Consider the following 226,284-nt stretch of genomic DNA (forward strand, 5'->3'; position numbering starts at 1 on the left):
AACTGTGGTGTTGGAGAAGACTCTTGAGACAGTCCCTAGGACTGCAAGGAGATCCAATTAGTCCATCCTAAAGGAGATCAGTATGGGTGTTCATTGGAAGGATTGATGTTGATACTTTGATACTCCAATACTTTGGCCACCTGATGCGAAGAACTGACTCATTTGAAAAGACCCTGATGCTGGGAAAGATTGAGGGAAGGAGGAGAAGGGGATGACAGAGGATGAGATGGTTGGATGGCATCACTAACTCGATGGACATGGGTTTTGGTGGACTCTGGGAGTTGGTGATGGACACTGAATGCTGCCATGCTGCGGTTCATGGAGTCGCAAAGAGTCAGACACGACTGAGTGACTGAACTGAACTGAACTTTTCATCTTTTTAATCCTTTGTTCCCTTTTCTGGGCAATCCCTGGTGCCTGATTGGTTTTGCCATATGCAATTAGGGTATATGCCAGAGACCAATCATGGAAGGGTGTGTGTTGGGCACATTTCCTGTCATAAGTCTTTTCACAGGTGCATGGTTTTCCTTTTTCTTGGATTTTTTTCCTTTGTTTGCTTGCTGCATGGGTGATCTCCTAGCCACCACTTCCTATGACTGCCACTTTGAACCCCCTTCCCCTACTCTAACTGCCTACAATTCCAAAGTGAGATATACCTTATGGTTTTTGGTTTTCAAGGCTTCCATTTCAAATAGCTTTAATCCAGGAACTATAGTGTTTCACACATAAAGTATTGCTGAGCTTACATTTATAATATCAGTGCTAATGATATTGTTTTTCATATTTTATGCTATGAAATGGAATATTTCAAAGTGCTTTATAAGAACAAATGTCTCCAGAATCAGTTCCCAGTTGAGTAAAGAGTTTTGGCTAATGGATGCACATCATATCATTTGCTATTCTTGAGACAAAATGGAAAAACAAAGAAAGAGAAATTCACTTTCTTAGTATGTCATTTCAGATCAGATATTGTATTGTGTTTGTACATTTCCTAGTATTTTATGAGTCATTTCCATTGTTCTTTTCACAGTTGCACTCATCTCACACGCTAGTAAAGTCATGCTCAAAATTCTCCAAGCCAGGCTTCAGCAATATGTGAACCATGATCTTCCAGATGTTCCAGCAGGTTTTAGAAAAGGCAGAGGCACCAGAGATCAAATTGCCAACATCCACTAGATCATGGAGAAAGCAAGAGAGTTCCAGAAAAACATCTATTTCTGCTTCATTGACTATGCCAAAGCCTTTGACTGTGTGGATCACAATCAACTGTGGAACATTCTGAAAGAGATGGGAATCCCAGACCACCTGACCTGCCTCTTGAGAAACCTGTATGCAGGTCAGGAAGCAACAGTCAGAACTGGACATGGAACAACAGACTGGTTCCAAATAGGGAAAGGAGTACATCAAGGCTGTATATTGTCACCTTGCTTATTTAACTTATATGCAGAGTACATTATGAGGAATGCTGGGATGGAAGAAGCACAAGCTGGAATCAAGATTGCTGGGAGAAATATCAATCACCTCAGATATGCAGATGACACCACCCTTATGGCAGAAAGTGAAGAGGAACTCAAAAGCCTCTTGATGAAAGTGAAAGAGGAGAGTGAAAAGGTTGGCTTGAAGCTCAAAATTCAGAAAAAGATCATGGCATCTGGTCCCATCACTTCATGGGAAACAGTGGAAACAGTGTGAGACTTTATTTTTGGGGGCTCCAAAATCACTGCAGATGCTGATTGCAGCCAGGAAATTAAAAGACGCTTACTCCTTGGAAGGAAAGAGATGACCAACCTAGACAGTATATTAAAAAGCAGAGACATTACTTTGCCAACCAAGGTCCCTCTAGTCAAGGCTATGGTTTTTCCAGTGGTCATGTATGGATGTGAGAGTTGGACTGTGAAGAAAGCTGATCACTGAAGAATTGATGCTTTTGAACTGTGGTGCTGGAGAAGACTCTTGAGAGTCCCTTGGACTGCAAGGAGATCCAACCAGTCCATTCTAAAGGCGATCAATCCTGGGTGTTCATTGGAAGGACTGATGCTAAAGCTGAAATTCCAATACTTTGGCCACCTCGTTAGACGAGTTGACTCACTGGAAAAGACTCTGATGCTAGGAGGGATTGGGGGTGGGAGGAGACGGGGACGACAGAGAATGAGATGACTGGATGGCATCACCGATTCGATGGACATGAGTTTGAGTGAACTCCGGGGGTTGGTGATGGACAGGGAGGCCTGGCGTGCTGTGATTCATGGGGTCGCAAAGAGTTGGACATGACTGAGCGACTGAACTGAACTGAACTTTATAAGCCTATAATAAAAATATTTATGAATTCTATCCCAAATAAAACAATAAATCCCACAAAAATATTAATTCTGGGTGCAATGAATTTGTCTTCTTTCAAGTTAAAATCATGACAATTTTCTGTGAAATTAAAGAATGGTTTTCTATACTCGAAAAGAATAAAGTGTGTTAATATATTTAGATAGCATTTTAATTTATGATTTAAAATCAAGTGAATAATGATAGCTAAAATTCAAAATGATGTGAGGCAGAATATTATCATATGTGATTTTAATCAAACCAGGAGACTAATTGGATCCATCCCTCAAATCTTAGTTGATTGCTTCTAACTTCTGTAAAAGCAAACACAATTTTTAAAGTTCTCAATTGGAGGAAGAAGTATTCTTATAATAGTTTTATTATCACCATGGAAATTGGATCAGAGATTGAGATTAGAGGATCAATTATTTTTACTTGTCTTGTGATTACAAACATATACTGCGGTAAAATTAATACCAACCTTGGAATCACAAAAATAGGTTCAAGTTCCCTGTCACACTTTATGAAGTGCATAAGCTTAAAACACAAATCCCTTTTAACCTTTCAGTTGCAATTTCTCATCTGCAAACTAATGAGAATGGTGCGTATCTCATAATAATGAAACTAAATTAGAACTTTTTATAATTAATAATATTATACAGAAATAAGTTATTTTTCCGTAAGTCTCTGAGTTACTGTAAATGCATCTTTTGCTTGAAACAAGTTAGCTTTTTTAAAATCATAATGATATCATATTGCTTATACATGATGTGTGGAGGAAAGAAATTTTGCACAAAGCTGTTTCAAAGCACAGAAAACTTGAAAAACATGACTGTTGAGAGTGATGAAGTGCCCTTTTTTATGGGCACCTCATCCTAATCAAGATGATGAACTTGATTCTACTTTATTGCCATCTTTAATCAATCTGATTCTATTACAGCAAAGGATATTGGGATTTAATTAATCTGAAAAATAATATGAAAACCCTGGCTCTGGATATCTTTTCCTTGTTTAATCTTTGCTGTGTAGGTACAGAGTCCAAGCAGAAGCTATAGTAAGTATGATGTTTTTCTTCTCAAAAAATTTTAGAATGATAGAGATGACCCCTGCTTTTTCTATCCCCAAATTTCCTCTAATAAAAACAGAATAATATGATAATTTGAGAAGGATATTTGACTCATAATACCTGGTCATATGTCTACAAGTTAAATTTCTCTTACATGCTAAGCACATAAGAGAGATGTCTATTCTGTCCTTAAACATTCCCCTGTGTCTTTTTCCTTCATCTCTTTATCAGACTTAAAGAAAATGGCTAATCTTTTGATTTTGACTCATCTTTAGTTAACTTCTCTAATCCTATTTTCTTTTGAATTCATTAGGCCAGGTTTCTTCTTATCAGGATCTTCAACTTCTCACTCTCCAGTTCTATATTTTAAGATTAAATGTGTTTTTAAGAGTCTCATCCTAGAAAAATATTTTTTGTTTAGTCTATAATTTTATTTATTTGTTTGTTTTGGCCTCACTGTGAGGCATGTGGGATCTTAGTTCCTTGACCGGGGATCAACCAGAACTACCTACAGTGGAAGTGTAGAGTCTTATTAAACACTGGAATATCAGGGAAGACCCTGTCTATGATTTTTTAAAAAATGATTCTGTGTGTAAATTTTTATTTAAGCCTCTTGATAGTCTACAGTTACTTGTCTTTGCTTCCTCACAAATCATAAACAATTTGATTTTGGCTTTTATTGTCACTTCTCTAGTGAAACCTACTTATGAAAGTTTAACACACTTTACTTTCAATTATCATCCTCTTTGAATTTTTAACAGCATTCATTGTTGTTAGCTGCTTGATATGTGTGTGCTTTGAGGGGCTTTGATAATATTTAAGTAGATCTCTGAATCCTGCTTTGCCAATCACCCTGCTTGATATTTTCTAAACGAGCAAAATCTAATGAATGATAGTGAATGGGAAACAGATTATTACATTAATTTAGCTAAACTAATGCCAATAATTTCCATTTCTAAGCATTTATGTATTATTATAATTTCCATCCCAATAGGCTATCTGTGTGTGTACATGCTCACTTGCTTCAGTCATGTCTGACTCTTTGTGACCCTATAGACTGTAGCCCATCAGGCTCCTCTGTCCATGGGATTATCTAGGCAAGAATACTGAAGTGGGTTGCCATGTCTTCCTCCAGGGGATCGAACCTGCATTGCAGGCAGATTCTTTTACTGCCGAGCCGCCAGAGAAGCCCCCAATACCCTATAATCACTTCTTTTTATGACTCCAAGCTCAATAGGAAAAAAATGAAGAAAAAAATCCCAAATATCACATGAAGATAGTAAAGTTCTCAAAAAGAAGATTCTCTTCTTTGGATAAAGTTCCAAACTAACTAAAATTCACTCTGTCTTTTCCTTACTGTCTTATTTCATTCATCTAGACAGATTTTTCACTCAGATATCTGGGTGGTCTGAATTCCTTCTACACCATTTGCAATAAGGACCATTTTCACTGGAATGGGTGTGGCCATTTCAGTACATCCAAATTTGATTTATTTAATCCCATTTCTTATGTGTTCCACTTTTCCAAAATTTCAAGAGTAACCAGATTCACAAAAATATCCCTGCACTCAATAAATTTAGAGTGCAAGAAAGAAATGCAATATATAAATGCATTATCTAAACTCCAATTCTGTTCCATCAGTGAAAAATAATGTCCAGAGGGCTAATAACTATTACATGCCCTTCTTGTTTTAGTCAGTCGTAGACCACAGCTAAGGTTCAAAGTTATTTGGAATAAAGAGGATACACAGAGCACATATAATACAACAATATAATAAAATAGCAACAACAATCCAAAGAAACAAACTCTAAAATCTTCTTGGTTTCTGCTTCTTTGGGATAATGGTCAATTCCTGCCCATTTTCCAAAAGCCATAATTTGTGGACTTAAACTACACTGGGTGAAGTCTCCTTTCATAAAGTTGATAATCTTTTTATTGAAACTTCTGTTTTTCTCAGCTTTGAAGGGATATCCATAGAAATATTTGAAATCTAGAGACTCAGAGGAAATTCCAATGAGAAGTAGTATTACATCCTCCCAAAATCTGCTTATCAGAGTTTTAATTACCTATGTCCTGATTAATTTTCCATATAACCATCTTTTTCTGTCATCTTTTTTCCCCCCTTTGGTTACAGAATCTCATGTTCTAACAGAGAAAAATAATATTCCTTATGCTGTTCAGTTGCTAAGTTGTGTTCAATTCTTTGCAACCTCATGGCTATAGCATGCCAGGCTCCTCTGTCCTCCATTATCTTCTGGCGTTTGCTCAAATTCATGTCCATTGAGTCAGTGACACAATCTAACCATCTCATCCTCTGCTGCCCCCTTCTCCTCTTGTCCTCAATCTTTCCCAGCATCAGGGTCTCTTCCACTGAGTTGGCTCTTTGCATCAAGTGGCCAAAGTATTGGAGTTTCAGTATCAGTCCTTCCAATGAATATTCAAGATTGCTTTCCTTTAAGATTGACTGGTTTGACCTCCTTGCTGTCCAAGGGACTCTCAAGAGTCTTCTCCACACCATAGTTTGAAGTATCAATTCTTTGGCTCTCAGCCTTGTTTATGGTCCAACTCTCACATCCATACATGACTACTGGAAAAACCATAGCTTTGACTACATGGACCTTTGTTGACAAAATAATGTTTCTGCTTTTTAATACACTCTCTAGATTTGTACTACATCTGAGCTTGAATTGGTTCAATGGTGAACTAGTTCTTGTGGGGATAAGCCTACCCTAGATGGAGTTAGTTCATTTATTTTATAAAGTAATTTTATTAACCTGAGCTGGGAACCAGTTCGGTTGGAACCGGTTTACTGGAGAACTCATTCTTGTGGGGTCAGCCTATCTTGGTTGGAATTAGTTCTTTGGTTTGTAGGGTCAGTTTCGGGAGTTAGGAACCAATTTATTGGTGTATTGATGCTGTAATATCTTGTGGGATTTTTTATACTGGAATTTGTATGTATCTTGTAAAAGCATTTATGCTATTGCATCAGGAGAAAAAGGTGTCAGGACTACCACCTTATGGTGCAGAAGTCTGAGAGAAAACCCAATGGGATACCTAGACAAAAGAGCTTCATTTAAATTCAGGAGATAAAGAAAAAACCAACTGAGTATCCATCAGAGTTTCTAGAAAGGATTTATCAAGTTTGTAGGTGCTATACAGATACAGACCCCAAGGCTCCTGAGAATGTAAACATGATAAATATGACCTTCATCAGGCAAAGTGCTCCGGAGATTAAAAATTATAGAAATTAGGTGGTGTATTTGAAATGAATCCTTCTCAATTAGTAGATGTTGTTTAGATTATTCAACAACAGGGAACAATGACAGAAGCAAGGAGATGCAAAAAAGAATGCAGCTTTTCTGGGAGCAGCACTGAAAGTGAGTAACCTAAAGGCGGGCTCCCAGGTGGCTCAGGGGTAAAGACTCTGCCAGCCAATCTAGGAGATGCGGGTTTGGTCCCTGTGTCAGGAAGATCTCCTGGAGAAGGAAATTGCAACCCACTTCAGTATTCTTGCCTGGAAAATCCCATGGACAGAGGAACACGGTGGGCCATGGAGTCCGTGGACTATAGGAGTTCCTATGGGCTATAGGAGTTCATGGGATCACAAAGAGTTGGACATGACTGGGACTGAACACAGCAGATTTGTCATAACTTTTCTTCCAAGGAGCAAGTGTCTTAATTTCATGGTTGCAGTCACATGAAGTTATGGGACCAGATGCCATGTTGGCATAAGTCCTTTTGGAGGAGGTCACCTTAACTGCCATTACCCCTACCATAGTTTGGCCTCAGGCCAAACATCCATACATGACTACTGGAAAAACCATAGCTATGGCTATATGGACTTTTGTCACAAAATGATGTCTCTGCTTTTTAATTTACTGTCTAGGTTTGTCATAACTTTTCTTCCAAGGAGCAAGCACCTTTTAATTTAATGGTTGCAGTCACTGCCTGCAGTGACTTTGCTGTTGTTTTTCAGTTGCCCCATTGTGTCTGACTCTTTACAACCTTGTAGACTGTAGCAGGTCAGGCCTCCCTGTCCTTCACCATCTCCTGAAGTTTTCCCAATTTCATGTCCATTGCATCAGTGATGCCATTCAGCCATCTCACCCTCTGATGCCCTCTTCTCCTCCTGCCCTCAGTCTTTCCCAGCATCAGGGACTTTTCCAATGAGTCAGCTGTTCATATCAGGTGACCAAAATACTGGCACTTCAGCATCAGTCCTTTCAATGAGTATTCAGTATTGATTTCTCTTGAGATTGACTGGTCTGACCTCCTCACTGTCCAAGGGTGATTGGATTGCAGTGATTTTGGAACCCAGGAAAATAAAAGAAGTCACTGCTTCCACTTTTTCTGCTTCTGTTTATCATTAAGCAATGGGGTCAGATGCATGATCTTAGTTTTTTTGAATGTTGAGTTTTAAGTCAACTTTTGTACTCTGCTCTTTCACCCTCATCATGAGGCTTTTCAGTTCTTCTTCACTTTCTGCCATTAGAGTGGTATCATCTGCATGTCTGAGACTGTTTCTATTTCTCCCAGCAATCTTGATTCCAGCTGGTGAGACATCCAGCCAAGCCTTTCTCATGATGTACACCATGTAGAAGTTAAATAAGATACTTTGGCCACCTCATGCGACGAGTTGACTCACTGGAAAAGACTCTGATGCTGGGAAAGGTTGGGGGCGGGAGGAGAAGGGGACGACGGAGAATGAGATGGCTGGATGGCATCACCGACTCTGTGGACATGAGTTTGAGTGTACTCTGGGAGTTGGTGATGGACAGGGAGGCCTGGTGTGCTATGATTCATGGGGTCGCGGAGAGTCGGACACGACTGAGCAACTGAACTGAACTGACAATATATAGCCCTGTTGTATTCCTCTCCCAGTTTTGAATCAGTCAGTTGTTCAAGATCCAGTTCAAGCTGTTGCTTCTTGACTGACATACGGCTTTCTCAGGAGACAGGTGGTAAGGTGGTCTGGTAGTCTCATCTCTTTAAGAATCTTCCACAGTTTTTTGTGATCCACACAGCCAAAGGCCTTGTTGTAGTGTATGACTGTTCCTTCAGGCCTATATAAATACTGAAGGAAAGTTTTTAAAAAGCAAGGAACCATCTAAAGCAAACCGATCTTGGAACATCCATTCTGATTTTTCTAATCAATTCACATCACTTATAGAGACGCTGGTTGAAATCTTATTACCTAGACTTCGGCTCAAGATTAGTCAGTGTGGACAGCAGCTGTTGTTGAGAAGACATCTGTAAACTAAAGATAGTTGTATTTTAAGATGCTCATTCATTTCCTTAGCAAGGTCTTTACTTTTCTACAAAGGGCTGCAAAGTCTTGAAAAATGGAGCGCCTCCATTAGTATTCTTTTACCACAAATACTAACTGCAATCACACCTAAGACTCTTTTTAACCCGGAGCTACTAAACATGTTGGGCCTTAAATATACCTATGTAGTACTGGTATGCAGATAGTAGTCTGTGAATATGACATTCAAGGGTCTATTTAGATAAAGGGTGAGCTTTTGATGGAATTTAGGCTAAGAATTACTCCTGTGTGCTAGATAGTGTGTCTTGTCTCATGTATAAATGATTATCCATTTATACTCTTTATCACTGGGCCTGGAGGATGGAAAACTAATTTAACCCTACCTAGTTCCAAGCTCTTATGTTTTTCTAAGAAAAGGAGAGGAGATAATAGCTCTCCAACAACTCAGCCTCGGGCTTGATAAGCTTTTCTCCCTTTTGCTTTTCCAGCACCATTTATATCATTTGGTCTTTCCATTCTACCAAAAGCTTTGTAACAAATTTTATTACTTAAATCATCACTGTCTACTGTATTTGCTATTATTATTTTCTCCTGACTGAACATTATTCTGTAGAGTTCTTAGTATAAGAAATGAAGCAAAGAAACATATCCACACAAAGATAGGCATCTAAGGAATTGTGATTTGATCTAATTGGATTTAAATGTAGTGATGGTCTTACTGCTAGAGGAAAATTGGAGGCTGGTGGTCAAAATCATGCAGTAGAAAAATAGTTATTCAAAAAACTTTATGTGGTTGTCTTGTATTAAATTCCTAATGAAGAGAAAATTTGGGGAGACCGAGAGTCTGCTGCACTTGATTGTAATTGAGTAAAAGATGACTAAATAGAGGGTTAGGCAATTACCTTTGACTCAACCTGGGAGACTATGGAAATAAAATATCAAGCTGACTATTTTAATCAGCTCAAGTCATTGTCAGACAACCAGAGAGCTTCTAGAATTGCCCTAAAAGTAGTTTTCCTCTAACTGCTGCAAGGCTGCTGCAGATAGAAATAAGGCTCCAAACTGGATTCTGTGGATAAACAATAACAATGTAACTTGAATTCACAGCATTGCAAGATTTTATTTGAAGGTGTAAACCTAGGAAGATGTAGCTTATACACAGTATAATGGCACTAATTCTGCAATCAAAAAAATGCCCAATTTTTATTTTGGTAGGAACTCAAAGAATATGTATAGGAATTTTTTCTAAGGCTATTAAAACAAAGAGAGAAAAACATGGAATCTGAGTCAGATTTATCAATATTATCATACTGTTCAGAGATTCTTCGATTAATACGTTATTGTGAACAGCAGCTCTAATATTTTGCTCAGTTGACTGATTGAAACTGTAACCCATTTTCAGTGAGGTTTAGCTCCCTGAATTTGCTTCTATATAGCACTTTAGATTAACAAAAGAGGCTCCTGAAGCCTATGGTCATAGGAACATTAGAGTGAATTTATCATGTGTTAACATTCACTGTGATCCACAGCAGGTCTAAAGGGCATTCCATCCAGCAGTGCATTAAAAAATCTTGAAAATGTTTTCACTGCTTGAAATTTGAGGGTGAAAATGCAAGGTCAAGTTAAAAAAATGTATTACCTGATTTCAACAGAAATGGTAGAAATGGCAAAGCCTAAGAAACTGTGGTATTTAATTGAGAAAAGTCATGGTAGGAATGGTTATTCCAAAGGACAGAATGGATTGGATGGCTACCAGAGTTTAAGAATGACATTTCCATTCAGTTCAGTCACTCAGTAGTGTCCGACTCTTTGCGACCCCATGAATCGCAGCATGCCAGGCTTCCCTGTCCATCACCAACTCCTGGAGTTCACCCAACCTCATGTCCATCGACATTTCCATTAGTACTGGCTAATTGTTCAATTTCTAGGACTGAAATAGATGAACAGCCTTCTGAAATTCTGTGTGTGTGTGTGTGTGTGTGTGTGTGTGTACTTAGTGGCTAAGTCGTGTCTGACTCTTTATGATCCCATGGACTGTGGCCCACCACATTCCCCTGCCCATGGGATTTTCCAGGCAAGAATACTGGAGAGAGTTGCCATTTCCTCTTCCATGGGATCTTCCCACCCAGGGATCAAACCTGAATTTCCTGCATTTCCTGCATTGGCAGGTGGATTCTTTACCATGAGCCTCCTGGGAAGCCCCTCTAAAATGTTGATCTATATTTTTAAAAACCCAAAAATCACAACTAATTCCAGGCCTTACTTCTATCATCAAAACTGAGATAGTCCAGTTTCAAGAACCTAGCAATTTTACAGACATTTGGAAGAATGAAGACTCAGAATGTCTTGAATGAAGGTGAGCCTAACACTTTGCAAATGGATATGAAATATCACTACAAGTATGTACCAAAGACCTACAATTTCTTTTTCCCCACTTTCTTGAATTTGAACTTTCATTTTGCGATATGAACCTCATGATCTGAGTCAGAGTCAACTCCAGGTCTTGTTTTTACTGACTGTTTAGAGCTTCTCCATCTTTGGCTGCAAAGAATAATATCAATCTGCAAAGAATATAATCAATCCAGGTGAACCTAATTGCCTTAAAAATGTATGTGATGTACCACTACAAGTATGTACTGTTAACTTTTCTCTGTGCTTTTCCCAAAGGGTCTAATGACCATATTTCAGAATTATTTTTGTAGTGGAAAAATGGAGCTATACCTTAATTGGAGCACTAGAAACTTTGAATTGGTTTTAATCACTGGAGATCTGAAGCATCATTATGATCCACTAGTCAGAGAGGGGAACAACTGACGAAAGTGAAAATGAAAGTCCCTCAGTCATGTCCAATTCTTTGTGACCTTATGGACTGTAGCCCACCAGGCTCCTTTGTCCGTGAAATTCTCCAGGCAAGAATACTGGAATGAGTTGCTATTTACAGCAATTAATGAAGGATAATAAATGTTGATTGGAGCTAGGTCTATCTCAGTGGATTCAGTGCATCTATGGAGGAAAAGTGTGGCTATTTTCCTTATTTGAATTGAAGTGTTGACAACATGTATCTAACGACAGGCACAGTGCCCACATGGTTTCCCAATCTGTGGAGTAAGAGCTGTTACAAAAATACTGATCATTTAAAAAGCTTTGAAATGACCCTTCCTAACTGAATAATAATAATAATGATACCTGCAGCATGCCTCTTTTCTACCTCCGTCCTGTATTTAAGTGATGGGGACTGGGCTGCGTTGCAAATATACCACTTATTTTAAAAATTTCCACCAAAAAAGATGTAACCATAAACAATACTCTCTCTTTGGTGGAACTGAGAAATTGGTGCCCATCCTTGAAATTTGAAAGGTGCACTTACGATCACAATCAGATTTTAATTTACTCAGTTATTTAGCATGCAAAATAATTACCTGCAAAATAAATACATTAAAAGACATCTTCAAAAATTTCATTTAACAATCACAAAATTAGTCAAATTACCCATGTTATTCCAAATATGATTTCTTTACTAGAAAAATCAACACTGTCTTATTTGTATGTGCTGATTTTTTATTCCCATGATTCTATCATAATTTTTGCCTGGATCACAACAAACTAGAAAATTCTTAAAGAGAGCAATACCAGACCACCTGACTTGCCTGTTGAGAAATCTGTATGCAGGTCAGGAAGCAACAGTTAGAACTGGACATGGAACAACAGACTGGTTCCAAATAGGGAAAGGAGTACATCAAGGCTGTATATTATCACCCTCTGCTTACTTAGCTTATATGAAGAGTACCTCATGATAAATGCTGGGCTGGAGGAAATACAAGCTGCAATCAAGATTGCTGGGAGAAATATCAATAACCTCAGATATGCAGATGACAACACCCTTATGGCAGAAAGTGAAGAACCAAAGAGACTCTTGAAGAAAGTGAAAGAAGAGAGTGAAAAATTTGGTTTAAAGCTCAACTTTCAGAAAACTAAGATCATGGCACCTGTTCCCAGCACTTCGTGGGAAATAGATGGGGAAACCGTAACAGACTGTATTATTTTGAGCTCCCAAATCACTGCAGATGGTGACTGCAGCCAAGAAATAAAAAGATGTTTGCTCCTTGGAAGAAAAGTCATGACCAACCTGCTGCTGCTGCTAAGTCACTTCAGTCGTGTCCGACTCTGTGCGACCCCATAGACGGAAGCCCACCAGGCTCCCCCGTCCCTGGGATTCTCCAGGCAAGAACACTGGAGTGGGTTGCCATTTCCTTCTCCAATGTGTGAAAGTGAAAAGTGAAAGTGAAGTCGCTCAGTCGTGTCCGACCCTTAGCGACCCCACGGACTGCAGCCAATCAGGCTCCTCCATCCATGGGATTTTCTAGGCAATAGTACTGGAGTGGCTTGCCATTGCCTTCTCCGATGACCAACCTAGACAACATATTAAAAAGCATGACATCACTTTGCCAACAAAGGTCTGTCTAGTCAAAGCTATGGTTTTTTCCCATAGTCATGTATGGATGTGAGAGTTGGACTGTGAAGAAAGCTGAGTGCCAAAGAGTTGATGCTTTTGAACTGTGGTGTTGGAGAAGACTCTTGAGAGTCCCTTGGACTGCAAGGAGATCCCACCAGTCCATCCTAAAGGAAATCAGTCCTGAATATTCATTGGAAGGACTGATGCTGAAGCTGAAGCTCCAATATTTTGGCCACCTGATGTGAAGAACTGACTCATTTGAAATTACCCTGATGCTGGGAAAGATTGAAGGCGGGAGGAGAAGGGGATGACAGAGGATGAGATGGTTGGATGGCATCACCAACTCAATGGACATGAGTTTGAGTAAACTTCGGGAGTTGGTGATGGACAGGGAGGCGTGGCGTGCTGCAGTCCATAGGGTCACAAAGAGTTGGACACAACTGAGAGACTGGACTGAACTAAACTGAACTGAACATGATTCTATCTGCTGCATTCTTGAACAGCACTAATAGCAGAACCCCCTTTTGCTAAGACATGTCTCTGGGTAGTCTAGCTGAAGCTATTTCTTTTATACTCCCCCTCTTTTTTTGCGCTGAATTTATTATTATATTAACTTCCTTGCATTTGTAAAATATTTCACAACTTGCAAAGTGTTCTCTCATGCATTTACTTTGTCTTTAAACTTATTTTGTAGTAGATATTTTGATTTTCCCAATGAGTAGTACATATATAAAATCTCCTTCATAGTTTTCTCATGTAGATTTAATAACTTTCCTAAGAGAAAAAGTGTAGCTAACTAAGCAGAAGAAAATTCAGTTCAGATTTTCCTAAGTGAATCATGGATTCTCTGTGTGTTCACTGACAAAAGAGCAAAGGGCAAATGAGAGGTGCACTGACGCCTGCACCCTGCCTTCAGTAGAAATACATCTCCCTATGGAATTACAAATTAGGAAGAACCAGAAGAACTTCAAGGATCCAACCCACTCGTTTTACAAACAATGAGACTGTTATAAGCAGTTTGAAAAGCATGACAAGTAAACACTAAGAGGACAAAAATTTCTTTTCCTAATCTAGTATATAAAACTCTATAAGAAAACAAATGGTTGGTTTTTCAGTGATTCTGGTATATGGCTCTTATTCACAGAGATAGTATATTTTAATAATACCTCATCTCTAAAATATTTCTTAAGCTTCAGCTATTATTATTGTTTTGGCTATTTCTAACTCTGTGCAAGTAAAGCAATATAAGTGGCATTGAAGAGATCAAAATAAAGCAAATACAATTAATTTTCGTAGTTCAATATGTCAGGATCCTCAGTGATCAATTCAGACCCCTTTCCTTCCTGAAATAGCTGCAAGAAGCTAAGGCAAACAAATGGCAATTAAATGCTGTATGGATTCAAGACAGCTGTTATTTGTTAACAGTATTCACAGGTCATATTAAAGTCAGTGGGAAGAAGCAATGGCTGGGGAAATTTCTTCTTTCCAGATGGCTTCTGCAGCTTAGCCTGTCATAATTAAAGCCTGATGATGGAATATGAGTGTGTACATTAAGGCTTAAAGCTTTGAGTGGACTGGAAGATGTTCCCTAATACCTTGGGCCTGTTTTTTTATATTTTTTGTCCATTTTGGAAAGAACACAGTAATTAGCATGCAAAGGCTTAGGTTCCATTCCTATCTGTGTGGTCTTGAGCAAGTGCTTTCTACTTTAGGCAAAGGAAAAGAGAGGAAAAAAATATTAGTAGAAGTATTATGTGCCTAAGGTTAGATAGTGGTTGTGAAATTATGAAATATTAATTCTCTCTTAAAATTTAATCAATGTTGCATACACATATGTACATATGTGGATACATACCAAGGATGCATCTTTTCTAGGTATTTCAAATCTATATTAGCAGCTTCTAAAAATAATTGAATTGCTAGCTGTAGTGGCTGCCCAGTATAAATAATCTAAAAATTGGAGTTAATGTTAAATAATTGTTTTCAAATTTTGAACAAAAATAGCAAATATATCTAAGATAAAGGAAACAAAAGAGATAAACCCCAGAATAATTGGTTTTCTGCCTGGATGCACTTTCCAGATGTCAGCACAGAGATGGATAGTCCAAATAGGAGCATAGCAATCATTCTGAGAATAGGAAACAGACTGGTCATTTAAGGTACTGAAATGGCTGGAATTGGTGGGATAAAGAGTGAAGAAAATTTTGTTGAAAAACAACAGGAGAGCTGCGAATAGGAAATAATAAACCATTGAGTCTGTAACTTGCTCTAAGTATTTAAATCAATCACACAACATAAAAAAAAAATCTGTTTGGACAATTTTTTGTTTAGTTGTCACTGAGATATATCAGAATATCCAGTCTTCTGATTTTTTATGGATTTGGGAAATCTGAATCTCAATTCTTCACTCCTACTTTGACTTTTGAGAAAATTTCATACTATTGTTCTAAAAAGAGATGCATACGGTGAAAAAAATAATCGTAGTCTCTGGGTCCCAAAGGATGGCTGAATCAGTATGTTAAACAATCAGAATTCAGATTTTCTTATGAAAATACTCAAAATCTTAGTTTTCATGTCTTTTAAACTTGTGCTTCTGTGAAACAGTACCTGTGTCATGAGTATGAGTGTCATGACAAATGGCCATTACTAATCTTTGTGTTCACAAACCATAACATCAAGTGCCAAAGCGTCCATGTAAATGTTAAAAAATGTATTTTTTCACTTAATTAACATTTATGTACTGATTTTTCTATTTTCATGTTCATTAAAAAATATGAACTACCTCAAGTACACAAAGAAGTAAAAGAGGAAAAATAAAACAATTTTCGTAATGCTGTGATTAAGAACAAGGCCTTAAGAGACAAAATGCCTGGGTTTAAACCCAGTTCAACCTTTTATTTACTGTGTAATTTTAGGCAGCCTATTTAATTATCCTGCCTCAGTTTTTATTCTATAAAATGGAAAGAACACAGTACTTTTCTTATGCATGCATGCATGCTAAATTGCTTCTGTCCTGTCCAACTCCTTGCGACCCCATGGACTGTAGCCCACCAGGCTCCTCTGTCCATGGCATTCTCCAGGCCAGGATACTGGAGTGGGTTGCCATGCCCCCCTCACTTTTTTTATAGATTGTTCTAATAATAGACATGAAGCAATTAATGGTATTAGTAACACTTCAGTAGATAGGAGGTGTTTTAATACATAATAGTTTTGTCAAATTTTTATACTTGGCTGTATTTGTTTTAGATACCTGTCTCATTTTTAACAGTTAAAATATGATTTGTATTTTTCCTCCATTTTTCTTCCCACAGGTAGTAAGTGAGTTCGGCTTTCATCATTCTCATGACCATTGTAATTTCTATATATTTATGAAACTATAATTAATATATATTTTTATATACTAAGTTTAAAATTCCACACTTATGGCCAGTTTTAATAAATGAGAATCCTGATTTTTCAAAATGTGTGTTGTTTATATCACCTTTAGAAAGGAAAATCATACAATTGTATCTTCTATTGAGCAAAAGTTCAGCTTTTTATAACTTGGTGTACCAGAGAAAAGATCAGAAAAGCAAAAAGCCTTATGTTACTTCTCAAAGTGTATGTTATATCTTTCATTTGTTAAAATGTCCCACAGTTATAAAGTGATTAAACTCCAAGCATAACTTAACATTTTAGTGACTTAGAACTGGAAAGTATTTGTTTTTAAATAATCTTGGACAAATACAATTGATTCATATCAAGCTGAGAAATGAGGTTTCGGTTTTGAGGTTCACATGAGGAACTGATGAGGAATTGGATATTGTCAACTGAAAAAAATCAATTAAATACTGTAATACTTAAGTAATAGCAGAGAGAGAGAAGGATAGAAAGAGGCAAGGTGAAAGGGGAGAGAAAGAGAGAGAAGAAAAGGAGAAACAGCTTCAGCTAGACTATCCAGAGACGTGTCTTAGCAAAATGAGCTTCTGTTACTAGTGCTGTTCAAGAATGCAGAAGATAGATATCATGGGAATAAAGAAAACAGTGCCTGAATGGTGCATCAGTTTGACTTGATGGAACCCTAGGGCTTTCTTGTTCTTGTATGAGAATGTGCTTCTGTGTTCATTCATCAAAGGGGAGCTATAGCGTTTCATCATAACAGAAACATGGTATTTTAAAATTGAGTTCTCATGGAATCTGTTATAAATGGTCTCTTCATAAGACACATACGGTTTTCTGTTTCTGTTTCCAAGGTGATTGTCTTATGTAATTCACCTTGAATTTCATTTACCCTATTTAACCACAATCACATAATATATGGGATTTTACATGCCAGAAAACACTTGCCTAATGAGGTCTTATGAATCAAAACAATGAAAGCTTCAAGCCAACAGACATTTCTTGTCTCAATTTTTCCCATCTGAATGATTTTAAAATTAGACAGTATTTTTTTCTTCTTCTATTTCTTCTTTTTTCTCTTTCTTTCTCACACTGTTATTATTTTCAGAAAACTATTTTAGACAAAGACTTGTGCTAGGGAATTGAAGTGGCTAAAAAAGCAAGTTATATAAACCATGTATTCAAGTGTGTTTTAATCTAAGCACAGAGGGTTCAGGCAAACACATAGAGAACTGTGTATATAACTTAAAGATATAAAAAATCTTACTAGAGAATAAACAAACTAGTATGAGAACACAGAGAAGGGGTAAGGAACATGCACTATAGGACTGAGGATAATACTATAGAACAGAAAAAAACAAAATTAAGATAGTTCAGAAAAAATTATAGAAATTCAGTAATTGCAGTTGGACGAGAAGTAGGACCATCCATGGTGATTTTAGGTAAGGGTGATGAAGTCCCCTTTGGCTGCTGTAAAAGTTGTGAGGAGTAGCAGAAAGAGTAAAATAAAAGCTGACCATAGGGAATCCTAAACACTCAAAGTCTGAACATAGGCAACCGGACATATTGTAAGAATTTGAGTAGCTAATTGGATAAGCTTTAGAGAAAGCTTCCGTTTTGAAAATATTTGAAATTTTCTTTGTGTCTTCGAAATTCAGAAAATTGCATGTTTATATATGGATATGATATGTTTCCAGAAATGTCTGCATTCTGTTCATTATTTTGTTTCTAGTATATTTCATTGTGTAATATTCAATATGCAATTCTGATCTCTCCCCTTGTTTTCCATTTTCCGCTATTTCATTTAAGACTTAATGTACCTTGTAGCTATGTCTCAATTATTCTGCCTTTTGTTCCCCTATTCTAATTGCCACTGTCATAGCATCTTCCATGTTAGCCTAGCAGCCAAGCAGTAGTTAGAAATTCTATTCTAAAATGCTATTTTGATCTGGCAAGCCATTCCAGTACTCTTGCCTAGAAAATCCCATGGATGGAGGAGCCTGGTAGGCTGCAGTCCGTGGGGTCGCTAAGGGTCGGACACGACTGAGCGACTTCACTTTCACTTTTCACTTTCACACATTGGAAAAGGAAATGGCAACCCACTCCAGTGTTCTTGCCTGGAGAATCCCAGGGACGGGGGAGCCTGGTGGGCTTCCGTCTATGGGGTCACACGGAGTCGGACACCACTCAAGTGACTTAGCAATAGCAGCAGCTATCATTTAATGATTGCCCCTTGCTTACTTGCTTATAGGTTTAAATCAAGGTATTTTTAACAAGAATTCAAGTACCTTTATTATCTGACTCATCTCTTTTCAGCCTCATTTCCTATGTCAGAATATTTTTCCCTGTGTAATGGTCATGAAGAAGTTATACTTTCAACGGCATGCATTATGTCTTTGAATTTGCCGTTGTCTCTACCAAGAGTGTTTTTATCCTCTTTGCCTATTGTATATTTTATCTTTCCTTGGTAGTGCACTGTATCCAGGAGGGATTTTTTTTTTTCTGACTTCTGTAGGCAAAATTACTTAACCTTCCTCTATAATTTTTTCATATTAATCTCTGATCATTTTGGTTTTTAATATGCAACTATTTGAGGACCTATGTATTTATTTCACTAGATTATAAATTCTTTGAGTCAATGCCTTCCTTATTATAGGATAGTAACAGATACAGCAGAGAAGGCACTGGCAAGCCACTCCAGTACTCTTGCCTAGAGAACCCCATGGATGGAGGAGCCTGGTGGGCTCCAGTCCGTGGGGTCGCTAGGGGTTGGACACAACTGAGGGACTTCACTTTCACTTTTCACTTTCACACATTGGAGAAGGAAATGGCAACCCACTCCAGTGTTCTTGCCTGGAGAATCCCAGGGAAAGGGGAGCCTGGTGGGCTTCCATCTATGGGGTCACACAGAGTCGGACACGACTGAAGTGACTTAGCAGCAGCAGCAGCAACAGATACAGAAAAAACATAAATTTTTGTTGATTGGATGAATGAATAAATTAACCATTCTATAGGATAATATTGGGTACATAATAAAATAAATATCTGTTGGGTGGATGAATGACATGTTAGGATTTTTGTAACCCTTTCCCAAGTAAAAATCTTATGTTAGTTATTAGTATATATGCTTATTTATATTTTTATCTTGAATCCTCATTTAATTATGGACCATTTGTGAAATTTGTCATAGTTGAACTGATCGTGGAAATAGGATAACTTTCCTACTTCCATAAATTTAGACAATTACAGTGTTTTATCCTGTAATTGTATATTCAGTGTGCTTCAACACAATACAAACAGCAGTTATTAATATAGTTAAAGATTTAAAAAATGGCGGTTGGTAGAACCTGAAAAGAATTAATTCTAGAGAGTATAAAAATTTATTATTTTCTGCCAGATCAAAACCATGACAGTAGGTCAGAAAAGGGCATCAAAGTACAGCCCAGGTCAGAAATCTAGACTGGACAAAATGGTCTACAATCATGGAAAGTATTCCTGGAAAAACAGTGGAAGGTGGGTGTAATATTTAGTAATGGAGAAATATAGGAGGCACAAGAAACCAAGCTGCTGTGTTTCTACCAGGGACAGTAGCTTATATAAGAGGTAAAATAAAAATCAAGTAAAGAACTACTGCTTGCACCCTCATTCAGTTCAGTTCAGTTCAGTCACTTAGTCATGACCGACTCTTTGTGACCCCATGAATCACAGCACGCCAGGCCTCCCTGTCCATCACCAACTCCCGGAGTTCACTCAAACTCATGTCCATTGAATCAGTGATGCCATCCAGCCATCTCATTCTCTGTCGTCCCCTTCTCCTCCCGCCCCCAATCCCTCCCAAAATCAGTCTTTTCCAGTGAGTCAACTTGTCGCATGAGGTGGCCAAAGTATTGCAGTTTCAGCCCCAGCGTCAGTCCTTCCAATGAACACCCAGGATTGATCTCCTTTAGAGTGGACTGGTTGGATCTCTTTGCAGTGTAAGGGACTCTCAAGAGTCTTCTCCAACACCACAGTTCAAAAGCATCGATTCTTCAGCGATCAGCTTTCTTCACAGTCCAACTCTCACATCCATACATGAGCACGGGAAAAACCATAGCCTTAAATAGAAGGACCTTTGTTGGCAAAGTAATGTCTCTGCTTCTTAATATACTATCTAGGTTGGTGATAGCTTTCCTTCCAAGGAGTAAGCGTCTTTTAATTTCATGGCTGCAATCGGCATCTGCAGTGATTTTGGAGCCCCAAAAAATAAAGTCGGACACTGTTTCCACTGTTTTTCCATCTATTTCCCATGAAGTGATGGGACCAGATGCCATGATCTTTGTTTTCTGAATGTTGAGCTTCAAGTCAACCTTTTCATTCTCCTCTTTCACTTTCATCAAGAGGCTTTTTAGTTCTTCTTCAATTTCTGCCATAAGGGTGGTGTCATCTGCATATCTGAGGTTATTGATATTTCTCCTGGCAATCTTGATTCTAGCTTGTGCTTCTTCCAGCCCAGCATTCCTCAGGATGTACTCTGCATATAAGTTAAATAAGCAACACAAGAGAGGACTCTACACATGGACATCACCAGATGGCCAACACCAAAATCAGACTGATTATATTCTTTGCAGCCAGGTATGGAGAAGCTCTATACAGTTTTCAAAAACAAGACCAGGAGCTGACTGTGGCTCAGATCATGAACTCCTTATTGCCAAATTCAGACTTAAATTGAAGAAAGTAGGGAAAACCACTAGACCTTTCAGATATGACCTAAATAAAATCCCTTATGATTATACAGTGGAAGTGAGAAATAGATTTAAGGGACTAGATCTGATAGGCAGAGTGCCTGGTGAACTATGGACGGAGGTTCATGACATTGGATGGACCAAGACCATCCCCATGAAAAAGAAATGCAAAAAAGCAAAATGGCTGTCTGAAGAGGCTTTACAAAGAGCTGTGAAAAGAAGAGAAGTGAAGAGCTAAGGAGAAAAGGAAAGATATAAGCATCTGAATGCAGAGTTCCAAAGAATAGCAAGGAGAGATAAGAAAGCCTTCCTCAGCTATCAATGCAAAGAAATAGAGGAAAACAACAGAATAGGAAAAACAAGAGATCTCTTCAAGAAAATTAGAGATACCAAGGGAACATTTCACCCAAAGATGGGCTCGACAAAGGACAGAAATGGTGTGGACCTAACAGAAGCAGAAGATATTAAGAAGAGGTGGCAAGAATACACAGAAGAACTGTACAAAAAAGATCTTCACGACCAAGATAATCATGATGGCGTGATCACTGACCTAGAGCCAGACATCTTGGAATGTGAAGTCAAGTGGGCCTTAGAAAGCATCACGATGAACAAAGCTAGTGGAGGTGATGGAATTTCAGTTGAGCTATTTGAAAGATGATGCTCTGAAAGTACCCTCATTACCACATTATAATTTTGAAAAATTCTGTGTGGCATGTTCACCAGAAAGAAATAATACCCAAAGAGGGAACCACTAGGAAAGAAAAGAGCCAGGACTTTTCTCAGATAAGCCAACTAAGATGAAGGTAAGTAAGTCATAGTGACAGAGGTAGAGCCAGTAAGGAGTCAGCATAGAAGGCGAGGGCCAAGACAAAGGGCCCAGTTAGGAGAAGCAAAAAAAAACAATGGCAGGAGGCAATAACTGGGATACAGATGGAGACTCTCCATGCAAAATAGCTGTTGTAAAGGGATGGTGGGGATGGAGCCTGAAGTCTTGGATAGCATTCTTCCTGGTTGAAGATGCTTTGTTATGCTCAGAATCGGTGTAAGATCGTGTCTTGTTGGAACTCAAATCTTTTGACAACTCTTCAATGCCCATAGTCATACAGCATGGCAGTAATGTTGAGTATAATTTATTAATAACTTAGCCATCTAAGTTCCACTGCTTTCTTCCTGTTTGGTGCACCTACAATACTTTACATAGATTTTTCTTGTGTAATTTTAAACAGAGTACTAAATTTTGGCTGAAACATCTCCTATTTCTTGCCCCATCATCCCTTACCAAGTTTGAGTTGCTCAAGAATGGGATAGTACAGTATAATAGGCTTCCCTTGTGGCTCAGCTGGTAAAGAATCCACCTGCAATGTGGAAGACCTGGTTTGATCCCTGGGTTGGGAAGATCCCCTGGAGAAGGGAAAGGCTACCCACTTCAGTATTCCATAGACTGTATAGTCCATGGAGTCACAAAGATTCACATGACTGAGAGGCTTTCACTATAAAAGCAATTTTTGCTAAATGCATCAGTTCAGTTCAGTTCAGTTCAGTCGCTCAGTCGTGTCCGACTCTCCGCGACCCCATGAATCACAGCACGCCAGGCCTCCCTGTCCATCACCAACTCCCGGAGTTCACTCAAACTCATGTCTACAGAGTCGGTGATGCCATCCAGCCATCTCATTCTCCGTCATCCCCTTCTCCTCCAGCCCCCAACCTTTCCCAGCATCAGAGTCTTTTCCAGTGAGTCAACTAGTAGCATGAGGTGGCCAAAGTATTGCAGTTTCAGCTTTAGCATCAGTCCCTCCAATGACTCACCTAATATAGATGCTTTTTAAATTTTTTTTTAGCACTGTCATAGAGTATAAAATTTTGCAGTTTAATTGGAGTTCTCCCTCTTCTGGTAACTAAGGTGATCATTACAGCCAAAATTAGTGTAATTCTTTTCCTGTTGCAATAGTAGAAGGATTCTCTGAATTGGAGCCTTTTCTTAGAGGAAGTAGGTGTTGAGAGGTTTTATCTACTGCATAAGTCTGTCAGAAAACTGCCACTGCAGAGACTTTCAAAATTTTTGCCATCATATTTACAGTTACATGAGGTGGCAGTCAGAAGGCCACTCTGAAAAATACACCTTTTGAGTACTTTTGTACCCGTCTTTCCTTCCCTTCCCCATTTCTTTCCATTTTCTCTTTCTTTAATTTTTTGAAGCCCTATAGGCAAAAGTGAAATTTTTTCTTACCAAATAAAACTGTCATCATTTCCCTTTTATTTATAAACATTTTCCCTTGGACTACAGGTAATGTAAATATTTGCTTTCTTAATTATTTGAGTCACATTTTGTGCTTTCTGATTATTCTCAATTGTCTATATCTTAAATTTAACCAGTGTATATTATACCCAGTAAAGAAGCATGTCTAACTCTTATTGGGAGATTGAAAATCTCAATTAGAAGAATTAATTATTGAGGACAAGCTTTAGTTCAACATTCAGAAAATGAAAATCATGGCATCTGGTCCCATCACTTTATGAGAAATAGATGGGGAAACAGTGGAAACAGTGTCAGACTTTATTTTTTGGGGCTCCAAAATCACTGCAGATGCTGATTGCAGCCATGATATTAAAAGACACTTACTCGTTGGAAGGAAAGTTATGACCAACCTAGGTAGTATATTAAAAAGCAGAGACATTACTTTGCCAACCAAGGTCCATTTAGTCAAGGGTATGGTTTTTCCCGTGGTCATGTATGTATGTGAGAGTTGGACTGTGAAGAAAGCTGATCGTCAAAGAATTGATGCTTTTGAACTGTGCTGCTGGAGAAGACTCTTGAGAGTCCCTTGGACTGCAAGGAGATCCAACCAGTCCATTCTAAAGGAGATCAATCCTGGGTTTTCATTGGAGGGACTGATGCTAAAGCTGAAACTGCAGTACTTTGGCCACCTCATGCGACGAGTTGACTCACTGGAAAAGAGTTTGATGCTGGGCGGGATTGGGGGTGGGAGGAGAAGGGGACGACAGAGAATGAGATGGCTGGATGGCATCACCGACTCGATGGACACGAGTTTGAGTGAACTCCGGGAGTTGGTGATGGACAGGGAGGCCTGGCGTGCTGTGATTCATGGGGTCGCAAAGAGTTGGACACGACTGAGCGACTGAACTGAACTGAATCATTTTAGTGAAAAAGAAACAAAATTTGTTTCTAATAGTTGTACTTTAATCAAGTCTGTAGTTCTTTTAGATAATTATCTGTACAATGGCCATGTAATTAAAATTTTCAAACGACAAAGCCAAAATCTGCATGGTTTAAAAAAAAAGAGTTTTCAAATTCAATAACAATATATCTATAATGTGTGCTTAAGCATGAAATGTTCAAGCACAATATCCCTACAATTTAGTTGGCAAATTGAAGATATGTGTGTGTGTGTGTGTTTGTATTCTGGAAATAGTATAATTTCTACTTCCAGTATATAAATGTTGGAAAAAAATGTTTCCAACTAGAACTAAAATATTTTATATTTGATTCCAAAATTTTCTATAGAGAATCCTATAGTAAAATCATATTTCTACTAATTTAAGAAATATATATTAGCATAGAAAAATAACTTAAAATGAAAATAAAAATTTGACCCAAGGAAAGAAAAATAATTCTCTTTAAGTTTTTTTCCACTACATCTTTTGTATTACTTTTAAATTTTTTTCTGTTATTAGGGGAAAGAATGGGTAAATATTACAGATGTCGTGTTGATATCAGAAACAGATATCCATTCACTACAATGTGTATTATTTTTAGAGCTTTGATTTGGCAAGGCTTCTTTGTAGTTTTTTTAAAAAGCAAAATATTATTTAGTGTATGCATGTGGACAACACCTCCATTTAGAAACAACATAAACAAGTGATCCTCGAAAAGTGCCTTTCTGTGTGTACTAGCTTTGTATGGCAAAAGTTCAAAAACAGCAGGATTCTCCCATTTATTTGCAAGCTGACCTGGACAAATTGATTCACAGAAATTCCATTCTCTTTTGTGAAAGAGCATTTGTTTCTAAGATCTGAAGAGAAATTTCAGTGCTGCTCAGAAGGAGAAATAGGTAGAAATAGTAAAACTAATAATCCTTTATTTGGTAGTAATAATCATTTTACTTTAAAAACAAAATATAATCACCAAAGTGTTATGGATTGAAGAACTCAGAAGAAGCAAAAAAAAAAAAAAAAAAATCAACTAAAATGAATGATTTGGGATCATTTGAAAGCACAGTATTCATGTGATAAAATGTATTACAAAATACGTAGAGGATTCAATCAATCATTGACAGCTTTTTGGAGAGATGTATGCACAGGCACACACTGACACACACACATTTCCTTTACACAGTGGAAATATTGCCCTTGTATTTAGTACCCAGTTTTATCCCATTGTTTTTGAAGACCAGGATGTGATTCATTCTAAAAATAGCCCTCTTTGGTATAAAGTGTCTGAATATAAATAGATTGTTGTTGTATTCAGGAAATTCTAAAGACCTTGTGTTTGTGTGTGCCTGTGTATGTGTATGTGTGTTAACACTCAGCTGCCTCATCACACTACTAAAAATTAACCCGGTAAAGTACTATACATAGAAGAATCACTTAACGGCTTGAGATGTTAAGTACATGAATGAAATATATTGGTTTTTAGATATGGTTTTCTGATTTATGGATCAGTCTTTTCTATTAACAAATAATTTCTTTCACTTAATACCTTTTAATAATAATACCTTTAATAATAATAACCTGGTCATATTTTACATAAACTTTTAAAGTAATACATTTTTCCCCTTTTAATGTATTTAGTATGTTTTGATATATCAGCGGTCTCCAACCATTTTGGCACCAGGGACCAGTTTTGTAGAAGACAACTTTTCCACGGACTGGGGCAGGGGGCATGGTTTGAGAATGATTCAAGTGCATTACATTTATTGTGCACTTTATTTCTGTTATTATTACATTAGCTCCACTTCAGATCATCAGTCATTAGATCCTGGAGGTTCAGTTCAGTTCAGTTCAGTCGCTCAGTCATGTCCGACTCTCCGCGACCCCATGATTCACAGCACGCCAGGCCTCCCTGTCCATCACCAACTCCCGGAGTTCACTCAAACTCATGTCCACAGAGTCGGTGTTGCCATCCAGCCATCTCATTCTCTGTCGTCCCTTCTCCTCCCGCCCCCAACCTTTCCCAGCATCAGAGTCTTTTGCAGTGAGTCAACTCATCGCATGAGGTGGCCAAAGTATTGAAATTTCAGCTTTAGCATCAGACTTTCCAATGAACACCCAGGATTGATCTCCTTTAGAATGGACTGGTTGGATCTCTTTGCAGTGTAAGGGACTCTCAAGAGTCTTCTCTAATACTACAGTTCAAAAGCATCAATTCTTCAGCGATCAGCTTTCTTCACAGTCCAACTCTCACATCCATACATGACCATGGGAAAAACCATAGCCTTGATTAGATGGACCTTTGTTGGCAAAGTAATGTCTCTGCTTTTTAATATACTATCAAGGTTCGTCATAACTTTCCTTCCAAGGAGTAAGTGTCTTTTAATTTCCTGGCTGCAATCAGCATCTGCAGTGATTTTGGAGCCCCAAAAAATAAAGTCTGACACTGTTACCACTGTTTCTCCATCTATTTCCCATGAAGTGATGGGACCAGATGCCATGATCTTCGTTTTCTGAATGTTGAGCTTCAAGCCAACCTTTCCACTCTCCTCTTTCACTTTCATCAAGAGGCTTTTGAGTTCCTCTTCACTTTCTGCCATAAGGGTGGTGTCATCTGCATATCTTAGGTGACTGATATTTCTCCCAGCAATCTTGATTCCAACTTGTGCTTCTTCCAGCCCAGCATTCCTCATGATGTACTCTGCATTTAAGTTGAATAAGCAAGGTGACAATATACAGCCTTGATGTACTCCTTTTCTTATTTGGAACCAGTCTGTTGTTCCATGTACAATTCTGACTGTTGCTTCCTGACCTGCATACAGGTTTCTCAAGAGGCAGGTCAGGTGGTCTGGTATTCCCATCTCTTTCAGAATTTTCCACATAGGAACCCAAAATTTAGGTGAATCAATACCCCACTAGAGAATGTTTCCACACTTAATTTTTCTTAAATACTTAATGTTCCTACATTTAATGTTTCTTACAACATTGTTTATTATATGATTTTGTAATGATTCTTTACTTTCAACAACTTTTTTATAAAAGAAAAAAGACTTTATGGCAAAAGCAAGGGAAAGAAAATGAGAAATTACTTCTCTGTGAGTACTTCTCGTTTTGTTATTTTATTTGTTTATTTTGTTTAACATATTATTTGAAACTAAAATTTTCTGAGATTAAGTTTTTTGAAGGAAAACTCCTGTAAAGAGGAGGAAGAAAAATTATTCAAGAAGCATGAAACAGTGTGATTATAAAAATAATTCAAAAAACTTAATCTCAGAAAATTTTAGTTTCAAATAATATTCTACTCACTCTACAATTGTGCTGTTACTCATGCCCTACTAGTGTAATTCAGTTTTCAAACACAGGAAGCAATCATTAAGAGCTGGCCAAATTGTCATATATTAAAAAAGCTGAAAGTTTTCCTTGTCATTCTATCTTTGCAAATAGTGATGAATATTCATTAAGCTAGAGAAAGACTTCCCAGCTGCAAATCTTTGCAAGGGACCCCAGTTCTCCAAGCCAAAGAGAAAACAAAAATGATAAAATGTTTATTTATGTGCATCATAAAGGTTGAAGAAAATAATCTAATAAAAGCATTCTCAGGGAGGAAGAATGTTCTATCTCATATTTTAGAGGAATATGTACATTTTGTATGAAACTGTGATTTTCAGGTATTTTTCCCCAATATCACCTTAGAATGACAAAATGGGAAGGATATCTTATAATTATACTAATCCTTAATTTTTCCTCCCTTCTGTTATACCATAGGGATCTAGATAAAGACTAAGGCTTTTGTGTTTTTCTTAATAAATTGTGAGACTCTTCAAAGTAGCCAACATCTTATATTCAGCCAATATGAATGAGGATGGTACAGTTCTGCTTTATAGGGACCATATTTTTCTTATAGAAATCTGTGTTAAATTCTTGAATATTTAAATATTTGAGTTAATTTTGTATCTTCTTCTGTTGAAATGACCACATTTAAACTGAAAAGAATTAATCTAATATGTTTGGAAAATGTTGCATGTATTTATTTTGAATCAAAATGTATTTTCAGGTTTTATACTTCTTTAGCTAAGAATGCTCCTACATTTTAATATATCAGCCTAAAATGCAAAATTAAAAATTTTAAGCTTCACTTTTCTCTATACTTCAGAGTGAGTCTATTATCTTTTAAATCTATGTTAGTTTGAATTAAATCTTTTCACTTTATGTCATAATTAGGAGTAAAACTATTATTTTGTCCTTGAAATTTTTATTTTTTAATGAAAGTATTAAAAGGCTTTCCTCTTAGAAAAAAAAAACAACAACAACAAGAGTTTCCCACAACCAACAGTAGCTTACTGATTGCTTGGAACCATTTGGTTATACCACATCAGTCCATGGTCCAATTTTTGACAATTTGCATTAAGGCACTTACATAGAACTGGCAGTGTCTGTTTTCCTAAATCATTACCGTTCAACTGGCTATTCTTGCTAAATTGAAAGTCAAAGTTGCTCAGTCGTGTCTGACTCTTTGAGATGCCATGGACTATACAGTCCATAGAATTCTCTAGGCCAGAATGCTGCAGTAGGTAGCCTTTCCCTTCTCCAGGGGATCTTCCCAAACCAGGGATCGAACCCAGGTCTCCCGCATTGTGGGCAGATTCTTTACCAGCTGAGCCACAAGGGAAGCCCAAGAATACTGGAGTGGGTAGCCTATCCCTTCTTCAGTGGTTCTTTCTCCACTAAAAAAATCAATGTGATGTAATTTATATAGAACATTGTGCATGTTTAAGGTATACACCAGTGGATATATTGTATATTGCAATGTAATTTTCATCAAAGTAATAGCTGACACTTCTTTCACGTCACACAATCATCATTTATTTATTTATTTATTGTAGTGGGAACAATTAAGATCTAGTCTCTTAGTAACTTTGAATTTATAGTACAGTGTTTTTCTCTATCATTATTATGCTGCATGTTATCTCTCCAGGACTTATCTACTAGTATGAGTTTGTACCTTAAATAATATCTCCCCAATTCCCCCAAATCCTACCACTGCCAGGACAACCACTGTTCTATTCTTGTCTCTCTTTTCATGACTTTTGACTTTGATATTGATCAGTCTTAAGGAGAATTCTCTGACTGCCTATCATTCTGTGCGAACTTGAAGTGTCAGTATTCTACCTTCATGAAAATGAAAAACAGATCCATTTCTGGGAAGACTGGAGATTTTCTGTTTGTAAAAGTATGCTGCGTGTTCTAAGATTCTGTGCATTGGCTGTAAAATCAAGTTCAGTTAGGTTGAAAGGGCTCTTAACCTATAGTTAGAAACATTTTTACTTTTATAGATTATTTGGAAGATACTACTGACAAATTTTTTTTTTTTCTCTATAATATACTTGTGGCCTCCTGAGTGGCTCAGTGGTGAAGAATCCATCTTCAATACAAGAGATGCAGGTTCATTCTCTGGGTTGGGAAGATCCCCTACAGAAGAAATGGCAACCCACTCAAGTATTCTTGCCTAGAAAATTCCATGGACAGAGGAACCTTGCAGGGTACAGTCTATGGGGTCACAAAGAGTTGGACATGACTTAAACAACAGCAATATACTTGTATATATGCATAAATATTTAGAGAAATCATTTTGAATGTAGTATAGAATATGTAAAATAGATTCCAAATTTAACTAAATTTCCAAATCTGAATCACTCTTCTTGGAATAATCTCCCTGCTTCCTCTTACCTGCTTTTTTGACTTCCTTAGAGTTCACTCTAACTGTGACTTTCACAGGGTGTCTTTGTTGATTCTCCTTTCCCCTTTCCAAACCTGGGTGAGATATTACCTGTATTTCCTTTTTAATAGTACATGATACAATCTTTATTATTTGGTTGGTAGTTATAATCCACCCTTCCCACAAACACATTGTAATGATGGTATTTCTGTCCATCTTACCCATGCTGTATCTCTAACACCTAGCCAGTTGACTGACACCAAGTACTCAATAAGCATTTGTTGAGTCAATAAGTAGATACATTAACTTTTAAATTTTACTGTTGAATTAACTGCTATATTGATTTTTAGTTTCATGCTCACATACCTTACCTGATTAGCATATCTTTACAAGTTGCCTCCAATAACTGGTGAAACAAAAGTAGGTAGACAATTATGGCCACATCAGCAAATTAGAATAATAACTAACTAAACAAGTCTTCCATATTATTATCACTAGTCATTATTATGGACATTCATCCATTCATGTCTTTAAGCAAAGTTTACTGAGCATCTATCTCTAATCACAAGGGAGACAACTGTCTGCAAGACAGAAAATCTCCCTGACCTTATGGAGTCTACATTTCAGTGGAAGTAAACACACCTTTAATGCGTAAGCAAGTAAATGAAAAGATAAAAATGATTGAATAAACCAAACAAGCTAACAGGATGATGAGTAACTAGATAGGGAAAAGGAATGGGAAGATACTTTTAGAGACTGCTTTGAGGAAGTGATATTTGTGCTAATTCACAAGGAGTTAGTCAATAAACTTGTTATATCAAAAAATTCTACTTTTTTCTAAGATCTTTAATAAAATAGCTGATGGCAGGAGACACACCTGAAAGACATTTCAATCATTCATTCATTTAGTCCACAAACTATGGTTTTTTGAAATAGAACTTTGAGAGTAATTATAAATTTAAAAATATTAATTAATTTGTAAATTAAATTAGGTAAAAAAGAAGTTCATTTTTTTCAGGATCTTATCAGAGAATTTGAGAAATCTTCTTGGCATTAGTTTCAAAATTTGATACTGATACATGTAAGACCTACAAAAACCATAGTAAATTTTAGGAGATTGAGATAAATAAAGCTAGAGGTACTACTAAAAGCTTCTTGACTGACTTTTTTCTTTTTCCTTTTTAGTATTTCCTCAATGGCCATGTTATCATCCATAGGAGAAGGCAATGGTAACCCACTCCAGTAATTTTGCCTGGAAAATCCCATGGACAGAGGAGCCTGGTAGGCTACAGTCCATGGGGTCGCAAAGAGTTTCACTTTCATGCACTGGGGAAGGAAATGGCACCACACTCCAGTATTCTTGCCTGGAGAATCCCAGGGATGGGAGCCTGGTGGGCTGCCATCTATGGGGTCACACAGAGTTGAACACAATTGAAGCGACAGCAGCAGCAGCACCGACGCCCATGTTATCATCCATAGGAAAATGTTTTTCCTTAAATACAGACAATTGAAAATAATGATGCTATCATTTATGATACTTGCTATGTGTATTGGTCATATGCAAAGGTTAGAAGACGGAAAAGATAATCTGGTCAGTTTAGTTACTGCCAAACATGGGAAAACCTTAATATCAAGTTAATGGAATTAATAACATCAAAGGAACTTCTCACAATTTCTAACTCAGAGAAGAACTGAATGGTAAAATGTCTAATAATTTGCTTGGACTCTAAGTTTTATTTATGAATAAAAATCTAAATGTTAGCTAGCATGTTTCAGTTCTGTCATTTATGTTTAGCAAGAACAGTTTTTATAAGACTCGTCACTTTTTAATGTTTTTAGTTACATCTACATAAATTGTGATTCAGAATGTTTATATCATTATTGTAACATAAGGAAGAAGCACCAACTGATAAAGAAATACAGTGTTAAGCATGAAACCGCATCTCTCTACTCTCAGAATGTGAGAAAAAAAAACTGGAATGGTTTATATGGCTATTTATAGCTCGTATTAATTTCACTGATATTTGTATTTTCAAGAGTTACAATTCAGACTGCATCAGAGAGCAAAAGGGCCTCTTCCTCTCTTCGTCTTCTGTTTGTCTGCATATTTAGGTACATTCACCATTTGAATGTTTAAAATCAGACATTCTCACAGTCTTTCTTGGCATTTCAGTGGTCGATATGACAATATCAATAGTGGTCAACCATGTTCTTAATTTAACTACTCTTTGATAGTCACAATATCTTTTTCCCTATATGTTTAAAAATCATAAAATATGAATACAAATAATTTGTCTCTGTGTTATGTTTTGTTTTGTTGGTAGAGGTTGGGTTGCAAATAAAAATGCCCATTCCTTATGCTGTTTAATTTACTGTTTCTTTAATTGGTCAACATTTTCTTTATTTCAGACCTCTGCAGGCTTCTAGAACCATGACAAGGGTACTCAGTTCAGTTCAGTCGCTCAGTCGTGTCCGACTCTCCGCGACCCCATGAATCACAGCACGCCAGGCCTCCCTGTCCATCACCAACTCCCGGATTTCACTCAAACTCATGTCCACAGAGTCGGTGATGCCATCCAGCCATCTCATTCTCCGTCGTCCCCTTCTCCTCCCGCCCCCAACCTTTCCCAGCATCAGAGTCTTTTCCAGTGAGTCAACTCGTCGCATGAGGTGGCCAAAGTATTGCAGTTTCAGCTTTAGCATCAGTCCCTCCAATGAACACCCAGGATCGATCTCCCCTAGAATGGACTGGTTGGATCTCCTTGCGGTACAAGGGACTCTCAAGAGTCTTCTCCAACACCACAGTTCAAAAGCATCAATTCTTCGGCGATCAGCTTTCTTCACAGTCCAACTTTCACATCCATACATGACCACGGGAAAAACCATAGCCTTGACTAGACGGACCTTTGTTGGCAAAGTAATGTCTCTGCATTTTAATATATTATCAAGGTTGATCATAACTTTCCTTCCAAGGAGTAAGTGTCTTTTTATTTCATGGCTGCAATCAGCATCTGCAGTGATTTTGGAGCCCAAAAAAATAAAGTCTGACACTGTGTCCACTGTTTTTCCATCTATTTCCCATGAAGTGATGGGACCAGATGCCATGATCTTTGTTTTCTGAATGTTGAGCTTCAAGCCAACCTTTTCACTCTCCTCTTTTACTTTCCTCAAGAGGCTTTTGAGTTCCTCTTCACTTTCTGCCATAAGGGTAGTGTCATCTGCATATCTGAGATTATTGATATTTCTCCCAGCAATCTTGATTCCAGCTTGTGCTTCTTCCAGCCCAGCGTTCCTCATGATGTACTCTGCATAGAAGTTAAATAAGCAAGGTGACAATATACAGCCTTGACGCACTCCTTTTCCTATTTGGAACCAGGGTACTAGGTCTCCTTTATTGAGTTGTATGAAGTCAGTACGGTGTATGTACTGGTAGCACAGGCTCCAGAGGCAGAGGACCTCCATTCAAATCCTGGATCTGTTGACTGTCTCCCTGGAAATTTCTGAAAACTACTTACCTGTTCTGTACCTTTCTTCACTTACCAATAAAATGAGGATCATACTGTGGCATTCACTTCATTAAGCTGCTGTGAGTACCGACTGAACTAATGTATGTAAAGTGCTTGGCAGTACCCTGGTGTATAGAAGTACTAACCTAAATGTTTGCTGCTATTATTGTTCTCACTTCTCTCTGTCTGCAGGAAGGGACCTATGTAGAGCATGTTATCCCACTTCTGTTGGTGAGCCTCTGGGTGATTAAAGGACACATGAGGGAATGAAATTGTATTAACAGAGAAATTGTAAAGATTATGTTGTAGAGTACTTAGAAGAGTACTTGATATGGAGAACATGTAAATAAATGTATTTGCCTAACTTTGTTTTTCCTTAGTGTATATAAGTTATAGATTGTTTTTTATTGGAGGATAACTGATATGTGCACTGTGCTGTGCTTAGTCGCTCAGTTGTGTTCCACTCTTTGTGACCCCATGGACTGTAGCCTGCCAGGCTCCTCTGTCCATGGGGATTCTCCAGGCAAGAATACTGGAGTGGGTTGCCATGTCCTCCTCCAGGGGATCTTCCCAACCCAGGGATCAAACTCAGGTCTCCTGCATTGCAGGTGGATTCTTTACCATCTAAGCCACCAGAGAAGCCCAAGAATACTAGAGTGGGCAGCCTATCCCTTCTCCAGGGGATCTTCCCTACTCAGGATTCAAACTGAGGTCTCCTGCATTGTAGGCAGAGTCTTTACTGGCTGAACTACAAGGAAAGCCCTAACTGACATATACCACTATATTAATTTCAGGTGTGCAAAGTATGATTAAAGATTTTCATGTATTAAAAAATGATTATCACAGTAAGTCTAGTTAATATCTATCTCGTCATAGCAACAAATATTTTCTAACTATGTATAGATCATTTTTGATTCACTTACTTTTTAACCAAAATAGTGTAGAGTTGAATGGTGAATAAGCAGCCGAGATATTTGATTTTTGTATTTATTTCAGAAAGGTCTTTCAGCATTGATTGACCTAGGAATTAAAAATATATATATTGAATGTTTCTGGCCAGTCATCTCTGAGATGGATGCCTGTGCTATTTCCTAGTTATGTGATCTTTGACAAAAGCTCTGTGGATCTGTTTCCCATCTGCAAAATGGAGACATAATAACTGAAAAATTAATTGTGAAGATTAAAAGAGTAGATTTAAAAAGCAGCATCATGTCAGGCACTTAGGGTAACACTAAATAAATGATATTAGCTGTTTTCTAATTTTTTCCTAATGTCTAAATGATATTTCTTTGTCTAGTTGACCTCCATTTTTCTTCTTTTAGATGGCCATTCTTCTTCCCTATCAAGTCAAATGAGGTAACATGCACATGAAAACACTGATGACACAAAATGTACTGTACACATGTTATAATTTTAAAATTAGCATTAATAACTTCTCTACTATGACTATTATCATGTTTGACCTTAGACCATCTGTTTTCCTTTAACTGTTCTTTCACTATTCTGTCCCTTGCATGACTTCAGTGATCATCCTTCCAGGCCCTTGGGCATAAAATTTCAGTCTTCCCCTTCTCCTCCTTCTCTCTCTTTTCATAATAAAAATCTTACAAAATATTTCTTTGCATTTGTCTGTGAAAAATTTTTATTCGTTCCCTTTTATCTGTCCTAGTAGGATAATCCCTGGTGAAAGTTTTAGTCAAATCATGCAATTTCCTTTCCAATCAGTACTCTTTTATTCTTGATAAAAAACCCTCCACCGAACCCTCTGATTCTTATTCTTGGACTTACAAGTTCATTGCTGAGTACCTCAGGGTCCTATGCTTCCTCCTTATCTATATGACTTTTCCCTTTCTTTTTGCTTCCACACATACATGCACACCTACACACCTTTTTCCTTCAGTTTTTTTTTCAGAGAATTGAGTAATTTTAAGTTCATTGAAATTATTGATCATTTTCTATTGTCATCAATGATGTAAATATGATTTTACTTTGTATTACTGAATTAATAATATTGTTAATATTGCTTTGAAAATTGAGAAATATAAAAATCAACAATTTTTATTTGTTCAAATCTAGTAAATTCTAACTCAAGACACAATCATTTTAACATTAAATATCTCTCAGAAACTGTTGTCTAGAATAAATATACATGAATATATTTATAATGATGTAATAACCACAGTATTTAAGCAAAACAAAAGAACATGATTTTAATACACATGAAAAGCCACATACACAAAAGCAAAAATGTTTTCTGGCTACATGTGTGTTTGTTGAACTCACTGGACAAACAGTGGCTGGGAAAGTACAATTCAATCTGTGATTCCTTTAAAATTGGGAGTGATTCCAATTTGATGAAATAAGAAAGGGGAGTAGGGGATAGGAAAGGTTTGAAAAATGTTTTTCCAGTGGCATTTTACTTCATTGCTAACCTTAATTTTTGCTACAACAGATTCATAAACTTATGACATTGTGAGTTGGATTGAGTTCAGCTGTTTAGAGGAAAGTAATTATGATTATTGTCCTCAAGCCAAGATAACAACACACCAGTTGTAACTTGCCAAGAAGGCTGGAATTCACAAACCGCCTTATATTTATTTATTTCTTAATGTTGGCTATTTATCAGAAAGTGACTTCAGTAAAGATGAGCTGTAATTCATTTATTAAGTAAACTCTCAGAACTCTGAGAAACATGGCACATACTCTATAGTCAAAAACTACTCCCTCAAAATATGCAGATGTTATTGCATTTAATTTGACTAACTTTTTCATCACTTAAAAAGTGATCACTTTTTAGATATTGTCAAAAATCGCTTGAAAAATAGACAATGATGACATGAGTGAATTTAATTTTTTAAATCTCTGTTTCTGAAACACCTTCTTGATCTATATAGAATACCTAGTTTACAATAGTAAATATAATTATGATACAGAATATGAATAATAATTTCAGGCATCCTTAAGAACAAAATTCAAAGTTAAGTTTATATGAATCAACCAAAGACAGATCTTGACTGAGATGACTTTGATAATTGTAGATGTAAAAATACCTTCCCAAAAGTTGCTTGGAGCAATTGCTAAAGCATCTAACATCTAAATGACAGGGGAAGTTTTCTGTTTCAGTTACCTCTTTATCTCTATTCCAAATAGTAAACAAAATAGCAGCATTTCTGAAAGCTAATTATATTTGTAAATGTTCTGTTTAATTTTAGAATTCTACAAACTTAAAAAAAATTGGCTCTCAACAGTACTCTTAATTATTGCCTTGGAAATGTTTTATTTCTGATTTTATCCTCTCTCTCCCTCACTCTCCTACTTTTTGGGTTCTTAAACTTCTGGATAATTATAGGTTCCTTGGAGAATCTGATGATTGATATCAACTCTTTTTCCATTAAAAATACTGCAAATTATTTTATGTCCTAAAACCAATTTTTGGGGCTCACATTAAGTACTCTGGTTTTTCTGTCTCACTCTTCTTTCTCATCTGTATACCTAAATGCATAATAGCAGACAAAATAAGGTCTAAGAACTCTTCACCCTACTCGCCATAGGACAAAGAGACTTGATGATCGTATTCATTAGAATTGCCTTGAAAACTGTACTTTTTCTTGAGTTTCTGTGTTCTAGTTTGGGACTGTATTTTACATGTATATTCACATTGTCAGGGAAAATTTATATGGAGGCAAAGAGTAAAAAAATAAAATTCCTTTTCCTTTTATATATTTCTAATATGAGTTTATTGAATTTGTGAAAGTTTCTCTTTCTTTAAGACAGATAATCTGGTGGTAAAATCTCATAAATATTAATAACCCAGACACCTCCTATATATGCTTTAAAACTATCATGCCCCACTTATTTCTGTTGTTGTTTAGTTGCTAGGTTGTGTCTGACTCTTTTGCAACTCCACGGACTATAGCCCACCAGTTTCTTCTATCCATGGGATTTCACAGGCAAGAATACTGGAGTTGATTGACATTTCCTTCTCCATAGGATATTCCTGACCCAGGAATCAAACCCTCATCTCCTGCATTGGCAGATGGATTCCTATTTATTACTTATTTATTAGCTATTTTAACTACTGAATTTCCTAACTTTTTCTCTTTCATCACACATAGCATACAGATTTCTCTTTTATCTGAAATTCTGATTAATACTAGGAATTTTTTAAAATTTAACTTTTCATTTTTTATTGGGGTATAGCCAATTAACAATATTGAGATAGTCTCAGGTGAACAGTGAAGGGCTCAGACATGCATATACATGTATCCATCTCCCCCCAAACTCCCTTCCCATCCAGGCTGCTATATAAGATTGAGCAGAGTTCCCTGTGCTATACAGTAGGTCCGTGTTGGTTATCCATTTCAAATATAGCAGGGTGCTTCCCAGGTGGTGCTAGTGGTAAAGAACCCACCTCCCAATGCAGGAGCTGTAAGAGACTTGGGTTCGATTACTGGGTGGGAAGATCCCCTGGAGGAGGGCATGCAACTCACTGCAGTATTATCGCCTGGAGAACCCCATGGACCGAGGAGCCTGGGGGGCTACAATCTATAGGGTCACACAGAGTAAGACACGACTGATGGAAGTTGGCACACAATGTGTACTATTGTTGTTTTTCAGTCGCTCACACATGTCTGACTCTTTGAGACCCCATGGACTGTAGCACGCCAGGCTTCGCAGTCCGTCACCAACTCCTGGAGCTTGCTCAAACTCATGTACATCAAGTCAGTGATGCCATCCAACCATCTCATCCTCTGTTGTCCCCTTCTTCTCCTGCCTTCAATCTTTCCCAGTATTAAGAGTATTTTCTAATGAGTCAGGTTTTCACATCAGGTGGCCAAAGTATTGGAGCTTCAGCTTCAGCTTCAGCTTCAGCATCAGTCCTTCCAGTGAATATTCAGGGTTGATTTCCTTTAGGATTGACTCGTTTGATCTCCTTGCAATCCAAGGGACTCTCAAGAGTCTTCTCCAGCACCACAGTTCAAAAGCATAAATTCTTCAGTGTTCAGCCTTCTTTATGGTCCAACTCTCACATCCATACATGACTACTGGAAAAACCATAGCTTTGACTATGCAGACCTTTGTTGGCAAAGAAATGTCTCTGTTTTTTAATATGCTGTCTAGGTTAGTCATAGCTTTTCTTCCAAGGAGCAAGTGTTTTTTAATTTCATGACTGCAGTCACCATCTGAAGTGATTTTGGAACCCAAGAAAATAAAGTCTGTCATTGTTTCCATTCTTTCCAAATCTACTTGCCATGAAGTGATGGGACCAGATGCCATGATCTTAGTTTCTTGATTGCTGAGTTTTAAGCCAGTTTTTTCCCTCTCATCTTTCACCTTCATCAGGAGGCTTTCAGTTCTTTGTTTTCTGCCATAAGGGTGGTGTCATCTCTGTATCTGAGATTATTGATATTTCTCCTGGCAATCTTGATTTCAGCTTGTGTTTCATCCAGCCTGGCATTTCACATGATGTACTCTCTATATTTGTGAAATAAGCAAGGTATCAGTATAGAGCCTTCACATATATTGATGACATATATTTAATGATGCATTTATAGTAATAAAACGCTTTACAAATCTTTTGGCCAATAGACCTAATAATATTAATTTGTTGTTCAGTCACTAAGTCATGTCCAACTCTTTGTGAACCCTTGGACTGCATCATTCTAGGCTTCTCTGTCCTTCCCCATCTCTCAGAGTTTGCTCAAGTTCATGTTCATTAAGTCAAGGATGCCATCCAATCATCTCATTTTCTGTTGTCTGCTTTTCCTCCTGCCTTCTATCTTTCCCATCACCGGGGTCTTTTCCATTGAGTCAGCTCTTTGCATCAGGTGGCCAAATTATTGGAGCTTCAGCTTCACCATCAGTCCTTCCAATGAATATTCATAGTTGATATCCTTTAAGACTGACTAATAATATATAATATTAAATGAAGACTATAAATGTTGTGAAGCACAGGTACCCTGACTATCTTTTTTCACCATTAATTGTATCTCTTGCACATTATCTTGCACAGTATAGAGAATGAATAAATACTTTTTAAATAAATGAGAGAAGTATAAAGAACACAATTACAAATCAGGCAGGATATTTCAACTGCCACTGAATATAAGTTGGTTACTATAGTGACTTCCCTGATGGTCTAGTGGTTAAGACTCTGCCCTTACACTGTAGGGCATGTGGGTTCTATCTTTGGCTGGGGAACTAAGATCCCACATGCTGCATAGAGTGATCAATTTTTTTAAAAAAACTTGTTACTGTTTTTCTTAGTAAACATCAGTATTCCTAAACATAACTTGTAACCCTTGCAAGGAAGTAGGACAGATCTTTAAAACACCCACAATATCTTACATAAAATTCTATCACTAAGGCCATGGATTTTAATTTCTGAGATGCCAATAGATTCTTTCTTGAAAGGCATTTATTCTTTATAACACAGTTGTAACTTATTTATAATACTCAAGCCAAATTAAATTTAAAAATTACAAAAGAATAGACTTAAATTTGTTGACTTAGCAAGAGAAATCAATTAATAACCTATCATGTAGGCTGACACAGGAAGATTAAGAAGCAGATCTAGGGTAAGAGATGGAATTCATATTGATGTGTCTATGTATGCCTGAAATGTGGCATGCAGTTTATATTAGTCATCATCATTTCTAAAAATACAAACTATTTGAATAGCTAATTAATTTTAAATAATTAAAATTATATTCAGTTCAGTTCAGTTCAGTTGCACAGTCCGATTCTTTGAGACCCCATGAATCACGGCACGCCAGGCCTCCCTGTCCATACAGTATATCCAAATTTTGAACTAGTTAAATCATTATTATACTGACCATCATTACATTAAGCTCAAAGGACAAAATGAAATAATTTTAAAAGAATATTGAATGAAATTGTAGCTTGTAAATATTCATATATGCATGCATAAATTCTAATTACTGTATGGTTTTTATATTAGGGATGGTTACATAGATGAATACAATAGTGTATTGGAGAAAACAGATATAAAAACCAATTACTAGTATAGCATGTAACCGCTGATATAATCACTATGTGAGCATGACTTCTTTGGGAGAGGAAAACAGAACAACTACTTGCCTGAGGGAGTAAGGAAAGGCCACAGATGAGATTCATTTGAACTGGCTCTGACTGATGAGCAGGAGTTTGCCAAGAAGAGGAGATGGAGTGGGGTATCCAGGCACAACATTCTCAAAGCATGTTGTGTGTTCAGGGAACAAGGAGGTCAATATGCTTGGCACAAAACCACAGAGAAGGGAGGGAAAGGTGGGTAGAGAAATAGCTTGTAACATTCTGTGCAAAAGATTTTGAACTTTATACTGCAGGTAATGTTAGGGCAGAAGTTTCAGGCAGGAAAAAAGAAATGACCCAATTTGATGGAGGTAAAAAAGACCGCATATGGGGAGTAACATGTAGATAACTGCCTAAACAGAAGTGAGATCAGCCAAAGGAGGCCAGACAGGAGGAAGAGATAATACTTCAAGCAAAAGACTTTAAGGGACTGAACTAAGGCATTCAAAGAAAAACAGAACAATATTCAAGACATTAGTGAGAACAAGTTCATAAGCAATGGAGATTCATTGAACATACATAGCCAAGAAAGGGGACTATATTAAAAGTATTCTTAAACTTTGAACTTAAGCAAAAACAGAAGATAACAATGCTCATTAAATATAAAGTACTGGGGGAAGATGATTAACAGGAAAGGTAAGTGGTCTTGCTTTCAGTTCAGTTCAGTCGCTCAGTCGTGTCCGACTCTTTGCGACCCCATGAATCACAGCACGCCAGGCCTCCCTGTCCATCACCAACTCCCGGAGTTCACTCAAACTCATGTCCACAGAGTCGGTGATGCCATCCAGCCATCTCATTCTCTGTCGTCCCCTTCTCCTCCTGCCCCCAATCCCTCCCAGGATCAGAGTCTTTTCCAGTGAGTCAACTCGTCGCATGAGGTGGCCAAAGTATTGCAGTTTCAGCTTTAGCATCAGTCCTTCCATTGAACACCCAGGATCAATCTCCTTTAGAATGGACTGGTTGGATCTCCTTGCAGTCCAAGGGACTCTCAAGAGTCTTCAGCACCACAGTTCAAAAGCATCAATTCTTCAGCGATCAGCTTTCTTCACAGTCCAACTCTCACATCCATATATGACCACGGGAAAAACCATAGCCTTGACTAGATGGACCTTGGTTGGCAAAGTAATGTCTCTGCTTTTTAATATACTATCTAGGTTGGTCATAACTTTCCTTCCAAGGAGTAAGCGTCTTTTAATTTCCTGGTTGCAATCAGCATCCACAGTGATTTTGGAGCCCCCAAAAGATAAAGTCTGACACTGTTTCCACTGTTCCCCCATCTATTTCCCATGAAGTGTGGGACCAGATGCCATGATCTTTGTTTTCTGAATGTTGAGCTTCAAGCCAACTTTTTCACTCTCCTCTTTCACTTTCCTCAAGAGGCTTTTGAGTTCCTCCTCACTTTCTGCCATAAGGGTGGTGTCATCTGCATATCTGAGGTGATTGATATTTCTCCCAGCAATCTTGATTCCAGCTGTGCTTCTTCCAGCCCAGCTGTTCCTCATGATGTACTCTGCATAGAAGTTAAATAAGCTGGGTGACAATAGACATATTGATATAAGATGATTGTGGGATACTGGCTTGCTATTTGCACTAACCAGTTTCCCTTCCTCCCTCCCTCCCTTTTTTCTTCCTCTCTTCCTCTTTCTTTTCCGTCCTTCCTCCCCACCTCCATTCTTCATCCCTTCCTTTTGTATTTCCCTCTTTCTCTTTCACACCCTCTCCTCTTTCTGTTTCTTCAGTATAAGTAGAATAGCTGAAGCCATGACACTGACTGAGGTCACTTAGGGAGAATGACTATGATTGAAGAAGGTAATTAAGGGCAACCTATGTTTAGAAGAGGAACAGTCAGTAAGGGACAGGGAAAAACTGATCAAAAAAGTAGAGAAGGAAACAGAAACATCAATAACATCGTGAAACTTAGAGTTTAAAAAATTTAACTTGTCAAACAACATTTTGGAGAGACTGAGAAGTAAGAGGATATTCATGTCATTGGTAAGAACATTGGGTACGTGTGAAAGATTTTAATTAATCTATTCATTTATTTATTTAATGATCATTTTCAAAGGTATTCTGTGTGCTTGCTTGGCACACAGTTATCAGTAATATATGTCACATTGTATGTCAACGTGAAAATCACCCAGTTGTGTCTAACTCTTTGTGACCGCATAGACTGGAGCCCATCAGGCCCCTCTGTCCATGGGATTCTCCAGGCAAGAATATTGAAGTGGGTTGCCATTGCAGTGAAATAAGGAGGTTTCTGCAGTAACAATAGTTTTGTTAGCAAAATAGTCCATTACGGGTAGGCCATTATAGTTACATTTAGATTTTACACTGCAATCCTCTTACTAAGAATGACATTTCTATTAAAGATGCATTTCATTATAGAGCTTCTAATATCATTATAGAGCCATATAATATCTGATACATAACCTATTTTTGATGAATCAAAGGCATGAAGTAAATGGGATTTAGTTCTATCAAAATGGGAATTTCTATCAAAATGCTTACCAAATTGCTGATTACTTGAAATGACAATTCTACAAAAAAATTCCCCCAGTCATCCTCACCACTCACCCATTATCAATATCAGTATCTACAATTCCTATAGAAAACAGGGTTTGCATAAGTAAGTTTTTTAATTCATCAACTAGAAACACAAATGTTCTTTCCACATTTTAACTATTGATTTCTAAAAACAAATGACACATCCAGTTGCAGACAGAAAGAAAGTCTGGTCCCAGATATAATCCTTCACTTTCAAATTTATGACCACGTAACTTTTAGACAAATGACAATTTATCCACGATTTCACAGTAGGTAAACTATAGTTTAGTTTATAATTAAATAATAATTATAATTATTAAATTATACCTATCTTGCAGAGTTTTGAATTAAGAAGAAATGAACTAATATGAAATAAACAGCTAAGAAAGAGTTTGACAACTTTAATTTTGATATAGTAATTATTACAGCAGTTATTTGAGCTTCCCTGGTGGCTCAGAAGGTAAAGAACCTGCCTACAGTGCGGGAGACACAGGTTTGATCCCTGGGTCAGGAATATCCCCTGCAGAAGGGAATGGCAACCCACTCCAGTATTCTTGCCTGGGAAATTCCATGGACAGAGGAGTTTCGTGAGCTACAGTTCATGCGGTTTCATGAAGAGTTGGACACCACTGAAAACTAGTACACAGAGCACACATAGTAATTATCAGGGCTTCCCATGGCTCAGTGGTAAAGAATCTGCCTGCAGGAGATGCAAGTTTGATCCTCAGGTCAGGAAGATCCTTTGGAGGAGGATATGGTAAGCCACTGGAATATTCTTGCCAGGAAAATTTTACGGACAAAAGAGCCTGGCAGGCTCCAATCCATGGGGTCACAAAGAGGCAGACACAACTGAAATGACTGAGCATGCACCGATAGTAACTATTAATAATAATTATAAATATAAGATAAAGTGTCCAGCAAAATACATAATACAATATTAGCTATTTACCAAGCTTAATCCTAAAACTATATTCATTGAAAAAGACTCCAGTTCTTAGCACCCCACCAGACATATAAAAATCTTAACCAATTTGATCCATACATAGTCCAAAAGTTGCTATTCTTGCCTTCTTGCTGAGGGAAAAAACCAAAAAGGTGCAATTCATGTTAATCAAATTGTCCCTAATGTAGAAAGTGACAGAACTGGAATGAGCATTGTGACCTTTGTAACTAGAATCCTGTGCAGCTGAACACTACGTGACCCAGCCCGTTTCTCCTTTAAAACTCCTCCTCACCACTCCCTCCATCTTTTCATCTAATTTGTCTTCTTATATGGTACATTTCCCATAAATTGTTACCAGGCATTCAGAAAAACCACTGATTTTCTGAAACCCCTTTAATATGCCTGCTCCCAAGATCAGTTACTTGGAAAGCCTCAGTTTCCAGTTTCCCTGGGGCCCTGTACTCTAAAATCCCTCTAGCAGTTTCAGTGATTTTTATTAGATTTATTAAGTTTTTTTTAAATCTCACAATCAAAATCTTTTCAACAACACTGAAATTTTTCTCCCTTTCTGACAGACACACTAAATATCTCTTTATTTCAAGGAAAGCAATCACTCTAAAAAGCGGATCCCATTGACAAGAAAATGGGAAAATATGAAATGATGACTTGTTGTGTTCAGTCGCTCAGTGATGTCTGACTCTTTGCGACCCCATGGACTGAAGCACACCAGACTTCCCTGCTCTTCACTATATCATGGAGTTTGCTGAAACTCATCTGCATTGAATCAGTGATACCATCCAACCATTTCATCCTCTGTCATCCCCTTCTCCTCCTGCCTTCAATCTTTCCCAGCATCAGGGTCTTTTCTAATGAGTCTACTCTTCACATCAGGTGGCCAAAGTATTGGCACTTCAGCTTCAGCCTCAGTCCTTCCAATGAATATTCAGGATTGATATCCTTTAGGATTGACTGGTTTGATCTCCCTGCAGTCCAAGGGACTGCCAAGAGTCTAATGATGACTAACCCCAGCCATTAGTGATGCAAATTTCAGACCTACATTATCTTTTTCTTACTTTTGACAGGAAAGAGAATGATATCAAATTAATCAAGTGATGGGCTATTATTCAGTTCAGTTCAGTTCAGTCGCTCAGTCATGTCCGACTCTCCGTGACCCCATGAATCACAGCACGCCAGGCCTCCCTGTCCATCACCAAATCCTGGAGTTCACTCAAACTCATGTCCACAGAGTCGGTGATGCCATCCAGCCATCTCATTCTTTGTCGTCCCCTTCTCCTCCCGCCCCCAACATTTCCTAGCATCAGAGTCTTTTACAGTGAGCCAACTCGTCACATGAGGTGACCAAAGATTTGCAGTTTCAGCTTTAGCATCAGTCCTTCCAATGAACACCCAGGATTGATCTCATTTAGAATGGACTGGTTGGATCTCCTTGCAGTCCAAGGGACTCTCAAGAGTCTTCTCCAACACCACAGTTCAAAAGCATCAGTTCTTCGGCGATCAGCTTTCTTCACAGTCCAACTCTCACATACATACATGACCACGGGAAAAACCATAGCCTTGACTAGATGGACCTTTGTTGGCAAAGTAATGTCTCTGCTTTTTAATATACTATCAAGGTTGGTCATAACTTTCCTTCCAAGGAGTAAGCGTCTTTTAATTTCCTGGCTGCAATCAGCATCCGCAGTAATTTTGGAGCCTAAAAAAATAAAGTCTGATACTGTTTCCACTGTTTTTCCATCTATTTCCCATGAAGTGATGGGACCAGATGCCATGATCTTCGTTTCCTGAATGTTGAGCTTCAAGCCAACCTTTTCACTCTCCTCTTTCACTTTCATCAAGAGGCTTTTGAGTTCCTCTTCACTTTCTGCCATAAGAGTGGTGTCATCTGCATATATGAGGTGATTGATATTTCTGCCAGCAATCTTGATTCCAGCTTGTGCTTCTTCCAGCCCAGCGTTCCTCATGATGTACTCTGCATATAAGTTAAATAAGCAAGGTGACAATATACAGCCTTGACGTACTCCTTTTCCTATTTGGAACCAGTCTGTTGTTTCATGTACAGTTCTGACTGTTGCTTCCTGACCTGCATACAGGTTTCTCAAGAGGCAGGTCAGGTGGTCTGGGATTCCCATCTCTTTCAGAATTTTCCACAGTTTATTGTGACCCACACAGTCAAAGGCTTTGGCATAGTCAATTAAGCAGAAATAGATGTTTTTCTGGTGCTTTCTCCATGATCCAGGGGATGTTGACAATTTGATCTCTGGTGCCTCTGCCTTTTCTAAAACCTGCTTCAACATCTGGGATTTCACAGATCACATATTGCTGAAGCCTGGCTTGGAGAATTTTGAGCATGACTTTACTAGCGTGTGAGATGAGTGCAATTGTGAGGTAGTTTGAGCATTCTTTGGCATTGCCTTTCTTTGGGATTGGAATGAACACTGACCTTTTCCAGTCCTGTGGCCACTGCTGAGTTTTCCAAATTTGCTGGCATATTGAGTGCAGCACTTTCACAGCATCATCTTTCCAGATTTGAAATAGCTCAACTGGAATTCCATCACCTCCACCAGCTTTGTTCGTAGTGATGCTCTCTAAGGCCCACTTGACTTCACATTCCAAGACGTCTGACTCTAGGTCAGTGATCACATTATCGTGACTATCTTGGTCGTGAAGATCTTTTTGTACAGTTCTTCTGTGCATTCTTGCCACCTCTTCTTAATATCTTCTGCTTCTTTTAGGTCCATACCATTTCTGTCCTTTATTGAGCCCATCTTTGCATGAAATGTTCCCTTGGAATCTCTAATTTTCTTGAAGAGATCTCTTGTTTTTCCCATTCTGTTGTTTTCCTCTATTTCTTTGCATTGATCGCTAAGGAAGGCTTTCTTATCTCTCCTTGCTATTCTTTGGAACTCTGCATTCAGATGCTTATATCTTTCCTTTTCTCCTTTGCTTTTTGCTTCTCTTCTTTTCACAGCTATTTGTAAGGCATCCTCAGACAGCCATTTTGCTTTTTTGCATTTCTTTTCCATGGGGATGGTCTTGGTCCCTGTCTCCTGTACAATGTCACGAACCTCCATCCAGAGTTCATCAGGCACTCTGTCTATCAGATCTAGTCCCTTAAATAGATTTCTCACTTCCACTGTATAATCATAAGGGATTTGATTGAGGTCATATCTGAATGGTCTAGTGGTTTTCCCTACTTTCTTCAATTTAAGTCTGAATTTGGCAATAAGGAGTTCATGATCTGAGCCACAGTCAGCTCCTGGTCTTGATTTTGCTAACTGTATAGAGCTTCTCCATCTTTGGCTGCAAAGAATATAATCAATCTGATTTCGGTGTTGACCATCTGGTGATGTCCATGTGTAGAGTCTTCTCTTGTGTTGTTGAACGAGAGTGTTTGCAATGACCAGTGCGTTCTCTTGACAAAACTCTATTAGCCTTTGCCCTGCTTCATTCCGTGCTCCAAGGCCAAATTTGCCTGCTATTCCAGGTGTTTCTTGACTTCCTACTTTTGCATTCCAGTCCCCTATAATGAAAAGGACATCTTTTTACGGTGTTAGTTCTAAAAGGTCTTGTAGGTCTTCATAGAACCGTTCAACTTCAGCTTCTTCAGTGTTACTGGTTGGGGCATAGGCCTGGATTACTGTAATATTGAATGGTTTGCCTTGGAAACGAACAGAAATCATTCTGTCATTTTTAAGATTACATCCAAGTACTGCATTTCGGACTCTTGTTGACCATGATGGCTACTCCATTTCTTCTAAGGGATTCCTTCCCACAGTAGTAGATATGATGGTCATCTGAGTTAAATTCACCCATTCCAGTCCATTTTAATTCACTGATTCCTAGAATGTCTATGTTCACTCTTGCCATCTCCTGTTTGACCACTTTCAATTTGCCTTGATTCATGGACCTAACATTCCAGGTTCCTATGCAATATTGCTCTTTACAGCATCGGACCTTGCTTCTATCACCAGTCACCTCCACAACTGGGTATTGGTTTTCCTTTTGCTCCATCCCTTCATTCCTTCTAGAGTTATTTCTCCACTGATCTCTAGTAGCATACTGGGCACCTACCGACCTGGGGAATTCCTCATTCAGTATCCTATCATATTGCCCTTTGATATTGTTCATGGGGTTCTCAAGGCAAGTATACTGAAGTGGTTTGCCATTCCCTTCTCCAGTGGACCACATTCGGCTGTGGTCCATGTGATCAGATCGACTAGTTTCCTGTGATTGATTCCCGGCCCCCAGCAGCGCAGACGCGAGAGACGCCGCCCCGGTGCAACCGACCATGCAAAGAGGCGTGGCCGTGAGGAGCTACCCCAGGCCTGAGGCCAGGGCCGGTGGCCGAGAGGAGCTACCCCACGTCCAATAGGCGGTGGCTGCATGGGCGCAGGAGGGCCGAGAGGAGCTACTCCATGTTCAAGGTCTGGAGGGGCGGCCTTGAGGAGATACCCCTCATCCAAGGTAAGGTGCAGCGGCCAAGGTAAGAGAAACCCAAATAAGACGGTAGGTATTGCGAGGGGGCATCAGAGGGCTATTATTATTTACTAGTTAATAAGTTCATTCTCTCTCAAACACTTGAAACTATTAGAGGTGATAATAATTCTACTAATGCTTTTCCCAGATGCTTTTTCTCTGAACTAGAATAATCTTGGAATATTTTAGAGATCTTAAATGCTAATGTAAACTTTCATTTATTTTGACAAAAAGGAAATGAAGAAGTAATTTTTCTTTATAGTTTAGCATCTGTATTTCAATAATTTTCCTTGTTGCTTCTTTTGTTGGTAAAAAATCATGTTTAACAGTGAAATGACTCCGGCCTTATCCTTTAAGAAATCTAATTTTTTACTTGGGATTTTCAAATTCTAAATTCCTGCATTCAAATTTGGTAGGACTTATTTAAATTTACTAAACTTATTTTCTTGTTGATTTTCCCAGATATTTATTGATGTGTCTTCACTCTGTGGCCTGAAAACTGTCCACCATCCTGGGAGTATTGTTTGAGTGTACATATTTCTTTTAACATACATTAAGGCTAGTTCCTCATATTTTTTCTCACTCTAGCTCCCTCTATACTCAGTCAAATATTACCTTTACTTTTAACATGTAAGTTAAATTTGAATAAAATGGTTGTATAGACAAAGGACTTGTAAACACTATGTTCAGGAGAATGGAATGATGTTAGAATTCTGGGCTGGACCTCAATTTCTAGAACACAGTGTATAGAGAATACCACATATATTGATTTACAGTCGCACCATCTTTCTTTCCTTTCATTCTTTGTGCATCTATTTTTTTCTTTTGCTATGAAGAGTTGCTAAATATATAGCCTAGTCCATTAACACACATATAACTCAGTAGCTAATATTAATTAAAAATCTATAGTTATAAGGAGAAGAGGCTGTAAAACAAGAGTTTATCACCACACAACTTTGAAAAGTACCTTTGCCTGAGATGAAGATGCTCAAGCGGAAATTAGACTCCAGAGACAGTTAATCTAATTTGGAGCAAGACTAACTCTGAATTATAAATAGTAAGTCAACCTTCAGAAGTTAAATGAATTTTAGATGTAAAGATCCCTTCACTATTAATTAGTTTATATTATGTTTCAAAATTGGTTTTAAAAATTTCCTGTCTTGGATAGGTTTCTGAAAAGTGCCCTAGGTAGGAATAAGTAATAGAATGAGTTCTGTATCCTTACAATGGATCATTCATCACTCAGAAATGACAATGAGTTTTTAAGGATATGCATTAGAGAATACATCTTAAATAACAGATTTCTTTCCTTGATCAAGGTAAAAATGCATTTTATCTTTGATAATGGTGTTGATATTTTCCATTGATTTATATTGATATTGTTATGAGAGGAAACCTGCTGTTTATGATATAAATTTTCATACAGTGGATTTGCTGTGCCCTGATGGCAAGAAGCATCCTGGACTGTAAAGTCAAGTGGACCTTAGGAAGCATCACTACAAACAAAGCCAATGTAGGTGATGGAATTCTAGTTGAGCTATTTCAAATCCTGAAAGATGATGCTGTGAAAGTGCTGCACTCAATATGTCAGCAAATTTGGAAAACTCAGCAGTGGCCACAGGACTGCAAAAAGTCAGTTTTCATTCCAATCCCCAAGAAAGGCAATGAAAGAATGCTCAAGCTACTGTACAATTGCACTCATCTCACACACTAGTAAAGTAATGGTCAAAATTCTTCAAGCCAGGCTTCAGCAATATATGAACTGTGAAATTCCAGATGTTGAAGCTGGTTTTAGAAAAGGCAGAGGAACCAGAGATCAAATTGCCAACATCCACTGGATCATCGAAAAAGCAAGAGAGTTCCAGAAAAACATCTATATCTGCTTTATGGACTATGCCAAAGCCTTTGACTGTGTGGATCACAATAAACTGTGGAAAATTCTGAAAAAGATGGGAATACCAGACCACCTGACCTGCCTCTTGAGAAACCTGTATTCAGGTCAGGAAGCAACAGTTAGAACTGGTCATGGAACAACAGACTGGTTCCAAATAGGAAAAGGAGTATATCGAGGTTGTGTATTGTCACCCTGCTTATTTGACTTATAATGCAGAGTACATCATGAGGAACGCTGGGCTGGAGGAAGCACAAGCTGGAATCAAGATTGCTGGGAGAAATATCAATGACCTCAGATATGCAGATGATACCACCCTTATGGCAGAAACTGAAGAACTAAAGAGCCTCTTGATGAAAGCGAAAGAGGTGAGTGAAAAAGTTGGCTTAAAGCTCAACATTCTGAAAACTAAGATCATGGCATCCCATCCCATCACTTCATGGGAAATAGATGGGGAACCAGTGGAAACAGTGGCTGATTTTATTTTTCTGGGCTCCAAAATCACTGCAGATGGTGATTGCCGTCATGAAATTAAAAGACGCTTACTCCTTGGAAGGAAAGTTATGACCAACTTAGACAGAATATTAAAAAGCAGAGATATTACTTTGTCGACAAAGTCCGTCTAGTCAACGCTATGGTTTTTCCAGTGGTCATGTATGGATGTCAGAGTTGGACTATAAAGAAAGCTAAGTGCCCCGAAGAATTGATGCTTTTGAACTGTGGTGTTGGAGAAGACTCTTGAGAGTCCCTTGGACTGCAAGGAGATCCAACCAGTCTATCCTAAGGGAGATCAGTCTTGGGTGTTCATTGTTAAGACTGATTCTGAAGCTGAAACTCCACTACTTTGGCCACCTGATGCAAAGAGCTGACTCATTAGAAAAGACCCTGATGCTGGGAAAGATTGAGGGCAGGAGGAGAAGGGGACGACAGAGGATGAGATGGTTGGATGGCATCACCAACTCAATGGACATGAGTTTGGGTAAACTCTGGGAGTTGGTGATGGACAGGGAGGTCTGGTGTGCTGCGGTTCCTGGGGTTGTAAAGAGTTGGACGCAACTGATCGACTGACTGTACTGAACTGATCTTTTAAATGTATGTGATCTCAAGTTTTCGGAACTGTCCCTTGCCAAAATCCTTATAATATTTTTAAGCTATTGATTTGCTTTGGTTTTACGAGCTGCCCATTCTTTCTTCCAAGTAATGCTGCCTCATTCATTTAAAAAGTGCATGTACACCTGGGGTAGATTCATGTCAACGTATGGCAAAACCAATACAATAATGTAAAGTAAAAAAGAAAAAAATACAAAGTGCAGTCCTTGGACCAGTTGAATCAACATCACCTCAGAACTTGTTTGAAATGTTGGTTCTCAGGCCCCCCAGACTGGCTGAGTGAAAAGGTCTGGGGATGGGGTTTTCTGGGACTCTGATACATGCTCAATTTTTCCCAACTACTGCTCTTCTAAACTATGACTTTTCACTAGTTTGTGTATTTTTTTTACCTCTTCTACAGTATGGTAAAGTGCTGTGTCTTTTTTCAGAATAATATTTTAAAATATATGAAATAAAATGTATAGAGTACAAAAATAGGTATATTAAAATTTAGTTATCCAAATATTAAAGACAAATTTGTGATACCAGAATACACGTTTCTTTATTAATAAATTTAAGAAGTCCCAAGGGCAATCTAGTAACTATCATAGTTTCAAAATACTGATGATCAAAATATTATTTCCTGATATCTGCAACAATCACAATGTGATATGACTGGATCTGTGATTTATATTGGTGACAAAGTCACAGATATCACTAATGCTATTTTGGTGTATGCCTACATTTCTAATTGAAGGAGATATCAAATTTCATCCAGCAGTTAACGAAAATAAACGTAGGAGTTTTCTGTGCATCTAAATTCATGTATCCCCTGAATTCTATCCACATACATTACCACAGGGGAATAGAAACCTTGCAAGATGTGTGATCTTTAGCCCATCTAAAATATGGTTACTTTTAAACTGATAAATATAATACATTGTAAAACAACATAGGAGACAGGATGTGAATCAAATGTGGTCTGAAAGTTATAGGATAGATTGTTCTCCCTCAGGTACCTTCTGACCTAACACCTGGGACAGTTAAATCAGTGCTGATTTGAGAGTTTACTGGAAATTACAACAGTACTACATGTTTTCCTGCCTAATCGTACAAGACCTTCATATTCATTATAGTTTACGATTACTTTTCACATGCTTTGCACGTCTTTACCTGTTACTTTATGTCTTAATTGACACCTCTGGATTCTTTAGAACCTTTTAGAAACAGTGAGGTTTTTGTCTTGTCACTGCTAGCTCACTTGAGGAAATGGATATTCAAAGATCACATAAACAGGTAAAGGTTACGGAGCACAGTTCAGGGTCGGTCGTGACTTCCACTTGTTCCACATTTCTGGTTCTGTGTTCTGACCTTACTGGGCATGGCTGTAGAGAGTCAAGCAGACAATGAGACCTGGTCTGGCCACCATTTGAGATCAGTTGAATGAAAAGAACAACAAAGTTTTCTTTCTATTTCAACCCCTGATGACTGACTGCTCCAAGAGGAAATAATCAGAGTATGAAAGGATGAATCTACTTTCATCATGAGATACAAAAGACAATAGACTGCCAGGAAAAAAAAAAAAAGTTCCTAATTTGTAGGTGAAACATTTTACAAAAGAATTTTTGCCAATTCCTTATTTTGGAAGCCAAGAGTTGGACATGACTGACAAACACATTCAACATATTTTAAAACCATGTCTTTGCCTTTCAGCTCTCTTATTTGAGATTCTTCTCCCAAACCCTGATTATCAAATGATAGTAAAAAGTCTTCTGAGGGGCTTTCTTGTAAAATATTTTTTTCTGTATTGTCTCTTTTTGTTATGAACAGTTTGATAACTATTTTCAGTATCAAATACTGACACTGATTTCTAGTCAATTTTATATTTTGGAAACAGTATGAGATTGATAAAGGTTTACTAAGGCTCAATTTTATTAATCAGCTGAGGATCACATTTGCCTTACTGATTCAAATATATTTCTGAATAGACAAGGGAAGAGAGACCATTATTTGTTGAGTTCTTACTATGTACCAAACTCTTACAATATAGAGACAAGAGTCTAATATAGCAAATAAAGTAACACATGGAGGAGGAAATGACAACCCACTCCAGTATTCTTGCCTAGAGAATCCCATGGACAGAAGATTCTGGTGGGTTATAGTCCATGGGGTCACAAAAAGCCAGACACGGCTGGGTGACTAACACAATAACACTATCTGATTGGGCAGGTAGAGTAGAGGAAAAGAAAGTCTCTGCAGTTGTTACAGCTGTTCAGGGAGCCAGAGGTAGTGAGGAGGCATGAAACAAAGGGACTACCATGCAGAAATAACCTGTCAGCATCTTAGTGGGCTGTAAGTGTCTGCAAAGGATTTTTCAGTAGCAGGAATTCAATAAAGTATTTCGGCCTTGAAGTGTACTAAGTTTTTTCCATTAGCTTTAGTCAGGGGTATGGAAATGTCTACAGACAGATGCAGAAGGAAAGTTTAAGAAAGACAAAGAGCAGGGCAAATCTGTCGCACATGAAACAGAGCTGAGTGGATTTCTACAGCAGAGAGAGAGGGAAATCAGTCTTTTTTGTTCTTTCTATTTATCATGGATAGTATCTACATTTGGAGGTTGAACAAAAGCAGAGGGAGGAAAACTTGCAGTTTCTCTTCAGGTGGGAATGGGAAGATCCTTAGAAGGAAAAGGACTTCTGCTTAAGAACACTTGTCTCCAGAGAAAGAACAATGAACCACTCCTCTCCCCCAAACTCTGATGTTTAAGTCAATGTTTGGAAGACAGTAGATATTTATTATTATGTTAATACCAGGAAATAAAGAATTTTCAATGATCTTTAGAACAGCCATGAATCTGGGTTTAAAAATTTATCAGCTGAAGAAACATGACTTTTGTTGGAACCCTACTGCAATTCCATTTAGCAAGTCAAAGATTGTTAGTTACCTTCATTGGTGGCCCATGCTTCACAGGACCTGGAAGGTATATATGATCAATAGAGTTATTAGAATAACATGATTAAAACTATCTGTTTTCATGGTTATTGCCAAGAACTATTTTTATGACTGGTTTAAAATAATGGGAAAATGTAGGTTTAGGGTGCATAATAAGAGAATGAACTACATCTATGTGTAAAAAAGAAAAGAAAAAAACCCCCCAAAACAAGAAAAGTTCAACCATTTAATAGGTAGTTTTCAAATGGGGTCAGGGAAGGTTTAGAGTAGAAGTGAGTAAGGGAACATATAATTCATTATCCAAACTAAGAAGTGTTTATTCTAGGAAAATTACCAAGACTTTTCCCTAGTATCTGTGGAGCCTGAGGCAAGGGTACAAATTAAAGCCCATATACTTGACATATCCCAAGTTTATAAAGGAAGCCACACACTCTTAGATAACTTTTGGTATCTATCTTTACACATAAATACTCAAAACACCCAAGAAGATTCATTTCAAATTTCAATTTCTCAGGATTCTTAGGACTCTTGGAGTTTTGTTCAGGAACATGCTGGTACAGGATGAACTGGCCCCCAGCCCCCAGAAGACCCTTTTTGGACCATCCCCAATTCCTTCCTACACTGACAGGCCTCTTCTGTGGGTTTAGGTGCTCATTTCAGCCTGCCCATTTGACTTCTGTTCATCAGCTTCTCAGTGTAAATACCCATTCTGTGACCACACCTTGAGACTAGGGATAGGCACAGAAGAGGCCAGATCCATCATCTGAAAGGAGAATCCAGCCAAATGACTTGTGCAGTCCCTGGGTGTGAGCATACACCACAGGGGCAGGAAGCTCTGCGGTCCCAGTGTTCTCAGGATGATTAGAATGGGAGGTTTAAGCTTTAGGTGGATATGTTTCCTTGGCTTAGATAACTCCTCAACTCATGAAATGTGAAGTCAGAGTTAGAGTCTCTAAACTGCCAGGAGAAGAACACAGCTCTTTTCTCATGGATCTGAGGCCAGTACTGTAAATTCTAAGCTGGAGTTGATGCCAGGACAATAATCAACAAACCTAGACTCGAGTAAACAAATGTATATAGTTACTTTAAATTTATGGAGCACACATTTGAGTGTAAACTGCAGCCTCAGAAACTGTCCTGGGTGTGCAGACCTGGAGAGGTGTATGTGTTTTTTGTTTGTTTGTTTTTATAGCAAGAGCTCTTTGTATATCCTTAGAGATGAAGAACATTCCTACACAGGTTTTTCATGACTAAGTAACTGAAAATAAGACTGATACAGCTGGATAAGCTTCCCGGACACAGAATATAAAGAGAAAAATGACTGGTTGCATTTATTACATGAATACAAAAAAATAAAAGTGTAAAGCAACCAAAATGAACCTTAAAGGAAAGAGAATTTTGAAGCTTGTGAGGAAACTGGTTGTCTCATGAAGAAGATCCAGAGGATAACCATCAATAACTGACTGGAAATAGACTTAAACAATGACAATTTTTGCAAAACTCATTTCAGAAAAGGGGACACTATATGATTTGTAGGAGGAATGCAACGTTAGTTTTGTTGTTATGTTTTGTTTGCTTTATTATGAGGTAATGTGTTATATACAGAGAACTTGAAATAATGGAGTGTTATGCATTGAATGTTTGTGTCCCTCCCAAATTCATATGTTGAAACACTAACCTCCAGTGGGGCTACATTTGGAGGTGGAGCCTCTAAGGAAGTGAAAAATTGAAAAAAAATGAAAATGTTAGTCCTCAATGGTATCCGACTCTCTAGAATCCCATGGATTGTAGCCCATCAGGCTTTTCTGTCCAAGGAGTTCTCCGGACAAGAAAGATGGAGTGGGTAGCCATCCCTTCCCTAGGGAAACTTTGCAACCCAGGGATCAAACACAGATCTCCTGCATTGCAGCCAGATACTTTACTGAATTAAGTTTAAATGAGATCATAAAGGTGGGGCCCTGAAGATTAGGATTAGTATCCCTATAAGAAGAGACAACAGGTAGCTCAGTCTTTCCACATACCCAAAGAAGAGGTCATATGACCACACAGCCAGATGGCAGCTGCCTACAATTTAAGAGAAGAGGCCTCAGGATGAAAGTTTAATCTTGGCACCTTGCTGGAATCTTGAAATTGGGCTTTCCATCCTCCAGAATTGTGAGAAATAAATTTCTGTTGAATAAACCACCCAAACCTATGGCATTTTTATTATGAAGTGAGTGAACTAAGACATGGAATAAACAATAAGAGACTGGGGATTATAGAAACTAATAGATGGAATATAATATATAGACTGAGATAAAATAAAGAAAACAAATGGTCAAAGGAAAGTAAAAAGTGTAACAGAAATTGAAATGGCAAAACTATGTAAGAAACACCTTAAAACAAAATTGTATGATGAAAATGTTTAGCTCTCAGAAGGCTGGAGAAATGCCTGCTAGCTGGGGTCTGAGAGAAGAAAACGTAGATAGAATTTAGAAACAATATAATATCCATTCAATATTGCTGAAAATGTAGGCTAAGGATATATGCAGAAGGTTAAGTACTCCTAGGTCATCCACAGGTGTAGTTCGGTGTCCATGATTCTATGAAATCACAACTTTAACTGTCATCACACCTTTTACCCCATGCAAAAATTAAAGAGGAGGATGGCTTTTTTTCTACAGACTTTTACACTTAACAGGTGATAGTTTCAATGTGTTTGCTGTTTTAAGGCCAAGAGAGCAAACATTACCAACTATGCCTGTTTCTTTTCCCGGTGGCACATTTCCAAAGAAGAGAAAATGAGAAAGGACAGGAATTAATGGTTCTCTGGGTGATGATGTCGTTCCACTCCCCATTCTTTTTTTCATTTATACATACATTCAGTTCAGTTGCTCAGTCATGTCCGACTCTTTGTGCCCTCATGGACTGAAGCACTCCAGACTTCTTGGTCCATCACCAACTCCCGGAGCGTACTCAAACTCATGTCCATCACATCGGTAATGCCATCCAAACATCTCATCCTCTGTCAGCCCCTTCTCCTCGTGCCTTCAATCTTTACCAGCATCAGGGTCATTTCCAATGAGTCGGTTCTTCGCATCAGGTGGTCAAAATATTGGAATTTCAGCATCAGTCCTTCTAATGATTATTCAGGACTGATTTTGTTTAGGATAGACTGGTTGGATCTCCCTGCAGTCCAAGGGACTCTCAAGAGTCTTCTCCACCATCACCATTCAAAATCATCAATTCTTCAGCACTCAGTTTTCTTTATAGCCCAGCTTTCACATCCATACACAACTACTGAAAAAACCATAACTTTGACTAGATGGACCTTTGTTGGTAAAGTAGTGTCTTTAGTTTTTAATATGCTATGTAGGTTGGGCATAGCTTTTCTTCCAAGGAGCAAGTGTCTTTTAATTTCATGGCTGCAGTCACCATCTGCAGTGACTTTGGAACCCCCCCAAAATAAACTGTCACTGTTTCCATTGTTTCTCCATCTGTTTGCCATGAAGTGATGGGACCAGATGCCATGATCTTAGTTTTCTAAATGTTGAGTGTTAAGCCAACATTTTCACTCTCCTCTTTCACTTTCATCAAGAGGCTCTTTAATTCCTCTTTGCTTTCTGCCATAAGGGTGGTGAGGTCTGCATATCTGAGGTCATTGATATTTCTCCCAGCAATCTTGACTCCAGCTTGTGCTTCATCCAGCCTGGCATTTCTCATGATGTACTCTGCATATAAGTTAAATAAGCAGGGTGACAACATACAGCCTTGATGTACTCCTTTACTGATTTGAAACTAGTCTGTTATTCCATGTCCAGTTCTTACTGTTGCTTCCTGACCTGCATACAGATTTCTCAAGAGGCAGGTCAGGTGATCTGGTATTCCCATCTCTTTAAGAGTTTTCCACAGTTGTGATCTGCACAGTTAAAAGCTTTGGCATAGTCAATAAAGCAGAAGTAGATGTTTTTCTGGAACTCTCTTGCTTTTTCGATGATCCAACAGATGTTGGCAATTTGATCTCTGGTTCCTCTGCCTTTTTAAAATCCAGCTTGAACATCTGGAAGTTCACGGCTCATGTACTGTTGAAGATTGGCTTGGAGAATTTTGAGCATTACTTTGCTAGCATGTGAGATGAGTGCAATTGTGCGGTAGTTTGAAACTTGTTTGGCATTGCCTTTCTTTGAGATTGGAATGAGAACTGACCTTTTCCAGTCCTGTGGCTACTGCTGAGTCTTCCGGATTTGCTGGAATATTGAGGGCAGCACTTTCACAGCATCATCTTTAAGATTTGAAATAGCTCAACTGGAATTCCATCATCTTCAAATGTATTTGATTGGAATACAATTGCTTTACAGTGTTGTGTTGGTGTCTGCCGCGCAGCAACATGAATCAAGCATAAGTATCCATGTATCCCCTCCCTCTTGGGTCTCCCTCCATCCCCACACCATCCCACCCCTCTAGGTAGTCACAGCGTACTAGAATGAGCTCCCTGTGCTATACCGAAACTTCCCACTAGAGATCTACTTTGCACATAGCAGTGCATATGTTTCAATGCTACAGTCTCAATTTGTCCCACCCTTTCCCTCCTCTACTATGTGCACAAGATACTTTCTGTCTGCATATCCATTTCCTCCCTGCAAATAGGTTAATCAGTATCATTTTTTCCTAGATTCCATATTTATGTGTTAATATAGAATATACTTTGGCCACCTCATGCGACAAGTTGACTCACTGGAAAAGACTCTGATGCTGGGAAAGGTTGGGGGCGAGGGGAGAAGGGGACAACAGAGAATGAGATGGCTGGATGGCATCACCGACTCGATGGACATGAGTTTGAGTGAACTCCGGGAGTTGGTGATGGACAGGGAGGCCTGGCGTGCTGTGATTCATGGGGTTGCGGAGAGTCGGACATGACTGAGCGACTGAACTGAACTGAACTGAGAGGATATTTATTTTTCTCTTTCTGATTTACTTCACTCTATTTAACAGGATCACCTGCCCTACTAGAACTGATTTGAATCTGTTCCTTTTAAAGACTAATACTCCATTGTATATATGTACCACAACTTCTTTATCCATTCACCTGTCGATGGACATCTAGATGTCTTCCATGAGAAGGCTATTGTAAATAAAGCTGCAATGAACATTGCACTCCCCATTCTGATTACTATTTATGCTTTAAAGCGTGCTCACATTTCCCCTCCTCCTAGTCTCTGTCCTCTCATCATGTACCATTACCACTGTTTTAATTATTGGGTTATATATCTGTCAGGGCTTATCTCCTAACCCCTGTTACTTAAAAATTTCATGACTATTTACTTTTACTCTAAAGTCAAACTTCTGTATCTGAGGTTTCTGTATATGCAGAATGGAAACCAACCTTGAATGGAAAAAGACTTCTAGAAAGTCCTAAAAAGCAAAACTTGAATTTGCCACCTACCTGGCAACTATTTACATAGCATTTACATTGTATTTACTATTTATGTAGTATTTACATTGTATTTGATATTAAAAGTAATCTAGACATGATTTTACATATATATAGTGTGTGTAGGTCGTATATAAATACTATGTTATTTTATGTAAGGGACTTGAGTGTCTGTAGGTTTTGGTATCAGCAGGGAGGAGGAGTGCCCTGGAACTGATCCTCCAATAATACTAAGGGTTGACTGTATATGAAATTTAGAATCAGGACATCTGGTTTCAAAATAAGTATCTACTATTTTTATTTGGATCATAAATACTTTATAATTTATTTAGGGGCCAAATGACATCTTTAAGATGTTTCTCCTATTCAAGAACGTGGTGTCTTTCCATGAACTGTTACCCTCTGTTGTGACCATTAGTAACATTCAAAATATATTTCACTTATTTCTTGTTTTATTTGTTCCTATATATTTTGTTTCTCTTGATGCCATAACAAATGGCATTTGCTCCTTTTCTCCCACTGAATCTTCTATCTGGTTCTTATACGTATTTACAAAAAATATAGATTGTGCACATTTACTTTGTGTGTTTCTACATTTCTGAATTCTCTTACTGCTTAGATTAGCATCCAGGTATGTCCATATCTATCATTAGAAAATTTTGATAGTATTCTGCACCCTTCTTTATTTTTTAACCTCTATTTTGTTTAGTTTTATCTTGCTTTGCATTGTCAAGTTACATTGGCTGTTTCATCTAACTGGATACAAAATAATGGTGGTGATATGCAAACATTTACATCCTGATCCCGACTCTAGAGACAAAGCTTCCAATATTTTTCTATTGACATGATAATCATTTGGAGGCATCTTTTGTCATGTAAATGAAGTGTCTGTATATAAATTCTTTATTTATTTTAAATTTTAAAGTTAAGTATGTAATTGAATTTTGTCAAATGCTTCTGCACTATCTTGAAGATAATTATTAGATTTTTTCTCCTTAATGCTATTAATATGGTGTATTAAGGTAGTAGATTTCTAAATATTGTTTCATTCTTGTGAATGTGTGTATGCTCTGTTGTCTTTGACTCTGTCTCATGGACTATAGCTTGCCAGGTTCCTCTGTCAATGGAATTTTCTAGGAAAGAATCCTGGAATGGGTTGCAGTCTTCTACTCCAGATTCATCCTTGTAGACAAAGATATTCTTCCATGTAGAAAAATAAATTTTAACAAATATTTCTGGGACAAAAAGCTGAAAAGTGAAAGTGTTAGTCAGTTAGTCACGTCTGACTCTTTGCAACACATGGATTTCAGTCCACTGGGTTCCTCTGTCCATGGAATTCTCCAGACAAGAATACTGGACTGGGTAGCCATTCCCTTCTTCAGGGGATCTTCCCAACTGAGGGATTGAACCTAAGTCTCCTGTACTGAAGGCAGATTCTTTACTATCTGAGCTGGGGAAGCCTGGCATAAATGGATAGCTACATGCAAAAGAATGGATTTGGTCTCTTATCTCACAGTGTTCTAAGTTTTGTCAATGGCAAACACACTTTTCTAACAATACAAGAGATGATTCTACACATGGACATCACTAAATGGTCAATACTGAAAATAGATTGATTACATTCTTTGCAACTGAAGATAGAGAAGCTCTATACAGTCAGCCAAAACAACACCTGGAGCTGACTGTGCCTCAGATCATCAGCCCTATTCAAAGTTCAGACTTGAAGAAAGTAGGGAAAACCACTAGGACTAAATCAAATCCCTTATGATTATACAGTGCTGTACTTAGCTGCTCAATCATGTCTGACTCTTTGCAACTTCATGGACTGTAGCCTTCCAGGCTCCTCTGTCCATAGGAATTCTCCCGGCAAGAATACTGGGGTGGGTTACCATGCCCTCCTCCAGGGGATCTTCCTAACCCAGGGATGGAACCCAGGTCTCCTTCATTGCAGGTGGATTCCTTACCATTTGAGCCACCTGGAAAGCACAAGAATACTGGAGTGGGTAGTCTATCCCTTCTCTAGTGGAGCTTCCCTATCCAGGAATTGAACCAGGTCTCATGCATTGCAGGCAGATTCTTTACCAGCTGAGCTTCCAGCGAAACCCATGATTATACAGTGGACATGATGAATAGCTTCAAGGGATTAGATCTGGTAGAAATTGCCTGAAGAACTATGAAAAGTGGTTGGTAATTTTATACTAAACATTAAAGCTAAAGGCAAAGGATAAAAGGAAAGATATACCTATCTGAATGCAGAGTCCCAAAGAATAGGAAGGAGAGATAAGAAAGCGTTCCTCAGTGATCAATGTAAAGAAATAGAGGAAAACAATAGAATGGGAAAGACTAGAGATTACTTCAAGAAAATTAGAGCTACCAAGGCAACATTTCATGCAAAGATGGGCACAATAAAGGACAGAAATGGTATGGATCTAACAGAAGCAGAAGATATTAAGAAGAGGCGTCAAGAATACACAGAAGAACTATACAAAAAAAGTTCTTCATGACCCAGATAACCATGATGGTGTGATCACTCATTTAGAGCCAGACATCCTGGAATCTGAAGTCAAGTGGGCCTTAGGAAGCATCACTATGAACAAAGCTAGTGGAGGTGATGGAATTCCGGCTGAACTATTTCAAATTCTAAAACATGATGCTGTTAAAGTGCTGCCCTCAATATGACAGCAAATTTGGAAAACTCAACAGTGGCCACAGGACTGAAAAAGGTCAGTTTTCATCCCAATCCAAAGAAGGGCAATTGTAAACAATGTTCTAGCTATTATATAACTGTGCTCATTTCATATGCTAGTACAGTTGTGCTCAAAATTCTTCATGCTAGGCTTCAGCAGTATATGAACCAAGAACTTCCATATGTACAAGCTAGGTTCAGAAAAGGCAGAGAAACCAGAAATCAAATTGCCAACATCCACTGGACATAGAAAAAGAAAGGGAATTCCAGAAAAACATCTACTTCTACTTCATTGACTATGCAAAAGTCTTTGACTCTGTGGATCACAACAAACTGTGGAAAATTTTTAAAGAAATGGAAGCACTAGACTACTTTACCTGTCTCCTGAGAAACCTTAATGCAGATCCAGAAATAATGGTTCAAACCTTACATGGAACAACTGACTGGGTTCAAAATTGGGATAGAAGTATGACAAGCTTATATATTGTCACCCTACTTATTTAACTTATAGGCAGAGTACATGGGAAATGCCAGACTGGATGAACCACAGGCTGGAATCAAGATTGCCAGGAAAAATATCAACAACCACAAATATGCAGATGATACCACTCTGATGTCAGAGAGTGAACACGAACTAAAGAGCCTCTTGATGAGGGTGAAAGAGGAGAATGAAAAACTGGCTTGAAACTCAACATTTAGAAAACTAAGATCATGGCATCCAGTACCATCACTTCATGGCAGATAGGAGAAAAGTGAATCTGTGGCAGATTTTCTTTTCTTGGGCTCCAAAACCACTGTCAATGTTGACTGCAGCCATGAAATTAAAAGATGCTTGCTCCTTGGAAGGAAATCTTTGATAAACTTAAACATTGTATTAAAAATCAGAGACATCACTTTGCCAACAAAGGTCCATCTAGTCAAAGCTATGGTTTCTTCCATTAGTCATGTATGTGGGAGTTGGACCATGAAGAAGGCTGAATACCAAAGAATTGATGCTTTCTAATTGCGATGTTGGAGAAGACTCTCGAGAGTCCACTGGACTGCAAGGACATCAAACCAGTAAATCCTAAAGGAAATCAATCTTGAATATTCATTGAAGGACTGATATCTGAAGCCCCCACACTTTGGCCACCTGATGGAAAGAGCAGACTCCTTGGTAAAGACCCTGATTCTGGGAAAGTTTGAGGTCAGGAGGGGAAAGGGGTGACAGAGGATGAGATGGTTAGATAGCATCATGGACTCAGTGGACATGAATTTGAGCAAAATCTGGAAGATAGCTGAGGACAGAGGAGCCAGACATGGTGCAGTCCATGGGGTCACATAGAGTCAGACACGACTTAGAGACTGAACAACAACTCACACGGTATACAAAAATTAACTCAAATGGACCAAGGACCTAAACATAAGAGCAAAAACTATAAATCCCTTTGAAGAAACTAAGTAGATCTTTATGATCTTCAACTTGGCAAAGGAATTTTAGATAAGAAAATGAAAGCCCAAGAACCAAAATAAGAAATAGATAAACTGAGATTATAGATTATAGACTTCTGTGTTATGAAGAGCACCATTTAAAAAGTGACAATATGACCCACAGAATGAGAGAAAAAGTTTGCAAATTATATATCTGATAGGGACCTGTATCTGCAATACATGAAGAACTCTTTCAATTCAATAATAAAAAGACAAAATTCCAATTTAAAATGGATAAAGTGTTTGAATAGATGTTTCTCCCCCCCAAAATATACAAATGGCCAATAAAAATATGAAACGGTGTTCAACATCATTAGCCATCAAATAAACGCAAATTAAAACCACAGGATACCATTTTACACTCTCTAGGATGAATAAAGTACAAAAGACAGATAATAACAAGTATTGGGAAGTAAGTGGAGAAAGAGGAACGCTCAAACATTACCAATGGGAATGTGAAATGATTCAGTTGATTTGGAAAGCAGTCTGATAGACCTCAGACACATTTAACATATGACCCAACATTTTTACTTCTGGAAATATAACCAAGTAAAATTTACACAAATATTTATAATAGCATTATTCATAATAGCCAAAAGATCAGAAAAACACAAATGTCCATCAACAGACAGATGGATAAACAAAATTTGGTAAATCCATACAATTTAATAATTCAGGCAAAGAAAGGAATGTAATGATGAGACAATTTAAAACATGATGAACCTGAAAAAATTACAGGTGAAAGAAGTCAGTCACAAAACACCATATTCCATATGATTCCATTCATGTGAAAGTCCAGAATAGGGAACACTACTGAGAAAGAAAGTAGGTTAGTGTTCCTAGGGCTGGGGTGACAGCAGGGACGGGATGATAGAGGTGATGGCAAAACAGGTGGTTAACTCCTGAGCTAATGAAAATGCACTAAAATTGACTGTGGTGACAACACTAATATAATACACTAAAAACAACTTGAGTGAACTGTATACTTAAATAGTTCTTTTCCTTTCTATTATTCAATACGAAACTATTACAATGGAACATAATGGAGAAAGGAGACAAATCTCTGCCTTTTCTTATCCCTGGGCATCTTTCCCATTCTTTCAGTCTAAGAAGGAATTTGCATACATTGTAGTTTATTTAGAATTTTCTAGCTTACAAAACAAATTGCTTTATAGAATGACTTACAGGATTATGGAAGACTTCAAAGAGGGTGATTGAGATATACTCATCAATTTTCATTGGTTGCTATAAAGAATTAAAAATCATTATAATTTAGATTATTCAGCACTCCAATAAACATGAGTGAAAATCAACTTTAGTTCATAACTTTAATATTTTCATACAATCAAAATATAGAGATATACGTTAAGTAGGCATAACATGAGTTAATTGAACAGAATATCTTGTGTTTTAGAAATAAAAGAAATGATAGTTTTTATTAGCATATTGAAACCAAGTGAAAATTAAAATAAGTTCACATTGTAAAAAAGTTATCAAGCAATAAATACAGCAGTGCAGCTACCACTATTTCTATGTACACTGGATTACATTAGAACAAACTCTAAATGCCAGAATACGTATTCTATGAATAAGCGCACTAAATAAATTTAGAATTTAAAAAAATGACAGACTAGAATTTTTTAAAAATTAAAATGACTTTTTTAAGTACTTGCAGAAAAGTAGCAGATTTACATTGTAAAAGTTAGAAATTCCTCAGTAAGCTTTTAGATACCAAAGCAGTTTGTTTTTTAAAAATTATATGTTTTACTTTTTCTTCATGAGTAAAATACAAAAGAGATCTTAATTATTAGTACTTCAGCTTTAGAGAAGTCTAATATTTAAAAATATTACTTCCAAAAATATATGGGTACAAAACTAACACTCATTAATCATGGACTGTCTACGCTTAAAGGTGGTACAATAGATAAATCCTGGCCAAAAAGGAAATCTGATCTAAACTGAATATGATAAAAGCACAATAAAAATACTTGAAAGTTACAATGTATTTTTAATAAGATGTTTGCTGATAATTTGACATTTTCTATTGTCATTTATGATTGAGACTTGATTGTCTGGTAGAATGCTGAGACATATGAACAGTGCCAGCAAAGGATTTGAATCTGTGTCTTTGAAAAATAAATAGCTAAAAGTAAGTTTATTTAAAGGAATTATATAATTTATCATTAGAAAGTCCAGAACAGCCTGCATTCCTTTTTATGATAACTTGCTTTGAAATCAATAAATCTGAGAATAACAATACAGCTTTTACATGTGTATAGGTAAACCATAAATCTATTGATCAGGCCTTTTACTAAGTTAATTCTTATTAATTTAGATGATTTTCCTGGACAATTTCAGAGGGCTTCTGAATTTATCATTTATTTACAGCTTAAGAAAAAAACCTGTGATGACTAAGTCATTAGTCTAATCTATTTTAAGCAGATTGACACACCACAACAAAAAGAAAAATAATGAATTTGCCTGCCAAAATTGACTTATGAATTTCAGAAATTTCAGTGGAAAATGACATTAGGGAAAATAAATCCCATTTAAATATCACTTTAATTCATTAGTGAAGATTTCTTCCATCTTAATTTCATTATTCCATAAATGTTCCAACAAAAATTATTACTCACTGTTACGTTCAGGTCTTTCACTGGATTGTATCATCATATATACTAGCTCTATTAAAATATTAAAACATTGTATATGATATATATTTGTCTAGTTTTAAAAATAGCCTGGAGTATTTCCAAAACTATATATCCTCTTATAGTAAGTTAGAAAAGTAATAATTTTAATGGGATAAAAACCAAAAGAGTAACAAACAGGTATTTGTTACAGAAGTCATTTAAATTTTGGATTAGAATGAAAATTCATCGTCAAAATAAAAGGAAAAATATGTCAAACACACCTATTATTAAGATTTGAATCACCAAAGCAAATATATTCAATAAAACAATGGCCTTGACGGATTTTTAAATAAATATTTTATATCTTATCATAGATATTTCTCAAACTTCTGATGCTGACATCTGGTTGTCTTTAAAATATTTAACAAATATAGAATTCCAGATTCTATTTTATTATAAAATTAGCCCAGAGACAGTATCAGATATTAGCATGCTTGTTACATTAAGCATTTGTTTTAAAAATTATATAGATTGTATATATTTGAGGCTATAAACTAGAATGACAGAGTATTTACAAGCTCATTTTTCACAATTTTTTACAAACTTTTGAGGAAATAATAAACACTTCATTGATTTCCTTCATGTAAAATAATTGCTAATTTGTCTATATAGTAGAGATGGAAGGGGCAAGGTTTCTATTTACAGGTACATGGACAGGAATTCCTTCCCATTTGTGTAATAAGATAGGAAAGTAGTTGACAACATGTTTTGTAGTATCAACCAAGATGTCTCCCTAATGATACCAAAGCAGGATTACATGTCATCCATACTATTCATCAAGTCTCAAAAATGCATATGACAAAGGGTATAACTGTGATGAATCAGCAAATAAGTAGCCAACAGCAATTCTGCTCAATATTTTGCCTGGGGAGAAGACAGTAAGCAAAGAGGAATAATTAATTATCAGGTCCATTTAAAAAAATAAAAACAAAAGAGCTAGAACATTTTCTGCGTAAAAAAATCAACTGCACCAATGAACTTGGGAAAAAGATTTTAAAAACAAACGAAAGGTCATTTCCCCTCGAAATCTATAATCCCTCACTAGGCCTCTAGGCAACAGAAGTGGAACTGTGCCCACCGTGTCTGTGAACTTTTCCAACTGTTTGTGGATTCATGCAGTAGTGTGCGGGAGGTGGCTCAAACCAACCTACAGGGCTAGGATGTGCACATCTGTACCCAGTTCCACACACAGTGATGTTAAGTTGAGAGCTGGAAATCAGTCATGGTGGGAGTATTTACAACATAAAAACTGGCAAAAATCATAGATCAAGACAATCTTCCCCCATGGAGCTAGTGTGAAACATTTATCACCACACTACTGAATTCATGAGGGTTTTGTCACCTTCAAATAATTCATCTAATACTGAAGTCTTGTGGTTGTAAAGTCATGTGGATCCAAGTCCTTGAGTTAGGAGTGGCAAAAAGTAGTTCAGCAACACACCCTCTATTATCAATCATATAACTTTTCCGGTTTTATGACCACGTTTTCAGTATCGTGGATGCTTTTTCCATTTAAGTGTTCACTTAGACAGTCATGACTGTAACCTGTACCATCACTGATTGTTGAAACTGTGTAAGATGCACTACGGAGAGTATCTGAGTGCGAAAAGTTGTTTCCAAATTGGATTTTATATTGATTCCAGTTTCTTCTCAGAATTGCTTGAACCTATAAAACAGAAAGAAACAGAAAGAGCAAGAGCAGTTAATCAAATGAGGACGATAATATGTCTAACAGTACAATAAAATTAATTGTATACAAAGCTTTTCTTTAAAAAAAAATCACTGATATTAATGGGTAAATAATATTGCTTTCTTTTCTTAATTAAAATATGAAATTGAGTAAACCATCTTTATATTAGGAAATGATTATAGTTAGTTCGTTCTTTAGTACAGACTACAGAAAAATTCATATTTTACTTTCTATGCTCTTTGAAGCTAAAATGCACATGAATGTCTAGCTGTTAAGTACTTAATCTGCATTCTCACAAGCTGGCATGAGCAACATTTAGTTCTGCATCAACATTTTATTAAAAGAATGAGATAATTGGTGAAGAGAAAAGAGATAAAAGAAAAAGAAGTTAGGGATACAGGAAATATAATAAATCATCATCATCAACATCAGTAGCACTCACTTTTACTAAGTGATTACCATATGACAGATATGTAGCTTAATAGCTACATTCTGGGAGAAAAAATAAAGAAGAACAGAGTTTTTAATCCTCATGTAGCTTTCCACCCAGAGGGAAGAACATGTTGAACAGAAAATTACAAATGGGATGAGCATTGTGAAAAAAAACTAGGAATCTCATCACTCCACGTTTTTTGTATTTAGGTCCTGCTCTTCTAAATTTGAGTTTAATTATTCTTCCTTCTGTTTGGTGCTAAAGATCAGAACTAGGTAGGCCATATACAGTGACTTTGGGCGTATGTGCTAAGTCGCTTCAGTTGTGTCTGGCTCTTTGTGACTGTACAGACCGTAGCCCTCCAGGCTCTTCTGTCCATGGAATTCTCCAGGCAAGAATACTGGAGTGGGTGGCCATGCCCTTCTCCAGGGGATCTTCCCAGACACAGGGATCGAACCTGGGTCTCTTATGTCTCCTGCATTGGCAGGTGTGTTTTTTTTACTACTAGTGTTAATTTAACATAAGACACAGATAATTTTCTTTATATTGAGTCAGTAAGCATAAACAAGAATATTCAAACACAACTCCAACATCTGTACATTTCCATGTCTGATGAGGGCCCTTCCAATGACCAGAGCCCCTAGTTTATGCTAACGGTGCACATTTTTTTGATTGAATGGACTTGAGATGAAAGCAACCTGAGGACTTGTCAAACCACAGTTATTTAACTAGTGACAAATGCAAATAAGAATATTTTGGCTGAGAAATACAAATAAAATGTTAGAATAAAAAAGTAAATAGAGATATTAAGACAAAGACAAGCTGTTTGACCTAATGTGGACAGCAAGAAGGAAATTAAGCCTGAGCAAATGATTTTAAGAAGTACATGACATAGTTGGAACCACACAAAATGAATTTGACAGCATGTCTTTGCGTTATGAGAATGGGAAAAATTAGAGGCAAAGAGACGAAAAAAGAAGGGTTATAGTATTTCTTAAGATGAGAAATGAATCATACACAAGCAGGTATTATATCTAGAGATGAAGAAAGGGGGACAGATATTGGAGATGTTGTGGGGAGCTAAAGGATTTGGTAACATCTTGGCTCAAAAATTTTATATTATTATAATTTTCTAATGCCAAAATTTTCTCAATTTTAGGACATGGCAAAATATCAAGACCCGTGTCTCTATTGTTTATGTGGATAAAGTGCAGTAAGAGTGCCAGGCATTAGTTTAATATTTCCTGAGCACTCTTTTTAAATATAAGGGTCAATTTGAGATTTGATTCCAATATGAGTATGTATGTACCCCTTTATACATATATTTTTGTAAATGAGTGACTTGACAAACCTGATAATGAATCTTTAATGTACTATCTACTGAGGTTGGAGCATGGTGCTAAAAACTTTATATTCCTAGTTTACATTAATCCCTCTGAGATTTGTGTAAGGAACTTGCTTTTATATCTTTTGAATAGAAGTACACGCTGGGACTCCTTGGGGTTCAGAGTATTTCCCATGATGTTATAGCCAGGAGCAAAGTGGCATCTTTGGGTTTAAATGCATTATTGTGTTAGTGCCTTTATTCTACACTGCCTTCCATCGCTAAATATTTTCACTGATGATTATGATTTGTACATTTAAAAAAATGTCCTTTATAAAAATAAAATTTGTTCCTGCAGATGCAAAGGTATATCTTTCTTAGTTCATACATGCTTTATGTCATATTGTAGCTTTCTTATCTATATTTAATTGTAAAATCTTATATAGGCAGAAATTGGATTGTCTAATTCAGTTTATATAATAATAAATTTATAGTTACACAATAAATACTATTTGAATTTTACTATCAAAACAAACACTGTATCTATTCTTCTTAATGGCATTCTCTGTCTCTACTCACTTCAGAAAATGTCACCCTTGTCCTCTACACAGCAGAAGAATTGTGAAGAGACCACTTAAATACGTTTGATACTTCTATATACCATTATAAATAAATATATATGCATAATAAAATCTATATTTTAAAATTAAGAAATAAAATATGGAATTTTATGTGCTAAGAGAAAGTAAAATATCACATAAACAAGAGAAAAATATTTTATAGTTTTTCATGACATGTACATGATTTCTGACATTGACTAGTTGCATAGAAATGATTCTTATAAAGTTATGTTAACTGGTTCCATGTATTGCCAGTCTGAAGCTTTGTGATAAGCTTCACAGTTACAAGTGTGTAAGTCTTATCATTTGTTGTCTGAACTTCTAAACTTTGTTGGATTTTGCCAAGATCCTCCAACATGTTAACATTGTGAAGTAGATTAAAAACATGTAAAGAGCTAAAGCAGTATAGCCCAAACCACTGAGCTATAGTTCTATTCACATGCATAAGAAATGTGGTACCAATTTCTAAATGCCTGAAACTTTCCAATTAGGAAAGCCTTGAATAAAACTGAAATATCTCAGAACACATTGCCATGTTATGAATTAGAGTACTCTGTTTCCTAATCTGCTGCCACTCTTCTGTGCATAACTGGGTTTAAATTTTTAGAAAACATTTCTATGTCGAATAAAAATGTTTCCAAAGACCACATTGTGGACAAGGCCAACAGAGAAAGAGAGAAAATTAAAGTGAGGCAATTTTATTTCCCATTAGAGTGTATGTTCAATGAAAATAAGAATTGTCTAACACTGCGCCTAGAACCAAGTCCAGAATTAGTAGAATTAGCTCAAAAGGTAAGTTGAAAGATTAGATGAATAAAAGTCATTGACAGAATATTTTAAAGTGAGTCTGAATTAGCCCTAACTTCAACTCTAATTTGGCCTGAACTTTTCGGAAGAAGAATTGCATAGAGCCTCTATGATTCTTTTTTCTGACAGAAATGGAATTTGAAATACTTATTCTTAGGGAATTTATCATTGGAGAAGGAAATGGCAACCCACTCCAGTATTCTTGCCTGGAGAATCCCAGGGACAGGGGAGCGTGGTGGGCTGACATCTGTGGGGTTGCACAGAGTCTGACACGATGGAAGCAACTTAGCAGCAGTAGCAGCAGGGAATTTATAATTCTCTTTTTTAAAGGAAAAAAAATGGATTACAAACACAAAATAATAAAAGGAATAAAATCAGTCACCATACCTCTCCGTTAAAGAAGCAGAAAATTGTAGATACCAAGAGACCCTGTAAAAGAAAAATAGAATTATCTGATTCCAAATAGAAAAGATACATTTTTTGGTAATCAATTTGCTGTATAGGTAGTCAAAAATGAAGTCAAGGCTATATGTAAATTTACATCGAAACATCACAAGGTGCCTTCCTGATGCAAGAATACCATACCTGATAGTGCATGAGGATGTTTATGATGTAATCATATATCTCTTCTGCAATCTTTCCTTCAGGTCGCCAGGGAATCAGCACAAATTCAATGCCAAGTAATGGCACCAGGATAAGCGTAGCTCTCACAGCTTTCATGTAGAGATTAGATTCTGCTTGGTGAGTAACTTTTAACTTGGTGATAAGAACACGTACAATATTTAATAGGAAAAAAAGATTCACCTAAAAGAAAACAAAATGGCATATGGAAATTATTTCATATTAAGAATCTTTACTGAAGAATCACTGATTTTATAAATCTTAGAATATTTTCAGTACACAAGAATATGTTCTGTTGAAGAGAATACTTGCATTTAAGCAAATATTAATTTTTATTTCTGCCGTTGAATTTTTCTTTTATTTTTTTCTCCAGCTTTACTGACACATAACTGACACTATTTAAGTTTAGGGTGATAGCATAATGATTTAATCTCACATATATTGTGAAATGATAACCACAATACATTAAGCTAATATCAACCATCTCATATAGATACCAAAAATGTATGTATGTATATATATAAATATATGAATTTCCTTATGCTGAGAACTCTTACAGTTTATTCTCAGCAGTTTACATGTGTATCATACAATGGTGATAACAATAATCATCATGTTGTCCATTACATTCCTTGTTCCCCTTTATCTTACATCTGGAAGTTTGTGCATTTTGACCATCTTCATCCAATTCCTCCATCCCCAACCCCTAAGGGCACCTGCAAATATGATCTCTTTTTTCCTATGAGCTTGTCTATTTGTTTAGATTTCATATACAAGTGAGATCATGCAGTATCTGTCTTTCTCTAGCTAACTTAGTTCGCTTAGTGTAATGACCTCAAGTTTCATTCATGTTGTCTCCATTGTCAGGATTTCCTCAATTATTGTGGCTAAATAGTAATGTGTGTGTTTGTGTGTGTGTGTGTGTATCCTTCTTAGGTTGTTTCCATGTCTTAGCTATTGTGGATAATGCTGCTATGAACATGGGGTGCAGATATTAAAATCTTTGACGTATTGTTTTGGTTTCCTTTAGATGTTAAGTTAAAAAGTACATCAATTTTAATGGACATATCTTAAAAAATAAAATTATGGTGGTGTTATTGTGGACCGCATTCAGTTGAGTAACATCTGATTGTTTTGCTTAGTTTATTTTCTTATGCAATATTTTAAAATCCTGCTATGATTAAGAAAACCAAAACTTTGAATATTTTTATCCCAAAGAAAGGAAACAATTGTTTGTAACAAAAGCTAATTATTTTAAGTCTCTACTCTGTATTAGTGTCCAAACGAGGTACTTTCCAAATATGTGTGTGTGCTAAGTTGCTTTAGTTGTGTCTAACTCTTTTCGGCCCCATGGACTGTAGCCCGCCAGGCTCCTTGGTTCATGGAATTTTCCAGGGAAGAATAATGGAATGTCTTCCTCCAGAGGATCTTCCTGACCCAGGGATCAAAACTGTGTCTCTTATGTCTCCTGCATTGGTAGGTGGGTTCTTTACCCCTAGCGCCACCTGGGAAGCCCATCCAAATATGTATTATATCATAATAGCCATTTTCATATTTTTAGTTTTTCCTTCCTGTGTTTTTTTCTGTGTGTGTAACAAAAATCATCCCAACTCCCCATTATAGTACTATAATCTTCTTCATCCTTATGAAGAGGCTGGATCACATACTTAAGCTAGTTGATATTCAACCTAGATCATCCTAGGGTTAAAAAAATTTTGGCACCCAACAGAACCTTCTGTTAATTACTTTCTGTGATTTTAAAGTCCTATGAATTAACAACTTTCCCTGAGAGAAAATGTTCCCTTTGAAAGGGAGACTTAAAACTTCAAAAATATAGTGTTCAGGAAATGAGCAGAGTTCTACTGAAATATATTTCTCTCTCTCTCACTCTTTGGCTGAATTATACTTTCTTTCTTATCTTCACCCATGTCAATATCTGTTATTTTGTCTATTTCCTCTATGCCCATTTCTTATGCCTTCCATAGAACTACAGATATTAGCCCCAGAAAAGCCACTTAGGGCTCTTTTTCTAATATGCTGACTCTTTCCTTTTTTCTCACCCTGACTTTTAGCATCTGTGCTTTATTTAATAATCTAAAATTTTCAAACTGCATACTAATATGTAATTTATATATTACATACTTCTATTAATTGGAAAAATAATGATAGTATCTCATCTAATATAGAAAGCAGTGGACAAATAACATACATTTGCTGATTTGAGGCATGTATTATGAAAATAACTGGGCATAAAAATATTCCATTACTATTCTTTTAGAGAATTCAATGAAGCATATGCTTCAAAAATAAGCAGCTAACTATAGTCCTGATGGAAACACATCCATGAAAAGAAACATGGTTATAGACATAGGAATGTCTCTGTTAAAGCCAAAAGCCACATAAGCCACTTCAACAGGTGTAAAAATGAAATGTGATGAATCAACACATCAGCTGCCATTCCACCTATCCTACTGTATTCCCTCCCAGGGCATTCATTGTTATTTTAAAAGTTTTGACTAAGTGGAAATTACTCCCAACCCATAGAAGAAGAGGTATAATGCCATTTTATCTGTTTATAAATTTAGAATATTTTATAATCCTAATATGCAAAAATCACAGTTACAAAAATCAGTACAAATGTTGCAATTTAGATGTCCATTATAAGAAAACTTCTAAATGCAAAGTGCTTCTCCAAAATGCAAGTCTGATTTAAAAATGTGAAACTAGAAATGAGAATGTCCTCCTGAATTTCTGTAAATACTTCCACTTATTTTAAATACAAATAGAGGAAGAATTGTGAAGTTCAGATGAATTACATCTGAATCTCATCTATCTTAGAGAAATTTAATTAAGTTAAAAAGAAGAAACATATTAACTCCAACACCCATAAAGTTCACATAGGTGGCAGGTACAATGGGACATTTTTCACACCATGATACCACCTAGGGTCACAGCAGGAAGCCTGAGCTCAGTGGCAGTAGCATTCCTGAAAGTACTCCCCTACTAGATTAGCCAGCAGTCACTTAACTATGCACTGAAGTGAGCTAAACATTTCTCACTAAGCACAAATTAAATGTATCCTCTCTTAATTTCCCCTTAGCAAGATCTCAAAAGTGTTGCAGCCACTCTATTATCACCCTGCTCAAGGGGAAATGTGGCAGAGGAAGTCTGAGTGGAAAGAAACTGATTGTGGTTGAAATATTTTATTTATAAAAATTGTGCAAAAAACATGTGACCATATAAACAATCTCTAGAGCACCTCCCAAGACCTTGGAATTGCCCAGTAAGAAGACCTAGAGCTTAAAGAAAGGCAGAACATTTTATCCTGGCAGAAAAAAAGGGCTCCTAATCTTTTGTCGGGCCAGAAAAAAATAGAAAAAGGGTTATGTACATAATGTGAATTTTCACTTCCTTTCTTATTGAGTAGCTAGATGGGCTATATTCCTATGTAACATTTTATCCTAATGGCACCACGTTCTCTTTCCTCCCAACGTTGACGTGGACAAGCTCTTTCAAGAACTGTGCTAATTGCTGTTACATTTCTCACTTGTTAAGTGCATTTATTATTTCCTTAAATTTCTGATTGTAACTTCCCTGGTGGCTCAGACGGTAAAGCGTCTGTCTACAATGCGGGAGACCTGGGTTCGAGCCCTGGGTTGGGAAGATCCCTTGGAGAAGGAAATGGCAATCCACTCCAGTACTATTGCCTGGAAAATCCCATGGACAGAGGAGCCTGGTAGTTTACAGCCTATGGGGTCGCAAAGAGTCAGACACGACTGAGCGAATTTGTGTTTGTGTGTGAACCTTCTGATTTAGAATTTTGATTGCCACCCACACTCACTAGGTCCCTCCTCCGCCTCCTCTGTTGTGCCCTGGAGGCTCTGAGGCAGCTCCAAGGACCACTTCATCACCAGACTTTCTTACCCTCAGACATTTGCTGCATTTGGCCAATGGGAGGAACCAGGAGATCAGAGCATGGGCGGAGAGAGAAGTTGGAGTATTTCTTTCTCCTTTTCCCTGTTAGGCTGTGGTTTTGGCAGTAGCTGTGTTCCTCTACCCAAGGCCACACTTCCTACTGGGCCAGCCCTCCTCACACTCCCCCAACCCCAGGAACACTGTTCTGTCCTCCTGTCTTCTCGTCCAGTCTAGCCGTGATAATAGCGTCCCACTGCTGGCCCCTGCTACCTCACCATCCTTGTGAATTAGCTCCTTTACTCTTTTTGCCAACACTTCAAATAAGCCCTCCAGTTATTTAAAATAAACCCTCAAAAAACCAACACCTTCTTTAAACCTTCTTCAACCAAACACTGTGAATATGCTATGTCCATTGAAATCCTAAAGGATACCATAGGCTGGATGTTTCAGGAAATAAAGTTGCGCTAGGAACAATGATGGGAAAAGGAGCATTTTAATTACATACCAATAAAGCAGCACAAATTGGACCATGGATAATGTAGAGAAGTTGCGTATCAGAACTGATCCAGCAGCTAGGGAAAAAAGCAGGGAAACTATGTTGAATGTTTTCATTCTACTTACTTCCAATTGAAATAAAAAAGAGAGATTGTCTTACTTATCATTGTAATATAATCTTCTGGCAACAGCGTGAATACAAGCAGGAATCAGTGGAAATCCTGTAAATGTCAAACAGAAAATGAATAGGCAACTTTATCTATAGATGAAATCCCTAAAATATATCATGAAACTTGAAACTCAGAGATAGTCTAGGAGCAAAAATAACTGGCCATTATATTCTTATCAAGTATTATCTGTCTAGTTGAACAGTAAATTTGATAAAGTATTAGGTATCTATATTTTCAAGTACGTGTGTGTATAGTTTATTCTGAGTCATTTTGAATCAGTGGACTCCAGAGCCTAAGTTCATAAATGTGCTGCCTATTCTCAGAAGCTTAGAAGAAATTCAGAATCCACATATTTTCTGTAAGATGGAATTGGCCAATATTTTGTAAATAATCAGATGTGGGAAGAAGTTGAGACTGACTTCTCAACTGATCAGTTGTGAAGAAGAAAAGAAAGAGAGAGATGGTTTATATATCAGAAATTTTGCATGCTCTTAGTATTCTAAATCAGATATTTCAAAGATAAAATGAAGATATCTTTTATAAAGGTAATCTGGATATACTAACAGCCTCAATACATGGGCTTCCAGGTGGTGCAGTGGTAAAGAATTCACCTGCCAATGCAGGAGACACAAGAGATGAGGATTTGATCCTGGGTTGGGAAGATCCCCTGGAGGAGGAAATGACAACTCACTTCAATATTCTTGCCTGGGAAATCCCATGGACAGAGGAGCCTGGGGGCTACAGTGCATGGGGTTGCAAAGAGTTGCATACAACTGAACACACACACATACACACATGGAGGTAACTGAGCAAAAATTGAACTCACTTGATATTTTTATTATCAATAATATCAAATAATCAATAGAAATAAAATTGATTTCAGTAAAAAAATAAAGATGGTGTGTTCATGGTACCTCTATATCTCTATTTCTATCATCTGATTGGATAAATAGATAGATATATAAATATAATTTCAGTTTTGTTTCTGGAAACTAGTTCTATTGCATTCCTTTTTAACATTTGATGTTTCTCTTTATTCCAGTTATTTAAAAAATATGCTAAAAATGTATTATTTTTTGCTTTATGAATAATAACATGACAGATTGTGTGGAAAAAGATTTTTTTGGCTGTCAATTCAATTACTGAATCCTCTACTCTGAAAATGATAATTTTTTTAAACAAAACAGAAAGCCCAGATATAAATCCACGCACCTATGGACACCTTATCTTCGACAAAGGAGGCAAGAATGTAAAATGGAGAAAAGACAGTCTCTTTAACAAGTGGTGCTGGGAAAATTGGTCAGCCACTTGTAAAAGAATGAAACTGGAACACTTCCTAACACCATACACCAAAATAAACTCAAAATGGATTAGAGAGCTAAATGTAAGACCAGATTCTATCAAACTCCTAGAGGAGAATGTAGGCAAAACACTCTCCGACATAAATCACAGCAGGATCCTCCAAGACCCACCTCCCAGAATATTGGAAACAAAAGCAGAAAGAAACAAATGGGACCTAATTAAAATCAAAAGTTTCTGCACAGCAAAGGAAACTCTAAGCAAGGTGATAAGACAGCCTTCAGAATGGGAGAAAATAATAGCAAATGAAGCAACTGAGAAAGGATTAATCTCCAAATTATACAAGCAGCTCCTGCAGCTCAATTCCAGAAAAATAAGTGACCCAATTAAAAAATGGGCCAAAGAACTAAACAGATATTTCTTCAAAGAAGACATAAAGATGTCTAACAAACACATGAAAAAATGCTCAACATCCCTCATAATCAGAGAAATGCAAATCAAAACCACAATGAGATACCATTTCACACCGTTCAGAATGGCTGCTATCCAAAAGTCTACCTGCAATCAATGCTGGAGAGGGTGTGGAGGAAAGGGAACCCTCTTACACTGTTGGTGGGAATGCAAACTAGTACAGCCACTATGGAGAACAGTGTGGAGATTCCTCAGAAAACTGGAAATAGAACTGCCGTATGATCCAGCAATCGCACTCCTGGGCATACACACCGAGGAAACCAGAATTGAAAGAGACACATGTACTCCAATGTTCATTGCAGCACTGTTTATAATAGCCAGGACATGGAAGCAACCTAGATGTCCATCTGCAGATGAATGGATAAGAAAGCTTTGGTACACATACACAATGGAGTATTTTTCAGCCATCAAAAAGAATGCATTTGAATCAGTTTTAATGAGGTAGATGAAACTGGAGCCAATTATACAGAGTGAAGTAAGCCAGAAAGAAAAACATCAATACAGTATACTAACGCATATATATGGAATTTAGAAAGATGGTAACCTGAACCCTGTATATGAGACTGCAAAAGAGACATAGGCATATAGAACAGTCTTTGGGACTCTGTGGGAGAGGGTGAAGGTGGGATGATTGGGGAGAACGGCATTGTAGCATGTATATTATCATATGTGACCAGTCCAGGTTCGACGCATGATACAGGATGCTTGGGGCTGGTGCACGGGGATGACCTGGAGGGAGGATATGAGGAAAACGGAGGTGGGAGGGGGGTTCAAGAAAGGGAACACATGTACACCCGGGGCGGATTCGTGTCAATGTATGGCAAAACCAACCAATATATTAATGTAAGGTAATTTGCGTCCAATAAAATAAATTTAAAAAAAAACAAGCATTTTTAGAATAGAAGTTCAAAGCTAGTTAAGACCAATGCCCTAATTTTGTACATGGGAAAAAAGGAAATTCAGAATACTGCAAAGACTAGATCCTTTAATTTATAATCCTATTGTTTTAGTCACTACATATTCAGCCAAAACATACACTGGAATATTCAATAGAAAAAAAATACCTGTATCATTAATGGTCCTGTAGTTACTGAAAACAGTGAGTCAGTGGTACTTTAAATATTTTAATTTATAGCAATAAGCAATCAGTTTATATTGTTTTAAAAATGATTAATCATAAGTACATTTTTATTACAGAGGAACTCTGCATCCTTTTTAAAAAGATGAATCGGTAGATATCCATAATGGCACTTACCCCAGCCAAGAAAATAATACCACATCAAGTGCTGCTTCTCTGCAAATACAGCCACTACGACAAGCGTGTGTAGGTAAATGCCTTCACAAAGCATCCAAAAGTAGTTACAGCCCATCAGGTAAAGATGAATGAACTGGGACACTTTACAACTAACCTATGAGGGAAAAAAGAAAGTAATGTATACATTATACACACACACATACACACATACACATATACATATTTGTATATGTGTATGTTTTTTAGCTGTGTCACACACCTTGGGGATCTTAGGTCCCTGACCAGGGATGGATTCTGGGTCCCAGCAGTGGAAACACAGGCCTAACCACTGGACCACCAAGGGATTCCCAGAAAGCAATCAATATTTAGTTGTTTATAAATGAACATGTAAAGCGATATTCTAATTTAGATTAGTTATACAGAAACAGAATTTTCTCTCCTCTACACCAAATTTTTCCAACTAATGATTCAGATTTGTCAAGGCCAGTCTTCATTCGTATCTAATGGTGCCTCCTGAAAGTGTTTAGCCACTGACTATGATACATCTCCCAGGAAATATGCAAATTCCAAATTTACTACATTTAGTGGATGTGTATTTTCTTAATATTGTTCTAGCTATTGTGTAACTACAAGTAAAAAAGTTTGCCCATGAATGACTTTATGTCTATTTTAACTATGTCATCATGAACTTCTTGATTGTTAAATTCTATTGGAAAACTTGTAATAATTATATTAATAATTTTAAAAGCATTCATGAAAAGTGCCAAATACTTGAGGAAGCCCTGCATGCTACTAGTGCATAAGCTTATAAATAATAATCTAATGAACACATTCTTTTTTTTTAATTTAAGTACAGGATTTGAGGATTTCATGTAGGTAAAAGAAGGAAAACTTATGCTTTTCCTTTCTCTTTTCCTGAGGTCTTCACTTTCTTTTGATATATATATATATATTTTAATCTTAAAGAGACAGGAAGAGAGGTTTAAATATTGCATAAAGAAAGCACAGAGGAGTAAGAGATATTGTTTACTCAATCAACAAGAGGAATAATTTTAAAACTCTCCCAGAAATACACAGCCAGTTACTCCCATCAACTCCGATTTTCAGACTGAAACTCAAGTATTATCATTGTTTTTAGAATAAGAAACTTTTGTCACTGAAAGGAAAACTGGAAATTAGATGCACTAGAAAATAAATATTAGATTATCATAGAGTACTAGTAATAACATTTGTGTATTGAGCTGGCTTAAAAATATTTTTGTGTGTATTATTTTATGTAATCCCCAAAGTAATTCTGCAAGGCATGCTTTATATCACTAGTCACATGTAAAAAACTGAGTATTGAAGAAGTTAAACGGTTGGCTAATATTCATACAACATCAATCAAAGCTACACCCTGAACACAATTTTGTTTTCTCGATCATATGTTATACCTCCTGACTGAGGATAATTAAAAAACTGTTCTTTTATTAAATACATCTGCAATATGTATGATATCAAACACATTGTATTAAATGTTCTCTCAAAAATAAAGCTGAGTTATTTAACTACATATATAGAAATAATAAGCTTCATATATAAAATTTTATTTGTATAGTTTTAGATATATATATCTAATTGGGACAATTCCCAGGTGGCTCAGTGGTAAAGAATCTGCCTGCCAATGTAGGAGACATGGGTTTGATCCCTGGGTTGGGAAGATCCCCTGGTGAAAGAAATGACAACCCACTCCAGTATTCTTGCCTGGGATATCACATGGACAGAAGAGCTTGGCGGGCTACAGTCCATGGGGTCACAAAGATTCAGTCACGAATGAGCCCACAATTGGGAACATACAATTGGGCTTCCAATTCCTGATTTCATTAAAAAATTAATCTACAAACTATTCTGATAAAAAGTATGCTGCAGAAAAACATTTTTATGACAGCATTGGTGTTATAAACAGATAATAAATTTTCCAAGAATATATTAAAGTAACTATATTACATTTTGCAACTTATGTGTTAAACAGAGCATCCTTGTATATAAGCATAATATTTAGAGTCTCTTTCTCTGAAGCTTTATGACAAAACTCCAAATCTCCTTGCACTAGAGAAATGCACTCTAAAATGGCAGGATATTCACCAGTTTTTTTGTTTTGCTAATTATACTCCAGTGTTTCCTCACCCAGTGACTTTAGAGTGGAACATATACAAGATTAAGCAATCCAGATGCACATGTGCAAATAATGCAGGGGATTTTAGAATTTTGGAAGTCAGCCTAAAAGCACATATAAAACACACATGAGAAGATTGGTTATTGACTCACTGAGTGAAAATTCCTTCCCTTCATTCATTTCAATAACTAGATAACTTAATCTATAAAAACTACTTTATGTATGCGTGTATACATATGCATACAAATCTACACCCGAAACTGTAGTATAGATGCCACAAATATTATAAAAGCAGGCAATTTAAAAAGTCAAATTTATGATTGATGTTTATGCAGATATTTTAATGTAAATATAGCTTAAATGCCCATAGCATTTGCAGAAAATATATACCTTTATATAAGTAAATGTCAGGTTATGGTTTTGAAATAGTTTTTATGTTATGATAGTTTCTGTGCTTATTTTATATGTCTTTTGATACTTATCATAAAACCTGTGCTTCCAAAGTGATAGTAGGGAACACTTTATAATGGCTTGCTGAGGCTATTAGGATTGGGTAGAGTACTTTAAAAATTTTATGTTGGTAAAATTCAACATTGTACACATATAAGTCATTTTCCCCCTGGTTTTATTAACTCTTTGAAGTCAGCCTGATATCAAGCAGATAATTTACATTTTCCGTTTTCATGTCCTGTCTTTTTCTAACTACACAGAGTTAGTTGCTTTGGTTGATTTTTTAAAATTTTATTGAGTAAATGTTATGTCCCACCAGCAGCAAGATTCTAACCATAAAACGAGGTGAAAGCATATAACATATCAATAACTGAAACAAAGTATTTTTCCTTTTGCTGTTAAATATTCATAACTTGGGGAATATTGAGATATATTTACCTTTCTCGATTGGAATATAGCTACATATACATACTCTTTATGTGTCAGACATAAAATATGCAGATGTTAGTACTTAATCCTATACATATACGTGTATGAACCCCTGCTCCCTACCTCTCCTATTTCTTCCCCGTTAACCCTTGAACTTAGACCTTATTTTACTTACAGGATTTGTGGCCACTAAGGCCTGGTTGTTGGCCACTGCAGTGAGATGAATGATGGTTATGATAGAATTACAAACGAAAGAGAAAAACAAATTTTTGTGCAAGGTAATCCTTTGGCAACTTAGGCTCCTAAAAGGCAAGAGAAACCAAAGTGCGTTGACATCATAAAATGTTTCTACATTTTGTGTTAACAATCATTCAAATGAGATACATTCACAATTCATAGCAGCTGCTCCAAATTTGGAAGAAGTATTTTTTTCTCCCCAAGATATACTCATCTTAATTACTCATCTTAAAATCTTAATTAGGGAAAGCCTATAATTGCTTAAAACATAGACACAGTACAGGTAGGCACACATAAGGACAGGAAATTTGTACAAGGCCTCTACATAAATTTCTTCCCTTAATCTCTCATCATGATTAATATTCTAATTCATTCTGAAGATGTAGAAACTCATATTCAGTGTAGATAACTGATCAAAAATCATGCAGCTAATTAATTTGAAACTTTGAATTTGTCATCAAATTCTCACATAGATAAGGCTCTTTTCATTATGCCACATAGGCAGTTCTATTTATATAGTCTTTTTATGATTATCTATGGTTGTTCTGTTTGTATACCTCCTGTATGGTAGCAGTGATTATGTAGATCAATCATGAGAAAAATAACATTGTATTTAGAAGAGACGAGTTTTTGCCATACATCGACACGAATCAGTCATGGGTGTACATGTGTCCCTCCATCCTGAACCCCAAACCAGCACAATATTGTAAAGTAATTAGCTCCAATTAAAACAAATAAATTTAAAATAAAAAAAGAAGAAACGAGTTGATAAAAATATAGATTTAGCAACCAATGAGATTCATTCAGCTTTATTGAATTTTTTTTTCAATTGGTCTAGCCATAGGTAAGACATAAAAATATTACCTCCTTTTACTGCAAGTTCTCATGTGTAAAAAAAAAAAAATTTAAAGACTGGCTTGATGGAGTTCATACAGAAATAGATTTCAGGAGCAGATGTCATTAATGACAAGTACTGCTGCTCTTCAGCTTGAATCCACATCTGCTCTACAAGATTGTATATGGCTGCCTTACCTATGATCAAAGACCATCTCAAGTACTACCTCTTTTATGAAGAATTATTATGGGTAAAGTTTTAAAATAATAGACAAGATTCCACTAGAAACTTAATACTTAATATCAAAACAGAACATATATGTAGGAAGACATGAGAAATCATTTCATTAGAAAGACTTAAAGCTCATTTTTGTTTTTACACAATTATGCAATTAAGATGATCAACCTAGGTAATCCACCCTATATAACTCAAACCAATGACTTCTACTTTGAAAACTTTAAGAAGGTTTTAACTATCACCTTATATTAAATAGACTGTGTTCCCAGGATATTATAGTTAGGCTGGGATGCCAAGGTTTTCTATATTTTAAAATGCAAAGTTTAAGCTATATTGTCTCTGAAATCTCTTGCAGCTATAGGTCTATGATCCTATGTATAGCTCTAGTAATTTAAAGGATTTGAAAGTGAATCCAATCAAAATCAAGATTTATGGAATTTCAATGCATGCCTTTCACAGAAGTGAGTGCTCTCAGGGAAATTTCTCTGAAAGGCTTCATGAACAAGATGGCCCACAAATCAATCGCTGTGTGTGAGACGGTCACAGACCAACAACTGTGGAGTCCATCTGGAGTCCATCAAAACAGAAACAGCTGAGAGCTGCCGGTATTTGCTTATTAGAGAGTCCTTAATTTGACTTGACTTTGCAATGCATGGTAGTAGTGAGAAGCAGACAGGGATCAAGAAACAGTGTAAAAATGATACTCTAAAGAGAAGAACACTCTGAAAGTTTCTGAATAAAGGAGCAGCATGAGTCCTGCTGTTTCAGTGAAGCCATCACTGAGGCAAAGATGACTCTATTCTTGATAAAATGCCACAGCAATAATGAGTGTTTTGTGTTCAATGAGAGTGAAGATAATTAATGAATATGAGGAAGAGTCTAACAAAAATATTCTTTTCAAATCATTTATGCACATTATGTGTAGTTTACTTCTCTTAATTTAGAACTCTTCTATGTTGAAAATTATGAACACAAAGAATTTGTCCACATGGTCTTATTTTTAAATGCCTGTCTTGAATTTACCCTGTGTCTATGGAATACCAGCTATTATTTAGGGAAAGACTGCTTACCCATGCAAATATGAAATGCCCATGCCCTTTTTTAGTAACAGAATTTAGATAACTCATCATGGGAAAAAAATGTTTTCCTTAACTGGGTTGTTTTGCCCTTTTCTGCTGAACACACTTTTATCCAGGTCCATTGGTTAAGACATATATATATACATAAACAAAATTTCATAGTTTTCAAATTATGACCCAAAGAGTAGGAGGGTTTGCTTAGACAGCATAAGAAATATTTGTTTAGAACTAAATTGGAATGAATGAAAACAAACATTAAAAAAGGTTTTCAAAAATAGCTATTCATGATAGAAGTAGGAGCTGAAAGATATGAGCTGAGGAACGTAAAACAAACAGCATTTATAACTGTTGATATTTATAGCATTCACATGTGAAAAGATTGAAAGTAAGTAAAATAAAGTGCCAACTGTAGTTAGCTGGAAAACAAATTTAATTTTTCTTGTGTTCATTTAAACTTCCTTCTTTTCTCTATGATGGTTTGTATTTCTGTTTCTCTGAGAATTCTCACTTTTCTAATGACTCTACTATCTCAATCTAGTTTGAAAATTAAAGATTTAAAAATGAGCTGCTGGTATCTATTCTTGTGATTATTGTGAATACGGACCAAAAAAATGTTTCTTATTCTTTTACTATGTGATAAAAGAATATACCACATTTCCCTCTAGACCCAAACAATGCCATAGGGGGCTTCCCCAATGGCTCAGTAGTAAAGAATTCATCTGTAATTCAGGAGACTCAGGAGACATGGCTTCAACCGCTATGTTGGGAAGATCCGCTGGAGGAGCGCATGGCAACCCATGCCAGTATTCTTGCCTGGAGAATCCCATGGACACAGGAGCCTAGTGGGCTACAGTCCATGGTGTCTCAAAGTGTCAGACACAACTGAGTGACTAAGCACAATACCATAGTATGGGAAAAAAATTGAAATGATAGAATGAAATTCTGTTGTAAATGAATTATTGAAATCAAAGCCAAACAAATACTTGAGAGGACACGTGAAATCATTTCAATAGGCACGTAAAGCTTATTCTGAATGTTTTACAAAAGTATGCTAATATGGTCAACATAGATAACCTGCCATATATAACTCAAACTATATACTTCTGCTGTGGAAATCCTGATATTCCATTTACTCTCTATGTTGTTGTAACATAGTGAACCACTGCCAAACCATTTTCAGTTTGTTTTGTATAAAATATGTCCTACTATCCACAACATTAGCCTATAGCTTTGGTTTCTTCTATTTCTTCCTCCAGGTTCTGTGCAACTTAAATGTAGACAAATGCTATCTGACATGATTTATATCAAAGTCTAGTGGTAAAAATGGTTCACATTTTTCTAGTGATGCGTACTGTTTTCTTTCAAAATCATTCATTAATACATAGAAATACATTAGGCCAAATAAAATTAACTTGAAAGTAAAAACCAAAATACGTACTTGGTAAACACAGTGGCTTGTTTAAATGGAATACTTAAAATAGTTGGGTACTTTTTCAAATGCTAACCTGCAACCAATATAACCTATTCCAAATTTTTAAATGTGATTATTTAACTCTCTTTATCTCTCTCTGTCTCTGTATATATATAAACTGTTTTATAGGCTTAGAGATTGTTTTATGAAAATCTCTGTCTGCTTTCTTTAAACGTTATCCTAGTATAACCACAGGATAGAAAATGTGGTTTGTGGGTCTGGATTGTTTCCATTTCATATTCTCTACATGTAATTATTTTAGAATACTATTTCAATATGCACTTTTGACAGAGTTATATGCACTAAGTTATATGCACAATATGCACTAAGCAGAGTTATAGAGGCAGTTGGCGTAAGTGTGTCAACAAACCTATTATACACCATGTGTAATGTAACCATGCCTTTCAATTCTCTTTTGGATCAACTAGAAGCGGGTAACATCAAGTCAGAGTGGGTTTTGAAACCTGACCTGAGATTAAATCTGGACTGTGCCACCTACTGAAAGTGTGACTTTGGACAAGTCACTTAAAATCCATAATCTGTTTCTGTTTCTTTTCCTTTTCTATCATATAGGATAACAATAGTACTACATAGGGTTGATTGGAAGGTTAAGTGAATTAGATCATGTTCAGTGCTTAGTATAATATCTAACCTATAGTGAATATCCCAAGTTAGGTTAGCTATTATTTTTAACATAGTTTTCAGATGGTTAATTTTAATTAAATTCTCTAATTGTTTTCTCTCACAAATAATAAAATAGCATCGTTTTGTGCAAGAAACATAAAACTACCCAAGTTTTAAGTAATGCAATAAAATGGTGTATTGTCACCTTTTTATTAAAAACACAAGAATTTAGCATCAGAAAGATAATTTCCAGGTGATAAAGGGTAATGGGTCAAGCAACCTAAATTTTCTTCCTTAGGAATTTTATCCTTGCTAGAAATGGCAGCCCACTCCAGTGTTCTTGCCTGGAGAATCCCAGAGAGGCGGAGCCTGGTGGGCTACCATCTATGGGGTCGCACAGAGTCGGACACGACTGAAGTGACTTAGCAGCAGCAGCATTGTCTGCAAATTACCACTTTCCTTACCATGCTGACCCTGGGTATCATGCTGCTCTGTAGTCACAGTTCTTCACAGCATGAACAAAATACTTGCCTTTGTTTTCCATTTGGTTTGTGCGTGTGTGTGTGTGTGTTTATTTTTTTAAATCTAAGTTTTATTTATTTATTTATTTTACTTTACAATATTGTAGTGGTTTTGCCATACATTGACATGAATCCACCACGGGTGTACATATGTTCCCCATTCTGAAGCCCCCTCTGACCTCCCTCCCCATCCCATCCCTCTGGGTCATCCCAGTGCACCAGCCCCGCCCATCCTGTATCATGAATCAAACAAGGACTGGCGATTCATTTCACATGTGATAATTTATATGTTTCAATGCCATTCTCCCAAATCATCCCACCCTCGCCCTCTCCCACAGAGTCCAAAAGACTGTTCTTTACATCTGTGTCTCTTTTGCTGTCTTGCATACAGGGTTATTGTTACCATCTTTCTAAATTCCATATATATGTGTTAGTATACTGTATTGGTATTTTTCTTTCTGGTTTACTTCATTCTGTATAATAGGCTCCAGTTTCATCCACCTCATTAGAACCGATTCAGATGCATTCTTTTTAATGGCTGAGTAATAGTCCATTGTGTATATGTACCACAGCTTTCTTGGTTTTGACATGAGATAGAAATTTCCAAACTACTTTACTCAGTGCTAATCCTGAGCACAACTATTCATGGAAGGAGGAAATACAAGCAATGAAGGATCGCCCACTCTATGGTGTACGGCTTCTTTATGCTAATTTATCTAATTTAATTTTCCAAGTGCTCAGCTTTTCCCGCAAGAAAACACAAACCGTGTATCCGAAAGGAAAGCCTGTGCCAATCAGAGTAGTGCCAAAAACAACAGGCAGAAAGCAATAAATATGTGGAAAGAATAAGCAGTATGGCTACCTTTTGTCTACTGGATACAGAACCTTGAGTCAATGGAATTACTTGGTTATATATGACACAAAGTGTGGTGCTGGAGAAGACTCTTGAGAGTCCCTTTGACTGCAAGGAGATCCAACCAGTCCATTCTAAATGAGATTAATCCTGGGTGTTTTGTGGAAGGACTGATGCTAAAGCTGAAACTCCAATAATTTGGCCACCTCATGCGACGAGTTGACTCACTGGAAAAGACTCTGATGCTGGGAGGGATTGGGGGTGGGAGGAGAAGGGGACGACAGAGAATGAGATGGCTGGATGGCATCACCGACTCGATGGACATGAGTTTGAGTGAACTCCGAGAGTTGGTGATGGACAGGGAGGCCTGGCGTGCTGTGATTCATGGGGTCACAAAGAGTCGAACACGACTGAGCGACTGAACTGAACTGACTGAACTGAACTGAGACATAACCTCTAGCATTAACTCTCTTTGGAGGCTTCTGGTGATCCATTTGGCCAGATTTAGAAAGAGTCCAAGAGTGTTTCAACCAAGGTGCCCGATGAAGTCTTGCTAGAGAGTTCTCCATCATGGGCCCTCCTCCCATGCCTTTTCAGATTATTCATTTAATGTTACATGTAAGTACAGGCTGCATAAGGAATAGACATGCTCATTTTATGTGGCCAAATAATTTGTTCTGAACTGCCCCAGTGTAAGTGGACTTCCCGGTCTCCTAGTGGGCAGAGAATTAAAGAAGAAATAGTCTGGCCTTGTAAATGCCTGTGATTCTTACATAATCTCCTGCCCCTCAAAACAAAACAATACAAAAAAACCAAGCAAAACACAAAAAGACCCACAAAATTGCAAAAGTAAAAATCGAACCAAAAACAATCCTTTTAGAGATAAAACTCATAATACAGCAGACATCATAATATAGGAGCCTTTACAATAACCCAGCCACAGAGATGAGTACTTTACATTCATTATCTAACTTAACAACCCCTTGAAAATATCATTATCCCTAAATAAAACTGAGGTAAGTTGCTCCAGATCACAATCCTATTGAGTCTCTTAATATTCATTTAGTTATTTATAACTATTTTTATGCATGATAATATATTTATTTGTGCACTGTTTCTGGATCACCAGGGAAATACTTGTGAACAGTATAGAGCAAGATCCTGATCTCATGTTACTCATGGGACAGCAGAGGTTAAATGGATACATACATTCAGTTCAGTTCAGTCATTCAGTCGTGTCCGACTCTTTGCGACCCCATGAACTGCAGCACTCCAGGCCTCCCTGTCCATCACCAAATCCCCGAGTCCACCCAAAACCATGTCCATTGAGTCAGTGATGCCATCCAACCATCTCATCCTTTGTCGTCCCCTTCTCCTCCTGCCCTCAATCTTTCCCAGCATCAGGATCTTTTTAAATGTGTCAGTTCTTCTCATGAGGTGGCCAAAGTATTGGAGTTTCAGCTTCAACATCAGTCCTTCCAATGAACATCCAGGACTGATCTCCTTTAGGATGGACTGGTTGGATCTCCTTGCAGTACAAGGGACTCTAAAGAGTCTTATCCAACACCACAGTTCAAAAGCATCAATTCTTCGGTGCTCAGCTTTTTTATAGTCCAACTCTCACATCCATACACGACCACTGGAAAAACCACAGCCTTGACCAGACTGACCTTTGTTGACAAAGTAATGTCTCTGCTTTTTAATATGCTGTCTAGGTTGGTCATAACTTTGCTTCCAAGGAGTAAGCATCTTATAATTTCATGGCTGTAATCACCATCTGCATTACATAATAAAATTCTAGGTAGTGTTATATGCTTTTTAGAAGTTAAAATAGGGTTATGAGATTGATAAAGACTGTGCCCTTTTATACAGTTCATAAGGTTCTAACAGCAAGTATACTGGGGCGGTTCGCCATTCCCTCCTCCAGTATAATGTCTGCTTTTCAACACACTATCTAGGTGTGTCATAGCTTTCCTGTCAAGAAGCAATCGTCTTATGATTTCATGGCTGCAGTCACCATGTGCAGTGATTTTGGAGCCCAAGAAGAGGAAATCTGTCACCACTTCCACTTTTCCTATTCTGTTTGCTATGCAGTAATGGGGGCGGATGCCATGATTTTAGTTTTTTTAATATTTATTCTTAAGCTGGCTCTTTCACTTTCCTTCTTTACCCTCATCAAGAGACTCTTTAGTTCCTCTTTGCTTTCTGTCATTAAAGTAGTATCATCCACATATCTGAGGTTGTTGGTGTTTCTCCTGCTTATCTTGATTCCAGCTTGTAACTCATCTAACCTGGCATTTCTCATGATGTGATGAGCGTATAGGTTAACCAAACAGGTGACAGCAGACAGTCCTGTTGTACTCCTTTCTCCATCTTGAACCAGTCAGTTGTTCCATACAGGGCTTTAACTCTTGCTTCCTGACTTGCATACAGGTTTCTCAGGAGACTGGTAAGATGGTCCAGTATTTCCATGTCTCTAAGAGTTTTCCACAGTTTGTCACGATCCACAAAGTCAAAGGGTTTAGTATAGTCGATGAAACAGAGATCATTGTTTTTCTTAAATTCTCTTGCTTTGTCTATAATTCAGTGAATGTTGGCAGTTTGATTTCTAGTTCCTCTTCCTTTTCTAAACCAAGCTTGGACATCTGGAAGCTCTGGGTTTGCAGAAGTTAAAGACATTCCTAGCATGGGAGATGAGTGTGATTGTCTGATGGTTAGCACATTCTTTGGTACTATGCTTCTTGGCAACTAAGATGAGGATTGACCTTTTCCAGTCATGTAGCCACTGCTGGGTCTTCCAGATTTGCTGACATAATGAATGCAAAACCTTGATGGCATCATCCTTTACGGATTGAATAGTTCTGCTGGAATTTCATTGCATCCACTAGCTTTATTACAGCAGTGCTTCTTCCCAGTGGTCATGTATGGTTGTGAGAGCTGAACTGTAAAGAAGGCAGAATGACAAAGAATTGATGCCTTCGAACTGGGGTGCTGGAGAAAACTCCTGAATCTCCCCTGGACAGCTTGGAGATCAAACCAATCAATCTTAAGGGAGATCAACTCTGAATATTCACTGGAAAGACTGATGCTAAAGCTGAATCTTCAGTATTTTTGTCATCTGATGCAAACAGACAATTCATTGAAAAAGTCCCTGATCCTGGGAAAGATTGAAGGCAGAAGGAGAAGAGGGCTTCAGGGGATGAGATGGCTGTATGGTATCACCAATGCAATGAACATGAACTTGGGCAAACTCCAGGAGATGGTGAGGGACAGGGAGACCTGGCATGCTTCAGTCCCGGGGGTCACAAAGAATCTGACATGATGGGGCAACTGAACAATAAAGACTATGGCCAGAGTGAGGGAAATACTTAAGATAGAACTGAAACTGGAGAACATAGGCAAGAAAAACATTCTAAACAGAGAAGGCATCCTGAGTCAAACTTTTTTTGTTGTTGTTTTACAAAGTTAAAGCTTAAGGTTTTTGAGCAGTAAAAAGGACAGAAAATATGAACAAAGCACAAAGAAAAACTCCACACTATTTTTTTCATATTAAAATTAGTAAAATTAAATTCAAAGAGCATAAGTTACTAAATGACTTTTTGATTCTGCAGCTCATACTTTCATGTTCCGTCTTGATGTTCCATTAGTAAATGCTAACTGGATAAGTAATATCCAATCATTCTTGGGTTTTGTTTTTTCCTAACTACTAAGAAGATGCTATAGATGAAAGAGTTTCCTTTGCTTTCTCCTTGTATATAGTCATATCAGTGAATATTGTCAAGGAAAGTCTACAAGAATAGGAGATTTGTTGTTGTTTAGTCACTAAGTCATAACCGACTCTTTGTGACCCCATGGACTGTAACCTGCCAAGCTCCTCTGTCCATGAGATTTTCCACAGACAGAATACTGGAGTGGGTTGCCATTACCTTCTTCAAGGGATCTTCCTGACCCAGGATTGAAGCTGCATTTCCTCCATTGGCAGGAGGATTCATTACCACTGAGCCAAACGAGATTGCAAATCATATTATGACTTGGGGAAGAAAGATGCTACTTATGTGCCTTCTATTTCAAATTATGAAATTTTAATCCATTCAAATAACGGTCTAGTTTTTGTACCAAGCAGCGGGTCATTTGCATTCTTAGAACAACTTATCGTTTTGTTCCCATGAAAATTTACTTATGTTTAAATAGTAATTATGTTTGAATATACTTTATAAATACCCTTATAAATTGTTTCATATTTATAAAAAATATCAACTGAAATATGTTATCTTTAATATATAGTTGTAGTTTAAATAATAAATTTACTCTTTAAAATAAGTCCAAATTCTTTAATTCAGTTATTTACTTTCTATTTCCATACTTGGACTCCTCTATAAACTAGTACTAGCAATTACATTATAAAGGAATTGGTTTTTGTTAGAGTAAATCCATTACTTCTTGTAACAGTTTGTCCTTATTTAAATCTGATACTCTAATGTGGAAATGCAATGCTTTTATTATATAATTACACTGGACATATTTAAAAACCTTTCCAATCAAGACTAACATTACTAAATAGGAATATTTCACCTGTCATCACATTCATTTTGAGAAGGAAGGTTTTTTCAGCACATTGATTAAATTAATTAATTTGGAAATGGACTCACTGAGCATGTCCTAATAGAACATTATACAAAAAAAAAAAAAAACCCAGTTAATTTAACAACATCCAGTGTTAAGCTGAAAGAAGCCTAGGATACATACAACAGAATGTAATGTATCTCAGAACTGTAGGCACAACAAACTAACAATGAGAGTGGAGAAAACAAGGATGGTCCTGGGCAGGCACTCAGAGGGATGTTACTCAAGGACCACTACATGTTTATTTCAGGACTCAGCCACTGTCAAAGTTCATTTTTAAAATTTTAAATTAATTAATTTATTTTAATTGGAGGCTAATTACTTTACAATATTGTATTGGTTTTGCCATACATTGACATGAATCCCCTACGGGTGTACATGTGTTCCCCATCCTGAACCCCCCTCCCATTTCCCTCCCCATCCCATCCCTCTGGGTCATCCCAGTACACCAGCCCCGAGCTTCCTGTATCATGCATAGAACCTGGACTGGTGATCTGTTTCTCATATGATAATATACATATTTCAATGCTATTCTCTCAAACCATCCCACCCTCACCCTCTCCCACAGAGTCCAAAAGTCTATTCTTTACATCTGTGTACCTTTTGCTGTCTCCTGTACCTTTTGCTATCTCGCATATAGGGTCATTGTTACCATCTTTCTAAATTCCATATATATGCATCAGTATACTGTATTGGTGTCTTTCTTTCTGACTTACTTCACTCTGTATAATAGACTTCTGAACAGTGCAGATTTTCTAGATTGTATACAACCTATTTAAGTGATAGTTCTGATTTGTAAAAACAGGTACATCAGAGTATGGTTTGTAGAGAAAGACTCTCTTTTCTCTTTTTCAATGTAGGGTTTCTTTAAATTGTTAGCTTTGTTCAAAACCAATTTAAAGATTCAATCATAAATAGTTTTCAGGTGAAAAACTATAGCGTAAAGAGGAAAACCATACTTCTTCAAATTTTAAGAGATATATGAAGAAACTGGAAATGAGATAAAGGTTAACAATACTGATTGAATATTTTCATATATGATCTAAAAAAAAGGTGAGAATTTGTGACACTTGCCCTGAAAGCAGAAATGTAAGCATTAAAGGATCATTTTATTAAGCTGAGAAAGCTTTGGTCTATCAACTGGATAGATTTTTTTTTTTTTTTTTGCTGAATTTTATTCAGAACATTATCTCAATTACCTAGAAATGATATCATTGTCTATATAGGTGCAAATATGCAAGTTGGCTTTAAAATTATTTAGAAGCACTCCCTGAAATGTCAGCAAAATTAAGATGATTTTTAAAAAGCTACCCTTTTCCACATGCAAGTTACATGTGCTCTTTTATGTGTAAGAAGAGAAGTCCTTTGTCTAAGTTAAACATAACAGCAAGATTTGCTATGCTCTCAGATATTAAACAGTAATTAAAATGTAATTTATAGCTAATTCCAGTAAAGCTTATTTATTTTTTTATCTAAAGGGTCCTGCTTTGTTTTTCCAAGGATCATTATGAGTAAGAGCTTCTCACAGCTTGGCAAATCCTAAAGTTCTCTCTCTTCCCCTCCCTTTCTGTTCCCTTTCTTTTTATCTCCAACTCTCTTTCCTTTAATTGACTCTAATATAAAACTGAAGTATATCTGGTAAATTGTGTTTCATGTTCTCTGTTTCTAATTTAAAGTATGGCTGACTTTTCTTTTTTCTCTCTAAATAAAAAATTAACAAACAGTACCCTAAATCAACTGTTTGTCTGGTCTTGGTTTTATTAGGATGGACCAGTGACCTTCAATTAATGAAAAAGAAAAAGCTGCCTCTACCCTCTACTAAGCAAGAATGACTGCAGTTTGAGGATCTGGGCTCAGAAGCAGAAGTGAGATATTGATAGATTTTTGTACACACAATGATTTCATGTGAAACATCAACTCCCCAAGGAATTGTTTCCAGGTTAGTTGGAAGAAAGCAAAGATCGCTATTGCTCCTGACTGTAGGAACATGCTTTATTAACCATTCAGTTAAGCATTTTCTGAGATGTCCTTGGTCTTCTTTGGATCTAGCTGCAGGGTATCCTCTATTATTTTACACAGATAATTCTACTGATTAGAATTATAAAGTCTTAGTCTAATGTCTTTCTTTGTTGATGGAGGCAACAGAGGCCAGACAAATTCAAGGGACTTGTCCAAGGTCACAGATAAGTCATGGGAAAGTGCATCCTATAAAAATGTTTTCAAGTCCATTCATGTCTTCATTCCTTAAAAATGTGTTAAGTGCCTACTATTTGCAAGATTACATACTAGGCCCTAGAACATGTAAAGAAATAAGCAGTGATGACTCCTGCTCTCATGGCGCTAACTTTGTCATGTTCTTGCCATTATTTCTTATTTTAGCACATAGTTGTTTTGTGTTGATAGTGGCTTTTCCTATTTTAATAGATAGTTCTGGTAAGTATGTAATAAGAGTGCATTAAATTCAAAGACTACAAATTCAAGTACTCAGTCAGTTATGTGGTATATTGTGGACATAAAGTTTTATTATTTTTGACTAATTTATTATACTTAATCACAACTTTTACTGACATAATTATACAACAAATTGTTCATTCATTGTGTATTGATTTTGAGGTAGGAGATAGATGGGCTCCAGGTTGGACATTTGCAATCAACCAGCCTCACTACTGCCTCACCAAGATCAATTTTTCTATGAGAATGTTATAACAATTTCTTTTAAAAATGTGGCACACATAAAACTAGAAATTATGTTCTTTAACTATGTTTTTAAAGAGCTCACTGTTAAAATATGCCCATCAGGGCTAAATGTTTATATAAAATCTTTCAATGGACTTATAAGAGAGAGCAAAAGTGATAACTGTGCCAGTAATAGTGTGTTCTAGATGAGACTCTTTACTTAACAATGCATGGATATCATCTCAGTTACAATATAGATACTAATAGAATCTGGATTTTAAAGATGTGAAATTGACGATTAGAGAAATTAAAGAAGTTATTGGATGCTAGGCACCAAGAAGCTGATAAAGGTAGAATCTGAGACCAGATATGCCTGTTTAGAGAACATACTCTTAACCACTCACCTGTAATGAAGAATGTCTAAAAGAGAAAAGGGTGTTTAGAATGATATACCTAGATCAAACTTGACCCAGTTTCTCATGTTTTATCTAAAGCCTGAGTTTGTCTAATAAAAAAGAAAAATGAATCTGAAGCTTTGCTTCTTTCTGGTCAAATTCTCCATTTTTAAAAGATAAATAAAGACAAAGCTACTAAGCCAAACAAAAGTACACAGATGGAGAGGAACCCTAGGTAACTTAATTAACTATGTAGAATATAAGTAAAACTAGGCATTGAATTAGATCATCTCTTCATTTCTTATCTTATAATTTCAACTTGTTCGAGTTCTGCCCTTTATGCAGCACTTGTTTCATTGAGTTTATCACCTTAAGAATCTTCTGATTCTATGAGTCAAATGAGTCTTTCCTTCAATGTCTACCCACAGCTCTTTGTTGCTCCACAATAATTTTTTATTGTTTTTGTTTTTTTATTTTGTATTACTGACTCTACACATGGACAACACCAGATGGTCAATACCGAAATCAGATTGATTATATTCTTTACAGCCAAAGATGGAGAAGCTCTATACAGTTAGCAAAAACAAGACTGGGAGCTGACTGTGGCTCAAATCATGAACTCCTTATTTCCAAATTTAAACTTAAATTAAAGAAGGTAGGGAAACCCACAAGACCATCCAGGTATAACCTAAATCAAATCCCTTATGATTATATAGTGGAAGTGACAAATAGATTCAAGGGATTAGATCTGATAGACTGAATGCCTGAAGATGTATGGACGGAGGTTCATGACATTGTGAAGGAGGTTGTAATCAAGACCATCCACAAGAAAAAGCAATGCAAAAAGAGAAAATGGTTGTCTGAGGAGGCCTTACAAATAGTCGAGAAAAGAAGAGAAGTGAAAGACAGAGGAGAAAAGGAAAGATGCACCCATTGGAATGCAGAGTTCCAAAGAATAGCAAGGAGAGATAAGAAAGCCTTCCTCAGTGATCAGTGCAAAGAAATAGAGGAAAACAATAAAACAGGAAAGAGTAAAGATTACTTCAAGAAAATTAGAGATACCAAGGGAACATTTCATGCAAAGATGGGCATAATAAAGGACAGAAATGGTATGGAACAAACAGAAGCAGAAGATATTAGGAAGAGGTGGCAAGAATACAGGGAAGAACTATACAAAGAAGATCTTCATGACACAGATAACCATGATGGTGCGATCACTCATTTAGAGCCAGACATCCTGGAGTCTGAAGTCAAGTGGGCCTTAGGAATCATCACTACAAACAAAGCTCGTGGAGATGATAAAATTCCAGTTGAGCTATTTTAAATCCTAAAAGATGATGCTGTGAAAGTGCTGCATACAATATGTCAGCAAATTTGGAAAACTCAGCAGTGGCCATAGGACTGGAATAGGTCAGCTTTCATTCCAATCTCAAAGAAAGGCAATGCCAAAGAATGCTCAAACTATCACACAATTGCACTCATCTCACACGCTAGCAAAGTAATGCTCAAAATTCTCCAAGCCAGGCTTCAATAGTACACGAACCATGAAATCCACATGTTCAAGCTGGTTGTAGAAAAGGCAGAGGAACCAGAGATCGAATTTCCAGCAACCACTGGATGATCATCAAAAAAGCAAAAGAATTTGAGAAAAACATCTACTTCTGCTTTATTGACTATGGCAAAGCCTTTGACTGTGTGGATCACAAAAAACTATGGAAAATTCTGAAAGAGATGGGAATACCAGGCCACTTTACCTGCCTCCTGAGAAATCTGTATTAAGGTTAAGAAGCAACAGTTAGAACTGGACATGGAACAACAGACTGGTTCCAAATAGGAAAAGGAGTACATCAAAGTTGTATATTGTCACCCTGCTTATTTAACTTATATGCAGAGTACATCATGAGGAACGCTGGGCTGGAAAAAGCACAAGCTGGAATCAAGACTGCCGAGAGAAATATCAATAACCTCAGATATGCAAATGACACCACCCTTACGGCAGAAAGTGAAGAGGAACTCAAAAACCTCGTGATGAAAATGAAAGAGGAGAGTGAAAAAGTTGGCTTCAACCTCAACATTCAGAAAACTAAGATCATGGCATCCAGTCCCATCACTTCATGTCAATAGATGGGGAAACAATGTAAACAGTGACAGACTTTATTTTTCTGGCTCCAAAATCACTACAGATGGTGACTGCAGCCATGAAATTAAAAGATGCTTGCTCTTTGGACAGCATATTAAAAAGCAGAGACAGTACTATGTCAACAAAGGTCTGTCTAGTCAAAGCTATGGTTTTTCCAGTAGTCATATATGAATGTGAGAACTGGACTATAAAGAAAGCTGAGCCCTGAAGAATTGATGCTTTTGAACTCTGGTGTTGGAGAAAACTCTTGAGAGTTCCTTGGACTGCAAGGATATCCAACCAGTCTATCCTGAAAGAGATCACTACTGAATACTCATTGGAAGGAGTGATGCTCAAGGTGAAACGCCAATACTTTGGCCACCGCTACAAAGAACTGACTCATTGGAAAACATCCTGATGCTGGGAAAGATTGAAGGCAGGTGGAGATAGGGTCGACAGAGGATGAGATGGTTGGATGGTATCACCGACGTGATGGACATGAGTTTGAGTCAGCTCCGGGAGTTGGTGGTGGACAGGGTAGCTGGGCATGCTGCAATCCATGGGTAGCAAAATGTCGGACATGACTGAGCGACTGAACTCAACTATTATATAGATATAATATTAGATGACTAAGTCAGTATAATCTACATGCCTACATGATTGATACAGTCTAAAGGCAAAACTTGTTGCTTTTACCAAGATCACTACATGCAAGTGCTTTGTGAATATTCTCTGCCAGTATTTCAAATAATGATATAACTCATTATAAGGAAACAGGCTAACTGAAAAGCATAAATCATAATAAATTCATACTACTATTAAGTGTGAGATGGCAAGATTTGCATATATACCATTTTTTAAATTACTGTATTTCAGTATCCATTAAAATTAACTTGTGCCTGAAATCAAGTATATTGTGCTGACTCATCATTAAAGAATCTTTTTTTACTGTTGGTAGCTTGATAGGAGAAGGAAATGGCAACCCACTCCAGTGTTCTTGCCTGGAGAGTCCCAGGGATGGGGGAGCCTTGTGGGCTTCCATCTATGGGGTCACACAGAGTCGGACATGACTAAAGTGACTTAGCAGCAGCAGCAGCAGCTTGATAGGGGTTGCACTGAATCTATAGATTGAATTGGGTAGTATACTCATTTTCACTATACTGATTCTTCCAATCCATGAACATGGTATATTTCTCCATCTATTTGTGTCATCTTTGATGTTTTTCATCAGTGTTTTATAGTTTTCTATTTATAGGTCTTTTGTTTCTTTAGGTAGATTTATGCCTAAGTATTTTATTCTTTTTGTTGCAATGGTGAATGGAATTGTTTCCTTTACTTCTTTTTCTGTTTTCTCATTGTTAGTGTATAGGAATGCAAGGGATTTCTTTGTGTTAATTTTATATCCTGCAACTTTACTGTATTCATTGAGTAGCTCTAGTAATTTTCTGGTGGAGTCTTTAGGATTTTCTATGTAGAGGATCATGTCATCTACAAACAGTGAGAGTTTTACTTCTTCTTTTCCAATCTAGATTCCTTTTATTTCTTTTTCTGCTCTGATTGCTGTGGCCAAAACTTCCAAAACTATATTGAATAGCAGTGGTGAGAGAGAGCACCCTTGTCTTGTTTCTGACTTAAGGGAAAATGCTTTCAATTTTTTACCATTGAGGATAATGTTTGCTGTGGGTTTGTCATATATGGCTTTTATTATGTTGAGGTAAGTTCAGTCTATGCCTGCTTTCTGGAGAATTTTTATCATAAATGGATGTTGAATTTTATCAGAGGTTTTCTTTGCATTTATTGAGGTTGTCATGTGAATTTTTATCATAAATGGGTGTTGAATTTTATCAGAGGTTTTCTCTGCATCTATTGAGGTTGTTTTGTGGTTCTTTTAATTTGTTAATGTGGTGTATTACATTGATTGATTTGTGAATATTGAAGAACCCTTGTGTCCCTGGGATAAGCACACTTGGTCATGATGTATGATCTTTTTAATATGTTGTTTGATTTTGTTTGCTAGAATTTTGTTAAGGATTTTGCATCTATATTCATCAGTGATATTGGCCTATAGTTTTCTTTTTTTGTGGCATCTTTGTCTGGTTTTGGTATTAGGGTGATGGTGGCCTCATAGAATGAGTTTTGAAGTTTACCTTCTAATTAGAACAAATAATTTCACAATTTGTATGGAATCACAAAAACCTCGAATAACCAAAGCAATCTTGAGAAAGAAGAATGGAACGGGAGGAATCAACCTGCCTGACTTCAGGCTCTACTACAAAGCAACAGTCATCAAGACAGTATAGTACTAGCACAAAGACAGAAACATAGATCAATGGAGCAAATAGAAAGCCCAGAGATATATCCACGCACCTATGTACACCTTATCTTTGACAAAGGAGGCAAGAATATACAATGGAGAAAAGACAATCTCTTTAACAAGTGGTGCTGGGAAAACTGGTCAACCACTTGTAAAAGAATGAAACTAGAACACTTTATAATACCATACACAAAAATGAACTCAAAATGGATTAAAGATCTAAATGTAAGACCAGAAACTCTAAAACTCGTGGAGGAAAACATAGGCAAAACACTCTCTGACATAAATCATAGCAGGATTCTCTATGACCCACCTCCCAGAGTAATGGAAATAAAAGAAAAAATAAACAAATGGGACTAATTAAACTTAAAAGCTTTTGCACAAGGAAGGAAACTATAAGCGAGGTGAAAAGACAGCCTTCAGAATGGGAGAAAATAATAGCAAATGAAACAACTGACAAAGAATTAATCTCAAAAATATGCAAGCAACACCTGTAGCTCAGTTCCAGAAAAATAAGTGACCCAATCAAAAAATGGGCCAAAGAAATAGGCAGACATTTCTCTAAAGAAGACATAATACAGATGGCTAACAAACACATGAAAAAATGCTCAACATCACTCATCATCAAAGAAATGCAAATCAAAACCACAATGAAGTACCATCTCACACCTGTCAGAATGGCTGCTATCAAAAAGTCTATAAACAATAAATGCTGAAGAGGGTGCAGAGAAAAAGGAACCCTCTTACACTGTTGGTGGGAATGCAAACTAGTACAGCCACTATGGAGAACAGTGTGGAGATTCCTTAAAAAACTGGAAATAGAACTGCCATATGACCCAGCAATTCCACTGCTGGGTATATACACTGAGGAAACCAGAACTGAAAGAGACACATGTACCCCAATGTTCATTGCAGCACTGTTTATAATAGTCAGGACATGGAAGCAACCTAGATGTCCATCAGCAGACGAATGGATAAGAAAGCTGTGGTACATATACACAAGGGAGTATTACTCAGCAATTAAAAAGAATACATTTGAATCAGTTCTAATGAGGTGAATGAAACTGGAGCCTATTCTACAGAGTGAGGTAAGTTAGAAATAAAAATACCAATACAGTATATTAATGCATATATATGGAATTTAGAAAGTTGGTAAGGATGAGCCTATATGTGAGATATCAAAAGAGACACAGGTGTAAAGAACAAACTGTTGGACTGTGGGAGAAGGCAAGGGTGGAATGATTTGAGAGAATAGCATTGAAACATGTATATTAACCATATGTGAAATAGATCGCCAGTCCAGGTTCGATGCATGAGACAGGGTGCTCAGTGCTGGTGCACTGGGATGACCCTGAGGGATGGGATGGAAGGGAGGTGGGAGGGGGGTTCAGGATGGGGAACACATGTACACCCATGGCTGATTCATGCGAATGTATGGCAAAATCCACCACAATATTGTAAAGTAATTATCCTCCAATTAAAACAAAAAACATCACCAACTCGATGGACATGAGTTTGAGTGAACTCCGGGGAGTTGGTGATGGACAGGGAGGCCTGGCGTGCTGTGATTCATGGGGTCGCAAAGAGTCGGACACGACTGAGCGACTGAACTGAACTGAACTGAAATTAATTAATTAAATATAGTAAAAGCTGAAAAAAATTTAAAAAATAAAAAAAAGTCTTTTTTAGTTCACTTTGGAAAATGAATAGTTATCTGTAGTTTCATGACAAACTTTAAAAATAAGCAATGTAATTAGTTGAAAATCTTAATTTTTTTTATATAGTGACCAAAACCAAACTCCATATATTGGCAAGATATTTATTTGCTTTAATGAGGTTTTGCCTATGTAGCATGCCACAATCTTTCTTTTAAAGCTTGGAAATTCGTGGCAATTAACACACACACACACACATACATTACATATAGTATTCTTGATTTTTTTAATAAAAGAAAACCTGATTTTTTTTTCTGAAAAAAATAAAGTTTATTAATATGTTGAACATGAATATAATATTTGGGGCAACATTAATTTTTAAACTTCTCTTTTAAAATGAGAAATGGGTCTGCAGTTTGTATGTTTAAAGCTAAAGCACTTTGTATACACATAATTTCAGTTTTTATAAAAGTCTTATTTCCATGAAGAAAATAAATTAATTCTGAAGTTCAAAAGTTTAAGCCTTAAATTAAAAATTTAAATTACTTGTGAATATTGGTTGAATAGTATTTGCTTTTAAAATATAATATTAATATATGTAAATACAATAAAAAAATTAAAACAGATTTTCTTTCAATTCCTAATCAATAATAATATAGATTATCTGTGTAGACTGCATTCAGGCTGCAAAATTTTTTCACAAATGCTAACTTTCCTGATACTGAAATTATATATTTTGTTTTAAGAAATAACCCTTTCATTCTAACCTTCTTTCCTAAATTATAAACTTGGGATTGGAAGTAGCATTACAGATCATTAGGTGCAGTTATGAACCCAGTAGAGAAATCACCTATTTCAAAATTCCTTATCTAATTGATATTTAATATCTGAACATCTTGAGTGACAGGGAGGTTAGCTGGTCAGCTGATGGTTCTTTCTATTTTATTTAGCTATTAGAGTTTATTTTTTAAGTTGAGCCAAATATTTTTTCTCTATATGATGTTTTATACAAACTCTATTCCCATTTATAAACTTTTGGATTATTGAAGTCATCTGTTGTTCCCTGTTTATTTTGTCATTTGGCTTAACATTTTTGGCGCCTTGATTCCCTGATCAGCTGATATTATTTTCTTCAATTTCTTTACTGTCCTGGTAAGTCAATTTTTCTGGCATCCTGCTTTCCTCTTACAAAGTCAGCCCATAGAGGACAGAGTAAATGACTGGTCTAATTATATATTTAAACTGGATACTTTGCATTTATGTATAGTCTGGCCTTCAATATTATTTTCATTTGACAGTCCCACTATTGCCGTATTAGTCCACAGTAAGCATTTGCTCAGTTAGATCAGGTTCTTTCATAAAGAAACTGTTAATTTTGCAATTGGTTTTATGGAATTAGTTTAGAACTTTGTTTATATACTTAAAATTCAAATTTGCCTGGACCCATAGTGTGTGGAATTCTAGGACAGTCTTGTTCTCTTTTTAATTACTCATTTCAGCATGCAATACAACGGCTATTCTTAACTTTCTGTCCTCAGAAATTTAATGTGCCTGAGTATTTTGGCTTATTACATGCAAAATAAAAAACGATCATTTAATCTGAAGAGTCTCAGCTGTATTAGTATTAAACCTGCAGAGATGGTGGACTCCTAAATGGTCGTTAAAAATTTATTCCATATCCAGCAAAAACTAGTTACAGTTTCAGAAATACTACAATAAAAAAGATCACAGCAATTTCACTGAGGAAATGATTCTAAAGTTCAGATCTGAAAGATGAATGCATTTAACTAAGCTAGAGGAATGGGGGAGAGAATAGACAGAATATTCAATTATAGCATACGTTATTGACCGATTTTATGTAAATCACAATAGGAAGGCTAAAATTTTAAAGCAAGGGATGACGAAATCAGACCTATATTTAAAATAAATCTTTGAAAATATTGTGGCTTTACTGCTTTGAATTGAATGAAGGTGATGAAAGTGAACATTCTGAGGCTGAATAGGACTAGGCTGGTGGTGGCAGCAGAAGAGATGAAACAAATTGGAGAGACTGAAGGGCTGTTAGGAGGTTTTACCCACAGAGCATGAGGACAGAATGATCAGAGGAAAATTAAGAAGATATTGAAGCTTACTCCTAAATTTATAGCTTATGCAACTAGGTTCCTGGTGGTGTTGTTTGTAAAGATGGGTCACTCTGGAAGAAAAACTTCTTTGGGCTGTGAGAAAGTAGATATCATGAATTTGTTTTGAACATGTTGATTTTGAAGTACTTTCAAGATGATATATTTCAAGAGCCATAAAAAGATATATACCCTTTTGTAAAGAAATGACAAGTCTCTGGGAATGTAGCCTAAAAAATAGTGTAAAATATGGGAAAAGTTATGGCTGAAAAATGTCCATTGCAGTGTTTATTATCAATAAGAAAAGCTGGAAACAATGTTAATTTTCAAAAACTTAAGAATCATTTAGTAAACTTCTGTCAACTTAATGGAATATTAGTTAGCCAATGAAATGTTTGTTTAAAAAAATTCTTAGGAACAATTATATAAAACTAAGTTGTAAAAAATAGCTAAAATAACTTGTACATTACAAATAAAACTGAGTAAAAACAAATGAGTATGAAATAAAACTGAGAAAATACATCTAGTTGCCCAATTCGTATACATTTCTTTTTTTTATTTAAAAAGAAAAAAAATTGTTTTCAATTTTTAAAAATATTTCAAATTTAAGTACAATTCTTATTTCTCAAGATTATAGCTTGTTTTTTTATTAATATTTGCATTCTTCTTCCTGAGGTTAGAAATATTTAGAACATAACTTTTTTTCCAAGAAGATATTTAAAATAGTCTTAAATAACTCTTATGATCTCTTAGGGTAGAGGCTGATCTATTTTATTCTTAATTATAGTCATAAAATTTACATGTTAAAAAAAGAATTTTATGATCAATAAATGCATGAAAAGATGAGGTATCATCTCATATCACTCAAAATGGCCATCATCAAAAAAATCTACAAACAATAAATGCTGGAGAGAATATGAAGAAAAGGGAACCCTCCCGCACTGTTGGTGGAAATGAAAACTGATACAGCCATTATGGAGAACAGTGTGAAGATTCCTTAAAAACTGGGAATAAATCTACCATATGCCCCATCAATCCCACTACTGGGCATATCCCCTGAGAAAATCACAATTCTAAAAGACACTTGTATCCCAGTGTTCATTGCAGCACTATTTACAATAGCCACAGCATGGAAGCAACCTAGATATCCATTGATATATAAATGGATAAAGAAGATGTGGTACATATACACAATGGAATATTACTCCATGATAAAAAGGGATGAATTTGAGTCAGTTGTAGTGAGGTGGATGAACCTAGAGTCTATTATACAGAGTGAATTCTCTCAGAAAGAGAAAAACAAATATTGTATTTTAATTCATATAAATGGAATCTAGAAAAATGAAACTGATGAACCTATTTTCAGGGAAGCAATAAAGACACAGATGTAGAGAATGGATTTGTGGACACATCAGGGAAGGGAGATGGTGGAATGAATGACAAAAATAACATTGACATGTATACACTATCATGCATGAAATAGATAACTCATGAGAAGTTGCTGTCTAACACAGGGAGCCCAGCCTGGTGCTCCGTGAGACCAAGAGGAGTGGAATGGGGAGAAAGTAAGGAGGCTCAAGAGGGAGGAGATATATATATATATGTATATATACACACACATATAATTATGACTGATCCGCATTGCTGCATGGCAGAAACAAACACAACCTTGTAAAGCATTTTTCTTCCACTTAAAAAATAAAAGAATCTTAGCTGATATTAGTTACATTTAAATTAATCCTCTCTTTGTGTGTTTGTATGTGTAGTAATGTATAATTTTAATGAACTAAGAATCTGAGTTCCAGAGTGCATGCTTAGTCTCTCAATCATGCCTGACTCTTTGCAACCCTATGGACTGTAGCCTACCAGCTCCTCTGTCCATGGAATTTTCCAGGCAAGGATACTGGAGTGAGTTGCCATTTCCTACTCAAGAGGTTTTCCTAACCTGGGGATCAAACCAGCACCTCCAACAGCTCTTGCACTGCAGGGGGATTCTTTGCCACTGAACCACCTGGGAAGTACTGCATAGATTTCAGTTGTATCATTTAGTTCTAAGATCCAAGAGAGTCTTTTTTTCAAATTCAGATAATTACATTTTTAAATTAGAAGGGTTTTGCTTTCAGGAGCAAAGAAAAAGGAACTATGTCTTTCTTAAACTAATAATGAGATGTTGAAATTTTAATTTCATTTTGTGTTTTAAAGTTACAAAATTAAATATTAGCCAAGTTTTACCTCCATATTTTGCCAATAAATTTGTTAACATCAGTAGCATTATTTCAGTTTGTCAACTGGCATAATTTATCACTGTAGAACTGAGGGCTTTCTTTAAAAATTGTCACTTTGGAAAATGGTTTATTTTCCATTTTTCAATCTATTACACAGTAATAGATTGTAATAGTAATCTATAAACAGAATAAGGTTTTCATACTTAAAGTATTCATTTAAAATCCTACATAAGCTAAGAATATGTTCAAGAGTAAAGACATGAAGTTTTACTAAACTGTATATAAGCAACTGATATTATGTAATTAATTATAAAGGCAGTGATTAAGAATTGACTGTTTTGAGCAAGAACTTTTCAATAATTTATTATAAATTATCTAGAGATTGTATCAGAATTTCTTTTTTTGTAAACTTGTTCCTTCTTAAGAACCTTCAACATGAATTACTTTGGGGAATTTTAATGGCAATTAAATTCAATTGGCAATTGAATTCAAATGGCAATTAAATTTTAATGATAATTTAAATTAAATTAATTGTAAATTTAATTCTTTAAGAAATGTTTTCCATATTTGAGGGTAAAAATTTTCTTCAATTTATTTTGATACATTTTTACACAATTTTTTAAGGAAATCACATTTTAAAATGTACACAAGTGTTGAATTTATTCAGAGTGGAATTCTTTAGTTTCCAATGATGCCTAATGTCTTAAATCAAAATGCCATTACAATTCCCCAAAGTAATTCATATTGAAGGTTCTTAAGAAGGCACAAGTTTCCAAAAACAAAAATTATGATACACTCTCTAGACCCTATGATTTTGAACCCATGAAAGATAATCATTCAGTTCATATGTTATTTGCTGTACTTTGAATTGTGATGAACTGTGGGCTAAAAGCTGGTGTTCCAGCTAAAAACGAACTTAACATCCAGTTATCTAATGATTTGGGGATTTGAATTATTTTGATGTGTTATTACTGTAGTCGGTTCTGAATCATTTTCCAAGATAACTGCTGAAGAAGATGAAGGAGCAGGAGAAGGAGCAGGAGGAGTAGGGGGTAGGAGGAGGAGAGCAGGGGAAAGAAAGGGAGAGTAGGAGAGGGACAATGAGAGGGACAGTAGTGCTGATTCTCTTCAGTCACCCTTTACACTGCTTTCTGTAATCACTGGTGGTGGTCGTATTCATGAAAACCACGTTGACGTATAAGAGAATGTGTGCATGGTCTAGAATTTACTTTCCTATCGATTAAAAAGTTCACAGCTAATGGATAGAATTAAGAAATTAGAAGAGGAGGGTAAAATGGAAATTTAGGATTAACAGATAACACACAGAACAACAAGGTTGTTGTACACAGAACAACAAGGTCCTACTGTATAGCATAGGGAACTATATTCAGTATTTTGTAATAGCCTCTAGTGGGAAAAAAACCTGAAAAGAATATGTGTGTGTATGTTGGTGTTGCTCAGTCGCTCAGTTGTATCCAACTCTTTGCGACCCCATCCCATGGACTGCAGCATGTCAGGTTTCCCGGTCTGATGGTGTGTGTACCACATGGTGTGTATACATATATACATATGTGTATATTTGGGCTTCCCTGGTAGCCCAGCTGGCAAAGAATCTGCAGGCAATGCAGGAAACCCCAGTTCAATTCCTGAGTCGGGAAGATCCCCTGGAGAAAGGATAGACTGCCCACTCCATTATTCTTTGGCATGTGCTCAGACGGTAAAGAATCTGCCTGCAATGCAGGAGACCTGGATTCAAACCCTGGGTCGAATCTGAGTGACTAAGCACAGCATGGAACACATATATATATATTGTATATATACATGTATACATACATACAGTCTTCCCAAGGTGGGTGTTAGTGGTAAAGAAACTGCCTGCCAAAGCAGGAGACAGATATAAGAGACACAGTTTGGATCCCTGGGTTGGGAAGATCCCCTGGAGGAGGGCATTGCAATCCACTCTAGTATTCTTGCCTGGAGAATCCCATGGACAGGGGAGCCTGGCAGGCTACAGTTCATAGTGTCACAAAGAGTCAGACATGACTGAAGTGACTTAACACACATTACCACATGCATATACAAAATATGTATACACACACAGAGACACATGTATGTACATATAACTGAATCACTTTGCTGTATACCCGAAACACTTAAATCAACTATATTTCTATTAAAAAACAAATTGGAACTGACTCTCCCTCCAACTCCCAAAATAATAAACTGCAAGTGAAAATCAAAGCATAATTTAACTATTTTAAAGATTATCCCCCCAACACCAGGAAAAGTAACCTAACCACAAATATTGAAATTATTATTTGTAATAGTATATGTTAAAAGTCATTGCTATTTTTTGCACAAAATATAGTTCTTACAATGTACTATGTATACTGATAGTAAAATTGACCAAGAAGTTGAAAATTTAATTGGGAAGGCCTCTAATATTTCACAGTTTCCAAAGCAAATACATATAGGTTTGCATATTGATTTTGGATCCTTTCTTACTGCATGACAAGCTTCAGATACTTCGTCAATCTCCTTTCTCTATATTTTATAAAGTCAAGACAAAGTCAACATATTTCAAATTATTTTAAATATCAATTTATTTTAAGCATTATAAATCATCTATATTTCATGTATTTTATCAGCACATGACATAAACATGGGTATGACACTGCATTCATCAAAGATAATCAGTAAATTAAAAAAATATTTTGCATGTACTTACTTGAAATAAAAGAATATGCCAAGTGAGATAAGCAGTGATGCAATAGATAATACATGTCCAATTATAGTCAGGTAAAACAAATTCAGTGCAGTCTGTAATTTGTATGAATAAAAAATTAATTAACTCTAATATCAATGCTATAGTTCTACATGTGTATAAGCCCCAAATCAATAAAATAACATCTGTTTTTAAAAACATGTCATCTGATAACCTAAGCCTTTAGCAAGCAAGCCAGTAAGTATTTGAATACACCTTGAATGAAGAATATCTATAAAAATTTATCAGGTGATATCAAAATTTATAAATTGCTATTCTTATTTAAGAAATTAGAAGTCTTATTAAACATATGAAGAAATAAATTTGATCGAGGTTTATAAAATGTGAAACCAGCATTTTAAATTTTGGAAGACATTGACAATTTTCACTATCAGTTTGTGCACCTTAAATTGATGATTTTTGTTTGTTTAATTTAAATGCCAGGTAAGGCTTCTTTCCCAACTAGGTTTCTTTTTTCCATTTGACAAACTTTATACTCCAAAACAAATCTCAATGTAATAATGTATAGGGGCCTCCGATCTGTGCAAATAAATTATATTTCTTGGTTTTAACTTTATATCTTTGATTTTTGTCTTTATTCTATTGTAACTTACCATTTTAATGTGTATTTATATATATCTTCAAATCCTTCTCTGAATAAAGAGTACATGATTTATAATGAGAGCTGGCAGTTATCAAATGCTTACTATAGGCTTGTTGGTTTTCTAAATATTTTCCTTGTATTTAGTCAATTCCTAACCTTGAGGATGGGTTCATTATCCTCATTTTAGACTAGAAGGGACTGAGGCAGATGTTTTAGTTTGCCCAGGGTCACAGTGGATAAAGAGCAGACACAGGAAGTGAGGAACCAGAACTCAGTTTTAATCACTGTGACAGTCCGCCTCCACATACACACACGTGCAGATATGTGCAGGCACTCTGTATCTAAACTTTATTGTTGTGACAAACTGTGCTAACCTTGACTTTAATGTATGATGGACGGTAAAAGTGGGAATGCCAGTGAGGGTGACCTAACAGCCAGTCAGGATGAAAGTCTTTGGCTGGGATGGATAGGTCTGTTTAAATGCCCCCGGGCTTGTCTTGTTCTCTTGAGCACAATTCCTGAGTGTAATTATAGGAATTTCACCACAGATGAAAATTTCTTTTTTCTTACACTTTTAAAGTATGTTTACTTTGAAAACTTCTAAACTACAGTACTGAGACATTGACTTGTAAATAGACAACTACCTAGCTGGATTGCTTCTTCAGTGTAATGACTAAATCTATAATAATTATTTCTATGAAGATATTTTTCTTGACTGTTTTTTATGAAAAGGCTTTACAGTGGAATGAATGAACACTAGCTAAATTTTCTCCGATATTGTATCAGTAACTAACCTTTAAAGTAGATAGTGTAAATTCAGTTTGAATTTATAATTATTACGTACCTTCACTTTCTCATGTGTGTTAACATTACACTGGGTATAATTTGTCCATGTTCTGTTGCTTGCTGGATGTCTAAACCAGTTTCCATCTTGGTCACAGATTTTTGTAACTTTTTCTTTAAAATTGAAAAGGAAATAGTAATTTAGTTAACTGAGGGTTTATTAAATAGATGTCAAAGAGATTTGTATATAAATTTCTGCTTTTACCTGAAGGATCAAAATCCTGAAAGTAATCAGGGCAGTGCTGCATTGATTCTGTTCCTGCAGCAACATCATTCCAGCACAGCCATCCATCCCAGGTTCTGTTACAATAAATGCCTTAAGGAGAGTAAAAATCAGGGCTTACTAACCTCCCTCTGGTTATACAGAAACACATGAAGTCTTCATGGTTGACTCACACTAACAGGGAATACAGACTGTCTACTGAAAATGAAGACATCATTTAAAATCTTTATAACAATTACTTGGATTATTCACAAAGTAATTATTAGAATAATTGTTAAATTTAGAAATATCTAAACAAATATATGTTTAGCTTTAATTCTCATTCTCAAAGGTAGTTATTTATCCAGTAAATTACATGGTATTTGCTGGTTTTCCTTAACCATAAAGTATTGGTTAATTACTGCCCCTATTTTTGAAATTCAAAAAATACGGGAAATTGGAAATGTGTTTTATTTTAGAAACTGTATTCTTAGGGCAAGTTATAGTAATTTTTGAAGTGAACAAATGAACATTCCAATATTTCCTATTTTACCACATTAACCCTGACACACACTTATTTAGGGCCCTACAACAAATTCTAGCTCTTATTTTGCTTCCTTTTCTTTTCAAATGAAATAAAAGTGTTTAATCTCACATTATTTTCTTACCTACATTAAGAACAAGAACCTCTTACATGAAAAAAAGTTTAAAGGCATAGAGAAATAAAATGACTAAAACTTTCTAAAGTTATATAACAGTCTGTAATCAAAGAAGATAATTTTCTGCCATAAACACACATAAGAAACTTGAATGTTGCATGAGCTATTTATTATTATTAACAGATTTGCACAGCAATCTCAGAATCAGTCAAGGCCTCACAGAAGTAGAAAACATTCTATTGGCCTGAAAATCTAAATATTTCTAATTAAAAATAAAACTCATATAGTCTGTTTACCCTCCTGTGATTTTCAAACTCTTTATTTAAATAGCTTGCATCCAATTACCAAATAAAATGCATTTTGTGGCCTGTCAGAGAAAATTTTCCTGATCCCATTTTAGAAAGCACTTTAGACAAGTCCTTCAGTTCAGTTCAGTTCAGTTCAGTCGCTTAGTTGTGTCTGACTCTTTGCGACCCCATGAACCACAGCACGCCAGGCCTCCCTGTCCATCACCAACTCCCGGAGTTCACTCAAACTCATGTCCATCGAGTCAGTGATGCCCCAGCCATCTCATTCTCTGTCGTCCCTGTCTCCTCCTACCCCCAGTCCCTCCTAGCATCAGAGTCTTTTCCAGTGAGTCAACTTGTCACATGAGGTGGCCAAAGTGTTGGAGTTTCAGCTTTAGCATCAGTCCTTCCAATGAACACCCAGGATTGATCTCCTTTAGAATGGACTGGTTGGATTTCCTTGCAGTCCAAGGGACTCTCAAAGAGTCTTCTCCAACACCACAGTTCAAAAGCATCAATTCGAAAAAAAAAAAAAAAAAAAGCATCAATTCTTTGGCGCTCAGCTTTCTTCACAGTCCAACTCTAACATCCATACATGACCACTGGAAACACCATAGCCTTGATTAGACGGACCTTGGTTGGCAAAGTAATGTCTCTGCTTCTGAATATGCTATCTAGGTTGGTCATAACTTTCCTTCCAAGGAGTAAGCGTCTTTTCATTTCATGGCTGCAGTCAGCATCTGCAGTGATTTTGGAGCCCAAAAAAATAAAGTCTGACACTGTTTCCACTGTTTTTCCATCTATTTCCCATGAAGTGATGGGACCAGATGCCATGATCTTTGTTTTCTGAATGTTGAGCTTCAAGCCAACCTTTTCACTCTCCTCTTTTACTTTCATCAAGAGGCTTTTGATTTCCTCTTCACTTTCTGCCATAAGGGTAGTGTCATCTGCATATCTGAGATTACTGATATTTCTCCTGGCAAACTTGATTCCAGCTTGTGCTTCTTCCAGCCCAGCATTAGAGACAAGTCCTTACAGAGCTCCAAAAGATTTCACAACACTGACTACATGATAGACGGAAAGGTCTAGAATTTTCCCAGCTGTGTTATATGGCATTTGAGTGAGACATGAAAAGGTTTTCCGTTAAAAAAGTTTTTGTGGTCAAATAGATTTGGAAAACACAAAGTTAACATATTTCTTTATTACAGGATTTTTTACAGTATTTAAAATTATAGAGAACATTATGAGTCTCCAAGAGGAAGATTTATTATGTAGTGATCCTGAACTTTATTACAAAATTATTTTATTGTAAAACCTTCATAAATATATCCTATTATTAATAAATTAGATTTGTAGCTAGCTTGCACACATATCTAGATCATTTGGAAGGCATTAATTCAATAATTTTAAACTAATAACACTTAGACTTTAATGGAATAAAGTGAGAGGCCAGATCAGTTAGCATAGAATTTGTATACAGATTTTAACTATTTGATAATGCAGTCTCCACTGAACTAATATCAGATAGTTTGTCATTGTCTGACATATTTTAGAGATACGTTTTAACTGTATATGTATTGTAATAAAAATATTTGTACAGACATATCAAATTGCTTTGGAGTTGGACAATTTATATTGGTTAGATTAAGATTCCAAGAGTTGATCAATACGGAAAAATTGCTTTTTTTTTCTTTCTCACAAGCAAGTTCATTTTGACACAAATATTAACAATAACCTACTTTTAATATATCATGTATATAACAAGCATGTTTTATACTATAATTATTTTCTCCCAAAATTAAATTATTTGTTTCTACTGATTTAAAAATATCTAAAGTCTTTACGTTTTTCTTTGTTTCATTATGAATTTTGCATTTTATATTTTAAAGAAAATCTTGTCTTTAAGGTTGCCAGATAAAAAACACTGTGTTTCTGTGCTTTGGGTTTTGTTTTTGCTAAATTTGGCAACTCTACTTGTGCTACTCAGAATTAAGGCATATATGTGACACTTAGTGGGCCTTCAATAAATCTTTCAAAAATACCTTAAAAATATCTAATGGAAACAGAAATTCATGGATTTCATTAGCTTTGCTACCAAATGTAATATACATAGTATATTATGCAAAAAAATTTGTCATTTTATTACGCTCCTATCAAGAAGTTTATGAAAAAAAGAAATATAGATCAAATAAACTGATCAACTGTCATTGATTTAATTCGAGACACATGCTTATTTTATATTTTAAATATCTTTATACTATATAAAAATTACTAAAAATATCCCTGTCACATATATTTTTATTAGAATTTTTAAAAAGAGGTAAGATAAATTACATAATAAAACGTTCTTCACAAATAATTAAAACTGCACATATACTAGAAAAACTAGCAACTAACCCATTTTTAAGATGGAACCTAAGAGACCTACAAAGATGTAATGTGGTAGTTTTCTTATAAACTATATCAAATGCATTTAAAATTAGTCATGTGTACCTTCTGTTTGTTGAACAGGGTCTTGCATAATTTTTTGGTAACATTCATATTGAGCCGTCATGATTTTATTTCTAGTAACACCCAGCTGAATTAAGTCACTGGGGTTCTCTTCTTCGGATTCTGCTATAACAAGAGTCTAAGGAATTAAAGAAAATAAAATTTCAGAATTGTGAGAATGTTAGAGACAGTCTGTCACAGTGAAAGTAAATACAGTGATGTGCTGCGTGGTCAACAGGCTCTGGGGGGCACTTCCTGACTTTCAGCGTTTGCCAGTTTCCACAGTGTAAATGTCCCCACCACGTCCAATACCCAACCACCTCCAAGAGTTGCCAGGCAGCCCTGGGAAGCACAGTTCCCAGTTCCCCCTCAGATCCTGTGGGGGCCAGCTCCAGGCCAGCTTTCTGGAATGCAGACAGCTCTATTCAAACTCCATCTCTGCTTTTTAACCTGGCAAGTAGAAAAGATATTTAACCTCCATCCCACCACACAGCCTCACCAAAACCTCTGCTTTCTTATTGTAAAACAGGTTAAAATAGTATCAGATAATGAAGGGGAAGTATCTGGCACACGGTAAATGCTCAAACTTGTCGCCATTTTTATATTTACATTTTGATAGAATAATGACAAGTTCATTTATGCTGTTGGTAAATATGATTTTAATCGTATGCACATCAATAAATGTTTTAGACAAGGTCTATATTTATATTCTTCCACTTTAGTAGTGTTATTTTAAGCTTCACTTACACTTTAATTTCTATATGACTTTTTTTCCTTGTTTCATAGCATGAAGCCTATATAAACCTCTCTTCAACTTTATTTCTTCTTTGCTTTTGCATTATTCCTATCTATTTTCCATAAGCAGTTATCTTTCTAATCCTATGTTAATTCCTTATTCTTAATTTTCTTACTGCTGTTCTCTAGCAGTAAGTTGAATTTAATTTAAATGTGAAATAAATAGTAATAGTCCCTCAGTGTGTGACACCACTCTAATTTTCCCTCCACCTCACCACCATTGAACATTAACTTTTTCATTCTTAGATTGGTTTTAATTTCTTAACAAAGGTTTATGCAGTTGTGCTGCACAAGTTAAAAACGGAAATTTACATCAAGGAAAAATATTTTTCTCCTGTTCTCAGTTTTTAGAATTGCATATAACCAATATCATTTTTATTCTTACTTTAAAAGTCAGATATGCATGTTGTCTGAATGAATTCAAGAGAAACGGTCACAATTCCTTAAATTACAGTAATCAGGTTGGTAATCTATTACAGAATTACCTGCAGGGAACCAGCTTTGGCCCATGCAGCTCATTGGCAGGCTCAGTTGAGGGTGGGAGCCAAAGAAACAGGAGTCCTTGTTTCTTGAATTCTAGTCTGTTTACCTAAGATAACATCTGAGAAGTGTAGAATTTGGACTGCTCCTAGACTTGAGAATGCTTTTAAATACAAATGCTAACAGGAATGTAGTCATGCTTTTTTACCATTTAAGTTTTCTATATTTTTCTTGAGTCTCTTTGCTTGACTCTTCCTGGAGTTTACTTGGAAACACCACAGGAAAATTATTGCTGGCACAGAGTTAGCTGAGATTATGTCTCTCAGTTTCTCATACATAGGATAAGAGTATTTGTTGTTGTTGTAGTAAGAGTATAGTCACCGATTTAATAAGGGAGAAAAATGGGAATAAAATATTTCTGTAAATAAAAATAACATTAAATGTATAAAGCATACAGCCCCTCTAGTGCAGCAATTGCTTTTTCGTCCTACCCTCCACTTCCAGCCCCACTCCCCTGCATATACATGCAGAGGCATGCAGGAGGGCACATACTCACATACACATCTGCCCCAAACTTAGCATCAGTGCCTGTCAGAAAACGGACATTTAATACTTATTTGAATGAATGGATGAGGAAATTAATTTAAAACATCGCAATTGGTTCCAAAATGCTTTTCAGCCAATACAAGTCAATCAGTTGGCAGAATGGGAAGAAAATCAACAGGCTGGAATTGCTTTTTTAACATAGCTAACTCAGAATCAGCAGGTCTGATAGAAAATATTTCATCTCTTATGTATGACTGTGCTATACAGCCACTCCATTTTTTTCGTTGTTTTCAAACTCTGATAATTACTTTCCTCTGGTGTCTGCACTTTTGTGTCAATCATACTTCCTCACTTTGATACCACCCCTCCCAATGCAACATAATACTAGGGTGCCTGTTACAGGACTAAAAACCTAAAAAGGTACACTGAAAGAAAATGAATTATTGCTGGGTTGATTAGATATAAAAGTGTACTTTATTTATGCATCAAATAACTATATGTATGTAATTTTGTGTTATTAACCTTTATCAATGATGAGTGTATCAGAAGTTAAACAGAAATAATCATAGGTGGGGGATACATTAGTGAAATTTATGCTTACCATGAAAAAAGGCAAGAGGAACAGAAAAGATCGGAAAAATTTTTTCTCCATCATTATGGCCAAAATGAAATATGCTATATATATAAATCAAACTGCAATAGAAAATAAAAAATATAATTCAGCAATATATATGAAATAAATATACATGGCTCTCAATGGAAATTTCTTTTAAACCTCACGATAAAAAACAAAAACAAAAAATAAAAACTACACGATAATTTTGCTTTAAGGATTTGATTAACAGTTTATGAATTACAAATATTAAAAGCATCATAAAGTACTAAAGAGCTAAATTAAATATATTTTAACTTAATTTAGTTAGCCTTTCAAGCAGGAAAGCCTCTTTACAGATGTAATTTTAAATAATTAGAAAGCATCTTATTGTTTTGGTTTCTGTCAAACATCAGCATGATTCCACCATAGGTTTACATATGTGCCTTCCTTCATGAACCACTCATCCCACTCCTCTAGGTTGTTACAGAGCCCGGGTTTCAGTTCCCTGTGTCATACGGCAAATTCCCACTGGTAATCTATTTTATATATCTCTAAATTTACCAAAATACGGATAAAAAAATTAGGATAAAATGATAAAAAGTATCAGAGTAAAGTCTCACAAGACATAAAAGCACAACTTTTGATAGCATATTTTACTATAAAACTTATTTATTTCCAATAAGTATTAATCTTATTTTTAATTTTATAACTCTTCAACAATTTAAGGGAAAAATTGAATTTGGGCCCATTCCATCCATAAGTCATAAAAAATGGACTTTAATAGAAATTACCCTTCACTGCAGGATTCACTTTTTATAATAAAAATAGTTCCCTAACCCATCTATATTATTAAAATAAGTTTAAAGGATATGGACAATAGCAAACAAAAGTATTTCTGTCAACTGTTTGTAATGTTAGATATAGATCCCTGCTAACTTCTTAATTCTAAGAGGCAAGCATTGCAGGAATAAAGGGTATGGCACTTACTCTCCAAAAGTTCCATCAGCAATCTACTCTGGTAGCATTTTTATGAAATATAAATGACCATGGTTTAGTCATAAAATATATTTATTTAGCTGAGTTAAAAATATTTTTCAAAGGAGATAAAAATCTAATCAATAAATATTTGCCAGTGAACTATGAACTTAGATTTAATTTCGTTAGGAAATGTGTTGTGATTTCTATTACACGGCAAATGTTAGAATAAGAATTATAAAAATATTTTCTTCATTTTGCTTATCATTTGTATTACCACATGCAATGAGAGCACACCATTAACTAGCAGACAGAATCGATGCCACTGCTTGACCTCATCAATGACTTACCTAAAAGAAACTTCTCTTTTTATTGTAGCAATCTTCCAAATAATGTTTTCTTTTCAGTCAGCTACACTGGGTTTTTACGATTAGCTGATCTTAAAAAAATACAACCAAAAAACAAAGTATTACATTAATTTTAGATTTAAAAAATCATGTTGTAATAGAAAACAATGAATCAAAGTTTTTGCAATTTAACGATTAATGAGTTTATATTTTAGTTTTTATTACATTGTACCATGAGAAAAATCTAATTTTCTGATACTTACATTCACAATTGTCTCCAGACTCAAATCACATTTTCTCTTGGGTCATATTCAAAATTGTCTTGAAGAATGTCTTAAATCTGGAGGTCATGACCTGAAATATTGATATAATAATTTTATTTCAATGAACAAAATCATTTCCATGATAAATTAAAATTTTCAAAGAAAATGCCACTAGTAAGATGATATTTTTATTAAGCTACTGTGATTTTTTAAAATCTTTTGCTTACAATATTTGAGTTTTGTCACAAATATTTTTTGTTTTCCATTATATGGAGAAGTTTATATCAATTTTCATTTATCCAGGATGGTTGAAACACTGAGCAATTCACTATTTTACTTAAATAAATACCAAAAAAAAAAAAAATTTGAATACAATAAAAGAACTTTTAAATTAAACTGTTTTTTAAACTTCCTTTGAATAATTTGAGCTTTCCTGGTGGTTCAGATGGTAAAGAATTCATCTACAATGTGGGAGACCTGGTTTGATCCCTGGGTTGGGAAGATCCCCTGGAGAAGGGAATGACTACCCATTTTATCTAATATTTATTGGAATGTGTTAGTCTTGGTTATTTAAATCTAATTCCCTAGCTGATGTGGTTCCTCTCAGACAGAAACTACATTGATCTTGCTTTTCTTTGTGTCTGGAATAAATGAAAAAATGAAGCAATAAAGTACTTTAGGAGTTTAAGCTTACAATCAGGAACACTCATCGTTAACTATTGTGAATTATCATTTCTTTTATCAGAAGACTATAAGTAGTGTTTGAATCTATACTGACACTGAAAATTGAGGGGAAACTTCAGCATGTTTACTTTCTTACAAAATAAATGTCCTTTATTCACTCTTTGAGTTCAGTGGTTGGTTGGGTAGTTGGATTGAATAAACAGTAGTTTACTGTACTGTCTTTGGAAGTCATAAAGCTTAAGCCAAATTTAAAACATTAATAGTCCACATTTTTTTCTGTATTAAATGTGTATAAAATACAAAGTTGCAAAGGAAAATGTAAAAGAACATTATTTTATTTGGAAATCAGATTTTTATGAAACAATGCTCTGATGATTTACACAATGCAGGGTTACAATACCTTCAGTGTGTACATGGGCACAAAATCTGAAGGAACAGTTACCTCAAAAGACATATTTGAAGTTTTCCTCTGTCCAGCATATTTGAGAAACATTTCATGCAGCACTAGCAGCTATTCTGGAGAAGAAAATGGCAACCCACTCCAGTATTCTTGCCTGGAGAATCCCAGGGATGGAGGAGCCTGGTGGGCTGACGTCTATGGGGTCACACAGAGTCAGATACGACTGAAGCAACTTAGCAGCAGCAGCAGCTATTTTTGTTGCTTAGCTAATGAGTTTCAAAATCAGAGTTCCAAAAAATATCTTAGTGAAATATCTCTTAGTGTTCAAAGGATCATCCTGGCGCCAATAATTAAGATGAGTTTATTCAACTCACAAAATATTGATCAGTGCAAGTAATTCCACTTTTATAGCTTTCTTCACCCTATTCCCTGGTGATCTGGAAAGTGGGCTACTAGGAACAAGATAATATGCTGCACTGTGTAAATTTGTAGCATCCCTAATCAAGGGGGCAGGTTTATGATCCCGGGTTTTATCAAACTTTGAAGCAGCAAGTTTGGGTGGCAGTTTCTCAACATGGTGGATACTTGTACGCTTTAATCTGGTAATGTCTATTTCATGCAGTGATCCAATTTGCTTGAGTCATCTACCCTACAAAGGATTTAGCAAATTTCCTTCCTGGCAGACATATGGCATGAAAATGCTAGTGATGAAAGAATCACCCCTTTTACCAAGATTCTTACATCTTACATCAATTCTTACATCAATAATGTAAGAATCATAACTTCAGTTCAGTTCATTTCAGTCGCTCAGTCGTGTCCGACTCTGTGACCCCATGAATCACAGCACACCAGGCCTCCCTGTCCATCACCAACTCCCGGAGTTTACCCAAATTCATGTCCATTGAATCGGTGATGCATCCAGCCATCTCATTCTCTGTCGTCCCCTTCTCCTCCTGCCCCCAAACCCTCCCAGCAGCAGAGTCTTTTCCAGTGAGTCAACTCTTCTCATGAGGTGTCCAAAATATTGGAGTTTCAGATTCAGCATCAGTTCTTAACTGGGCATACAAATAATGCCACTGCAGATACATCTGAAGGTCAGTTTAGATTGAGCCTCATATTTAGGAGTATAATGGCACGATTATTGTCAGAAGTATGCTTAACTGTATGCCTCAGCTTACAATTAATCACACTTAACCAACTCACTGGTTCTTTGTATACAGCTTCTCATATGTTCATTTAGCAAGTGGTTCTCTCCTCTACGTTTAGCTTATTCCAGATTTTTCTTTCCTGAAGTTCACACTATATTAATTGACCAAAGATATTAAATAAATCATTGAAAGTTTCTCATATCTAGTTAAATTACTTGTTGACAATTGCATTTCATGTTGCTTGCTGAAATATAGCAGTTCCCATTCAATTTTGAAGAGAGATCAAGTACATAATTAATGGAGGTCAAATTAAATGACTAAATCTGCCAGTAGATTTTTCCAAGTGATCTCAGGTTTTTTTGAACAGGAAAAGCACTTCTTCAAAACTGAGAAAGTTCTAATTTAAACTCATAAATGAATCTGTAATCACAGTGGTACTAGTAGTAGTTACTGTCATTTTCTCTTTTTAACTGCTAGCCTAGTCTCACAGAGCCTACAAATACTATTATCATATCTCAAAATTAAAATAGAAGATTTGGTTTTACTATTAGAAATAAAATAGCTTTCTTTACTGTATACATGAAATAAAAAATACTTTATAAATAATCTACAAGATTCTTGCTCAAAGAATCACCAAAATAAAATTTAAATGACTTATTTCATCACAGAAAGAACTTTGACTTAAGACCTCAAATAACTTTTGGAAATATAGCTTCCTAGTCACTCATTGCTTTGGGTAGCATCATTCTGGGTTCATTTCTTAAAATTGCAGTAGATCAGCAACACAATGCAGTTCTCCATTTTTTTTAACAGTTTTGCATTTCCAAATCCATAAAATTTAACCAATCTACTTGGCTTTATCATTGTAAAAAAAAAAATGTTTTATTCTACCTAAACATAATGAATCAGTGTGACTTAATCATTTAACAGAACACAGAAACATAAATCCAATGCCTTTCAAAATTGCTTCTTATTTTCTCAAATTTTTATTATACATGTACACACTTCTCATAAATTTTTCTTAGTAAAAATTCTTATTTTTAGTTGACTCATCTAACCCTAATATTAAAAGTGTATGTTCACTCCAAAATTAAGACAAAAAACCAACTTTCATCTTCCACTCCTCCATTTCCAAAATATCTTGGATTGTCACAGGCCCTAAGCCATGTTCTCTCCTCCATTTATTTTTCAGTTACTATAAAACTGGCTAACAGAAGCATTTCCCACAAATATCTAATTTGCCATTAAATATCCCGAACCTTTGTGTGAGAAAAGTGAGGCTGTTTCCTATCCAAGTACATGCCTTCTTTTATTGCATATTAAACAAGCTTCATTTTTTTCTGATTCAAAACAAAGAAAAAGCACTCTTCACTCCCAATATCCTACATGTCTATGGCAAATGCCAACTTCTTTCTCTCATTCACACTGTGAAACAGATTGTGCCACTAGAAAAGTGTTCAAGTACAAGATCCTGGTCACTTTTTATTATCTTCTCACTGCTTAGTTTTTGGCAAAACCTGTCTTTGTGCTAGAATGATTCCTGCTAATTACCATCTTTACTTTCACTAGAGTCTTTGAGAAAGAAATGCCCTGTAAGTTTTTATTTCCCCACCCCCATCCTGACCAGGACTGTTCCTAACACTTTCAATACGTGAAGCAGTAAGAAATTTAAAATATAAAGAGACATCTCTTTCTTGAAGATCTGTTACTGGGATGTAAGAAACTCAGAATATTAAGCATTTTTTTTTAAATAGTAAGTCTTCAGGCTTTCATTATTGAATGAACAAGTAACAAATCACTGTTGTAGCATACACTAGGGTTCCACAGAGTGTGGGTTAATGGATCACCTGTATCAGAATCATCCCCAGAACTTGCTGAACACATTAGAATGTCTAGGCCCCAGAACAGAAACTTTGAATCAGAACCTTCAGAAGAACTTGGGAGTACTTTTTGTAAGCACCCAAGGAAATTCTTGGCCTGCTAAATTTTGGGAAGCACAATATAAACACATCATCCTCATTTGGCCATGCTGAAACCTGGACACACTTATATTCCTCTGTCTCTAGGTGCTGGCCAGACTATTTAAAAAGTGCTATTAAGTATAAAGCAAGCAAAATATTCTGCAGTGTTCCCAGGCACAATTACTACCTCAGGACTTTCAGAGCAAGTTATTCAAATATATATGTTAAAACATTTCAGGTAATATAATTATTCCTCTATTCTGTTTGTGCTTCTGGATTGTGAGCACATGAAGAATAGGAATGCATCATATTTGTTCAGTAGTTAGGATAGGAAAAAGAAGTCCAAAATAGCAGTGGCTAAAAGACAAAGAAGGGAAAAGCCCACAAAAATAGAATAAAGGAAGGTCCAAGCAGCAGAGTAAGGACCTCAGGTGAAGCAAACAGCCTTCTGCTTAGCCTAATTTGCATAGGGCAGGCTCAAGGGGAGGAGAAAAGAACATATAAAGAGAGGAGCCAAAATTGAGCTGGGGCTTCTCTTCTCTTCTCATCTTTTGGGTCAGCCCGCCTTCATGCCTCAAGGAAGTATTTTCCTTTGCTTTCTAAATAAAACTGAGCTATAACACTGGTCCATCCGTCACTTCAAATTTTTGCTGCAGTGACACAGAACCAAGGAAATTACTCCCCAGACATATTCATCCCTGTAACTTCAAACCCTAGCAAAGTGGGTGTATAAAGATGGTACAAAGATAGTAGGTTTTGAGTAGGTTATTTACAAAATGAATTCAATCAAGTTGAAGAAATCTGGTGTTGTAGGTTGTTCTCAGCTGTCTCAAACATAGTTTTCTGACACCTTTAAAAAGTCATTGCCCGGCTTGTACGCCAAGAGATTCAGGTTCAGTGCATCTTGATTGTGGCCAAGGGATAAGCTTTTTATCAAGTTTCCTAGGTAATGCAGGAATATGCAACTAGAGTTGAGAACCAGTGGTACAGACAGAATCCTGTGGTAAGCAGAATAACGAGCCTCCAAAATTCCCATACTTAATCCCCAGAATCTGTGATTTTAAGGTAATGGACCTTAAACTAGGAAGATAATCCTAGATTTTCATGAATTATCCTGGTAGGCCTAAACTAAGCCCTTCAAATAGAAGGGGAACTGATGAGTCCATCAGAGCAGTGCAGCAGAAGGAAGGAAGCAGAAGATAATAGCAACAAAAAGGAGTTGATCCACTGTTGCTGGCTATGCCACGCAGGAGCTCATGTACAAGGACCAGAAACCAGACTCTAGGAGACAAAGGTGCCCCTTAAGCTAACAGCCAGCCTGCAAATGTGCCCCTCAACTGTACATCCTCAAGGAACTGAATTTTGCCAACAACCTGAATGAGTCCAGAAGCATATCCTCTCCAGGACCTTCAGAAGAGAACACAGCTCTGCCAACACTTGGCTTTGGCCTTGTGAGACTTGAAATAGAGAAACTAGTCAAGCCCATAGGGCTTCTGACCCATAGAACTGTGAGATAATAAACATGTGTTGTTTCAGACTACTAAATTTGTGGCAATTTGTCAGAGCTGTGAGAAAAAAACTAACTAGAAATCCTTACCCTTATAAAATATTAGTTTTCCCATCAAAACTAAGTGGTAATTTTCTGCTTGCCAACTGGCCAGTCCTTCCTCCTAACTTTAGAATGCAGATCCTTTTCAATTAATATGGGCCTATGTCCTGATAAATCATAAATTGAAAATATTATAAGTTGAAAGTGCATTTAATACATCTAACATACCAAATACCATAGCTTACTTTAAACATACTCAGAACACTTACATTAACCTGCAGTTGGGCAAAATCATGTAACACAAATACTATTTTATAATCAAGTGGTGAATATCTCATGTAATGTATTGAGTGTGTGTGTCAGTCACTCAGTCGTGTCCGATTCTTTGCAACCCCCTGGACTCTAGCCCGCCAGACTCCTCTGTCCATGGTATTCTCCAAGCAGGAATACTGCAGTGGGTTACCATTTCCTTCTCCAGGGGATCTTCTCAACCCAGGGATTGAACCCGGGTCTCCTTCATTTCAAGCGGATGCTTTACATCTGAGCTACTAGGGAAGCCCAGTGTATTGAGTACTGTACTGAAAGTGAAAAACATAAAGTTGTATGAGTACAGAATGGTTATATCAGCTGTTTATCCTCATGATCTTGTGTATGATTGGGAACTTTGGCTCTTTGCCCTGTCCAGAATCACAAGAGAATGTCATATCACATATTGCCAGCCTGGGAAAAGGTCACAATTCAAAAGAAAGTAGGGTTTCTACTGAATGTGTATTGCTTTCATATTATCATAAAGTCAAACCATGCTAAGTTGGAGACTGTCTGTATATTCATTAATACTGCAAGGCCATCACATTAGCTAAGAGAATTTCTTTCTAGCTGCTCTTAAATTGCTGTATGATTTTGAGAAAATCAACTCAACTTTTTTCTGCATGGTTTATCCAACTAGAGAAGAGAGTGGATGGGATCACCGACTCAATGGACATGAGTTTGAGCAAGCTCCGGAAGTGGTGATGGACAGGGAAGCCTGGCGTGCTGCAGTCCATGAGGCCACAAAGAGTTGGACACAACTGAGCGACTGAACAGAACTGAACTTATGCAACTAGAGAATAAATACCCAACTTGATCTTTAGCTTCTTATTTTCTCTTGCATCCTGGTTAGAAGATGTATGCTGTAGTCAGAGAGCCATAACTACAAACTTAAGCTTATACAAACTTAAACTCACTAAAGTCTATTTCTTGTCCTCAAAGTGGGTGTACAAGTAGTGGTGTAATCAATGCTTCCTAGAATTTTTTATCATAACACATCTTGTCAGTGTGTTAAATTGCATGATAATGTAAATAATTTGTCTTATAATAAATACCCCAAAAGCATTAGCTCTTGCTATTATCATTATTACTGAAAAAAGTGAAAATATTAGTTGTTCAGTTGTGTCTGACTCTTTCCAACCCAATAAGCTGTAGCCTGCCAGCCTCCTCTGTCCAAGGGATTCTCCAGGCAACAATACTGGAGTGGGTAGCCATGCCTTTCTCCAGGAGATCTTCCCAATCCATGTTACAACAATTTGTCACTACAACACTAATCTCAACTGAATGAACCAGGAAAGTCCAGCATAAATATTTTATGTGACTTAGCCAAGGTCACACAGATACTTAGGGCTGACACCAATTTAAGAACTCAGAATCTCTGACCCTGTATGTAGCTCCCTTTGCCCTGGACGATCGTGATTCAGAGGATTGAATCATTTATTTGGATAATTAAGGATTAATAAGTACAGAATACATTTCTATTTTACTTTTTCAGTTATTTTACTTAACCATCCATTCATTGCATTTTATTTTTATTCATAAAACACATTTTTCACACAATTTCTTCTTTTAATTCTTTTCCTTAGAAATGTTGTGACTTTTTTTTTAACATATATTATTTAGAAATATTGTGATTTTTTAAAAAACTTACATTAGTAAATGACTTGACAATTCAGACTTGCCATTCTGTTAAGGTACCAAAATAAAAAGAATATGTATTGTCTCACTCTTAAGCACTTTAAAATGCAACTTAGATGATGAAATGCCTCTAGAAATTCAGTTTGTCATCTTACCCTATTTATTGAGCAATTACTTTCAGCTAGTTGTATCGGGAGACAGAAGTGAACATAAGATTTGTGCTGTCAATGCAAATATTCATCAAGTTAGAGAGTGGTAATTTTATGCTGATTTTAGAGACTTAGTTCAGTGCTTATATAAACAGTCCATAAGAAACATTCATGAGGTTCTAAAAAGGAATGATTTCACAACATTTAAGACAGGAAGCCAAGGTTGGGCCTTAGGCAGAACACTGTTAGTCAATGAATCAGAGCAAGTTACACACCTTCCCAGGTGTCTGATTTGTAAAACAAACGAGTAGGATGTGATAAATACTGAATAAAGATTCAACATTTATATCTTAAAAGATAGTTAATATAGGAACAGTTTTGTTGAAAGTAACCCAAGTCCAAAATATTCTTGAATCAAAGTCATTCCTGACACTGTTTTTCCTGGCTCAGGAAGACTTTCCCCAGGTCTCCTACTACCAATTACCCAAAAAGAGTGAGTTTGAATCTAAGGCAGTGGAAAGTGGACCACTTGGCTAAATGCTTTTTCTTTTGTTATATGAGAATTCAGGGCAAATGTATCTAAGCCAAAAATAAATACAAAAATCACATCTTGATTTCACCTCTTTATATACTGCCTCTTTTTGAGAGCCACTATTACTTTTGAAAGGTCATTTACAAAAAAGTCTAGTTCTGTCTTCTGCACTGCACAAAATTGAAATTAGAAAAGCAAACATACTTCATGAGCCCTCTTGCCAGACTTTTCAGAATGGAACCTGATCAGTTCATCTAGGCCAAGCTAAACTTATTACCATCATCACTGGAATAGCCTTAATGCTTCTAATACTGGAAACCAACAATTTCTGAAATTTGGCTACATTGGGTTTTTATCTCTTTTTTTCACTTAACAGGAAATGACCTAGGTAAAAATTTAAAAATCATAGGGTGCCAAAAATTACAGCACATGTGAAGGAATGATTCAACAATATACTCAACAAGTTAATTAATGAAAGAATAAGAAAGATTATTACATTTAATTCATCAAAATCTTATGCGTTACTTAGCATATAAAAGCACATCTAACGCATATATATGGAATTTAGAAAAATGGTAACCTGAACCCTGTATAAGAGACTGCAAAAGAGACATAGGCATTTAGAACAGTCTTTGAGACTCTGTGGGAGAGGGTGAAGGTGGAATGATTGGGGAGAATGGAATTGTAGCATGTATATTATCATAAGTGACCAGTCCAGGTTCGACGCATACATTTTCCTCTGTTCATTTCTTTGCATTTGTGCTTTTTTAATAAAATTCTTTTTTAGAAATTAAAAAAAAAAAAAAAGCACATCTAGAAGGACCTGCCAACCCACTCCAATGTTCTTGCCTGGAGAATCCCAGGGACGGGGGAGCCTGGTGGGCTGCCGTCTCTGGGGTCGCACAGAGTCGGACACGACTGAAGTGACTTAGCAGCAGCAGCAGCAGTATTTAGAAAGGTAATAAAATCTCTCATAAAAACCTCCAGAAAGTAGTTTTGAAGAGACGGACATGACTGAGTGTCTAACGCTTTCTTTAATAATAACTATTAAACTCCAAATGCTGAGAAAACATATATTGTAAATATTGTCCCATTGACTAACAGTGCAGTTTTCTTTTTCCAGAGAGTGACTGAAATAAAGTAACACCCAACTGATATTTATAATTAGCATAATCGAGGAACACTGTGATATCAGTTACAAGCAGAGGCAGTAGTTATGCTGGCCACAAATATGAGTTAAAACTTGGTGATTTTAAAACCCAACTCAGCCTCACACTTGCAAGTTAAACAACTTCAATAACAATAGTTTTCTCATTTGCAAAATAGTTTTAAACCAGAAAGCTATTGTGAAAATAAAATGAAATAATATATGTAAATATTTTACAACTCAATAAGTGTTAGTTGTTTTTATTATTATTAAATTACATTAAAATTTTTGAAATATAAGTAAGTTTAAGTTATTTTGTTTAAGCTATTATAGGTTTAAGTTATTTGCCACAATTTTAATAGCATTATAGGTGAAAATTAATCCTATATTTCAAGATGATTGTCATAAGCATCTTGACTTTTTATATTATGCTGAAATGTTTCTATTCTGTCATTTAAGTCAGTTATGAAAATATCAAACTGAGTGACAAGTCTATTCCCAAATATGTCCTAGTTAATAAATAACTGCATATTTCCTAATACTGCTCTAGCAAATTGTCTGTACACACTATAATCAGTCACATTGTAAAGAATATAACAAGTTAATCCAATTAAAAACAAGATATGAAACCTCTCAAATTTGACTTTATGTTAACTGTAACAACTTTTACTAACAATGTATTGGAACCAAAAAGAAAAACATTGACTCTATGCTTACTTGCTTATCTAATGAACATTCCAGGTTGAATAGCTGAATAACCATTAACGAAAGATAATATTGTGATTAAATTTTGGACTTCATTTTACCCTCTGAAGTACTTACTCACAGGAATTATTTTCCCATTGTGGGTATAATTAGCCATTTCCGATGATTCTGGTCACCTTCTTTTTATTTGAAAGAGGCAAGTGGCCAAATATCAGCCCAATTAGTAAAAGGTGGGAGGGAACCTAAAAAAAATGCTTTGTACTTGATGGGACATTTGCTCCAGGAGATTTAATATGGAAAGAATTGCTTGTCCAAGAGCATAGGAACGAAACACATCTTTCCAGCTCTTTGGATTACAAACTTTATACCTGCTTATCCACAAAGTCAGGAGTCAAGTTCTATGCAAAAACGTGTTTTCTTCCTCAGACAATAAAATCAGAAAATATGTAATTCTACTGAAATTTTAATTTAAATTAATATAGTGAGTGAAGTGAAGTCCCTCAGTCATGTCCGACCCTTAGCGACCCCACGGACTGCAGCCTACCAGGCTCCTCCATCCATGGGATTTTCTAGGCAAGAGTACTGGAGTGGCTTGCCATTGCCTTCCACCATAAATGTTATGGTATTTTTGTTTTTTGACGTTTTCCATTTCTCTCAAATCAAACATTCATACAGCACCTATTAGCATGTAGGAAGCATAGGAACTCTACTGATATGGTCAGTCCAGCACGTTTTCTTTTTTTTCCCTAATAAAATGACTCTCTGTTTCCCCTGGAAAATCTATTCACTCTGGTTGAAGTGAGGCTGCCCTGCTGAGGTGGGAAGTGATTGAAAAGAGGTCAGATTAGCACAATCCTCTGATTTAGGTTGATTTAGGCATGGAAACGGAGAAGGCAATGGCAAACCACTCCAGTACTCTTGCCTAGAAAATCCCATGGATGGGGGGGCCTGGTGGGCTGCAGTCCATGGGGTCGCTGAGAGTCGGACACGACTGAGCGACCTCACTTTCACTTTTCACTTTCACACATTGGAGAAGGAAATGGCAACCCACTCCAGTGTTCTTGCCTGGAGAATCCCAGGGATGGCGGAACCTGGTGGGCTGCCGTCTATGGGGTCGCACAGAGTCGGACGCGACTGAAGCGACTTAGCAGCAGCAGCAGCAGCAGCAGGCATGGAAATGTGGTCTAAGCTATACCATCAAAATTCTCCCTGGGACATTTATTTTAATGTTATCTGGGAAGATTTTCTGTTGGAGTTGCAAAGCAAATAGTACATTGTTATTGGGCTGTCCTCACCCATTCTTCTTGGTGAAAGAAATTCCTCCAGTATTCTTGCCAGGGAAATCCCATGGACAGAGGAGCCTGGCAGACTACAGTCTGTGGGGTCGCAAAGAATCAGATATGACTGAGCATGCATGCGTGCAGTCATACATCCTTTCTATCATATAGAGAAAACCTGTTCTAAAAGTGAAGCCAAGCAGAGATAATCAGCTGAGAGCTGGAGATTGGTAGAGAATCCATCACATTTTCATTTTCTTATAGGAGTGAAAAACATAATTTATATACAAAAATGCAGATTTTTTATCCCATTTGTGGCATGTTTTAATTGTGTTATTATAAGCTGTAACAAAAAAAAAAATAACATACAGGAGAATTAGCAAGAAAAAAAAAAAAGAAAAATTATTGAACTATAGTTCATTCCTGGATATAAACCCTGGTTAAAATTCTTATATCACAAATATTTCCCTTTTATGAAGTTATTAATAGGTTAAAAAATTGTGAAAGGACAAAAGGAAAGAAGGAAGGAAAGGGAGGAAATAAGAAAGGGGGAGCAAATAAGGAAGGACAGAGAAAAATCAATGTGTGTGTGTCCCAGGTAAATGCATGCTTTATTTAAATTAACTCTATTTTTTATTACTTTTCTAAATTATCAAACAGAATGTTGATAATACTGAAATTTGTACCATTACAAATTTCTTTTTCTCACAACCATTAGACACAACTCCGTCTTAATATTTTTAGTATACTCATTCCTTCATTCAAACACTTATCTAAATATAAAATTTATATATATTTCAAAACCTATTTCAAGTACTAGAGATCCAGAAATGCTTTTTTATCTTGAGATAGTAAAAAATTTGATAGGGGAAAAAGATGTAGAAATGTCATTAATAAAGTGTGCATGTATGCTCAGTGGCTCAGTCCTGTCAGTCTCTTTCCGACTCCATGGACTGTACTCTGCCAGGCTCCTCTGTCCATGGAATCTTCCAGGCAAGAATACTGGAGTGGGTTGCCATTTCCTACTTCAGGGGATCTTCCCAACCCAGGGATCAAACCCATGTCTCCTGTATCTCCTTAATTAACAGATGGATTCTTTACCACTGCACCACTTGGGAAGCCCAATAAAGTGTATAGATAGTCAATAAATGTTTTTTAGTGTTTGATTAGAGAATGGTGCATTTTACCTGGGAGAAGTGTGTGTGTGCGTGCACGTACATGCATGTGCTGAGGGAGAAACATACACAAAATGACACTTAAGTAGAGGTTCAATAAATCTGTAATTTGATGGACTTCCCTGGTGGCCCAGGGGTTAAGACTCTTCCCTTTCACTGGAGGGAGCATGGATTCCATCACTGCTTAACAAACTAAGATCCTGCATGCTGTGTGGCATGGCCAAACATTTATTTTTTCTTTTTATTCAGTAATTTGAAAGTGTCAGGTACTAAACAGATGCAAGTATATAAGATGCAAGACCTTCTTGAAAGAGAGGGATGCAAATTAAAGATGGTATCTTCTGTCATGTTGAAGAGTTTTGATTTAATGTTGTAAGCTAGAGATTTTCATCTCTGTGCCCACTCTAATTGCTGGTGATGGCAGGCAGCACTCTTGCCCTGAGCAGTGACTGGGTTGAGTCTTGACTCAGTGAGCTTCCCTGAGGCATCGGTGATGTCTGCCATGGGCATCATCCTGAGAAGTCATGGCATGTTTTCTAAAAATTTGCTAACCCAGCTGCAAAAAAATAATAATGATAATTGTAGAGGAATTAAGCAGTAGAACACTATGTCAATATTTTCCTTTTACAAAGTAGGAGGATTAATTCAAAGATGGTGACAAGGGCAGTTGTACAGAAAGGGAAAAATTCGACTACTGCAATGACTTCTAAGGAAATGAGGCAAGAAAATAATCCGGGACGCTGGAGCTAGGATTAATAATGATGGGCATAGATAGGAATATAAAGTCACAGATATTAAATAGATTTAATCTATGAAGATATGAGAATTCAGCTGAGTGTAATTAATGAAGTCCCTAATTGAAGTCCTTAAAGGAAGTCCCTCAATTCTAATATGAGTTTCTGGCTTCCAATAAGGAATATAGGGAATACAACAGAGGAAAATAGATGGTGGGAAAATACATGAGTATAAATGAGATATTTTGATGAAGAAAGTACCTGAATATTTGTCTACATAACTCTGAAAATTAGTAAGGAAGGGCCTTGAAATAAAATGTTCACACTCGTCATCATATAATTAATAATAACAACTGCTGCTGCTGCTGCTAAGTCGCTTCAGTTGTGTCTGACTCTGTGTGATCCCATAGGCAGCAGCCCACCAGGCTCCTCTGTCCCTGGGATTCTCCAGGCAAGAATACTGGAGTGGGTTGCCATTTCCTTCTCCCAATAGAACAGCAAAAGGTGCCATTTCATCCAGAAAAGCTGTCTATAATGGGAAGAGAATAGACAGTATACTCTAAGAGATATATATGGAATTGAATTAGAGCACATTTCAAACACTAGTGGAATTTTAGACAGTCCTTCCTTCAAAAGGAAAACTGTGTGTTAATAGACAGTACAGGTAGAGCATCCTAGGGACTAGGAACTAGAAACACAAAGGCATAGGTTCCTAAAAGAGCAAGGCTTGTGTGAGTAGGGTAGAGGTGCTGGCCTGCAGGAACTTGAGGTTCGTTAGGGAATCAGTGGGGGGAAACCTGGATATGTGACTTGAGACATTTCCTAGGCACCCTGTCCCATGGCGCGCTCTGCTACTGCTGTAATGTTGCACATTCCAAACAACTTATTTTTAATTATTTAGTCCTGTGACTAAATCTGGGTTATACTTTAAAAATAGATTTTCCAGTGCAAGAGAAGTTGCACAGGAAGAAGCTCCTTGCTGAATTAAGCCATGCTTAAGTGAGAACGGCTGCTTAAGAACAACACGTTCCCTGTGAAAAATGATGGCAAGTCCCTTTCAGCGAGTCTAACCTTTACAGAGTGCTATTATCAACTCAATTGTATGTTTTTTCCTGTTTCACAAACATGTTCCCAAAAGACTTTTAAAATAGCTTTCTTTCCTGCTAAATTGTTGTGCCAAGCACTTTTTCTGAATCTTAGCCTTAACTGGACCAGGATGTGTTAAAGGAAAAAAAAAAAAAAAATGCCCTGTCACGGTTGACATGGTGTAATAGGTCTTAACAACATCAATAAAGCATTTTTCTAAACTGACTACCCCTCCTCTCACTGAATCTTAAGACTGTGCATCTTCATGAAAATGCAAAATACCCTGAAGAAACAACAGAAGAGACAAGTTACCAAACAAAGTCATCATTTTAAATCAAGTGAAAAATCTGTCCACTGAAGCAGGAACTTCTTCCAAATAAGAGAAAAAAATCACTACAGAAAATAAATGTTTGTTTTGTAAAGTTAAAATAATCTAAAGAAAATAAATTAATCATATGAAATGGTTCTTTAGGTACCCAGTATGTTGATCTTTCTTTTTTTTTTTTTTCTTTTGGAGGAAAAGAAAAGAATCATAATATCCGGAAATCTGTCTTGGTCACTTCAAAGCGAATCCCATGCATTGCTGGGGCACAGCTGTCAAACTGCAACTCAGCTTGTTGCGCTTTGTGTGTCTGTCTTTCCAGAGAGAAGCATTTCCCCAGCAAAAGTCTTTGTAAACAGTAATAAAAATAGCAACCTCAGAAAAGGAAAAAAAAAAAAAAAAACAACAATAAGGAGGAGGGGAAGAGAACTAGGAGGAAGAGGAGAAGGAATAAGAGGAAAGTAAATAAAAGATAAACGTAGCTTGAAGGGCCACTTTGTTGGAGGTTATGTCTAGAAAACTCACATGCCGCTTTCTGGGACAGGAGTCAATGCATCTATCAGAAGATCATGCTGCTTTTGGCAGCAGATAACAACTTTTTAAAACTAAAACTAAGGGACTTGGGGGAAAAAAAGACAGGAAAATGATAGAAAGCAAAGGCAGGGCAGAGAGCACAGGTTTTTGAATCAGTGGGCGTTGATTTGAGATAACAGCTGTAGTATTTACAAACTGGAAATGCAGGCAGAAACTCAATCTGCAGCCTTTACCTGGGTTTCTGTAGTTCTCAGATGAGCATAACATTTCTATCTTAAGTGTACTTGTGATGGTTAAATGTAATAACCCACATAATCACCTATTGCTATCTGGGAAGCGATAAGTACTATGAAAGTAGTGGTCTCTCTTCTCCCTTGCAGCAGAAGAGAATGCCAAGGTTTGCTTTATTTGATCCCAATGACAAGACTTGCAATTGGGGGTAAAATTATACGTGAATATTTAACAACGCCAACTCTCTCCACTTTCTGTAAAGGAGGAGATTATTGGCCATCAAAGTCATGGGATTTAACATGGTCAAAACGAAGTGACAATGAATACTATATCCAAAATCACTCATGTCTTCTTATGAAAACTACTGCTTTGCTCTCTGCATAACACTGATAACTCTTGCTCTGTCAGGAGTTGCCATTTCATGTATATACACACACATATTGTTATTTTTGTTTAGTCGCTAAGTTGTGTCTGACTCTTTCGTGACCCTATGGACTGTAGCCCACCAGTCTCTTCTCTTCATGAGATTTCCCAGGCAAGAAGACTGGAGTGGGTTACCGTTTCCTCCTCCAGGGGATCTTCCCGACCCAGGGATCAAACTCGAGTCTTCTGAATTGGAGGTATAATCTTTACCACTGAGCCCCCAGGGAAGCACCATATTTTAGGGGGCTTTGGAGAGTGGCCACCTACTCCAGTACTCTTGCCTGGAAAATCCCATGGATGGAGGAGCCTGGTAGGCTGCAGTCCATGGGGTTGTGAAGAGTCGGACACAACTAAGCGACTTCACTTTCACTTTTCACTTTCATGCATTGGAGAAGGAAATGGAAACCCACTTCAGTGTTCTTGCCTGGAGAATCCCAGGGACAGCAGAGCCTGGTGGGTTGCCGCCTATGGGGTCCCACAGAGTCGGACAAGACTGAAGCGATTTAGCAGCAGCAGCAACAGCAGCACAGGGCTTCCCTGGCAGCTAAGCAGTAAAAAATCCACCTGCTAATGCAGGAGCCACAGGAGATGCTGGTTCGATCCCTGGGTCAGGAAGATCCCATGGAGGAGGGTATAACATGGCACCCTGTTCCAGTATTCTTGCCTGGAGAATCCCATGGACAAAAGAGACTGGTGGGCTATGGTCCATAGGGTCGCAAAGAGTTAGCCATGACTGAAGCGACAGCATGCATGTATGCATGCATGCATATATGAAAATATGTATATGACATATATACATCGGGAGTTTTTTCTGAGAAACTAATAAACACTGGCACTCAAGTCTCTTCTTTAGATTCCCAGGATAATATTATTGAGGAGTTAAAATCTTTTTTACTTTGTCACAAATACATACCCTATGAATATTTCTGCATCTGCATTATCAATTGTTGTTTTTGATTTTCTTAAATCCTTGATTTAAAAAAAAGTAAAACTGAAGGCGTCATATATATTATCTGGAAATAGCAGGAAGTTATTAGGTTGAGACAGAATGGTGCAAAGATATAATATGTAAAGAGTTGACGGAGGAAAAAAACGCAGCAGTTCTTCATTAAGCTTATTTTGTGGTCAAAAACAAAATTTAATACAGACATATAAATGCAAAATAAATTAATAATTTATTATTTATTAATTGAATCATACTATTTTTGTTTTAAAACCTAATGTTCCCTTTTAATATAAAATAGTATGAATATGGGGCTGTAAGTAGCTGGACTTCCTCATTTCCTTCTTATTGTCAAAACTTAATTCTGGACCACCTCAAGACCATCCCCAGCCAAAATAGAAAAAATAAAAGAAAAATGTTGATATGTTTATTTGTGGCAAAGAAATAATAAATGCAATACTTTACAATCTAAAATAATTTTAAGCTAAAAAATAATTTGTTGTTCTGTAAACTTGCATATATTTGGATTTAACTTAATATTTTATGAAAATTACATGTAATTGATTTAGCTCATGAAAATTATATGTACTTAAAAATTGGAAATAAATTCATTAACTAATGAAGATGTTTAGAATATTCCGTTCACAATTCAAATTGAAATTTTCTGTTAAATAACTTTATTGTGAAGAAAATCTTATGGGGATTCCACCTCTGTACAGTGATGGGTACAATTGATAAGAAAAAGGAGGAGGAAAAAAAGAGAAAGTATTGGAGAACCTAACATTGTTAGTCAGCTTGTTTGTGTGTACCTTTGGTCTCTTGCCAAGTTCAGACTTAAATTGAAGAAAGTAGGGAAAACCACTAGACCATTCAGATATGACCTAAATCAAATCCCTTATGATTATACAGTGGAAGTGAGAAATAGATTTAAGGGACTAGATCTGATGGATAGAGTGCCTGATGAACTCTGGACGGAGGTTCGTGACATTGTACAGGAGACAGGGACCAAGACCATCCCCATGGAAAAGAAATGCAAAAAAGCAAAATGGCTGTCTGAGGAGGCCTTACAAATAGCTGTGAAAAGAAGAGAAGCGAAAAGCAAAGGAGAAAAGGAAAGAAATAAGCATCTGAATTCAGAGTTCCAAAGAATAGCAAGGAGAGATAAGAAAGCCTTCCTCAGCGATCAATGCAAAGAAACAGAAGAAAACAACAGAATAGGAAAAACAAGAGATCTCTTTAAGAGAATTAGAGATACCAAGGGAACATTTCATGCAAAGATGGGCTCGATAAAGGACAGAAATGGTATGGACCTAACAGAAGCAGGAGATATTAAGAAGAGGTGGCAAGAATACACAGAAGAACTGTACAAAAAAGATCTTCATGACAGATAATCACGATGGTGTGATCACTCACCTAGAGCCAGACATCTTGGAATATGAAGTCAAGTGGGCCTTAGAAAGCATCACTACGAACAAAGCTAGTGGAGGTGATGGAATTCCAGTTGAACTCTTTCAAATCCTGAACGATGATGCTGTGAAAGTGCTGCACTCAATATGCCAACAAATTTGGAAAACTCAGCAGTGGCCACAGGACTGGAAAAGGTCAGTCTTCATTCCAATCCCAAAGAAAGGCAATGCCAAAGAATGCTCAAACTACCGCACAATTGCACTCATCTCACACGCTAGTAAAGTCATGCTCAAAATTCTCCAAGCCAGGCTTCAGCAGTATGTGAACCGTGAACTTCCAGATGTTCAAGCAGGTTTTAGAAAAGCAGAGGCACCAGAGATCAAATTGCCAACATCCGCTGGATCATTGAAAAAGCAAGAGAGTTCCAGAAAAACATCTATTTCTGCTTTATTGACTATGCCAAAGCCTTTGACTGTGTGGATCACAATAAACTGTGGAAAATTCTGAAAGAGATGGGAATACCAGACCACCTGACCTGCCTCTTGAGAAACCTGTATGCAGGTCAGGAAGCAACAGTTAGAACTGGGCATGGAGCAACAGACTGGTTTCAAATAGGAAAAGGAGTACGTCAAGGCTGAATATTGTCACCCTGCTTATTTAACTTACATGCAGAGTACATCATGAGAAATGCTGGGCTGGAGGCAGCACAAGCTGGAATCAAGATTGCCGGGAGAAATATCAATAACCTCAGATATGCAGATGACACCATCCTTATGGCAGAAAGTGAAGAGGAACTCAAAAGCCTCTTGATGAAAGTGAAAGAGAAGAGTGAAAAGGCTGGCTTGAAGCTCAACATTCAGAAAACAATGATCATGGCATCCAGTCCCATCACTTCATGGGAAATAGTTGGGGAAACAGTGGAAACACTGTTATTTTTTTGGGCTCCAAAATCACTGCAGATGCTGATTGCAGCTATGAAATTAAAAGACGCTTACTCCTTGGAAGGAAAGTTATGACCAGCCTAGATAGCATATTAAAAAACAGAGACATTACTTTGCCAACAAAGGTCTGTCTAGTCAAGGCTATGGTTTTTCCAGTGGTCATGTATGGATGTGAGAGTTGGACTGTGAAGAAAGCCGATTGCTGAAGAATTGATGCTTTTGAACTGTGGTGCTGGAGAAGACTCTCAAGAGTCCCTTGGACTGCAAGGAGATCCAACCAGTCCATTCTGGGGGAGATCAATCCTGGGTGTTCATTGGAAAGACTGATGCTAAAGCTGAAACTGCAATACTTTGGCCACCTCATGCGACGAGGTGACTCACTGGAAAAGACTCTGATGCTGGGAGGGATTGGGGGCGGAAGGAGAAGGCGATGACAGAGAATTAGATGGCTAGATGGCATCACCCACTCGATGGACATGAGTTTGAGTGAACTCCGGGAGTTGGTGATGGACAGGGAGGCCTGGCATGTTGTGATTCATGGGGTCGCAAAGAGTCGGTCGCGACTGAGCGACTGAACTGAACTGATGGTCTCTTAAAGTAATCACTGCTTAATAGAGCTGGAGGAATAAACATACTGACTTCAAATTATACTACAAAGCTATAGTCATCAAGACAGTACAGTACTGGCACAAAACAGAAATACGTACCAGTGGAACAAGACAGAGAACCCAGAGATAAATTCAATCACCTAAGGGAATCTTATGTTTGACATAAGAGGCAAGAATATACAATGGAGAAAAGACAGCCTCTTCAATAAGTGGTGCTGGGAAAACTGGACAGCTACACATAAAAAAAATGAAATTAAAGCACTTTCATCATACACAAAAGAAACTCAAAATGGATTAAAGACATAAATGTAAGGCCAGAAACCATAAAGCTCTTAGATGAAAGCATAGGCAGTACATTCTTTGACATAATTCACAGCAAGGTCTCTATGACCCACCTCATAGTGCAACGGAAATAAAAATAAACAAATGAGACCTAATTAAACTTAAAAGCTTTTGCAAAGCAAAATAAACAATAAACAAAATGGAAAGAAAACCCTCAGAATGGGAGAAAATAATTCCAAATGAAGCAACTGATAAAAGATTAATCTCTAAAATATATAAACAGCTCATACAGCTCAATATCAGAAAAACAAACAGCTCAATCAAGAAAGAAAAAAAAAAAAAGGGAAGAAGGCCTAAACAGGCATTTCTTCAAAGACATATAGATGGCCAACAAACACATGAAAAGATGCTCAGCATCACTATTAGAGAAATGCAAAAAAAAAAAAGAAGAAGAAAAATCCTACAATGAGGTATCGCCTCACACCAGTCATAGGGCCATCATAAAAAAAAAAAAAAAAATCTCCAAACTATAAATGCTGGAGAGGATGTGGAGAAAAGGAAACTCTCCTGCACTGTTGGTGGGAATGTAAATGAATACTGCCATTATGGAAAACACTATGGAGATTCCTTTAAAAAAAAAAAAAGCTAGGAATAAATCTACCATGTGCTGTAGTCACTCAGTGTGTCGGACTCTTTGCGATCCCACGGACCATAGGCTGCCAGGCTCCTCCATCTTGGTGATTCTCCAGGCAAGAAGACTGGAGTGAGTTGCTATGCCCGCCTCCAAGGGATCTTCCCAACCCAGGTATCAAACCTAGGTCTCCTGCATTGCAGGAGGATTTTTTACCATCTGAGCCACCAGCTAAGCCCAAATCTACCATATGGCTCAGCAATCCCACTATTGGGCATATACCTTGAGAAAACCACAATTCTAAAAGACCCATGTACCCAATGTTCATTGCAGCACTATATACAATAGCCGGGACACGTAAGCAACCTATATGTCCATGGACAGATGAATAGATAAAGAAGATGTGGTACATATATATAATGGAATATTCAGTTCAGTTCAGTCTTTCAGTCGTGTCCGACTCTTTGCGACCCCATGGATTGCAGCACACCAGGCCTCCCTGTCCATTACCAACTCCTGGAGTCCACCCAAACTCATGTCCATCGAGTCGGTGATGCCATCCAGCCATCTCATCCTCTGTCGTCCCCTTCTTTTCCTGTCCCCAATCCCTCCCAGCATTAAGGTGTTTTCCAGTGAGTCAACTCTTCGCATCAGGTGGCCAAAGTATTGGAGTTTCAGATTCAGCATCAGCCCTTCCAAAGAACACCTAGGACTGATCTCCTTTAGGATGTACTGATTGGTTCTCCTTGCAGTCCAAGGGACTCTCAAGAGTCTACTCTACCATAAAAAGGAATACATTTGAGTCAGTTGTAGTGAGGTGGATGAACCTAGAGCCTATTATATATAGAGTGAAGTAAGTCAGAGAAAAACAAATATGGTATATCAACACATACATATGGAATCTAGAAAAAATATACTGATGAACCTATTTACAGGGAAGGAATGGAAGCGCAGATGTAGAGAATGAACTTGCAGAGACTGCAGGGGAGGGATGTTCTGTTCTGTTCCGTCGCTCAGTCGTGTCCGACTCTTTGCGACCCCGTGGACTGTAGCCTACCAGGCTGTTCCGTCCATGGGATTCTCCAGGCAAGAATACTGGAGTGGGTTACCATTTCCTTCTCCAGGGGATCTTCCCGACCCAGGGATTGATCCTGGGTCTCCCGCATTGGAGGCAGACGCTTTAACCTCTGAGCCACCAGGGAGGGATAGGGTGGGCCAAATGGAGAAAGTAGCATTGACATATAAACTACCATGTGGAAGTTGCTATTTAACACAGGGAGACCAGCCTGGTGCTCTGTGATGAACTAGTGGGGTGGGGTGGGGTAGGGGAGGGGAAGGAGGCTCAAGAAAGAGGGGATCTATCTGCAATTATACTGATTCATGACTGAACAGCAACAATGGCTGATTCATGTTGTATGGCAGACACCAACACAACATTGTAAAGCAATTTTCCTCAAGTTAAAAAATAATTTTTTTCAAAAAAGTAATCATTGCTTATCCTGTGTTTGGTACTTAAAATAAGCAATTAATAACTTTTGTTTGATGTGACTTGGTCCGTGTGTGTGTGTGTGTGTGTGTGTGTGTGTGTGTTTACGTGAGAGAGAGAAAGAAGGAGAGGAAGAGGGAGAGAGACAGAGAGGGAAAAGCCAAAACTGGAAGACAGAAGGACAGGATTTCCATTTTACTTCCTACACAAGGAAGGGGTGATGGAACTCACATCATTAAATACACACATTAACTAACCAACTGGAAAATCTGTTAGTCAGCGGATATAAGAAAAGCAGAATTTTCGGAAAAAAAAAAAATAGAACCGTTTTGGGCAATAATGTTAATGATGCTTTATGAAGGATCTAAGTACTGTATTTTCAGGGCTTAACTTTGGCTCTCTCATCCTGAAGAAACCCTCTCTGAACTCCCTGTGTCCCTCAGGCTCCCACCCTGGAGAGGCCACACCCTCTTACAGGACACTATCGCATTAGACTTAATTCAGTCTGTTTTCTTATTTTCTCCCACCAAATGTGAGTGCTATTTGACGCATTTGAGGGCCCTGCTTTACTAACCCTTGGGTCCCCAGGACGTTGCCTGGTGTGTAATAATCTTTACCATTTTTCAAATGAATAAACAAATGAAATAAATATGTATCACAAATATGTCTAATTATGATTAACATATTTTTAATGATCGACCAAGTGTCTATAGGAAGACTAGTATATATAAGACTAGTTAAAACAGTTTGTTTCATTCATTCGTCAAATAAAGAAAAGCACTTCAACTAGTCCAAAAATGTTTTTTCTCATACTGTTAAAGAAACTTTTAAAAAATTGGTGGGTGATAATATGGCAATCAAATGGGCAAGTGGTGAACATTTTCAAATGAACTATTTCTTTTAATTCTAAAATAGTGCATATTCAAAAGGCTAGTAGTATATTTTTGCCTATTAATCCTAGAAATGTGTGCTGAATTTTATATGCTAAGAAACAAAAATCTAAATTTAAAAGAATGAGAAATCATTGGGCATAAACTAAAGGCTGAGATACATACAGTGAGATATAAATATATGCTCAGTTCGGTTCAGTCTCTCAGTCCTGTCCGACTCTTTGCAACGCCATGGACTGCAGCACGCCAGGCCTCCCTGTCCATCACCAACTCCCCAAGTTCACTCAAACCCATGTCCATTGAGTCGATGATGCCATGCAACCATCTCATCCTCTGTTGTCCCCTTCTCCTCCTTTCTTCGATCTTTCCTAGCATCAGGGTCTTTTCAAATGAGTCAGCTCTTTGCATCAGGTCCTTTAGGATGGACTGGTTGGATCTCCTTGCAGTCCAAGGGACTCTCAACAGTCTTCTCCAACACCACAGCTAAAAGCATCAATACTTCGGCAATCAGCTTTCTTCACAGTCCAACTCTCACATTCATACATGACTACTGGAAAAACCATAGCCTTGACTAGATGGACCTTGGTTGGCAAAGTAATGTCTCTGCTTTTTAATATGCTATCTAGGTTGGTCATAACTTTCCTTCCAAGGAGTAGGCGTCTTTTAATTTCTTGGCTATAGTCACCATCTGCAATGATTTTGGAACCCCAAAAAATAAATTCAGCCAACTTTCCACTGTTTTCCCATCTATTTGCCATGAAATGATGGGACTGGATGCCATGATTAGTTTTCTGAATGTTGAGCTTTAAGCCAACTTTTTCACTCTCCTCTTTCACTTTCATCAAGAGGCTCTTTAGTTCTTCTTCACTTTCTGCCATAAGGGTGGTGTCATACGCATATCTGAGGTTATTGATATTTCTCCTGGCAATCTTGATTCCAGGTTGTGCTGCCTCCAGCCCAGCATTTCTCATGATGTACTCTGCATATAAGTTAAATAAGCAGGGTGACAATATACAGCCTTGACATACTCCTTTTCCTATTTGAAACCAGTCTGTTGCTCCATGTCCAGTTTGAACTGTTGCTTCCTGACCTGCAAACAGATTTCTCAAGAGGCAGGTCAGGTGGTCTGGTATTCCCATCTCTTTCAGAATTTTCCACAGTTTATTGTGATCCACACAGTCAAAGGTTTTGTCATAGTCAATAAAGCAGAAGTAGATGTTTTTCAGGAACTCTCTTGCTTTTTCGATGATCCAGCGGATGTTGGCAATTTGATCTCTGGTTCCTCTGCCTTTTCTAAATCCAGCTTGAAAGTTCATGGTTCATGTATTGCTGAAGCCTGGATTGGAGCATTCTGAGCATGACTTTACTAGCATGTGAGATGAGTGCAATTGTGTGGTGGTTTGAGCATATATGCTACTTCATACTAAAGTTTTCTTTAGCATTAAGCATATGTTTAGGTAAAATATTGCATTTAAAGCATTTCAATAGCTTTGAGTCGAATGCTGAATAAACGCAGGGTTTTTATTTTGGTCAACCTGGGGATCACAGAGGAAAAGGAGTCTAGGCTGGCTCTAGCAACAACAGATGTGACCTAAAGCTTCTTGTGCACAGTGCAATATGATTACTAGGATTTTCACCTCTACATGTTGTCTTGGTTTCTGTCACTAACCAAGCTCTATATATTTTCAACAAAATCATTTATCTTTGGTAGTCTCAGGTTTTTTTTTTTTTTAGATCTGTAAAGTAAGAGTATTAGACTAGATTTTTAAGGTACTTTTTGTTTCAGTCTGTTTTTCTGAGGGGCAATGCTATAGTTTTTATACATCAGTAATGCTGTATTACTGCAAACCCATTAAGTATGGAAAGCTAAACTAAAGGAAAAGTTTCCTCACTAGATTTTATAAACATACAACAAAATATTACAGTTTGCAAAATAATGCTATTTTGAGATTTGATACTAACTTGATACATACATACATATATATATCTATATATACTTAGAAAAGGTGTACGTCAAGGTTGTATATTGTCACCTTGCTTATTTAACTTATATGCAGAGTACATCATGAGGAACGCTGGGCTGGAAGAAGCACAAGCTGGAATCAAGATTGCTGGGAGAAATATCAATAACCTCAGATATGCAGATGACACTACCTTTATGGCAGAAAGTGAAGAGGAACTCAAAAGCCTCTTGATGAAAGTGAAAGAGGAGAGTGAAAAGGTTGGCTTGAAGCTCAACATTCAGAAAACAAAGATCATGGCATCTGGTCCCATCACTTCATGGGAAATAAATGGAAAAACAGTGGAAACAGTGTCAGACTTTATTTTTTGGGGCTCCAAAATCACTGCAGATGCTGATTGCAGCCAGGAAATTAAAAGACGCTTGCTCCTTGGAAGGAAAGTTATGACCAACCTGGATGGTATGTTGAAAAGCAGAGACATTACTTTGCCAACCAAGGTCCGTCTAGTCAAGGCAAAGGTTTTTCCCGTGGTCATGTATGGATGTGAGAGTTGGACTGTGAAGAAGGCTGATCGCCGAAGAATCGATGATTTTAAACTGTGGTGTTGGAGAAGACTCTTGAGAGTCCCTTATACTGCAAGGAGATCCAACCAGTCCATTCTAAAGGAGATCAATCCTGGATGTTCATTGGAGGGACTGATGCTAAAGCTGAAGCTGCAATACTTTGGCCACCTCATGCGACGAGTTGACTCACTGGAAAAGACTCTGATGCTGGAAAAGGTTGGGGGCAGGAGGAGAAGGGGACGACGGAGAATGAGATGGCTGGATGGCATCACCGACTCTGTGGACATGAGTTTGAGTGTACTCCGGGAGTTGGTGATGGACAGGGAGGCCTGGCGTGCTGTGATTCATGGGGTCGCGGAGAGTCGGACACGACTGAGCGACTGAACTGAACTGATACTTAGAAAACTTATTTTTAAATTTTTAGCTGTAAAAATCTACAGTGAGTAGATTTTTAAAAACTCACTAAAAATCTTCAGTGAATTTTTTTTCTCTTCCCAATTCCTTAATAAATAAGGCAACACTTTTAAGAAGCATGACAGTATACATTAAAGTTCATTTAAAACAATAAAGAAATAGACAATCTAGGAATAAAACTCAAAGATGTCCATGTGATATCCATAAAATTACATTACATACTAAATATCTTTCTTTTTAAAAGGTAGGATGATATGGAAGCCTAAACACCTACTAAATGCAGTAAATCAATGAACTCACTTAATATTGCACTGGAGTCTCTGTTTTCTACAAATGAAAATTTTAAACCTCCCTTCTGAAGGTTTTTTTTTTCTTTTTTGATAATCCAGAACAGATTTTCAATTTTATTGTAATTCGTATACAAATCCTCCCATCTCAGAAAAGCTACCAAGAATATTGTAGTAATAATAATAATAATAATAATAAAAATCACTGTAGAGTTGAGTGAAATGATTATACTACTCCAGTGACAGCTAAACCAGAGAAAAAAATAAGATTTACAAATGCAGGTTTTTCTTTAAAATTTTTACTCTATTCTCTCTTCCTTCATGCTCTGTGTAGTTCATAATTAAACAACATTTTATGGAAATATAGAACTTGCTTTTTCCTAAAAATTAAGTAGCAATTACTTTGTCAAGAAAGTACAAATAAATTAATTCAGAACACATAAAATGTTTACCATTCCTCTTGGTTAGAGGTCTAAAGTCTTTTCCTTTCTTCCCTTTTTGTCTTCTCCCAGTTTTCTCCCAGGACTGTAGCAATACAGTAAGCTCTTTGTAAAGGGAAGTTTTACATGTGAATGCTTTTAATTGACTGTTTATCAAATAATGATGGATAATAGCCTTGATCTCTGGGAAAATGTTTACAACACTGAAGTCTTTTTTTTTCCCCCTTCTCTTCAGTTGGATCAGCTTTTCAAACTTATTTGTTTTGATTTAGGAAAAAACCTTAGTAGTGTCAGATCAGGAACAATAAAGGAGATATTGCGATCTAAGCATCTGTCAGAGAGAGAATGAGAGAGAGAGAATATTTCAAATAGGGGAAGGAACAAGTGCAAAACATTTTTTTAAAGATGGAGAGAAAGCAGGAATATTAAATAAGCACAATCTTAACCTCTCAGAATTTTGACTTTTAAACAGATTTTGAAATTTAAAGAAGTTTGTCCCTGGAGTACAAAATGAAGAAGGGCAAAGGCTAATATTGTTTTGCCAAGAGAACGCACTGGTCATAGCAAACACCCTCTTCCAATAGCACAAGAAGACTCTACACATGGACATCACCAGGTGACAAATACCAAAATCAGATTGATTATATTCTTTGCAGCCAAACAAGACCGGGAGCTGACTGTGGCTCAGATCATGAACTCCTTATTGCCAAATTCAGACTTAAATTGAAGAAAGTAGGGAAAACCACTAGACCATTCAGGTATGACCTAAATCAAATCCTTTATGATTATACAGTGGAAGTGACAAATAGATTCAAGGGATTAGATATGATAGACAGAGTGCCTGATGAACTATGGATGGAGGTTCCTGACATTGTACAGGAGGCAGTGATCAAGACCATCCCCAAGAAAAAGTAATGCAAAAAAGGTAAAATGGTTGCCTGAGGAGGACTTGCAAATAGCTGTGGAAAGAAAAGAAGCAAAGGAGAAAAGATATTCCTTTTTTTTTTTTTTTTCAAAAACAATTTTAGGAATCTTTACTTAAAAACAACCTTATCTTAAAATGGAGTAACTTTGGTTTTACGAGCAGCAAGCAAAGTACAGAAGCAAAAATGCATTACAGGAGCATTAAGTTCTACATTAGGTCACAGCGTCTAATCTGAAATCACACCCATAATATCATTTTTCAGGATATCTGGGAAATAGTTATTTCCCAGGATGTCTGAACCATAGCTACTCTATTTTGACTTTTAATTATAAAAAAAAAATTTTTTTAAATATGTATGTTGTCATATGTGAAACAAATCACCAGTTCAGGGTCGATGCATGTTACAGGATGCTCAGGGCTGGTGTCCGGGGATGACCCATAGGGAGGATAAAGGGAGGAGGGAGGTGGGAGGGGGATTCAGGAGGGGGAACTCATGTACACCCGGGGCAGATTCAGGTCAATGTATGGCAAAACCAACCAATATAATGTAAAATAATTAGCCTCCAATAAAAAAAAAATTTAAAAAAATAAAGTTAAGTTTGAGACTCCATAAAAGTCTCAGCAAAAAAAAAAAAAAAGGGTCTATGTTTAAATAATCAGGTCAAGTTTATTGAGAACAGATCTATTTTTTAAACAAGTCTTAATTTGGTTATATTTGGTAAAAATGAGGGTGATTTTAGGGAGAAACGTATGTTTCAATAAAAGTTAAATCCCAGTTTGTTAATGGCGGTCTACCAATGGAGGTAGTAAGACTCATTTCTTGGATAGTTCCTTGCTGTTATGTGATATTAATGTAAAATTTAATTGAATTCTTAAAGAACACCCTAAGTTTGTTTCTGAAGCTTATCTCAGTGATCTATCTTTGGATGAAGATCATATGCCTCGTGACCTGCAACCAGGACTGAAAAAAAAAAAAAAAAAAAAAGGACAGAATTTAAAGGACTGTCTCCAACCTGGATGGAAGGGCTTTTTTCAGAAGAAACTACACTACACCAGGATGAGAAGATGACGACATCAGAGGTAGACAGTTTGCCCAAGATGCTGGACCTGATTCGTATGATCCTTTATAATGTTTTCTTGACTTCTTAGCCCTCTGCATATAAATCAAATGCTTTTCTACCATAGGCCTGATCCTATGCTAGTTTTAAAAATTAATCCAATTGTCGGGTTTGTAGACACATAAAAGCTCATTCTGCTTATACAAAAACTCTGTTAGACTTGTGCCATCCTAATGTCCTTAAACCATGGCAACAGTCTGCTTCTAAATTGGAAAATTAAAAACAATAGCTGGAAATCAGAGTCAGGGCTATGGGAAATCCAAGATGGCTGCTTGGCTTTTCCCAGCTCCCTGACAAACCTCATTTTTTATTTGATGGGTTAAAGCCTCCCTGGCTACAGGGCCTCCATAATGAAAAATCACGGAATGTTAAGTTTTGTAAATTGTTAAATTAAGTTTTTAGTTTTGTTAATGTCTAGTGTTTACTAAGACTCACTGCTGAGACAGTTCCTTGTTACGTGATACTGCTCAAAGATTTAATTAAGTTATTAAAAAGGACACTCTAGGTTAGTTTCTAAGGCTTATCTCAGTAACCAATCTTCAGATAAAGGTCGGATGCTCCATAATGTACAACCAGGAGATTAACACCAGACTATAATCTTTCACACATTGGAGAAGGAAATGGCAACCCACTCCAGTGTTCTTGCCTGGAGAATCCCAGGGACGGGGGAGCCTGGTGGGCTTCCGTCTATGGGGTCACGCAGAGTCGGACACGACTGAAGTGACTTAGCAGCAGCAGCAGCATAATCATTTAACAAATGAAGTCAGGTGACTTGGGGTATACCAGGCTTTATCTAATGAAAGTTCTTGACTTATAATTCTTATTTTACTAATAACTGCTAGCTATGGCTATATTATTTTCTATGTCACTTGTTTCACTGAGCCTGTGATATAATGCTGAACTGACAGTTCCATATGAGATCAATAATTGTAATAATGTGACTCTGGGTATGGGAGAAAGCAACAAGAGGAAATATTTTCCTGGACCAGGAGGCTAATAAGACGGTGGTCCAGAGACTTTTGCTACTTGCAAGGCCTGGTCCAATTTTAGCACACTGAGTGGCCCATCACTTCCCTAGACCTGGGAATGAGCCTTCCCAGCACCGCGGGACACAATGGCCATGAAATGGTGTCACATGTCAGATATGTGGCTATGAAGGGACCCTGCTGACTGGAAGTTGGTACTTGCCAGCTGCCTCTACAAAGATTACATCATGACCATTGCAAGCTGCTGACCTTCAACACCCCCTGAAAGAAGTTCAGGGTGAAAATCAGGAATGAGGTATTCTGTGCTCTGGAAAAAAAAAAAAAAATGGCAGAACAGGCTTTCAGATAGTTAGATCTTTTCAGAAAAAGGTTTTATGAGTTCCAATTCTTGCATCTTCTCATACCTAAAAAAACACTGATGTCATTAATGGTGAAATCTGCTTTGGCTAAAAGATATTCCCATTTGAATGCAGAGTTCCAAAGAATAGCAAATAGAGATAAGAAAGCCTTCCTCAGTGATAAATGCAAAGAAATAGAGGAAAACAATAGAATGGGAAAGACTAAGATCTCAAGAAAATTAGAGATACCAAGGGAACATTTCATGCAAAGATGGGCCCAATAAAGCACAGAAGTGTAATGTATCTAACTGAAGCAGAAGCTATTAAGAAGAGGTGGCAAGAATACACAGAAGAACTGTACAAAAAAGATCTTCATGACCCAGACAATCATGACGGTGTGATCAATCACCTAGAGCCAGACATCCTGTAATGCAAAACAAGTGGGCCTTAGGAAGCATCACTACGAAAAAAGCTAGTGGAGATGATGGAATCCCAATTGAGCTATTTTAAATCCTAATAGATGATGCTGTGAAAGTGCTGCACTCAATATGCCAGCAAGTTTGGAAAACTCAGCAGTGGCCACAGGACTGGAAAAGATCAGTTTTCATTCCAATCCCCAAGAAAGGCAATGCCAAAGAATGCTCAAACTACCGCACAATTGCAGTCATCTGACATGATAGCGAAGTAACACTCAAAATGCTCCAAGCCAGTCTTCAACAGTATGTGAACCATGAAGTTCCAGATGTTCAAGCTAGGGATTTAGAAAGGTAGAGAAACCAGAGATCAAATTGCCAACATCCATTGCATCATCCAAAAAGCCAGAGAGAATTCCCGAAAAACATCTACTTCTGCTTTACTGACTGTGCCAAACCCTTTGACTGTGTGGATCACAACAAACTGTGGAAAATTCTGAAAGAGATGGGAATACCAGACCACCTGACCTGCCTCTTGAGAAATCTGTATGCAGGTCAGGAAGAAACAGTTAGAACTGGACATGGAACAAAGACTGTTTCCAAATCAGGAAGGAGTATGTCAAGGCTGTATATTGTCACCTTGCTTATTTAACTTATATGCAGAGTACATCATGAGAAATGCTGGGCTGGAGGAAGCACAAGCTGGAATCAAGATTGCTGGGAGAAATTGCAATAGCCTCAGATATGCAGATGACACCACCCTTATGGCAGAAAGGGAAGAAGAACAGAAAAGCCTCTTGATGAAGGTGAAAGAGGAGAGTGAAAAAGTTGGCTTAAAACTCAACATTCAGAAAACTAAGATCATGGCATCTGGTCCCATCACTTCATGGCAAATAGATGGGGAAACAATGGAAATAGTTACAGACTGTATTTTTTGGGCTCCAAAATCGCTGCAGATGGTGACTGCAGCCATGAAATTAAAAGATGCTTGCTCCTTGAAAGAAAAGTTATGACCAACAGAGACAGCATATTAAAAAGCAGAGACATTACTTTTCCAACAAAGTTCCATCTAGTTAAAGCTATGGTTTTCCAGTAGTCATGTATGGATGTGAGAGTTGGACTATTAAGAAAGCTGAGCACCAAAGAATTCATGCTTTTGAACTGTGATTTTGGAGAAAACTCTTGAGAGTCTCTTGGACCGCAAGGAGATCCAAACAGTCCATCCTAAAGATCAGTCCTGGGTGTTCATTGGAGGGAGTGATGTTCAAGCTGAAACTTCAATACTTTGGCCATCTGATTCAAAGAGCTGACTCATTTGAAAAGACCCTGATGTTTGGAAAGATTGAGGGTGGGAGGAGACGGGGACGACAGAGGATGAGATGGTTGCATGGCATCACTGACTCAATGGACATGAGTTTGTCTAAACTCCGGGAGTAGGTTGATGATCGACAGGGAGGCCTGGTGCGCTGCAGCCCGTGGGGTCACAAAGAGTTGGACATGACTGAGAGACTGAACTGAACTGAACTAAAGCATTCATTCTGTTTTCTTTGACAATGTATGCCATTATATGTGATTACTGTCAGCCTTGGTATTTTAAAACTTTTACGGTAATTGCTATTTAGCTGATGGCTGCTCTAGCATCGTTTTTATATCATACTTTTTATCAGTTAATTAAATATTATCTCCCCCTCCAATATGAGGAAACCAAGAGAATGCTATAGGACTATAATATTATTTAAGACATTGTTATTCACATACCAAGAGAACGGTTTGGAGCAGATGACGCTTTTGGCATATAATGAAAATTATTCTTCCTTACACGAAGAAAAACTCTCCTAAGTATTAATAATTGGTGTTGTTGTTCAGTCCCTAAGTTGTGCCCAACTCTTTGCCATCCCATGGACTGTAGTACACCCGGCTCAAGTGCCAAAATATTGGAGCTTCAGCTTCAACTTCAGTCCTTCCAATGAATATTCAGAGTTGATTTCTTTAGAACTGACTGCCTTAATCTCTTTGTATTCAAGGGACTCTCAAGAGTCTTCTCCAGCACCACAACTTGAAAATATCAATTCTTCAGCGCTCACCCTTCATTATGGTCTGTCACATTAAAGCCTGTCACTGTTTCAAAATTTTATCCATCTATTTGCCATGAAATGATGGGACCAGACGCCATGATCTTCGTTTTTTGAATGTTGAGTTTTAAGCCAGTTTTTTCACTCTCCTCTTTTACCCTCATCAAGAGGCTCTATAGTTCCTCTTCACTTTCTGCCGTCATGGTGGTATCATCTACATATCTGAAAATGATTATTGATTTTTCTCCTGGCAGTTTTGATTCCAGCTTGTGATTCACTCAGTCTGACATTTCACATGATGCACTCTGCATATAAATTAAATAAGCAGGGTGACAATATACAATTGTACTCCTTTCCAAATTTATAACCAGTCCATTGTTACATGTCCCGTTCTAACCATTGCTTCATGACCTTCATACAGGTTTCTTAGGATGCAGGTAAATAGTCTGGTATTCCCATCTCTTTAACAATTTTCCATAGGTTTTTGTGATCCATACAGTCAAAGGCTTTAGCAAAGTCAATGAAGCTGAAGTAGATATTTTTCTGGAATTCCATTGCTTTCTCTAATATCCAGTGGGTGTTGGTAACTTGATCTCTGGTTCTTCTGCATTTTCTAAGTCCAGTTTGTACATCTGGATGTTCTTGGTTCAAGTAGTGTTGAAGCCAGGTGTGAAGGATGAGAATAACTTTGCTAGCGTGTGAAATGAGTACAATTGTACAGTAGTTTAGACATTCTTTGGCATTGCCCTTCTATAGGACTGGAATGAAAACTGGCCTTTCCAGTCCTGTGGTCATAGTTGAGTTTTCCAAATTTGCTGACATACTGAGGGCAGACTTTAGCAACATCATATTCTAAGGTTTGAAAAAGCTCTACTGGAATTCCATCACCTCCACTAGCTATGTTCCTAAGGCCCACTTGCTTTCACACTCCAGGATGTTTGGCTGTATTTGAGTAACCACACTATTGTGACAACACAAATTAATGTCCGAACCCAGGTATCCTGCATTGCAGGTGGATTCTTTAGCAGCTGAGCCACAAGGGAAACCCAAGAATACTGGAGTCAGTAGCCTATCCCTTCTCCAGTGGATCTTGCTGACCCAGGAATCAAACTGAGGTCTCTTGCATCGCAGGCAACTGAGCTATCAGGGAAGCCCTCCTAAATATAAAAGTAACTTAAAAATTAAAGTTATAACGAGATAACCACATTTTAAACTCACCGTTCACATATTAATACAGGCAGCAGCATGTCATAATGAATTAATTTAAAATCTACTTTGCACTAAAAGAGATCATAATCATTAGCAGCTAGATCTATAGGATAATAAAAACATAATTTTTCTTTCATAATAAAATTAATTTTATCATAATTGAATAAATAGTGTCTAAACTCAAAGTGCACATGTGAATCTTGGTTTAAAATGGCATTTAGATGGCAACCTATGCACAAGGGCCCTTGTGACTCAGATGGGAAAGAATCTGCCTGCAATGCAGGAGATCTGGGTTCAATTACTAACTGTAGGTGTTTTGGTTTTTAAAACAAAACAATGTGAGAGATATGTATATTCTTTTTGTACTTCCCCCATTCATCCAGAAATTTTATTTCCCAGAAAACAAGAAATACATTTTGTTTACTGATTGAGTTTGGTTAGGAGTAGACACTGGTGCTGTCTCAATAATCTCTAAGTTTAAGGGTTAATCTCACAAGTCCAGCCCTGGAAGGAAGGAAGAAGTGGCAAGAACCCTGGTGAAGAGGTTTTATGCATTTTGTTGGTCAAAGTGTGAGAGTTCTAGATGATCGGGTATAAGACATGAGGCAATTCCACACTAGAAAAATCTAGATAAACATTTTCTAAATATTGAGACTGGACTGAAAGTTATGCTTATCTGCTTACCTTTAAACTTTGACATGAAAGCAGGTTTGATGAAGCCCTAGAAAAAAGTGAGCATAAACAAGGGAAATTCTCAAGATGTCTTTCGGCAAGCAGATCTAACTTCAGGCTATGATGAGCTAACAAAATAAAATAAATTCTTTTTAAAAAAGGATAGCATTAAAAATATTGACTCACAAGAGAAAGAGAAATCCTTCTGAAGAATCTGAGGAACAGTATAGATTTGAAAAGTAAACTTATTAATATAAAAACATTTTTATAAGCTGTTGTGGTATCTAATAGTGTCTATGACTGGAAACTGGCAGTGTTTCTGACATTAACTTGACATTTAGCCATGAAAGTTTCTAATTATGAACAGTTTATAAAATGTTTGACTGAAAGCTCTTATTGAAGGACTGATATGTAAGAAGCTCTTACATAACAATTTAAATTGGGAAGTTACTGGTGTATAGAAAATATCAACTGTAAAAATTAATAAATAGAATCTCAATTAAAATAGAACCAAGAGGCCAGAAAGGAGAGCTCTCAAGCCCTAAGATGATAATAAAGCTTAAGAAGAAGAAGAAAGACTTCATCTTCTTTCTTGGCTCAGTCAACAAGAAACTATCACAACCTAGCCAATGAAAAGCCATGGACCCTTCATTTACTGTAGTCCTCCCAACTTCCTTTTCTCCTCTATAAAAGAGATCTCCTCTCCATTTTTGTGGGGAACTTGCATAAAACCAAGCACCAACTGCAAGGTTTTTTCAGGTTAGTTAGTTATTGCCAAAATTGGATTCTAAATTTCTCTCTTATGACAAACCTGTGTATGTTTTATTCAACAACAGCAACCCTGACCCAATTTTGTGGTTAAAAACTGGATGATACAATCTTTAAGGCATTGAAGAAGAGTCTGATGAACTCACCTGCTCTAGGGCATATCAATGATCAGATTCCCTTTTTTTCTTTTTGTATACGAAAAGGAAGCAAATGTCCTTGGGGTGGTCACTCAAAAACATAGGGACCACCATTTACCCATAGGGTACTATAGCCATCAACTAGACCCAGTGGCATCGGGATACACCTCTTGCCTTTAAGCCATTACTACCATGGTGATTTTGGTTAAGGCCACTGAGAACATTGTTGTGGGATTTCTCCCTAACCATTTTTGTATCTCATGCTATAGTGGCTCTCCTGAATTCCCATCATACTTAACATTTCTCCACTAGTCAGCTCATCTCTTATGAAATCTTTTTTTAAACTGCTCCTCACATAATTCTCTCATGCTGTAGTAATCTTAACCTTGCTACTCTTCTCCCCTCCGTCACTGACAAAATTCCTCACAGCTGCCTGATACGAATGGATCACCTCCTGACTTTTCATGATGACCTGCAGGAAATTCCCTTGAGTAACACTGAATTCTCATGGTTCACCAGTGATTCTTATTTAAATGGTGACAATGGCAAGTATTTTACAGAGTATGCTACTGGAACACATTTTGGTACTGTTGAGGCAGCATCTTCACCTATGTCTACTTGAGCTTAACAGACTGAATCATTCGCTTTTACATGGGCTTGTACTTTAGCCAAGGGCAAATTTGTCAATATTTATACTGAGAGTAGATATGCTTTCAGAGTAGCTCATGATTTTGGAATGTTGTGGAAGAAATGAGACTTCTTTACTTCCAGAAAAAATAAAACAAAAAATGTTCCTTATGTTCAGAAATTACTGAATATAATATTTTTACTTGCTGTTTTAGCTATTACTAAGATTCCGGGGAATTCTAAACTTGACTGTCCGGAAGTCAGAGGAAATCACCCTGGTGACATTTTTACAGGGGCTGCTTTCCTTAAAGGAACCAATGGCAGCCAAACTGCTGTCATGGTCAAAAGTGATATTTTCCCAAATGATAAGTTATAAACTGGCTAGAAAAGCCCAACAATTGGCTTCAGAAAAGGAAAAAACAGATGAAAATTCAACTATTGCTGTTTGATAAAAAGAGAAGACTCTGGCTTGGATCAAATTACAACCCAGTCTTTCTGTAGACTCTCAAATTTTCACTCCTCACCATTGAACATGCATTAAAACACTGGTTTACTGACAAAATAATAGCATTCGTGAATCAATGAGTGGGGAAACATTATCAAGGCTATAAAAAGTGCTCATCTCATTTGTCCCACTGTCCAAAATACAACCCAGGGTAGCCTGTCCATATTGCTTCTGAACATTTTAAACTTCCTAATGGGTCATTTCAGGTCTGGTAAGTGGATTTCATACAACTTACTCTGTCTTATGGATATAAATAAGCTCTAGTCAGGGTCTGTATGTTTTTATACTGGACTGAAGCCTGTAGCCAAAGTATTGGAGTTTCAGCTTTAGCATCAGTCCTTCCAATGAACACCCAGGATTGATCTCCTTTAGAATGGACTGGTTGTATCTCCTTGCAGTCCAAGGGATTCTCAAGTGTCTTCTCCAACAACACAGTTCAAAAGCATCAACTCTTCGACGATCAGCTTTCTTCACAGTCCAACTCTCACAACCATACATGACCACTGGAAAAACCATAGCCTTGACTAGATGGACCTTGGTTGGCAAAGTAATGTCTCTGCTTTTTAATACACTATCTAGGTTGGTCATAACTTTCCTTCCAAGGAGTAAGCATCTTTTAATTTCATGGTTGCAATCAGCATCCGCAGTGATTGGGGGCGGGAGGAGAAGGGGACGACAGAGAATGAGATGGCTGGATGGCATCACCGACTCGATGGACATGAGTCTGAGTGAACTCCGGGAGTTGGTGATGGACAGGGAGGCCTGGTGTGCTGTGATTCATGCGGTCGCAAAGAGTCGGACACGACTGACTGACTGAACTGAACTGAACTGAAGCTTGTAGCAAAGTCATTTTGAAAATAAAAATTATCCCTACCCAGGGACTCCTTTCAAATTTCATAATGATCCAGGAACCCATTTTACTGATCAGTTACTTTAACAAATTTGTGCTATTTGACCGGTTTTGTAACATTTCCACTGCATTTACCACCCTTAATCCTCTGGTTTAGTTGAATGCACTAATGTCTCTAATACAACTCAATTAGCAAAGTATGTGAGGTCCTCCAAATACCTTGGCCAAAAGTATTGCAATTGGCTTTTCTATATCTTAAATCCACTCTTTTGGAACTCATAAACTTTCACCCTTTGTGATAGCCACAGGACTCCCACACACCTGACTCCTGTCTCTTCTGACCCACAACTGATACAAGGAAAGATACTCTAATATTACAAAAGTCTAATAGCTTCTATTTTTTTCCAAAAATCCTGTTTTGGTAGAGCAATCTTTTCACAGTACACTCTCAGGAAATGAAGATCTTAAGTATAATACTTTGCAAACTGGAAATTTCACCACCTGGAAAAGATTCCTACAGAAGGCTCTCTTCAATCTCATTGGAAAGACCCTTATCAGGTACTGCTAACCAACCGTGGTACTGCCAAACTGTAAGGAACAGACTCTTGGATTCATATGGTACACCAAGTCCTGACTGACAGGCATATCATCTGGTTAATTGGAAGAAAAGATTTCCCAGAATTGAAGGAAACAACACCTGATGAGACAACTTTCCTCAGATATCCAGACCAGGCATTTTGGAAGTACATCTGCCAAACCTTTGATTAGATGACTATGATCTTGAGAACAAATGGGCTTTAAATAAAAAGTACCTGACAGCTCTCCCTTCTACCACTCCGTTTTACTTAAATATCTCAAAAGATCTATGCATTTTCCCTTTTCAAAAGATCTATGCATTTTCCTTAGGAAAGATTCTTCCTGGCATTGAAGGACAAAAAGCCACTGAAACTGGAAAAACCTGACTCTTCACCAGCCATGCTTTTAGAGAAAGACATTGCTCAAATACAGGGAAGTATAGAAATTAACAATCAGAAGGCTCAGTTAAAATAGAGTTAGCAGGACAGAAACAGGAGTTCTCACACCCTGCAACTATAGCAAAACCTAACACGAAGAAGAAAGACTTCCTCTTTTTTCTTGGCAAATGTTCTGCCAATAAGAGACTGTCATAACTCAGCCAGTGAAAAACCGTGGACTCTGTTTACTATAGCCCTCCCAACTTCCTTTCCCCCACTATAAAAAAAAAAAAGCCACTTCTCCATTTTTTGTGGGTGATTTGCATGTGACTTGCCATGATTTGTGTTTGTTTGGTCACTCTGTCGAGTCTGACTCTTTTCAACCCCATGGACTGTAGCCTGTCAGGCTCTTCTGTCCATGGGATTACCCAGGTAAGAATACTGCCATTTCCTTCTCCACTGCCGTGACTGAAGACCCTGGATTGCAATTCTATTCTGATCCTGAATAAATCCATTTCATGCTGGAGAAGTAACTGGCAGGCTATTTATTTTAGGTCAACAGGATGATTATTTTTTTACTTAGGGAATGAACTCAGTTATTACCCCAGATTAGTTATAAAATTTCTACTAACTCCAACCGATTTCAACTCCATTTTCTTTGAAATAATTTCTTATAAATTCTCAGTGTGTGGAGTAAATTGTATCCCCTCCAAATTAATTTTGTTGAAGCTACAACCCCTAATGTTGGAGATAGGGACTTAAAGGAGGTTATTAAGGTTAAATGAGGTAATAAGTGTGGGTCCTTAATCTGATGTCTTTATGCAGAGAAAAAGAAGTTCCAGGGATGCTCACATACAGAGACAAGACTGTGGTAGACACAAAGAGAATGTGATCATCTGCAAGCCAATAAAAGAGCCTCAGGAGAAACCAAACATGCCAACACCTAGATATTGAATTTTTAGCATCCAGAGCCATGAAAAAATTAACTTTTGTTTTTGAAGCCTCCCAATCTTTATTTTTTTTATGGTAGCTTTAGCAGAATAATACAGATTGAGTTAGTTCTCAGAGCTTAACTCTAAATAAAAACTGAAGAAAATTTTCTAAGAATTTTATAAAGGTATTTTAAATAGTATCTCATTTTGACTATCATCTTGTTAATAAATAGACCATTTCTTTTATTTAAAATTAAAACAAATATATTTTCATTTGCTGAAGAGCTATTATTTAAATAAAATAGTTATTGTATGTGAGGTTAAATTAAAATGAATCAAAAAAGCTTCCTTAGATTATTTTAACTAGAAGTATAAATCTACCTCTAAAGGATCTATCAGAGAAGGCAACGGCAAGCCACTCCAGTACTCTTGCCTAGAAAATCCCATGGATGGAGGAGCCTGGTAGGCTGCAGTCCGTGGGGTCGCTAAGGGTCAGACACAACTGAGCGACTTCACTTTCACTTTTCACTTTCACACATTGGAGAAGGAAATGGCAACCCACTCCAGTGTTCTTGCCTGGAGAATCCCAGGGACAGGGGAGCCTGGTGGGCTTCCATCTGTGGGGTTGCACAGAGTCAGACACGACTGAAGTGACTTAGCAGCAGCAGCAAAGGACCTATGCTATCTGCCTGATAGCATTATGAAGATGAATAGCATACTATTAAGCCATTAAACACAGAAGTTTAAAAAATCCTATGATTAGTAGCTGTTAGTTCAGGAACCACACACTACCTTTCTGGAAGCAGAGACTGGCTCATATGTCAACTTAACCTGTTTGTCTTACTAATCATCAAATCTTCAGTTGCCACTGTCACCAAACTATACATTCCTGATAGAAATTACTCTAAAATCTACAGAATGAAGTAAGTGCTAACATTTCTAAAAGAGCCTTCATTGTAAGAGAATTAAAAATCGTTTTCATGTAGTGCTCAAAATTAATCTGTTGATATTTCATATGTTTAAAGACTGCATCTTTGCCAGATGAATTTAAAGAGGAGTTTCTGTCTTTTGCATCAAGAATTATACTGATTAAAAGATTCATTTAATGAACTAATTCTGGAATAGATGGAATTTCTTTCATAAGATTATGACATACTCATCATGCATATCTTGGGAAACTCTTCTTTAATGAATCACTGTTTTTTCAAAGTGTAAAAATAACACTATAATGAAGCTGTTTGAAGGTAGAGCTCAAATAAGCTAATGGCCATAATTATGTTTCTTCTTTTGAATTTTTTTAAAAGAAAAGGATTGGACCAATAGGGAGAGGCAGCTGTCCTTATGGTGAAGATCACTGTAGACGAATATTCTTTGCTAAGTTTCACCTATTTGTCTACAGTCACGAACAAAGCTCAGGACAGGCTAAACAATTTTTTAAAAAATCTGTTAAAAGGATATATTGTATGTATCCTAAAAATATCATATAACATCCTTTCTATGCGGAACCTAAAATGAAATGAGACAAATGAACTTATTTACAAAACAGACTTGCAGAGAACAAACTTATGGCTGCCAACCAGGGAAGAAGAGGAGCAAGAGATAGTTAGGGAGTTTGGAATGATACCTACACACTGCTATATTTAAAATGGATAATCCACAGATCCTGTCCATAGCATAGGAAACTGTTCAACATTATGTGGCAGCCTGCAGAGGAGGGAAGTTTGGGGAAGAATGGATACATGTAATGTATGGCTGAGTCCTTTTGCTGTCCACTGAAAACTATCACAACATTGTTAATCAGCTCTACTCCAATATAAGATAAAACATTTAAAAAGGGGGGGATACATTGAAAGAAAAGTGAAAGTGAAGTCTCTCAGTTGTGTCCGATTCTTTGCGGGCCCATGGAGTGTAGCCTACCAGGCTCCTCCATCCATGGGATTTTCCAGGCAATAGTACGGGGGTGGGTTGCAATTTCCTTCTCCAGGGGATCTTCCCGACCCAGGGATCAAACTTAAGTCTCCCGAATTGTAGACAAATGCTTTACTGTCTGAGCCACCAGGGAAGAAAGCAGATATGAATTCTTGTCAAATACTGGCTGGAGGAAGCCAAATCATTATGGGCCTCATGCAACTTAATTTGAAATCTAAACTTGGCAGAAGATAACATGAATTTACATTTCAGGAGTACATATGTTTGAGTGGTATCTTGAGTGAAAAGAAAGAATTTTGAAATGTACACGGAAGTGATATAAGAGAGTAGAGGTGTGGGGAAAGGCTAGTGTTCAGAAAGGAAGATGAAAGAAAGATAATTTCTAGTATCCAGTCTTGGATTATTTACACATAAATACAAGTAACAATACATATCTTAAAGTTTATTCTAAGTAGGCCTAACATATCCGAGGGAATCCCAGGTAGCTCAAATGGTAAAGAATCTGCCTGCAATGCAGGAGACCCGGGTTCAATCCCTGAGTCAGGAAGATTCCCTGGAGAAGAAAATGGCAACCCCCTCCAGTATTCTTGCCTGCAGAATCCCATGGACAGAGGAACCTGGGGGGCTACAGTCCCTAGGGTAGCAAAGAGTTGGACATGACTGAGTGACTTCAGCATATCAGAATATTGCTGCAATATTCTGGGTTTTGAGAAAGGATTAAGTGAACGGTTTCAAAGTTAATTGAGAATTCCCTCTGAACACTCTAAACAGAGGGTATCTGTAAATGCTAACAAGAATTAACACGTTACCTTTCTTAGATAGAACTATCTGAGCCATGAATAGATTAATCCTTAGGTATACATAGATCAGTAGCAGTACCTCCCATGTGCAAGTAGCTCTATTCATTTTTTTCCCATCTGAAAATAACTTCATTAGGAACTATCACATACCTCCTTATTACCAGGTAATGCCTGTAAAACCCCTAGGTACCTTAAATCATCTAGGTAATCCTGTAGTTCACTTACAATTTTCATAGTTTCAAACACTTTGAAACCTACTTTTGGTTCTATACTATTTATCTTGCTGCTGCTAAGTCACTTCAGTCATGTCTGACTCTGTGTGACCCCATAGACGGCAGTCCACCAAGCTGCCCCATCCCTGGGATTCTCCAGGCAAGAACACGGGAGTGGGTTGTCATTTCCTTCTCCAATGCATGAAAGGGAAAAGTGAAAGTGAAGTCGCTTGGTCGTGTCCAACTCAGCGACTCCATGGACTGCAGCCTACCATGCTCCTCCATCCATGGGATTTTCCAGGCATATCTAAATGAACTTTTCCATCATTATTCTTGTAGCTGAAATCTTGTTAGGCTACCAAAACTTCTGGATACTAAGCTATATTACCAATAAGGCCCCAAATTTATAATTTTGTCTGCACCTTAGAACTTGAAGCAATTTCTTACTATGTGCCCACCATCATGAAAGATTCTATAGAGAGGATGTTAAAATGAATAATCCTCACCATTACTTACATTCAATTTTAATTCCTTGCTCATATTAAGAGCATTAAAGTATACTTCAGGAAAAAATGTGATATTAAATAGTGCGATATAATTTCTACCTTGCAATTACTTATTTTATGAGCAATTACATAACTTGAGAACTTTCTGATGCCAGAAAGATCTCTTTTTCAAAATTAGAAAAACAATATAAAATATGACTTTCAGAAGTATAAGTATTGTGAACTTATTATTGTTTAAATATCATTTTTTAATAATATAAAAAGTCAATGTGGTACAAAAATTTACTGTATAGAGGACACTTAATACTGAAGCAGTGATATGTCTTGATTACATTCAAACAATAGGTCAGATATAGAGAGTAGAAAAATATCTCCTAGCTCCAGTTCCTTTGGGTTTCCCTATGTTGTCTCTGGGAATTTAGCATAGGTATGCAAAATCTTGTGAAATGAGTTATTGACATCCTCAAGATAAAGTATGAACACCCAATTATACACACAAATGATTTTTATTACTGAGATTTCAGTTGCAAATTATTATTTTTAGACTAATGTATTTGCATGTCATTTCAAGCAGATTTAAAAATCAATGACTCAAAAGAGTTATATTTAGTGAACAGTATGAGCTTTATCTTTGTTTTTATCTACTTCATCAGTGTTTCAATGATACTCTTGCTAAAACGTGCAGCTTCAACTTGTGTAATAAATTATGTATTTTCTCAATCCTTTTTCAAGGTAAATACTTATTGCTTACTCAACTGCTTAAGGCTTTGGGGCTAATTAAGGGCCAAAAAGAGAAAAGTAAAATAAAATGGCAATTGAGAGATCTCCTTTCAACACAAGGCTTCCCTAATGATTCAGATGGTGACCTATAGACAGAGTGGCTACAAAGACTCTAAGCACATGTGTGTCCCCTACCGTCAACATATCAGGATTTGAAAAGCAATTTCAGAAACTTATTGATAGGACCAATTTTTTTTTAAATAGAAATATCAATTATACTATTTATTTGATCAGGTTTGCACTGAAACTGCATGAGAGATTTTGTAGCAATAGCTACCCTGAAATTTAAGATACATCAGCGTGTTGCTGCTGCTAAGTCACTTCAGTCGTGTCCGACTCTGTGTGACCCCATAGACAGAAGCCCACCAGGCTCCCCCATCCCTGGGATTCTCCAGGCAAGAACACTGGAGTGGGTTGCCATTTCCAGGTGATCCCAATTAATGGAAAATGGATAGGTCATGAATCCAAAGTGGAGTAGTTTTTTGAAGTCCAGATTTAACAGTATATGACAACATGTTTTAGGGCATCATGAAAGATTTTTAAAATCTGTGAACAATAGCAATGATCTTAGAGTAAATATCAAAAAATGCTTTGTTAATTTCCAGTTCAGTTCAGTTCAGTCACTTAGACGTGTCTGACTCTTTGTGACCCCAGGAACCACAGCACGCCAGGCCTCCCTGTCCATCACCAACTCCCGGAGTTCACTCAAACTCATGTCCATCGAGTTGGTGATGCCATCCAGCCATCTCATTCTCTGCCGTCCCCGTCTCCTCCTACCCCCAATCCCTCCCAGCATCAGAGTCTTTTCCAGTGAGTCAACTCATCGCATGAGGTGACCAAAGTATTGGAGTTTCAGCTTTAGCATAAGTCCTTCCAATGAACACCCAGGATTGATCTCTTTTAGAATGGACTGGTTGGATTTCCTTGCAGTCCAAGGGAGTCTCAAATTAATTTCCAAGTTAAACATAAAAGAAATTGTCCAGAAGAATATGAGGAAAAATTAAATTTATACAAAGAATTAAGTGTTTCTTACAGATACAAGGCACATGGGCATAGGTAGTTCGTGGGCATTTCATAGAATAGTTAGCACAAATGTTTTAAAGAAAAATGCATACTAACACTGTGACACCAGATTACTATTTTTTTAAATCAGCCTTTTTATTTGCCCGCTTTTCAGTTTTTCATTTAAAAATAATCAGTTGTATCAAAAAACTATAAGGATCTATCTAGTCCTACAAAGAATAGCAAGGAGAGATAAGAAAGCCTTCCTCAGCGATCAATGGAAAGAAATAGAGGAAAACAATAGAATGGGAAAGACTAGAGATCTCTTCAAGAAAATTAGAGATACTAAGTAAACATTTCATGCAAAGATTGGCTCAATAAAGGACAGAAATGGTATGGACCTAACAGAAGCAGAAGATATTAAGAGGTGGCAAGAATACACAGAAGAACTATACAAAAAAGATCTTCACGACCTAGACAATCATGAGGGTGTGATCACTCACCTAGTCAGACATCCTGGAATGAAAAGTCAAATGGGCCTTAGGAAGTATCACTATGAACAAACTAGTGAAGGTGATGGAATCCCAGTTGAGCTATTTCAAATCCTAAAAGATGATGCTGTGAAAGTGCTGCACTCAATATGCCAGCAAATTTGGAAAACTCAACAGTGGCCACATGACTGGAAAAGGTTAGTTTTCATTCCAATCTTAAAGAAGGGCAATGCCAAAGAATGCTCAAACTACTGCAAAACTGCACTCATCTCACAGGCTAGCAAAGTAATGCTCAAAATTCTCCAGGCCAGGCTTCATCGGTATGTGAACCGTGAATTTCCAGATGTTCAAGCTAGATTTAGAAAAGGCAGAGGAACCAGAGATCAAATTACCAACATCTGTTGGATCATAGACAAAGCAAGAGAATTCTAGAAAACCATATATTTCTGCTTTATTAGTTATGCCAAAGTCTTTGACTGTGTAGATCACAACAAACTTTGGAAAATTCTTAAAAAGATGGGAATATCAGACCACCTTACCTGCCTCCTGAGAAACCTGTATGCAGGTCAGGAAGCAACAGTTAGAACTGGACATGGAACAGCAGACTGGTTCCAAATCAGGAAAGGGGTATGTCAAGGCTTTATATCATCTCCCTGCTTTTTTAACTTATATGCAGAATACATCATGGAAATGCCTGGCTGGATGAAGCACAAGCTGGAATCAACATTGCTGGGAGAAATATCAATAACCACAGACTGGTTCCAAATAGGAAAAGGAGTACGTCGAGGTTGTATATCGTCACCCTGCTTATTTAACTTATATGAAGAGTAGATCATGAGAAACAGTGGGCTGGAGGAAGCACAAGCTGGAATCAAGATTGCTGGGAGAAATAACAATAACCTCAGATATGCAGATGACACCACCCTTATGGCAGAAAGTGAAGAAGAACTAAAGGGCCTCTTGATGAAAGTGAAAGAGGAGAGTGAAAAACATTTGTTTAAAACTCAACATTCAGAAAACAAAGATCATGGCATCTGGTCCCATCAGTTCAGTTCAGTTCAGTTCAGTCGCTCAGTCGTGTCCGACTCTCCACGACCCCATGAATCACAGCATGCCAGTCCTCCCTGTCCATCACCAACTCCCAGAGTACACTCAAACTCATGTCCACAGAGTCGGTGATGCCATCCAGCCATCTCATTCTCTGTCGTCCCCTGCTCCTCCCACCCCCAACCTTTCCCAGCATCAGAGTCTTTTCCAGTGAGTCAACTCGTTGCATGAGGTGGCCAAAGTATTGGAGTTTCAGCTTTAGCATCAGTCCTTCCAATGAACACCCAGGATTGATCTCCCTTAGAATGGACTGGTTGGATCTCCTTGCAGTCCAAGGGACTCTCAAGAGTCTTCTCCAACACCACAGTTCAAAAGGATCAATTCTTCGGCGATCAGCCTTCTTCACAGTCCAACTCTCACATCCATACATGACCACGGGAAAAACCATAGCCTTGACTAGACGGACCTTGGTTGGCAAAGTAATGTCTCTGCTTTTTAATATATTGGTCCCATCACTTCATGGCAAATAGATGGGGAAACAATGGAAACAGTGTCAGACTTTATTCTTTTGGGCTCCAAAATCACTGCAGATGGTGACTGCCACCATGAAATTAAAAGACACTTACTCCTTGGAAGGAAAGTTATGACTAACCTAGACAGCATGTTAGAAAGCAGAGACATTAGTTCAACAAAGTTGAACTAATCAACAAAGTTCTGTCTAGTCAGGGCTATGGTTTTTCCAGTAGTCATGTATGGATGTGAGAGTTGGACTATAAAGAAAGCTGATTCCCAAAGAATTGATGCTTTTGAACTGTGGTGTTGGAGAAGACTCTTGAGAGTCCCTTGGACTCCAAGGAGATCCAACCAGTCCATCCTAAAGCAGATCAGTCCTGGGTGTTCATTGGAAGGACTGATGTTGAAGCTGAAATTTTAAAACTTTGGCCACCTGATGTGAAGAACTGATTCATTTGAAAAGACCCTGATGCTGGGAAAGATTGAAGGCGGTAGGAGAAGGGGAGGACAGAGGATGAGATGGTTGGATGGCATCACCGACCTGATGGACATGAGTTTGAGAAAGCTCTGGGAGATGGTGATGGACAAGGAGGCCTGGTGTGCTGCTGTCAATGGGGTCATAAAGAGTTAGACACAACTGAGCAACTGAACTAAACTGGAGTCCTACAAAGCTATAAATCTAATGCATTAAAAAATTGAATATAGGACTGCTTAAAGCTCTGTGCTCAGAAATGGCCCAAAAGATTTCCAAGCATCAGATCTGTAACAGAGAGAATAGAAATTACAATTTATCTATTATGTTTAGTTGGGACTTGTGAGAGAGAAAAATAACTCTTCCCTGTTCACTACTGAAGATTTTTGAAGATGCAGTTAACCTTCGAAACAGTAATAGAGAATGAGAGAATTAATAATAGAGTGTTAGAGAATTGTTCTGGCTACAAGTATATACCTTTTCAAGCTAGGCATTAGAAAATTTGAACCAAAAATTTAGTCTTATTCTTTTTAATTTAATATATCTTTACAAACAAACACACTTGTTTGTCTTTATTTTCATTGCTTTTTCCTCAGAATACATTTGAATTTCAGCTAATGTGTTTCAAGCTACATGTATGTATGTATATATGTTTGTGTATATTCACATACAATTCCACCAAATATTCTATGAAATACCAGGTAGAATATAAGAATTTATAAAAGCATACAGTGTCATTTTCCCCCAGTAAAGGAAACACAGAAACTATCTTAATAGGATATGTTGAGGAATATATTTATGATTTGGCTGAAAGATAAATTCTAAGTCACTATGGTTCAGAAAACTTGCTCTTTTGATAGTAAACTACATTCTAAAGTATTTTGTGGTTTTATGTGTATGCATGCATTAGTGTTTCTAGTGATATGGCAGTCTTTGTGTCACAGGATCCTTTTATAATGTCCAAAGGCTTTGGAAAAAATTGATAGTAAATAGGGAATAATAAACTTTTCCAGAAATATGCAACTAAGATAGGCACACTGTACAAAATGGAATCCCAAATGATTTGAAGTTAATTTGTTACTAATTATATAGTAGTAAATGTGAACAAGAAATTTATATGTGAGATAATAAAGAATAATAAATTCAGCATGGTCATAATTTTTACTTATAGAGAGGCAGGTCTCTTGCTTAAAGTCTAATTAAAAGTGTAGCCAGATTTGATTTAAAAGATGTAGATAAGCCCAGTGAGGTCATTTTTACCTTTGGCAGTTGATAGTTACTGTTTACTGGAATTTCTTTTACCTCAGGTGATATTCGGTGTCATACAGAAAAACATTTGACAGAGAAGTGTTGAACTTTCACCTGGAGGTTTGGTTTCTGTAAAACAGCCTATAACAGTAAAAGTGCATCTAAAGGCTTTCTTGAGTCATTGTTGCCAGGTCTACTTCCCAGATGCATTGAATCACAGCACTCATTTTCTTTAAATCCAGCATCTGTTTCTCATTGGCAGACATATTTAGATTCAGCAGATTAAAAGCTACCAGTTATCTGTGTTGCATTTCCCTTTGTCTTATATCTAGTCTCTGAGAGAGCAAAGAACTTTTAGTCACAGCAGGAAGTTCCTGTAAAATACAGTAAATGACTGTGTTTTCCTGGTATGCCACACCCTTTATTCTTTCTAGGTGCTGGGCATTTCTCCATTACTTTCAGTTCAGTTCAGTCGCTCAGTTGTATCCGACTCTTTGCGACCCCATGAATCACAGCACGCCAGGCCTCCCTGTCCATCACCAACTCCCGGAGTTCACTCAAACTCATGTCCATAGAGTCGGTGATTTAGGTCACTTAAATAGAAGTCAATAAATGTAAATGTGTTTTCATTTATTTTCAATAACTAGTAGACATATAAATAATATATCATTAAATATATTAGCAAGACTTTGCATTAAGCAAACATGCCACAAAGTGGAAAGGCTTGTCCTGTTGCTGCTGCTGAGTCATTTCAATCATGTCCAACTCTTTGCGACCATATGATCTGCCACTTTGTCAGGTTCCTCTGTCCATGGAATTTTCTAGGCAAGAGTACAAGAGTGGGTTACCATGCCCTCCTCCAGTGGATCTTCCAGATCCAGGGATCAAACCCAGGTCTCCTGCATTACAGGCGGATTCGTTACTGCTAAACCACCAGGGAAGTCCAAAACTTGCCCATCTGGCCATTTTTAAGTATATTGTGACTGATGGGTTAATACAGACAGAAAATTAGATAGTCTAGGAAAGTTATAAAAATGGGCAATTTAGGAAAAACTGGCTTGAAGTTAAAAACTAGCAAAATTATAACCCTGACAGGTATAAATGAACTGTGGCCTAGGCTGATTGGAAATTTCACTTTGATGTGTTCATGTTTGGGTCTGCATAATTTGGGAAGAGGGAAAATTTTTATCAAAACTGATCTATTCCATAAAAACATAATTAACTTGCTTTGAAAAGATTAAGGAGGACGTGGGAAATAGGATAGAAGACAAAATGAAACAATAATAAAGTATCTAAAGAAAAGAAACAGGGTTTTCTATTGGGGGAGAAGGGTGCTTTTTTGGGGGGGTTTCCTACAGTGGGGAAGTCCACACACTAATGACTATTAGAATTAATCTGGAGTCTAATGAACTCTGCTGAGATTTGGCAGAGGGGTTTGATTCTTAATTATAAGTATAGATCTATCCCACTAAATGAGCTTTTCTGATATGATAAAAACCTCTTTCAAGATAGGTACTCTTTGTTCAACTGATTTCTTTTTTTATGGATCATTGCATCTTGGAAAAATAAAGACTAGAGTTTTTCCACATCTATTGACAAACTCTTTTGTTTTTGGAAATGCATAATATTCATTATCAAAAACAAAACTTCACTATCAATAAATAAATGTAAGCTATTTATTAATCCTAAACTACAAATATAAATTATTATATGTAGATGTAAAAGCTCCAGTTGCAAAGGATCTTTCTTAATCTCATGATAATTTATATCCTTAATGACAAAAGAGAAACCCTTTTGATATCTTGTAGCACACTATTTGCAAAGCCTTATATTTTCTTACTAACAGCATCAAGAGCCCATTTCCATGTGATACATGTAGTATCTCATCACCTTACCCCAGACCAAGGACATCATCCTGTAATTATGTCAAGTTAAGAACATAAGGTTAGTTGTTTTGGTTACAACTCCATGCTACAATGAAAGGTTCAGTTCAGTTCAATGATATCATAATTCATCATATTTTCATAGTAAAATATTACATGCATATTTATTAGCAGGCTTATTTTAAGTGTACTTTTCACAGAAGAAGGAATGCAAAGATGAATTAAATGTGCCAAACTAGTGCAAGTGTTCTAACTTTTCTGTTGATGCTATTTCTAAAGCAATTTTAAAACTTCATCCATTTAAGTTAGTAGGTCATTTGCAAAATGTAATATTTGGTACATTTTAAATGTTGATATTTTAAACTATAAATGCTGTATTATTTTCAATGAAATATAAATGCAACAACAATTTAATACCTACACAATCACTTGTAGGGAAATGAGTGTTCTCTTGACAGCTGGAAATTTCTTAATCTCCCTGACATCATATTCCACTCCACTATCCACCTTTGCTTACAGAATTTTATTCCATTGAAATATATTTTTTAGTTTTCTAAATTTTTTAAGTGACTACATTACAGGAGAACTAGGAGAAATCATAATAGAGGAACAGAACGAATAAAGACAGAGTGGAGCAAAAAGACGGAGGGAGGAAGAAGTGGATCACTGAGTGAGCGAGTGGCGTTTAAAACTATAATCTTGCAGTATCTTCCTTTTCCTTTGAAGTATTTGCATGGTTACTGTGCAACTTCTCCTAATCTTTTCCTAGGAAAATTTTCAATGACGTCTTCCCTGACCAAAATATTTTATGAAACAAAACATACACCTAGGTGGAAATTTCATTAAATTATTTACCTGTCTGAATGAGTGTTTTAAAAATCGTTCTCAATTGCTTGACCATTACAATTTTATTAGAATAATAATGATGATGATGATGATATTAACTAACACAAGACTTACTCAATTTCAAGTCGTGATCTAAGTACTAAATATTTCCACCTCTACTTCTATCGTGCTTCCCTGGTGGCTCCAATGGTAAAGATTCCGCCTGCACTGCAAGAGATGCGATTTCAATCCCTGGGTCAGGAAGATCCCCTGGAGAAGGGAATGGCTATTCACTCCAGTATTCTTGCCTGGAGAATTCCATAGACAGAGGAGCCAGGCAGGCTACAGTATGGGGTTGCAGAGTCAGACACGACTGAGTGACTAAGACTTTCACTTTTGCAGAACTTCTATCAGTTCTTATAGATAGTGACCACCAAGTCCAGAAACATCAATGATACATAATAGATGATGACCAATTTATAATACATAAAAATGTAATATTTACCTTTTCAATCTTTATGATCACATTATTAAAATATATATAAAATAGGTACTGTTAATCCCAGGTTTACCTATGTGGAAACTGAGGCACAAGTAGATTTATTAACTTAACCAAGTGATTGAAAAAACTATTTAATTTAGGATTTGAACCAGAGAGTTTGCGTCTAGAGTTTATACTCTAGATCAGAACATAATAAATTCATTACAAAATTTGATACATAATTTTTAAACACAAAGCAAAATTTTATTAGAAATATACCAAATGAGATGAAGAAAATAGAGAGGCCATGTGTGCTTTTGAAAAAGGTTTGGCAAAGCTCAGTGTATCCATTCTTTCTGTACTCATTTTTAGGCCTCTGAGATGGTTATGTCCTGCAGAAATGCTTTGTATAATATTAATAGTATGACTCAGAAGGGTGAAATAGTATCTGTGTGTGTAAAGAAGTAAAAGGAAAACCATGAAAGAAAAAGTGAAAAGGGTGACTGGCTGGCAACTTAGACCTGAGGAATTTTGGATCTGGAAATCGATCTCTGTACAACAAACATTTTCTGCCTACTCCTTAGGTATATTCATAATCCAGTTTGTAGATCATTGATCTAAAGTGTAAGACATTTGAAACACAAAAATTCTATCTTAACCAAAAATAAAACTGCATTGCATTTGAAAACTATTAGGCTGAGCACTGTAGTCAGAAAAATAAAACAAATTATAATTTAATGTAAAGCAAATGTGAAAAGGAATAAACAGGTAAATGTATGAAAGCTTATAGTATCTACACTACATAAAGGGCTTCCCAGCTGGTGCTAGTGGTAAAGAACCCGCCTGCCAATTCAGGAGACTTTAGAAACGTGGGTTCAATTCCTGGGTCAGGAAATTTCTCTGGAGGAGGACATGGCAACCCACTTCAGTGTTCTTCCCTGGAGAATCCCATGGACAGAGGAGCCTGGTGGGCTACAGTCCATGGAGTCACAAAGTGTCAGACACGATTGAAGCGACGAAGCATGCAGGCACACTGCATATAACATGTGCTGTGCTGTGCTTAGTCGCTCAGAGGTTTCAGACTCTGACTCTTTCGGTTGCCATGCCCTCCTTCAGGTGATATTCCTGACCCAAGGGTGGAACTTGCTTCTTCTCCTGTGTCTCCTGCATTGCAGGTAGATTCTTTGTCCACTGAGCCATAGGGTAAGTCTGCATATAACTTGGTTCCCGTGAAACTTCAATGACAACTTACTTTTACCTATCAAATATTAAAAAATTGTCATTATGAATAGACTGTTATCATAATTCATTACATAATTACCATTAACATTGATAGCAGAATTTCTCTTACTGAAGGAACTATTTTTTGTATGTAAAATACATCAAAAATAACATATGATAGAGCAGATACATAACAATAAATGTTAGCAGTTGTTTAAATATAAAAAGAAAAATCTCCTTTCCATGAATCAATGTTAGAAAATGTATTATTTTCACTCCTATAAAGGAAGCAGGAAAATGAGTGATAAAGAGGAAGAGAGAGGATCCAGAAAGATGGAGAGAGGCTGGAAATAGAGAAGATATTGGAAAAACCAAGTGATCTTTATAAATGACGATGTCTACCACTTGATCTGAAATTGTTTACATTACTTATATTTCATATGAAAATATTCAATCCAGTCTACTACATGCAAAGCAATTTATGTGTCTGGAAATTTTTATAGAAATCAGAGAAAAAATATTTCAGGGATCAATACAAAAGAGAACAACTTTATGAGCTAAAATAGAGTCTGATTAAAAGTAAGGTAACAAGGAGATTTCAGAGAAGTGTATTTTCAAAGAATACCACCATTTATAGGATGCATTATAATATGGAAATCTCTTACAGCTTAGAATACTTGTAAATTTTTTGGCACTGAAAATGAGACCCCCAAGTCACTGGATCAGGAACAACACTGAATTATTGAAGTGGTGTATTATACTAAGGCTCATGCTTTATTTTGCATGTGAGATATGCAAACTAATATAAATGACAAGTATATATAGCAAATGTTCCTCATCAGTTGTGCTAACCTCATTTTGTTGAGTCCATAATTTTTATTTGAATGATTTTTATTGGAAACACAGCTAATCACACAGAAAGGTAAGAATTGGTATTTTTTTGGATATTCCAACTATTAGAAAACTGCATCTTTTAACTCTTTAAAAAATTACATTTAAAATATATGCTGTATATTTTTATACCTACTTTTTGTAACAGGTCATTAATCATATCTTCTAGAATAATGATGTCCCTTAGTTTACCTGTTTTTAACTCTGAGCAATAAGACAGTGTGCTATTCATTTTTCAAAGGATGGTAAGACAATTATGCATGAAGCTGATCTATAAGAGTAATTTAATCACTAATTATATAATTTTGGGGGAACATTCTAATACAATTTGTAATACACTTAGCTGAGTTTACAGGCCCTATAAGGTGTACTACACAGAAGTTTAAAATAGCTCTTTACAAATGCTTCTTTAATGTAGCTCAGGGACAAGAAAGGTAGACATAACAAATTAAAGGACAAACGTAGAATGTAAAATGTACCCTTTGGAGATGATGATTAAACCAAGAGCCAAAGTGACCAAGAAGAGTTAGAATTAAGGAGAATCTTAGAGTTTATTTTGAGCAACTCTAACTCTCTCTCTCTCTTTTTTTTTTTTCTTTTGCTCAGATTTAATCTCCTATTTTACAGACAGGTAGACCAAACTCCAATCTATTTATGTGACATGCAAAGTCAAAAGCTTAGCTAGGAGAGATATACCCCACAATGGACCAGCTCTCAGTGGCCAGCCTCTCGAATTATACACCAGGGTCCCCTTTGCTCCCTGTGTAAGATGTAGTAACCAAATCACTGACAACTTGGGGACTTATATGGTCTTGGATTAGAGAAAACTAATGTGCTTATAAGATTTCTTTTAAAAAAACCACCAGATCATAAATACAAAATTAAATCTAGGTTCCTGAAAGTGTCTTATTTGAGTTAAAGTCCTATAATTTGTTTCATTAGTTTAGTGGAATAACAATACCTTTTTTTTTTTTTGTAAATTTACCTTAATTTAGTACTCACTGCTCTAATCAACCTGACTCTCTGACCTATTCATAATATTTGCTGAGAAAACTTTCACATTGTTCTGGGTAAAAGTACACTCTGATCGTTAAGAACCAGGCATTCCTCCTGCCCGAAGAGCCATTTTGAAGAAGGTATATAATTATTTCATGGACATAAAATGATTTTGATTAAAGAGACATTTTTATTAATGTATATAAAACTAAAATATATAAAGATGCTTAATTTTCCCCCAAATGATGTATAAATGTAATGCAATCAAGGTAATGAATAATTTTAAAGGTCAGTTAAACAAGTAGCAATGATAAGACAAACAGACCCTAGAATCCAAACCAGTTTGTTAATATCACTTAGCAAATAGAACAATTTAGTTATGTTTTAAATCAGTAATAGAATGGGTACATTATTTGATAAAAAGCATTGCTACAACTCTCCATCAAAAAATTGTATGTGAGATTCAGTTTCAATTGGTTTAAGGTTTAAATGTGAAAATGGATCTATTAAATTATTATAAATTTAAAAGTTAATATTTTTACTACCATGCAAAAAGAATTTTCAGTAAGAATATAAAATTTTATATGGATTTTAAAATTTTAAATGGATCCTTCTGTTGCCAACATTCAGTCTAGCCAGAGACATTCTCCTTCTTTTTTCCTCTTTCTTGCCTTTTTACCTATTTGTCAAGTTTCAGAGTCTACTCGATGATTATGTAAATAAAGAAATGAAACAATATTTCAAGTTAGAGGAATTGAGCTATTACAAATCACATTATTTATTACAAAGAATTTCAAATGATATTTTATTTCCAACTCCTGTCTTTAATTCAGAGTGATTACAGTTAGAGGACCCAGAATTTCAGAGCTGAAATGGGCCGGGATGTCTCACAATATAACCTGCTCATTTTATAGATTTAGAAGATGGGAGTTCAGGAATGTTTGGTGATTTGCCTCATATCCCACAACAGAGGCAGATGAGCTAAGACTAGGAGTTCTCTTTCTTAAGTCTCATTTCTGGGCTTCTTGTATTAGGTTAAAGTTAAACTGCATGTGAGTCAAACTAATATGATAGCAAACTGGTTCTCAGTTATATTTTTTAATCTTTCCAGAGATCATTTTTTCAACCTCTTTCTTGCTAGAATTTAAATACATATCCACCTTAAACATTCCATGCTAGAAATAAAATTTTAAAAATTACCATCAGGGCTATTGGTATCTCACAAAAAATCACCAATACACTGCAAATCAGAGATCAATTTAATGAAGAGAATGCAGTTTAAATTCAGACCTTTCATTTTCAAGCCATTTCCAAATTATCTCCTTCAAACTAGAGAATATATGTTAGAATTTTTAAGTTGGAAAGACAGAAAAGAATGGGTAATCCTCTTAATTTCCATATGAGGATGACTGGTACTCACAGATAGAGGAAGTTAAAGTCAGTTTTTGCCCAGTAAGTGAATCATCTTTCATTTTATGCTTTTTCTTACATGTCTTCAATAAGCAAACTTGGGGCTTTAAAAAATTGATCTGACACCACTTCACATAAAAAAGTTCAGGAAGAAAAATTCAACTGTCAGTTATAAGTAGGTATTTCAAGCGTTCACACCATGCTCAAAGGAACAGTGAGTCATATGAGATTCAATGTGCAAAGGAAGCTGACACATAAAAGGATAGAACAACAATGATGAGTTCCCAAAGACATGCTGTAGGACAAAGAATAATTACAGAGGGTCTATTTTTGGTCCAACAATATGACTTGGGAATTTAAAGTTAGAATAAGGAATTAATTCAGTCAGCTTTGAATTTAAGATAAAATCATTCACTAGCCTTTATTTTTCATTAATGCTGTTATAGTTTATTGAGATGATGCATTACTGAATTGTTAAATACTTTGCAGTCTAAAAATAAGTGAGGACAGGAAAGCTACTTTAATTTTGTCAGGAAGGAGGATGTGAGGTATAATAATAATCACATAATTAATATTTTATCTGGTGTGGAACTACAGTGCTAAATATAAATAAGAAGAGATATCTGTCTTCAACAATAATCTTTTTGGAAGCACCAGTGCCCCTGAAACGAAATTAATGCCTACGATTGAAGTTGAAATTGCTTTGCCAGGGAGTTCTAAAAATAGTAGCTAGAGCAACTTAAATCTTTAATTCAGTTAACCACCATTTTCCTGTTCCCTTATTTATAAATGATATCCTTTTACGTTCCAATTATGGGAAAGGTTTATAGCCATTTGTAAGAACATAACAGTGACTATGTGAATCAGAAAGCAAAGAACTTTATGGAGGAAAGGAATTTAGTTCAAAAGAGCAACCTAGCCCTATTACTTTATACATGAAAACATAATTTGTTATATATATGTGCTGCTGCTACTGCTAAGTCGCTTCAGTCGTGTCCAACTCTGTGCGACCCCAGAGACGGCAGCCCACCAGGCTCTCCCGTCCCTGGGATTCTCCAGGCAAGAACACTGGAGTGGGTTGCCATTCCCTTCTCCAATGCATGAAAGTGAAAAGTGAAAGTGAAGTCGCTTAGTCGTGTCTGACTCCTAGCGACCCCGTGGACTGCAGCCCACCAGGCTCCTCCGTCCATGAGATTTTCCAGTCAAGAGCACTGGAGTGGGTTGCCATTGCCCTCTCCTGTTATATATATATATATATATTTATAGTTAAAACAAGATTAACCATAGACATTATATATTTGTGTGTATTTGTGTTTTTGTGTGATGTTTGTGGCTAATACTACTAAATTAAGGATATTAATAAATATTATAAGAGCCATTTATATTAATTTAACATTCCTAGTCCTCTGGCCAAGGGAACAAAAACATGTGGGATAAGTTCATACCCAAAGATCCCAAGGAAATGACTTTGTAAGTCTGACAGATGCCCATAAGTCCATCTTTATCAGTAGTTTGTTGGATTGCCTTTCAAAGTTTTCCTTTATTCGAAGTTATTTGGAATTATATTATGTATCATTCTGTGAAATCTTTCTTATGATTGTTAACATATTCATATTGTTCTCAACTTCATTGTAAATCTAGCATGTTACTTTCATAAAGTCATGAGTGTCCTTTTGTAGTATATTCATATGCAATACCTGAAGGTAGGGCCATCCATAGTTTTGACTGGTGGCAGCACAAGTGGTTGGTGTATCATCGTAGGACCCTAGATGACAAGAGAACATTCTTGTGAATTCGGTAATAATATTAGTGGATAGTGGGATTTTACATAACTTAAAGTTATATACTAGTGTGCTTTCTTAAAATCACAAACAGCTATTTTAAATGTTTCATTTTAATGGGAAGTTGGAAGGTATTGTTTCAGGTAATTTAGGTTGCCACCATTTTAACCTGAAAGTAATCAAGAACTTTGTTCTTGGACCTCATTTGTTAAGAATGAGGATTTTAAGGCACCCGTACATGGAGGAGGGTGCCTGTTGTTCAAGATCTTAGCACTAGGAAGAAGTGGATGTCCTCAAATGCTCAGGAGAAAAGTTGTTCTGAGGAAAGGGTGGCTTGGTCAATGATTCTGAAAATGGAATGACATGACTGGTTCAAAGCATATAGAGAAAGCCAACATGATCAAACTGAAGTGAATGAGGGGGAAAGAGTGACACAGATCTTGTCAGAGGAAGCTCGAGGCTAGACCATGTTTAGCGCTCCTTAAATATAGGGTATCACTAACAAGTAATATTCATCCACTGCTAAACTAAGAGTTAACATATATGAAGATAGTTTACATGTCTCTTTTCAGACTCAAAATAATGTTTAAGGCAAGATATACCTTGATTTACATTTACACAGTACTATTTGAACTTCTTTAAAGTACTTCTTTTGGAGAAGGCAATGGCAAGCCACTCCAGTACTATTGCCTAGAAAATCCCATGGATGGAGGAGCCTGGTAGGCTGCAGTCCTTGGGGTCGCTAAAGGTTGGACACGACTGAGCGACTTCACTTTCACTTTTCACTTTCACACATTGGAGAAGGAAATGGCAACCCACTCCAGTGTTCTTGCCTGGAGAATCCCAGGGATGGCAGAGCCTGGTGGGCTTCCGTCTATGGGGTCACACAGAGTCGGACACGACTGAGGTGACTTAGCAGCAGCAAAGTACTTCTTTAAGTACTTTAAAGTACTATTTGGGCTTCCCTTGTAGCTCAGTTGCTAAAGAATCTGCCTGCAGTGCAGGAGACCTGGATTTGATCAGGTTGGGAAGATCCCCTGGAGAAGGAAATGGCAACCCAGGCAGTATCCTTGCCTGGAAAATCTCATGGACAGAAGAGCCTTGTGGGCTCAGTCCATGGGGTCACAAAGAGTCGGTCATGACTGGGCAACTAACACTTACTTACTTACTTGTTTGAACTTATAGTACTTTAAGATGTCAAATTTGCCTTTGCAAATTTTTATCTCCATTAATTTATATTGAGAAACTTTTTTTCAAAAATAAACTTGTTCTTATGGATTATCAATTTGCTGCTACTTCCAACAATAATTTCTGAATTATTGTAAAGGATTTTCATGAAGTCACTAGGGATCCTTGCATGAAAACCCGAAAGTATAAGAAGCTTATGTTAAAAGCAACCTCTGTAATAAAATCTTCTTTTATATAAATTTAAAAAAAAATGAATTAGTTTGTAAATTTTTATACCCTCACATATTTTATTAATTTATAATATATTATAAATGGTCTAGCATATATTGTCATTAAGATAGTGATCATATTAAAGAGATGTGTGTTTTTACATAAACAGACACTCTGCGTATAGTTAGAATCTGGGTTTTCTACTAGCTATTTTGGAAAAAATAACAAAAAGTCTTGTCAGTCTCAGACTTTACTGGCATTCATATGGAATTCACAAGGTTCAAAGTTGAAGTTTATTTTGAGTACTTTCCCAACTTGTTAGAAAATGCCACTAGAAATAGACATGACCATTGGGTTTGTTTTTTTTTCTGCATGGTTTTAGACATTTCATTTTTAACCCCAACTGAAAATGCTGTGAAAGAATATTTCCATCCTTTTGGTGATAAGCTTAGTAGAAAACAAAAATGTCAACAATTACTTCTGACTATTTTGGTTAGTAAACATATTCCAGATATTAATAAAAGTATAATGTATATGTCAACATGGTATTCCACTTTCCTCTGAAAATATCAGCATTTGCAGTACCAGAAAATACAAAGAAAATATTATAAAGCCTTAATTAAAATGATAAAGATGCCTAGAGAAAATTCAAAAGAAAGTTAATCTTGTGCAAGCAGCACCATTGACTGAAGTGTTTAGGCAATGAAATCAAAATCAACTAAACCTTAGAAACACAGTAAATAAATGTATTATATAAGAATGTTGGATAAACCTTCTTGATGTACTGTTGCCATGGTGAAGCACAACAATGAAGTTAAAAGAACAAATACACAAACCTAAGTGTATTTATTAAGAGGAAATCAGAAACTTGAAGAAATATATTAGTTAAATTCAGCCAATGGGTACAAAGGCAATCAAGTGGTTTCCAAAATGAAGAATTACATGAAGACACAAACTGCAGTGCCTTCTAGGATAACATTATGTTTAAGTAATTTTACAACAGTAGAAAGAGAGACAAGACCTCTTTCAGAGACTTGCAAGTACCATGAATGACTTAAAACAGTTAAAAAAAACCACATAATACATGCCATATTTGTTATAATTCATAGAATGCATAACACCAACAGTGAATCATACATTAATTTTTAAAAATTATTTATTTCTGATTGGAGGATAATTGTTTTACAATATTGTTCTGCTTTCTGCCATACATCAACATGAATCACCAGTAGGTATACAAATGTCCCTTCCTTTTTAATCTCCTTCCCACCTCCTACCCCCTCCCACCTCTCTAGGCTGTCACAGAACACAGGATTTTGAGTGGGTATGATCTGTCAATATAGGTTAATTGATTCTAACAAATGTACAGCTTTCATGGCGGATATGAGTCATAGAGGAGGGGTAGGAAGAGGGTTACGTGGAAAATCTTTTACCTTCTACTCAGCTTTTATAGGAATCTGAAACATCTCTGAAAAAGAAAGTCTTTTTTCAAAAAGCACATACACATCTGAATGGAATTATTCCCTTACCTCCTATTTTTAAAGAAGATATGTATTTGATGGGATTTTTTAATTAAAGGCAATGGAAATTTGGGGGTATGATTCTAGACATTATTAATCTATGTTCTTGGTCATGATCAGAAATGCTGCTCATCCATACCCAGCTTGAAAGCAATAAGACAATCTTTCCTTTCCCTGAACCCCCTAACCAAAAATAGTCCTTTCCTCAAAAACATATAAGCAAAAGTGGTTTTACCATAATTCTACATCCGGTCACTGCTACCCAATTAGAAACAAATGTTTCGGAGGAAAATTTTAATTTGTTTTACATGCAAATTTGCTGTGATTCATAATTAGGGCAATGCAAATTAAAACAATGAGATACTATGAGATACTATGTTACGCCCACTAAGCTGGCAAAAATTAAAAAGTCTGACAGTAACACAAAGTATTGGAAAGAATGTGGTGCAATGGGAACCTCACATACGGTTGGGAGAATAAATTTGTATAAGAATTGCTAGGATCCTTAAATCCCACTCATAAATGTATTCCCTGAAGAAACTCAGACATGTGTACCAAAGAAATATGTTAAAAAATGTTCATTGCTTCATTGTTTGTAATAGCAAAATTGTAGAAGCAATCCAAATGTTCTCAGCAGAAAAAAAGATAAATGCATTGTGCATTCATACTAAGGGACACTGCAGCAGTGAAAAGAACCACAGTTACACACATTAATACAGATGCGTCTTCAGAACAGAATGCTGAATGAGAAGCAAGTCTCCAAAGACCATATTCAGAAGGATTCCACTCTCATAAAAGTAAAACTAAAAACACAGAACTAAATAATACATTGCTTAGAAATGCAGATTATGGTCAAGCCATAAAGTAAAGCAAGGGAATGACTCGTACAAGTTTAGGCTAATGGCTTACTTCTGGGCACACACATGTGACTTAATTAGTGACAAATATGATGGACAAGATGGGTTCTGGGTATACAGGAATTTATTTATTTAAACAGTGCATTTTAACAATCTTTTGTATGCATGAACATTTTAAAATATAAAAAGGTTTTATAAGATAATGTGCAGAGTATGATTCCTTACTATGGAATCAAGAACTTGTCATAGATCTGTGGATCAAAATATATAAAAATGCAACGTATTTTAGATAGGTCTTGGATGTAGGGTGGGAGATGGAGATGACTCACAAAGCACTGATCAATTTTAAAGTTTACTTCCTTTTGTCAGAATATTGTTAAGATCAGACCCCTTTTAAGATGTAATATCTCCAGTACTCTTGCCTAGAAAATCCCATGGATGGAGGAGCCTGGAAGGCTGCAGTCCGTGGGGTCGCTAAAGGTTGGACACGACTGAGCGACTTCACTTTCACTTTTCACTTTCACACATTGGAGAAGGAAATGGCAACCCACTCCAGTGTTCTTGCCTGGAGAATCCCAGGGACGGGGGAGCCTGGTGGGCTTCTGTCTGTGGGGTCACACAGAGTCGGACACGACTGAAGTGACTTAGCAGTAGCAGTAGCAAATATATGCACAACTTAACACATTGGAGAAGGAAATGGCAACCCACTCCAGTGTTCTTGCCTGGAGAATCCCAGGGACGGGGGAGCCTGGTGGGCTTCCGTCTATGGGGTCACACAGAGTCGGACACGACTGAAGTGACTCAGCAGCAGCAGCAACAGCACAACTTAAACACTTTGTAAATTTTACAAATGTGATTTAGGTGTGTGAATTCTCTTTGACTTTAGGTTAGTTTCTTAGCTATATGGAGAGAATTTTGAAAGACCAATGATGAACGACCTGTGAATCTGTGTGTATGTTTGTATTTGTGTGTGTGTATACTACCCCTTGAGGTCAGTGAAAAAAGAAAAGATGAGTAAAGTTGTACTCTGGATTATTACCAAGTTTCTAAGACTTTTAAGTTATAATGATTCAGACACAGAAAATGTGCACCTCAAATCACAAAACATTCTCTAAGCAAGAATGAAAAGGGAAAGCAATATGTATCTTGTTATATATGTGTAGTCCAGTGTGAATTTATACTTATTCTTTCATTACTTAGAGAATCACTTGATTTAAACACATGCTTTATTCACTCTAATTTTGTTATTATAAATTTGCACTCAATCATATTATCACATCTTATTCTCACAAAATCCAAAGTAAAGAGAAAGCAGTTTTCAGAGCATGCAGGACTCATTTCAGCATCACCTTCCTCTGTATGTTGAGCCACCTCAGATTGATTTGGTAGATTGGGAATGAGCCAAGAGATGTGCAGTTAACCAAACCAGGTCTGCAGTTTTAAATGTGGTATGATTAATGGAGCCCAATTTCTGGGCTGCCTTTTGAGAAACTATCCTAGACAGACTAAGATGTCCCAGTGGGTCAGACTTTATGAACCCTTCACTTTTAAAAGTAGATCTTGAACAATTAGGCCCAACTTTTAAAACATGATTACCATCGGGAAGTGGTATCTGCTTCTCACAACTTCTTCATAAATACTTGTCACCTCTTATCAGAGGCATAACCCTTAAGCTTAACAGTCAACCCCATTCCTCAAACAAAAGGGCATTTAAATTTTCCTATCCAACATGTTATACCAAACAGCTAGAAGGATTTGCCTACTAACTTTTTGTCCACGGTCATGTATCCTGAGTATCTCCACCTCTTAATTGATGCAGTTCAGTGCTGGATTTTTATTTCCTGAACTTTCTGGTAAATAATATGTCTTATTAAACCAATTTACCTTCTTTTAGAGCCTCTCCTTTTATCTTCTCTCTCTTTTCCTCTCTTTATTCTGTTTACTCCTCTTCTCATTTTCTGCTTTTTTACTGACAAATCACACCCCTCACTCTGGCTTTATATCACTTTTTTGACTCAGTAAGCAATGATTTCTAAGTTAATCACATTTTTACAGATTATATATATATATATAGTCTCTAAATGAGAATTTTTCTGAATCTTTTCTGTTCTCCTGAGTAGTTCCTAACTCTAATCTTGTTCCTTTCATTTATGGTTTCATCAACTTCTGGTTGATTCTCAAAAACTTTCACCTTGCCATTTGCCCAGACGCTGTGACCAGATCTGACCTGGTTTTACTTCAAGGAAGAAAAGTTTAGGGTTTGTGTACTTTTTAAATTATATGTTTAAATATATACAATTTAAAAATATGATCCATGTAAACAAGGAGAGCACATCCACTCCTTTAGAAACAAATGTGGTGAGGACCTAATAAGAGGAATTAAAATAGAAATAATTAAATAATTGCTAATAACATTTGCTTGTGGGCAACATCATGGATTACCAAACTGATTTACAGTCATATCACATGCTGTAGGTTAGCAAGCTATGCCTCTAGAAAAGAGACACTTAACAAAGTCAAGGAGATCCAGCATATGTAAGAGCTGAAGAACTGCTAAAGCTGATAATGAATTTTTCGCCTGTACCCTTAAATCCAATATGCAATAAAGTCAGTTATAATAACTGGAGAAATTATTTTAAGTTGACAGCAATTTTTTTAGACTTAGTATTAGACAACTATCCAGGCTTCAAAACAGCTTTTTCATTCTACAAGCAACACTCTATTAGAAAAGGGTCTCAGGAATACATGGTACCTCTGCTGAATCTAGATGAGAGTAAACAAATATTTTGGCATTGCCTTTTGCTGAACAGGACTACTGGGAGTACCCATTTTTCATTGTAGGGCATGATTCTAGCTTGAGAAAGTGTGGTGTCTCTGCTCACTGTGAGAAATCAGTTATTTTTGCACTCCAATTTTATGTGCCAAGTACCTGAACTGAAAATTCTATTATTATTCTATTATTTTGTAAAGTTTAACTGTCCTTTCTACCATTTCATCAAGCCCTTCTAGATTAGAAATTGTCACATTTTGGTCTTTTAAAAGTTATTTTTGGTTTCAGCTTTTATTGTTATTATTGTTTATTCTAAGCTACTTGGGAAGAAGAAAATGTGTTGTAGAATATTGGATTGTCACATTATATATGGGCTCTGGTGGCTCAGATGGTAAAGAATCTGCCTGCCATGCAGGAGACCACGTTATGTATAAACATATCATATACACATAAACATATATACATATATATATATAAACATATCAGAATGAATGTAGAATAATTCTAAAACAAAATATAATTTTTGTTAGGGCATTATTATTATTTATGTTTTATAATAGTATCTGTATTATAAGTTGGTGTTTGCATGCTCAGTTGTGACTACCTCTTTGCAACCCCATGGACTGTAGCCCACCAGGTTCCTCTGTCCATAGGACTTCCCAGGCAAGAAAATAGGAGTGAGTTGCTATTTTCTTCTCCAGAGGATCCTCCTGACTGAGGGATGGGACCCAAGTCTCTTGTGCCTCTTGCATTGGCAAGTGGATTCTTTACCTCTGCACCACCTGGGAAATCCCTTTGATAACAGTACATTAAAGCCAGAAAGACGCTTACTCCTTGGAAGAAAAGCTATGACAAACCTAGATAGCATTTTAAAAAGCAGAGAAATTACTTTGCTGATGAAGATCCATATAGTCAAAGCTATGGTTTTTCCAGTAGTCATATATGGATATGAGAGCTGGACAATAAAAAAGGCGGAGTACCGAAGAACTGATGCCTTCCAACCATGGTGCTGGAGAAGAGTCCTGAGAGTCCCTTGGACAAGTAGATGAAACAAGTCAACCCTAAAGGAAATCAACCCTGAATATTCACTGGAGGAGGCTTTCCTGGTGGCTTAGATGGTAAAGAATCTGCTTGCAATGCAGAAGACCTGGGTTCAGTCTCTGGGTTGGGAAGAGTCACTGGTGAAGGGAATGGCCACCCACTCCAGTATTTTTGCCTGGAGAATCCCAAAGACAGAGGAGCCTAGTGGGCTGTAGTCCATGGGGTCACAAAGAGTTGGACTCAACAGAGCGACTAACACAACACTCATTGGAAGGATTGATATTGAAGCTCCAATACTTTGGCTACCTAATGCGAAGGGCTGACTCATTGGAAAAGACCCTGATGCTGGGAAAGATTGAAGGCAGGAGAAGGGGACAACAGAGGATGAGATGGCTGGATGGCATCATCGACTCAGTAGCCGTGAGTTTAAGCAAACTCTGGGAAATAGTGAAGGACAGGGAAGCCTGGCATGCTGCAGTCCCTGGGGTCACAAAGAGTCAGACATGACTGAGTGACTGAACAACAACGACAAAAGTTAGAAAGTTCAAAAAGACTTAAAGAACCCATTTCATAGCTTACTTTTATGTTTTGAGCAATACTCCATTGAGTACATAGAGTTGTTTAATGCAAACTAGTATGTGGTTTAAAATCCAGGCATACAAGATATATTGAAGAATAGTAAAATTACAGCCCTGACAAGTGTAAATAGTGTTAATTGTTCAGTCATATCTGACTCTTTGTGACCCCATGGACTGTAACCCACCAGGCTCCTCTAGCCATGGAATTTCTCAGGCAAGATTACTGGAGTAGGTTGCCATTTCCTTCTCTAGAGGATCTTCCTGACCCAAGGATCAAACTCAGGCCTCCTACAACATAGGCAGATTCTTTACCACCTGAACCATCAGGGAAGTCACAGCCTTGACACATTCTAAAAAAATGTGTATATATACACATATATTTTTTTTTCTGAATACTATGGATATAAACCCTTGGAGAATCTAAATAGAAAAGAATTGTTAAAATTTATCACTTAGGAAGATATATTTTTTGAAAATTTATTATGAGCTTTTAAACAAATCATGATTTTATTTAGTGACAATTATATATTTTAATTTATAAAATAGTCCCTTGGCTTTAAGTTTAGAAAACTTACAGAACTATACAATGATGAAAAGGCATTGACACTTGGCACTCTTTTTAGAATTATCTTTAAATATTCATAAATCAATACTTAAAAGCTTGAGAAATTACAGATATAAAAATATGTAATTCATCAATTATTATAGATATGTATAATTTTTTTACAGTCAAATAGGATTTGTATTCTACCATATATGCTTTTTTATATGATTAATTTACTTTCTTTCAATTTCACCACTAAGTGTTCTTTTTCTCTTTCTATAGACATTTTAGTGCTATTGTCCAAAAAGGCAACAAGTAATGGAGGAAGACTTTTGTTGGGAGGCAACAGTGGGCAAGTCTGCCAGTTTCAACAAGAAATTCTGCCAATTTAAGCCATTGTTTGGCCATTTAGGGAAATGCTTCAACATTCTGCGTTAAAACACTGAGCAGCCTTCTCATTTACCCCAGTTTGAAAGGTCACGCCTTGGAATTCAATGAAACCTGAACACTAAACACATTACCGAAAGCATGTTTATTAATTTATCTTTCTTTATAATGACAGTAAAGGGGTAAATATTAGGTTGACCTAAGAATAATAAGACAGTAATTAGTTTCTGAATATGTTCTCTTTGGCAATATGTGGTGACTAACATCTTCAGAATTTCAGCTCTGATATCTATCGTGTACTGCATACAAAATCACAGCGTTACTGTTGTTTTCTGTGGAGACCAGTAGAAAGAAACATTCATTCATTTAGTCGTTTATTAAACAGTTTTTAAGCACCTATTAATGTAGACACTTATCTAGCTGCTAGGTATCAGTGGGAAAAAAAAATAGAAGTGCAGTATTTGTAGAGCTTAGGGGTTAGTGTCATGGACAGAACATAAATAATAACAGGAAATATGTAAATTATAATAGATGGTTTGTTGCCGGGTGATTGACTTTATAGTAAAAAAGCAAGGACATGCTAAAATAGGTAAAGATGAACAATAGGGTTGTAGTGGTATGCAGTGTTGTAGTGTCAGTCACTCACTCCTGTCCAACTCTTTGGGACCCCATGGATTGTAGCCCACCAGGCTCCAGTGTCCATGGGATTCTTCAGGCAAAAATACTGGAGAGAGTTGTCATGCCCTCCTCCAGGGGATCTTTCAGACCCAGGGATTGAATCCCAGTCTCCTGTATGGCAGGCAGGTTCTTTACCCTCTGAGCTACTGGGAAGGGGTGTAGGTATAGGTGTAGGTTTATTTTAAATAGTGATTAGCTTAAGCCCCAAAGAACAGCTTTTATCTGAGCAAAGACTACAGGAAGGAGACAGACTTAGGTATATGAATATCTGAGGGAAAAGTATTCTATGCTCCATAAGAGAAACTCAGATAAAATTTAATCTTATCTTAAATAATGTGTTGACCTTCCTGTAAACTTACACCAGTTGATATCAGAGGTACTAGCAAAGAAATCAATTTGTTTGGAGGTAAAGGAAAGAAAAGCTACTAAAATACAGACTCTAGGAACTATAGGCCCACAAATAAGAACAATTAGTGTTTTGTTTTGCTTTTTTTTCATATTCAGGTGCTATAATGATGCATATGTGATGAACAGTGGAAAAAAGAAGACATAATAAATATTAATAGAAAGTTACTCAATTCATTCAAATAAGTTCCTTCATTAATTTTCATTATAATTTTATATCAATAAATTAATATGATACACAATGATCTTTGTTTTATTTATTAGCCACATTGTGTGGCTTGCAGGATCTTAGTTCCCCAACCAGTGATTGAATCTGTGCCCCCTGCATTGGAAGTACAGTGTCTTAACCACTGGACTGCCAGGGAAGTCCCTGATCTTTGTTTTTTTTACCACAAATGTTAATTCCAAAGAGTTATTCAAGTTGGAATTGATATACTATTATAGATCTTCAGATAGAAAAGCTTACATATTATGTTTACAGACTATTTTCCTCACATGATAACAAAATTATGCAACTATGTATGGAAAAAAAAAGGACCAGGGTGAAGGAAAAATGATTGAATGGTGTTGAGTAATTAGGAGCAGGGTGCTGTCTCAGTGTAAAAATCTCACTTTTTGTTTAAGAGCACATGCTATTTCAAGACCTACATCCTCGTTACACTTAATGAAAGCCTCTTAGGACACACTGAGCTGGAATCTCCTGCTTCTAAGTTTGGATTCCATAAACTAGATTTATTTATCTTATTCTGGCTTCTAGCATCAGAAACTGCATGCAACACTGGAAGGCTTGAATATGTAGTCTTTGATGGTCTGTATGGTACTATCACTGAGAAAATGGAGATTTTGTAGCCTTCAATACATAATCTCTTATGGTGCTAGACCTGTGACAGTTGAGAATTTCGTGAACTGTGAGCTTTAAGGGTTAATCTGAAAATTTACACAATTAGTGAATTTTTGAAGGATGTTTGACTTCCACAAAAACTCTGATATAAGCTCTTTGATTCTGGTATATTTATTTTGAAAGAAGTAGGATGGAATCTGCTTCATTAAATATGGAAAAATATTAATTTTATTATCAAAAGACTTAGTAAGAATTCTAAGTTTTTGAACTGATAATATGGAAACACAGTATGGGAAATCCTTTTGGAAACTGTATAATTAAAGAAGTTAATTTATGTGAAGAATTCAATTAATTAAAATATTAAAAAATATTTACAAAAATTATTTAATGGATTTCATCCCTGCCAGTTTGTTCTAGACCTTAAACTAGACCTTTATATCTCATTTGAAGAACTTCCTATTCAAATTAATGAATTTGATAACATTCTTCAAAGCTTTATTCTTAATGATATCACTTTCTTTAACCACATTCTTTTCAGCCTAAAAAAAATGAACAATTTCTATTACACAACCATGATAGTTTGGGTGGATTTAGATGCAAGGAAATCTTTCTTTTAAAATTTAAAATGCCAAAGTTACGTCAGAGCAGTTGAAAAGAAAATATTTCAGAATATCAAAGCACATACAATTGTGAGCCTAGTAGAATCCATTAGATTATCCCTTATTTCAGGTTTTTTTTCTTCTAATCTATAATCCAAGGTTTCTGAAATGTAATAAATATATGCAGAGTCAGAATTATATGTCTGACTCATAAATATATGAGTCAGAAAATATCTGACTTATCAGTTTTTATCATTTTAGAAAACATCCTAGATAAGGCATCGTCCTGATCTTGGGACAAGATGAACAATGGAGTGACAGCCAGCAGTATAGATTAAGAGTTAATAGGCTCTTTAGTCAGTGCTGTCTTATACTGTGCTGAGGTGGAGCTGATGTTGTCCAGACCCTGGGTCTTGTCTTGCTCACCTTTAACCTCTAACATAGGGCCTGGCATATCATGGAAGCTTGCAAAGCTGAAGATCATGCTGTTTAAGGCTAGTACCCTTAATAGCAATAATGGCAGAGTCACTGAGTTAAACCACAGCTATCCTCTGACCAGATTAAATTCTGGTGTGAATAGAAATTTCCCCAAATAAAATATATTGCAGTGAGAACATATTTTAACTTGATAAGCGGAAGAGCAACTTGAGAAGGTCCTATGGTATGTTCCTTTTTCTTAAAATGTGGAAACTCTATATGACGCCATATCTCTCTAATGTCCCCCATTTATAATAAAAAATGTTTTCATATTATAATAATATGTATTATATTTCCTTTAAATATATCCTCAACATACATTTAAACCACATCAGACTGCCCCTATCATCCCTCTAGAGAAAGTCCTGAGTAACTACAGAATATGTACCATGCTCATGGTTGGATGGCATTAAAATGTCAGTTCTTGTCAATTTAGCTAGCAAATTCACTATATTTCCAGTTATCATTCCAGAAGGAATTTTTGAAGAACTTTCCAAATATAAAAATCTAAATCATTTTGGAGAAAAAAGAGCAAATATAAATGAATCCCCCGAAGTAGTTATTATGGTTATTTTATGTGTTAGCTTGGTTAGGCTATGGTGCCCAGTTGGTTGATCAATCAAACAACTAATCGCAGCTAATCTAGATGTTGCTGTGAAGGTATTTTGTAGATGTGATTAACATCTACCATAAGTCAACTTTAAGTAAAGCAGATGACCCTTGATAATGTATGTGATAAAGCCTTCCGATCATTTGAAGGCTTTAAGAGTAAATATTGAGGTTTCCTAAAGAAGAAAAAAATTTTCTTCAATATTTTTTCCATGCTTCTCTTGACCATCTGAAGCCAGAAAGTAGCTGCTGAGTATTTGGTTTAGAGAAGGGTGAGGATTAGGCAGGTGCAGGTGTAGGTATAGAAACAGACTGAAAGAAAAAGGGAGAGAAGACAGAAAATTACCAATTGCAGATTCTACTGCTGTGTAGTGTTTCCTAGAGCAGTTTTTCATCAGCATTGTGCTCTAGTTGATGAAAATAATCTTATAGGCCATTTGTGTTTGAGTTTTTAAGTTCGTAGGTATGTATAAATGTATCTGAGGTATATGAAAAATATATACCTATAATTTACTTCAATCTAAAAGAAAAATTGTCATTTGAATTAATTACCAAGTTTCATAAATGAGATCCAAAACTCTTACTGGATCCATCAAAAAGGGAGGTCCCTTGAAACTCACGCAACTATATGCAAAATGTGAGCCTCTATGACACTTATCTTATGAATATAGATTAGTTGGTTTTATACAGGAGAAAGAGTTTGTAGTTTTCATTATATTCTCAATGTGGGTCATATATCATATAATATTCAAAAACAGAATAAATTATTTTAAACTAAACCTAAATGAATGTTAACAATCTTATTGTACAGGTGTTCTTTCATCATATTTCTGAAATATAATACATAAGATAATGTAATATCTTATTATATTATACAGTAATAAATATTAGACAGTAATAAAAAGGCCTTTTAGTAAAGGCATTTAAAAAAAAAAATGACCACCAGAAACTTGGAGTTCTACAAATGGCATTTAATTTGATCATTCTGAATGTTCTTTAAATTTTGAGTTTCCACAGCTTCTATAAGTAGTCAAAACTAAAAATTTCTTGACGGACATCTAAATTTATATCTAACGTACCATATTTCACAAAGTCCACATAAGTAACACGATTAAATTTATTTGTATTATCTTAAGTTAGAAGAAACTGTTTGGATCTGGTGGATCATTATTGTTATTCAGCTTTGTGCAACATTTGTAATAAGAGATCTAATAAAATATAATACACAAAAGTGCAACAAAATAGTTAGGATTCAGGATCACAGTAGACATACGTAAAAACCAGAGCTTTGTCAATGATGACCATCTGATTTTGGGAACACCGTTTACTTCATTGGACTTCATATGTAAAAGAAAAAACCCAATAATTTCTATATAATATACATTTAAAATTATTAGCATGAAGATACCTTTTAAGTGCTCAAACTTTGTAGAAATGGTGGATAGCAATGTCAGTTTTATTAGGTTCTGGCATACATTATATGATGATTACAAAAGTGTGATTAGTCTAAAATCATTACAAATCACTCTTGTTTACTCTCCCTGTCCTATGAAGGCGCTGTATTCTAATTCTCTGTATGTTGATTGAAATAAGCTTTTGCAGAGACACAAGTTATGTCCTCAGTTATTTCCTCTTGTTCAAAAATTTATGATAAGCACTAAAATGTGCTGAATACCTACTAAGTGCCAAAAGTGAAGTAATGTCACTCAGTCGTGTCCGACTCTTTGCGACCCCGAGGACTGTAGCCCACCAGGCTCCTCCATCCCTGGGATTCTCCTGGCAGAAAACTGGAATGGGTTGCCATTTCCTTTTCCAGGGGATCTTCCCAATCCAGGGATCAAACCCAGGTCTCCTGCATTGCAAGCAGATGCTTTAACCTCTGAGCCACCAAGGAAGCCCAACTAAGTGCCAAGGGCTGTGCTAAACATTTTCACTGCATTTTTTTCTTGGATTCCTAACAAAACCTTATAAAGCAGTATGATTATCACTTCCATTTGACACAAAAGGGAACTAAGTAGTGGTGAAGTTTGGGTTCATACGTGAGTAACCTAAAGCCAAAGTCCATTAAGCTTCACATCTGTAATGTGGCTCATATTTTAACTGATATTATAGCTTTTTATTTTTTCACAACTGATAAAGGTGGTAAATAAAAAAAAACTTAAAAATTAAACTCATGGAGTAACCTGGAAAGCTAAGGTTAATTACTCCATCACTGTTTTGAAAGAATTTCAATGCACTCTACACTTAATGTGGGTTGACAGTGGCCTGCTGTAGGGTCAGGGGTACTGAGTGTGGCAGTGCTTGCATGGGATATTTTGAAGAAGGTCCTCATTATCTTCATTACCTCCACCATAGTTTGGCCTCGGGACAAACAACAGGGAGGGAACACAGCCCTGCCCATCAACAAAAAATAGGGAAAGATTTATGGAGCATGGCCCCTCCCATCAGAACAAGACCCAGTTTCCCCCTCAGTCAGTCTCTCCCATCAGGAAGCTTCCATAAGTCTCTTATCCTTCTCCATTAGAGGGCAGACAAAATGAAAACCACAATCACAGAAAACTAACCAAACTTATCACATGGATCCTAGCCTTGTCTAACTCAATGAAACAATGAGCCATGCCATGTAGGGCCACCCAAGATGAACAGGTCATGATGGAGAGTTCTGACAAATTATGGTCCACTGGAGAAGGGAATGCAAACTACTTCAGTATTCTTGCCTTGAGAACACCATGAACAGCATGAAAAGGCAAAAAGATAGGATATTGGAAGATGAACTCCCTAGGTCAGTAGGTGCCCAATATGCTTTGGGAGAATAGTGCAGAAATAACTCCAGGAAGAATGAAAAGGCAAAGCCATAGCAAAAACAACACTCCAGTTGTAAATGTGACTGGTGATGGAAGTAAAGTCTGATGCTGTAAAGAGCAGTATTGCTAGGAACCTGGAATATTAGGTCCATGAATCAAGGCAAATTGGAAGTGGTCAAACAGGAAATGGCAAGAGTGAAAATTGACATTTTAGGAATCAGTGAACTAAAATGAATTGGAATGAGTGAATTTAACTCAGATGACCAATAGATCTGGAGAAGGCAATTTCACCCCACTCCAGTACTCTTGCCTGGAAAATCCCATGGACAGAGGAGCCTGGTGGACTGCAATCCATGGGGTCGCTAAGAGTTGGACACGACTGGTGACTTCACTTTCACTTTTTACTTTCATGCATTGGAGAAGGAAATGGCAACCCACTCAAGTGTTATTGCCTGGAGAATCCCAGGGATGGGGGAAGCTGGTGGGCTGCCATCTATCAGGTTGCACAGAGTTGGAAGCGACTTAGCAGCAGCAGCAGCAGACCATTAGATCTACAAAGATGGGCAGGAATCCCTTAGAAGAAATGGAATAGACATCATAGTCAACAAAAGAGTCCGAAATGCAGTACTTGGATGCATTCTCAATAGTGACAGAATGATCTCTGTTCATTTCCAAGGCAAACCATTCAATATCACGGTAATCCAAGTCTATGCCCCGAACAGTAACACTGAAGAAGCCAAAGTTGAACGGTTCTATGAAGACCTACAAGACCTTTTAGAACTAACACCCAAAAAGATGTCCTTTTCATTATAGGGGACTGGAATGCAAAAGTAGGAAGTCAAGAAACACCTGGAGTAACAGGCAAATTTGGCCTTGGAGAACAGAATGAAGCAGGGCAAAGGCTAATAGAGTTTTACCAAGAGAACGCACTGGTCATAGCAAACACCCTCTTCCAACAACACAAGAGAAGACTCTACACATGGACATCACCAGATGGTCAACACCGAAATCAGATTGATTATATTCTTTGCAGCCAAAGATGGAGAAGCTCTATACAGTCAGCAAAAACAAGACTGTGTCTCAGATCATGAACTCCTTATTGCCAAATTCAGACTGAAATTGAAGAAAGTAGGGAAAACCACTAGACCATTCATGTATGACCTCAATCAAATCCCTTATGATTACACAGTGGAAGTGAGAAATAGATTTAAGGGACTAGATCTGATAGAGTGCCTGAAGAACCATGGACGAAGGTTCATGACATTATAAAGGAGACAGGGATCAAGACCATCCCCAAGAAAAAATAATGCAAAACAGCAAAATGGCTGTCTGAGGAGGCCTTACAAATAGCTCTGAAAAAAGAGAAGTGAAAAGCAAAGGAGAAAAGGAAAGATATACCCATTTGAATGCAGAGTTCCAAAGAATAGCAAGAAGACATAAGAAAGCCTTCCTCAGCAATCAATGCAAAGAAATAAAGGAAAATAATAGAATAGGAAAGACTAGAGATCACTTCAAGAAAATTAGAGATAGCAAGGGAACATTTCATGCAAAGATGGACCCAATAAAGGACAGAAATGGTATGGACCGAACAGAAGCAGAAGATATTAAGAAGAGGTGGCAAGAATACACAGAAGAACTATACAAAAAAGATCTTCATGAACCAGATAATCTCGATGGTATGATCACTCCCCTAGAGCCAGACATCATGGAATGTGAAGTCAAGTGGGCCTTAGGAAGCATCACTACGAACAAACCTAGTGGAGGTGATGCAATTCCAGTTGAGCTATTTCAAATCCTAAAAGATGCTGCTGTGAAAGTGCTGCACTCAATATGCCAGCAAATTTGGAAAACTCAGCAGTGGCCACAGGACTGGAAAAGGTCAGTCTTCATTCCAATCCCAAAGAAAGGCAATGCCAAAGAATGCTCAAACTACTGCACAATTGCACTCATCTCACACCCTAGTAAACTAATGCTGAAATTCTCCAAGCCAGGCTTTGCCAATATGTGAACCGTGAACTTCCAGATGTTCAAGCTGGTTTTAGAAAAGGCAGAGGAACCAGAGATCAAATTGCCAACATCTGCTGCATCATCGAAAAAGCAAGAGAGTTCCAGAGAAACATCTATTTCTGCTTCATTGACTATGCCAAAGCCTTTGACTGTGTGGATCACAATAAACTGTGGAAAATTCTGAAAGAGCTGGGAATACCAGACCACCTGATCTGCCTCTTGAGAAACCTGTATGCAGGTCAGGAAGCAACAGTTAGAACTGGACATGGAATAACAGACTGGTTCCAAATAGGAAAAGAAGGTTGTACATTGTCACCCTGCTTATTTAACTTACATGCAGAGTACATTATGAGAAATGCTGGGCTGGAGGAAGCACAAGCTGGAATCAAGATTGCTGGGAAAAATATCAATAACCTCAGATATGCAGATAACACCACCCTTATGGCAGAAACTGAAGAAGAACTAAAGAGCCTCTTGATGAAAGTGAAAGAGGAGAATGAAAACTTTGGCTTAAAGCTCAACATTCAGAAAACTAAGATCATGGCATCCAGTCCCATCACTTCATGGGAAATAGATGGGGAAACAGTGGTAACAGTGGATGACTTTAGTTTGGTCGGCTCCAAAATCACTGCAGATGATATCTGAAACCACGAAATTAGAAGACGCTTACTCCTTGGAAGGAAAGTTATGACCAACCTAGATAGCATATTAAAAAGCACAGACATTACTTTGTCAACAAAGGTCCATCTAGTCAAGGCTATGGTTTTTTCAGTAGTCATGTATGGACGTGAGAGTTGGCCTATAAAGTAAGCTGAGCGCTGAAGTATTGATGCTTTTGAACTGTGGTGTTGGTAAAACTCTTGAGAGTACCTTGAACTGCAGGGAGATCCAACGAGTCCATCCCAAAGGAAATCAGTCCTGGGTGTTCATTGGAAGGACTGATGTTAAAGCTGAAACTCCAGTATTTTGGCCACCTGATGTGAAGAGCTGACTCATTTGAAAAGACCCTGATGTTGGGAAAGATTGAAGGCAGGAGGAAAAGGGAACGACAGAGGATGAGATGGTTATATGGCATCACTGACTCAATGGACATGAGTTTGGGTGAACTCCAGGAATTGGTGATGGACAGGGAGGCCTGGCGTGCTGTGATTCATAGGGTCGCAGAGAGTCGGACACGACTGAGAGACTGAACTGAACTGAACAGCACATAGCAAACCCTCAAAGAAATTAATTAAGTCAGTAGCAGCAAGCCATCCTTTAAAACAGGGTTCTCTTGTATGAGTGCAGTGTGCACAGGTTCACCTTCTGCTGACCTTGGAAGTAATGCTGTAGCAGGGAAGGCAGATCCTCCTGTTAGAGGCTTCAGCAGAGAAGGCAGACTCTCCTGTAGGAATATTAAGATAGATTCATCCAATAATGAAGGCTTCCTCTGATGGCACAGCAGTAAAGAATCTGCCTGGTGATGCTTAAGACTCCATTTGGATCCCTAGGTTGCGAAGATTCCTTGGAGGAGGGCATGGCTACCCACTCCAGTATTCTAGACTGGGAAATCCATGGACAGAGGAGCCTGGTAGGCAATAGTCCATGAGTTCCAAGAGTTGGACACTACTTAGCAACTAAACAACAACAACAGCAAAATCCAATAATGCATTTCTTCATTCAATAAAACATCCTCATCTTATAATGTCAAGGATCAGAAAGCAAAGCAACCTGATAATAAATATATGTATTTACTCAAGTAAACCTGACAATTCCAAGATATTTTAGTTAACTGGCTCTTTAATAAAATTTTGTTTAATACATTTAAGATGTAGCAATGTCTTTACTAAATATGATATGATTGTGGTCTAACACATACTCCATTCCAGGGAATTGCTTCAAACAACAACTATATCTAAATTTCTAAAGCACAACTACAAAAGTTATATTTTTGCCTTAGCTAATAAAGTTTATTGTCGTGTCATAAAAAAAGATTTGAAACCAAAACAATTTCATTGAAATGATTTTTAAAAGAAATATGTAAATTGATTAATAAACTATTTAAGCCTGTTACCCTAATATTAGGTTCTCATTATCTAATAAAAACAAGTCTCCTATTTTGCGTCATATTTGAAATGAATGCAATTGAGGGAAAAAAGATCAACAATTTTGTATTGCTGGCATTCTTTTCCCAGAGTTTTAATCCTCCTTATTTTCTGCTATCACATTATTTATTTTTCTCTAGTACTTAGTGAAGTTCTAATTTTCCTTTCAAATTATCCTTGGAAGGGAAGCAAAATTGAAGTCAATGCACAGATATTTGCATAATAATTGGTGTCAGGTTAACTAATTGTATGGGTTCAAAGTAATACTCATTTGTAAATCAGTAAATACTCATGTATCAAATCAGTGCATGGATATAAGACAAATTTACTTAGTTTCCATTGATAAAACCAAGTCTGTGTGCTCATGAATATGCTAATGACCCCCCACTGACTAGGCTGGAAGGAGAGGGACAGATACCTTGTAAACCTTCTAGCTGCTATTTCACTACACCACTTGTTCAGGTCACTATGGTTTATGAGAAGCACAATCGGGTATGAGTTAACCTAAGCTTGAATAGAGAAATAATGACAGATGTATACAAAAGTTTATGCCATATTAACATTTTTTATTAAAAAAATATGTTCCATGTTAAGACAGGTAAGATTTCTCTGAAAATTGGGCTCCATCCAATAACTGCAATAAGGTATAAAACCTTAATACCACAGGGTTGGGCTGGTTAATTGTTTATTTAGATTTATATTGGGTTGAGTTTTTGTCCTATTAATTGGTTGTAAGGTAGAAAGTGTATGATACATTTAATTAAACCATGAAGGAAGAATAGGATTAAAACTTGGTGTATATTTAAAAGTAAATAGACCCCTTTGACCATTTTTGCAAGCAATAATATAATATTGTGTTAGTTTTGCATGATGCTGTCTTTTTTAGTTAAGAAATTTAAGGGAAAAAAAAGGGAGAAATATGTTCTGTTAAAAGTATTTGCAACATATCTGATAATAATACCAGTAAACTAACAATCATAGAACCTAACTCTTTCACAGACAATGATTCCATTTTATTTTTTAATATTAAGAAGACTTTTTTGGGTCTTTAAAATCCATTTATTCATTTTTTGTAAATAACATTAAAGTTAAAAACAAATTAATTTGATTTTAAGTTAACCCAAATATGAAAAATATAGATTACTTAATTTAATCTAATTTAATGAACAATATTGTAATTCAAATTAGATATGAAAAGATAATAATCTGGATTTATTGAGGACAGAAAGTTTAAGTTGTTTAAGCTGGAATGACAATAGTAAGTATAAAAGAATATCTTATTATTTAAATGGGTTTTGTTGATTTAATTATCATATATCTAATCATATGTTCTTTTTCCTTAAATCTCACTAGATCAATATTTACATTCCAAATTTTACAATTAAATGTATTCTATATTATGCAATTTTATACTAGTTAAGTCTATATTTCTTCAAAATTATAAACCAACTTATAAGTAGATAAGCTAAAATTAAGGTATGAAAACTATCCAGTTACTTTGAGTTGCATAAATATGGATTGATGAAAGAATTTGGGAGGCATGGTTGTCCATGTGAATAAATGGGAAAATCTGTAAGATATCGCATTAGTATGCAGACCTTGTGTCTCTGGTAAACTTTTATTTTCCTTTAACTGCATCAGAGCATTTTCTGGTATTAAATGAGAGAATTTCTTAAATTTAATAGTGCAACAGCAACATGGTAGTAGTAATTTGGTAGAAAAAGAAAGACTTCTTAAGAAATTACAGACATTTATGTAGTGCATCCCTGGACTTCAAAATCAGACACAGACAAATCTTTTAAACAAGTATGTACTTATTCCATCTTAAGTTCATTCTCTGAAAGTCTGATTAAGTCAAGAACTAACAGATTCTACAAGTTTGACTCTTTGAGTGTCTGTCTTTAACACCATTGCAATGATATATCTTATGTTTATGGTTAAAAGCTTCTCTGAATCGTAAACAAAGATAAGGAATGAAACCAATGACTTCAAATAATGTTGTTTAAATATATTTGTTTTCTGAAATGTTGACCATTATCATGGTGTCTCTAAAAACAGAATCCTTTTTTTCAAGCTGTGTTCAATGTCATACATAAACAAGTTTTTTATAGTGAATGCATATTTTGATCTTTAAAGTATTTTGTTAATTGTTCTATAGCAATCACTAAGGAAAGTCTTAAAAATTAAGTAACTCTCAAATTTTAATCATGGAGGTACAGGTTGAAAACAAAATATTGCTATAATTGTTACAGATATGATCTAAATTAGAAATATGTAATAATACTATTAACTGAATTCTGATTAGATTTTACACGTTTATCAAATAATTTTTCCATGCTAACATAGAGCTTATAAGGTAAACTTCTTGTTCTGATATTATTTGAATTTTTTACTGAAGTAAATATCTGTTATGCATAAAATAATGATAAAATATGTATAAGTGAATGTGAAGGTTCTCATATGTATGCTAGGGTGTTGACTCAATTTAAACTTCATTATATCCTAGGTATCACCAATGAGAAAAGTACATACACCTTGGCCATTCATTTAACATAGTCTTAAAACTACAGACCCAAGTCTGATTTCTTTTTAATATTTTGTTATTCATTGCTTTTCAAAGTGAATGAAATATCTTATGTATTCTAAAAGTTTACATATTTTATCTAACAAACTTATATTTTGGCATGTGCCAAGATATACTGGGGAAGAGGAGACTTGTAGCAATAACCAAAAGCATATTCTTAAAGACAACCAGATATTGCAGGTGAAACATATTTTAGCTCACATTACCCATGTAATTTCTCAATTCTATATTTTATCTTACATATTTAGAACTGGCATTAGATTCTGTGCATTCATTTTATCATCTTATAAGGTAATATCATCCAGAAAAATAAATTAATTCTTTATGGCTGAAAGCATGTGTCAGTGCTCTGATATTTCCTAACAATTAAAGAAAGCAAACTGTAGAATATAATAACATGAATTCTTATTTCAAATTTCCAATGATTTTCTCAAATAATAAGCCTTTGCCAAAAGATCCACAATATTCATTCCTGAATATTCCACACTATTGTTTGAAAATAAAAATTATAAATCATTATAGTTGTTACCAAAAATAAGCTATTCAAGAAAATTATGGGGTTTCGGTTAGCAATTAGAGATTAGAGAATTTGAGGAAGTTTCTTATTATAAAATAGGATACTAATTTAATGTAATACCTCCTTCTAAGAAAATAAACGAAAAGAACTACTATTTTTAGCTTTTGTTACTATCCCATGACATTGGGTTAGGCATTTAATGTGTTCTTTCCATTTCCTCCCCTAATTATCTAATGGCTATTTACAAAGTTACATTCAAAAACAATATCCATTTCCACAAATGTGTCAGGGAACTTAGTACAATTAATGAATGACAGGAGATAGGAAGGCAGACATAATATTTTTAAAGAATCACAAAAATAAGACTTAATTGAAGTTTCCATTATTTGGAGAAATATATGGAAGAACTGAGTAGAAACTTATAAAGGAATTACTCAGAATGAGTTGGTGGTCCACTGTTAATGTGCCTGATTGTCGATGATTAAGTACAGAATTTCTCCATGGAAAGACATTTTGCAGATTATAATTTCATTTGGGTATGAAAATATACTAAAATTATATCAATCAATATAATTTGAACCCAAATCTGACATCTAATTTTCCTCAGCAATAAATTTGTCATGTCTCTATACAAGCATCTTATAAAGTAGACACTCGTTTCTTAAATTGTCCAATTGTCTGTTGAAAGAACTTTTAACAGATGTTTCATCTCAACATTTCAGTAAGTTCTATCCTGGAAATTACTTTTTTTAAAAAGCACACTTTAATTTCTCTAACAATCTGATATACCCAGTTGGGAGATCTTTGCTATTTTCTTTGTTATCTCAATATGACACCCTCCCAAAAAAACTTGCAGAAGGTTATCAGACAAATGGAAGCAACACATTCTATTACTTCTTAGTTATAAAAAGCTTTGAAATTAGAGTTAATATAGAAATACCAACATTTTCTCAACCCTAGTTGTTTTTATTCCTTTGTTGCCCACCCCATGATCCAATACAGCGGAAACAGTTCAGGGTTAGTAAAAGAGATTTAAACACATCTGGCAACGGCGAACAATGAAGATTCCATTAGTTCAATAGTTCGAGATGTATGTGTAAATAGAGGTAGAAGGCAAATAGAAGACAAATATAATAAATCCAAAGTTATTACTTTTCCTTTGATTTTCCATTGTGTTTAACAGCAGAGTGAGTGAGGCTCCAAGACCCTCATAAGTATTCTCTCACCCCTACTTTTTAGAACACTGATTATATGGAAAGTATAAAGACTCTTGTGGGGGAAAAATGTTTTCCAGCTGTTAGAATTTAAGCTTAGCTATTAGTAGAGCTAATTTTAAAAAGCATTGTTACCTGATTAAGATATTTGTTCAGAAGTATGCCTTTAAATCCATTTAGATGTTTTATTACTTCCCAAATTTATTTTCTAGAATAGCACTGTACATAATATTATCTAGTAGTAACAGGTATTGTGTACATCTTGGGGAGATATACTGTCATTTTTCTAACACATGAAATAAATGAAAATTGTTTAAACATAATTCCAATGTCACTAACTGAGTTCTATAGTAAAAACATTATCAAACAACTTGAGAATACTACTCTGAATAAATATATTTATTTTGAATAATGCACTTACCCAGAACAGCTCCTAAGGAAATTCTTGGTGAACTATTCTTAGGATGGAATTTGATTTTCTGAGATTCCGCAGAAGAAATGTACCCCCAGGCAAGGTGGGGAAGGGTGAAAGCCTTGCAATATGATCCTGCAGGCAGGGTGAGGTCCAGTTAGCAGAGCTTGGTGATCCTAAGGCTGGAGGTGACACTCTGCTGGAGAGAGAGTTGTTCTGAGTGGACTGGAAGGGTTGTCACATTGAATGTGTTCAGCAGCAGAAGGGAAACATCAGAGCTTCCTGTTACATCACTCTGACCCCGCCTGCAGTTAGTGTTAGGTTACTTTCTTTCTCAAATGGCATACCCCAGGAAAGCAGCACTCCTTTTTTATTCTGAGACAGGAGCAAGAAGCAGCCTGAACAGACACAGATCATATGCTGTATGAACTCATTGTTAGCAGCAAAAGCTGGCTGGATTTCACCTTGATTGAGTTCTGTTAGAACTTGTCAAACAGAGCTGCCTATGGTTTGAAGGAAATCTGAATACAGTATTCTGCTCAAAGAATTAAAGGAGTTAGGGAGTGTGTGTGTGTGTGTTGAATTATACTTTACAAAGCATCAAGGGAATGTTTTAATGTAACATGTCTTTCTTCATAGAGAAACACAGAAAAGTAATAACTATTTTCCCATTATAATTAGTTCTGTGATCTAATTCTTGTTAATTTGGATCTCTGACAATCAGAGCTATTCCCTGATCAGTTTTCCACAATTAAATGATGAAACTCTTTCCTGAAGACTTTTTGAACATTTTTTAAAATTTTGTTCATGACATAGGAATATGTCCTAACCAGAACCATTGTGTGTGTATAGATATATAATTATTTTTCATTATATATAAATATATATTTTAGAGAAAATAACCTAAGAACACTCATACATTTAAGTGATAGCACATATTTTAAAATATCTGACTTATATTATCACCTAAGAAGTAAAAAAGTAATTAATACCTTGTACCTCAAAATAGCCTTAACAAAAATGCAGATAGTTTATAAATATAAATTTTGAAACAAGGTAAACTATGTAACATACTTTTACATTTTACAAAAAGGTTTGCCTCAAAACATAATTTTATTCTAAAAGGTGTTTAATAAATCACTGGACATTATCAGGGAAAAAAGCTTTAAATTTGAAACATACTTTTTTAAACAGTATAGTATGTGTGAAATACAACAATAATTATAATTTTTGAAACCTAAACAGCACTAAAAGTCACTTGCTTTGTATGGATATCAATTTTCTCATCTGTAAACTAGAAGAAATGTATTAAATAATATCTAAAATTCCTATATTTTTAACATTTTCAATCAACAAATTAGGTAACATTTAGAAATAGAGACGATATCATGATGATTTCTCAATTCTGAATAAATTTGAGATCAGAGGCACTGAGATATTGATATGCTACTGCAATTCCAGAACAAAATGAGATTCTCAAATTCCTTGTAGAATTAACAAAAGACCAGGCAACATAAATTAAAGAAGATACATGTTTTTTAAACAGTATGTTCCTGCTGACATTTTTATTACTTGGATCTGCAGAAGAAACTTATTACATAATTGCTGATTTTATGATCAATAGGATCAAGGTCAATAAAAATAAACACATATAAATAGGATACATACTAATCTCTGTCAAATTATAGCTATGAAGCTTATAAGAAACTAACTTATGCCTGTTTAGTTATTGGGAGATAGAAAATAACCAGAGGTTGCAAGGTTGTAGAATATCATTATTTGCAGTTCGGGTTTGGTTTTGCTTTGCTTTGGGAGGCTGCATTTTGAGTAATTTATTTCAGGCCATGATAAAAAAAAGTCCAAGTTGCCGACTATGACTGACTCCACAAAGAGTGGTTCTTTAATCAGAACACTGACGTGGATATTGTCAGGTGAAAGTTTTCCTGAATTCTGCTGTGGAGTGAATACATTGTTCAAGGAACCACTAAGAAGACAGAAAAAGCAAGAAACAAGAAATTCCAGTCCTGTTCAGTCCTAGGGCAGCCTTTGACAAAATTTAAGTCTTTCTGTTCCATCTTAAAATTCAAAGCAAAATAAAATACTAGACTTTATTATGTGCCTCAATGATCACTGTTCATGTCATCTCAACACTCACTCTTGATTTATCATCTGATTCCTAGAAATAAATCAATATATGGTTTTTGAATTTAAATTATGAAGAACTAAAACTTTTGCTAGTAAGTTTGCAGAAGATGGTAATTATTCTTTCTTCAAGATTCACTGTTCATTTGCCAACTAGAAAACTCTAGTGAATGAAAAAAATCTATGCTGTAAATTTATGTCCTAAAATACTGAAACTGTTACTCTTTCTCTTCTAGTTTGCATCAAGTTCTATACTAAATAGGAAGGCTAATAGAGATTATAGTATTTATATTTAAATTATTGGTCAGGCATACTTATACTCCATGAAGTCCCTTGGATAATTTTTATTACTTATCATTTAAAAGCCTCATTTAGAAATAACAGATAAACTGCATGCCTCTAATCAAATTCTTCAGAGTTGCTGTTCTATAAATTCCAGTTGAAATAAATGGCATGAGAACTTTCAGAGAGCCACTCTGGGTATGAAGGGACAGGTGACAATATGGATCTCCACACTGAAACATGACAACAAATATTTGGAAAGATGCAGTAGAACAAAATGAAGATATTTTAATAATCAATGAGGTAATTCTTGGCCAGTGAGACATGAATCAATATATTAATTCAGCCCTATGTATTGTATTTATTTATAAAATACTTTTCCAGAACATATGCTTAATGACACTTGCAATCATTTAATTAGTAGTGATCAAACCTATATTTTGAGCTAGATACTGTACTTTTGCATTGGGGAATTAAGAAAAAATAGGATGAATTCTGTTATCTAGTTGCTTACAGCATAGATTGTGTAGCACGTAAAGAATCAAGTGCTGTATTCTCTTCAATTAGCAGCTAATGCTACCAACACAGTCTAGATGAAGCCATGCAGAACACTGTCAGTAAAGTTTTCGATAGAACTCGGGAATGACGATCAATGAAACATGACATATATAATAATAATTAATCATACTTGTCCATTTCAGAATCCTACAAGAGCAATTGTGCTTACATTTGTGGTTCCATGGAAAGTTCACAAGAGCAATAGTCCTTGAGTAAGGAGTACTAATCACCACTTGAAATGCACTTTGACTAACACTCAGGAGGAGGCTATCTAAAAATCTCTGGATTACTGTTTATTTTATTTTACTAACTTAGTCATGTTAGACCAGAAATGTGGTTTGGTTTGAACTGACCACTTATTTTGAAATGGTGTGGCTACTGCCTTGGAGTGTAGTTCTGCCCAACAAAACAAAGCAACACATTGTTAAACAAAACGTGTTATGGACAGATTGTCCCTGGTAAGAGTGTAAGAAAGAACTTTAACAATTGTTTCTATGAAGTTTTTCAGGTATTATGTTGTAAATTAATAATTACTCTGTGTTCGCAATTGTCTGAAGGTCATTGCTTACAGTTAGATAATTTATGCATCAAGGAAATTATGTATACTATGTTTTGTTTAAAATGCACCAGCAGTTTGAGGAGAAACACACAATTTTTATAAACTTAATATAAAAATGATCCTAGTAGGGAAGTAAGTTGACATGACTTTCTATTATTTTACCTAAATTGCTCAGCATTTTTCAACTTATTTTATTACTAAATGAAGTGCAGGTAGTTAAAGGACCCAGGTCTAATGGAAGGGCCATTGAGAGAGAATTATTTACTATAAATACAAATTTCAAAGGAACAGAAAACTTTGAATTTGAAGTGAGTACCGTGACATCAGGTCCATACATATATGTATAATTAAAACTGTTTTACTAGTTTATACATACTATTTCTCTTAGTATTTTATAATGCGTTTTCCCAACAAAGGCAAACATATCAATTATAATTAGCTAAAAACTTGCTTATTCTTTTCATTGATTCTTATGAAGTTCTGATGGATTTGGATCCTCCAAGGAATTCAGTATTTTCTTAAAGATATCAATGAGTGTTTGAGCCTCTTCTCCTCTAAAAGGGTTGCCTGTTGATAGAAGAGCTAACAATGGCAAATGAGATATGTCATGGACTAATTAAAAATTAATTTAAAAATACAACAAATTCATAAATGCTCACAAAATGAACTTCCCAATGGTCAGGAAGCAACAGTTAGAACTGGTCATGAAACAACAGACTGGTTCCAAATAGGAAAAGGAGTACATCAAGGTTGTATATTGTCACCCTGCTTATTTAACATGCAGAGTACATCATGAGGAACGCTGGGCTGGAAGAAGCACAAGCTGGAACAACCTTGCCGGGAGAAATATCAATAACCTCAGATATGCAGATGACACCACTCTTATGGCAGAAAGTGAGGAGGAACACAAAAGCCTCTTGATGAAAGTGAAAGAGGAGAGTGGAAAGGTTGGCTTGAAGCTCAACATTCAGAAAACTAAGATCATGGCATCTTGTCCCATCACTTCATGGGAAATAGATGGGGAAACAGTGGAAACAGTGTCAGACTTTATTTTTTTGGGCTCCAAAATCACTGCAGATGCTGATTGCAGCCATGAAATTAAAAGACGCTTACTCCTTGGAAGGAAAGTTATGACCAACCTACATAGCATATTAAAAAGCAGAGACATTACTTTGCCAACCAAGGTCCGTCTAGTCAAGGCTATGGTCTTTCCCGTGTATGGATGTGAGAGTTGGACTGTGAAGAAAGCTGAGCGCCGAAGAATTGATGCTTTGAACTGTGGTGCTGGAGAAGACTCTTGAGAGTCCCTTATACTGCAAGGAGATCCAACCAGTCCATTCTAAAGGAGATCAATCCTGGGTGTTCATTGGAAGGACTGATGCTAAAGCTGAAACTCCAATACTTTGGCCACCTCATGCGATGAGTTGACTCACTGGAAAAGAGTCTGATGCTGGGAGGGATTGGGGGTGGGGGGAGAAGGGGACGACCAAGAATGAGATGGCTGGATGGCATCACCGACTCTGTGGACATGAGTTTGAGTGAACTCGCGAGTTGGTAATGGAAAGGGAGGCCTGGCGTGCTGTGATTCATGGGGTCGCAAAGAGTTGGACACGACTGAGCGATTGAACTGAACTGAACTAAAGGGTGAAATCCCCTAATCAGGGTGATCATATGCCCCAGTTTGCTAGGGCAGTTCCATTTAATATTTTTTGCTTGAAAGTGTACTGGTCTTCACTGCACTGACGAGTGGTACAAAATACTAAGAGTGAGTAATTCATCTGGGAAACTCAAATCGCTTTTCCCAGAAGAGTTTAAAATAGTTTTTATTTCTAGGATAGCATTAGTAGACATTGAGAAAGATGCCCTTTTCATTACTGGATATTTATTGTGAATTTATTCTGAAATGCTCCTTATTTGCTATCAATCTTCATTGTGAAAACAATAAATGGTTTATTTAACTCTGTGTTTACTCATGTTGACCTAAGCAGCATTTGATTAACTGATCACATCTTCATAGTTTGGCTAACAACTTAATCATTAAGTTCTAAGAATGCCAAAAACGAAGAAGGTTTTCCCAGCACAGATTATTTTATTAAGCTATTGTCATATTCATATAACTTGTAAAATTATTAGCAAGTTATATTTTCTTTTCAATAATTTATTCATGTTTAACATCACTGTATTATAAATACAGTGAAAACTCTTAAATATAAAGGAATGTAGAACTATATGCTGTGCTGTGCTTAGTCACTTAGTCGTGTCCAACTCTTGCCACCTCATGGACTGTAGCCCACCAGGCTCCTCTGTACATGGAATTTTCCAGTCAAGAATTCTGGAGTGGGTTGCCATTCCCTCCTCCAGGGGATCGTCACAACCCAGGGATCGAACCCAGGTCTCCTGCATTGCAGGCAGATTATTTACTGTCTGAGTAAACAGGGAAGCTCAGAACTATATATAATGCATATATTAAAGAAGAATACAGTGTATTTGTCTAAGAATTCTTACCACCTTTGAGAAAGTATTGTTTTTTATAGTGTTGAGGAGTTGGAAATCTATAGTCTCATCCTGCCATCTAGTGTTAAGCATCCTCAAATTGCCAAAGTTGCTCTCAGTGAAATAAAAAATGAAATTATTATTGGCTTTTTTCTTTAAATCAAAATCTCAATAACAAGGGAATATTCCTAAGAAAACATTCTGATGCACATGATAGCTAGAGTTATAATGCGCAGGTACTATAGAATTAAGGTATCATTTTATATACAGTGAAAAGAATATTTCTTTTCCATGGGGATGGTCTTGGTCCCTGTCTCCTGTACAATGTCACGAACCTCCATCCATAGTGCATCAGGCACTCTATCTATCAGATCTAGTCCCTTAAATCTATTTCTCATTTCCACTGTGTTATCATAAGGGATTTGATTTAGGTCATATCTGAATGGTCTAGTGGTTTTCCCTACTTTCTTCAATTTAAGTCTGAATTTGGCAATAAGGAGTTCGTGATCTGAGACACAGTCAGCTCCTGGTCTTGTTTTTGCTAATTGTATAGATAACAGCTTCTCCATCTTTGGCTGCAAAGAATATAATCAATCTGATTTCGGTGTTGACCATCTGGTGATGTCCATGTGTAGAGTCTTCTCTTGTGTTGTTGGAAGAGGGTGTTTACTATGACCAGTGCGTTCTCTTGACAAAACTCTATTAGCCTTTGCCCTGCTTCATTCCATGCTCCAAGGTCAAATTTGCCTCTTACTCCAGGTGTTTCTTGACTTCCTACTTTTGCATTCCAGTCCCCTATAATGAAAAGGACATCTTTTTTTGGGTGTTAGTTCTAAAGATCTTGTAGGTCTTCATAGAACCGTTCAACTTCGGCTTCTTCAGCATTACTGGTTAGGGCATAGGCTTGGGTTACTGTAATATTGAATGGTTTGCCTTGGAAATGAACAGAGATCATTCTGTCATTTTTAAGATTGCATCCAAGTACTGCATTTCGGACTCTTTTGTTGACCATGATGGCTACTCCATTTCTTCTAAGGGATTCCTGCCCACAGTAGTAGATGTAATGGTCATCTGAGTTAAATTCACCCATTCCAGTCCATTTTAGTTCACTGATTCCTAGAATGTCTACATTCACTCTTGCCATCTCCTGTTTGACCACTTTCAATTTGCCTTGATTCATGGACATAACATTCCAGGTTTCTATGCAATATTGCTCTTTACAGCATTGGACCTTGCTTCTATCACCAGTCACCTCCACAACTGGGTATTGGTTTTGATTTGGCTCAATCCCTTCATTCTTTCTGGAGTTATTTCTCCACTGATCTCCAGTAGGATACTGGGCACCTACCGACCTGGGGAGTTCCTCATTCAGTATCCTATCATTTTGCCTTTTGATACTGTTCATGGGGTTCTCAAGGCAAGTATACTGAAGTGGTTTGCCATTCCCTTCTCCAGTGGACCACATTCTGTCAGAACTCTCCACCATGACCTGCCCATCCTGGGTGGCCCCATAGGGCATGGCTTAGTTTCATTGAGTTAGACAGGGCTGTGGTCCATGTGATCAGATCAACTAGTTTTCTGTGATTATGATTTAAGTGTGTTTGCCCTCTGATGCCCCCTCACAATACCTACTGTCTTATTTGGGTTTCTCTTACCTTGGTCGTGGGATATCTCTTAACAGCTGTTCCAGCAAAGCTCAGCCACTGCACCTTACCTTGGACAAGGGGTACCTCCTCAAGGCCGTCCCTCCTGACTTTGAACATGGAGTAGCTCCTCTCGGCCCTCCTGGGCCCACGCAGCCACCACCTCTTGGACGTGGGGTAGCTCCTCTCAGCTGCTGCCCCTGACCTTGGGCTTGGGGTAGCTCTTCTCAGCCACGATTCTGCGCGTGGTCGGTTGCACCAGAGCCGGCATCTCGCGTCATGAACCGTGAACTTCCAGATGTTCAAGCTGGTTTTAGAAAAGGCAGAGGCACCAGAGATCAAATTGCCAATATCCGCTGGATCGTGGAGAAAGCAAGAGAGTTTCAGAAAAACATCTATTTGTGCTTCATTGACTATGCCAAAGCCTTTGACTGTGTGGATCACAGTAAACTGTGGAAAATTCTGAAAGAGATGGGAATCCCAGACCACCTGACCTGACTCTTGAGAAACCTGTATGCAGGTCAGGAAGCAACAGTCAGAACTGGACATGGAACAACAGACTGGTTCCAAATAGGAAAAGGAGTACGTCAAGGTTGTATATTGTCACCTTGCTTATTTAACTTATATGCAGAGTACATCATGAGGAACGCTGGGCTGGAAGAAGCACAAGCTGGAATCAAGATTGCTGGGAGAAATATCAGTCACCTAAGATATGCAGATGACACCACCCTTATGGCATAAAGTGAAGAGGAACTCAAAAACCTCTGATGAAAGTGAAAGAGGAGAGTGGAAAGGTTGGCTTGAAGCTCAACATTCAGAAAACAAAGATCATGGCATCTGGTCCCATCACTTCATGGGAAATAGATGGGGAAACAATCGAAACAGTGTCAAACTTTATTTTTTGGACTCCAAAATCACTGCGGATGCTGATTGCAGCCATGAAATTAAAAGACGCTTACTCCTTTGAAGGAAAGTTATGACCAACTTAGATAGTATATTAAAAAACAGAGACATTACTTTACCAACAAAGATCTGTCTAGTCAAGGATATGGTTTTTCCAGTGGTCATGTATGGATGTAAGAGTTGGACTGTGAAGAAAGCTGATCGCCAAAGACTTGATGCTTTTGAACTGTGGTGTTGGAGAAGACTCTTGAGAGTCCCTTGAATTGCAAGGAGATCCAACCAGTCCATTCTAAAGGAGATCAATCCTGGGTGTTCATTGGAAGGACTGATGCTAAAGCTGAAACTCCAATACTTTGGCCACCTCATGCGTCGAGTTGACTCACTGGAAAAGGCTCTGATGCTGGGAAGGATTGGGGGTGGGAGGAGACGGGGACGACAGAGAATGAGATGGCTGGATGACATCGCCGACTCGATGGACATGAGTTTGAGTGAACTCCAGGAGTTGGTGATGGACAGGGAGGCCTGGAGTGCTGTGATTCATGCGGTCGCAAATAGTCAGACAAGACTGAGCGACTGAACTGAACTGAAAGCTAGACAACTCTGAACCTATGGCTACGTTAAAGTGGATCAACTCCTATCTGTTCAGAAATACAAATCAGATTTTCAAAATCTCAAAACAGAGTAAAAAGTGTCACATCTGATAAACAAGGACCTCACTATATTCAAGCATGAAAAATCTTTGTTTTACCACTATGTGTTAGGGGGAAAAAAAATCAGCGATTAATTTATTATAAACCTTCTCTGGATTAATTCAACTGACATTTGAGACACAGTGTTTGGGAGCATATTAGTTACTCCTGAGATGTATCTCTCTAAACTGTTATGTCATCAGAATTCAAGGTTTCTGAAGTAAAGCCATCCATTTGGATGCTAATTGATTTTCACGTTAATTGATCATCTTCTATGTGCCCAGCATTTGGATAGATACTAGGAGTACAAAGCTTGATAATAGGGACATGGTCTCTGCTCTCAAGAAATTTACTTTGTATCTTCGGGTGGACATATATTAATAGAAAAACATTTACTTTTACTTATATTACTCAAATACTCATATTGGTAAAAGGAGTATGTTCAATGACTGAAACAGACCAAGGCTGCGTAGATAGGAAGGGAGGGATAGAGGGTGGACATACTTTTTGTAGAAGAGTATTTTCTGAAGGCAATAATTACTCTGGAGCCTAAAAGTCAAGAAATAGGAGGTATTCCACAAACTAGAAAGGAATCTATTCTCCATAGGGCCCAGGAACAGATCCTGAGAGAAGGATTTGAGCTCCCATAACTTACTGAAAAGCATTAAAGAAGGGAATGAAGCAGGATTGGAAGAAGAATGAGGTGAGCACACATGTGGTCTCAGGTAAAATATGGATTTGGCCTAACGCATTGGACAAGGGCTTTGGAGTGTAAATTGCATGTAAGATTTGTCCTCTCTTGATGCACGGTAGTTTGTCTTTCATAGCTTCTTTTCAGTCCTTGTATGAGCCACCCTGGGAAGCATAATTTCTAGGGAAAGTAACTACTATCAGCTGGGGACAATTTGAAGAATGATGCAGGTGGGAGTTATTAGCAGTTCTCCCAGCAACAGGGAGATGAATGCACCAGCTCATTATGGGTTGGGGGAAGGGCACCAAAGTAGAGTTTACTAGGATTACTAGCACAAGTAAGCAAAACCTGTTCCGGTGCGGGACCTTAATAGTTCCTAGAGTCCAGAGACCTGTGAACAAGAAGAGAATTCCACCCAAGTATATCAGGACACTGTAACTAGGATCACGTAGATTGTGATAAGGAATTTGTATTTTAATCTTTTTGCGATGGGTCATGCACTCAAATCAAGTTTTATGCTTTATTCTGTGTGGCTGGGCGAGGCTGGGGTGGTGGGATGGCTTAAGGAAGCAAGTACGAAAATCTTTCCCTGGGAAATGTTTCTATGCATTTTCGGCAAAGTTAATGTTCACAGTGTTAACCATGGTTCTTTATATATGGTGTCCTTGACTTGCATTGTCATGGTTATTTGTCACTATTCAGAAAATTAAAAGTACTCTGGTTGGAGGACCCTCTTTTGGGGGGTTAATTGTAAGGAAGCATAAAAACAAATTCAACTTTGCGTTGTTACTAATTAGTGTATCTATAAAATAATGCTCAAAATTCTCCCAGTCAGGCTTCAGCAATACATGAACCGTGAACTTCCAGATGTTCAAGCTGGTTTTAGAAGAGGCAGAGGAAACAGAGATCAAATTACCAACATCCGATGGATCACTGAAAAAGCAAGAGAGTTCCAGAAAAACATCTATTTCTGCTTTATTGACTATCCAAAGCCTTTGACTGTGTGGATCACAATAAACTGTGGGGAATTCTGAAAGAGACGGAAATACCAGACCACCTGACCTGCCTCTTGAGAAACCTATATGCAGGTCAGGAAGCAACAGTTAGAACTGGACATAGGACAGCAGACTGGTTAGAAATAGGAAAAGGGGTACATTGTAAGGCTGTATATTACCACCTCTGTTATTTAACTTATATGCAGAGTACATATGAGAAATGCTGGGCTGGAAGAAGCACAAGCTAGAATCAAGATTGCCAGGAGAAATATCAATAACCTCAAATATGCAGGTGACACCACCCTTATGGCAGAAAGTGAAGAGGAACTAAAAAGCCTCTTGATGAAAGTGAAAGAGGAGAGTGAAAAAGTTGGCTTAAAGCTCAACATTCAGAAAACTAAGATCATGGCATCTGGTCCCATCACTTCATGGCAAATAGATGGGGAAACAGTGGAAACAGTGTCAGACTTTATTTTTGGGGGCTCCAAAATCTCTGCAGATGGTGATTGCAGCCAGGAAATTAAAAGATGCTTACTTTTCAAGTTATGACCAACGTAGACAGCATATTAAAAAGCAGAGACATTACTTTGTCAACAAAGTTCCATCTAGTCAAGGCTATGGTTTCTCCAGTGGTCATGTGTGGATGTGAGATTTGGACTGTGAAGAAAGCTGATCGCCGAAGAATTGATGCTTTTGAACTGTGGTGTTGGAGAAGACTCTTGAGAGTCCCTTGAATTGCAAGGAGATCCAGTCAGTCCATCCTAAAGGAGATCAATCCTGGGTGTTCATTGGAAGGACTGATGCTAAAGATAAACTCCAATACTTTGGCCACCTCATGCGAAGATGACTGATTGGAAAAGACTCTGATGCTGGGAGGGATTGGGGGTGGGAGGAGACGGGGACGACAGAGAATGAGATGGCTGGATGGTATCACCGACTCGATGGACATGAGTTTGAGTGAACTCTGGGAATAGGTGTTGGACAGGGAGGCCTGGCATGTTGTGATTCATGGGGTTGCAAAGAGTCAGACACGATGAAGTGAGTGAACTGAACTGAAGTACTTAGTAGAGCTTCTGGAAACTTCCTTCAGTTTTAGGATAAATTGAGGAAGTGTAATATTGTTGATGACTTGCATTTTCCCAGAAATATGCTATGTGCTTTAGATATTTTCTTTAACTCTGAATAAGATTTTATTTTTACTTTCATATGAGAGAATAGAATCTTAATAAGTAATCACAGCTGGAAATTGGGAGAACTGGAACTTGAAAATTAAGGTGTTTAGTTTTGGAATCAGTCCTCCTTCTTCACAACATTATGAGCAAAATATTCAATCTGGCAAACTACTTCAGGTATTTCTGGAAGAAAATTATATATAGTATAAGTCAAATGATATTGGTTACTAGAATTTCAGTTAGGTGTGGCAAACTGAGAAATATTAATAATGAGTATTAGCAATATAGAAAAACAGCACAGCATTCAGAAAGGAAAGCTGATTATTTTTCCATTAGATCAATTCTATTCAGAGCATACATTTCCAATATTATTCACATGTGAATAATAGTATAAGTTTCTGAATATTTGGAAGGATGACACAGGGAATAGTGATGGTCATTTTTTAAACATTTCTTAGCAACATAAGATATAGTTGAATATTTTAGGATGAGTTTTACAAAAGTTCAATAGAAAAAGTAAAAGAACATTCACTAGTTTGTAACCCTTTTATCCATGTTCCATATTTAAAATATTATTAGGGAGCATGGGAAGATGGCAGAGGAATATGACGGGGCGACCACTTTCTCCCCCACAAAATCAGCAAAAGAACATTTGAACCCTGAGGAAATCCCACAAAACAACTTCTGAATACTGGCAGAGGACATCAGGCACCCAGAAAAGCAGCCCATAGTCGTCGAAAGGAGGTAGGAAATAGTATAAAAGATGAAAAGAGAGACAAAAGAGAGAGGGACGGAGCTCCGTCCTGGGAAGGGAGGCTTAAAAAAAAAAAAAAAAAGAGAGAAGTTTACAAACACCTGGAAACACTGGTGAGTGGAACCTCAGAGGGCCACATAACTGGGAGACAAAAGACAAAAATAATTAAAACTCACGGACTAAGTGCCCAGAGGAAACTCTCAGCGGAGAAGTGGCGCAGACGCCCATGCCCCCACTAGCAGGCGGGGGCTGGGCAGGGAGGGGCAGGCAGCGGTGCTTAGAGGGAGAACTGGGCTTGAACGCCCCAGGGCAAACTGAGGGTGCAAACTTAAGATAGCGAAGCAGAAAGGGGAAAAGCCTGCGAAAAGCCCGAACCCAAGACTCTGCCAGCCCCGCTCACAGAACAAAGCACTGAGCAGAGCCAGCCGGCAGTGGGCAGCCGATCCCCCAGCCCCCGCCGATGCAGGTGGGAAGGGCGGCCAGCACCGGAAGGGGCAGCCTCGGCCCCAGAGAGGCTTCCCGTGCCAAGCTGCAGGCAGGTTTCCTTGCTAACCGAGACTTCTTGGGTTCGGCCAGTCGATATCCGCCTGAGAAAGTGCGCCGGTTGTACATCCAGAAAACTGAGCAGCAGGGACGGGGGAGGCGATAAGTCGCAGCGACCGTGCTCGCCAAACGCCTGGTCACCTGAGCTGCTCGGACCGGGGAAGGCACAAAACGCAGGCCCAGCCAAGTCTGCGCCTTTGTCGAGTACCCGAGGACCTGAACCTAGGCCGCTCAGACCTGGGAAGTTCATGCAACCCAGCGCCAGCTGTGGACAGTTCCCGACAGAGCAACCTAGAGCCTAAGCAGCATAAACAGGAAAGTGTACACACCTCGAGTGGGAGCATTCCCAGTGTAGCCGTACACTGTGAGCACTCCCCACAGATGCCAGGGATATTTGTTAGTTGCGTTCCTCCCTCCCCACAGCAGGACTGAACAGGTGAGCCGGGAAAAAAAAAAAAAAAGAAAGTGTCCACCACTGCATCCTGGAGTCAGGACGGGAATTAGACACTGAGGAGACCAGAAAACAGAAGAGCTTTTTCAACAGAAGGAACTGCCTTGGAAGTAACAGAGGGAGAAGCCTTGAGCCTACTGCAAGAATAAGACTGAAAACCAGAGGCAGAGGCTTAAGTCCAAATCCTGAGAACACCAGATCTCCTCTTCCAGAGAACATGAATTGATAGGTACTCATCAAATGCCTCCATACATACACTGAAAACAGGCACCACCCAAGGCTCAACAAGTTTCAGTGAAAGACATACTACGCAAACTATCCAGAAACACAGGAGAATAGCACTGAGCTTCAATATACAGGCTGCCCAAAGCCACTCCAAACCAATTGACACCTCAAACACATTACTGGACACTTCATTGCACTCCAGAGAGAAGAAATCCAGCTCCAGCCACCAGAACATCGACACAAGCTTCCCTAACCAGGGAACCTTGACAAGTCACCCATCCAACCCCACACACAACAAGGTAACTACATAATAAAGAGAACTCTACAAACTGCCAGAAGATGGAAAGGCCACCCCGAACACAGAAATATAAGCAAGATGAAGAGGCAGAGAAATACCCAGCAAGTAAAGGAACAGGATAAATGTCCACCAACACAAACAAAAGAGGAGGATATAGGGAACCTACCCGATAAAGAATTTCAAATTTTAATTGTGAAAATGATTCAAAATCTGGAAAGCAAAGTGGAGTTACAGATAAATAAACTGGAGAAAAGGATTGAGAAGATGCAAGAAATGTTCAATAAGGAATTAGAGGAAATAAAAAAGAGTCAATATATAATGAATAATGCAATAGATGAGATCAAAAACAATCTCGAGTGCACAAACAGTAGAATAATGGAGGCAGAAGACAGGATAAGCGAGCTAGAAGATAGAATTGTAGAAATAAATGAAACAGAGATGGAAAAAGAAAAAAGAATAAAAAGAAATGAGGACAATATTAGAGACATATGGGACAATATTAAATGCCCCAACATTCGAATCATAGGAGTCCCAGAAGAAGAAGACAAAAAGAAAGACCATGAGAGAATACTTGAGGAGATAATAGTTGAAAATTTCCCTAAAATGGGGAAGGAAATAATCACCCAAGTCCAAGAAATCCAGAGAGTCCCTAACAGGATAAACCCAAGGCGAAATACTACAAGACACATATTAATCAAATTAACAAAGATCAAACACAAAGAACAAATATTACAAGCAGCAAGGGAAAAACAACAAATAACACACAAGGGGATCCCCATAAGGATAACAGCTGATCTTTCAGCAGAAACTCTTCAGGCCAGGAGGGAATGGCAAGACATACTTAAAGTGATGAAAGAAAGTAACCTACAGCCCAGATTACTATACCCAGCAAGGATCTCATTCAAATATGAAGGAGAAATCAAAAGCTTTACAGACAAGCAAAAGATGAGAGAATTCAGAATCACCAAGCCAGCTGTCCAACAAATACTAAAGGATCTTCTCTAGACAGGAAACACAGAAAGGGTGTATAAACTCGAACCCAAAACAATAAAGAAAATGGCAACGGGATCATACTTATCACTAATCACCTTAAACGTAAATGGGTTAAATGCCCCAGCCAAAAGACAAAGGCTGGCTGAATAGATACAAAAACAAGACCGCCATATATGTTGTCTACAAGAGACCCACCTCAAAACGAGGGACACATACAGACTGAAAGTGAAGGGCTGGAAAAAGATATTTCACGCAAATAGAGACCAAAAGAAAGCAGGAGTAGCAATACTCATATCAGATAAAATAGATTTTAAAACAAAGGCTGTGAAAAGGGACAAAGAAGGAAACTACATAATGATCAAAGGATCAATCCAAGATGAAGATATAACAATTATAAATATTTATGCACCGAATATAGGAGCACTGCAATATGTAAGACAATTACTAACAAGTATGAAAGGGGAAATTAACAATAACACAATAATAGTGGGAGACTTTAATACCCCACTCACACCTATGGATACATCAACTAAACAGAAAATTAACAAGGAAACACAAACTTTAAATGATACAATAGACCAGTTAAACCTAATAGATCTCTATAGGACATTTCACCCCAAAACAATGAATTTCACCTTTTTCTCAGTGCACATGGAACATTTTCCAGGATAGATCACATCATCCTGGGCCATAAATCTAGCCTTGGTAAATTCAAAAAAATTGAAATCATTCCAAACATCTTTTCTGACCACAATGCAGTAAGATTAGATCTCACTTACAGGAGAAAAACTATTAAAAATGCCAAGATGTGGAGGCTGAACAACACGCAGCTGAATAATGAACAAATCATAGAAGAAATCAAAAGAGAAATCAAAATATGCATAGAAATGAATGAAAATGAAAACACAACAACCCAAAACCTCTGAGACACTGTAAAAGTAGTGCTAAGGGGGTAGTTCAGAGCAATACAGGCACACCTCAAGAAACAAGAAAAAAGTCAACTAAATAACCTAACTCTACATCTAAAGAAACTAGAAAAGGAAGAAATGAAGAACCCCAGGGTTAGTAGAAGGAAAGAAATCATAAAAATTAGGGCAGAGATAAATGCAAAAGAAACAAAAGAGACCATAGCAAAAATCAACAGAGCCAAAAGCTGGTTCTTTGAGAAGGTAAATAAAATTGACAAACCACTAGCCAGACTCATCAAGAAACAAAGGGAGAAGAACCAAATCAATAAAATTAGAAAAGAAAATGGAGAGATCACAACCGACAACACAGAAATACAAAGGATTATTAGAGAATACTATCAGCAATTATATGGGAGTAAAATGAATAACTTGGAAGAAATGGACAAATTCCTAGAAAAGTACACCTTGCCAAAATTGAACCAGGAAGAAATAGAAAATCTGAATAGACCCATCACAAGCATGGAACTAGAGGATGTAATCAGATATCTTCCAGCAAACAAAAGTCCAGGTCCAGACAGCTTCACAGTTGAATTCTACCAAAAATTTAGAGAAGAGCTAACACCTATTCTACTCAAACTCTTCTAGAAAATTGCTGAGGAAGGGAAACTTCCAAACTCATTCTACGAGGCCACCATAACCCTAATCCCAAAACCAGGTAAAGATCCCACAAAAAAAGAAAAGTACAGGCCAATATCACTGATGAATATAGATGCAAAAATCCTTAACAAAATTCTAGCAATCAGAATCCAACAACACATTAAGAAGATCATACATAATGACCAAGTGGGCTTTATCCCAAGAATGCAAGGATTCTTCAATATCCGCAAATCAATCAATGTAATACACCACATTAACAAACTGAAAAATAAAAATCATATGATTATCTCAATAGATGCAGAGAAAGCCTTCGACAAAATTCAACATCCATTTATGATAAAAACCTTCCAGAAAGTGGGAATAGAAGGGACATACCTCAACATAATAAAAGCTATATATGACAAACCCACAGCAAACATTATCCTCAATGGTGAAAAACTGATAGCATTTCCCCTAAGGTCAGGAACAAGACAAGGGTGCCCACTCTCACCACTACTATTCAACATAGTTCTGGAAGTTTTGGCCACAGCAATCAGAGCAGAAAAAGACATAAAAGGAATACAAATTGGAAAAGAAGAAGTAAAACTTTCACTATTGGCCAGTGACGTGATCCTCTACACAGAAAACCCTAAAGACTCTACCAGAAAACTACTAAAGCTAATCAATGAATACAGTAAAGTTGCAGGATATAAAATCAACACACAGAAATCCCTTGCATTCCTATACACTAATAATGAGAAAATAGAAAGAGAAATTAAGGAAACTATTGCATTCACTGTTGTAACGAAAAGAATTAAATACTTAGGAATATATCTACCTAAGGAAACAAAAGACTTGTACATAGAAAACTATAAAACACTAGTGAAAGTAATCAAAGAAGACACTAATAGATGGAGAAATATACCATGTTCGTGGATTGGAAGAATAAATATTGTGAAAATGAGTATACTACCCAAAGTAATTTATACATTCAATGCAATCCCTATCAAGCTACCAACGATATTTTTCACAGAACTAGAACAAATAATCTCACAATTTGTATGGAAATACAAAAAATCTCGAATAGCCAAAGCAATCTTGAAGAAGAAGAATGGAACTGGAGGAATTAACCTGCCGGACTTCAGGCTCTACTACAAAGCCACAGTCATCAAGACAGTATGGTACTGGCATAAAGACAGAAATATAGATCAATGGAACAAAATAGCCCAGAGATAAATCCACGCACCTATGGACACCTTATCTTCGACAAAGGAGGCAAGAATATAAAATGGAGAAAAGACAGTCTCTTTAACAAGTGGTGCTGGGAAAACTGGTCAGCCACTTGTAAAAGAATGAAACTAGAACACTTCCTAACACCATACACCAAAATAAACTCAAAATGGATTAGAGAGCTAAATGTAAGACCAGAAACTATAAAACTCCTAGAGGAGAACGTAGGCAAAACACTCTCCGACATAAATCACAGCAGGATCCTCCAAGACCCACCTCCCAGAATATTGGAAATAAAAGCAAAAATAAACAAATGGGACCTAATTAAAATCAAAAGCTGCTGCACAGCAAAGGAAACTCTAAGCAAGGTGAAAAGACAGCCTTCAGAATGGGAGAAAATAATAACAAATGAAGCAACTGAGAAAGGATTAATCTCCAAAATATACAAGCAGCTCCTGCAGCTCAATTCCAGAAAAGTAAGTGACCCAATCAAAAAATGGGCCAAAGAACTAAACAGACATTTCTCCAAAGAAGACATACAGATGACTAACAAACACATGAAAAAATGCTCAACATCCCTCATAATCAGACAAATGCAAATTAAAACCACAATGAGATACCATTTCACACCGTTCAGAATGGCTGCTATCCAAAAGTCTACCTGCAATAAATGCTGGAGAGGGTGTGGATGAAAGGGAACCCTCTTACACTGTTGGTGGGAATGCAAACTAGTACAGCCACTATGGAGAACAGTGTGGAGATTCCTCAAAAAACTGGAAATAGAGCTGCCATATGATCCAGCAATCGCACTCCTGGGCATACACCCCGAGGAAACCAGATTTGAAAGAGACGCATGTGCTCCAATGTTCATTGCAGCACTGTTTATAATAGCCAGGACATGGAAGCAACCTAGATGTCCATCTGCAGATGAATGGATAAGAAAGCTTTGGTACACATATACAATGGAGTATTTTTCAGCCATCAAAAAGAATGCATTTGAATCAGTTCTAAAGGTGGATGAAACTGTAGCCTATTATACAGAGTGAAGTAAGCCAGAAAGAAAAACATCAATAGTATACTAACGCATATATATGGAATTTAGAAAGATGGTAACATTAACCCTGTATACGAGACTGCAAAAGAAACATAGGTATATAGAACAGTCTTTGGGACTCTGTGGGAGAGAGTGAAGGTGGGATGATTTGGGAGAATGGCATTGTAGCATGTATATTATCATATGTGAAATGAATCACCAGTCCAGGTTCGACACATGATACAGGATGCTTGGGGCTGGTGCACGGGGATGACCTAGAGGGAGGATATGGGGAAGAGGGAGGTGGGAGGGGGGGTTCTAGAAAGGGAACACATGTACACCCGAGGCGGATTCGTGTCAATGTATGGCAAAACTAACCAATATATTAGTGTAAGGTAATTTGCGTCCAATAAAAAAAATATATATATTATTAGCACCTCTTAGGCAGTTATCTCAAAAACAAACTTTAAAAAAAAATTTAAATATATAATTTTCTGCTACTAATATTGTTAACAGTAAAACTACTTATAGTAATCTCATTTTATAAAGTTGTTACTTTGGCAAAAAAAGTTTACCTAAAATTTCCTACTCTAACTTTTAATTGTCTAAGTTATTTGAATAATTGTTGCTATATATTACAATATAAACTATATTCTAAAACTCTTAGAAATAATAAACATCCTACAATTTGTAGTACCAAAGCTTTCTTTGTAGCAAGCACTATACTATGCATGAGTGCTCCCATTTACCCTGTAATCATTTCACAAAGAAGAGTCAGGCTAATTGAGTGCAAATCCAAATTGATTCGAATCCAAATCCTATACTCATTATTATTGCATATGATTGGTAATTTCATATTTTTTTCTCTCACAATATTTACATTTTCTTCACTTATGTATGACAGTTTATTGGCAGCCACTATAGATAGGAGATGGGCTTCCCAGGTGGCACTAGCTGTAAAGAACCCACCTGCTAATGCAGTAGACATAAGAGACACGGTTCAACCTCTGGGTCAAGAAGATCCTCTGGAGGAGGGCATGGCAACCCACTCCAGTATTCTTGCCTGGAGGATCCCATGGACAGAGAAGCCTGGCAGCTACAGTCCATGGGGTTGCACAGAGTTGGACACAACTGAAGCGACTTAGCACATAGAATACATAGATAAGAGAAGCTGTGGGGTTTAATGAATTGTAAAGATTTTTCTTCCTGATTGATTATGTATGTGTATCACTTGTGGAGGAGAAAAAGAGAATAAGCAAAAGGTTAAATAAAAATTGTCCTAACATATACTTAGCTTTATAACTCTACAAACTTTCTCATTGAACAGTAGCAGATAGTTTAAGTAAAAATTGGTAATGGTTTATTACTTCATCTCTGGAGTAGAAACTTCTTGGCAAGATGGGTCATTTAGGTAGCTCACAGCTGTTCACATTTTGAAACTCTCTGGAAATCTCCCTAGAGTGATTTATAAATTTTGTAGAACATTCTGTTGAGAATGGGGAATATGTTAAAAAATTCACTTTTGAAAGTCAAAATTCTTGCTTTCTGATTCCAATAATTGACTAAGAAGGAAGTAGCAGTTTCCTCTGGCTTCTAACTTGAGAGCACCTGCAGCTTAAGAGAGAGGTCAGCAAGTTGCAATTATACTCTTTATGAAAATACAGATTAAATATGGGTTAAAACCCCCAAGACACCCAGGTTCATAACTGACTTAGCTGATGTTACTTCATTGTAAGAAGAGCAAATTAAAAGTTATGTTGACAAGAATGGGTTAACTTTGGTCCAATGGGATTTTCTTAAAACTTATTAGAATAAACTGTAGATTGAAATAAAATATTTGGTACTAGAAATAATTTACACTTCATTAAATTTTGCTAGCTCTTGCTTTTAGCTCTTATAAGAATGATTATTAAAAGAGACAAGTGCTTTCAAAATTGTTTCAAAATGTTTTATGAGCTTAAAATGACTCAAACACTTACTATCAATCGGAAGGATAAACATTATTTTCTCTAGATTGTATACAATCTTAAGAGGGAAAAAATTGGTGGTTCAGAAATTTTTTTAGCATAAGTGAAAGTCAAATATTAAGGTGTTTAGAATCTTCTGAAGTAGGACCCCTGTAAAGTAGTACTTTTGGAAGCTTCTCATAAAACAAAAATAAAAACCTTTTGTTGTTTAGGGACTAATCAGTCATTGAATGGGCTTCCCAGGTGGCTCAGTGGTAAAGAACTTTCCTGCAATGTAGGAAACACAGGAGACTTGATCCCTGGGCCTGGAAGATCCCTTGAAGGAGGAAATGGCAGCCTGTTCCCAGATTCTTGGGTCTTTCCTGTGTTTCAGACAATAAAGAATCTGCCTGCAATGTGGGAGACCCAGGTTTGATCCCTGGCTTGGAAAATCCCTTGGAGAAGGGAATGGCTACCCACTTCAGTATTCTTGGTAAATTCCATGGACAGAGGAACTTGGCAGGGTACAGCCCTTGGAGTCGCAAAGAGTTGGATGTGACTTAGAAATGAGAAGACACTGAAAAAGCAATCTGCTACAGGTGTAGTCAGTTTGAATAAGGCAAGCTTTGGAGAAGTATAGCAGATGACTGACTGAAAATGATCTCTTTAACCTTACAAGGGATGTGGTTACTACTAGAAGAGCCTAGATGATGTTGACTTTTGTTTTTAAATCACAGAATATCTTTACATTTGTTTAGCTTTTAAATAGAGAACATTTTCATAAAATTCTAAAGTGTCAAACTAGAAGAATTCTTATAAGCAGTCAAATCCAAAACACTGTTTCTGAATATGAGTCAATGTGTGATAAACAAATCAGACGACAAATTCATCCACCAGGTCATGTCAGTCTTAGTAAAAGAAACAGTCTCTTTAGTTCACAATTCAGAAAATTTCCCCACAGCCTCTGATGGAAAGTGAAAACCTTGAACAATTTTACATTTGTTTTAATTAACTTCTGTTTTTCAGCATAACACTCCAGGCATGTAACTGAAAGATCAGTTAGCAAAGCTGCTGCTGCTGCTAAGTCACTTCAGTCGTGTCCGACTCTGTGTGGCCCCATAGACGGAAGCCCACCAGGCTCCCCCGTCCCTGGGATTCTCCCGGCAAGAACACTGGAGTGGGTTGCCATTTCCTTCTCCACTAAACGTATGTAATAAAGTAAACAGTGATTCCTCATCCCTCAGACTTCCACATCCAACTTTATTCTGGCTTCCTTCCATTCTTGTCCTTGAGATGCACATTACCTTTTATATTCTTCCTTATCTATATGTGACCTATTCCTTCACATTTCCCCTTGTCCTTTAGAATTTTCTTTTCCTCTCTGAAAGTGAAAGTGTTAGTCACTCAGTCATGTTTGAGTCTTTGTGACCCCATGGACAGCAGCTTCCCTGTCCATCACCAACTCCCGGAGCTTACTCAAACTCATTTCCTTTGAGTTGGTGATGCCATCCAACCACCTCATCCTCTGTTGTCCCATTCTTCTCATGCCTTCAGTCTTTCCCAGAATCAGGGTCTTTTCAAATGAATCAGTTCTTCACATCAGGTGGCCAAAGTATTGGAGCTTCAGCCTCAGCATCAGTCCTTCCAATGAATATCCAGGACACTGATTTCCTTTAGGATTGACTGGTTGGATCCCCTTGCAGTCCAAGGGACTCTCAAGAGTCTTCTCCAACACCACAGTTTAAAAGCATCAATTCTTCAATGCTCAGCTTTCTTTATAGTCCAACTCTCACATCCATACATGACTACTGGAAAAACCATAGCTTTGACTAGATGGACCTTTGTTGGCGAAGTGATGTGTCTGCTTTTTAAATGCTGTCTACTTTGGTCATAGTTTTTCTTCCAAGGAGCAAGCACCTTTAATTTCATGGCTACAGTCACCACCTGCAGTGATTTTGGAGCCTAAGAAGACAAAGTCTGTCACTGTTTCCATTGTTTTTCCATCTATTTGCCATGAAGTGATGGGACCAGATGCCATGATCTTAGTTTTTTGGATGTTGAGTTTTAAGCCAACTTTTTCACTCTCTTCTTTCACTTTCATTAAGAGGCTCTCTAGTTCCTCTTCCTCTTATGGCTTTCTACCATAAGTGTGGTGTCATCTGCATATCTGGGGTTATTGATATTTCTCCCAGTAATATTGATTACAGCTTGAGCGTCTTCCAGCCTGGCATTTTGCATAATGTTCTCTGCATGTCAGTTAAATAAGCAGGGTGGCAATATACAGCCTTGATGTATTCCTTTCCCAATTTGGAACCAGTCCATTGTTTTATGTCTAGTTCTGTTGCTTCTTGAACTGCATACAGATGCCTCAGGAGACAGGTAATGTAGTCTGATATTCCCATCTCTTGAGAATTTTTCAGTTTGTTATGATCAACACAGTCAAAGATTTTGGCATAGTCAATAAAGCAGAAGTAGAGGCTTTAATGGAACTCTTGCTTTTTCTACGATCCAACAGATGTTGGCAATTTGATCTGGAGAAAGGAATGGCAAACCACTTTAGTATTTTTGCCTTGAGAACCCCATGAACAGTATAAAAAGAAGTTGTCAAACTGCCTTCCAAAGTAGCTGTACTGTTTTGCATTCCTACCAGCAAAGAATGAGTTGCTCTTGCTTTACCACATCTTTTTCAGATTTTGGTGGTATCATACATCCGATTTTAACCATCCTAATGGGTGTGTAGTAGTAACTCATTGTTGTCTTAATTTACATTTCCATGATGACATATGACATGGAACATCTTTTCATAAACTTGTTTGCCATCTCTATAGGTTTTTTTAGATGTCCGTTAAGGTCTTTGATCTATTTTTAATAGGATTGTTTTCTTATTCTTGAGATTTAAGAGTTTTTTGTATATTTTCAATAGCAGTCCTTTATCCAGTGTTGTTTCTGCATTTTCTCCTAGGCTGTAGCTTGTCTTCTAAGCTCTTGATACTGTCTTCCATAGAGCAGAATCTTTTAATTTTAATGAAGTCTAGCTTATCAATTATTTCTTTCATTCTGGCCTGAGGCCAGAATTTTAATTCAATTCTTTGAGGTAAGAGAATTCAAACTATTCTAGAAAACTTTACTCTGAGCTTCAGTTCAGTTCAGTTCAGTCTCTCAGTCATGTCCGACTCTGCGACCCCATGAATCACAGCACATCAGGCCTCCTGAGGCTAGAAAATAAAAGCAAAAAAAAAAAAAAAAATGCTGGGCAGCAGAATTAGAGGTGAAGAGAGACTGAGTTTTGATAATATGAGGTCCTGAATCCATCAGTACTGAAGTCAAATACCTTTGACTTTTTCAATTTTGTGACAAAAAATATCCATGTTTTGTTTCTGACTGTGTGAGTCAGAATTTTTCTCATTTTTAAGTAAAGTGATGAGGAGACCATATTCATTGTCCTAACATTGTTACATTATACATCTAAATGTCTGTACATTTCTCTTTCTTTGGTAAGATGAATTATTGTTTATTTTTAAAGTGGTATAAATACTACTTCTTTAAAAGTGGTGTTCTAGCCAAGACTTCAGCTATATAATTAGAGTAGTTTAGAGGTTGGGCTTGGAGAAGGCAATGACACCCCATTCCAGCATTCTTGCCTGGAAAATCCCATGGACAGAGGAACCTGGTGGGCTGCAGTCCATGGGGTCGCTAAGAATCGGACACGACTGAGTGACTTCACTTTCACTTTTCTGCATTGGAGAAGGAAATGGCAACCCACTCCAGTGTTCTTGCCTGGAGAATCCCAGGGACGGGGGAGCCTGGTGGGTTCCCCCGTCTGTGGGGTCGCACAGAGTCAGACACGACTGAAGCGACTTAGCAGCAGCAGCAGCAGCAGAGGTTGGGCTTGAGGGGCTGATAAGAATCAAGGTTTCCTAAGCATAGGAGACTGCAGGGAAGTCAACTAAGATGTGTTTTTGCTCAAGTTCTTGAGAAAGAAGGTGAACAAATCAGAAAGTCCCTTAAATAGTTGGTTACTTTAATGTCATTTTCTTTCCTCTGGTATGAAAACTGTACAGGCTAGTCAGTATTGGAAGCTGTTTATGTAATGTGTTCTCATATATATTTGAATATATTATATTTATACAATTAGATGATTG

The 226,284-nt window shown here is 36.8% G+C and overlaps 1 protein-coding gene across 3 annotated transcripts; it reads right to left on the minus strand.

The window, feature by feature from the left end:
• Window positions 1-65,478: 65,478 nt before the first annotated feature.
• CALCRL (calcitonin receptor like receptor) lies at window positions 65,479-201,250 on the minus strand. 3 transcript variants are annotated; one of them, XM_088830762.1, is made up of 17 exons: window positions 201,008-201,250; window positions 195,501-195,571; window positions 176,589-176,656; window positions 118,826-118,916; window positions 118,566-118,654; window positions 117,247-117,338; window positions 114,828-114,963; window positions 111,392-111,502; window positions 111,188-111,300; window positions 109,704-109,795; window positions 83,167-83,293; window positions 79,958-80,111; window positions 76,923-76,983; window positions 76,773-76,839; window positions 72,317-72,535; window positions 72,119-72,160; window positions 65,479-68,523 (listed from the first exon to the last, which is right to left on the minus strand). In XM_088830762.1, exons 6-17 carry the CDS (start codon window positions 117,298-117,300, stop codon window positions 68,308-68,310), a joined length of 1,392 nt encoding a protein of 463 aa, XP_088686888.1. In that variant the 5' UTR covers window positions 117,301-117,338; window positions 118,566-118,654; window positions 118,826-118,916; window positions 176,589-176,656; window positions 195,501-195,571; window positions 201,008-201,250; the 3' UTR covers window positions 65,479-68,307. The 3 variants fall into 3 exon arrangements, with proteins under 3 accessions (XP_088686888.1, XP_088686882.1, XP_055253043.1); XM_088830756.1 differs by lacking the exon at window positions 195,501-195,571; XM_055397068.2 differs by lacking the exons at window positions 176,589-176,656; window positions 195,501-195,571.
• Between the last annotated feature and the right edge of the window lie 25,034 nt (window positions 201,251-226,284).

This window comes from Moschus berezovskii, chromosome 2 (genome assembly GCF_049115385.1).
Source record: "Moschus berezovskii isolate FMDL1 chromosome 2, NW_MosBer_1.0, whole genome shotgun sequence".
Lineage (NCBI taxonomy): Eukaryota > Metazoa > Chordata > Mammalia > Artiodactyla > Moschidae > Moschus > Moschus berezovskii.

What these genes read in the sequence shown, in the direction of transcription:
- CALCRL (XM_055397068.2), bottom strand. Translation starts at nt 117,300, where the DNA reads ATGATGGAGAAAAAATTTTTCCGATCTTTTCTGTTCCTCTTGCCTTTT. An exon ending in TCAGGATTTTGATCCTTCAG is followed by an intron (nt 111,301 to 111,391) that starts GTAAAAGCAGAA and finishes TCAATTTTAAAG; the next exon opens with AAAAAGTTACAAAAATCTGT. An exon ending in TCTGCTTCTTTAACGGAGAG is followed by an intron (nt 68,524 to 72,118) that starts GTATGGTGACTG and finishes TCTGTTTTATAG; the next exon opens with GTTCAAGCAATTCTGAGAAG.